The sequence below is a fragment of the Oncorhynchus mykiss genome, chromosome 7 (assembly GCF_057628025.1).
Source record: "Oncorhynchus mykiss isolate SJ-2025 chromosome 7, ASM5762802v1, whole genome shotgun sequence".
Lineage (NCBI taxonomy): Eukaryota > Metazoa > Chordata > Actinopteri > Salmoniformes > Salmonidae > Oncorhynchus > Oncorhynchus mykiss.
In genome coordinates this window covers 40,967,067-41,255,424 of record NC_143028.1, presented here as the reverse complement: position 1 = coordinate 41,255,424, position 288,358 = coordinate 40,967,067, and the positions used below count along the sequence as shown (strand labels likewise).

The 288,358-nt window shown below is 42.7% G+C and overlaps 3 protein-coding genes, 1 non-coding gene and 1 pseudogene across 16 annotated transcripts; all 5 read right to left on the bottom strand.

Annotated features, from left to right (window-relative positions):
• Window positions 1-46,565: 46,565 nt before the first annotated feature.
• On the bottom strand, window positions 46,566-50,694 carry bhlhe40 (basic helix-loop-helix family, member e40). The gene is made up of 5 exons (XM_021609470.3): window positions 50,182-50,694; window positions 49,989-50,052; window positions 49,739-49,846; window positions 48,875-48,998; window positions 46,566-48,710 (listed from the first exon to the last, which is right to left on the bottom strand). The coding sequence occupies exons 1-5, from the start codon at window positions 50,256-50,258 to the stop codon at window positions 47,854-47,856; spliced, it is 1,230 nt and encodes a 409-aa protein (XP_021465145.1). The 5' UTR covers window positions 50,259-50,694; the 3' UTR covers window positions 46,566-47,853.
• A 7,434-nt stretch (window positions 50,695-58,128) lies between these two features.
• itpr1b (inositol 1,4,5-trisphosphate receptor, type 1b) lies at window positions 58,129-197,697 on the bottom strand. Of its 13 annotated transcripts, none has more exons than XM_090240978.1 (62): window positions 197,492-197,697; window positions 192,624-192,737; window positions 185,513-185,583; window positions 165,566-165,681; window positions 164,951-165,037; window positions 160,459-160,617; window positions 157,689-157,787; window positions 156,599-156,682; window positions 156,342-156,488; window positions 153,682-153,777; window positions 153,368-153,412; window positions 153,224-153,253; window positions 151,884-152,038; window positions 145,840-145,939; window positions 145,586-145,746; window positions 145,158-145,299; window positions 144,853-145,011; window positions 144,542-144,714; window positions 142,792-142,911; window positions 142,394-142,588; window positions 141,994-142,245; window positions 141,733-141,874; window positions 141,483-141,636; window positions 141,082-141,272; window positions 140,743-140,875; window positions 140,455-140,509; window positions 140,200-140,365; window positions 139,816-139,980; window positions 139,636-139,707; window positions 139,357-139,494; window positions 139,033-139,158; window positions 138,719-138,919; window positions 138,303-138,554; window positions 137,979-138,104; window positions 137,532-137,660; window positions 136,004-136,124; window positions 135,624-135,808; window positions 131,726-131,874; window positions 130,495-130,606; window positions 129,714-129,749; window positions 124,303-124,344; window positions 121,716-121,763; window positions 121,021-121,150; window positions 118,736-118,923; window positions 102,447-102,636; window positions 101,875-102,149; window positions 100,910-101,110; window positions 100,435-100,545; window positions 98,631-98,726; window positions 98,385-98,522; window positions 96,196-96,294; window positions 95,368-95,602; window positions 87,323-87,445; window positions 82,297-82,472; window positions 81,639-81,803; window positions 81,364-81,553; window positions 81,043-81,135; window positions 78,992-79,140; window positions 78,171-78,336; window positions 71,715-71,875; window positions 61,347-61,508; window positions 58,129-59,611 (listed from the first exon to the last, which is right to left on the bottom strand). In XM_090240978.1, the coding sequence occupies exons 2-62, from the start codon at window positions 192,713-192,715 to the stop codon at window positions 59,522-59,524; spliced, it is 8,364 nt and encodes a 2,787-aa protein (XP_090097104.1). In that variant the 5' UTR covers window positions 192,716-192,737; window positions 197,492-197,697; the 3' UTR covers window positions 58,129-59,521. The 13 variants fall into 13 exon arrangements, with proteins under 13 accessions (XP_090097104.1, XP_090097106.1, XP_036839263.2 ...); XM_090240980.1 differs by having other exon boundaries at window positions 95,389-95,602; XM_036983368.2 differs by having other exon boundaries at window positions 95,410-95,602.
• A 22,413-nt stretch (window positions 197,698-220,110) lies between these two features.
• On the bottom strand, window positions 220,111-230,128 carry LOC110528958 (histone-lysine N-methyltransferase SETMAR-like; annotated as a pseudogene).
• On the bottom strand, window positions 224,450-224,502 carry LOC118965406 (U7 small nuclear RNA). The gene has a single exon (XR_005052732.1). It is a non-coding gene; the product is annotated as a U7 small nuclear RNA (small nuclear RNA).
• Window positions 230,129-267,868: 37,740 nt separating the features above from the next.
• On the bottom strand, window positions 267,869-280,515 carry LOC110527882 (leucine-rich repeat neuronal protein 1). Its single transcript, XM_021609468.3, has 3 exons — window positions 280,246-280,515; window positions 280,022-280,120; window positions 267,869-271,094 (listed from the first exon to the last, which is right to left on the bottom strand). Exon 3 carries the CDS (start codon window positions 270,843-270,845, stop codon window positions 268,683-268,685), a length of 2,163 nt encoding a protein of 720 aa, XP_021465143.2. The 5' UTR covers window positions 270,846-271,094; window positions 280,022-280,120; window positions 280,246-280,515; the 3' UTR covers window positions 267,869-268,682.
• Window positions 280,516-288,358: the final 7,843 nt, after the last annotated feature.

The following is a 288,358-nucleotide window of genomic DNA, read 5'->3' as shown; positions in this document are numbered from 1 at the left end:
CTAACCCAGCTATTCTCCTCTGCTGCTAGAAGGGGAACTCTACTGTGATATTCAGAAGGACTTTATGTTTCATTTGTCGCCCTCTCTGCGGGTTGTTTATTTTGCCATCATATACATTTGAAGAGGATCTATGTCTTACCTGTGTTTTGACATTAAAGGACTCTGTTTTTGTTAAACCGCTTTTGGGTCCTCACTCACGTGCATAACAAAATGATTAACTTTATCGAACAAATCAAACATTTATTGAGTGCATTCTGGGAGTGCATTCTGATGAAGATCATCAAAGGTAAGTGAATATTTATAATGCTATTGTTGTGTTGCTAATGTTGGCAACACAACATGGCGGATATCTCTTTGGCAGTTTTGGTCTCTGAGCGCCGTACTCAGATCATTGTATGGTGTGCTTTTTTCTTAAAGTTTTTTTGAAATCTGACACAGCGGTTGCATTAAGGAGAAGTTTATCTAAAGTTCCATGTATAATAGTTGTATTTTTTATCAATGTTTATTATGAGTATTTCTCTGAATTGATGTGGCTCTCTGCAAAATCAATGCATGTTTGGAACATAACACGTCAATGTAAAATGAGATTTTTGGATATAAATATCCACTTTATCGAACAAAACATACATACATGTATTGTGTAACATGAAGTCCTATGAGTGTCATCTGATGAAGATCATCAAAGGTTAGTGATTAATTTTATCTATATTTTTGCTTTTCGTGACTCCTTTCTTTGGCTGGAAAAATGGCTGTGTTTTTCTATGACTTGGTGGTGAGCTAACATAATCGTTTTTGAAATTAGACACTGTGGCTGGATTAACGAGAATTTTATCTTTAAAATTGTGTAAAATACTTGTATGCTTGAGGAATTTAAATTATGAGATTTTTGTTGTTTTGAATTTGGCGCCCTGCACTTTCACAGGCAGTTGGCGGGGTGGGACCCGAATATCCCAGAGAGGCTAACAAGAAATTTGTGGAGTGGTTGAAAAATTTGTTTTAATGCCTCCAACCCAAGTGTATGTTAACTTCCCAACAACTGTATTTCTTGTGTGTCAGCCGTTGAATTGCGACTCTACTTTGTCCCTATACTGACGTTTAGCTTGTTTGATTGCCTAACTACACTTTTTGCATTCGGCCATATTCCCGGTCATCTTGCCGTGGTTAAATGCAGTGGTTCACGCTTTCAGTTTTGCGCGAATGCCGCCATCCATCCACGGTTTCTAGTTAGGGTAGGTTTTAATAGTCAGAGTGGGAACAACATCTCCTATGCACTTCCTTATAAACTCACTCACTGAATCAGCATATACATCTAGATTATTCTCTGAGGCTACCCTGAACATGTCCCAGTCAGCGTGATCAAAACAATCTTGAAGCAGGGATTCCGATTGGTCAGACCAGCACTGAATGGTCCTAGTCACGGGTACATCCTGCTTTGAGTTTCTGCCTATTGTAGGGGAGTTGCAAAATGTAGTCACGGTCGGATTTGCCGAAGGGAGAGCGGTGGATGGCCTTGTATGCGTCGCAGAAGATAGATTAGCAGCGATTCAGAGTTTTGCCAGCTCGGGTACTACAATCAATACGCTGATATAATGTAGTTAGCCTTATTCTCAAATTTGCTTTGTTTAAATCCCCAGCTACAATAAATACAGCCTCCGGATATATGGCTTCCAGTTTACATAGAATCCAGTGGTGTTCCTTGAGGGCTGTCATGGTGTCGGCTTAGGGGGGAGAGGATACACCGCAGGGACAATAACCGACAAGAATTGTCTTGGGAGATAATACGGACGGCATTTGATTGTGAGGAATTCTAGGTCTGGTGAACAGAAGGACTTGAGTTCCTGCATGTTGTTACAATTACACCATGAGTCATTAATCATGCAACATACACCCCAGCCTTTCTTCTTCCCTGAGAGATGTTTATTCCTGTCAATGCGACACACAAAGAATCCCGATAGCTGGACCGACTCAGAGAGCCATGTTTCCGTGAAGCAGAGTATGTTACAATCCCGGATGTCTCTCTGGAAGGCAACCCTAGCCCTAATTTTGTCTTCCTTGTTTTCTAGAGACTGGACATTAGTGAGTAAAATCCTTGGAAGCGGTTGTTGACACCTTTACTGGGTGTGTACCCGTATGGAAGTGAGTACTCATTCAGTTCGTAAAAGCGACAGGTGAGCCCGCATTATTCTCTGTCGCAAGAAGGGTTCCAGACATCTGGGATGGATTTGTTTAATTAAGCGGTGGTATGCGCACCTCCGAAGTCTGACCAGAGGGTCACTCCGTCTACCTCTCCTGCGACGACGTTGTTTTGGGTCAGCTTCTGGATACAGTTCGATTGCCTTGGGTGGTTCGAACAAAGGATCCACTTCGGAAAAGTTGTATTCCTGGTCGTAGTGCTGGTAGGTTGACATCGCTCTGATATCAAATAGTTCTTCCCAGCTGTATGTAATAACACTTAAGATTTTCTGGACTAACAATGTAAGCAATAATACATTAAAAAAATACAGCATAGTTTCCAAAGGACTAGAAGTGAGGTGACCATCTCTGTCGGTGTCATCTTGCAGTATGTTTCAAGCAGACCCCAATAGTCCTTGTACCAAAGAACACCAACGTAACCTGTATAAATGACTATTGCCCCGTAGCACTTCCATCCGTAACTCACATCAACACCATCATCCCAGACACCCTGGACTAGAGGTCGATCGATTAATCGGAATGGTCAATTAATTAGGTTTAATTAGGTTTAATTTCAAGTTTTCATAACAATCGGAAATCTGTATTTTTGGGCGTCGATTTGCCGAAATCATTATTATTTTATTTTTTTACACCTTTATTTAATCTTTATTTAACTAGGCAAGTCAGTTAAGAACACATTCTTATTTTCAATGATGGCCTAGTTAACTGCCTCGTTCAGGGGCAGAAAGACAGATTTTCACCTTGTCAGCTCGGGGGATCCAATCTTGCAACCTTACAGTTAACTAGTCCAACGCAATAATGACCTGCCTCTCTCTCATTGCACTCCACAAGGAGACTGCCTGTTACGCAAATGCAGTAAGCCAAGGTAAGTTGCTAGCTAGCATTAAACTTATCTTATAAAAAACAAGCAATCATAATCACTAGTTAACTACACATGGTTGATGATATTACTAAATATTATCTAGCTTGTCCTGTGTTGCATATAATCTGACTGAGCATACAAGCATACAAGTATCTAAGTAAACATTCATTCAAACAGCACTTTAGTGCGTTTTGCCAGCAGCTCTTCGTTGTGCGTCAAGCATTGCGCTGTTTATGACTTCAAACCTATCAACTCCCGAGATGAGGCTGGTGTGACCGAAGTGAAATGGCTGGCTAGTTAGCGCGCGCTAATAGCGTTTCAAACTTCACTCGCTCTGAGCCTTGTGGGGTGGTTGTTTCCCTTGCTCTGCATGGGTAACGCTTCGATGTGGTGGCTGTTGTCGTTGTGTTGCTGGTTCGAGCCCAGGGAGGAGCGAGGAGAGGGACGGAAGCTATACTGTTACACTGGCAATACTAAAGTGCCTATAAGAACATCCAATAGTCAAAGATTAATGAAATACAAATGGTATAGAGGGAAATAGTCCTATAATAACTACAACATAAAACTTCTTACCTGGGAATATTGAAGACTCATGTTAAAAGGAACCAGCAGCTTTCATTTGTTCTCATGTTCTGAGCAAGGAACTGAAATGTTAGCTTTCTTACATAGCACATATTGCACTTTTACGTTCTTCTCCAACACTTTGTTTTTACATTATTTAAACCAAATTGAACATGTTTCATTATCTACTTGAGGTTAAATTGATTGTATTGGTGTATTATATTAAGTTAAAATAAGTGTTAATTCAGTATTGCTGTAATTGTCATTATTACAAATAAAACATTTTTTATTTATTAAATCGGCCTATTAATCGGTATCGGCTTTTTGGTCCTCCAATAATCAGTATCGGTATCGCCGTTGAAAAATCATAATCGGTCGACCTCTACCCTGGACCCACTCCAATTCGCATGCCCCAACAGATCTACAGATGGTGCAGTCTCTATGGCACTCCACACATTCCCATTTGGACAAAAGGAACACCCACGTGAGAATGTTGTTCATTGACTACAGCTCAGCATTCAAAGCCATAGGGTCTTCCAAGCTCATCACTAAGCTAAGGACCCTCCATCTGCAACTGGATCCTGGACTTCCTGACGGGACACCCCCATAAGGTGAGGGTAGAAAACAACACATCCTCCACGCTGACCCTCAACACATGGGCCCCTCAGGGGTGCGTGCTTAGTCACCACCTGTACTCCCTGTATACCCACGACTGCATGGCCGCACACAACACCAATACCATCATTAAGTTTGCCAGTGACACAACGGTGGTAGGCCTAATCCCAGACAACGATTAGACAGCCTATTGGGAGGAGGTCAGAGACCTGGCAGTGTTGTGCCAGGACAACAACCTATCCCTCATTAGGAGGCTGAAAAGATTTTGCATGGGCCCTCAGAACCTCAAAAAGTTGCACCAGTTGCATCATCAAATGTAACTTGACTGGCTGCATCACAGCCTGGTATGGCAGCTGCTTGGCATTTGAACGCAAGGCTCTTCAGAAGGCAGTGTGGACGGCCCAGTACATCACTGGGGCTGAGCTCCCTGCCATCCAGGACCTCTATACCAGGCGGTGTCAGAGGAAGGCCCTAAATAGTTCCCCCAAAAAACATTGACTCCAGCCACCCAAGTCACAGACTTTTCTCTCTGCTACCGCACGGCAAGAGGTACCGAGTCTGGAACCAACAGAACCCTGACCAGATTTTGCCCCCAATAGTTAACCAAAAAGCTGCCTGAACGATCTGCTTTGACCCTTTTTGCACAACATTTTCTTGACTCTTCATTGCTACTGTTTACTATCTGTTACTTCATTTCTAGTTATATGTACATATATACCTCATATATACCTCATTGTACCCCTGCACATCGACTCGGGACTGACACCCCAAGTTATTATTACTCATTGTGTATGTCACGTTCTGACCTTTATTTCCTTTGTTTTGTCATTATTTAGTATGGTCAGGGCGTGAGTTGGGGTGGGCAGTCTATGTTTGTTTTTCTATGATTTGGGTATTTCTATGTTTCGGCCTAGTATGGTTCTCAATCAGAGGCAGGTGTCATTAGTTGTCTCTGATTGAGAATCATACTTAGGTAGCCTGGGTTTCACTGTGTGTTTGTGGGTGATTGTTCCTGTCTCTGTGTTTGTTGTCACCAGATAGGCTGTTTAGGTTTTCTCACGTTTATTGTTTTGTTAGTATATTCATGTATAGTTTCTTTATTAAAGAACCATGAATAATAACAACGCTGCATTTTGGTCCGCCTCTCCTTCAACTCAAGAAAACCGTTACAGTGTATCTATAATTTCTCCTATTATTATGTGTTTTACTTTTCTGTTATTCTATATTTTCTTTCTCTCTACATTGTTGGTAAGGGCCTGTAATCAAGCATTTCACTGTTCGCCACACCTGTTATTTACGAAGCATGTGACAAATAAAACATGTGATTTTGATTGATTAATAAGAAAGACAATTAATCTACAGTCAAAGCTTGTCTGCTGGACCTACATCCACCATGTGTACCCCCACACATAGTCTGGAGCTGGTTACTAACACAACATGGCAACAGAGAGCTCCTAACAACAGGGAATCTAACTCCCCAGAGGTGAAGTAGTTTGAGATAGACAATAAGGGTTCCCCAGGACGACAGGCAGGCAGGCCAAGGCCGTGGGCGGATGGTGTGGTGGAGTGACAGAACAGGACAGGACAGGGGGTGGACGAGGTGCCTGGGAACTCTGCTCTGAGAGGATGACAGCTCTATAAGTAGGCTCCTGATAAACTACTCAGGGGTGACAATCTCCGGGCACCAGCCAGCGCACCGTCCGTCCTGCTCAGATAAACCCAGACAGGCCATCCATCAGTCCAGATGAGAGCTGGACCCAATGGCCTGAATGGACAGCCTCAATGGCCAACCACTCCAGGAATGCATGGAACCTCTCACTCTCAAGAGGCAGTAGCATGGGGAACAAAAATGGCAGCGCACTCTGAGGAGAATCACCCATGCAGATTAGTGGAGAGTGGGGGTGTGAGATGAACCCTGTTATGTTAAGAGGACAAAGAGGAGGAATGCTGTGTCTCCGGGTGAAGGCTGAGGATGAGGATTGACAATGGCAGAGCCACAACAGGTCTCCTGTGAAAGAGACCACCACCAGCGCAGACAGCAGACAAACCACATGTCGTAATGAGAACGTGATAAGCCCTGATAAAACCGTTATGGTCACACTAAACATTCCACAGGTCAAGCCTACGAAACGACAACAGGCAAAACCAATTTCACACATTTGCCCTGTTTTCATAAACGTATGATACCATGCAACAGTGCTCATTCTGTAAATACCGTATCTCTGCTGTTGAAATGGGAAAGGCAGTAGGAACTGGTCTTAGGGAAGGGAAATACAACTGCTCTAAACAAATAATAACTTCCTTCTCTAGGTTTACTTAACATTTGCCCATTGGAGGGGCACTAATTTTTCAATAATAATTTTTGATGCTATCCCCCTCTGGTTGGTTGGAGAATGAGGTTCAGAGCAGAGGAGTGAATCATTTCTCTCTGTCAGATGGAGCAGTAGGATTATATCATTTATATTTCTAAGGGGGTAATTAAAATAGTTCCTTGGTAAAAATATCTCTATGCTTTGCATATTATCTATTGAATAATAGGCCTTCAATATGCAATGTAAACTATGTATAATCGGAAATTAATTCATTTGTTGACTTTACGTTGTAGTCATATTGATATGTTTACAGTGCTTGGTTAATGTTTCTGATACTGTACAATGCGGTGTGTTGGGGAGCTGCTGGTGCGTACAGTAACACTGTCCATCAGAGGTTCTGTAGCTGGCTTCTGCTCTGTGTCAATAGAGGACAGCACTTTGTTTACCCATTTATCCCCGGGGCTGAGGATAGAGAGCTGGGCCCTGTGTGGCCTGGCACTAGATTCACACTCCTCCACAGAAATACATGTGTTGCCCTAAGGCTGTGTGTGCTTAATGCCTAGACAATGGAATTCCTGTCATGCTCCATCACGGTTACTGTAGCCATTCTATTGAAAGACACTTAGACCGTGCACACACACACCCCATAAACACTGACATCACCCTTGCTATGACAACCACTGGACAGGTCACATGCCTACAGTACACAGTTCAGTGCATTCAGAAACGATTCAGACCCCTTGACTTTTCCACATCTTGTTAAGTTACAGCCTAATTCTAAAATTAAAAGTTTTCCCTCATCAATCTACACACAATACCCCATAATGAAAAAGCAAAAACAGGTTTTTAAATAGTATATATATATATTTTTTCTGAGATCTGCTCATGAAACATGGGACCGTCACTTTACATGTTGCATTTTTATTTTTGTTCAAAGAAACCACTACTAAAGGACATCAAAAAGAAGAAGAGACTTGCTTTGGCCAAGAAACACGAGCAATGGACATTAGACCAGTGGAAATCTATCTTTTGGCCTGATGTGCAAGCAACTGTTGAAAAAGCATTCCTCATGAAGCTGGTTGAGAGAATGTCAAGAGTGTGCAAAGCTGTCATCAAGGCAAAGGGTGGCTACTTTTAAGAGTCAAAATGTAAAACATATTTTGATTTGTTTAACACTTTTGTGGTTACTACATGATTCCATGTGTGTTATTAAATAGTTTTGATGAATGTCTTCACTATTATTCTACAAAGTAGAAAATTGTAAAAATAAAGAAAAACCTTAGAATGAGTAGTGTTCAAACTTCAGATATATATATATATATACACACACATTTATATTTGATTAGATTTGTGTGCATTGTTGTGCATTGTTAGGAAGACAATAATTTAGCTACAACCTCAATAACACCTGCTGAATGTGTGCATGCGACCAATATTGTTTTATTTTATTTTATTCTATTTGATGTCAATCGTTACAGGTACAGTTACACAGCAAGACACACGTAACCCTTTGGGATGTAAGTAATCTACAAAAATTACTTTTGTGTGTACAGCACACACTTTCAGGTAGTAGAATATAATTTATCCTACATTTCAATTTATCCTACATTTCAATCTTGTTGAGGTAGTACTCTAATTATGCATTAACTGATGGAGGCAGTTGAATAGGCAATCCTTCACACAACACCATGACCACAGAATTAATGACTGGAAAGTGTGCTTTGGAAAAGTCTCAACTTAAACATGCCAAAGAAAAATTGCAGCTTGGAAACCTCTGCCATCACTTAAACGAATGGACCATTTAACCCACCCAAAACACGATGGAAAGCATGAATGTAAGTATGAGGTGAGGGGAAAAGAACACACTCCAGGAAACTCAATATCGGTATGTTTAGAAAAGCTATGAGTTCACTGTCACTGAACACACCTCTCTTCCTTTGGTCAGAGCCAGACACAATATGACAGATTAAACGACCAGTGTGTGTACTCAGCGGGAGACAGGTGCTTGAGACTGTCGCCAAAGTGGTATTTTCCTATGCCGCTGTGGTCTGAGAAATGGAGGACAAAGACATGAAAAACAGCTGTTTCCCATCTGAAAACCTACAACTACTCGTTATTGAAATTCACAGAAAGCACCCCTTGGGGAAAGTGTAGCTCATAGGAGCATCACTACAACAGGTTGGCTGATGCCGTTTCATTGATAGTGTTGCTGAGAATGTATTTTCTCCACTGGGAAATACAGTTTCAATGTCTAATTTCAATCAAGCAACTGCAGGTATCTGTGGTAACAACGACTACATATGTAGTCAGCAAAGAGAAACATCTCTCTCTCAACATGAGAACACACATGCCTCATGATCGATTAATAAATCACTTTTATCTGGACTTGTAATGACTATCTTGGCTAGACACACAATGTGACTTGTGGCTAAGTGGAATATACAGTACAGTATGTGTGTAATTCATGTCTCTTTGGGGGGATTCAGACCCGAGTTATGTGCGCATAAAATTTTCTCTCTACCTGTATTCTGACCTTGAATTTAAGCATGGGGAAAATGCATGGCATCAAGCCAGGTATTTGTTTGGGGTGGAGATCACAGAAATGGAAGCATGGCAGATGTGTCTTTTTTATTTTTTATTTAACTAGGCAAGTCAGTTAAGAACAAATTCTTATTTACAAATTCTTATCTACCCCTGCCAAACCCTAACCCGGACGATGCTGGGCCAATTGTGCAACCGCCCTATGAAACTCCAAATCACGGCTGGTTGTGATACAGCCTGGAATCAAACCAGGGTCTGTAGTGATGCCTCTAGCACTGAGATGCAGTGCCTTAGACTGCTGCGCCACTCTTGATCCCTACAGTGTCTACAGACACGCTGCATTCTGACCTTAACTTAATTAAGTCCCTCATAATTCCACCACCTTTACGCACGAGGAAACCATGAAAAAGCTTGAGCAACCTGTCGGTTCCGAGTGGAAAAACATCTCCTTTCTTGTTTCCCCCAAGTAACAACACCACACCATTCTCTCATTTATAAATTGATAAAAGCTAGGGAGGGAGTAAATCTATTCAGATAAGGGGATTGTAAATATAAATTACAATTGCTTTAGATCTATTTTACCTTATGATCGCTGGACACAAGCGTGAAATCAGTCATATGGCACAAAACTGTAAAGCATATCAGCATGACAGGTATTACGCCCCTTTCCCACAGTGAAGTAGGAAATGATATGCAAAATGCAAGGCAAAGCTGAGGAGAAGACAGTCGCACCAAATGTTTAATTATGTACGTTCTCAGACTTTTCCTGTTTCCTACAATTTCCTATTATGTTAAATATAATTAGCCACTATCGTAGCTAACCAATGCTTAATTTAAGCTGCATCCTGCTGGAACAGGATCCGGCACCTCTCCGTTTTGGACTGTTTTGTTCTGGAACCTATTTGGCAAGATCCGGTAACTCTTGTCATTTACACTTTTTGCAATTTAAAAATTTGAAATAAAAGCAATCAAAGTTAATTTTAGTTGCCTCTTTGTAAATTTTCCTGCCCCTACAAAAACAACTTTCAGCCTGGGCCAAATATGTTTACTGTATGTTTATGGTTTGCACAACATTGTAACCTATGTTCGAGACGAACGCGGCTGTGTGAGTATCTCTCACATAACTAGAATGAGATTCACTTTCTGTGATCTCTCTCCGTCTCTGCTCTAATTGACACGAGCCTGCAACTCTCATCTCTCTAATGGTGCACTTTATCATTTATTCCCTTATAGAATTATAGCTGCAGCTGATACATTTAAATACATTTACCAAAGTTATAGAATTACTGCAGTCTTTTTTAAAATAAATTAAACGATCCAGAATAGCCTACTACACCATGAGAAGCCCCCCTATAAATTAACCTCAGAGGATCAAAAGCTTCATTTAAAAAATGCCTAGCTGTGGAATAGCCTACAGTCGGGAACGCGTGGCAAATCTGTCAGGTGAAAAAACAGCACCCAGACAAAACAGGCCTTTCGCAATATTTCAAATACAATCGAGAGAAAACACAGGTTGGAAAGCAATGACTCGAGAAGAAAAGAGAAGACTATTCTGTAAGCTACCAAAATATTTGATCAACTTCCAAATATTGTTTTACAAAAGAGAGAGCGATAGGCTTTTGGCACGAGCGCATCGACGATCACCTGCGAGTGAGTGAGTCAGTTAAAAAAGCTTTTTTTGAACTATAATTTCCTCCTCATACTGCAGCCTACAAGATGTGTCTCCTCACACCTAGGCCTAGGATGTTGATGGATTCAAGATGAGATCATTTTTATTGATCTCAGATTCTCAGTTTGTCAATGTCAAAGTAGCATACCATTTCAATCATTTGTGCGACATTTAAAAAGATTCTGCCAAAGTCTCCAGAAAAATGACGTAGAATTGCATTAAATGCATTTTTAAAAGGCCAACATTATCCCGGACCCTAGCCTACTAAAAATGTTCCCCATGTGTGCAACCTCTGTAAGTACCTCTACTCTACTGTTGTATGCCACTACAAATATGTGATGATATGCATGCAATGCTTTATTATATACACGATTGTTAAAAAATTTGGGGTCACTTAGAAATGTCCTTTTTAGTCCATTAAAATAGCATCAAATTGATCAGAAAATCAGTGTAGACAATGTTAATGTTGTAAATGACTATTGTAGCTGGAAATGGCTGACTTTTAATGGAATATCTACATAGGCGTACAGAGGCCCATTATCAACAACCATCACTCCTGTGTTCCAATGGCACATTTTGTTAGCTAGTCCAAGTTAATTTGTTTAAAAGCCTAATTGATCATTAGAAACCCCTTTTATGTTTCTATTATGTTGGCACAGCTGAAAACTGTGTGCTGATTAAAGAAGCAATAAAACTGGTCTTCTTTAGACTAGTTGAGTATCTGGAGCATCAGCATTTGTGGGTTTGATTACAGGCACAAAATGGCCAGAAACAAAGATCTTTCTTCTGAAACTCATCAGTCTATTATTGTTCTGAGAAATTAAGGCTATTCCATGCGAGAAATTGCCAAGAAACTGAAGGTCTCGTACAACGCTGTGTACTACTCCCTTCACAGAACAGCGCAAACTGGCTCTAACCAGAATAGAAAGAGGAGTGGGAGGCTCCAGTACACAACTGAGCAAGAGGACATTAGAGTGTCTAGTTTGAGAAACAGACACCTCACAAGTCCTCAGCTGGCAGCTTCATTAAATATTACCCGTAACCACCAGTCTCAACGTTAACAGTGAAGAGGCGGCTCCGGGATGCTGGCCTTCTAGGCAAAGTTCCTCTGTCCAGTGTCTGTGTTCTTTTGCCCATCTTACTCTTTTCTTTTTATTGGCCAGTCTGAGATATGGCTTTTTCTTTGAAACTGCCTAGAAGTGACTATGCATAGATAATAACAGAGAGTAGCAGCAGCATTGAAGAGGGGGAGGGGGGGGGGGGCAATGCAAATAGTCCTGGCAGCCATTTGATTAGATGTTCAGGAGTCTTATGGCTTGGGGGTAGAAGCTGTTTAGAAGACTCTTGGACCTAGACTTGGTGCTCCAGTACCGTTTGCCGTGTGGTAGCAGAGAGAACAGTCTATGACTAGGGTGGCTGGAGTCTTTGACAATTTTTAGGGCCTTCCTCTGACACCGCCTGGTATAGGTGGTCCTGGATGGCAGGTGACATGTCCCCGGTGATGTACTGGGCTGTACGCACTACCCTCTGTAGTGCCTTGCAGTCAGAGACCGAGCAGTTGCTATACCAGGCAGTGATGCAATCCGTCAGGATGCTCTCGATGGCACAGCTGTAGATCCTTTTGAGGATCTGAGGACCCATGCAAAATCTTTTCAGTGTCCTGAGGGGGAATAGGTTTTGTCGTACCCTCTTCACGACTGTCTTGGTGTGTTTGGACTATGTTAGTTTGTTGGTGATGTGGGTGCCAAGGAACTTGAAGCTCTCAACCTGCTCCACTACAGCCCCGTTGATGAGAATGGGGGCGTGTTCGGTCCTCCTTTTCCTGTAGTCCACAATAACCTCCTTTGTGTTGATCACGTTGAGGGAGAGGTTGGTGTCCTTGCACCACATGGTCAGGTCTCTGACCTCCCTAATGATGGTGTTGGAGTTGTGCCTGGCCGTGCAGTCATGAGTGAACAGGGAGTACAGGAGGGACTGAGCACACACCCCTGAGGGGCCCCCGTGTTGAGTGGATGTGTTGTTACCTACGCTTACCACCTGGGAGCGGCCCATCAGGAAGTCCAGGATCCAGTTGCAGAGGGAGGTGTTTAGTCCCAGGGTCCTTAGCTTAGTGATGAGCTTTGAGGGCACTATGGTGTTGAACGCTGCGCAGTTGTCAATTAATAGCATTCTAACATAGGTGTTCCTTTTGTCCAGGTGTGAAAGGGCAGTGTGGATTGCAGTACAGATCGCATCATCTGTGGATCTGTTGGGGAGGTATCCATATCGGAGTGGGTCTTGGGTTCCTGGGATAATGGTGTTGATGTGATCCATGACCAGCCTTTCAAACATTTCATGGCTACAGACATGAGTGCTACGGGTCGGTAGTCATTTAGGCAGGTTACCTTAGTGTTCTTGGGCACAGGGACTATGGTGGTCTGCTTGAAACATGTTGGTATTACAGACTCAGACAGGGAGAGGTTGAAAATGTCTGTGAAGGCATTTGCCAGTTGGTCAGCACATGTTCGGAGTACAGATCCTGGTAATCCGTCTGATCCTGCAGCCTTGTGAATGTTGACCTCTTTAAGGGTCTTTGGCAGTTACATTGATTCAGTGTGCATATGGGAGCCACACCAAGAGTTTGTTCCACACCTGCGTATGGTAAAATCTTTATACCAAATACTGAGAAGTGCTTAAATCGAAACAATTAAAAAAGGCATAGATTTCCTAAGTCTGAATCGGACACTTATAGCAGAGAGCAAGCTCTACAATAGCCAAAGGATGCGACCTGGCATGGAAGGCCATTGAAATAATTGGAATATAAGGTGATTTGGTTGGAGCTCACTAATGTTTACAACTACCTGACTGATGAGGCTGTGGAAAAATCAAAGACTGGACCTGAACGGCTTGGCTCTGCAACCACATCAAGTTTTCCAGATCTTCCTGACCGGGGGGGAACAAGCCTCTCTGCCCTCGAGGGAACATTTGTCAGTTTAATTGAGGTGATTCCAGGCCTAAATCAAGAAGTCTCTCACAGGGAGATGAAGAGACTCAGAGTTTGGGGACTCCCGAGTGGTGCCGCGGTTTAATGCACTGCGATGGGCTGGGCTGGGTCACAACCGGCCGTAATCGGGACAATTGTCCAGGTTAAGGGAGGGTTTTGCCGGGGGGGGCTTTACTTGACTTATCGTGCTATAGTGACTCCTTGTGGCGGGCCGGACGCCTGCATGCTGACCTCGGTCGTCAGTTGAACGATGTTTCCTCCGACACACTGGTGTGGCTGACTTCCGGGTTAAGCAGGGGGGTGATAAGAAGCACGGTTTGGCAGGTCATGTTTCGGAGGATGCATGACCTGACCTTCTCCTCTCCCGTTGGGAGTTGCAGCGATGAGATAAGATCATAATATCACAAAATTGTGGAGAAAATGGGGGTAAAATTGCAACAACAACAAAAATGTTCATTTGAGAATTAGGCCTAATGAAACATTTACCACAAATGTTGGATTCTTCTGCTAATTGTGTCTAACAAAACAAGGCTTAGACCTAACTGTTTCTGAATGAGACAATAGGCTCGAAAATAATTTTGTGCTAGAGGGATGCATCATTGTTTGCACTACATTATTTTGGCACATCTTCTCACAGGCCTCCCTCTATTGTTAATTATTTTTCAACATTCCAGCCTCATCCCCACCATTTCTCCTGTCAGCTTATCTATTCACCAGCCCATTGTCACCCTGTAGCCACGGCGACTGGCAAAGAAAGAACGCATATGGCCATTTCAGATTCTTCTCACACGCTTACCTGATACAGCACCAAAACAATGACAGAGATTCCACAGCTTCTACAAGGAATGCTCAAAGCAGCAACTACTCTTATTGTAGTGGTCTACAGAAATTTTTTTGGAATGTCTTGTCCACTTCAAAGTGGACTCCTTAGAGCCCAATATCAGTAAGAGTGGAAGTGGGAATGGGTCTGAGTGGTCAACTCAGCCAAGACAGAGAGAGATGGTGTGGGAAGGAAGGAGGGTGGAGAGAGCATCCCCAGTAAAGAATGTGGCTGCATTGCCAATGTGTGAATGGAAGATGACCTGAGCTGGGATGACTGACCTAATGGATACTGCTTTGACTAGCTGCATGCAAGCGCGTGCTCACACACACACACACACACGCACGCACGCACGCACGCACACGCACTCACACACACACACACACACACACACACACACGATGACTGACTCATTATGTCATCAACATTCTTTATAGCAGGATAATGGAGCCAGTGGTTTATTTCCCCCTCCGGGGTTTCGTTGGATGATCTCCATCAGAAACACATACATCAAACATCTAGGGAAATTGGACGGTGAAATCAGAGCACTGAAGGTGCCTTGGCAGCCAACATAGGAGGAGATAGCAGCTAGGACCTGTAATTCAGGAGGTGTATTATAAAGCAAAACACTTTAAACATGAATTTACTGTGTGTGACTCATGATTTCCTCTGATCAAGAGATGGTCTCCAAGGAGCTCTAGTCAGAGGTGGCAAACCTGATATTTGCATTTTTATTCGATAACTCTCTGGGTGGTTAGTTTGTGTTTATTTTCGTTTTCTATTTGTGTAGGATACAGAAAACGGATAACAAAAAAATAAGATTAACTCTCTTGGAATTAAGATTTTTTTTTAATCAAATCAGCTATTCCAGAAAGGACACGAAAGTAAGTGTGGCAAACATCCAAGATTGACCACATCAGACTCAGCAGACGACCACTCAGATTTCAGCAGTTGAGACATCCATGACCCTGCATTATTATTCGGTCCAACACACCATGTATACACCAATGTTCAAAGAAGTACACTCCCCACATCAACTTTTCGTTAAATATACATAAATCCATGGTCCAATAAAATGGACTACAGTGAATCTGCTTTAAACGTAGACTCGCTGAGAAATACTCAATCTATATGTAAATATGAGGTACATTGGAGCTATGAAAAAGCAGGAAAATGCATTACCTTTCCCAGAGCCCCTGGAGCTAAAGTTATGAGTTTTAATGGAATTTTAGGGGCAGAGAGTCTCAGAAGCAGAGGAGGTGGAAGAGTAAATGCATGCACATAGGGAGATATCTGAAATAACTCTGGATAACAAAATGGCACTGAAAAGATGACACTTTTCTAAGTCCAAATGGAAGTATTGCATTTGGACATCTCAGCAGCTTTCTCACCATAATTGGTAAAAACAAAAAAGGAAAATGTCATTCCAATGAAGAAATTCAGAGTCAGCTCTTTTGAATCCCAAACTATGTTTTCAGTTAGTCACTAATAATACATATCCCCCCCCATGTAAAACTAATGTAAGTAATGTATTAATTAGCCCATGCACTAGTCAGCACAATGTTTCAAATAGGAACCACATTAGGCCTGTCTGTTGCATGGTGAATGTGCATGCAACCCTATGCCTTTTATGGGGTGTAGAGCAGTAAAGAGGATGTGTGTGTGCCATGCGGCTCCATGTTAATCATGTGGCATTCCTCACATAGCGATTAGCCCCAAATTACGGTCCATGTCGGGACATGAATGAGGTGTTTGCAGATGCCTGTCAGGGTTGGGATTTGAAACCTCTATTACCCCCAAAACTATAATTTAACAACTCTGGAACACATTATTTGCTACTCGTAAAACAGAGGCAATCCCTGCCTTTTGAATCCTGGCACAAATTACCTCATAATTAGAGCAGCCCCAAACAGAGATATAGTGCTTTTGAAAAGTATTCAGACCCCTTTACCTTTTCTTCATTTTGTTACGTTACAGCCTTATTCTAAAATGGATTAAATACATTTTTTCCCTCATCAATTTGCACACAATACACCATAATGACAAGCTCAGGTGAATCATATTTCCACGGATCATCCTTAAGATGTTTACACAACTTGATTGGAGTCGTTGATTGGACGTGATTTGGAAAGGCACACACCTGCCTATATAAGGTCCCACAGTTGACAGTGCATGTCAGAGCAAAAAACCAAGCCATGAGATCGAAGGAATTGTCCATAGAGCACAGAGACAGGATTGTGTCAAAGCACAGATCTGGGGTAGGGTACCAAAAAATGTTTGCAGCATTGAAGGTCCCCAAGAACACAGTGGCCTCCATCATTCTTAAATGGGAGAAGTTTGGAACCACCAAAACTCTTCCTAGAGATGGCTGCCAGACCAAACAGAGCAATCGGGGGAGAAGGGTCTTGGTCAGGGAGGTGGCCAAGAACCCGATGGTCACTCTGACAGAGCTCCAGAGTTCCTCTGTGGAGATGGGAGAACCTTCCAGAAGGACAACCATCTCTGCAGCACTCAACCAATCAGGCCTTTTTGGTAGAGTGGCCAGACGGAGGCCACTCCGCAGTAAAAGGCACATGACAGCCCGCTTGGAGTTTGCCAAAAGGCTACTAAAGACTCTCAGACCATGAGAAACAAGATTCCCTGGTCTGATGAAACCAAGTTTGAACTCTTTGGCCTGAATGCCAAGCATCACACCTGGAGGAAACCTGGCACCATCTCTACGGTGAAGCATGGTGGTGGCAGCATCATGCTGTGGGGATGTTTTTCAGCGGCAGGGACTGGGAGACTAGTCAGCATTGAGGGAAAGAGGAACAAAACAAAGTACAGAGAGATCCTTGATGAAAAGCTGCTCCAGAGCACTCAGGACCTTAGACTGGGGTGAAGGTTCACCTTCCAACAGGACAACAACCCTAAGCACACAGCCAAGACAACGCAGGACTGGCTTCGGAACATGTCTCTGAATGTTCTTGAGTGGCCCAGCCAAAGCCCGGACTTGTACCCGATCAAACATCTTTGGAGAGACCTGAAAATAGTTGTGCAGCAACGCTCCCTATCCAACCTGACAGAGCTTGAGAGGATCTGCAGAGAAGAATGGGAGAAAATCCTACAAATACAGGTGTTCCAAGCTTCTAGTGTCATACCCAAGAAGACTTGAAGCTTTAATCGCTGCCAAAGGTGCTTCAACACAGTACTGAATAAAGGTCTGAATACTGATGTAAATGTGATGTTTTTTAAATATATTTTTTTACACATTTGCATAAATCTCTAAACACCTGTTATTGCTTTGTCATTATGGGTGTATTGTGTGTAGATTGATGAGGGGGAAATGATTTAATCCATTCTAGAATAAGGCTGTAACGTAACAAAATGTTGAAAAAGTCAACGGGCCTGAATACTTTCCGAATGCACTGTGGACTGATAACATTTCTGTCAAATGTAGCAAAGGTACGTACAGTGAGTAGCTAGCTACCAACAAAGCAGTAACATTAACAGTGACTGTAAACAAACAAATATCTGGATCCACATGAAAAACAGTACCTTCACCAGTAATTGCTGTCTATAGTATTGTATGTGGTGGGATAAGTCAATAAAACCCTAAACATGAACTAGTTTCCCTTTCACAAAAGGAATTGTAGGAAAGAGCCAGCAAAGTGTCTGGCCTATACGCTGCAGGGGCGTAGGCACCCAATCAGCGTCAATCAAAAATTATTATTATTATTTCAGTTTTCATGCCCTACTTTTCAGTGTTACAAATGGGAAATGTTTTGTATTTTTACCTAAACACAGTAGTTGACTTGGGCAGGAGTAACGGCACCTAAAATGTTCTTCGGCTTGATTTCCTGCACCTCCTATAGAACAACTCAAAAGTATTGAGGAGTTCCTGCACCTAAATATAAACGGTACCAGCACCTAAAATGAGTACTGGGCACTGGCCTAAACATACATACACCATCAGATATAATTCATAGCAAGCAGTAGGGAGGGGGTGGGAAAATGAAAAGGATATACTGTATGTTGACAATAATGATATATTTTATTTGGCAGATGCCTTTCAGGAAACTCAAGGACATCTTACATCAAATCTAAATTAATTTAGGCCTATGTGATGAATTTGAATTATGCTTGATTATTTACCAGGAAATTTAAAAAAAACTTTTTTTTTTAAATCAGCTTATCAATTTCTAAATAATGGGGTGTTCTGGCATGTGTCACTTCACACTGAGACCATGTGCAGTAAACAGTTGCTTTCACTGTGTAGGCTAGACTACACAGTGTAAGCTACTCACCGTTAGCTCGCTAGCTAAGACTCACTAGACAATTTGGCTAGCAAAAACAATTAAAATGGACAAAAAGCTCAGTTACATTTTTTTAAGAGACCGTGTATAAAATAGGATGTTGGAGCATTTGGCAAGTTATTTGATATCAGTGAATTCACCATGGGCCTCCAGTCCCCTTCTGTATCAATCACTGATTGCATTGATCTAATGGAGGGCCTTAAAGACAGTTTCAGTACATTCAGAGACAACGATCAGCACTGTAATACTGTTTTTAGTGAACACTTTTAGAACTTATGAAACCCGTTTCTCCACTTGGACTCAGACTCTTTCCCTCCCTCCGCTGAGACATGACCATCAGTCCAGTGAAATAACAAAACAAGTCATTTCAGTTTATGCTCCGATGTGCCTCGCAAGAAATAGGTTACAACTACTGACCTATCACCAGTTGTATCATATAGCCTAGCTTGAGACTTGAGTTTTAAAATATTAAGGACTCAATGTTATAACAAAGGGAAAGCCTACATGGATACAAATCTGACCTCTCTTATTACATATAAGAATAGGCACATGCATAAAACAATATTTATTTCAGTCAATGTAAATAGCCTATAATTTTTGGAATTTCATTTAATTGGAAATACGACTTTTGACTGTTCTTCTACGCTCATGTACTATAGTTAGGCCCTATAGGCTATTGATTATTTAATTGATATCACACAATACATGGTAGGCAAACTTGATTTCTGACGCCCATTAGAGAATTGTACTCGGCTTGCATATTGACTTGAAGTGATCTTGACTAAAAGGTTGGTGACCACCGTTCTAGTCTATGTAGTCTGTGGCCTATTTTTATGTGTAAGCATACTGTTAGGCTATAATTTAAGTTTCCTTTGATGTTCTTTAATATGCATCGTGTAACCTAATGCAAACCTGATCTACTTTGAATGGCATCCGAGCCAGTGATTAAATGATCAGAACCTTTTTTATTTCAATTTCCGCCTAAAATGACATACCCAAATCTAACTGCCTGTAGCTCAGGACCTGAAGCAAGGATATGCATATTCTTGATACCATTTGAAAGGAAACACTTTGAACTCTGTGGAAATTTAAAATGAATGTAGTAGAATATAACACATTCGATCTGGTAAAAGATAATAATTCAAACAAAAAAAACATTATTTTTTTTCATCATCTTTGAAATGCAAGAGAAAGGCCATAATGTATTATTGCAGTTTAGGCGCAATTTAGATTTTGGCCACTAGATGGCAGAAGTGTCTGTACAAAGTTTCAGATTGATCAAGCGAAGCGTTTCAATACTGGACAATATTTTGTATCAAGTCTGCCCAAAACTTCCGAATTGGTGAATTGATACATTTTCAAGGACATAACTACAGAGAACATACAAAAATGATATTGTAATACAACATTTAAGTTTACACACTCCCAGGAATGTCATGCATGATGGATTCTTAGCGCATACACTAACTTTCACACATCTAGATGGCCGGGCTGGGTGAGTGTGGAGCCAGACACAGCAGGGGTTCAAACTGTAGAACCCAGATTTCATCAAACATTATTGAATGTAAGTACATTATTTACCTTCAGAGGTGAATGTATCAAACCAGTTGACGTGATAATAGCTACTGTAAATAGGACAGTGCAGTTAGATTAACAATAATTTAAGCTGTCTGTCCATATAAAACATGTCTATGTCCTGGGAAATATTCTTGTTACTTACATTGTCATGCTAATCACATTCGCGCACGTTAGCTCAACCGTCCCGTTGGAGGGACACCAATCCCTTGGAGGTTAACACTAGAATAGCCTGGCCTCTTTGGACTCCCCTTCAGGCCAATGATGTGCCTTTTGAAAGTCAACATACTAACAGCCTAATACATACATTTCACATATGCAATCGGAATAATAGTCATTTGGTCATGTTTATGAAGGTCTTAAGTAACATAAGAAAATATATTTCAAAGAACACAATAGCATTTTCATTAGTTTACCGTATGTACCTGCAAGCTATAAGTACAAAATAAAAAAACACTAAAACCCCACAATTAAAGTGTTAAAATCCACCACAAAGATCATTTATTTTTAGTTTGTTAAGGGCAGGTCTTTCATTCATATATTTAAGAAAATGCATTTCAAAAGAACAGAATGGCATATTTTGAATTTAAATATATTACTGTATTTTGAGTGTTTTGCAAGTGCACACGGGGGGGGGGGGGGGGGGGGCATGTAATTATAAGAGTTGCTTGGCAAGGATAGATGATTTGGAAACTGCAGGGTATGCTCTTTCTGATTCTATATAGACATCAAAACGTCTTACCTGCTTGTGATTGTAGAATAAATTGTTTTTAGGTCAACTTTCATTATATGTGTGACATTTTTTTCGATGTAGTTTAGGTGTAGTTTCGTTGGGTTATCATCAGCTGCACAAGCCTGACAGGCATGGGGGGGAAAAAGCACATTTCCTCTTTAAAACAACTGCTTATAACACATATTCTGTTTGTGATATTAAGTGTGTTAGATATATTTATTTAGGAAAAGTCAAGGACTGGGGTGGCATAACATAAAAATGGCAGAGTAATTAAAAAAGTGAATTAGTTTTGAGTAAATATGAAGCCCTCGGCTCTCCTAGTGTTAAATACAGTAGTTACGTTTGTGGTTGCCTAGCCAACTATCTCCTGGTCCCTGAGCCAGTGAGAGGTTGCCAAGTCTATTGTAATTATTAATGGTATACCAGGGCATTATGTTCTAGTCTAATAGTCCTATGTTTTATTATGTGTAGGTCTACAATACTATTTTGTCAGTAAAATCAAATCAAATTGTATTTGTCACTTACATGTGTTTAGCAGATGTTAATGTGGGTGTCACAAAATGCTTGAGTTTCTAGCTCCAATAGTGCAGTAAAACCTAACAAGTAATATCTAACAATACATACAATCTAATGTAAAGGAATGCAATTAAGAATATATAAATATTTGGATGAGCAATGTCTGAGCGGCATAGACTAAGATACAGTAGAATAGGATGGAATACAGTATATACATGCGATATGAGTAATGCAAAATATGTAAGCATTATTAAAGTGACTAGTGTTCCAATTGTTAAAGTGGCCAATGATTTCAAGTCTATGTATATAGGGCAGCAGCCTCTAATGTGCTAGTGATGGCTATTTAACAGTCTGATGGCCTTGAGATAGAAGCTGTTTTTCAGTCTCTCGGTCCCAGCTTTGATGCACCTGTACTGACCTCGCCTTCTGGATGATAGCGGGGGAACAGGCAGTGGCTTGGGTGGTTGTTGTCCGTGATGATCTTTTTGTCCTTCCTGTGACAGCGGGTATTGTAGGTGTCCTGGAGGGCAGGTAGTTAGCACCCGGGGATGCATTGGGCAGACCGCACCACTCTCTGGAGAGCCCTGCGTTTGCGGGCGGTGCAGTTACCATACCAGGCGGCGATTCATCCCAACAGCATGCTCCCAATTGTGCATTTGTAAAAGTTTGTGAGGGTTTTAGGTGCCACGCCAAATTTCTTCAGTCTCCTGAGATTGAAGAGGCACGGTTGTGCCTTCTTCACCACACTGTCTGTGTGGGTGGACCGTTTCAGTTTTTACGCCGAGGAACTTGAAGCTTTCCACCTTCTCCACTGCGGTCCCGTCGATGTAGATAATCCGAAATGCGAAATCACATGTCATGTGATTTGTTGTATGCGATCGATTACTGTAGTGTATAGGACAGGTAATGTTTTTATAAAAATATTATGCCACTGATACACTTTTTTCACAAAAACAACTATGAATCCTCCAGTCAACACCCCCCCCCCCCCATAAAATACTATGCCTGCAGAGAAAAACTGAGGTTTTTCACACTGCACATCACTTCTTCCAAAACGTCACATTCTAGGAATTTTGAAGATTGATCAATCTTGATCAGTAGTTCATTAGAGGAAAGGTTAACTAATTTTCTTATTCATTGAACCACCCTCCTCAATTTATTTTCCTTCTAAGAAGTGACCTAAAAATGAACTTGTCATCAATTGTGAAGGTTGTAATGTTCCCCTCCCTAGGGAGGATTCCCTGCTGTCTCAGTGTGGTTTGGCTGTGTCAAACATGAGTCTGATGAAACATCCCACCTCCACTATTTGTCCAAATGACTTAAAAACATGACGGGTAGAGTCACACTGTTTCCATTACAGTGTGACACTGTTTCCATTTCCATTCCAGGTGACAGTGACAGTGAACGTAAACCCTCAAACATAGTGTGGGGCCTCAAACTTGTCATTTTATAGAGATTCGATGGACTGCACTATGTAATGTGAGCGTTGTGCAATTTATAGTGAGCTAGATATTTGCAAGTGAGTACCCAAAAAAACAGAGAGAGAGAGAGAGAGAGAGTAATATGTGTTCATGACAGATAAAAGGGAAAGTGATAGATGGATACTGTTGCTGTAAATGCTTCAGAGGGAAGAAGAGACCGAGAGGGGGAATTGTCTGATGGTTTGTCCTCACAGTGGAGAATTCAGGTCCATGTGTTATCAAATTGAGACACCGTGTATGTCTTGGTAAAATGAAATAAAAGCTTTTCTCACTAAAAAAGACGAAGAGACGATTCACAGGGAATTTGAGCACTTGGGTTCGATTTGTGAGACTGACCTCTCCTTTTCACAGCGTTGCACAGACTTGGAGTGAAATTAATCACAAGGCAAAATAAAAAGCTGTCTCATATAAGTGTGAAATTATATTGTACAGGGTACTTTGGGGAGAGGGAACTAAACTATGTCATGAGCCAGCAGACTTAGACAATGACAATTATTTCTACTGAAAAAGCTGACAATTTACAGACAGTATGTCACACCCTGATCTGTTTCACCTGTCTTTATGCTTGTCTCCACCCCCCACCAAGTGTCTCCCATCTCCCCTCATTATCCCATGGGTATTTATACCTGTGTTCTCTGTTTGTCTGTTGCCAATTTGTTTTGTTCGTCAAGCCTACCAGCGTTTTCCCCTTGCGCCTGTCTTTCTATAGTTCCTGTGTTCTATTTTTCCCGGTTTTGACCATTCTGCCTGCCCTGACCCTGAGCCTGCCTGTCGTCCTGTACCTTGCCCCACCACACTAGATTATTGACCCCTGCCTGCCCTGACCCTGACTGCCTGCCTGCCGTTCTGTACCTTTTGGACTCTGATCTGGATTACTGACCTCTGCCTGCCTTGACCTGTCGTTTTGCCTGCCCCCTGATCTAGTAATACACTTTAGTTACATCAACACTGTCTGCATCTGGGTCTTCCCTAAAACGAGATACAGTAGACTTAACCCTGACATTCACTGGTGTATGAATTGACCAAAGCATAAAAATAAAAAAAATGTAACCTTTATTTAACCATTGACCAATGCATACATTTTTTTAACCAGGCAAGTCAGTTAAGAAAAAAATATTATTTTCAATGACTGCCTAGGAACAGTGGGTTAACTGCCTGTTCAGGGGCAGAACAACAGATTTGTACCTTGTCAGCTCAGGGGTTTGAACTTGCAACCTTCTGGTTACTAGTCCAATGCTCCAATGCACTAACCACTAGGCTACCCTGCCGCCCTCATCTCCTGGTCACGTTCTAAGCTTTTAGGCCAAGTTTACAATTCATAAAGGACAGGAGGTGTGACTCACTTCCCTCTTATCCAAAACATGATTCACAGAAACCTGTGTAGTTAAACAAATATTCGCCTGTCTTATATAGATGAGGTTAAGTGAAAAAGCCTCTTAACCCTGCGTGTCTTCTCATTCAGAAGCATTGCATGATGAATTGCTCATGTTTTCTCATTATGTGGGGACATGAGAGCCATGGCAGGCAGCCCAATGCAGAGCTGATTTATACCAGGTCTGTTCTCTCGTTATAACAGAAGCCATCCGTCAGAGTTCTGCCCAATAACTACTATCTCTCCACTGGAACACATCGCCTGTGATAAAGTACCTGTAAACTCTGCCTGGTTCAGCCCACTTCTAGTCCTTCTAACCTAGAGACTTTTATCAATGCTTCCCTGCAGTTCAGGCGGTTTGTGGGCCTTTGCTGAGGAAAAGGAACGCATTATTTTCAACTGAACTTACCAATGGACGTCATTCACTGTGTTTGTTATAATCGTAAAGTTCATACACACACGTACCGTCGCAGGCAGTCACACACACACACACACACACACACACGGACCTCGTCACCAAACACCTGAATCCATCCACACATTAAGTACTGCTCACACGTCCAATAAAACCCAGCAGCTGTTCATTAAAAAGCAGTATTTAAGAAATGAGATTAATTAAGGGAGGTCTGTTAACAGACTGGACTAGGCTTCTCTCTAAGGGGTCTGTATTTTACAGCTGTGAGAACAGGACTCACTTTATTACCTCCTAGTTTGCCCTGCAACCCATTGCACTTGTCCTCTTATCCCCATTATTAGCTCTGGCAGTTCATTTCATTAATCTACCAGTCAAAAGTGTTGATTCACCTACTCATTCAAGGGTTTTTCTTTAATTTGACTATTTTCTACATTGTATAATAATAGTGAAGAGATCAAAACTATGAAATAACACATTTGGACTAATGTAGTTATCAAAAAAGTGTTGAACAAATCAAAATATATTTTATGTTTGAGATTCTTCAAAGTACTGTAGCAACCCTTCGCCTTGATGACAGCTTTGCACAATCTTGGCATTCTGTCAACCAGCTTCATGACGTAGTCACCTGGAATACATTTCAATTAACAGGTGTGCCTTGTTAAAAGTTAATTTGTTGTAACTCTGGAAGACCCAGAGTTTTTTTATTTAAACTCCATTTAACTAGGCAAGTCAGTTAAGAAGAACTTCTTAATAGCAATTACGGCCTACCCCGGACAACGCTGGCCCATTGTGCGATGACCTACGGGACTCCCAATCACGGCCGGATGTAATACAGCCTGGAAAAAAACCAGGGACTGTAAGTGATGCCTCTTGCACTGAGATGCAGTGCCTTAGACCACTGCACCACTCGGGAGCCAGAGCCAGGAAATCCAGACAAATTACTCACCAACTGTATGAGTTACCTCTGCTGCAGAGGATACGTTCATTAGAGTTAGCAGCCTCATAAATTGCAGCCCAAATAAATGCTTCACAGAGTTCAAGTAACAGACACATCTAAACATCAACTGTTCATTAGACCGGTAGAAATCTGTCCTTTGGTCTGATGAGTACAAATTAGAAATTTTTGGCTCCAACCGCCATGTCTTTGTGAGACACAGAGTAGGTGACCGGATGATCTCTGCATGTGTGGATCCCACCATGAAACATGAAGGAGGTGTGATGGTGTGGGGTGGTTTGCTGGTGAAACTGTCAGTGATAAATTTAGAAGGCACACTTAACCAGCATGGTTACCACAGCATTCTGAAGCAATACGCCATCCCATGTGGTTTGCGCTTAGTGGGACCATTATTTGTTTTTCAACAAGACAATGACCCAAAACACACCTCCAGGCTGTGTAAAGTGCTATTTGACCAAGAAGGAGAGTGATGGAGTGCTGCATCAGATGACCTGGCCTTCACAATCCCCCAACCTGAACCCAATTGAGATGGTTAGGGGATGAGTTGGTCTGCAGAGTGAAGGAAAAGCAGCCAACAAGTGATCAGCATATGTGGGAACTCCTTCAAGACTGTTGGAAAAGCATTCCTCATGAAGCTGGTTGAGAGAATGCCAAGCGTGTGTAAAGCTGTCATCACGGCAACTGTGGCTACTTCGAAGAATCTAAAATACACTTTTTTGGTTACTACATGATTCCATATGTTATATCATAGTTTTGATGTCTTCACTATTATTCTACAATGTAGAAAATAGTAAAAAAAAATAAAGAAAAATCCTTGAATGAGTAGGTTTGTCCAAACTTTTGACTGGTACTATATGACAGTGATTTTCTGCCATGAAAAGCTGAAAGATGTTAACAGTACATTATGAACTCCACAGGTTACTGTAGCCTTTCATTGAAATATGCAGCCACGTAACTGTCAGCTGAGACATGATGTTTAGGTTGTGTAGAGCCAATATGTGAGATTGCTTCACTTTTCTGGGAGATCCTGATTTCAGCTTGTACTCCAAGGATGACTTTTCCACGAAAATTAACTAGGAATGGAGATATTGTACACCAGATATTATAAGCTTGGTGTGACGAGAGGGTCAGATGTTGGAGACATCTTGCCTGCTGTGGTAAGAAGCCACAGCTGGAATGCATTAAAACACTGAACACAAACTCTGCTTAAGACCTATGGAATTCAAGGTAAAACATGTTTTAGTAAGAAACACTTAACCTAAGACACCCAAGCTTCACTCATTGTGAGGTGAAAGCCCATGACATTTATTTTTTACTTAACTAGGCAAGTCTCTTAAGAACAAGTTCTTATTTACCATGACAACCTACACAACGGTATGCAAATTGTGCACCGCCCAATCACAGCTGGTTGTGATACATCCTGGAATCGAACCACGGTCTGTAGTGACATCTCTAGTACTGAGATGCTGTGCCACTCAGGAGCTCTCAAGGCCCACCTTAAAATCAAAATGTGTCTGCTGCACCTACGGGAATAAATTGACCATAGACCACCTGTACGGTCTGTCTGACCAACAAATAAACATTTGGATCTTTAAGAGATGGAGTGTTGAAAATGTAGGGATCATGCTGATAGACATTAAAGGAATCAAGTTGTGTCGATTATCCAGTGTGATCCAGAGACCACAATACCAAGGTTTTCAACTAAATGTCCACTGTGGGATGAGTGATCATAGCCTAGTGGTTAGAGTGTTGTGCCAGTACCCAAAAGGTTGCTGGATCAAATCCCTGAGCTGACAAGGTTAAAAAAAAAAAAAAAAAAAAAAAAGTTGTTCTGCCCCTGAGCAAGGCAGTTAACCCAATGTTCCCTGGGTGCTGTGGATGTTGATTAAGGCAGCCCCCCGTACCTCTCTGATTCAGAGGGTATGGGTTAAATGCGGAAGACACATTTCAGCTGAAGGCCTTCAGTTGTACAACGGACTAGGTTTCCCCCTGTCATGTCAATCAAGATGGCCCACAGAAAGCATGAGATTCATCCAACAGGCTACTCCAAAACATTGTGCTGGGGGAAACTCCAAAATGTGTTGTGTGTAAAGAAGTTGAGGACTAAAAATGTTTCTTAGGCTTAAGGAAAAGTTCCAGAGGAGAAAGTAGGCTATGGTGCCATGACTTGTTCCCTCTCCTGTCAGCGTCCACAGCACTTTGCTTCCATCGTGTGGACAGAAATCAAATGACCATCAACATCAGCAGAGCCTTCTATCTGCTAATGCTTCCACTGTGCAGAGAAGTAAATATAATTGGTATTTTTTTATTCAACAGTGACCGAAAAAACTGCTTTACAAATCATAACTTCTTATTAACACAAATTATTAACACAAATGAAAAATTCACATGGTTGGCAAAGGGCAAAGTCCTTCATTCCATATGGTGTCACTCGTCAAATGTCTGGGACAGCAAACAGATGAACAAAGAATGTGAGGTACTGAGGACACACTCAAGCAAACTAGACGAGGTGCAGAGGACCTTGTACTGTACAAGCAGAAAAGCAGTGGTTGTTTGGTATTAAAAGCTCTTCGCATTGATTTGGGTGCAGTGAATCATCTATTCATGTCTATTCAAGGGACAGAATCAAATCTATAGTTTGTCATATGGTCATGATTTGAGAACATTTCCAGAAATTGTTGTCTTTTCGCAGTTAGTAACTGATGATGACTCCTTAATATATCAGCATGTCAAACTAAGACAGGTGACATCTTGAGGCTTGCAGCATTTTCCTTGGATCAATAAGGCTTCATGAAATACATCATTATTCAAGCTAAAGCTTGGAGATGATAAGGCATCCATATTAAACATTCAGTCTCAGACTACAGATGAGGGAGACTGATAGTGTTATTCTCCTCACAATGTCTATCTGCCATAATCTCCTCAACGAGTAACACTGGCTGGCTTTCTGATTAAATTAGATGACGCTCTGTGTGCTTGATATTCAAGATTAGGCTAACCCATGAGAGTGAGGCCCTCAAAAAAAACCCACTGAGAATATGTTCCTCCCGAAGAAAATGTTGAGGACTACTGTGTTTCTGGTTACCCTTTAAACCTCCGATTTCCATCACAGACTAACACTTTCTCTTTCGCAATTTTCAAAATGTAAGCATATTTACAAAAGTGCATTAAATAACATGTGATTCTACAGAGTTCAATGGTGTCCCAAGACTAACACAAGTAAGTACATGACTTGGGTAAAAATTGATGTTTAGCATATCTGTATGTGTGACTATCATCCTCTGGCATGGAAAGCTATTATTCTTCAGAAATTAAGAGATTTTGCAGAAGGCAATTACATCTCTACAGCCCCTCTTAAGATTGAGCTCATAGACTACAGCATTCCTCCACCGTCTTATTTTCCATTTGTCATGTAAACTGCAAGCATCTTTATGAAATGCATTATCATTTCCATTGACCAGCAAAACAATTAACTTACATTATAGCTTGTCATATAAGGGCACTAACACAAACAATGTGTTTTGGCAAAACCCATAAATGTACAATCAAACCGTATTAAGTTGACATACAATGGGGACAATGAACTGGACTAGATCCTGAATGAAGAGACAGGATTCCAATGCCTACAGGGTCAAACTGATATGATGGACTGTGAGGTCATGAGATTCCCTGAACCCTGTTTGTAGCTTTAAAACCAAAGGATGGACACAAACACGAAGAACGTCTCCACCGGAACAATAGGCATGATTAGCCAGTAGGGACTCCACTGTCCACCCTTACATCAAAGTATTGTGACAACTGAAAGACTAAGGAGTGGTTGGTGTTGTGGTAGTGGTGAACTGAAGACTACTGAAAACAGTGCTCAGGGTGCAGAAGGTTTATGCAAGTAATGGTCCTTCTAAACCATGCTAAGATGAAAAGGTATTTTTATCTCAATATCAAATCATTTTTTGGGGTAGCAATTAAGTACCTTAGTGATTGTTTTTAATTTAAATGGTCAAAAAGAGAGAAAAATAGCTTCTTAGAGAAGAGCAATTTCTCATGCAAGAATTTTGCCAGGACTGTCTGGGAGTGGCGAGGGGAAAACTGAAAACTAGCTGTTTTTTTGTAAAGAGGTTTGTAACTCTCTTTTCTTATTGGTCTATTAACAAATGTTCCACATGGTGATGTCACCAGGCAGGCCAAAACTCCCTCCAAAACAGACAAAAATTTCAATTTCAGACTTTTTCAAACAGCGCTTATACTAAAAGGGCATTATTATTATTTTCACAATTTCACAGTATTGTTCCAACCTCATAGTGTGTTTTTGACTACACTGGGCCTTTAAGGACCTGGCAGAGCATTTCTCTCTTCAACCCAACATCAACCAGCCGTCCCTAAAAGAAGCCCAAGATAAATGGTTAGCAAGTAATAGGCTAAACAAGTTCATTCCTGCAGACTTTATGTATATATCTCTTTTAATCTAGGGAAGATTTTAATTACACTGTTAAGATCATCATTATCCAGTTAGTTTAGAGAATATTCTATGTGCAATAAACCTCTCTGCAACATACAAATTAAGGATATATACACTGAGTATACAAAACATTAAGAACACCTGCAACTCAATATTAGGAAGGTGATCCTAGTGTTTGGTATACTAGTGTTTGTAGGTTAACATGTCTGTTCTCATCATTTTGACCCATATCCCAAATTTCTCCTGAACTGAGGGAAACGGAGCATCTTACAACTTTTCGCTAAGTTGCTGATTGTCAAGCACACTGGGAAGGTCCCTCTTGTTGCCAAGCACTAGATCCTGAGGAGAGAGAAGAGAAGAGGGGTCAGTGTATGTGTGGAGACTGAAAGCAGGCTTTATGACGATCTCTCTCCGTGACTCAGATTTCTCAGCAGATCCAATCCCACTAGGCTGCATTTCCCTGGTACTGCAGATGCATCACACCTTATGGACAGATAATCTACAATGTCGCTATTACATAACCTTCTTTGTTAGGGGAAAAAGACAACCCCTATTTGGCATTCTATCAGAGATGGCAATGGAGTCGGCTTGTCCAAACATTGTCTTGTAAGTTAGCAAGCTGCTGGGCTGTGAACTGAAACGTAATAAAACATCTTGGCTGGGGTACAAATGAGCACTTAGTCCAATGCCACTCAGCCTGAGTCACTTAAACCATTAGTGGTTGTGATTGCTAATTAGGAGCGATGATTGAGGCGTCTGATTGGAGTAATTGGACCCTCCTGGGGGGGATGTAATGGCATGGTTTAAGTTCAACCACGATGGGCTGAACATCAGGTCTTAAGAACTCAAAGAAGATTATAAAAGAGTGACAGTGACTGTCCACAGATTGGGATTGATATACCATATACCAAAAGAATTGACTTACAGTGATGCCTTATAGCCAAGGTTTGTCCAACAGATTGTGTAGCTCATTCCTGGAGGCTTCTACCTTCTCGTGGTCTGTGGCGTCCACCATATAATTGGAGAAACAAGACGATGCTCAGACGCTGCTTTTTTCAAAATACTAAATCTAGATCCAACTGGACACAAACAATGTACAGAACTATGCAAATCATTAAAGAAGAAAAGGCATTCAATACAATTGCATTTTCTCGATGATCATCAAAGTCATAGGGAATGTATCCTAAAAATAAAACAATATCTCCTGAACCCAGTGTGATTGCTCACGTAGGTCATGAGGAGATTTACGGAAGGCTCCTTGAAGTGATATAGTTCACTTGCCCATTCACCCTCAATGGCACAATCCATGTCTCAAATGTCTAGAGGCGTAAAAATCCTTCTTTAGCCTGTCTCCTCACGTTCATCTATAGTAATTGAAGTGGATTTAACATGTTACATCAATAAGGGATCAGAGTTTTCAACTTGAATCACCTGGTCAGCCTATGTCATGGAAAGAGTAGGTGTTCTTAATGTTTTGTAGACTCAGTGTACTCATATTTAAAATGAAATCATAGTGCTCATGAGTGAGGTTGTCATTGAGGATATAGTTGAAGAAATCGGATGATCATGGTACACACTGAAGGTCGACGGTACCAAGGATCCTACTGGATGTGAAAAATATATCCATTGTCACTTGTTACATGGATGAAAACAGTAACGTGCACCAATGGCAACTACAAAATACTGTGATCACTTACAAACCTTGTATTTACCGAGTGAACAAAGGTTTGGCCTTGGCACAGAAAATATACTTAGTCAATGTTATGACGGCACTGGTGTCATGTCAGGTAAAAAGGGGGGCATGCAGAAAATATTGCAGGACAAAGTAAACAGAGAAGTGCCATTTGTTATTCTTTAATGTCCGTGACTACCTACAAGTTCTTCAAGAAACCTACAGTGGCTACACTGTACACTGAAGAAACCTTCAAAAGGCTACTGGATCAAGGGTGGAGCAGGCACCTGGCTACTGTGCCAGTGGTTGTTAAAAGTCATGACAGCATTGGCAAGTTCCTTTCTGGCATCGAATGCACACGTTCCTACAACACAGAAGTGAGACTAGAGGCTACGTAGCTGCTGAAGGTCACCACGGTGCACAGTCTTCTCCATCTCCAAACAAATTACTCCAGGCAAAAATAGGCAACAGAAGGCCAGCAGGACGGAAGAGAAGAGATAAGAGTGTAAAAAACTGTTCTTCAGCATGTTGGATGCTGTCATTGGTGACATGTCAGAACGATTCAGCGAATGCAACACCCAACAAGTGGAGACCCTCTGTGCGTTGACCCAGACAGCCTTGGCTTTCTAAATGGAAAAATACTGAAACCACTGCTGGGTCTAAGCAAAACAGATTTGGTGGAAGCTGAGTTTAGTGTCGCTCATCAATGTTTGCAGACTGAAATCACTCGCTCTGACTCCAATGAGGACATCCACAGCCACAAGAACTCATTTTCCACTTTGACAAACGTGTTCAGTCAGCACAGAAGAAGCATCAAGGAAGCTGCAACGGTAAGATTGAAACAATCTGGCTGGTTGTTTTTTTTATCTTGCTTTACTGTGTAGGGTTCTGTCCATGGTGCTGATAGAGCGCAGCAGAGATTTCGTGCCATTGAACCTGTCACTTCTTGGTCAAAAGGATTTGACCTTTTATGTTTATTGTGGTATAGTGAGTGATATGTAGACTTAAATATAATTTCAATGCAAGAACCCAAAGAACGCCCCTAGGTACAGTATAGCTACATATCAGTATGTTTCATCATAGAAATAGATACATTCTATTATGGTTTTCTTGGTAGCCTCCTGGGAACGGTACATATTGGAAACATGTTTATGGTAGGCTGGCATTGCTTAATTGATTGCGTGGGTCGAATTTCATTCACAGAAATGTCATGTATTGTATAGGCGTATTTGTTTGGCAAGACAGCTGTGGCTGGCAGCATCTCACTGTAGTATGCTGTAGGCCATGTTTTGGGTATTTGGGCCTCCTTTCTCCTTTTATTTACTGCATTAGTTTACTGTTAATGTAACTAGCCAAATATATAGTGCACAAAAATATAATCGCATCAAGCAACCATTTCAAAGATTTTACAGAGTACCAGTTCATATAAGGAAATCAGTAAATTTAAATAAATTCATTAGGCCCTAATCTATGGATTTCACATGTCTGTTGGTCACAGACACCTTCAAGAAAAGGTACGGGCGTGGATAAGAAAACCAGTCTATAAAAACTATTGGTCGCAAATCCGGAGAAATTATGGACAATGTAAAAAACTGTTTGTCACTGAATCCTGAGAAGTTACAGACCATGTAAAAAAAACTGCTGGTCACTAAATCCGGCTAGAAAGATTATGTAAAAATGGTTGGCTGGTATGCTCTCACCCATCTGAGCGGTGGGCTGTGAATGCCCTCACCCGCTGTATACATCTAACTGATTGGTTTGGTTCTCTATAGTGCTGTCTGGTTAGAACATGATGTTGAGGCCCACCACTGTACTCTTGATTGTCACCACCACACACACACACACACACACGCAGACACAGACACAGCTGTTTCCATTTGAAGCTGTTTATATGATTGTGGTAATCCGAATGACTTGGAATCTTACTGATGTGATTCTATAAGACAAAGATATGCACACATGTAAAACAGTATTAGTTATAACTATACAATATACAGACAGTACCAGTCAAAGTTTGGGACACACCATACTCAGTTATTTTCTTTTTACCATTTTCTACATTGTAGTATAATAGTGAAGACATCAAAACTATGAAATAACACATATAGAATCATGTAGTAAGGAAATAAATGTTAACCAAATCAAAATCTATTTTATATTTCAGATTCTTCGAAGTAGCCACCCTTTGCCTTGATGACAGCTTTGCACACGGTTGGCATTCTCTCAACCAGCTTCACCTGGAATGCTTTTCCAACAGTCTTGAACAGTCCTACATATGCAGAGCACTTGTTGGCTGCTTTTCCTTCACTCTGCGGTCCAACTCATCCCAAACCATCCCAATTGGGTTGAGGTTGGGTGATTGTGGAGGCCAGGTCATCTGATGCAGCACTCCATCACTCTCCTTCTTGGTCAAATAGCTCTTACACAGCCTGGAGGTGTGTTGGGTCATTGTCCTGTTGAAAAACAAATGATATTCCCACTAAGCACAAACCATATGGGATGGCATATCGCTGCAGAATGCTGTGGTAGTCATACCAGTTGTGTGCCTTGAATTATAAATAAATCACAGACAGTGTCACCAGCAAAGCACACCCACCTTCATGTTTCACGGTGGGAACGGATGCGGAAAGATCATCTACTCACCTACTCTGCGTCTCACAAAGACATGGTGGTTAGAACCAAAAATCTTGCTTATGCATTCATAAATCAAGTCCTTCCTTGAGTTGGGCTCTGGTAGGTAACAACTGTTGAGCATCTGAGCTTATGGTTGATTATGGGGGAAAGGGGTTGAGTGTGTGTGTGTGTGTGTGTGTGTGTGTGTGTGTGTGTGTGTGTGTGTGTGTGTGTGTGTGTGTGTGTGTGTGTGTGTGTGTGTGTGTGTGTGTATGTGTGTGTGTATCCCTCATCTGCTACTATGGGGTAAGGATGTTAAGGACAATATAAGATTAATCACAATAATTGTTTGCTAAAATAATTATTGCTTGACAAAAATGTAATGCAATGGCAATCCTGGTTATAGGTAACAATCCTTTGCATGAACTGTCAACATTATTACATATATGAATTGTTAATGATGGAATTTAAGATACGTGAGATTTTTTCATTTATATAGTTTTTGAATATCTATATATAAAGAAAATTGATTGGAAATGTTTTTCGTTGTTGATCTGCTTCTGTTCTTCTTTTCGAAGGATGTGTCCTGGCCTCTCAGGGGGCCTAGGGATCCGATGGAACAGGGGTGGCCTGCCGGTCACTGGAATGACAACCCAACTTGGGATGGGGAGGGGCTTCAGTGGGTGGAATAGTGGAGAACAATTGGAGGGTCACTTAGTAGCAATGCAAATATCATGGTATATCTAAACTTAGCAAAAAAAGAAACGTCCTCTCACTGTCTGTAATGAGAATTTTCAATCCCAATGGTAATAACTAACAATCAATTAAGCTTTGACCAATCCCCGAGGTTTGTAAGACCCTGGGTTTAATAAAAATTAGGCAAAGACTCCGTTTTTGCAAAAGGCTCTTTATTCACGAGAACGTTCTAAAATCAAAAAATGCAAAGACATGTAATTTTGTAACTCTCCCTCCCCCTTTCTACTACTACGAACATACTGACACACAAACAGTAGGGGTATTACACACACACAGACACACAAACAGTAGGTGGGATGTATCCTTCCCCAGAGTTCTCATTCCTGTTTATCACTACCAAGCTGGCAGTTCCATCCCCCCGTGATTAGGCGAACCTTGACAGGACTCCCTTTCCTGTTGTAAGTTTCCCAGAATTCTAACCAGGTCAGGTCATGCATAGTTTAATTGTTCTCTGTGTTTTCTTAATCATACACACACTCATTTCTACTTGTCTCGACCAAACCTTATTAGACTGAAGTTTATCATTCTAATTCATTATACATGTTACATAATCTAATAATTACTAATAGTTCTGTTTATCTAATTATTCATGATATATGTTATATAATCTAATAATTATGTTTCAGGGTGGAATTCTTTAGTCATTACCTTAAACATGTAAATTACCTTATCACTGTCAACTGCGTTTATTTTCAGCAAACTTAACATGTGTGTAAATATTCAACAACTGAGACATAAACTGAACAAGTTTCACAGACACGTGACCAACAGAAATGGAATAATGTGTCCGTGAACAAAGGGGGGTCAAAATCAAAAGTAACAGTCAGCATCTGGTGTGGCCACCAGCTAAATGAAGTACTGCAGTGCATCTCCTCCTCATGGACTGCACCAGATTTGCCAGTTCTTGCTGTGAGATGTTACCCCACACTTCCACCAAGGCACCTGCAAGTTCCCAGACATTTCTTGGGGGAATGGCCCTAGCCCTCACCCCCCGATCCAACAGGTCCCAGACGTGCTCAATAAGATTGAGATCCGGGTTCTTCGCTGGCCATGGCAGAACACTGACGTTCCTGTCTTACTGGAAATCAAGCATAGAACGAGCAGTATGGCTGGTGGCATTGTCATGTTGGAGGGTCATGTCAGGATGAGCCTGCAGGAAGGGTACCACATGAGGGAGGAGGATGTCTTCCCTGTAATGCACAGCATTGAGATTGCCTGCAATGACAACAAGCTCAGTCCGATAACGCTGTGACACCGCCGCAGACCATGACGGACCCTCCACCTCCAAATCGATCTCACTCCAGAGTACAGGCCTCTGTGTAACGCTCATTCCTTCGATGATAAACGTGTATCCAACCATCACCCCTGGTGAGACAAAGTCAGTTAAAGTCAGTTAAAGCAGTTAAAGTCAGAAGTTTACATACACCTTAGCCAAATACATTTAAACTCAGTTTTTCAAAATTCCTGACATTTAATCCTAGTAAAGATTCCCTGTCTTAGGTGAATTAGGATCACCACTTTAATTTAAGAACGTGAAATATCAGAATAATATTAATAAATTAGTTAATTAAACTCTCTAATTGGAGTAAACTAGTGTACAGCAGTCTGATGGCCTGGAGATAGAAGCTGTTTTTCAGTCTCTCGGTCCAAGCTTTGATGCACCTGTACTAAACTCACCCTCTGGATGGTAGCGGTGTGAACAGGCAGTGGCTCGGGTGGTTGTTGTCCTTGATGATATTTTTGGTCTTCCTGTGACATCGGGTGCTGTAGGTGTCATGGAGGGCATGTAGCTTTCCCCTGGTGATGCGTAGTGTTGCGTTGCGTTGCGATGTGTTCTCAATTGTGCATCTGTAAAAGTTTGTCAGGGTTTTGGGTGACAAGCCAAATTTCTTCAGCTTCCTGAGGTTGAAGAGGCGCTGTTGCACCTTCTTCATCACACTGTCTGTTTGGGTGGACCATTTCAGTTTGTCTGTGATGTGTACGCCGAGGAACATAGAACTTTCCACCTTCTCCACTGCTCTCCCTTTGATGTGGATAGTTGGGTGCTCCTTCTGCTGTTTCCTGGTCCACAATCATCTCTTTTGTTTTGTTGATGTTGAGTGAGAGGTTGTTTTCCTGACACCACACTCCGAGTGCCCTCACCTCCTCCCTGTAGGCTGTCTCGTCATTGTTGGTAATCAAGCCTACTACTGTTGTGTCATTTGCAAACTTGATGATCGAGTTGGAGGCGTGCATGGCCCAGCAGTCATGGGTGAACAGGGGGTATAGGAGGGGGCTGAGCACGCACCCTTGTGGGGTTCCAGTGTTGAGGTCAGCGAAGTGGAGATAGAAATTCCAGGACCCAGGGTGGTGTTGAGACCCAGGGCATCCAACTTGATGATGTGCTTGGAGGGTACTGTGGTGTTGAATGCTGAGCAGTAGTCAAGGAACAGCATTCTTACATAGGCATTCCTCTTGTCCAGATGGGATAGGGAAGTGTGCAGTGTGATGGCGATTGCATCGTCTGTGGACCTGTTGGGGCGGTATGCAAACTGAAGTGGGTCAAGGGTGACCGGCAAGGTGGAGGTGATACGATCATTGAGTAGTCTCTCAAAGCACTTCATGATGACAGATAGTCATTTAGTTCAGTTATCTTTGCCTTCTTGGGTACAGGAACAATGGTGGCCATCATGAAGCATGTGGGGACAGCAGACTGGGATAGGGGGCAATTGAATATGTCCATAAACACACCAGCCAGCTGGTCTGCGCATGCTCTGAGGACGTGGCTAGGGATGCCGTCTGGACCAGCAGCCTTGCGAGGGTTAACACGTTTAAATGTTTCACTCACGTCAGCCACAGAAAAGGAGAGCGGGGTGGGGGGCACAGTCCTTGTTAGTGGGCCATGACAGTGGCACTGTATTATCTTCAAAACGGGCAAAGAAGGTTTTTAGTTTGTCTGGAAGCAATGACCGTGACGTGGCTGGTTTTCTTTTTGTAGTCCTTGATTTCCTGTAGATACTGCCACATACAGCATGTTTGAGCCGTTGAATTGTGACACTTTGCCCCTGTACGGGCACTTCGCTTGTTTGATTGCTTTGCGGAGGGAATAACTACCCTGTTAATATTCAGCCATATTCCCAGACATCTTTCCATGATTGAATGCGGTGGTTCGCGCTTTCAGTTTTGTATGAATTCTGCCATCCATCCACGGTTTCTGGTTAGGGTAGGTTTTAATAGTCACAGTGGGTACAACATTTCCAATGCACTTCCTTATAAGCTCACTCACTGAGTCAGCGTGTAGATCGATGTTGTTCTCTGAGGCTGACCGGAACATATCCTAGTCCGTGTGATCAAAACAATCTTGAAGCTTGGATTCCGATTGGTCAGACCAGCGTTGAACGGTTCTAGTCACTCGTACATCCTGTTTGAGTTTCTGCCTATAAGACGGTAGGAGCAAGATGGTGTCATGGTCGGATTTGCCAAAGGGAGGGCAGGGGAGGGCTTTGTATGCATCGCGGAAGTTAGAGTAGCAGTGATCGAGTGTTTACCCCCGTGAGTACTGCAATCAATTTGCTGATAGAATTTAGGTAACCTTGTTCTCAAAATGTGCTTTGTTAAAATCCCAATGCAACCTCAGGATACATGGTTTCCAGTTTACATAGAGTCCAGGGAAGTTCCTTGAGGGCCGTCGTGGTGTCTGCTTGAGGGGGAATGTGCACAGCTGTGATGATAACTGACGAATTCTTCTTGGGAGGTAATATGGCGCCATTTGATTGTAAGGAATTCTAGGTCCGGTGATCATGATTATACCATGAGTCATTCATCATGAAGCATACACGCCCGCCCTTCCTCTTCCCAGAGAGGTGTTTATCTCTGTTGTCGCAATGGATGGAAAAGCCCGGTGGCTGAACTGATTCAGACAACATATCCTGAGAGAGCCATGTTTCCATGAAACAGAGGATGGTACAATCTCTGATGTCTCTCTGGAAGGCAACCCTTGCCTGAATTTCATCTACCTTGTTGTCAAAAGACTGGACATTGGCGAGTAGTATACTTGGGAGCAGTGGGCGATGTGCACGTCTATGTAGCCTGACCAGGACGCCGCTCCGTCTTCCCCTTCTGCCGAGCCTTTGTTTTTTTCGCTGTTATATCCAATAGTTCTTCCCGGCTGTATGTAATAAGACTTAAGATTTCCTGGGGTAACAATGTAAGAAATAATACATGAAAAAACTAAATACTGCATAGTTTCCTAAGGACGCGAAGCGAGGCGATCATCTCTGTCGGCGCCATTTTTTGACTATAACCATTTTAAATTTGCATTAATTAACATGGTTTTTAATGAGAACCATAGGATTACAGTGGTAGCTATTCAAAAATGTCCAGCTCCTTGGCCAATTAAGCTGCAATACCAACTTTAAAACTTGAAATTCTCGAACACCTTTATGAATTATTTCAATTTGCATGAATTAGAATAACACCTCATGGATTAAAGGCTACTGATAGAATTTAGGTAGCCTTGTTCTCAAATTTGCTTTGTTAAAATCCCAAGCTACTCTTTAACCATTACAGCTACAAACATTAAAACAACTTTAGCATTTTCAAAACTTTATAAACTATAACAATTCAAATTAGCATATAATAACCGACCAACAGTAAAAGTAACTCTTGAACCGTTGTTCAGGCTGTTCAGGCTATCATATCTATCTATTAATCAACCATTCTTTCTATCTCCCTAATTTTTCAAATATAACCAGTGACTACCATTACTACTGCAGAAGCGAGTCTGGGTCAATTACAGTTTTTCTCAGTCACTTTGGTGCATTTTTCACATCATCCCTAACATGTGCAAAATAATAAGTGCATTTCTCAGAACAATTTGTACAAACTGCAATATACAATAGATATGTTTCTAAAGCTAGTCAGTCACTAAAAATCCTTAGTACATCTCTCAAAAGTAAATATTCATGCCAATGATCATGTCAGTGTCATCAGAATGATAAGTCATTGAGTCATTGTTCACGAACAAGGTCGTCAAAATGTTTAGGCATGTGGTCAATGTAACTGTGTACTTTGACAGTATTACCTGATGTAAACTTAGGCTACAGTTTGGATGACAGTTACTGTATTGAAAATCCACAAGGCTGCACTTCTATGGCATATATCAATTTCAACAGTAATATTTACATATTACTGTATGTGGGTTATTGATTGAAAGAGACTGGACAACCCAAGGGGCACAAAAGAAAAAAACTAAATTAGAAAGAAACACAGGAAACCACCCCTAAGGAACAACTTTGCCCGCAGACGTTCCTGACGTTCCTGTCTGTTGGCCCACATATTCTCATCCACATCACACAGGATATTTTCCCTTCCAACGCAACGTGGAAAGAATCTTTTGGAATGCCTTATCCATCCTCTGCAGGCGTCTACTGTGATGTCCTCACATGCTGCATCCATTGCAGCCAGCAAATCCACAGTAGCTCTGTGACCGATGATATTCCGACCCCACCTTCTGCATTTGGTCAGGTTGAAGCCAGCCTCATCCACGTATGCAAAGTTGTGAGAGGGTTCACTTGATTCCAACTCCATTATACGCTATATCCCAGAACACACAGTTGAATTTGTTTTGGTAAGGAAGAGTGACATAAAATGTACATATATTGCATGTTCCTTCCACAGCAATGGAAATGTGTGCAGTTTATGCTTACTGTACTATGTATCACTATAAAATGTTGCCGTAAAGTCGTTACATAGATATATGTTTTACCTGTACATACTGGTACACGGTACAGCTGTTTCATACTCATCTGGTTTCTATGCAGCATCCTGTCGATGGTTGAGATGCTAACCGTATGGACGTTTTCAAAGACATCGTTGTCTTCTATAATGGTCCTCTGTATTTCCCTGAGTCTCATTGCATTGTTTGCTCGGACCATGGTGCAAATAGCCTCCTCCTGTTGAGGTGTGAAAAGGCGTCCTCTGCCACCGGTTTGAGGTAATCTTGCAGTCCTATGTGGGGAAAAATTCAGTGATGCATCGCACACTTTCACATAGACAAAAACTATGCGAACACACATTTTACTGTAAACATACAGGTGGGTGCATGTAAGATGCAGTATGTATCTGTATAGAGTATATTTCTGTATGCTGTGAAATACAAGTGGACTACTGTAATATGAAGCATTGTAGGAAGTATACAGTATACTACTTATATACAGTAACAGTGCACTGTACGTTGGTGGACAGACCTGTTCTCTCTTCGAAACGTTTGAACTATTGAGGACACGGTTGATCTCCCAATATTCGGCTGCACCCTTCGACCCGCCTCAGCCATTGTAAGGCCATGATTGACAACATGGTCTACAATAGTGGCCCTTATGTCATCAGATATGCGCCTATGTACTCTTCTGCCTCTTCCTCTGTTTTGCCTTCCACCACGCATCCTTGCTTCTCTTCTTCCTCCTCTTGGCTGTTGACCCTATTCGTTTCCTGATCCATCCATTATTGGAAAATTGCAACTCTGTGTTGTGGTCTGTCTATATACAGTATGCTTGCCAATTGATTCTTCATGAGATGCACCTTTGAGCAATTTAGACAACTGGTTGATTGTTGGTTGAACTAACACTTTACATTCCTTCACAAGTGAGGGTCAATTTCACCTGCACGATTCATCAATTCATGTTTTTGTTCAAAAGGTCTAATAGAAATGTGTAAAACTATGCTTGACAGTTTATGACAAATAGTTAAACAATTTAGCATGTAATGGCTTATGCAAGGAACTAATGCCTAGATGTTTTGAGGGGTAAGACTATTCAACAGAGAACCATCTACTATATTCTGATCAACATGACATGAGCAATTGATAATGTGGAAAAAAGCTGACACTTGTACATTATCAATTGCAATTTGTTCAAAGGAATAAGACATTGCTTTAATGATGTGCACAAGTGACTAGATGATTTGGAATTCGTACAAGTAGTATCAAGAATTGCACTTTTGATCTAAGAAATGCACCAAAGCGACTGAGAAAAACTGTACAGTCTCCAGAACTTCAGAGAGGATCCTAAAATTCCACACCAATAACCATACAGGTTAAATCATAGGGCAAAGCAGTGGGGTAGTGTACCCTCTCCAGCATGACCTCTATCCCACATAGGGGAGGTATCAGGAAATATCCAATGTAGTTTAGTTTTTGATTTGTAATCTGTGTAAGATCTTGAATTGTATAAGACAATGTCTGGAGTTAATTGAGCAAGCTATCTTCCCAATCTGCTTCAGAAACGTCAGTGCCTAGCTCTTCCTCCCATTTTTCCTTAATGGCATCTGAAAAGTGTCATATAGATGGGATATCAGTTTGCCTGAGGTGGCACATTTTTATGCATCTGTCAAACATTGAAAGTTTAGCATTTCCAAATGTAGGAAGATGTTTTCTAACATAGTCTCTAATCTGTAGGTATCTGAAAAAGTTACTTCTGGGAAGATGATACAGTAAGTTTCCCTCAGCAAATCAAAGGAGGCAAAGGTCCCTTCTATATAGTATCTAGCAGCAAGACCAGTAAATTCTATGGTTGCTAGGTAGATAGCTACTGTGTTCTATCTAACTCCAGACAGCTGTTCAGTTCGACATGCAAAAAGTCTGTCAACGGGAAGTAGGCTACGAGCTGTCATATGACCATAATGTCTGCATCTCAATAATATCTACCTCAGAGGTCTCAATCTACATTTTTACTTCTTATACTATTGAGACTCAGACAATATTACACTTAGGTCTTATTTTTCCCCAGAAGATGGCGCACCATTACAGTGATTCATATATATTTTTTATCTGACTTCAAGGTTCAGGTATGTGAATGCTTTGAAATTCTCAGGGGTAGGCTACTGTCTGACCAGCCAGGGCCAGTGTAGTGTGGATAATTTGTCTTATAATACTTCAACAAAATGAAAACAATCATCCACACTACCCTTAACCTGGTTGGTCAGACAGTAGCCTAATTAAACGAGAGGCTCTAATGCTGTGTTCATAATGTGGTAATTTCAAGTTGTGATGTAGTAAATATCAGTTGGATACATTCAAATGCTTTGAAATAATGTTTTGTTGTTGCATTTAACTGATGAAAATGCTGTTATTGAGGTAATTTGTTTAGTAGGTGACTTCGGAGGTCATCATGTGGGAGAAGTCAGAGCTGAGGATGATAGATGAGTTTCGCACTAGTAATTCCTAGTTCGAGGGGCTTTCAAGGGAATTTTTCCCAATCCTATGTGGTATTATAAGACAAAAATACTGACATTAGCCTATTAGGCAATATATGCACTTAGACCTACACAGTTTTAAAGCGATATCTTAATTGCTACATCCATTTTTGGACTTGTAAGTTAAACAGGTAGCCTATTTCACAATTCAGATGAACAACTTCAGTATATGTGCACTGTAAGGTCATGCTGCCAATGCAGTTCGACAACAATTCTAATAGACAACAGCCTATAATGGGTAAAAACATTCATATAGATCAGGGGTAGGCTTTAAACCTGGGGTTCTGGAGGTACTCGCTATTTACACTCACTGGAGTATCTGACATAAGCTTTAAAAAAAGAGAACCTGCCGCAAGTACCAGTGGTGGCAAGTGCTGCAGGCTGCTAGTAAGTTTTCTTGACTTGGACATTATTTTTTTCCAACACATGGGCTAACCTTTGTATACCCAGCTGAATAAGAGTTTAAAAAATATATATATACATTCTACCAAATATTTTCATTTAAAAATGTTGATTATTCTTGCCATTATCATTCACCCAATGATAAGACAAGATGTGATTTTAAAAAACTGCAGGCTACAGGATTTGTGAGGTAAATGCCTACAATAAGTATAGGCCTATTGGTTCTGTTGGTTGGCTCTTATTTTCTGATGAATAGGCTATATAAAATGTTATCAGGGAACTTTCACTGTAACTGATAAAACTTACAATCACTCCAAAATATTATTGAATATTAGCCTACACATGTCTAATATGATGAAGACCATCAATCCACTATTTTGTCTATCAATCTATCAATCAATCCACATGTTTAAAAAATGTCAGGTAGTCATAATATAATCCCCTATGTGTCTGATATTGCATCTCTTAATAAAAAAGTAGTTTGTGTTTGGAACATGATACTGTTTAGTTGTTTACAGCAAACTGCTTGAATTCATGTCCTCTTCATTTAGGTCTATACTGGCACTGCTGCCTTATGGGTGAGCTACTGTTATGTATGGATGTGTTGTTATGTTGAGAACAGTGGAGGCTCCTCAGAGGTGGAAGGGAAGGACCATCCTCCTCAGTGAATTTCATAAAAACAAAAATAGTATAACATTAAAAAGGTTATCCTTTTTAGATAAAACTACACTAAATATATTCACATCACCAAATAATTTATTAAAACACACTGTTTTGCAATGAAGGTCTACAGTAGCTTCAACAGCACTCTTTAGGGTAGCACCATGTTGTAGCCGGAGGACAGCTAGCTTCCGTACTCTTCTGGGTAAATTGCCTTAAATACAAAATTATGACAACTTCCACATCAAAGGATCAGAGAATGATCTAGTACTGAAAGGATAAGCTACAGCTAGCTAGTATTGCAGTGCATAAAATGTGGTGAGTAGTTGACTCAAAGACAGAGAAAGACAGTAGTTTAACAGTTTTTAACAAATTAATTTCTTAAAAAATGAAGGAGAAGCAAGAGAGAGCGAGAGATATTTAGTATTTTTTAAACGTTCACGTCCCCAGTCCACCTGGCCGTGCTTCTGCTTCTGCTCCAGTTCCAACTGTTCTGCCTGCGGCTATGGAACCTTGACCTGTTCATGCTACATGTCCCAGACCTGCTGTTTTCAACTCTCTAGAGACAGCAGGAGCGGGAGAGATACTCTGAATGATCGGTTAAGAAAAGCCAACTGACATTTAATTCTGAGGTGCTGACATGTTGCACCCTCGACAACCACTGTGATTATTATTATTTGACCCTGCTGGTGGTCATCTATGAACATTTGAACATATTGGCCATATTCTGTTACAATCTCCACCCGGGCACAGCCAGAAGAGGACTGACCACCCCTCATAGCCTGGTTCCTCTCTAGGTTTCTTCCTAGGTTCTGGCCTTTCTAGGGAGTTTTTCCTAGCTACTGTGCTTCTACACTTGCATTGCTTGCTGTTTGGGGTTTTAGGCTGGATTTCTGTACAGCACTTTGTGACATCAGCTGATGTAAGAAGGGCTTTATATATACATTTAATTGATTGACTAACCAACACAAACGCTGGAACTCTTCCAAGTCAAGGTAAGCTTTTGATTTTATTAATTTATTGCCACCGGGATCCACTGGTGTAGCTGCTAAACTGCTTACTGAACTGCTTACTGACTGTACACTAACATTACTGCATGATTGTATTGGGTTTACTAACGTGTTTGTTCTATTAGCTATGTTGACTATGACGTAACTTTAGCTATTATGGTGACAATGATGTAGGCTGTGTGTAGTGGTTATGGTTTGTTTTGGAAAGGCTTGTTCACCTGGTCACATACAGCTAATGCATTAAATTCCACAAGCGAAAGGGAAAAGGTGAGAGGAGGAGAGCGCATAGATGCGAGAAGGAATACAACGTGGCTGCTATGAAAGTGAACATTGTTAACGTGTGATCAGTGGTGAATTCATTCCACCGATTCTATTGAAAAACGTTACTTAAATGGGAGCAAACGGAACGAAACAGGGATAAACATACCTGAATTTGTCCAATAGAAACTCTCATTTGCAACTGTTAGACAAATGATTACACCCTAGATGAGCTAAATGCAGGTAAGACTATGCAATGCGGTATTGAATGTGCCACTGTCTATCACCTTAAATTTGTATTTCGACCTGTGTGCAACTACGTTGTAAACTTCCATTCATGGGTTAGATTGTAGCAACTTCCTGATGGGAAATAGGGAAAATTCTAGTATCATGTAGCCTGGATCTATCAATGTTACATTGAACAGTGAATGGAGTATGAATAACAGTTATCCAATATGCTGTAATAGAAAAGGCCACGCTAATTAAAACATGTTTTAATTGTCCTCCCTCATCTTATTGGCGCTGACCGCCACTGGATGAGAAGCCAGTTTGGGTTGCTTTGCTGTGCAACATGCTAAAGTGTTCTACCAAGATTCCGACCCAAACACTTATTTCCACATGGGAAAAAAAATCTTTATTAATATCTTTAAAAATGTATGTCAACAGTACTAGACAAAATATGTACAACAAGCAACCATCTGTTAGATCCTAAAATACAAATCCAAGTACCTCGTTCCATATAAAACTAACATTTTGCTTTAACGTTACATTCACTCTCCTCTCTTTGCCACAGACTCAATAATTAATACAAATACAGTTAGACATCCGCCATAATTGTTGTCTGCTATGAACAAGTAAAGGCAACAGCATAAACTTAGATCAGGACAGAATTTTACCAGACAGGAAATTAATAATGAGCATGATGCAAATCAGGTCTTAGCACAATGCTATGTACACATTCTCTTGGCATAGAGCAAAATGGGCAGCTAAAACTCTCTCCGTCTAGTCACAATGAAAATACACTCTGTAGGTCATGTATCAAAAATAGATATGTACAAGTAGTATAAACAAAATAAGTACAAGACATCATCACCTCACAAGAACTACTTGCACGAATGGTAGTGAGTTACAAACTCAAAACTAAAATCACTTCTGTATTTACATCATGAGTGACGCAGATCAGGTCCGGTGACACCATCCTGACTTGTTTAAAGAATAAAAATCAATTTAGCTGCAAGGTACACTTGGTGGGTGAAGAGGGAGCAATGGATTTTGTGACTACCCTGGTCAACATAAACCAGAGACATATTTGGTAGCATTCTAGTCTAAAGGACGGTCTGTTGCAGTTTCAGTTTCATCCTCCAGTGACAGGTTTACAACACGTAGAAACTCAAGCAGCATCTACAGGGGTTTCGTTACAATTCTTACATTCATTACAGACTGATGTGTGCAAAGGGCAGGTCCAAATGGCTGGGGGCTGTGCTGTCTGCGCATCACATTCTGGGTTTAACTCTGAGATTAAACAGAAGTGCAGAGAAACCATCCCCACGGTAAGTCTCACCCTCAAACACTTTTGTCATGTCCTTGTGTAGACCATCTCTTTACAGTTACTCAGAACTTTGCAACATGTCATATTTGAGCCTCTAAAGGGACTGAGCTTCAGTGCTGACTGGCTCCAAGGCTCCTCTCAGTGTATGGGTGCTAGCTTGGAGGGCGGTGGCTACTGTGTTTGTGTGTAACAGTTGCTGTTTGCTCTCAAAGGGAGAATGTGGGCTGAGGGGTGAAACAGCTGCTTGCTGGTGCTCTTGTCTTTGTTTTCCCATTCCCTGGATGCCTTCCAGCAGGCAATTCATTCAACACCAAATATTCATAGAGCAGGGTGCAAACAACAAAAGTGTATCAGTCTTTGGATTCCAAGTTCATGGGGGGGACTTGCTTTAAAGCTTGGAAGAGAGCTGGTGAATCCATAGGTGTCTGGTGGTGTGCCGGGGAACCTGGCCTGGGCGACATTACCAGGTTTTGGGGTAGTTTCTCTGGAGACAAGCTGGCTACAGAGCCACTCAAGCCTGGGTACAAAAGGGGCATGCCCCCTTGGTACCAGCACTTCTCCAGCATGGGCCATGCTGCAGCCATTTGGGGGATGAGGTAGAAGGGCATGCAGAGTGGGGTCTGGTGTTGGGAGAAGCTCATGTAGCTTCCGTGGCTGCTGACCACCTGTCCAGAGGAAGACTCATCCTCTGAGGAGTCAGCTCTTAACCTCTTGATCTGGGGCTCATCACCCTCCTGCTTGATGCCACCTCCTGCCATCCGCTCAGCGACATCATACTTGAGCTCCCCCTCCTTGCCGTAGCAGCTTGTGCGTTGGCCTTTGGGGTCCCGTTTCTCGTGTTCCCCTCCATAGCCACTGTCAGTGTCTGTGTCACTGCCACTCTGCTCCCCATGTCCGTGGGGGTATGTCCTTTGAATGACAGACACAAAGTTCTTGGCGTTACCCTCGTTGCCCTTAGGCGGATGACCAGCAGGCTTTTCCATGCTCTCGACGGGTTTGTGGGTAGACTCTTCTGGCTGGGGCCTGGGTGGACCCTGGAGCACCTCTGATGCTACTTTCTGGAGATGGCTGATCATGTGGGAGGGGATCAGGTGGTCTTTGCTGCTCTCCTGGTTAGCCAGGTACTGGAGGACCTCCTTAGCACAGACGTGGAAACCAAGGCGGAACATCTCCTCACTGTTCTCTGAGCTAACACTGCTCTGGTCACCTGTGAGAAACAAAGTCATATCAGATATATTCAATAATACTACAGTTTTGGCAATGAAACCACGTCTCGATGGTATGTCAATAACAAATAATACTATTGATCGGGGGGAATAAGGTGTAGCCCATAATAAAATGAAACAGTGTGTCTCACGGTGTCAAACTTACTGATTTGCATGCCATTCTGTAATGCAATGATTTTCTGCTGCTGCTGATCCAGGAGAGTGCTCAGGGCTTTCACATGCTTCAGGGTGAGTTCCAACACCACAGCTTTCTCCAAATGGCCCAGAGTCTAAAACAGGAAAACCTTCCATAAGCATGTTGATCTTTCTTATGTAACACTTTCAGCAGCTGAACAAAGGACAAACCACCACAGAGGGGAAGGCAGGGAATCCGCACACACCAACATTCAAACACAATGCAATAAATATAACTTAAAAGCATAGTTGATCAATGTATTATTTATGTAATATGTATTGTTTTTAAAGGCTTTGTGTCAATATGTGTAGGCAGTTAAATGAATTAATTATAATTAGCCAAACTTTGAGGTATGATAATATGAACAATTATTGATATAATAATAATAATAATAATAAAACTAATTTACAAAAGGCAACAGTAAACACGTCATCCCCCACACATGATGCAGATTTCAGTTAATTACTATAGCTCCCGCCTTGGGCCAATCAATCAGTGTAATTTTGTAAATGACCGAACTCTATGGCAAAGAGCATAATTCACCCGCGTTTAGTCAACATCGGCCCCGTGATGTCTAAGATATCGCGTTTAACGTACGATCGAACGGACGGAGACAGATCCACAGTCCCGTCCCGATTTCATAGTGGGAGATAATTATGAGAAGAAAAAAAATCGAATAATAACTTTCCTTTGTCATATCAGGCAAAATGTTTGAATTAAATGTCAGACTTAATCAAGGCAATGATTTGACCAAACAAAGCAAACGTGAACCAGGTGGCGCTAGACCTTTTGCATTGCTATTACATAGTCTGTACACATGAATGTGGTACTCACTGCAAGTTTGAGATGTTCAGGCAATAAATCCTTCAGTTGGGCAATGCATTCATTGATTCTGTCACGTCTTTTCTTCTCAATCAATCGGTGGGGTAACTTGTATGACTCCTGCGGGGAAAACATGCATACATTTGTAAGTCAATGTGTAACATATATTCAATATGGAATAAGAACGAATATACTACCAAATATGAACATGTTGTTTTAAACTAAATGAACAAAATGTTTAAAGTAAAGAACTGTAGCATACCTTACTGTCTTCCCCGCGCTTCAAACCCCGTCGGGGTTTGTACACGTACATTGGGAAATCCATTCTATAGGACAATGAGAATAAAATATTGATAAGAAATCATGCTTAAAGTTATTTATTTATTTACACAACAATACCAGGTTGTTTTGCAATGTTATAGTGCATAAATTACCAGCTGGTTCTGGGGACTTACCCTTGCATGTCTGCCATCTCCAGCAACTGGTGTTTTGCCATACAAGGAGGAGGTTGTGCACTTGTAATCCTCTCCATGTTGCGTCTTTATTAAATCCAAATATTGGTCTTCAAAAAATTCAACCCTAAAAATAGGCTTCTTCAGGTCTATTTCAATAGTCAGCAAATATTGTAATTTAAGAAAGATATATTTTTCTTCTTCTTCTTGCTATTATTGTTATGTTCTTCTATTCAATAGTTAACACTTTTTCTATAAAGAATAATCTTTCAACAGGCTATTGCTTTGCAGACTGTCAATGTGATGGTGTCACTCTGAGATCCAAGCACAGCAATGGTTTAGAAGCTCTACTCCCTGATAAATGTGTGAGAGAGGGGTGGTTTGGTCTACGTGTTAAATAAACCCTGTGACGAGACAGTCTCTCGGTTGGATAGCTGACCTACCTCTGTCACATGAGCCTCACGTGTTGGACGGCGCTTCCAACCCATCCCCTTTCTGTGCGATCTGCACGAGAATAGCCCTCCCTCTTATTCTAGCGGGCTGGGTTTATGCATCATTGGCTGTGGTGTCACGTGTACCACCATGCTACAGCTACGCCACGAGACTTTAAAACAACTCGAGGCAGAACGTGCAAGTCGACCATGTTTACTAGATAGAGAGTAGGGCAGAATTCCTTCCATACACATTAAAGCCCAATCGATTTGTTCTTTATGAAGGCTACTGGCATGTTGTACATTCTGCCAACTGTACTTTCATGTACAACTTCCATATGCAGAATAATGACATAGGCCTATACACTAAGTGTACAAAACATTAGGACCAAGGTTCCTCTTCCCATTACATATGCTGACCAGGTAAATCCAGGTTAAAGCTTTGATCCCTTATTGATGTCACTTTAAATCCATTTCAATCAGTGTAGATGAAACGGAGGAGACAGGTTAAAGAAGGATTTTTAAGCCTTGAGAGAATTGAGACAATGATTGTTTATGTGCACCACTCAGAGGGTGAATGGGCAAGACAACATATTTAAGTGCCTTTGAACAGGGTATGGTAGGTAGTAGGTGGTTTGTGTGTCAAGAACTGCAATGCTGCTGTTTTTTTTAATGCTCAACAGTTTCCGTGTGTATCACGAATGGTCCACCACCCAAAGGACATCCATCCGACTTGTCAAAACACTGTGAAGCATTGGAGTCAACATTGGTCTGGAACGCTTTCGACCTTGTAGAGTCCATGCCCCGACCAATTAAGTCTGTTCTGAGGGCAAAAGGGGGTGCAACTCTATATTAGGAAGGTTTATAACTTATTATAGGACAGTGGGGAATTGGAAAGTGCATAGCCACAGGAAGTAGGGGTGCTGAGGCACCCCTTGATAATTAGAAATACAAATAAATAACAAATAAATACAAATATGTGAACTAGGCCTTTATTGTGACTGACTGAGCGAACAAAAATACTATATATTTTTTGAACTTATTCTTTTTTTTAAATGTAAGGAAAGTAGGTCAGACCTTCTATGGCTAAATGTTATTACAATTGAGAAAACATCCACAGAAAGCAATTTGCAGGGAGGAACACACATTTCCATTCTGGTGTAGCCTCCTATTCAATTTGTGTGAGTGTGAAAATAAAAATCTATGTTTTGTTTACACTATTATGTTCAGTAGGTTTTCAATTGTAGGTTTAGATAAAGCCTATATACACGTAGGCCTATGGCCATGACAAAAATCCCCAATAAACTAAACCACCCAACCTAATAGTACAGTCAATAATGTATGTAGGCTATTACATAACAGACAATAATAAAACACCTAATGCCACGTGGGAGTAATTATTTGGTGGCACATTGCCTGTTTTATTTTCTCCACGCTGATCTGTATTCTTGCATGTGCCAATAGGCTCAGAATTGACATGGTGTCCACACACTACCCATTTGCGTGTGCACGTGCACCTGCAGAGGGATGAGTCTTGATGCTGTAGATCGGTTTGTTGTTTCCGGCTGCACCAAGGTGTCACGTTGAGCTCCTCATGGCCACGGGAACAGAGACCAGAGGTGATTTAAGATCGCTTGAATGTTTACTACGGTGTGGAACAGTTTGTACTAAACTGTTTTTTTTTGTTCCACAAAAAGTTATTGACCATAATGAGGTATGTTTGCTCCAGTTTGATGGGTGTGGCAAGGTATGGCTTGAAGCAATGAGTGACGTATTTAAAGAGCAGTGGCCATTCTGACAGCGTTTCCCAACCCACAACCTCACCGTGTTTTAACTGATCGTTCAGTACAGCATCTTTTCAATTCAATTGAATGTTCCAGATTGTAAAAAACTTACAGAACGAAGCCCTGATCCCTGCTGTCATTCTCTATGTCTCAGCTCTATAGTGTAAGTACTCATCATGGATATAACCGTTTTAGCATGAACATTGCCATTGAGGGCTTCCACAATTTTAAAGTAGTCAAAGTAGTCAACTGAGTGAGGATTCCTATGGGTGGTAGCCTCAGTAGCACTGCCCATGCTGTCACAGATGCTATAATAGAGTACCACAGTATGAGTCATAATACCCATAAACCTAGCGGTCAAACAAGGAAATGGTTCCAATCTGTTTTCCACCATTCATTTCTCCCATAAGGGATTTTAGAAACACTTAAAATAAGGGATGTGTTTCGTGTAGGCTTACCCTGGCGTGACGTTCTGATAACCGTGTAAATCTCTCTAGGATAAGGTGACTTTTATCAATATATTTGCCTGTATTTGATTTGTATTTACCCCCCAAAAATGAAATGCTAATTAGCTGCTAATGATGATGATCTGGACGAGCCTGCCGAATTGAGGCAAAGGTAAGATTCTCTAGATTAACTATCAATTTTTATATTTTTATTTATTTTTTAGTGGGTAGATCAGCTTTAATATTGCGGATTGTAGCTTCTAATGTTAGCTACATGTAGTAATGAATAAATTAACATTTCTTTAAATTCACAAGTCTGTGAATTGTCTTGCGCAAGTTTTAAATTGACACAAAACCTGTTTAGCTAAGGTGTCAGATAGAGAAAACATGCAGGAGCTTGCAGGGATTTGTAGTCTTGTTGATGTCCACTTTGATGCCAATTATCATTTTTGAATCTGAGAGTAAATAGAGCCGAATATATTGATAAAAGTCAACCTTGTCCGAGGGAGATTTACATGGTTATCAAAATGTCACACCAGGGTAAGCCCATATGAAACACAGCCCTTATTTTAAAGAGTTTCAAAAAATTCACTATGGGGAAAAATGAATGGTGGAGAAACGATTGGACCATTTCCCTGTTTGGTTTTATGGGTATTATGACACCTCTACGGTGGGGCTCTATGGCACGGATATAAAGATGAGTCCTCTATTTTTATGAAATGAGCGTGCCTGTCTGCCTAGTGGCCACACAGCATACACACTTACAGTATGTCCCCAGCAATGACAACATATTTTCATGGACGTTAATTGTAAATAGCCTAGTAGGCTTAAACTGTAAGATGTGCACATGTCTGGACGATATACAGTGCATTCAGAAAAAATTATGAATTTTGTTATGCTACAGCCTAATTCTAAAATGTATTACATTGTTTTTTCCCCTCATCAATCTACACACAATACCAAATAATGACAGAGCAAAAACAGGTTTTTATAAATGTTTGCAAATTTATTACAAATAAAAAAACTTAAATATCACATAAATAAGTATTCAGACCCTTTACTCAATACTTTGTTGAAGGACCTTTGGCAGCAATTACAGCTTTGAGTCTTCTTTGGCATGACACTACAAGCTTGACACACCTGTATTTGGGGAGCTTGCCCTATACACCATCACACCTCCTCCTCCGTGCTTCATTCATTCACCTACCGCGTCTCACAAAGACACGGCGGTTGGAACCAAAAATGTCAAATTTGGACTCATCAGACCGAAGGACAAATTTCCACCGGACTAATGTCCATTGCTTGTGTTTCTTGGCCCAAGCTAGTCTCTTCTTCTTATTAGTGTCTGTTAGTAGTGGTTTCATTGCAGCAATTCGACCATGAAGGTCTGATTCACGCAGTCTCATCTGAACAGTTGATGTTGATATCTGTTACTTGAACTCTATGAAACATTTATTTGGGCTGCAATTTCTGAGGTGCAGTTAACTCTAATGAACGTATCCTCTGCAGCAGAGGTAACTCTGGGTTTTCCTTTCCTGCGGCAGCCCTCATGAGAGCCAGTTTCATCATAGCGCTTGAGGGTTTTTGCGACTGCACTTGAAGAAACTTTCAAAGTTCTTGAAATGTTCTGGATTGACTTACCTTCACGTCTTCAAGTAATGATGGGCTGTCTTTGCTCTTTGCTTATTTGAGCTTGTCTTTCCATAATATGGACTTGGTCTTTCACCAAATAGGGCTATCTTCTGTATACCATCCCTACCTTGTCACAACACAACTGATTGGCTCAAATGCATTAAGAAGGAAGTAAATTCCACAAATTTACTTTAAAGGAAATGAGTAGGTGTGTCCAACCTTTTGACTGGTACTGTAAGTCGAATTGACCTCTGTGCCCAGTGCGTTTCCAAGAGGTGTTGACTGTTCCTGACTTGAAAATCTGAGACAAAGTTTCAATATTGCTGTCCATCAATGATTCCCAACCAAATTTATTGAGCTTGAGCGATGAAAAAAAAAGGATATATTTTGCCCTGAAAGTTGTGCAAAGTTGGTAGAATCTTATTCAAAATTATTCATAGCTGTAATAGCTGCCAAAAGTGCTTCGACCAAGTAGGCTATTAACTCTGCGGTGTGAAGACATACGCAATCAAGACGTAGATCTAGAATTTTCTGTCATTTTTCTTTCACTTTGAAATTGTGGAGTAGATCGATAGGAACAAAAAACACATTTGATCTATTTTAAGATAACATTTTTAGGCAGCAAACTTTGCATTGTAGTCAGCAAACTGCAAGGAGTGTGTAAAGTTTCACTAAGCACTGTAAATGTTGTAATAGACCATTGCCTATTTTAAATAGGCTGTTAGACTCCAAATTACAGACCTGATCTGCTCCATTTTTCCCTATGTCAAACCTTCTCAACCAGGATAAGGTATTTGGAAAGTATTCAGACCGCTTGACTTTTTCCACATTTTGTTACTTTACAGCCTTGTTCTAAAATGGATAAAATACATTATTTTCCTTATCAATCTACACACAACACCCAATAATGAGAAAGTGAAAACTGTTTTTTCGAAATTTTTGCAAATGTATAAAATAAATACTATGCCTTATTTACATAACTATTCAGACCCTTTGCTATGAGATTCGAAATTGAGCTCAGGAGAATCCTGTTTCGGTTATTCATCCTTGATGTTTCTACAACTTGATTGGAGTCCACCTGTAGTAAATTCAATTGATCGGACATGATTTGGAAAGGCACACACCTGTTTATATAAGGTCCCAGAGTTGACAGTTCATGTCAGAGCAAAAACCAAGCCATGTGGTCAAAGGAATTGTCTGTAGAGATCCGAGATAGGATTTTGCCAGGCACAGATCAGGGAACGGTACCAAAACATTTCTGCAGCATTGAAGGTCCCCAAGAACACAATGGCCTCCATCATTCTTAAATGGAAGAAGTTTGGAACCAGCAAGACTCTTCCTAGAGCTGGACGGCCTGCCCAAACTGAGCAATCGGGGGAGAAGGGCCTTGGTCACTCTGACAGAGCTCTAGAGTTCCTCTGTGGAGATGGGAGAACCTTACAGAAGAACAACCATCTCTACAGCACTCCATCAATCAGGCCTTTATGGTAGAGTGGACAGACGGAAGCCACTCCTCAGTAAAATGCAAATGACAGCCTGCTTGGAGTTTGCCAAAAGGCACCTAAAGTACTCTCAGACCATGATAAGCAAGATTCTCTGGTCTAATGAAACCAAGATTGAACTCTTTGGCCTGAAAGCCAAGTGTCACGTCTGGAGGAACCCTGGCACCATCCCTACAGTTAAGCATGGTGGTGGCTGCATGTTTTTCAGTGGCAGGAACTGGGAGACCAGTAAGTATCGAGGGAAAGATGAACAGAGAAAAGTACAGAGAGATCCTTGATGAAAACCTTCTCTAGAGTGCTCATGTCCTCAGACTGGGGTGAAGGTTCCCCTTCCAACAGGTCAACAACTCACGCACAGCCAAGACAATGCAGGAGTGGCTTCGGGACAAGTCTCTGAATGTACTTGAGTGGCTCAACCAGAGCCCGGACTTGAACCCGATCGAATACATCTCTGGAGACATCTGAAAATAGCTGTGCAGCAACACTCCCCATCCAACCTGACAGAGCTTGAGAGGATCTGCAGAGAAGAATGGGAGAAAATCCTACAAATACAGGTGTTCCAAGCTTGTAGTGTCATACCCAAGAAGACTCGAGGCTGTAATTGATGCCAAACGTGCTTCAACAAAGCATTGAGAAAATGGTCTGAATACTTATATATATATATATATTTCCATTTTTTTTTTAAATACATTTGCAAACATTTCTATAAACCTGTTTTTGCTTAGTCATAATGAACTATTGTGTTTAAATTGATTTAATCCATTTTAGAATGCGATTGTAATGTAACAAAATGGGGAAAAAGTCAAGGAGTCTGAATACTTTCCCAAAGCACTGTAAATAAATATATAACCTATATAATTAGTCACAAGTTCAGTAACCCCTAGGTATGTGGGGAATCCTGCAGGGAAGTCCCCCAATTAAGCTAGACGCACCGTTTTAATTCCAGCCAATTACACACACTCCTTTTGTGACTGAGGTTGGCTATTCTGTAAACTTGTTTTTGTTTGAGTCTACAGACACGCACTAGTCCATTTATCTTTCATTTAACATGCTCCGTTTCTCTGAATAGCTGCATTTCACCCAGCCGAGGATGATTTGACTCTACAACACTTTCTCTTTTGATTTGTGCTCGTCTGTGCACCAGAGTGCCCGCATACAGATGCAGTTACAATTGACAATGTATATATATTTTTAAATTAAGAAAGAAAAAAAGGGGAAAACATTGTGTTCACACGTGTATTTGTTTGATTTACAACTGCACAGGACCAAGAAGAAGAAAAAAAATCTAAACTGAAATTAATATTTTTCACAAAAATGGACATTATTCACAATTCTAATTAATTTGGTTAGAGGCAAGTGATTCTCGTTAATGTGTAATTTATCTAATTTGTGGTAAATTGCAGGTGCCTACAGGGTTAAAAGTAACCATACAACCAGTTTAGAAAAAACAGAACATTCTGCTCCATTGACCTCCCTTGAAAAAGTGCAAGGTTGCCAGTATTTGACTATACTGTGTATAAATGCCTCAATATTTGTGACAATACTTACAAAGAGTTGAATACAAGTTAAGTAATATTTTCTATAACAAAAGCAGACACTGTAGAAGTAGGTGAAAAAAATAGGGGGGAAATGATGTTACCTCTGACCTTTGCAGCTGGATTTTGCAATGGACTACAAAACTGGAATACAGCTTTCCTTCAACATTTGATACAAAGTAACTGATTATCAAGCTAAAGTCAATACCTCTTCAAGACACTGGCCAGATGTGTATATATGGACATATATTTACAAATTCAATAATGAGATCCACAATATTCATCTTAAAAATAAAATAAATTGTGAAAAAATTGAAGGCCGTTGGGCTCTCTGCTAACTACAAAGCTGACTTGCTAGTTGTCTAGAACATTTCAAAGTAGTTCCACCCACAGATAAAAACTAACCATGCAAATAAACCCATTACACTGCACCTTGAGGTTAAACAGAGTACACTGCCTATACAGAATTGAGTCACTGTAAAATGTATAGAATGCCTATAGGCCTCATGAATTAAAAGCAGACTTAGGCAGCATCTGTGATTTATCTCAACCACAACGTTTCCTATATAGTAGCCCATTAGCCTACTGTGTAGTGACAAGATTCAATGGTGGATATAAAGGAGAATTACATACTGTATATTTTATTAAATAATTCTACATTATTTTACAATTCTGACAGTACTTAACTATTTTAAATTAGTCCTTTGAACATTAATTTCCAGTAACACCGCTTTAAATTCCATATTACCTTTCTGAAAACGTAGGTCCCTATACAACAACAATGGCTTAAGCGACAATGTAAAAAAAAAAAAAGAAATTACTTGAAAGAAGTTTTAAACAGCAGAATTGAGAACTCAACAGATGTGCTGAACGATAAAACAATGAAAAACACAATGACTGTCACAAGTAGTAAATCAGTAGCCAAATATACGTCTTAAAGGGACAAATGGCACACATGATAGGTGTAGAATTAAAACATGACAAACCTGGACGATAGATGCTAATAATATTTAGTGCAATAAAATGTGGAAAGATTAACAAATCATGACAGCTTGGTCATATTTGAACATATTACATTTGTTTGGATGAAATGTCCTAACACCTCCCACTATCCCAGTTAAATAAGAAAGCAAATATCATAAAATAGTACAACAAGGTAGGACACATTCTTATTTGCAGAAAGGAAGCTGAAAACAAGACCTATACTTGCTCTCAGACAATACTATATCTCTATTAAGCGTATTAAATACTTTTTATGAAACATTCTGAAAGAAATATAACAAGTAAAATCAGAAAGCCCAGAACAATGCATGTAACTTGATCTGTCCAGCCAACTGCTATTCTACATGGAATAATTTCCATATGTGAAGCCTAACAACAGGTCCCTATTTAATTTGAAGCAAAATACTAAAAAATAAAGCTCCCATTTGACAATGTTTTCTGTCCCTATTAAATAAGGCATGACTTAAAGAACAACTTAAATTCATACACCAAGGAGGTGGTTGCATATTTAAGTAGTGATATTGCACAAAATACAAAAATAAGACATTAAATACTGCTTGCTATACCAGTAGTATTAACAAAAAGATGTTTCTTTCCATGTCTCTCAGTGTCATCTTCACGTTGGACTACCTATTCCTGTGTCCGGTACAGCGCTGCTGTATTTCAAGTTCACCCAGTAAAGGCCATGTAATGAGAATTCACTTTCTACATAGAAAACATTTGGCACCAATCCCAAATGGCCTGGGAAAAAGATGGTGTGTCTGGGTGTGGTGAGTGTTCTTGTTTGAGTTATACCTTTGTGGGCTAACCTACACATCACAATTATATGACTAGCTATGTCAGTGTGTTCCCTACTGTTACGCTTCGCACTCACACTCTCGGTAGCTACAGTATGAAGGCAGGAGTGACCACTAAGTGAAGATTCTGCACTCGGTTCTCTATGCAAACACAAAGCAGGAGTAGAAGTGGGTCTTCCTGGGTCTTGTGGCTAGGTTGGGGGCATCCTCAGCCTCACGCAGGTTGCTGGGGGTTGGCGTGTTGAGGATGCTGAGGATGGCCCAACAGTCCAATTCTCTGTTTCTGCTTCCTTTGCTCTGTCATCTAGAGGACAACACACGGGACAGGAGCTGGGTTATTGGCTCAACTCCAATTTTCTGTATCTGTACCTCCGCTGCTCTGTCACATCTACTGTCGGGTTAAAGGTTGTCGGTGTCTGACAGTAGCCTCCAAATAAGCTGATGCTAAGTTTCTTTTTTCAGATAAAGTTTAAAAAAAACTGTCCGTGCCTGCAAACGCTGCACAGCAACGAAGTGAAAGCTTTTGGGTTTAACGGGAGGGTTTCAGTGTTTCATCTGAAACGTATCCTTCTACCCTTTTAGAACGTCATCTTGTCTAACAACATGTACACCACAGTAAGCAAACAACCAGCAGTGAAACCCCAGTAAAATACATTTTTACATTCAAGTCAGGCTCATGAGTAATAATGCAAGATGTTGGCTTTCATGGCACTAGGGACAACATCCGTTTGAAATAAACTGAAGTATTAAAACAAAACAAGTGTCCTAAAAAAAGATTTTGCAATCTTAATATTGCAAACATACAATGGCAAAGGCCATACAAATTACCCTCACAAACGCTGTTGGTCATGAGATGAGCGTTATAAAAGGAATGAATTATTAGACGTTGGGAAGTGCTAGAAAGAGCAGCATTAAAGTTTGTGAGAGTGCTGTGGGGGTGGCCACTGGTTAAACTCAGTTACAGTAGAATGTGACTCTTTATTTGTGCCACAGCAAACTAATTAAATCAATTTTCGTTGGAATTATGTAACAGATGGAGCTCTTGTCTGGGCCAGTTGCTTTTGAAACCATTTTCTTGTTTGTGCCACTTTTGAGTGCCATGGAGCATGCTTAAGACTCTTACAGGCAAGGGAGGGGACAGGAGGCACTGAAGGCAACTTCTGGGAAAATAAGACTGAAACAGTCCAATGTAAAAAAAAAAAACTCCAAAAGTTAATTTTCATATTTTGGTCCATGTTTGTGTACGTGTGAAAAAAAACGTGCAAAAGCCAAGTAGACATCAACCAATTCAGATCCGAACATGTATTTATGGAGATATTTAGTAATGAATAATCAAGAGAAAAGGGTTTTTGTGCCCTCATCCAAACCTTTTAGCCATACAACAACCATTTCCTTCTGTCTGGGTCAGTGTCTAGATAACACCCACTTCCTCATAGACACGTCTAATTTTATTGATAGACCAAAATACTACTTTGTTTACAAGGAACAGTATGCAGAGTTTGATGAAATGATTTATGACCAGTAACATTTTCTTGAACCGAACACAACTAATAAAGGTTGTATAATTAAATGATAGTCATTGCCATTATGATCATTGTCATTATAATAATATTGTTGATATGTTAATAGGAAATAAAAGGTTTTAAGATCATCATTATCATCTTGCCAATTTACTGTAATCTGACCATGGGCATATAAAGTCTACCAGATTAATGTACATAAATATAATTACTGCATTTAAAGAAGCTCTAGCTCTGACTAGGATGCCCACAATACAGTGTGAGCTAAGTCATTGTGGAACTAATCCTTGCTTAATGACGTAAATCAGATCAGGTTGAAGGCCACATGAGCTGCAGCATTGTGAACTATGAGTCATTGCCTTCTGATTTTAGTAAGCTCTACACCTACAAGGCAAAGAGTTGCTATCAAACAGATCAAAGCTACACAAATGACATGGAAAAATATCGAAATAATGTAATATTTTCATCGCAATATCTATACAGACCACCATCTAGTCACAGGCAAAAGGGTCGACTCACCTGCTCTTTGAGCTCAGTCAGTTGTCCAGAGAGGTTGGAGACTAGCTTCATGGTAGACTCCAGTTTCTCCTGTAGGCTCCTGATTTCATTTTGCTCCCCGTCCGCATCGCTACAGACCAGAGACATGGCCCGCATCCGTGGAAACCAGTCAAGGTTGTGCTCCTGGTGACCAGAGGGAGAAGAGATGTTATTTAAGCATGACTAGAACATTTGTTGGAGCACAATACACTTAAATTCTGGTCTCTAATCATGATTATAAAATAACATATAGAGCATATTTGGTAACACTTTCGTAACACTTCCATACACTTTGAAAAAGTAAACATTGTAAAGTGTTAGCATATATTTAATGTACTGCCCAGAATTGATCAAATAACCTATCATTTAAACATCAACCAAATCTCTTTACAATTTGTTTGCTCAGGGAAAAAAGGTATATTTTCATCACATTTTGTCATGAATTTAAGGTATGCCGAACAAAAATATAAAACACAACATGCAACAATTTCAAAGATTTTACTGAGTTACAGTTCATATGAGGAAATCAGTCAATTGGAATAAATGCATTAGACAATAGTCTATGGATTTCACAAGACTGGGAATACAGATGTGCATCTGTTGTTCACATATACCTTTAAAAAATTGACCTCACATTAGGCCTCAGGATATTGTCACGGTATTTCTATGCACTCAAATACCCATCGATAAAATGCAATTGTGTCCGTTGTCTGTATGCCTGCCCGTACCGAACCCCACCGCCACCACTCTGTTCACAAAGTTGCTCGCCCACATGACGCCATGCAGCGTGGTCTGCATTTGTGAGGCCGGTTGGACGTACTGCCAAATGATCTAAAATGACATTGGAGGCGGCTTATTGTAGAGAAATTAACATTCAATTCTCTGGCAACAGCTCTGGTGGACATTCCTGCAGTCAGCATGCCAATTGCATGCTCCCTAAAATCTGTGGCATTGTGTTGGACATTTTAGAGTGGCCTTTTATTGTCCCCAGCACAAGGGGCACCTGTGTAATGATAATGCTGTTGAAACAGCTTGTTGATCTGCCACACCTGTCAGGTGGATGGATTATGTTTACAAAGGAGAACTGCACACTAACAGGTATGTAACCAAATTTGTAAAAAATTGACGAGAAATGAGCTTTTTGTGCCTATGGAAAATTTGTGGGATCATTTCAGCTCATGAAACATGGGACCAACACCTTGCATTCATATTTTTGTTCAGTGTAATTACATTTCTGGTGAACACTTATTTCATCAAATTTCACCAATAACATGCTAACACCCTTTGATTTTCTTTGACAAAGCCTTACACATTAGGGTAAGTCAGAATGACATCAAATATATTAGCTAGCTACGGCTCCCCTTGGCAAACAGATGCCTCTTTGACTTGTGTTTCTCTCAATCCCTCTTTGTCTGTCTGTCTGTCTGTCTGTCTGTCTGTCTGTCTGTCTGTCTTTGTGCACTTATCAAGCCTATAATAAAATGTAATATAATTAATGTTGGGGACTTTCCATACCAGGGAGTTCAAACTTACCGAGACAACTTCCTTTAAAAAAATGATGATCTAATTATACAATAACACAGTCAGGTTGGATGTGTGAGGGCCGAATAGAGGAACATTTACTCAGACTTGACTAGCAATATAAGGCTGAGTTCCCCATTTCATTAATGTGGTATATTGTTGCATGCAAACTTCCTCTTCGGTGGCAATGTGGAGTTTAACACAACACACACCTAAAGTGACAAAATGAGAATTGCTTGAATTTTCCAAATGCCACCACTGATTAGTTTCACATCTAAATAGTTGAGGTAAGAAAAACGTCTCAAGTCATCCACAGTGATTTGTAACAACTCTTTGCCTCTTTCCTCATTTGTAAAAAGTTTCCACGCATCTCCTTGGTGTGTAGCCTACAGTACACATCAAAACACCACAGCTATCAATCAGTCAATACCTCTCAATTAATTTCTTATGCTAATCTGCTCTACCCGAGTGGAATCGCATGACTAAACTGATGGCTTCTAAAAATAGAAAAGGGAAAACATACTGTAAAAGGCATGCCCAGCGCACCTAGTGCACAAACGTGTACGCGTGGAGAACACAGTAAGTGTGACGGCCAGTCACTTCAGAGCCTTGAGCCAGTGAAAGGGTCGCTGCGTTCATCCAGGCGAGCAGCAAAGGGCCACTCTGAGCACATTCTGTCACCCCTCCATCTCCTCCAGCACTTGGCCACTACATACCAATGTTATTGTGCACCGTTTGAACCTGCCCTCAAACAAACGGAGGCTGTGTGAATAGGTCTCTCTGGAAGTCCCATCAACAAAAACACACGTTGGTAGATGCACACCATTAAAAAAATAGTCACTCCTTTAGCTACATGTACATGCATGTGCACTCCCAGACCCTACAAAATAGCATTACAGTTAGCTTAACTTCAGACCGAACAGTAGATTGTGTGCTTGAACAGGAGCGTGCTGGGTAGCACCTGCACTGTCGCTGGTTGTGAGCACAGCTGCATGGCTGGAAAAGTCCCTGGGTTTCAGTGGTGTAGTCTGAGATGCGGGGGCGAGAGTGGCGGCTGCATGGGCCACAGGCTAGTCCTAGGTCAGACAAACAGCAGGACAGGGGAATCACACAGAGACTCATTCTGAGATGAGGAAAGAAGAGCTGTGTGCAAGCTCAACCCCACACCCCCCTCGCAGCACAATGCTGCTTTCCCACATGTGATCATTTGGACATCTACCTACTATAATAGACTAGAAATGCACCGACACAGTATACTAGATTGCTCTGCTAGTGTACTGCTGTACGTGGAAACAAATCCTTCAAGAAAAAAAATGTATAGCTCAGACATAATGACATAAGTAAAATCGTGTCAACATTATTTGTCTGAAATCATTTTTTAATCAAAGTGCCAGGCTTAACTTGGATGAGAAACGGGCAGAGGCGTGCAGTACGGCAAGATTGATCATCCTGCCCTTTGCTGTCTGTGTCAAGAGTCAGTTTGACAGCCCAGCCCCCCAAAACCCCTTTTCCTTTCTCAGTGTTTACAAGTGAAAACACTTCCAGTAAGTCTCAGACCGATGTCACCGCTGACATTAAATTAATCTTCACAGTAGCTCAATGGAAATGACAGAAATTCATTTTCCATTATTAAAACCACAAGGGCCATGACAGAGAAACAGGATGCTGTGTGGTTTTGACAGCAACAGAAACGTCACAGGCAAGCCACAGGCCACCTGACATACTGACAACCCACCACATCTACTACTCTTCCACACAAATTAAAGAAACAGATCACATTTCAAAATAGACCAAACAAACAAATAGAAACAATGTGCAAAACACAATGGGAAAACTCCTTCTCACTCCCCTTCTTCTGAAATGCCTCTAAAGCGTTCTCTTATCAATGCGATTCAAAGTTCAAATCACGATGTGGATGCATCTCGGAGCAGCGAGCATGGGCCGCAATAATAATGAGGGCAACAGATTCTGGCGTACCCAAGTCAAGCAATATAAATGTAAGCCTTCAACCCGACACTTCAGCCAAGGCTTTCTGCAATTGACGTCAGTCCCAGTCATTGTCAGACTTGTCTGACTTCTATCTACACCCCCTGATCTCTTAAATCCCCTCTGTGCATATGAGGTGTCTTCACCACTTCAGACAGCATCATCATGAGACACTGTCATGCTTGTCAGGGTAACCAGGGGAGAAAGAAGGGGGAAATGCATCAATAGAACTATTATACCGTATTAAGCCTATTACACCAACATAGGGAGCCTTTTCCCCTACCATGTCAAATGAAGAAGAAAGATCTCCTGTGTTGAGTTGTGACATCATAAGAGGATAACTAATGTGACCGATTCCTCCACTCAAACATTTACATTTTTTTATTAATCCATCCCCCTCTTCGGTGGTCAAAAATAACTTTCCTTTGTTACAGCTTTCTTCCGAACATACACACACATTTTGCATATACATTTTACATGCAATGCATTCAGAAAGTATTCAGACCCCTTGACTTTTTCCACATTTTCTTATGTTACAGCCTTATTCTAAAATGTACTAAATTGTTTGTTTTGTCTCATCAATCTACATACAATACCGAATAATGAGAAAGCAAAAACAGGTTTTTAGATTTCTTTGCCAATTCATGTCAAATAAAAAAAAACGAAATATCACATTTACATAAGTATTTAGACCCTTTGCTATGAGACTCGAAAATGAGCTAAGGTGCATCCTGTTTCCATTGATCATTCTTGAGATGTTTCTACAACTTGATATGAGTCCACCTGTGGTAAATTCAACTGATTCTGTATGATTTGTAAAGGCACACACCTGTCTATATAAGTCCCACAGTTGACAGTGCATGTCAGAGCATAAACCAAGCCATGAGGTGGAAGGAATTGTCCATAGAGCTCCAAGACAGGATTGTGTCGAGGCACAGATCTGGAGAAGGGTACCAAACCATTTCTGCAGCACTGAAGGTCCCCAAGAACATAGTGACCTCCATCATTTTTAAAATGGAAAAAGTTTGGAATCAACAAGACTCTTCCTAAACCTGGTCGCCCGGCCAAACTGAGCAATTGGGGAAGAAGGGCCTTGGTCTGGGAGGTGACCAAGAACCCGATGGTCACTCTGACAGAACTCCAGAGGTCCTCTGTGGAGATGGGAGAACCTTCCAGGAGGACAACCATCTCTGCAGCACTCCACCAATCCGGCCAATTTCCAGACAGAAGCCACATCTCAGTTAAAAGACACATGACAGCTCGCTTGGTATTTGCCAAAAGTCACCAAAAGGACTCTCAGACCATGAGAAACAAGATTCTCTGTTCTGATGAAACCAAGATTGAACTCTTTGGCCTGAATGCCAAGCGTCATGTCTGGAGGAAACCTGACATGGTGGTGGTAGCAGCAGCATACTGTGGCGATGTTTTTCAGTGACAGGGACTGGGAGACTAGTCAGGATCAAGGGAAAGACGAAAAGAGCAAAGTACAAAGAGATTGATGAAAACCTGCTTGAGAGCGCTCAGGACCTGACTGGGGCGAAGGTTCACCTTCCAACAGGACAACGACCCTAAGCACACAGCCAAGGCAACGCAGGAGTGGCTTCGGGACAAGTCTCTGAATGTCCTTGAGTGGCTCAGCCAGACCCCAGACTTTAACCCGATCGAACATCTCCGGAGAGACCTGAAAATAGCTGTGCAGCGATGCTTCCCATCAAACCAGACAGAGCTTGAGAGGATGTGCAGAGGAGAATAGGAGAAACTACACTAATACAGTTGTGCCAAGCTTGTAGTGTCATACCCAAGAAGACTCAAAGCTTTAATCGATGTCTCTGAGCTCTACGGACAATTCCTTAGACCTGATTGCTTGGATTTTGCTCTGACATGCACTGTCAACTGTGGGACCTTATATAGACCTGTGTGTGCCGTTCCAAATCACGTCCAATCAATTGAATTTACCACAGCTGGACTCCAATCAAGTTGTAGAAACATCTCAAGGATGATCAATGGAAACAGGATGCGCCTGAGCTCAATTTCGAGTCTCATAGCAAAGGGTCTGAATACTTTAAAAAAGCATTTTTTAAATATATTTTTTATAAATGTGCAAAAATGTCAAAAAACCTGTTTTCGCTTCGTCATTGTGAGATATTGTGTGAAGATTGATGAGGATCAATTTTAGAATAAGGCTGTAATAGACGCCTCACAAGTCCTAAACTGGCAGCTTCATTAAATAGTACCCACAAAACACCAGCCTAGAAGGCCAGCATCCTGGAGTCTCCTCTTCACTGTTGACGTTGAGACTGGTGTTTTGCAGGTAGTATTTAATTAAGCTGCCAGTTGAGGACTCATGAGACATTTGTTTCCCAAACTAGACACTCTAATGCACTTGACCTCTTGCTTAGTTGGGCACCGTGGCCTCCCTCCCCTCTTTCTATTCTGGTTAGAGACAGTTTGCGCTGTTCTGTGAAGCGAGTAGTACACAGCGTTGTACAAGATCTTCAGTTTCTTGGCAATTTCTCGCATGTAATAGCCTTCAATTCTCATAACAAAAATAGACTGACGAGTTTCGGAAGAAAGGTCTTTGTTTCTGGCCATTTTGAGCCTGTAATCGAACCCAAAAATGCTGATGCTCCAGATACTCAACTAGTCTAAAGAAGGCCAGTTTTATTGCTTCTTTAATCCAGACAACAGTTTTCAGCTGTGCTAACATAATTGCAAAAGGGTTTAATAATGATCAATTAGCATTTTAAAATTATAAACTTGGATTAGCTAACACACCGTGCCATTGGAACACAGGAGTGATGGTTGCTGATAATGGGCCTCTGACGCCTATGTAGATATTCCATTAAAAATCAGCCGTTTCCAGCTACAACATTAACAATGTCTACACTGTATTTCTGATCAATTTTATGTTATTTTAATGGACAAAAATAATTTGCTTTCATTCAGCATATATACACATAGACACACATACATACAGTTGAAGTCGGAAGTTTACATACATTTAGGTCATTAAAACTTTTTTTTTTTTTTTGTGAATTTTTTTACCCCTTTTTCTCCCCAATTTCGTGGTATCCAATTGTTGTAGTAGCTACTATCTTGTCTCATCGCTACAACTCCCGTACGGGATCGGGAGAGACGAAGGTTGAAAGTCATGTGTCCTCTGATACACAACCCAACCAAGCCGCACTGCTTCTTAACACAGCACGCATCCAACCCGGAAGCCAGCCGCACCAATGAGCCGGAGGAAACACCGTGCACCTGGCCACCTTGGTTAGCGCACACTGCGCCCAGCCCGCCACAGGAGTCGCTGAGACAAGGACACCCCTACCGACCAAGCCCTCCCTAACCCGGGCGACGCTAGGCCAATTGTGCGTCGCCCCACGGACCTCCCGGTCGCAGCCGGTTATGACAGAGCCTGGGCGCGAACCCAGGGACTCTGATGGCACAGCTGGCGCTGTAGTACAGCGCCCTTAACCACTGCGCCACCCGGGAGGCCCTCTAAAACTTGTTTTTCAACCACTGCACAAATTTCTTGTTAACAAACTATAGCTTGGGCCTCCCGGGTGGCGTAGTGGTTAAGGGCGTTCTACTGCAGCGCCAGCTGTGTGACCAGAGACTCTGGGTTCGCGCCCAGGCTCTGTCGCAACAGGCCGTGACCGGGAGGTCCGTGGGGCAACGCTCAATTGGCCCAGCGTCGTCCGGGCTAGGGAGGGCTTGGCCGGTAGGGATATCCTTGACTCATCGCGCACCAGCGACTCTTGTGGCGGGCCGGGCGCAGTGCATGCTAACCAAGGTTGCCAGGTGCCGGTGTGTCGGTGTTTCCTCCGACACATTGGTGCGGCTGGCTTCCGGGTTGGATGCGCGCTGTGTTAAGAAGCAGTGCGGCTTGGTTGGGTTGTGTATCGGAGGACGCATGACTTTCAACCTTCGTCAACCGGAGTTGTAGCGATGAGATAAGATAGTAGCTACTAAACAATTGGATACCACGAAATTGGGGAAAAAAAGGGGTACAATTCAACAACAAAAAAACTAAAGTTATAGCTTTGGCAAGTTGGTTAGGACATCCACAAGTTGGTTAGGCATGACACAAGTCATTTTTCCAACAATTGTTTACAGACAGATTATTTCACTTATAATTCACTGTATCACAATTTGACTGTGGCTTTAAGTTGACTGTGGCTTTAAACAGCTTGAAGAATTCCAAAAAATTATGTCATGGCTTTAGAAGCTTCTGATAGGCTAATTGACATAATTTGAGTCAATTGGTGTACCTGTGGATGCATTTCAAGGCCTACCTTCAAACTCAGTGCCTCTTTGCTTGACATCATGGGAAAATCAAAAGAAATCAGCCAAGACCTCAGATTTTTTTCCACAAGTCTGGTTCATTCTTATGAGCAATTTCCAAACGCCTGAAGGTACCACATTCATCTGTACAAACAATAGTACGCAAGTATAAACACCATGGGGCCACACAGCTGTCATACCGCTCAGGAAGGAAACACATTCTGTCTCCTAGAGATGAACGTACTTTGATGTGAAAAGTGCAAATCAATTCCAGAATAACAGCAAAGGACCTTGTGAAGATGCTGGAGGAAACAGGTACAAAAGTATCGATATCCACAGTAAAACAAGTCCTATATCGACATAACCTGAAAGACTGCTCAGCAAGGAAGAAGCCACTGCTCCAAAACCGCCATAAAAAAAGCCACACTACGGTTTTGCTACTGCACATGTGGACAAAGATCGTACTTTTTGGAGAAATGTCTCTGGTCTGATGAAACAAAAATAGAATTGTTTGGCCATAATGGCCATCGTTATGTTTGTTGGAAAAAGGGGGAGGCTTGCAAGCCGAAGAACACCATCCCAACCGTGAAGCATAGGGGTGGCAGCATGTTGTGGGGGTGCTTTGCTGCAGGAGGGCCTGGTGCATTTCACAAAATAGAATGATTCATAAGGACAGAAAATTACGTGGATATATTGAAGCAACATCTCAAGAGATCAGTCAGGAAGTTAAAGTTAGGTCACAAATGGGTCTTCCAATTGGACAATGACCCCAAGCATACTTCCACAGTTGTGGAAAAATGGCTTAAGGACAACAAAGTCAAGGTATTTGAGTGGCCATCACAAATCCCTGACCTCAATCCTATAGAAAATGTGTGGGCAGAACTGAAAAAGCGTGTGCGAGCAAGGAGACCTACAAACCTGACTCAGTTACACCAGCTCTGTCAGGAGGAATGGAGTGGGAAGCTTGTGGAAGGCTACCCGAAACATTTGACCCAGGTTAAACAATTTAAAGGCAATGCTACCAAATATTAATTGAGTGTATGTAAACTTCTGACCCACTGGGAATGTGAAGAAATAAAAGCTGAAATAAATAATTCTCTCTACTATTATGCTGACATTTCAAATTCTTAAAAGAAAGTGGTGATCCTAACTGACCTAAGACAGGGACATTTTACTAAGATTAAATGTCAGGAATTGTGAAAAACTGAGTTTAAATGTATTTGACTAAGGCGTATGTAAACCTCCGACATTAACTGCATACCCACACATATACTGTACACACATACAAGCTATTAACTTAGTTCTTGGTAAAAGTGTTGATCCATTGATAGCCCAAAGCCTGCATGCAGACCTGTATGAACCTCCTGATGCTGGAGAGCTAACATCTAAGCTGTGAATTCTCTAAACTCAGCTTCTTGCAGTAAATTACCATGTCTGAGCTCTGCAGAGAGCCGTGCTGCAGACACCTAATTTAGCTCCCAATCCAGAGCAGGAGGCCCCACATGATCAAACATGTTGCATGAGCCCAGTTGTGGTTGACTGTTCGAGTTGACGGGTCAGTGGATTCTAACACACCATGTGCCCTCTCTCAAGCAGAGGTCACTTTAAATCCTCCTTTGGACCACAATGTGTCCCCGACAAGCTCTGTTTGGCTCAGTAGGGTCCAAGGCTAAGAGGGGGTTAGTTAATCCCAAATCAGATGACTCCTCATAAGACCTCGCAGCACACCTCAAACCGAGAGACAGAACTGGGCCAAATAGTGCCTGAAAACTGTGTCAGAAGCCAACACCAGCACAACTGCATCAGGAAAGTTACCACTGTTGAAGAAGTGGCTTTCCTTTGACAGCTATAATTCTCCATGAAATCACTAAAAAAGCAATGGATAGCCTACTGACATTGAAGAACAGAATTTGAACAAAACTCATCGGGCACCAACATATTTTTAAACAATTCTAAAGACACCAAGGAATGAACTACCTCCCGTGTAGTTCTTCAGTCTAAATGTCAATGTATGTGTTCGAGATGCCTCCATGCCGTTGGAAGAGTAGGTAATTAGGTCTTCAGTGCAATAACCTCAGGCCTGGTTGGCATCGGAGACACAGCAGACATTGTGGGAGGGAGGGGTTTCCCACACTGTTCAGCAGCTATCACGAGGCTACCTCCTGGCAGTAACCAGACAGGGGCGATATCGATGGACCAGAGGGTGTAACACGGTAAAACAGGGTGGAGGATGACTTTTAAAAAGTCGACAATGTATTGATGCTTGTGGTTTTCTATTTCTGAAGATTTTTTTTAGATGTATTCTCACCACGGGACAGATATATTTAACTGCACGCCAAAATTTCTTTCTTTATCTAGTATAGGAGCTGACCTGCATTCGCAGGAGACACATTTGATCAAAGCTCAGATTTGTGAGCCTCTCTGATGAAGTCATGCAGAACTGCAAACTCCCTGTTCAAGATATATTTATGACCACATCCCTGCCTATTTTGATGTGTAAAATCAAGAATCTAATTCGTAATAAGCTGGGTGGTACTATGCGTAGTAGTCTAGTCGTACCCTGATCATCTCAGCGACGTAGCTCTCTGGTCCTGTGTACTCTGTGGAGTCCTTCACCTTCACCAGCACTATGAAGAACAGGTAGTGCCACATGTTGTGCTCCACCTTGATGTGCTCTTCAAATGTCACTGTCTTGTTGTCAAACTTGTCCCTTTCCAGGCCTGCACACGAGGGAACATACAAAAAACAAATGGTCAAATAAGCAGACACAAATGCATGGCAGTTACTGCATGAGTCTGGTGATTGTCATAACCTTAGTTGGAATGACTGACTGCACAACAATAGCACGGGGAAGTTGCGTCATTGGAGAAAAGAACACAATGCATTTCAGAGGGAGAATAGAATAGGCCAAGGGACTTAGCACTCAACAGGTTCTCAATGTCTCACATAAGCTAGTTTTTTTTACATTCCCCTTTGTCCTACGGGGCCACCTATACATACAATGTTTGCACACATGACTGTAGGTCGCTTTCTGCATAAAAGCGTCTGCTAAATGGGTGGTTCAAAATATCTTTGGTATCTCAGATTGTTCTGGCAATTTTCACATAGGATCTTCATCTGGAGGAAGGATGTTTGAAAAGCTTTTTACATTTGCATCACAAACCACTTGGAGAAAATCCTTATGAAAGTGTACATTTGAGGCCCCTTTCAGACCTATACATGGCTCCTGTAAGACCCTATGATCTGTAAAACACACATGATACAGACAAAGGCATAGTGTCAATATATTCATCATAGTGTGCCCTAAATTATGCATTATGTATCGTTTCTGATTTTTTTTTGTCACATTCATTTAATAAACATTAAAACATAATAATATCTCCAAACTACACTTTTGGATTTTGTTAATTTTAAGACACAGTGTTTGATTTTAACAAACCTAAAGCAACGGTCAGTTTTAGGGCAGGCAGTAGTGCTATAGGTCTGGGGGTGTTTCAGAAATATCCTTGTCATTTTCAATGCTGGAATTATGAGTGCAATAGCTGGTGGTGGCACAAAAGGGCTCTGTTTTGATGAATAAATAAATGATAGGTGTGACGAGGGCTTGGCCACTCACTGGCCAAATCAATCAATTCATGGCTTAAAGGAAAATATATTTTTTTAAATGTAACTTCATATTGATCATCCCCAGCACTACCCAAACATCAACATGTGTGCAAATGGTGCATTTCTATGTTTTGTAGTAAAAAAGATAAGAGGAAGATAAGTGTTTCCAATGACATTATCAACCAATTAGTAGGCAATTAGTACGCAATGCCTACTCATAATTGGTTAAAATCACATGATGCACACCGATGATGTCATTGGAAACACGTTTCTTTTATCTTTTTTTTACTACAAAACATAGAAATGCGCCATTTTCACATGACCCATTTCAGGAAGCTAGGCGTATGTCGCACATCACTACTTCACAGGAGAGGCATTTGAATGTCTTTGCAGAAATGTCCTCGGTGAACTTCCTGTGAACTTTCTTGTGCCTTAATAACAAACTTGTATTCCGTCTGTAAATACAAATAAAATTGTTAAATTACGAGCGTATTTGGTTTAGTCACGGAAAAAGACAGGAACCTTCCTGCAAGCCATGAATTGGCTAAGATAATGGATGGGCTGGACATGCCGGAAGATGACTTTGGATTGGTCTGCCATGTAGCGCGCTTCTGTCTATAACTTTAGCTGCTCAGTATGTGTTGATAATCCTTTCTACCACGGCTATCTTGAAAGATATAATGTTAGCCATCGAGAACTACAAAAGTTTTGGTACTTTTCTCAACAACATTGATGCCCTGAATTTAGCAGGTGCTATTGACAGATCAGTTGGAAAAAGTTGTGATGGGCTACTTTATGCACATGTCACAGTCAGTGTGAACCGGAGTGACTTGACACAAAGCTGGCAAACAAGATGAAGCTACAAACAAAATTAAGTTAAATGGTTCCCGTCTGATGTGAAGTGTTCATCCATGTATACGTGTAAGAGTCCAGCTACATTTTCAGAAATGATATGTTTCTAATTTTGGCAGAAAGTCATTTTCATTGCAAGTTAAAGCCTACTGTTCGCTAACTAGCAAACGTTAGCTTGCTGACTCGCTAGCTAACGTTACGCTACGTGTATGATCGGTGTAGTAATATTGTTTGAATCAGAAACCATTTGCATTGCTAGTTGTAGCCTAATGTTAGCTAGCTAAAATTGAACCTAGTTGGTTAGCTTTAGCTACCTGCAGATTCATACCACAGAAACTGTATGACAATACGTTTGTATTGGTAGCAGTATGAGTTGGGATTATGCCGGTTCATTGTTTAGCGATGTCCATCACTCTCCTTCTTGGTAAAATAGCGCTTACACAGCCTGGATGTGTGTGGGGTCATTGTCCTGTTGAAAAACAAATGATAGTCCCACTAAGCCCAAACCAGATGGGATGGCGTATCGCTGCAGAATGCTGTGGTAGCCATGCTGGTTAAGTATGCCTTGAATTCTAAATAAATCACAGACAGTGTCACCATTAAAGCACCCCCACACCATTACACCTCCTACTCCATACTTTACGGTGGGAAATACACATGCAGAGATCATCCGTTCACCCACACCGCGTCTCACAAAGACACGGTGGTTGGAACCAAAAATCTCACATTTGGACTCCAGACCAAAGGACACATTTTCACAGGTTTAATGTCCATTGCTCGTGTTTCTTGACCCAAGTAAGTCTCTTCTTCTTATTGGTGTCTTTTAGTAGTGGTTTCTTTGCTGCAATTCGACCATGAAGGACTGATTCACAGTCTCGTCTGAACAGTTGATATTGAGATGTGTCTGTTACTTGAACTCTGTGAAGCATTTATTTGGGCTGCATATTATGAGGCTGCTAACTCTAATGAACGTATCCTCTGCAGCCGAGGTAACTCTGGGTCTTCCATTCCTGTGGCAGCCTTCATGAGAGCCAGTTTCATCCTACCGCTTGATGGTTTTTGCGACTGCACTTTCAAAAACATTCAAAGTTCTTGAAATGTTCCGTATTGACTGACCTTCATGCCTTAAAAGTAATGATGGACTGTTGGTTCTATTTGCTTATTTGAGCTGTTCTTGCCATAATATGGACTTAGCCCTATTTGGTAAAAGACAATCTTCTTTATACCACCCCTCCCTTGTCACAACACAACTGGTTGGCTCAAATGCATTAAGGAAATAAATTCCACAAATTAACTTTTAACAAGGCACACCTGTTAATTGAAATGCAGTCCAGGTGACTACCTCATGAAGCAAGTTGAGAGAATGGCAAGAGTGTGCAAAGCTGTCATCAAGGCAAAGGGTGGCTACTTTGAAGAATCTAAAATATATATTGATTTGTTTAACACTTTTTTGGTTACTACATGATTCCATGCGTGTTAATTTCATAGTTGTCTACAATGTGATGTCTACAATGTAGAAAATGGTAAAAATAAAGAAAAACCTTTGAATGAGTAGGTGTTCTAAAACGTTTGTGTATATAAGTTACCACTTCACTGTTCTGTTTATACCTTCTGTATCCTGTGCATGTGACAAATAAACGTACATTGTATTTGATATAGTGCGTGTTTACCAGAGATAGTAAAGTGAAGAACAACATGACCTGCACCAAAGTCAGTTTAGAAAATAGGCCAAGTACTAGATAGTGTATTTTTACCTTGAGTTTCCTTATTGTACGCTCCTGCTTTTACCACTTTTAGTCTTGAAATCTTTGGTTGTTTACTACAATACTCACTCTGTGTAGAACATGGCCTCACAGGTGAATCCTTAAAGAGATGGGTGGGGCCAAAGCTTAAGAGGGTGTGAAAGATGCTGAATGGGTGTAGACAAAGAAGAGCTCTCCAGTTGGCATACCAAAACATTCAAGGGCCAAAGTGGGGTTACAAGTTTATCAACTTTTGAAGCAGAATTACTTTTTCATTGTTCCTTAACTGTAGTGTATGATATACATTGGATAAAAACTATAGAGCTTTTATCCAATGTAAAACAAAAACACTATTTCAAATTTTGCTACATAGGACCGAATCCAGGTGGTGAGTCACATATGTTGATGTTGGGGTGGTGCTGGAGATGATGAATATGAAGTTGAAAATGGTTTAAATGTCCCTTTAATACTGTATGCTGTTGTCTCAAGTTATGTAGGTTGTTGACGATATTTGCATTGTCATCAACTCCAATTCGGCTTGGGGTATGGAATATTCTCTTCCTAGTCCATTGTGGATTGATACGGTTTATTAAATAGCATAGACTACAGTAACGAGTAACAGCAACAGTAAAACAAAATCATCCAGTGTTTGCTGAATGTATTTTTTTTAAATAATTGAAAACAAAAACTAAATTGTACCCCTTTTTCTCCACAGTTTTGTGGCATCCAATTGGTAGTTACAGTCTTGTCTCGTTGCTGCAACTCCCGTACCGACGAAAGTCAAGAGCCGTGCATCCTCCTCTTGACACAATGCCCACTTAACCCGGAAGCCAGCCGCACCAATGTGTCTGAGGAAACACCAAACACCTGGCAACCATGTCAGTGTGCACTGCGCCTGGCCCACCACAGGAGTCGCTAGTATGCGATGGGACAAAGACATCCCTGCTGACCAAACCCTCCCCTAACCCAGACAACGCTGGGCCAATTGTGCGCCCATGGGGATGGGTCTCCCAGTCGCGGCCGGCTGCGACAGAGCCTGGACTCGAACCCAGAATCTCTAGTGACACAACTAGCACTGCAATGCAATGTACAATAGCCTACATAGATAAAAAAAAAAAAAGTCCACTCAATATTTTGCTGCTCCCAAACTTGATATTTTAATCAAGCTTAGGTGATTAAGATTTATTTCAAAGCAGTCTCAAGAGCCAAACCCTATGCTTGGCTATGCTTGGTTTTTAATCAAATAAAAGAAACTGTTTCTATGTTGTTTCTAATGTATGTTTCTAAATACGAGGTTTACAACTCTTGTTGTTATGGGCACTGTGCATCACGGCTGGATTGGCTGCGCTTCCGCTGTCAAAAGCCATGCCATCACCAACCGTGTTACCTGCTAAAACCAGCTTTTCGTTGGTCTTAAATATCCCCACCAGTGCTGCCTGAAACTGGCACTTTGGCACACATTTTTAGGGACACATCTCAGATATTTCCAACCCTCACACCTCAGAACAAGTGAGCTCATATAAAACGGGGAAATTACCAATCCTGGCACTAGGGAAATAGAAGAGGGTCGGCTTTAACAGGTCAATTGCAAATGAGTGTGCGTTTGACCATTGTGCTGGATTAACGGCAGCCAAAAATAGAGCCCATATTGTTTGGAACAATATACTCTACAAGTACATGACATTTCCAGAGTGGGCTCTCTGCTAATTCTGAAGGTATGATCAATTTATGTTGTATGTTATGATCAATTATTGTTTGGCTGTGATTGGTTATTGACCTATAATGTCAATTTCTATGTATAAAATTAATCATATGATAAAAGTACCACTCTGGAAATATGACTTGTGTGAAGAGTATTTTGTTACAAACAATATGTCTAAAAATAAGCTAAATCAAAAAGAGTAGTTTTGAGATATTAATATTTTTTATGTTGAATAATTGAATGTGAAAATTTGTATTTCAGAATCTAGACATTCTCCATATTTGATAGAACACTATGAGGAGTATAATGTGCCGAGATGTTTTATGTCTGTATCATGTACCGTTCACAGATACAAGGGTCTTACAGGAGGCATGTATGTATAGGTCTAAAAAGGGCCTAAGATGCCCAATTTCATAATGATTTTCCCCCAAAAAATGGTTTGTGATACAAATGTAAAAAGCTTGTTAAGAGATACAAAAATATATGCTCTCCTCCCGATGGCTTGGAATCATCCTATAGTAACACCAACCTGTTACAATCATGCTTGCAATATCTAACATGGAATGGAAAATGTTTTAAAATGGATAGGCTACAGTAACTAAAGCTGCAGTAATAGCTTGTATATGGCGATGTGATCCAGTACATTGCCATTGCATTGCACAGCACACCAACATGGTCAAGAATCTGCATTGGCAACGGGAGGAAGTTACTCCTACACATCAGCCATGACTAACCATTCTGGTTCTGGGAAGAGAAGGCGTTCTGTTGTTTACACTGCTGAGATGTGCAAAACAGCCCCCATTCTGCCACAGGCCAGCTGTGAGGCATGCAACATTAACAGCCTCAGACAGGCTTAAAGTGCAGGTTGAGACCACTCATCTGCAATGTCTGTTCATCCTCCTCCAACGCTCGCTGCACTGCAAACCTTGTTCTGAAATTGCACTGCTTCCGACTCTTCAGACCACAAACACTAGTCATTCCAACCCAAGCTCAAAATGGTAGCTACCACCATGATAGCTTAGCAGACAGTCTCAGGCCGAGCGTCAGCCCACTGATCACTAGCATTGGACACAGGCCAGAAGAGCCAAGCCAGGTCCAGGTAGGGCCACTCACCGCAGATAAAGCATGTCGTCTTCAGGACTTCCTCTTTTTTTTGCTTTTCACTCCTGAGGTCGGCAAAGGTGTCGATGATGACTCCGAAGATGAGGTTGAGGACGATGATGATGACCAGGAAGAAGAAGAGCAGGTCATAGATCACCCTGCCAGCAAACAGAGGCTCCTACCAAAGACACAGAAGACAGAAAAAAAAACGTTTGATAACACATCTGAACATTACAAATAGTCAACTGTCAAAGACGACTGTGGCTAAGAAACACGACTACAGCAAAGTTGTCCCAATAATTGAGATTGTAATGAAGCTAAAATGTATTTGTTTCTTCCCAAGTCTGGAATTGTGGGACATGTAAATGTTTTGGTGTTGTTAGGGCTGTGACGATTATGGAACGATTACTTGTCATGCAAATGGACACGGTTATTGTCATATTTGTCATTTTTGTTGAAAAATGTTTTGAACTTGTAATGCATCTTTGAAAACAAGCTACAAATACAACACAGCTTTGGTGACAACCCTGTCTCAAAAACGAATGTTTTTAACCGCTTGGAAGTTTTTGAAATTAAGCTTCTCCCCCCCACCGTGCCATTCTGCTCATAAAACAATGACCAACTTTACCCACTTTGTGTAAAAAATAAAAAACTGCTATTGGGTAAACTAGTATATCCACTTCAATATAAAGTTGAATCCCCACTTCTAAAATGAATGTAATAAGACAATTATTATTTTTAGTTCACGGTTATTGTCTATAATTGTCAGTAACACAATTATAAGATAAATGTACCAGCCTTAGGTGTTGTGTTCAACATGGGCATTTGCGTACCTCTTTGGATGGCTTCCGCAGGACGTCCCCCACACCACCTCCACTCCTTAGGCCGTGACTCAAGACAGTGACAATACACATGAGTAGAGAGTCACATGACCGCTCCTTGTCCTCGATCACTACTGCCGACGGTTGGGTGGCTATGGCAGCTACAGAGGGACATCGGGGACATGTATTGCACATAGTATATCCACAACAAATCCACAAACCCTTTTAATCCACATCCTCTAACTCAAATCCACATTTCTCATATACAAGACCTCATAGCTAATTCTGCCTTGAGGAGAAAACAATAACTCGTCAATTAGGAAAATGTTGTGCAAACAAAACATCTCACTCAATAGAAACGTCCACTGCCTGTCTCATCCCAGCACAGGAACCACAGACAATACCGATCTGACCCTTCCAAACTGTTCTCACAAAACAACAAGTCACCAGACAAGCATCATTAATTTGGATGGTGGTGATGGTGGCGGTGGCCTCCATGAGGTTTTAACCCAGAATCCCCAGAGCCTGACAAGGTTCATACAAGGTTGTCTGAGCACATTAAGGCAGCATGTAGGTCGTCTTTGATTTGGGAGATTTTTCTAAAGAAGTCTTACAGGGTCCGTTAGAATGCCTGGATCCCAACAAGCTGCCCCCTGCGCCCTCTCAGAGCGAACCCGTCAACCTGCCCTGGGCCTGAAGGCAATTAACCCCTGACCTCTTCTCCCCTTCTTCTGGATCCTGGTCCTCCAGCAGCAGATGCACACGGCATGGCCTAAGTCCCTGTGTGCTTCCCCTAGCCCAGGGTTAGGTGTCTTGCTCAAGGGCACAGACAGATTTTTCACCTAGTAGGCTCAGGGATTCAAAATAGCAACCTTTTGGATACTGGCCCAGCACTCCTAACCGCTAGGCTACCTGCCATTTATCTACATGCCAACTGTGCACAACAATGCCTAATTTATCATAACCATTACAGATAACAAATCCTAATTGCAAAATGTCCTCATTGAGAAAAAAAAAGGTGCAATTTAAGATACATTTATTGAACCCGTAATATCAACTGTTTATATTACACCGTGGAACACAATCTTCAAAAAGGCAGTAGCCTCAGCCATGCCGCTTGCTTGTAGCCTTATGTTAGGAATCAAAAGGACTACATAAAAGGTAGGTTAAGTAAGGGATCACGGCGCTTTGTAGTGGCAAAAGAAGTGATGCGAGATTTCTGCTGCTTGGCCCCCTTCTTTGAATGTTTCTTTGTGCATATGATATCTCATGGAGCTAGTTGTGCTGTTTTTTATTTTTTATATTTTTTTACCTTTATTTAACTAGGCAAGTCAGTTAAGAACAAATTCTTATTTACAATGACGGCCTAGGAACAGTGGGTTAACTGCCTGTTCAGGGGCAGAACAACAGATTTGTACCTTGTCAGCTCGGGGGTTTGAACTTGCAACCTTCCGGTTACTAGTCCAACGCTCTAACCACTAGGCTACCCTGCCGCCCCTGCCGCCCTAGTTGTGCTGTGATAGGAGAGCTTGATATTGCATAGTTTGCATTGCACATGGGTCAAATTTCATCAGTTTGATCAAAATACTTTGAAACCTCACACCATTTGGCGGCCATGCTGATAGTGCCCACTTCTCGCTATGTGCTTGAAACAACCCCCCCAAAGCCAATCAGAAGCATTTTCCATCAAATATTTGCCATTTATATTTTTCAATTTTAAATATTTAAAAAATCTTAAATAAATAAGTTGTAATGTGATAGTTAACCCCGCTCTATCTCAATGTAACACATTTAACTTTGACAAGAGTTATGAAATACATTTGACAAATAGTTCTACAATATTTGAAAAGAAAAAAGATTTCTAGTTAAAGATGGAGTTTTGATGTCATTCGGGTACTCATGCCCCTCCCTAAACCAGTCCTAATCTCATGACTGCCCGGCCGTACACATTTACGGCTCAGTGGAACTATGGGAAGCTTCTCCTCTGGAGGGGGGTAGACTTAGGGGTCTGTGAGGATGCAGAAGCCCGCGCACACACATTTTCCTTTCTCTTGAGCACATACCATCCACAACAGCTTCTGTGGAGCAGTTCTCCCCACTGTCCTTCCGACACACTTCTGCTGATAGGAACTCTCCCACCATACTGGCTCCACTCTCTGCCAAACAGGAAAACATAGGGTCAGGAGAAACTTTTGTGCCTTTTTTGGCTCAGCATTGTCTATTGCAAACGAGGGACCATATTAGGCCTTACAGACTTAATTTACAGCAGGAAACCTGGTGCAAGTTTTAAATGTGACTATCAGGGTGGGGAGGATAGACTGAGGAAGCCATTCTGTTTGGGAACTTTAAGTGACATAGTGACATAGCCTGCTCTTTGACCTTACCAAGTGTTTTATTAGGTATCCTGTCAATGTTAAGGAGAAAGTCATCCTGGAAGAAGATGTAGCCCACGATGGAGAAGAGGTAGACCAGGATGAGAGCCAGCACGGCTGTCAGTAGGATGGAGCGGCCATTACGGGTTACACTCTTGATCACATTCAGCAGCGTCTCCTCCCTGTACACCAGGTCAAAGAGCTGCAGGAGAGACAAGAGAAAAACACAGCTTAGTGGGAAGCAGGGGGGCTGAGTGATTGAGTGAGTGAGTGAGTCCAGTTCTTACCAGCAGACTGTAGAAGAAGACATGGACGAAGACGCCCAGACTACAGATGATCAGGTAGAGGAGGTGGTAGAGGAACTCGACATCCATGATCATGGCCTTGTATCCCCGCGTGAACGTCCCTCTGTTCCCCACGAAACTCATCAAGAAGATCATCTTATTGCCCACCTGAGGAACAGTGGAAAACATGGAGGGATTGAGCAACAACTTTGCCAGGTTAATTTAAAAGGTAAACACTGGCATGCAAAAACAAAGTAGGGATATTCAGAAACAACCAGGCATAGAAGACAAACACAACCAACTTAGAGAGACTGGCATAGATACAGGTCAACAAGAGGTGGACTTGAACACAGTGAAGTTGACTTAAAAATATGTTGTGTAAAAGCATGAGTCATGCATCTATCCAACAGGTATTTATTCATTAGAAGACATGTCATTTAGTGTTTAGTTGGCCTGGTTGACAAGAGTGCCACAGCTCTGTGGAATCCCACAGTGACGCACTACACACCTCACCTCACATACGGGCGAGGTGAGGACACTGGACGGGGTGTTTGAGGGCACAGAGGCTACTGTAACCTAACGTGGCAGGCGTAAAAGCAAGGACCCAGTGACCAGAAACCCATCCAGCCACAGAGGCACACACACTTGCAGACACACTTACGTTGAAGGCCCCTAGGAGGAAGAGGGTTGGCTCCAGGCCCACAGAGAAGATGAGGCGGAGGATGGTTGAGGCGATGAGGACCCGGACGCCGTGGGGCTGGGGCAGGATGATGACAATGGCCAGGGACACCAGCATGGCGATCCACAGCAGAGCTGACAGGTGACCATCCAGGGTACCTGGAGAGAGGAGGTGGGAGAGGAGAGAGGCAAGAGTAGGGTTAAAAAGGAGGGAGGGATGGGACGTGGATAGTGTTGTCCATGTAAGATGCCTACTATAATATACCTACAGTGACACATAGGTTTACTGTAAATTACATCACTTTTAAAAGTAGATCCAGTTAAAGATCTGTTTACATTAAATGTTGATTCAAAAGAAAAAAGCAGCCAACACTACAAGCACTGGCTCATCCAACTGCTGTAATGATAGTATTAACGGGGCAAACAATAATATGTTCTTGGCCTCCAGTGAGGGATATCCCTCTGCAGTAATTTCACCTGTTGGACATGTTCAGACACATTCTTCTCCCCAGGGAGATGAGGCAGAGCTCTGAAGCGTTACAATACTAACAGTTACATAATACGGAAAGTGTGACATCAGATCGTTGTGGCTCAGTGAAGCTTCATAATGAGCTTACCTGGCACTAACTTGGTGGCTTAGTCCCAGCTCTGCTCTGTGCAACACAAGGACAAAGTCAGTCAAATAACTGTATGTTTGTTTGTGTGTGTGTGTGTGTGTGTGTGTATACACATCTGTGCATGTGTGTGTGCGTGTGTTAAGCTGAAAACAAGGTCAGTCGTCTTTGCCGTATTCACTTCCAGGCTCCAGCCGGAGGCAAGTTTTGAGCTTCCTCCCACTCCCTCCCTGTCCGTGCCCCTCTCTTCTCCTCTCCTCTCCGTGGAGAGATCACATGACAGGTGCTCGTTACATAACTGGGTCCGCTAAAAATACCACTGGCTCCTGAGAAATTCATGAGGGATGGTCTGGGAGGGATCCCAGGCCTGCCGGCTGACAGCACGCCAGGGAGCGATACTCCGCCGCCACGGAGGGAGGAATGGACGTCACAGGCCTCCTCTCCAAACCCCATTCCTTTCTCTCCAAAAAGTCCAAAAGATTCCACTACCAGAGTAAAGCAGAATGAGAGCAGGATGCAGCCACTGCTCAACACCTCCTCTCCACACATTGTCTGATATCTTGAAAGGCCAAACAGGCAGGTCTGTGGGAACAGACTTCAAAGCAGATTCTCAGAGTGGACATGTGGTCAAAAGACAAGAGAGGAGTTTCATCTGTTAACATGGCTAAGTTAGGCTCAAGTATTCTCCCTCCCAACAGGCAGCTGCTATGCCAGCCATGCCACACTGACCCACCTCCAGAAGAGTGGAGAGGCACGAAGCATACAGCTCAACCAGGTGCTCTCCAGACAAACACTTCCCTGGGAAGTCTTGAGCAGACTGGGACAAGCAGCGCACTATGGAATGACTGCTAGGCTTTTTCTGACTTGTTTTATAGGAGAGTGCATCAGCTGAGCTCTGGGCAAGGCTCACCACTGTCAATGCACAGGGCCTTTAGAGAAACTAGCATTGTTTAAAGTCGTAAAAGTCTACCAGGCCACTGAAGTTCACTTCTCTTTTACAAGCAGCTGGTTTGAACATTAACAACGAGCAGCATCAGAGCTGGCATACATCCGGAGAGACATTATTATGGACCAATTAACTGTATATGTGTTTAACATTTACTACTGAGTAATAATGATTCAAGAGCCAAGCTTCTATGCACATGATGGCTGGCTACATCGTTAATTAATTTGTTTTTAAACCTTTTTTTAACTAGGCAAGTCGGTTAAGAACAAATTCTTATTTACAATGACGGCCTACCCCGGCCAGACCCTAGCCCGGACGACGCTGGACCAATTGTGCGCCACCCTATGGGACTCCCAATCACAGTTGTGATACAGCCTGGAATCGAACCAGGGTCTGTAGTGACCCCTCTAGCACTGAAATGCAGTGTCTTAGACCGCTGCGCCACTCGGGAGCCCACAAAAGTTAAATTATGTTAAGCCGAAATCATATCCGCCCTCGCTGATGTCCTGAGCTGAACCCTACAGTCTGATGCTAATCTCTTTGAAGACACTGGAAACCACATGAATGTATTCTAGCTCTAAGCTAAAAGCGTTTTTGCTTCTCTCTCTCTCTCTCTCTCTCTGAGGAAGTTCAAAACAAAAGGGACTGCGCCGCTTGACCCCAGACAGAACAATGTAAAGTTTATGCGAGTCACAATGTGGGTCTTCTCTCGGCAACTCTGTCCTGGAACAATAAAGGCCTTAATGACTGGGGCTGTGTTTTACACATCACCACAGACTAACAGAGAGAGAGAGAGAGAGAGAGAGAGAGAGAGAGAGAGAGAGAGCGAGAGAGAGAGAGAGATAGAGAGACAGAGAGAGAGAGCGAGAGAGCTGGAGAGAAAAGGCAGTTACGTGAAAATGTCTCTAAAATGACTAAATAAAACCTGTTTATTCAATCCTTGACATTGCACAGGGGCAACAGTTTCCCCTTGCACACTGGCATACAGTGAAGGTAAAAGATAGGATTTAAAAGCTTGAAATCAATTCTAAGCCCCGCCTGGGCCAACTACAAGAGCAGCTCAATTATGCCATGTTCAACACCTAAGCCTAATTAGTGGCTATGCTCTTGCCTGACTATATGTTCCAAAAGAACTGATCCTATAAGATGGTAAGATCTCAATTGCATACTTCTCATGTCCTTTCTCCTCGTCTCCTTCTCAAAACCCATTGGAGGAGAAGGTCAGAAGGCGTTCTCATCCAAGGGATTTTGAGAAGGAGACAAAAGGAGAGGATGCGAGGATTATGCAATTGAGATCTTCTCATTGAGTATTACTTGTATTGTGTATTCATCGTTTTCTTTATCTTTATTTCCACAGATACAATGATGTTCAAGATCGGTATATACGACCTGTACTGTATATACGACCTGTATAAAATATCTGTATATAAGACCTGTATATAAGATATGTACTGTATATATATGACCTGTATATAAGACCTGTACTGTATATACGACCTGTAAATAACTGCATTCTTGTGTTTCTCTTTTTTTCTTCTGTCACATTTCATGTTTTATTTCTTATTTATACAACAGGTTGGTCTAATCCTGAATGCTGATTGGTTAAAAGCGCATTCCAGCCGGTGTCTATTCCACAAGATACCACAGGCTAAATCTATGACATTAAAATGCCTATTTACTCTGTTCCATCTGACTGCGCAATCAACTTTCTCATCAGCCCCAGCAGGGAAGTTATAAACTTGATCTCCACTATAAAAAGCATCTAGACATTATCTCACATTTCTTTTAGATTAACAATTAGTTTTTAACAGCAGAGATGTATTAAACCTTACTGTCTGTCTCTCTGACATTTGCAACATTGTTTCAATATTCAAATTCGATCTCCAACTGTCCCCTAGTAATGAACGTGTAGGGGTCGGGTTGAGTGATAGAGGGAGACAGCCTTTATCAGCCAGTCGAAATCATTAAATCAGCATCATTTTATTGATGTACACAAAGAAATGTCAATTGAAAAAAGGTAAAACAAAATGAAGTGTAGCTAGTTTGCAGTGTTTCCAGCTTCAGTTTGAAGTTATTGTGTTAGCTGTGTTGTTGGCAAATCCCTTGGAACTACAGTGTCCTAACGAGAGAGCACATTTTCTATGCCAGGCGAAATCGTGCCTCATTAGCGCATTGTTATGGATGTATCCAAATAAATGTCTCTAGAAAACAGTCAAATGCAGCAACTGTTGTTGTTCTGTCTGCACTGTTTGATGTGACTGTAAGTTAGCCGTAGTTGGCAAGCTAGCAAGCAAGGGATAAAAATGTTGCCAGCCAGTATAGAAATGGAACATTTAGAACAAATGACTTGGTCAAGTCCATAGATACAGAACAAAAATACTTATCAACTGGGTCGCGTCTCTAGCAACCAAATCAATAGCACAAACGACCAGCCGGCTTGGGTAGCAACCCTAGATTTGTTTTGGGACTATATCTTGTGGAAGGATAATATAGTATGATTAAATTAATCTAAATATTTTTTTAATGAAAATATGTCAATAATTATTTTCATATGTTGGGCCGGTTTGCAGGCCCTCAACCATGTCTCGGTTTCGGGCATTATCCTACCTTCAAAACACTGGCTTCTCGGGCATTATCACTTAACTATATTACTACCTTTATTGCACATTATTGGGAAGGAGCTCGCAAGTTAAGCATTTTACTGTACTGGTTTACGCCTGCTGTGTTCTGCGCATGTGACAATAAAATTTGAAACTTGAGAGACAGATACATGGCATCGTCGGCATCAGAGTGAAGACAGGAGTCTGGTGACAGGTTAATTAAGTTAATGTGTGTGCGTGTGGGTGTGTGTGTGTTTAGCTCAAACCCCATATCAATAATCAGGCCAGGGCCTGATTCAGAGGACCTGACATTAATAAGTGATGCCAATGACACCTAAACCACAGGCATGAGACAGGAATCCAGCCTTGCATCACAGATCAGAGGTAAAGGTTACCTTCATAAATGTATGAAAGACATTGTGTGGAATAGGTAGCCACATAACCGTGATGCACTCATAATATAGCTTTACAAACACGCTTGCTTCAAACTGTTAGCTAAGTCATCCTGAGCATGACTAAATAAGCATAAATTACTGTTGAAATGTACAGTATTGTGAAATCACAATATTTTCAGAGAACAGTTTGAAAACAGTGGTGACCAAGTTTATGCTCAATTCACCTTCCCAAACAACTTGAGTTTGTGTGTAATGTGCGTTGTAATGTAGTTCCCTTGCTTTAATGGTCTGTGCTTGTCATTTGCTTCAATGTCCTGTTTGGTAACAGTCACACTTGTAGACTTAAACAGAGAACACATGCAGAAATCAGCCATCGTTTGGCACAGATACCCTGCAGATTATTTAGCTGAGGGAGAGAGAAGGTAGGGGAAAAGGAGGAGAGAACTTCACTGACCTCCGCGGATTCCTTCCAGGGGGTAGAAGAAGGCCACCAGCAGGTTCATGAGCACGGCCAGGTTGAAGGAGATGCTGCTCCAGAAGGACATGTTACGAGAGCACCAGTATAGAATGGGCTGGGCTGGAGAAGGGACGAAGAGGGCCAACACACTTGGTCAATACATAGTCATTGGGACCACCTCTACACCAGAAAACATTGCAATGCTACAACTACACCACCATCACAATACTGCTGCACCCGCCAAACTTAGACAAGATTCACAGAACACATCACAGGAGATGCACATACACGTACAGTATCTATAGTGCGTAAACACATTTGACAGAGCATTCATTGGAGGATTGTCCACTTACGCTCATTGAGATCATTCTGTTTAATGAAAAGCACTTTATAAATTATTAATATTATTATGCACAATGCAGAGGTTCTTAAAGGGATACTTCAGGAGTCAGGTGAACTCATGGATACCATGTTTAATGTCCCTGTATGCAGTTTTAAGGAAGTTGCTAACAAGCGCTAACACAACTGCTAACCAAATGTTAGTGCAATGACTGGAAGTCTATAATATCTATTAGTAGATACCCATAGAACTTCCAGTCATTGCACTAACACTAGTTAGCATTTGCTCACAAAACTACCTCCAACTTCCTTCATACTGGGCACAGAGACAAACATTTTATCTACAAGTTTATCTGACTATAGGGAAAATCCTGAAGTATCCCTTCAAAAATCACAAATCTCTAAATCTCAAATATAAGACATACCACTAGGTGTTAGAATTTTGTCTAGTATGACATTTTTGAAAGAGGGGGGGCAATTTTGTATTTGGTTACAGTTGTAGGAAGGTTACTGTTAACTGGTACCCAAACATCATGGGTGATTGGGTGATTCACAGTTTATCTCGCAGCAAATAATACACCCCAGTGGCACGTCTTCACTTCACTGAAGTGTTTGCCTTTTTTGTGTCAGCTGAAGCATTCAACCCAGTAGGGCAGCATTTCTCAAACTCAGTCCTGGGGACCCCAAGGGGTACACATTTTGGTTTTTGCCCTTGCACTAGAGAGTTGATTCAAATAATCAAAGCGTGATGATGATAGTACTACATACAATGGTTACATAAGCTTATACACACCTGAGCAGTGTTTCCATTTTCGTGTCTTTAGCCTGCTAGCCGCGGCCCGCTAGCTGTCTAGAGCATATCGGCTGTTAGCTGAATAGGTCCAACTTAGGACAACTTCTTGGGCCACTATACCTATGTTGCCAATTGGACTGGTCCCCTTTACAACACAGAACCCTACTAATCCATCACGACTGGTCTACCGACGTAAACGCACGAGGCGGCGCCGCACGAGGAGGCTATAAACAGACTTCCCCCGTCGCGACGTCCCTCTGAGGCCCTTCTGCTAGCTTGCTTGCCCTGGCCCGCTAGCTGTCTGAATAGCCGTGTCTCCAACCAGCCTCACTACTCACTGGACCCTTATGATCACTCGGCTGCGCATGCCTCTCCTTAATGTCAATATGCCTTGTCCATTGCTGTTCTGGTTAGTGATTATTGTCTTATTTCACTGTAGAGCCTCTAGCCCTGCTCAATATACAGTACCTTAGCCAACTCTTTAGTTCCACCTCCCACACATGCAATGACATCACCTGGTTTAAAGGATGTTTCTAGAGACAATATCTCTCTCATCATCAATCAATGCCTAGGCCTACCTCCACTGTATTCACATCCTACCATACCTTTGTCTGTACATTATGCCTTGAATCTATTCTATCGCTCCCAGAAACCTGCTCCTCTTACTCTTTGTTCCGGACGTACTAGACAACCAGTTCTTATAGCCTTTAGCCGTACCCTTATCCTACTCCTCCTCTGTTCCTCTGGTGATGTAGAGGTTAATCCAGGCCCTGCAGTGCCTAGCTCCACTCCTATTCCCCAGGTGCTCTCATTTGTTGACTTCTGTAACTGTAAAGCCTTGGTTTCATGCTAGTTAACATTAGAAGCCTCCTCCCTAAGTTTGTTTTATTCACTGCTTTAGCACACTCTGCCAACCCGGATGTCCTGGCTTAGGAAGACCACCAAAACCCCTGAAATTTCCATCCCTAACCATAACATTTTCCGACAAGATAGAACTGCCAAAGGGGGCGGTGTTGCAATCTACTGCAGAGATCGTGTGCAGAGTTCTGTCTTACTATCCAGGTCTGTACCCAAACAATTCGAGCTTCTACTTTTAAAAATCCACCTTTCCAGAAACAAGTCTCTCACTGTTGCCGCTTGCTATAGACCACCCTCTGCCCCAGCTGTGCTCTGGACACCATATGTGAACTGATTGCCCCCCATCTATCTTCAGAGCTCGTGCTGCTAGGTGATCTAAACTGGGATATGCTTAAAACCCTGGCCATCCTACAATCTAAGCTTGATGTCCTCAATCTCACACAAATTATGAATGAACCTACCAGGTACAACCCCAAAGCCGTAAACACAGGCACCCTCATAGATATCATCCTAACCAACTTGCCATCCAAATACACCTCTGCTGTTTTCAACCAAGATCTCAGCGATCACTGCCTCATTGCCTGCATCCGTAATGGATCTGCGGTCAAATGACCATCCCTCATCACTGTCAAATGCTCCCTAAAACACTTCAGCGAGCAGGCCTTTCTAATCGACCTGGCCAGGAAGGATATTGACCTCATCCCATCAGTTGAGGATGCCTGGTTATTCTTCAAAAGTGCCTTCCTAACCATCTTAAATAAGCATGCCCCATTCAAAAAAAATTGAACCAGGAATAGATATAGCCCTTGGTTCTCTCCAGACCTGACTGCCCTTGACCAGCACAAAAACATCCTGTGGCATTCTGCAATGGTATCGAATAGCCCCGATGATATGCAACTTTTCAGGGAAGTTAGAAACCAATATACACAGGCGGTTAGGAAAGCTAAGGCTAGCTTTTTCAAACAGAGGTTTGTATCCTATAGCACAAACTCAAAAACGTTCTGGGGCACTGTAAAGTCCATGGAGAATAAGAGCACCTACTCCCAGCTTTCCACTGCACTGAGGCTAGGAAACACTGTCACCACCGATATTTTATTAAAATTTTATTTCACCATAATTTAACCAGGTAGGCTAGTTGAGAACAAATTCTCATTTGCAACTGCGACCTGGCCAAGATAAAGCAAAGCAGTGTGACACAGACAACAACACAGAGTTACACATGGAGTAAACAATAAACAAGCCAACAACACAATAAACAAGTCAATGACACAGTAGAAGAAATAAAGTCTATGTACAGTGTGTGCAAAATCCACTATAATTGAGAATTTCAATAAGCATTTTTCTAAGGCTGGCCAAGCTTTCCACCTGGCTACCCCTACCCCGGTCAACAGCACTGCACCCCCCCAAAGCAACTCGCCCAAGCCTCCCCATTTCTCACTCACCCAAATCCAGATAGCTGATGTTCTGAAAGAGTTGCAAAATATGGACCCCTACAAATCAGCTGGGTTAGACAATCTGGACCCTCTCTTTATAAAATTATCTGCAGAAATTGTTGTAACCCCTATTACTAGCCTATTCAACCTCTCTTTCATATCGTCTGAGATTCCCAAAGATTGGAAAACAGCCGTGGTCATCCCCCTCTTCAAACATGGAAACACTCTAGACCCAAACTGCTACAAACCTATATCTATCCTACCCTGCCTTTCTGAGGTCTTCGAAAGTTAACAAACAGATTACAGAACATTTCGAATCCCACCGTACCTTCTCTGCTATGCAATCTGGTTTCAGAGCTGGTCATGGGTGCACCTCAGCCACGCTCAAGGTCCTAAACGATATCATAACCGCCATCAATAAGAGACAATACTGTGCAGCCGTATTCATCAACCTGGCCAAGGCTTTCAACTCTGTCAATCACCACATTCTTATCGGCAGACTCAACAGCCTTGGTTTCTCAAATGATTGCTTCGCCTGGTTCACCAACTACTTCTCTGATAGAGTTCAGTGTGTCAAATCGGAGGGCCTGTTGTCCGGACCTCTGGCAGTCTCTATGGGGGTGCCAGAGGGTTCAATTCTCGGGGCCGACTCTCTTCTCTGTATACATCAATGATGTCGCTCTTGCTGCTGGTGATTCTCTGATCCACCTCTATGCAGACGACACTATTCTGTATACTTCTGGCCCTTCTTTGGACACTGTGTTAACTAACCTCCAGACAAGCTTCAATGCCATACAACTCTCCTTCCGTGTCCTCCAACTGCTCTTAAATGCAAGTAACACTAAATGCATGCTCTTCAACCGATCGCTGCCCGCAACTGCCCGCCCGTCCAGCATCACTACTCTGGATGGCTCTGACTTAGAATATGTGGACAACTACAAATCCCTAGGTGTCTGGTTAGACTCTAAACTCTCCTTCCAGACTCACATTAAGCAGCTCCAATCCAAAATTAAATCTAGAATCGGCTTCCTATTCCACAACAAAGCATCCTTCACTCATGCTGCCAAACATACCCTCTTAAAACTGACCATCCTACAGATCCTCGACTTTGGCGATGTCATTTACAAAATAGCCTCCAACACTCTACTCAACAAATTGGATGCAGTCTATCACAGTGCCATCCGTTTTGTCACCAAAGCCCCATATACTACCCACCACTGCAACCTGTATGCTCTCGTTGCCTGGCCCTCACTTCATACTCGTCGCCAAACCCACTGGCTCCAGGTCATCTACAAGTCTCTGCTAGGTAATGCCCAGCCTAATCTCAGCTCACTGGTCACCATAGCAGCACCCATCCGTAGCACACGCTCCAGCAGGTATATCTCACTGGTCACCCCAAAAGCCAATTCCTCCTTTGGCCTCCTTTACTTCCAGTTCTCTGATGCCAATGACTGGAACGAACTGCAAAAATCACTGAAGCTGGAGACACATATCTCCTTCAATAGCTTTAACCTGTTGAGTGTAGGGGGCAGTATTTTGATGTTTGGATGAAAAAACGTACCCAAATTAAACTGCCTATTTCTCAGGCCCAGAAGCTAGAATATGCATATAATAGTCAGATTAGGATAGAAAACACTCTAAAGTTTCCAAAACTGTCAAAATATTGTCTGTCAGTATAACATAACTGATATTGCAGGCGAAAACATGAGGAAAATCCAAATAGGAAGTGCCTCTTATTTTGAAAGCTCCCTGTTCCATTGCCATGCCTTCCCTCCATTTAAAGGGATATCAACCAGATTCCTTTCCCTATGGCTTCCACATGGTGTGAATAGTCTTTAGACATAGTTTCAGCCATTTATTCTGAAAAATGAGCGAGAACAATCACATTGCGTCAGTGGATGGCTGGGTGCCAGCAGAGTTTTGCATGTGCAACAGCTTGGAGCAGACATTTTCTCTCTCTCTCCTATTGAAAAAGCTATGGTCCGGTTGAAATATTATCGATTATTTATTGTAAAAACAACCTGAGGATTGATTATAAAAAACGTTTGACATGTTTCTACTAACTTTACGGATACTATTTGGAATTTTCGTCTGCCCCAACGTGACCGCTCGAGCCTGTAGATTTCTGAACAAAACGCGCCAACCAAATGGAGGTATTTTGGATATAAAAATAATCTTTATGGAACAAAAGGAACATTTATTGTGTAGCTTGGAGTCTTGCGAGTGCAAACATCCGAAGATCATCAAAGGTAAGCGATTCATTTTATTGCTTTTCTGACTTTCGTGACCAATCTACTTTGCTGCTAGCTGTTTGTAATGTTTTGTCTGCTGAGAGAAATGTCGTTACATAAACGCTTGGTTTGCGCTTGTTTTTTTAAAATTTAAATTAAATTAACAACAAGCTAAGCTGTGTTTTGCTATATTGCACTTGTGATTTCATGAAAATTAAATATTTTTAGTAATTTAATTTGAATTTGGCGCTCTGCAATTCAGCGGATGTTGACGAAATGATCCCGCTAATGGGATGGGTGCACCAAGACGTTTAAGCATCAGCTGTCAGAGCAGCTCACAGATCACAGCACCTGAACATAGCCCATCTGTAAATAGCCCATCCAACTACCTCATCCCATACTGTATTTACTATTCATCTTCTGCACATCTACCATTCCAGTGTTTAATTGCTATATTGTAATTCCTTCGCCACCATGGCCTATTTATTGCCTTACCTCCCTTATCTTACCTCATTTGCACACACTGAATATAGACTTTTTCTACTGTATTATTGACTGTATGTTTGTTTATTCCACGTGCAACTCTGTGTAGTTTCATGTGTCGAACTGCTTTGCTTTATCTTGGCCAGGTCGCAGTTGTAAATGAGAACTTGTTCTCATCTAGCCTACCTGGTTAAATAAAGGTGAAATAAAATAAAAATGTATCCAACTGAAGGTTAATTCTACATTAAACAAGAATTATGTCCAGGCTAAGGATCACAATCGGTTTATTTTTAAATAGATAAGGGTAGGGTCAGATAGGAAATTTGCAAGGTTCAAATACACACTACACGACAAAGCAAAAACATAATTTAAATAATGGAAAGGGGGCTAAGCCAATTAGCAGGCTTATTTAGTGTACATAAATCCTATGGGGTGATTTTGGAGTGTGTTCAGTACATGATCCAGGGATTTGAACATCCAACTTGGACACTCATGACCGCCAATCCCTTCCCCGGCCAACATAAGCAACGCTCGCCTCGCCTTCTGCCCACATGGTTTTTGATCAGAGGGTCGGACGGTTGCGCGGCGGCTGCTATTTTGGAGGCAGCTTCTTCATTTGAAAAGAGGAACTGAGGGTGGGGACTTTTATAAACACTACAGGGCTCACAGAGTGACAGACAGGCAGGCAGAAACACGCTCCCATTGAGGAAACAAAGAGTGCAGTCATACAGCGTTCACAGCTTGAGAGGGGGGGGGGGGGGGGTGGAAGAATCAGGAACTGTGTGTCAATAGGGAGACGCCCTACTGAATGTGTAACATGGGGGATGTTTTGTGGGTGGACTTGGGATGAGGGCATCAACAATCACACCATGAGTTATTGTAGGACTGTTTTTTTTCTTCATTTTTTTAACCTCCCATGAGGCTTAGGGTGTTATACTGTTTGCAAACAGATTCTGAGAACGCTAACCTTATTTTCTAAGTGTCTAACTCTCTACCTTTACAAAAAATAATTTATTCTCCCAATCTATTGAATCACTCTCTCCCCCTGTCCCTCTCATGGCATCTGGTTCCCATTCATCAAGTAGGCCTAATCTGGTCCTGTCCTCCACCACACTCTCCAGCAGTCCTATAGATGGCTCATGATAGATGGCTCACCTGATTGCTCTCAGTCTGTGCTGCCTGAACCCTTGTGGGCCTGGGGTCAGCAGTTGTGTCTGATGGTCTGCTGGATCCTGGACTGACTCTCCCTGGTCGAGACCCACCCAGACTGACCTCCAATCCCATTACACCCTATTCTCAGAGCAGCTCATCCTCTCGTCTAGCTATCTATTCACTCCCTATGAGACAGGGCCATGGCATGTACTCAGTCTAGTAAACAATTAAAATATATCCCATCTGATTGTGTGCGTGTGTGTTTCTGTGATAAGAAAGATGAATTCTCACCTGACATAAACAACAACCCATCATAAGTAACTGTATGTGAATGTATGGGCTGGGAACATAAACACAAGTACAGTACTGTAGCTGTTTGTGAAAACAGTGGTATGTGTGGGGCGTGAACAGGAGTCAATCAAGAATTTCATAATTCTTTACGAGACGTTGCAGAAAGTCACACCCACATTCTCAACAATCCTCCCTCTGTCATGTAAACATTTCACTCCAACCTTACACTGTAAATATCTTAGCCTTTATCCACTTTATGTTAGGTGCTCTAACTTAACATACAACCTTTACATGCCCTCTCCCCTCCCTCCCTTCCATCCAGGGTTCAGGGTGGGTCTCTGGCCCACGGAGGGAGAACCCAACCCAGCCTGGGGGGTCTCCTGAAGGGCCTGGAGGGGTCAGGGAGGGCTGAGGGCATGTAAAGCAGGTACCTAGTATAGAGAGGTAGGGAGAGGGACGCACAGGGAACCGTGTTTGCGTTACCAGTGGTTGGCTCTTGAGTACCTCGCAGCTTCTTCTGCCAGTTCATCTCGTTGAAGAGGTCCTCAGAGCGCAAGAAGAAGTCGTTGATCTTGCTGCCCTGCTCATCGCGCTCCGTGGTATAGTACACCCGCAGCTTGGACTCGTTGGTGAGGAACTCACAGATGTTGGGCACGGGGAAGACTATCTGCTCCATGGTGCGATCCAGCCGCACAATCTGGACAAAACCACATGCAGCCAACGCTGCCTGTCACCGACATTCTCGGGCAACTCTAGGTCCTGGACAAGGTAGGCCCCAAACTATTTGGTTAGATAGTGGCATGTTGGTTACTATTCTTCCCCTTGGAAAAATGGCTAAGACATATTTTAGCTACAGTAATGTTATACACCAGAAGAGGAGTAGAGAGTGTGTATAAGTGGCTGTGTGTATAAAAGCACTTTGCAACACTACACTAATTTGATAAGCTCTTCCAGGTTTGAGGTTTGTCAACAGACAGCATTCTTCCCCCTTTCTGAGCACACAGTGGAACAGGTGCAAACATAACAAAGCTGCTAGTCATTTTCATATGCTAACAAAATACTAACAGTATGAAAAGCAGGCCAAGAAAAATAACATGACTGTCACATGAGTAGGGTAATAAAAAGTCTAAACATATTTATGACAAAATACATGTTGCAATCCACCATATTGAACACAGGGGTAATAAAACAGAAAATGACATAGTAAAAACTTTTCAGTGCAGGGAGAGGGCACCGGCAGGGGCAAGGCAACAATAGCTGACTCTCCTGAATCAGACTAAAATGACTGACCTCAATCTGAGCTGTGTGCTTGGCATAGAATTCCAGGGCATCATCCCCCTCCCCATAGGTCTTCAACAAGGCCTGCAGCTCCTTGTTGTGGCGGGCCAACTGGAACAACATTGTATGAATGTACCAATGTCGTCAGGTGATGTACCACATTATAGTTGTGAATATTCATTGTACAGACATAAGTCCAAATTGACGATCAGGGTGTTCTAAGTCACCAACTTCATGTTTTTGTGTCTATTTTTCTTAATTTTATCTGGCAGGTGGCATGGAACGTGCTACGTGTGGGGACAGGTGACTAACACTGATCTCTGCCGTGTCTGACAGTACATGTGCTCCAAGTACAGGATGTAGACTCTGTTCAGCGTTCACCCACTAGCCAGCAGGGCATCATGCCTTGGGATCAACATTTTCATCTACATACAATGCTTTCGGAAAGTATTCAGACCCCTTCCCTTTTTCCACATTTTGTTACATTACAGCCTTATTATAAAATTGATTAAATACACTGTAGCCTCCATCATTCTTAAATGGAAGAAGTTTGGAACCACCAAGACTCTTCCTAGTGGGGGCCTTGTGAGTGGTGCAGCAGTCTAAGGCACTGCATTGCAGGGCTTGAGGCCTCACTACAGACCGGGTTCGATCCAAGGCTGTGTCACAGCCAGCCATGATTGGAAGACCCATAAGGCGGCACACAATTGGTCCAGCTTCGTCCGGGTTAGGGGAGAGTAGGCTGGCCGCGATTTCCTTGTCCCATCGCGACTCTAGCTACTCCTTGTGGCGAGCCAGGCGTCTGCAAGCTGACTTCGGTCGCCAGCTGGACGGTGTTTCCTCCGACACATTGGTGCTTCCGAGTTAAGCAGGCAGTGTGTCAAGAAGCAGTGCGGATTGGCAGGGTCGTGTTTCGGAAAACGCATGGCTCTTGACCTTCGCCTATGACGAGTCCGTAGGGGAGTTGCAGCGATGGGACAAGACTAACTACCAATTGGATATCACGAAATTGTGAAGAAAAAGGGGTAAAAAATTATAAAATACTCTTCCTAGAGCTGGCCACCCAGCCAAACATTGCAATCGGGGGTGAAAGGCCTTGGTCAAGGAGATGACCAAGAACCCGATGGTCACTCTGACTGAGCTCTAGCATTCCTCTGTTGAGATGGGAGAACCTTCTAGAAGGACAACCATCTCTGCAGCACTCCACCAATCAGGCCTTTATGGTAGAGTGGCCAGACGGAAGCCACTCCTCAGTAAAAGGCACATGACAGCCCGCTTGCAGTTTGCCAAAAGGCGACTAAAGACTCTCAGACCATGATAAACAAGATTCTTTGGTCTGATGAAACCAAGATTGAACTCTTTGGCCTGAATGCCAAGTGTCACATCTGGAGGAATTCTGGTACCATCCCTACGGTGAAGCATGGTGGTGGCATCATCAGTGGCAGGGACTGGGCGACTAGTCAGGATCGAGGGAAATATAAACAGAGCAACGTACAGAGAGATCCTTGATGAAAACCTGCTCCAGTGTACTCAGGACCTCAGGATGGGGTGAAGATTCACCTTCCAACAGGACAACAACCCTAAGCACACAGGCAAGACAAGGACAATGAGTGGCTTTTGAACAAGTCTCTGAATGTCCTTGAGTGGCCCAGCCAGAGCCCGGACTTAAACCCGATCGAACAGCTCTGGAGACCTGAAAATAACTGTGCAGCAATGCTCCCCATCTAACCTGACAGAGCATGAGAGGCTCCCCAAATACAGGTGTGCCAAGCTTGTAGCGTCATACCCAAGAAGACTCAAGACTTTAATTGCTGCCAAAGGTGCTTCAACAAAGTACTGAGTAAAGGATCTGAATACTGGCCTGAAAAACTGTTTTTGCTTTGTCATTATGGGATATTTGGTGCAGATTGATGATAATTAAAACAAAAAATCTATTTTAGAATAAGACTAATGTAACAAAATGTGAAAATGTCAAGGGGTCTGAATACTTTCCGAATGAACTGTAACTGTCGGTGTTGTTCACCCACATAACTATATGAATAGACACAATCGTGTATAGAGCTGTATTGTGCCTCAGGGGGGTTAGGGTGGAAGTAAGGAGTAGTGCTCTGATGTAATTATGACTATAGGTTGTGTAGCTGTTACAGGGGTACTGTATGGGGGTGGACAATTGCATGCAGCCAGTAAGTGATCTACAGTACCTGATGAGCCAGGATGTAGATGTTATGGCCCACGTTTTGTGGAGAGGCTGCATGCTCTTCCTCGCCATCTTCATCTTCCTCAGCAGGCTCATTTGGCTCCACCTCTCCCTGCATGTAGGCCTTTTTTATCACCTCCACCTGCACATGAACGTCACAAACCAGACTGTCAGATAACTTCGCCTTAACATTGTCCTCTGTGCTATGCTGCATGTGCATCTTGCAACCAATACTGTATATGCCACTTACCAGTTCTTTGGGCCTCATGTTGTATAGTATCCTCTCTGCGTTCTCACTGTCGTGGCGACTCTCCATGATGGCCAAGAGGAGCTTGGATGCATTATTCTGGAACAGAAAGAGAGCGGTGCAAGGGAGACAGAACATCAGGAGGATGGATAACATTCAGGTTGTCATGAGTGCTGAATGTTAAAAAATGCATTGAAACAAAGAATTAAGCCTACTAGAAAGGCCTGGAGGGAAGCAAAAGTCATTCTGCTACATAAGAATAGTAATGCCCCCTTTACTGGCTCAAAAAGCCGACCAATCAGCCTGTTACCAACCCTTAGTAAACTTTGGGAAAAATTTAGTTTGACCAGATACAATGCTATTTTACAGTAAACAAATTGACAACAGACTTTAAGCACGCTTATAGGGAAGGACATTCAGCAAGCACAGCACTTACACAAATGACTGATGATTGGGTGAGAGAAATTGTTGATTAAACGATTGTGGGGGCTGTTTTGTTAGACATCAGTGCGGCTTTTGACATTGATTATAGTCTGCTGCTGTAAAAACGTATGTGTTTTAAACCCCATGCTATATTGTGGATAAAGAGTTACCTGTCTAACAGAACACAGAGGGGGTTCTTTAATAGATGCCTGTCCAAAATAATCCAGGTAGAATCAGGAATTCCACAGGGTAGCTGTGTAGGCCCCTTACTTTTTTCAATCTTTATTAATGACATGCCACTGGCTTTGAGTAAAGCGGATGCGGATGACTGAACACTATACAGGTCAGCTACTACAGCGACTGACACGTCTGCAACATTTAACAAAGAGCTGCAGTTAGTTTCAGAATTGGTGGCAACAAATAAGTTAGGTCTAAATATTTCAAAAACTAAAATCTTGTAATAAATAATGTGGAAATTGAGCAAGTTGAGGTGACTAAACTGCTTGGAGTAACAGTGGATTGTAAACTGTCATGGTCAAAACATGGGGAGAAGTCTGTGCATTATAAAGTGCTACTCTGTCTTTTTAACAGCACTATCAACAAGGCAGGTCGTTCAGGCCCTAGTTTTGTCACACCTGGACTACTGTTCAGTCAGGTGGTCAGGTGCCACAAAGAGGGACATAGGAAAATTGCAATTGGCTCAGAACAGGACAGCACAGCTGGCCCTTGGATGTACACAGAAAACTAACATTAATAATATGCATGTCAATCTCTCCTGGCTCAAAGTGGAGGAGAGATTGACTTCATCACTACTTATATTTGTGAGGTATTGACATGTTGAATGAACCAAGCTGTCTGTTTGAACTACTTGCACACAGCTCGGACACCCATGCATAGCCCACAAGACACGCCACCAGAGGTCCCTTCACAGTCCAGAACAGCCTATGGGAGGCGCACAGTACTACATATAGCCATGACTACATGGAACTCTATTCCACATCAAGTAACTCATGCAAACAGTAAAATTAGATAAAAAAAACAGATAAAAATACACTTTATGGATCAGCGGGGACTGTGAAGCAACACAAACAGACACATGCTTTCACACACACAATAACATACGCACTATACACACACAAATGGATTTTGTGTTGGAGATACTGTATGTGGTAGCGGCTTGGGGCACACACTTAATGTGTTGTGAAATCTGTTGTAAATGTATTGTAATGATTTTACAATTGTATAACTGCCTTAATTACTTGATTAGAAATTATCTTAATTACCTTGATTACAAATACAAAACAAAGAAATATGCCAAATGGATAATGAAGGAAAACATAACAGGGTGCAACATGACTACCAAACCGAGACAGGGTGTCCATACCTTAAGCTCCAGCACCAGGTCCATCCTCTTCTTGCCCAGTGGGTTGATGTCGTTGAGGATCAGAGCGATGATGATGTCGATACCGTTGCATTCATGAGTGGCGATGCAGTTCTGACAAAGAAACAGACAGGAAACTTTTTGCATTCCTCTCTGGGACTGATGTGACATTTACCAGAAAACAATATTACAAAAAGGGTTTTGTTTAGTCTGACATGATCCTGCAAGGAAAGCCTTCTCTTAGCATGCAGCTGTGTACTGGGACCTAGCTGGGCTTGTAAAGAGAATGTAAAAGCCAAGTAAAGCACTGCCAAATAAGACCAACCCTGCAATTACTGAAATAGAACCATCAGTTATATGCAAACACTGGGTCATTTGACAACAATGTTTCATGATACTGCATGTGCACATATAAAACAAAGCTTTGATCTCGGTAAAACCGGTGAGTGTGTGTGTGTGTGTGTGTGTGTATGCCCACCTGGTTCTCATGGCAGGGTCCCTGGCAGTACTCTGTGAGGCTCTCTACTGTCTGGTTGATGAGGCCTACGTTCTTCTCATTGATGTAGAGTCCCAGTAGCCCCAGGCCTCCCGTGGTGCTGCCACAGATACAGTCCAGGAACTGCAGTGTCTCACACACCAGATTATAGTTGTTCTTGTTGTTCTGACACCGTAGGAAGTTCTGGCGAGGAAAGTTACACACGACTCAAAGTTAGAAACACACTAATTCATATGTTCATTCTAAACATTGGCAATATGAACAATAAGCTCAGATACCTCTATGAACAAATGGGTTTATTCCACTGAAACTCAAAAGTACTGGCTTTTGAGTATAATATCATCAGAAATGACCAATTATCAATGTTTCATGTGCTGTGTTAAAAAAGCTACCTGTTACGGTTGCTTTCTGCCTAAGAGTTTAATTCAATGGCTGGTTTATCTAATGATGAGACACATCTTTAACTCGTGAGTCGAAACATGTCAGTGACATTAAATCCTGATAATTTTAGCCCACTGTGTGTTTGGCTCAGGATCAATCCAGCCAGGCCATATAACTACACAACTGATGACGAGCTACGGTGATTCAGCATCCAGCTACCTGTCAATAATGTGGAGCCTTGACCTTACTGCACAGAGGATGTTAGTGGGGGAAGTTCACTGTCAGTCTGAGGTATTGGACGTCCCCATTTCCAAACACAATCGTCCTCATAGTGAAACCAGACCAAGCGCTACCAGATATGGAAACAGTTGCATCATGTTGTTCCAACGGATGTCTATTTTCACCATATGGTTTCATTTCTGTATAAAGATCTGGTGATGGAAATTTACCAGCACTGAAACGGTAAGTGTGCCATGGGGCCTGAGCAATCATCGCAGCCCCCCTTTAATAGCTAAATTGTGTAATGTAAACCAGAGTAGTGCCCCCTGGTGGTGTGGCTGACCAACCTGCAGCTCCCTGTTGTGGTTCTCACACAGCAGCTGCATGAGTCGCAGGATGGGCTGCATGATGGTGATTATGACACTCATCTCCCCTTCCTGGTCGTCTGGAGTGCTGGCGGGGCCCTGACCCTCAGCGGCAGCCAGATGCTCCTCGGCCTCGGCCTCACGCCGGTACCTTGTGAACGCCTTCTTAGTGACCGTGGAGGCCTCCACCAGTTGCTCCTTGACCTCCTCTGTCACCACGGCAACCGCCACCGTAGACACCACTGCCACCTCCATCCCTGTAGAGAGAGGAACAGGAAAATTCAGAGACATACACACCGAAGGGCACCAGAGTACAACAGAGTAATACATGGGAGAGTCTCACTGCACATTGCACACAGGAGCAGATGTAGCTGTCACAGAACGTGAGCTTCATCATTGGGTCCCAATTTGCACTGCAGTGTGAAACAGCTGTATGTGTTTGTGAATGACTGATGTATGATTTGTGCTGTGTTCTGAGTGCAGTAAATTCACTGGATTGACTGTCTCAGTAGACAGGAACAGGATGTTGTTCACACCAGGCCTGCTACCCTGACCTTTCTTTCCTTTAGCGGTGGGCGTGTCCTTGTCCGGGGGCTCCTCTTCTTTCTTTTTGCTGCCCAGGTCGCTGGTGTTGACGGTCACAGTGGCCTTGATCTCCTGCTGGGCCAGCTTCATCCTCTCATAGAACACCTTGAAGAACATCTCCGACTTGTTTTCCCCCGTCAGGCGCATGAAGAAGGATTTCTGGAGATGGACAAGAAGAACAAGTAAATGCGGATGTAAGAGGTTCTGTTTGAGTTCATTCTGTGTTTATATGGGAAGTGGTAGTGAGAGCGATTCATAGTGAGGTATTATGATAATGTTGTCAGATAATCTACATGTTTCCCATTGTAAGCAATACAAGGTAGACAGCTCAAAGGTCGGGTATATTTGTTGTTCCGTTTGTTGGCAGTTTGACCACGTCTCTCCGTCTGTCTGTCTGTCTGCTGTGCACCCAGAGGCTCTCTCTCGCTGAAGCTCTGTTAAATAACCCTCAGCCCTCTGCCAAGGAAATAACCTGGAGTGCCTCCATGTGCTCACCTGTTTTCACACCATCTGCTCTCTGCCCAAAGGGCACAACTCTACTGGCACTGTGCAGGGCAGGCTACACTGTACACAAAGTCATACAGCAAACACAGCCAGGTACACAGCAATCACAGGAAGTTTGTCAACTCAAACAAAGGTGGCTTTAACCAAATTCAGCATCAAGTACTTTTCACCAGAACAAAACTCTTCAAGTGAAAGTATAGGACTTTATGTTTACAGTCTAACGCTGCAAAACCTATAAAAACAAATGTATTTTTTTGCACACTAATTTGACAACTTTTTCTACCATGCGTGGGACTTTGCTTTTTCCAGCTGCTATTATCCAGTCCCATTTTCCCTCCTTACATAAGGCTTGCAATCAGCTGAGTGGTTGAAGGGAGGGTGACACTGCAAACAAACCTCAGCCCAAACACTGTTACATCAGATAACAAGGGGGGAAATGAAGGTAAAGAAGAGATTTTCCTAGCCACCGTGCTTCTACACCTGCATTGCTTGCAGTTTGGGGTTTTAAGGTTAGGTTTCGGTACAGCACTTTGAGATAGCAGCTGATGTACGATGGGCTATATAAATACATTTGATTTGATTTAGATGGAAAATCCTGCCCTACTTTTTGAGCACCCGAGTGGCACGAAGTGTGTGCTTGGTCTAAGAGGGAAGAGGGAGGGAGGGGAGACCAGAGGCGGGCAGGAGTTATCGCATGAATTCTGGGGCAGTTTGAAAACCTCTTACATAACCAGCATTCTTTCCAGGTTGAGACTCAACTCATTGAAGTCCCTCTGTCTGAGATAATGGAACATACAGTATACAGAAGTTGAAGGAAAACCAGAAAATGTTATAATAAAACTGTGCATGCATTAAACAGTACTCATAGAATTCCACCAGTAACCATGACCCGAGAGTAAGCAGATTAAGTTACCTGAAGTAGTTTCTACCCCTTTAAAATAACTTTCCAATAAACAACAAAACTGTAAAAAGGAACACATGTGGTTAAGTCAATCTTGTTGACAAAACCATGGTCATTCATTGATAGTGATCAGAAATCAGCAGTGGTTATATAAGCAGGCAAACCTCCACCCATTACCATACAGAGGGGACAACTGCCAGAAAGCAACTTTGTAACAACATTACCCAGTTCAAATGGGAAAACCCTCATGACTGTGACCATAAACAAGTAATTTCATCTCAAATCGCTTGGATGACAATAATTATGTCAACACCTGACTGCCTTATGACAATTTCCAAGAAAACAACAACAGCAGCAGCAGCAGCAGCAGGAATAGAGCTGGCTAAGGAAAAACCCTGTCAGGGCAACTTGGCTGTTGCTCTGTGGCTCTATCTGCACAAATGTAGGAATTTGTCAGTTTGCTGACTAGTATTGCCTATCAGTTTCCAATTCTCTGCAACACTACTATCTTGAACAGGTTTCTAAACATATCTTGGGAAAATAACATTATGGCATGGTCTGCAACACAACATAATACAATGAAATCATCAACAGTCCATAATATTGGGTCGTCACTCAATTGTCAAATTCGAGTCGTCCGAGCAAAACCAGCTGAGAACCACTGGTCTAGATTATTATTATTTAGTTTCTTCTTGAGTGGATGTTCAGGGGACCAGAACATAATTACAAATCAATTGTAGACCGCAAATTAAACGCAAGAAGCCCAAACAAATATATTGTTTGACTAAAACAATTATTTAAAACCTTGCTTACATTTGTATACAACCATGTTGTGTCTCTCTGTCATGTGTGGGAATACTTGGGAAGAGACTTCTTAAATTAAAATCACGTAGATGTGATTCCCTGGAATTGTTTTACAGTATTTTATATCAACACACATATATACATATATATACAGTGCCTTGCGAAAGTATTCGGCCCCCTTGAACTTTGCGACTTTTGCCACATTTCAGGCTTCAAACATAAAGATATAAAACTGTATTTTTTTGTGAAGAATCAACAACAAGTGGGACACAATCATGAAGTGGAACAACATTTATTGGATATTTCAAACTTTTTTAACAAATAAAAAACTGAAAAATTGGGCGTGCAAAATTATTCAGCCCCTTTACTTTCAGTGCAGCAAACTCTCTCCAGAAGTTCAGTGAGGATCTCTGAATGATCCAATGTTGACCTAAATGACTAATGATGATAAATACAATCCACCTGTGTGTAATCAAGTCTCCGTATAAATGCACCTGCACTGTCTCAGAGGTCCGTTAAAAGGTCCGTTGGGGCGGCAGGGTAGCCTAGTGGTTAGAGCATTGGGCTAGTAACCGGAAGGTTGCAAGTTCAAATCCCCGAGCTGACAAGGTACAAATCTGTCGTTCTGCCCCTGAACAGGCAGTTAACCCACTGTTCCTAGGCCGTCATTGAAAATAAGAATTTGTTCTTAACTGACTTGCCTGGTTAAATAAAGGTAAAATAAAAAAAAGCGCATGAAGAACAAGGAACACACCAGGCAGGTCCGAGATACTGTTGTTAAGAAGTTTAAAGCCGGATTTGGATACAAAAAGATTTCCCAAGCTTTAAACATCCCAAGGAGCACTGTGCAAGCGATAATATTGAAATGGAAGGAGTTAAAGACCACTGCAAATCAGACCACTGCAAATCTACCAAGACCTGGCCGTCCCTCTAAACTTTCAGCTCATACAAGGAGAAGACTGATCAGAGATGCAGCCAAGAGGCCCATGATCACTCTGGATGAACTGCAGAGATCTACAGCTGAGGTGGGAGACTCTGTCCATAGGACAACAATCAGTCGTATATTGCACAAATCTGGCCTTTATGGAAGAGTTTTCTTAAAGATATCCATAAAAAGTGTTGTTTAAAGTTTGCCACAAGCCACCTGGGAGACACACCAAACATGTGGAAGAAGGTGCTCTGGTCAGATGAAACCAAAATTGAACTTTTTGATAACAATGCAAAACGTTATGTTTGGCGTAAAAGCAACACAGCTGAACACACCATCCCCACTGTCAAACATGGTGGTGGCAGCATCATGGTTTGGGCCTGCTTTTCTTCAGCAGGGACAGGGAAGATGGTTAAAATTGATGGGAAGATGGATGGAGCCAAATACAGGACCATTCTGGAAGAAAACCTGATGGAGTCTGCAAAAGACCTGAGACTGGGACGGAGATTTGTCTTCCAACAAGACAATGATCCAAAACATAAAGCAAAATCTACAATGGAATGGTTCAAAAATAAACATATCCAGGTGTTAGAATGGCCAAGTCAAAGTCCAGACCTGAATCCAATCAAGAATCTGTGGAAAGAACTGAAAACTGCTGTTCACAAATGTTCTCCATCCAACCTCACTGAGCTCGAGCTGTTTTGCAAGGAGGAATGGGAAAAAATTTCAGTCTCTCGATGTGCAAAACTGATAGACATACCCCAAGCGACTTACAGCTGTAATCGCAGCAAAAGGTGGCGCTACAAAGTATTAACTTAAGGGGGCTGAATAATTTTGCACTCCCAATTTTTCAGTTTTTGATTTGTTAAAAAAGTTTGAAATATCCAATAAATGTCGTTCCACTTCATGATTGTGTCCCACTTGTTGTTGATTCTTCACAAAAAATACAGTTTTATATCTTTATGTTTGAAGCCTGAAATGTGGCAAAAGGTCGCAAAGTTCAAGGGGGCCGAATACTTTCGCAAGGCACTGTATATATATATATATATATATATATTATTTTTTTGGGGGGGGCTCTGAAAACTTTGTGGGCCACATAAAACCACCCGCCAGCCAGGAACCCTGGCCTAGGCATTAAGGTGCCATTTGCAGGTGATACTCAATAGCACTTGGACATTGCCAAGTGACATTTAATCCCCTCCCTCACACAACCACAGGACTGCGGCCCGCCTTTAACCATATGCATGACAGATTTCAAACAAGGATACAGTTCATGTGTACAAAACATACCCATGGCACGAAGGCTGTGACCTTTCCTGCAGCAGGGAATGGGGAAAGAGTAGAACAATAACCTTTTCCTTTACCATCTGAAGCAGTGTGCAGCAGAGCCACACGCACGCACCTGTTGCATCTGCACTATAGCCCTCTAGAGTCTAATAACCAGCATGGCTGTGGTGGTAAGCTTATTTATCCCTGGGCATGCACCATCAACCTGGTGATTCATTCTTCCAGGAAACCACCAGCTTGTCCTCTGCAGCAGCTTAGATCCTGCCTGCAAGGCCCACTGGGTGCACTAAGCCCTCTGTATCAAAAGCCCCCCGAGGCCCCTGTCGACCCTGGCGCTCACCGTCACGTACAGTAGGCTGAGTCCCGCCCCCAGGTCTCTCGCCACATAAAACAAGGTCATTATGCATTCCTATCTTTCTCTTTTTTATTTTCCTCCTCTTCACTGCTGTCCCGGCTCTTGGCATCAACAAGGGGCAGTTATGTAAGCTCTATTTATATCGCTGGCTCCCTCGCTCCCTTGCCTCCTCTCCTGAAGCTTCAGTGAGCAACATGGCTGAGGCTGTAATCATTGCAGGGCAACGTACCGTACCCACCCAGCTGGTAACCACGGTGATCCGCTCTGGGAGAGGAGCGTGCTGGGAGGGAGAATGCTGTGGCACTTCACTTCACTCTGAGTTCTACAGAGACCCGGTCATATATGAGGATAGAAAAACAAACAAATCAACCAACCAACCAACCAGTATCCAATCACAAACCCTGCCAGCCACTGCCATCAGCATGGTGGAACTGTAGGGGGGGAAATAAGGAGTGCTTGGAACACTGTATGGTAGTAATAAGCGAGATCATTGATTACTAATAAGAGAACAGTGCGTGAGTACACTGTGAAAAGTCTCAGGAAGGGAAATCCTAATAATATTTGTTAGCTAAAGTTTTTGAGGTGGAGAAAATAGCCTGATTGCTGAAGAGTGTTTTAGCTCAAGGTAAAAAAAAAAAAATGAAAATGAAGGGCAGCAGAAACTGGGTTTATTGGCTTTCAAGGAGGTTGCTGAAAAGAGAGTGAGTCCGAGCCGGTGGTAATAAATGAAGTTGCACTGCAGGCGTCGGTGGACATCACCGTGCTGCGGCATGCCTATTGAGTAACAGCATTGACACCTGTTCCCCTCCATGACAGGGCAGGCCAGGGTTCACACAGGGAGATGGCCAGGTGGAGAAGCTGCCATAGTGGGCCTCTTCATCTGTTACATAAGACACACACAGTGTTTCCCCTATATTCCATTTAGCAATGACGGGCAGCCACTGTTAAATAGTTGGTGCCATTCCCAAAAAATATGATTTATTTAAAACACATATGTTTATACATTTTCTCCGGGACGAGCTTTTAAAAAGATTTTGGCAATTAATACATTTTTCTACTTACCCAGAGTCAGATTAACTCATGGATAACAATTTTGTTTCTGAATGCAGTTAAATGAAGTTGCTAATTAGTGTTACCGCAAAGACTGGAAGTCTATGGAAACAGCAAGCATAATAGCTGTTCCTGTATAATTACGCTAGTTAGCAATGGCTCACGAAGCTACCTTCAACTTCCTTCTAACTGCACACAGAGACATGCAAATGGTATTGATGAGTTCATCGGACTTTGGTTAAGTAGAAAAGTTGCCAAAATCTTGCACTATACCTTTAAGATCAGGGTGACAAGACACAACGTGTCACACTGAGTGTGTGACACTGAGTGCACAAAACATTGCTCTTTCCATGACAAAGATTAACCAGGTGAATCCAGGTGAAAGGTATGATCCCTTATTGATGTCACTTGTTAAATCCACTTCAAATCAGTGTAGATGAAAGGGAGAAGACTGGTTAAAGAAGGATTTTGAGACAATTGAGACATGGATTGGGTATTTGTGCCATTCAGAGTGTGAATGTGCCAGACAAAATACCTTTGAACTGTGAATGGTAGTAGGTGCCAGGCGCACCAGTTTGAGTGTGTCAAGAACTGCAATGTTGCTGGGTTTTTCACGCTCAACAGATTCCCGTGATAATAAAAAATAGTCCACCACCCAAAAGACATCCAACCAACTTGGCACAACTGTGGGAAGAATTAGTCAACATGGACCAGTATCCCTATGGAACGCTTTTGACACCTTGTAGAGTCCCGAACAAATTTAGTCTGTTCTGAGGGCAAAAGAGGGTGCAACTCAATATTAGGAAGGTGTTCATAATGTTATGTACACTCCGTGTATATTTGTATGATGTCAACATAATGACATTTTCATGCATTTGAGTAGAATGTCTTTAAAACCTTCTCTCAGTCGTCCACCAAAATAAATCCTCTATGGACACCTGGCAGAGGGGAAGAGGACGCAAGGAGGGCAAAATAAAATATACAAAGACACAATGAAAACAAACCTAAAAAAATATGCACCATAAACACAAAAAAACTGGGAACTCCACGCCACAAGTAGAACACACCAAGCAACATCAGATTACGAGGACAACCGCACCACTCTGGCAAATGAAAAGACAGAAACACAAAGATCGTCAATTTACAAAGAATCCCACCGCATAGGAATATACACATACATATACATAGTGCCTTTGAAAGTATTCAGAAGCCTTGCATTTTTCCACATTTTGTTACGTTACAGCCCCCCCCCCCCCCCCCCCCCCCTCATTTACAAAAGCATTCACACCCTTTACTCAGTACTTCGTTGCAGCTCCTTTGGCAGTGGATATAGCCTTGAGTCTTCTTGGGTATGATGCTACTCTACCATAAAGGCCTGATTGGTGGAGCATGGTGATGGCAGGATATTGCTGTGGGGATATTTTTCAGCGGCAGGGACTGGGAGACTAGCTAGGATCGAGGGAAAGATGGTCGGAGCAAAGTACAGAGAGGTCCGTGATGAAAATCTGCTCCACAGTGCTCAGGACCTTAGAAGGTTCACCTTCCAACAGGACAACAACACTAAACACACAGCTAAGGCAACGCTGGAGTGGCTTCGGCACAAGTCTCGGAATGTCCTTAAGTGGCCCAGCCAGAGCCCGGACTTGAACCCAATCAAACATCTCTGGACAGACCTGACAATAGCAGTGCAGTGATGCTCCCCATCCAACATGACAGAGCTTGAGAGGATCTGCAGAGAAGAATGGGAGAAACTTCCCAAATACAAGTGTGCCAAGCTTGTAGCGTCAGACCCAAGAAGACTCGAGGCTGTAATCACTGCCAAAGGTGCTTCATCAAAGTACTAAGTAAGGTTCTGAATACTTATGTAAATGTAATATCAGTAGATTTTGTATACATTTGCAAAAAAAATTAAACCTGTTTTAACTTTGTCATTATGGTGTACTGTGTGTAGATTTATGCCGGGGAAAAAACTATTTCATCCATTTTAGAATAGGTCTATAACATCACAAAATGTGGAAAAAGTCAAGGGGTATGAATATTTTCCGAATGCAGTACAGGCAAAAGTTTGGACACACCTACTCATTCAAGGGTTTATTTTTACTGTTTTCTACACTGTAGAAGTGTTGAAATATATTTTGCTTTTGAGATTCTTCAAAGTAGCCACCCTTTCTTGATGACAGCTTTGCACACTCTTGGCATTCTCTCAACCAGCTTCATGAGGTAGTCACCTGAAATACATTTCAATTAACAGGTGTGCCTTATTAATACTTAATTTGTGGAATTAATTTTCTTCTTAAAGCGTTTGAGCCAATCAGTTGTGTTGTGACAGGGTAGGGGGGTATACAGAAGGTTGCCTATTTAGTAAAAGACCAAGTCCATATTATGGTAGGAACAGCTCAAATAAGCAAAGAGAAACGACAGCCAGGTGGTCAGTCAATACAGAACATCTCAAGAACTTTGAAAGTTTCTTCAAGTGCAGTCGTAGAGTCACCAACATCAAGAAATTGCAGCCCAAATAAATGCTTCATAGAGTTCAAGTAACAGACACATCACAACATCAACTGTTAAGAGGAGGCTGTGTAAATCAGCTCTTCATGGCGAATTGCTGCAAAGAAACCACTACTAAAGGACACCAATAAGATGAGACTTGCGTGGGACAAGAAACACGGGCAATGGACATTTGACCAGTGGAAATCTGTTCTTTGGTCTAATGAGTCCAAATGTGAGTTTTTGGTTTCAACCGCCGTGTCTTTATGAGACGCAGAGTAGGTAAATAGATGATCTCCGCATGTGTGGGTGTGATGGTGCTTTGCTAGTGACACTGTCTGTGATTTATTTAGAATTCAAGGCAAACTTAACCAGCATGGCTAACACAGCATTCTGCAGCGATACACCATCCCATCTGGTTTTGCTTAGTGGGACTATCATTTGTGTTTCAACAGGACAATGACCCAAAATGCTCCTCCAGGCTGTGTAAGGGCTATTTCACAAAGGAGAGTGATGGAGTGCTGCATCACATGATCTGGCCTCCACAATCACCCGACCTCAACCCATTTGAGATGATTTGGGATGAGTTGGACCGCAGAGTGAAGGAAAAGCAGCCAACAAGTGCTCAGCATATGTGGGAACTCCTTCAAGACTGATGGAAAAGCATTCCTCAAGAAGCAAGTTGAGAGAATGCCAAGAATGTGCAAAGCTGTCATCAAGGCAAAGGGTGACTACTTTGAAGAATCTAAATCATTAAATATATTTGTTAAACATTTTTTTGATTATTACATGATTCCATATATGTTATTTCATAGTTTTGTTCTATTCTACAATGTAGAAAATAGTAAAATAAGAAAAACCCTTGAATGTGTAGGTGTGTCTAAACCTTTGACTGGTACTGCACATACATATATACACACATACATATATACATACACTACATAACCAAAATTATGTGGACACCTGCTTGTCGAACATCTCATTCCAACTCATGGGCAGTATTATGGAGTTGGTCCCCCCTTTACTGCTATAACAGCCTCCACTCTTTTGGGAAGGCTTTCCACTAGATGTTGGAAGATTGCGGCGGGGACTTGTTCCTTTTAGACACAAGAGCATTAGTGAGGTCGGGCACTGATGTTGGGCGATTACACCTGGCTCGCAGTCGGCATTCCAATTCTTCCCAAAGGTGTTTGTTGGGGTTGCGGTCAGGGCTCTTTGAGGGCCAGACAAGTAATTCCCCACCGATCTCGGCAAATCATTTCTGTATGGACCTCACTTTGTGTATGAGGGCATTGTCATGCTGAAACAGGAAAGGGCCTTCCCCAAACTGTTGCCACAAAGTTGAACGCACAGAATAATCTATAATGTCATTGTATGCTGTAGGGTTAACATTTCCCTTCACTGGAACTAAGAGGTCTAGCCATAACCATGAAAAACAGCCCCAGAACATTATTCCTCCACCAAACTTTACAGTTGGCCCTGTGCATTGGGGAAGGTCTGGCATCCGCCAAACCCAGATTCGTCCGTCGGACTGCCAGATGGTTAAGAGTTATTCATCACTCCAGAGAACGCGTTTCCACTGCTCCAGAACCCAATGATGGCGAGCTTTACACCACTCCAGCCGACACTTGACATTGCACATGCTGATCTTAGGCTTGTGTGCTGCGGCCATGGAAACCGATTTCATGAAGCTGCCAACGAACAGTTCTTGTGCTGATGTCCTTGCCTAACAGAGTTCCTCTGTGGAGGTGGGAGAACTTTCCAGAAGGACAACCATCTCCGCAGCACTCCACCAATCAGGCCTTTATTGTAAAGTGGCCAGACGGAAGCCACTCTTCAGTAAAAGGCACATGACAGCCCGCTTGGAGTTTGCCAAAAGGCACCTAAAGGACTCTCAGACCATGAGAAACAAGATTCTCTGGTCTGATGAAACCAAGATTGAACTCTTTCGCCTGATTGCCAAGCGTCATATCTGGAGGTAACCTGGCACCATACCTAAGAGGAATCATGGTGGTGGCAGGCTCATGCTGGCGGGATGTTTTTCAGCGGCAGGTACTGGAAGACTAGTCAGGAACGAGCCAAAGATGAACGGAGCAAAGTACAGAGAGATCCTTGATGAAAAGTTGCTTTTCCTTCACTCTGCGGTCCAACTCATCCCAAACCATCTCAATTGGGTTGAGGTCGGGTGATTGTGGAGTTCAGGTCATCTGGTCTTTAATCAAATAGTACACCTGTATACCACCCCCACCTTGTCACAACACAACTGATTGGCTCAAAATCATTAAGGAAATACACTTTTAACAAGGCACACCTGTTAATTGAAATGCATTCCAGGTGACTACCTCATGAAGCTGGTTGAGAGAATGCCAAGAGTGTGCAAAGCTGTCATCAAGGCAAAGGGTGGCTACTTTGAAGAATATAAATACAAAATATATTTTGATTTGATTAACAACTTTTTGGTTACTACATGATTCCATATGTGATATTTCATGATTTTGATGTCTTCACTATTATTCTACAATGTAGAAAATAATAATTATGAAGAAAAACCCTTGAATGAGTAGGTGCCCAAACTTTTGACTGGTACTGTATGTTAATGTGTTATTTCAGTTTTTTTTTGTTGTTGTTGTCTGTTTTTGCATTGTCACTACCGGGTATTGTGTGTAGATTGATGAGGGGAGGGGGGAAACAATGTAGAATAAGGCTGTAACGTAACAAAATGTGGAAAAAGTCAAGGGGTCTGAATACTAAGTAAATATTTAACAGTGTTGCGTGCTCTGTCAGAGATAGGCTTAGTAGACAGGTGCGCAGTGACCAGACAGCCCTGTGAAATGATAGGTCAGTCAGAAAGCAGAGTTCAATCATTATACTGTGTAATTGTTCTCCTAATTACAGGCAACCAAACATATCCTCAGAATACAGTCCAGAAATGAGATCACACATCCATTAGGCAATTAGTTAATTAACCTCTTGAAGCTAGGGGGCACTATTTTTATGTTTGGAAAAATAACGTTCCCTAAGTAAACGGCCTATTTCTCAGGACCAGATGCTAGAATATGCATATAATTGACAGATTAGGATAGAAAACACAGTTCTGTTATACTCATTGTCTGTGAGTATAACAGAACTGATATTGCAGGCGAAACCCTGAGAAAAATAAAACCAGGAAGTGGCTTCTATTTTGAAAACTCTATGTTCCATAGCCTCCCTTTGCTCCATTTAAAGGGATATCAACCAGATTCCTTTTCCTATCGCTTCTTCAAGGTGTCAACAGTCTTCAGACATAGTTTCAGGCCTTTATTTTGAAAAATGAGCCAGAAAGATAACATCGCGTCAGATGTTCACATGAGTTTTGCTCGCGCAACAGAGTTTGGACAGCTATTGTTTTTCCCTCTCCTACTGATAAAGACATTTGCGGTTGATATATTATCGATTATATATTTTAAAAACAACGTTAGGATTGATTATAAAAAACTTTTGACATGTTTCTTTGGACATTACGGATATTATTTGGAATTTTCGTCTGCGTTGTCGTGACCGCTCTTGCCTGTGGATTTCTGAACATAACGCGCCACACAAACAGAGTTATTTTGGATATAAAAATAATCTTTATGGAACAAAAGGAAAATTTGTTGTGTAACTGAGAGTCTCGTGAGTGAAAACATCAAAGGTAAACGATTAATTTGATTGCTTTTCTGATTTTCGCTACCAAGCTACTTGATGCTAAGTGTACTTAATTTTTTGTCATGCGATCGATAAACTTACACAAACGCTTGGATTGCTTTCGCTGTAAAGCATAATTTCAAAATCTGACACGACAGGTGGATTAACAAAAGGCTAAGCTGTGTTTTGCAATATTGCACTTGTGATTTCATGAACATAAATATTTTTTGTAATATTATGTGAATGTGGCGCTATGCTATTCAGCGGTTGTTGATGACAATTATCTCGCTAAAGGGATAGGTAGCATCAAAATTAAACCATCTGGTAGCATGCCCATGTACAGTAAATAAAATGACCCTTCACTCCTCAGTCAGCCTGTAGGCAGAGCAGTTACAGGCTGACTGAGCAGTTACAGCCTCCTTAGCCTGTAAGCAAAGCAGTTACAGTATGTGGCTCTGACAGAATGACTCAAAATGAGATGTCAGTTTCCAGCCTCCCGTCTCTCTCTGACATTTCTATTAATACATTTCTCTAGAAGGGATGGGTTTTCTAATAAGTTATGTTTTTTATATCCCTCTCACAAGACAAAGATGGAAATAGAACATAAAGCGGTTTGGCGTTTGAGCACTGATAGTGCTCAAATAATAACTGATAGTGAACCAGGAAGCTTGTTCAAGGCAATGTTCCATCATGCAAAGAACAAACAATTCAAGTTAAATTAAAGAGTCAAATACTGAACAAATACTGACCTAATTTCAGGTTTTACAGAGGAGGAATGCAGTTTATCCCATGAAACATTACAATGACCTCACTATAGCCTGCAGGCTGTTCTGCCTACTGCCAGTGTAGTAGCCAATAGTGTGGGCATCAGTATGGGCCAGAAAGCCTTCCAGACAGAGCAAGCAGCTTTGCAATCTAATTGGCGCTTATCACTACTGTTTGACCTATTTGGATTTTAACAAAAACTAAAAAAATGTTTACCTTAATTTAACCAGGTTAGTCTCTTTGAGATAGAAATCTATTTTTTCAAGAGAGACCTGGATCAGTTCTGGAGCAGAGCCTTACATGGGACTATAAGTCTCTGGACTGGAGTAGCCATAAATGATGGGCATGTCCATACTGCAAGGACCTGACGCCGGAGATGAGAAGCAGGTACGGGGAGTCAAACATTTATTCAGGAACAGACATAGAAAACGACAGGAACAGCGTCAGCACACGTGTAAACAAGGACATATGACAATCCCGAAGCAGGGAACCGAGCTAGAAAACAGACAGATATAGGGAAGGAAATTACACAAGTAATTGAGTCCACGTGTGTCCAATGAGCGCTGATGCGTGTGGTGGGGAAAGGCAGGTGTGCGTACTGAAGGTGGCTTGAGTGAGTAATGTTGGGGAGTCTGGTGCCGTCGAGCGCCACAAGGAGGAAGAGCAGGACGCTTCTTCCATGTTTGATTTGATATCCCAGGAGAAAGCCAGAGAAAGGCATCAAGGAGTTAAAACATCATCTCACAGAACGCTTCATGCGCACAAAATGGTGTGACTGACTACCCACAACATTTCTAAAAGGGGAGTCAAATGGATTACAAACAATGAAAGCCATAATTACAGCTGGGCCTGGAATCCCAATTACACAAGCCGTGTCAGTGACAGCCATCTTGTCAGAAATCAGAGTAAGCAGGAGCCACCATAGGAAAGTCTTTCATTAGTATGGTGAGAACATAATCAGTGGGCATGTTAAGAGAGTTAATGTCCCCAGTGGTGGGAGCACACAGAGGAGAGGGCTGCAGAGAACCTGGACCCACTCCCCCAGCATGGCTGGCACACACAGCTCAGTGCTGCAGCTCTGCTCCCAACGCTGCCTTCACTTTGGCACTTCATACGACCCCTCCCTCCTCCCTTCCCTTCCTCCCTCTTTCCCAAAGCAAATCCCGTTGGCCTGGCGACGGCCCCAGATTATCACAAAAACAAACAAACAAACTGCATGGATAAATCTGTGGCATGTTTTTGTCCTGCTTTTCATTTGGGCAACAAGAGCCCTTCTGTCCTAGAAGAGGGGCAGCGGGCCCAGCATTATGCAACAGGAAGAAATGTGATGCGTCTGCTGATATGTTTTAGATTGACTCAGCACCATATGTGACCCCGCAACAAAGCTCACTTGTCCCCTGCAAAACAAGAAGGAAAGAAACAAACTGGCATTATGAAACAAGAAGCCCTGTTTGAAGTTGAGCAGGCTCCTTGGCTACAAAGCAGGAAGAATCACTTTCCCTGGCAGCTATCTGCAATGCTTTCCTGAAGGGAGGGCTTTTCCAAGGCCCCAGTGGGAGTGCAGGAAAGCATAATGGTGTTTAAGAGTGGGAGGAAATGAGATCATTGTGACAAAATTGTTCTATAAACGAATGCGCTTTACCTAATAAAAAAAAAAGGCAGGCAGGATCAGCGATTGATTCCCTTACGACAGAAGTATCACACTGAGTAATTGCAGTAATTCCCCTGCTCAACTCTCACACTCGCCCACACTGCAGTGAGAAACTCTTCAGAATTAACACTCTCGCATGGGGTTGGCAACCACCAAACACACACGACACAGATGACTTTGCAAACACTAACCCAAACTTCAAAAGAAAGCATTGCCACAAAGCCAAAAGGAAGACACGCCCATGGCACACACTGCTGGCTGCTCTTAGCACAATAGAAAGCCGTCTTAGGCCTTACTGTCCCCTATCTGAGATATCTACTGCAGCCCTTATCCTCCACATACAACACCCTTTCAGCCAGTCACATGTTGTTAAAGGTCCCCAAAGCCCACGTATCCCTGGGTCGCTTGTCTTTTCAGTTTGCTGCAGCTAGCGACTGGAACGAGCTGCAACAAACACTCAATCTGGACAGTTTTATTTATATTCAATCTCTTCATTCAAAGACTCAATCGTGGACACTCTTACTGACGGTTGTGGCTGCTTTGCGTGATGTCTTGTTGTCTCTACCTTCTTGCCCTTTGTGCTGTTTTCTGTGCCCAACAATGCTTGTACCCTGTTTTATGTTGCTACCATGTTGTTGTCATGTTGTGTTACTACCATGTTGTTGTCATGTTGTGTTGCTACCATGCTGCGTTGTCATGTGTTGCTGCCATGCTGCGTTGTCATGTGTTGCTGCCATGCTATGTTGTCATCTTAGGTCTTTCTTTATGTGATGTTGTGTTGTCTCTCTTGTTGTTATGTGTGTTTTGTCCTATATTTTTATTTCATTTATTTGTATTTTGTGGATCTGTGTGAGTCTAGCCAGTGGGAAGGTGGAATACTACCTAGGAAATGGCTGTTCTACAGGTGTCTGCTCTGTCTGGAACATTGGGGCTCCCATGGCTGCTCCTCTTCCCTTGTTTTGACAGTACAGTGCTACTCAGTTAAAAGCCAAGTCTGAATGATTTGAGGCTCTCTGTATTAATGAGCCAGGGACATGCTGTGGTTATGTAACCTGAGAGTCATGTGAGTGCCTTTGAGTACACTGCCTGAGCTGTGTGAAGCCAAGCCAGGGTTCATCAGGTAGAACTACTATGCAAATACAAGCCCACGCACACACAAACGTGGGCGATAAGCAGGGAAATGTAATTGGCCTACAATCAGCAGCACACCCTCCCCCCACCATCCCCTGTTCCTCTCTCAATCTTGCTGTGAGGTTAGAGAAGTGAAGGACTGTGTTGCTATAGCAACCCCTGGCTGACTGGCTGAGAGGAGAGGTGGTGGTGACACCAAAGACAGTACATCATGAAGATAGGCTAAAACTACTTCTCCAATACAAATCCCGATCACACTTGTAGGTGATGCCAATGCGAAGTTGGCTAGCTGAGCTCCTCCTTCGATATAAAGTTATTTTTTATGAAAATGAAAACTTTCACTAGGTTGTAATAATAACATGTTCAACTACTTAAAACATTGGCTCGAATCTAGATTGTACCTTATGGATTAGAGAAAATGAACAACTAAAGTAGAATCGTTTACTTTTCTCATTGACTTCTCAAACCCCAGACCCCAACCTGGTCTGTATGGTCTATTTCGCAAGCGTTTCCGGAAGTCTCTGGTTGTTCTGCCTCTGGGTTTAGAAACTCTGTGGTGACACATTGGGGAGCTACTCAGAGCCTGGACCTCTCCCACCAGATAGATCATTAGTTCAAGCTCTGCCTCCACTTCCTGCTCTCCTCCTCTGGGCCCAGTCTCTTTCCCTCTAAAGCCTCTCTAGCATGTTCTATTCATATTACATTATCCACCTGGCACGGGTTCATTCTCACCTGGATGACCGTGTTACCGCCCTCCAGCAGGGCGATGGCTAATAGGATGCTCTCCTGGAAGATACGATCGCTGGTGGCGTTCATGATGAGGTCAATTACCAGGTCGGATGCTCCCTCTTTATCCAGGCGGCACTGGACCTCATGCAGGGTCAGCTCCCCTTGGGCCGCGGCCGCCCCTGAACTCACCACTGGGGAGGGACAGAGAGAGAGGCAGAAAGAGAGGGATAAGCAGAGAGGGACAAGGAGACAGGAAGAAATAGAGGGACAGGGAGAGAGGGACAGGGAAAGAGGGACGGGAGGAGTGGGACAGGGAGAAAGGTACAGTGAGAGAAGGGCAGTGAGAGCGAGACAGGGAGAGCGGGACAGGGAGAGATGGCCAGGGAGAGAGGGCCAGGGAGAGAAGGGCAGGGAGAGCGAGACAGGGAGAGCGGGAGAGGGAGAGATGGCCAGGGAGAGAGGGCCAGGGAGAGAAGGGCAGGGAGAGCGAGACAGGGAGAGCGGGACAAGGAGAAAGGTACAGTGAGAGAAGGGCAGGGAGAGCGAGACAGGGAGAGCGGGACAGGGAGAAAGGTACAGTGAGAGAAGGGCAGTGAGAGCAAGACAGGGAGAGCGGGAGAGGGAGAGATGGCCAGGGAGAGAGGGCCAGGGAGAGAAGGGCAGGGAGAGAATGGCAGGGAGAGCGAGACAGGGAGAGCGAGACAGGGAGCGCGGGAGAGGGAGAGATGGCCAGGGAGAGAGGGCCAGGGAGAGAAGGGCAGGGAGAGCGAGACAGGGAGAGCGGGACAGGGAGAAAGGTACAGGGAGAGAGCCATCAAGAGCCTGAACAATGAGGAAGGACATACAGTACACAGGAGAACTTTGTCACTCTAAATGAGAGTAAAACTACTATTCCACCACTCAATAGATTTTGAATTTATTTGGATCCCAATTAGCTGACGCCAATGGCTGACAGCTAGTCTTACTGGGGTCCCACACATAAAGAAAAAGACATTACAGACAATACATCAAAAGGATTGTCAAATGGGCAGAATGAATAGATCCATCTGTCTCTTTCCTCTTCATTGATTCACTGCATCATTTGCTTATTATATAATGTAATGAAATTCATTTTGATGGACAACTAAACCAAAGACGGGATGCCACAACTATAGTGATCAACATTCAGTCCCTTGAAAATAGCTGTATTTCCTGGCTAAGACTAGCTAGCCTCATCCAGTCATGATGACTTCTCCAGCCACACGAGGAAGTCGACGTGTGATAATGTTACCCAGAGGGCCACTCTCTGGCTGTGGGAGCAGGTGTGTCCACACTCCACAGGACTTTCTAATCTAGAGCCCATATCTCTGGTCGCCTGGCAACAGCACGTCCTGGCTCAGCCAGAGGAGAGGGCTCGTATGCTGAGGGACAGACCCCGGGTCCAAAGGCTTAATGGAGGACAGGGGCAGGCAGGCATGATTAAAATGGCGCTGCAATGAATAGCAGCTGTTTACGGGCTCCTGACCTATTTTGAGTTTTTTTTTACACTGATCTTAACTTTTTTTTGTACATGATGACTCCACCATCATTTCCTATGACCGAAAACTTCTGGAGATCAGAACAGCGATCATTAATCTTGATTTGGATGACAATTTCTATGTCAACGATTTGGCAGCTCTGGACGTTCTGTACTGGACGACTGTACTCTGGACGACTGTACTCTCTACCGCACAGCAAGCGATACCGATGCACCGAGGCTGGAATCAACAGGACCCTGAACAGCTTCCAACCCCAAGTCAAGACTGCTAAATAGTGAACCAAATAGCTACCCAGACTATCTGCATTGACCGTTTTTGCACTAACTCTTCTGAATCATCACATACGCTGCTGCTACTGTTTATTATCTATCCTGTTGCCCTCAATAACCTCGTACCCCTGCACATAGACTTGGTACAGGTACCCCATGTATATAGCCAAGTTATTGTTACCCATTGTGTATTTATTCCTCGTGTTATAATTTTTTCCTATAATTTTTCTATTTTTCTCTCTGCATTGTTGGGAAGGGCCCGTAAGTAAGTATTTCACTGTTAGTCTATACTTGTTGTTGACAAAGCATGCAACAAATTACATTTGATTTGAGGCGGAGCGTGAACAGGAAGGAACTCATTCCTTTTCTCCAAGCATGGAGAAGAGACCAACCATGACTCATCACCCTGATTTGAAAACTTTAATACTCTGAGGTATTGAGATATTCAGCCAGTCCGTACCACCTTATCCAGAGAGACAGAGATACAGAGACAGACAGGTACCTGCTCGAGGTTTCCCTTCTGTTCCAGGGGGGACAGGACCATTGCTGAACGTCGTCACACTGTCTCTTCTGGCCCCAGGTTTGATGTTCCCATAGTAACGATTCACCAGAATCTGCCTCAGAGCTTCACCCTGGTGGAGAGAGGTGATGTCAGAGGATTGAGCCTAAATCGTCATCATGAGATAAGGACTCCCAACATCAGTGTTATCAGCTTAGAATACCTCAACTCTGATTGGGACTGGCACCCTCATACAGTCAGTCTCAAGATATTAACCCTGCATTTTCAATCAGTGGAAACAGTGTGCTTCTTAGAAAATATAGTTTTCTTGCTTTTGTTTATTACCTTTTCCAGGTAAGAGGCAGAGCATGCTAAAAATCTGACCTCTGATCTCAACTCTGATTGAGCATCGCGCCTCATACAGTGTGTGTCAAAAGCAGTCTTCCAACTCATATACAGTACATATCATTTCCCTAATATTCCTCCTGAAACCCATTGACAACCACATCCAGTGGCCAGTTTGTTAGTGAGGGGGGGTGGGTAACCCTGTGAGTAGGTGGGCATGCTGTGGAAGCAGAGTGGCTGCAGGCCAGGTCAGGTGCATCAGTGCATCAGGACAGCCAGCTGTGGTGGGCCAGAGAGAGCAGGTTGGCGGACTCCGGAACGGAGAGGATCAGACCGTACTGGACTGTACCTACCCTTCTCTGGTCCTCCAGTTGCTTCTGGGGCTGGTTGGGATCAAGCTCCTAAGGGTGAGGTGAGTTAGCAGAAAGTAAATCAAAGAAAAGTCAAAAAAAGGAAAATTAGGGGAAAACAAAAACAAAACAAGAGAGGGGTGTTAATACTGTGCACATTAGTCACCTTCCTTACATGCAGGGAACTGAGCCAAAGGATTTCATGCAGTTAACATAGGGAGGTGGGTGGTGTGTTGGGGTGGATGTGGGGTAGGAACATATTCATGCAAGGCTTCGTGAAAATAGTCTTAAGCACCGGTTAGAGAAGAAAATTGAATAACAAGGTGGCTTGCTGTTAGAAATAAAATAACATTTATTTACAACCATCCCATTAACTTCACATCTCATAATCAATTTAAACTGTTTTCCGTTCACAACGCTAAAACAAGGCGGAAACTTTGCTGTTCAAACCTTTGATATTGGGTTATTTCAACCAACAAACTAGATGGCTCAGAGTGACTCCATTGTTACTTTGCAGTTGCAGCACAAATGAAACCATGTTAAATACACAAGGGAGCAACAGGCTGCAAGGGGCAGAAACGCAACTCAAACCATGAGAAAAAACCCATCCCTTTCCAGATGACATAACGGAGTCATAACGGAGTCAGTGCAGTGGTACTGACACAGTGTAAACCCATGTTCCCATCTGCCATGGAAAAACACCCAGCACGCTGCTCCAAAATCCGGCAGAAAGAAGGTAAGGAAACTGTTCTTCACTCAAAAACCTACAGAGGGATGGAGGGATGAATGGAGGGAGGGAAACGGGACATACAGTGAGGGAAAAAAGTATTTGATCCCCTGCTGACTTTGTACGTTTGTCCACTGACAAAGATATGATCAGTCTATCATTTTAATGGTAGGTTTATTTGAACAGTGAGAGACAGAATAACAACAACAAAATCCAGAAAAACGCATGTCAAAAATGTTATAAATTGATTTGCATTTTAATGAGGGAAATAAGTATTTGACCCCCTCTCAATCTGAAAGATTTCTGTCTCCCAGGTGTCTTTTATACAGGTAACGAGCTGAGATTAGGAGCACACTCTTAAAGAGAGTGCTCCTAATCTCAGTTTGTTACCTGTATAAAAGACACCTGTCCACAGAAGCAATCCATCAATCAGATTCCAAACTCTCCACCATGGCCAAGTCCAAAGAGCTCTCCAAGGATGTCAGGGACAAGATTGTAGACCTACACAAGGCTGAAATGGGCTAAAAGACCATCGCCAAGCAGCTTGGTGAGAAGGTGACAACAGTTGGTGCGATTATTCTCAAATGGAAGAAACACAAAATAACTGTCAATCTCCCTCAGCCTGGGGCTCCATGCAATATCTCACTTCGTGGGGTTGCAATGATCATGAGAACGGTGAGGAATCAGCCCAGAACCACACGGGAGGATCTTGTCAATGATCTCAAGGCAGCTGGGACCATAGTCACCAAGAAAACAATTGGTAACACACTACGCCGTGAAGGACTGAAATGCTGCAGCGCCCGCAAGGTCCCCCTGCTCAAGAAAGCACATATACATGCCCGTCTGAAGTTTGCCAATGAACATATGAATGATTCAGAGTGCTACTGGGTGAAAGTGTTGTGGTCAGATGAGACCAAAATGGAGCTCTTTAGCATCAACTCAACTCGCCGTGTTTGGTGGAGGAGGAATGCTGCCTATGACCCCAAGAACACCATCCCCACCATCAAACATGGAGGTGGAAACATTATGCTTTGGGGGTGTTTTTCTGCTAAGGGGACAGGACAACTTCACTGCATCAAAGGGATGATGGACGGGGCCATGTACCGTCAAATCTTGGGTGAGAACCTCCTTCCCTCAGCCAGGGCATTGAAAATGGGTCGTGGATGGATATTCCAGCATGACAATGACCCCAAATACACGGCCAAGGCAACAAAGGAGTGGCTCAAGAAGAAGCACATTAAGGTCCTGGAGTGGCCTAGCCAGTCTCCAGACCTTAATCACATAGAAAATCTGTGGAGGGTGCTGAAGGTTCGTCAGCCTCGAAACCTTAATAACTTGGAGAAGATCTGCAAAGAGGAGTGGGACAAAATCCCTCCTGAGATGTGTGCAAACCTGGTGGCCAACTACAAGAAACATCTGTACTAAGTCCTGTTTTGCAGAGGGGTCAAATACTTATTTCCCTCATTAAAATGCAAATAAATTTATAACATTTTTGACATGCGTTTTTCTGGATTTTTTTGTTGTTATTCTGTCTCTCACTGTTCAAATAAACCTACCATTAAAATGATAGACTGATCATTTCTTTGTCAGTAGGCAAACGTACAAAATCAGCAGGGATCAAATACTTTTTTCCCTCACTGTACATGGGTCGGTTCAGAGCATAATTAAAAATCCACAAGGGGAAACATTTGCATCTGTGTGTTTTGGTGAGTGGGCACTGAAAAGGGAAAGGATTTGACTGTTTCCATCTTGATGAGTGGGGAGGATGGATGACTCAGATTATCTATATTCTACAATCACCCATATTAGAGTGCTAAGGCCCAGGCTGTGCTGAGGCCCAGGCAATATGGGTGTTGAACTCACATCTGCAGCAGGGACTTCAGGTTCAGCCAGCAGAGGGGCCAGCTGAATAGATAGACAGATAAGACAAATGGTCTGGGTTAGTCAAGGTCTGGGTTAGACCACAGTCCGTGGGCAAATTAACCTCAGGCAGCTCTCAGGTCACTTGCCTCACAGTGCAAACAGATCAATGCAAGGCCATGCCCGCTTCACCAAGGACCTCCTTGTATGTCTGGCTGGTTACAGTTGATCAGTTGGCCCATCATGTGCCCGACAGCATTAAAAGCGCATGACTCAAAGCCAGCCACGACGAAGGGCACAACAAACACGCCCTTATCTGACGTTTCTATGCTAAGTCTCTACTGTTATTAGAGCACGTGTCTGTGTTATATAATTAAACATCACTATTATACTCTCCCTGTGTTCATATGCCTGCATGGGGTTGCCCCTGCTTTCTCCCAGTTGCTTGCATAGCAAAATGAACACCTTGACGTAGGACAATGAATGGACTGTTTAGTTAATGCGAGCAGATTAGAAATTGCAGGTCCTAAAAGGAAGGCCAAGGGCTTTAAGGGACAAACCAGACTTGCAGATATGGCTTTTAGTGGAATGATGGCGCTACAAGTAGGCCTATTAGTGAAACAGTGCATAATAATACAGGCAAATGGAAACAAAACATGTACGAATACATTTAAAAACCTAACACATTAGCTAATGCTGACTTGTTGATGTTGTTCATACTCAATGTTTGACAAAGTACCCCAAGAGAAAAGAGAGACATTTGATTTTCTGTGGGCTGACTGCTGAAATGAAACGCTTGCTTGAACACCAATGTTAAAAAGGACTTTTAGGAAGAGAGAGACAGACTGACGGATGTGATACATTTAAATGGTGCAAAGTGAAAAGGCAGAGACAGATACACAGACAGACCACAGTGCCTCAGTAACGCAGTCATGCTGACTCTGAGTAATTGTGAGACTAGACAAGAATCTCCCCTTATCAGGCCCCTGTTTACGTAAAACATCCATTTGCACAGGAAAAAGGATGATGCATGCAAACAAGGCTCAAAAGGTTTTAACCCTGATTCACTTGTCGAATTCAATTAAAGCACAACATCATAAAGCTACTTTTCAATGGGTTTCCGATCCGTCAACATTTTCAGTGGTGGAGCATGACAATCATTATGGGCCTTATCTGCCCTGATTTGTCTTCCGTGAGTCCCAGCGATCTGAACGCTGGGGGTCGCCCATGCTTTTCCCATGGAACTGCTGGCATCAGCCCTGGACACAGCTAGACCCATGACCGCCAACATTGGTCCCACTTGTACGTTTTCTCAGACTGTATGACGTAAACTATATTGTGGTATAGTGGGCTGAATCACTGCTCCACTGCGATACAGGGCCAAACATAAGGTCATCTTAATGGAAGTTACAATCACATTTCAGCAGTGGAAAGATGAGACGACTCCCCCATGGAGTTTCCACTTGTCTCTGCACTTGTTTTCAGGGTGTGTCACATGGATCTGTAGTCAGAATCATACCACCCCTTCCTTCTCCTTATTATATAATCTGCCGGGCCTCTCTCCTAGTGACAGTGACTGTCATAGGCACCCCAGCACCCCCCCCCCCCCCCCCCACCCTCCTATCCCCTAGCATGGAAGATTACAGGTCAAAGAATAAATAGGCAGGGGGAGGGAGGGAGACATACAGGCAACAAGAAAGAGAGACAAACAGGAAGACAATCATAGGATATAAAGGGGGATAAGGGTGGAGGACAGAGAGATTATTTATTTTGTTCTTGTCTGACACCATTACATCAGTGGCGGGCCTGAAACAGTTAACACTCCCTTGCCCGCCCCAGCGCCGCCCAACACGAGGCGCTGCCAGTCTCTCAGTAAACAGCTCCGCCACACTTTTATTGCCAATTACTTCTGAAGGTCACATCAGTGGAGAGTGAATTTCAGGGGGGGGGGGGGGGGATATGCTAGCTCTTACATAACCGCTGCCTGAGAGCTGGCGGGAGCCCAAGTATCGTGCAGGACGAAGGCAGGCTGCAGGGAACCTGGGACAGAGCTTTATGGCCAGCAAAAGTGCCTATAGTTTTCCCTGTTGGAGAGGATCAGAGAAACAACCAAGGTTCCCTCAAATCACCTCACACACATTGCAGCAGCTCTGAGTATAGCTGAGGACAAGCAGGGAAACGCTGAGGCAGAGGACACCAGCACTGTGGGATGTAGAACGGCCATGAGAGGAGCGAACAGGGAGAGACTAAGAGGGAGGAAAAAGATTGGTAGAGAGATATAAATAGAGAGAGAGGGAGACAGAGAGTTTGCCAGGGATAATGAGACGATAGAGATCCACTGGCACGGGGACACACAGCGATGCGAGGGAGCAAGAGAGACACATGCGGAGACAAACAGACCGTCGTGCCCTCTCCTGCATAGAAATCATCTCTATTGCGTAACCCCCCCCCCCCAGGTCAGCACACAACATATCGCCAACCTAAAGCCATATTATCTCTGCTTTCTGCTGACCCCATTACATTATCCCACCCACCCTCGACACAAACACGCACACCGACTCAGGGTACTACAGTACCCTGTGCTTCTCAGATTAATAAGGAGAGTACTGTACTGCATGGCAGTGCTCTCCTGTAGCAGTGGGAAGCCACAGAGGCGCTGGCATACCGAGCAGCGCAGCAAGCTTAACACAGGGCTTACGGAACAGCTAACTGACAGACAGCTCAGTGCTGCTGCTGCTGTTTCTGCTGCAGAGGGGAAGTGTGGGCTTTGGATCAGCCTGGGGTATGGGACACTGCATCCCACAGTAGGACCCTCCTAAGTCCATGCACGTGCTGGATGTGTGGGTGGGGTGTGTGTGTGTGTGTGTGTGTGTGTGTGTGTGTGTGTGTGTGTGTGTGTGTGTGTGTGTGTGTGTGTGTGTGTGTGTGTGTGTGTGTGTGTGTGTGTGTATGTGTGTGTGTGTGTGTGTGTGTGTGTGTGTGTGTGTGTGTGTGTGTGTGTGTGTGTGTGTCTCCTGGCAGACATGCAGCTTAGAGTGTAGGCTCTCCAACAGCCACTCAGTCTGATATCTATGTTTACCTTTCCTTCTTATCTCTCCCTCTCTTGTTTTCTTTCCTTTTTTCAGAAATGAAGATTCACACCCTAAAGTAACTCATTCCAATCTTGTGCTCATTTACAGTACAATAAATTAAGTGCTTGAAGTTGTGAGTAGAAAATGTTGTTGTGACCAAAAAGTTAAACTACAGTAATACTGCAACTTATACTAAATGATATCTTCCAAAGGTAAAAAACAAACAAACAATACAATCTATGGTTGAAAGCTGTGCTCTTATATGCCATACCCTCTCAATGTATGCTTTGGAATGGGGTGTACTGTAGTCTGGTGCTTTGCCATTGACAAGGGTAATATTAACTGTTGCGTAACATCCAGGAACTATAAACACTTCTAAGTAAGAAGTTAGACCCTCCCATATGGCACTGGTCCCAGCCTCTCTGAAAGTCCCTAAACAGACAGATACAGTACCAGATGAAAGGTTAAAAAAATGAAAAAAGGATATCTCCACTGTCTTTAAGGCAGACACAGACACAGAAACACAGACCTGAATGTGCATATACAGTAGCAAGCACACCTGCACACACCAACCCCCTTACCCTCTATGGATGTTGGTATGCTCTGGTTTCCGCCACTGCATTTAAGGGATAGCTTCACGTGTATAAATACTCACACACCTGCTGTGGTAATGGTGGTGAGGAATTTAGGGGGAACCACCCTGTCCCTCTGACCACCATCCAAAGAGAGTCTGGGTATGATCAACCCCCCCCCCCCCCCTCAGGGTCTGCCATTATGGTCTGTGTGCACTGTTTCCAAAAATACCAGATTCCTAACATGCAATTCCAGTCTGAAAAAAAATGTATAGAGACCTGTGGATCTATGTACACAACGACCATAATTCAACTTCAAGCAGACGACTACAATCAGACCTGCGTTCAAATATATGGACTTCTGTATCTGGGCCGTTCCACCAATTGGATGCCTTTTGAGTAGTGTAACTTGGTAAAAAAAAAAAAAAATATATATATATATATATATATATATATATATATATGTGATTTCACCTCATTTTTACATATCCTAATGTGTATATGTTAACCTTAATATAAAAAAAGTGTTTTCCATCTCAAGAGGTTAAATAAAAATACTACTATAATAAGTGCCAAATAAAGTAACAGGGTTGACCGTAACTGGGTTGACAGTAACAGGGTTGATAATTTCATCATAAATCATCCATAAATCCCCTTGTGTCAGGGTGAATGGAAGCGTGTTGCGTACAACAGGGAAAGGCAGTTGAACGCAAACTGTACAGAAAAAAATTATTGTTAAAACATTTGTAGCTTGTCTACTGGTTGATGTGTTCTGCTCGACCCCACTCACTTTTCCACCTCAAAACACCAGAAAATTGCCCAAAATAGTAGAACCAGCTGCTCACCTGCTTCTACACTATGATGTGATTGTTAGATGTTGTGTTTCTTTTGTAAAAATTTTTAAAAAAGTACAAAAAAAGAAGAGTTTTCATCATATTAAAAGGAGAGTTCAGTTCATGTGACAGGGTTGACCTTAAAATGAGATGAAATGAATAACTAATCACATGAAATAAATAATCATCTTCAACACCTGAAGCTAAAGCAAGTTAAGTTCAAGCAACAAAATAACTAGGGCTTTACAATGATGGTGAAAACTTGGAGACATTTTGGGGTTAAGTGGGTTAAAGTCCTAGAAGTCACAGAGGGTGTGCAGAGGGACATGAATTTTGGCACTTTAGAAAATCTTTATTCATATTAACTATCAGATTTATTGAAATCTCCATGTGGTCTATATTAAAAGGGCACGTCATTTAATATAAAAGGCTTTTAAATTGTAATATTGGTGCGCAATTTCTACTTGAAATATTGAAGGCACTTTTTTCTTGGAACAAACCATCTGGCATTTAAAATACTTTTTGGGTGTATTTGAGTATTTTCAAACACACAGCCCAAAACAAACACTTTTATTGGAGTATTTGAATGGCTAAATGTAAAAACCAAATAGTCTGCCAAATTGTATTTGACAGTATTTTCGAATACTTGTTTGAAATACTATTTTCCGATACCTGGGTTAAATGCGTGGGAGTGAATTTGAGTCGGAGTATTTTGAACCCAGGTCTGACTACAATACAGACACATTGGAGTATAGCAAGTTGGCAACACCAAAAAGTGCTTAGCATGCTAGTGGCACGGTAACACACACGGAAACAAGCAGCTACTCTGAAGTCAGCAGCACATAACAAGACAGAAAAACCACCAGCACAGGCACATCTATCTACACCACACGACTAGTACGAGACAGAAACCTAACGAAAGAAGGAAAATGATCAACCTCAGCCACATCCATCTCATCATCAAAGGCAATGTGCTGGAAGAGAAGAGTATACAGGCAGAGTTAGTAGAGCTGGGTTAGGAGGAGGGGTGGCAGCTGAAAACAGACAAACAGTAGGTAAGAAACCCCACACCATGTCAGTCAGTCAGTCAGTTAGTAAAAACACACAGGTTACTGCATTTCAAAGCAATGGATTGCCCTCGCTCAACAGAACAGAAAGCAGAGTGAACCAAGGTCATTAATCAGAGATTAGTACAGAGAGTCATTTACAGCCCATACAGTAAATGCTGTATTAGTGTTAATGGTGTATTAGAGTTAAAGTTCAATTACAGCATGCTGGTGCTGTTAAAGTATACTGGAACTGTCCCCAACCACCAAACATAGAAGTCATTTTCAGATGGACACTAATCCATTGTGGTTTATGTGTGAGTCTGACTGTGCCAATAGGAAAAGCACTGAGGATACCATATATACACACCCTTGGCATCTTATTCCTGCAGAAAGGCAGCTGCTACTGTAGGTTTTAAACCAAACCAAAAGACTCATCCCAACCAACACAGACATAATGTACTACCAGTATCATCTGGGGGGAAGGCAGAGGGCAGCAGAGGAAAACTTAACCTCCAGCTTTGCTGTTAACCTCTGACCTTTGCACTGACCTCTGTAAAGAGCTACAGAATACCAGGCCTCTTAGAAAGCACTCAGTTTCCGCTCATGATAAAACCCAGTGTAGAGAGAACAAGGAAAGTATTGTGAGATGGTGGTGAAGACGGCCATTTACCTTCTCCCCATATCCACGGTCTTTGGTCATCATCTCCCTCAGAGTCTGCAGCACCTTGATACACAGCCGCTCCTCGTTCTCCTCCAGTAGCTGCTTGGTGTGTTTGATCAGCCTGGGCAGAAGACAGGGACAGGGACAGGGACAGAGACAGGGACAGGAGGAGAGGTGTATCACACATACTGCACTGTACAGAACTGCACTCCCCTCCCCCAAAAAAACACTTCAGTGATAACAAACCCTGATTTCAGAGAGTCACCCCTATAGTATTTACTGTTAAGCTTGAGTAATTAAGAGATAATATTATGTTTGCTTGACATATCGTAATTGATTGGCTTAATTCATTATTGGTCATAAATGCTAGGGGTAAAGATTGACCTCACGTGGGTCTTAGAGGTGCTGTCAATCAGATCAGGTGCTGTGTGACTTGTATTCATTGATAGGAGTGTTTCAGTCCAAATGATCAATCATGTGTATGAACACTTCAATGAAAATCATTAGACCCAATTTCTTCCCGGCATACAAGCTTTCCTAAAGGTCCCATTGTATTCTACTGTACATATTACGGTTAGTACTGTACTGCATTACCTTTGAAATGTAAGTCATTGTTCTGAATCAGTGTGAACATGTGGTATCTCACGTGCTACTCCACACATTAATCCCCCCTGCCTGCAGCCCTTTACAGTAGGCTAACCCCTGAGCCGGCACCTGTTCAAAAAGCCCAGACGCCCGCCCTCATGCCCAGTAATCCAATCTCAGCCCTTATCAAACACAAGAGACACAGGAATGGCCTGGCCTGTGTAAGGCAGGGAGGGAGGGAGCCCTGTGTGAGGGAGACAGAGCTCCAGTAGGTTCAGGGCAGGACACGTGAAAACAAAGCCCTGGGTCACTACAGTAGCATGTTTGGAGCAGCACGCCCTGATCAATGACGGATTCAGTTACTGTACACTTGTACATGATAAGTGTCCCAACTCTAGTTACAGTACAGCAGGTACAGTATGAAAGAGCACAACGCATTCCTCAACACTGAGACAGACTTCCCAGTTAAACCACAGCTAGATCAATTTCTAGTGGCTTAGTTGGTTTACAACTGCTGTGGAAAACAATGTCGCAATTTCTAAGAAGATTGCAGACTGTGGTTTATCACTGGACATGGCAAGAGGCATGTCCATTGTTAGTCAGCATGTCAAGGAGGTGGGTGGCTTGCAGTGGTTAGTGGGTACATGAGTCTTACTTGGAAATGAAGCCACCGCTTTCACACTTCCTGCGGGCATCTGTGTTCTCAGGAAAGAGTAGCTCTGGGCGATGCAACACATCCACCAGGACAGATAGCTCAGCCTGGACCAAAGGACGCAGACGGTCCTCTAGAGCCGACACTATGTCCTTAAACACAGAGCAATGTAGAAGACAGGCATGGTTAGAGAGGTAACAGAACAGAAATAGGACACAGACAGGGCACAGGCACACTCAGGGCATTGGCACACTGAGTGTTACACCAGTGGTAGGTCTAGATGAGGCCCAACCGAACTGTATGAGATTGGGGCCTGGATTCCAGCCCCTACATTTGAAGTCGTGACCAAACAAGATACAGGGAAGCTGACAAAACTGAAAAACACCATGGTGAACTTTGTGACCTTATTGTCTCAGACTGCACACTGGAAAAAATTTATAAAAGCAGAAGTACACCACGGTTTACCAAAAACCTCGAAAACAGACAAGCCCAATCCAACTCCCCTCACCCCGCTCTATATCCCCATGAGTCAGAGTCATGATAAACTCCATGGAAATAAGAAAACTGTTACAGTTGCGTCACACTGTGTGTTGATGTAGACATTGTCTTGCGTAGGTGGGAGGGAAGGCGGGAGGGGTTCTGGTAGAGTTACTGTATACAGTGTGACGGGTACAAAGAAATTGCAACACACACACTAGATTAGCTTTCTGGGGGATTACAGGTCATTCCTTACTAACGCAGTTTCATTAATTCTGTTTCTGGGAACTGGTCAATTCATCACAGCCATTTTCAATTATTGCCATAGTTTTACAAGACGATTTAAGTCAAAACTGAAACTAGGCCACATTCAACGTTGTCTTGGTAAGCAACTCTAGTGAATATTTGGCTTTGTGTTTTAGGTTATTGTCCTGGTGAAAGGGGAATTTCAAATAAAATCACATTTTATTTGTCACATGGCAGAATACAACAGGTATTCCTTACTGTGAAATGCTTACTTACAAGCCTTTAACCAACAATGCAGTTCAAGAAATAGAGTTAAGAAAATATTTACTAAATAAACTAAAGTAACACAATAAAAAGTAGCACAAAATGACACACCAATAACGAGGCTATATACAGGGGGTACCGGTAGCGAGTCAATGTGTGGGGGTACAGATTAGTTGAGGTAGTTTGTACATGTAGGTAGGGGTAAAGTGACTATGCATAGATAATAAACAACGAGTATCAGTAGCGTAAAAATAAAGGAGGGGGGGTCAATGTAAATAGCCATGGGTGGCATTTGATTAATTGTTCAGCAATATTATAGCTTATTAGAAGCTGTTAAGGAGCCTTTTGGACCTAGACTTGGCGCTCTGGTACCGCTTGCCGTGCTATGACCTATGAGTCTATGACCTGGGTGACTGGAGTCTTTGACAATTTTTCGTACCTTCCTGACACCGCCTAATATCTAGGTCCTTGATGGCAGGAAGCTTGGCCCCAGTGATGTACTGGGCCGTACGCACTACCCTCTGTAGCACCTTACGGTCGGATGCCAAGCAGTTGCCATACCAGGCGGTGATGCAACTGGTTAGGATGCTCTCGATGGTGCAGCTGTAGACATTTTTGAGGATCTGGGGACCCATGCCAAATCTTTTCAGTCTCCTGAGGGGGAAAATGTGTTGTCGTGCTCTCTTGTGTTTGGACCATGTTGGTGATGTGGACACCAAGGAACTTGAAACTCTCGACAGGTTCCACTACAGCTCCATCGATATGAATGGGGGTCTGTTCGGCCATCCATTTCCTGTAGTCCACAATCATCTAATTTGTCTTGCTCACCCTGACGGAGAGGTTGTTGTCCTGGCACCACACTGCCAGGTCTCATCGTTGTCGGTGATCAGGCCTACCACTGTTGTGTCGTCAGCAAACTTAATGATGGTGTTGGAGTTGTGCCTGGCCACGCAGTCGTGGGTGAACAGGGAGTACAGGAGGGGACCAAGCATGCACCTGAGGGGCCCGGGTGTTGAGGATCAGCGTGGCAGATATGTTGTTGCCTAACCTTACCACCTGGGGGCGGCCCTGCAGGAAGTCCAGGATCCAGTTGCAGAGGGAGAGGTTTAGTCCCAGGGTCCTTAGCTTACTTAATGAGCTTTGTGTGCACTATGGTGTTGAACACTGAGCTGTAGTCAATGAACAGCATTCTCACATACCGTAGGTGTTCCTTTTGTCCAGGTGAAAAAGGGCCATGTGGAGTGCGATTGAGATTCCGGCATCTGTAGATCTGTTGGGGCAGTATGCAAATTGGTGTGGGTCTAGGGTTTCCAGGATGAAGGTGTTGATGTGAGCCATGACCAGCCTTTCAAAGCACTTCATGGCTACCGACGTGAGTGCTAGTCATTTAGGCAGGTTATCTTTGCATTCTTGGGCACAGGGACTATGGTGCTATAAACATGTGGGTATTACAGACTCGGTAAGGGAGACGTTGAAAATGTCAGTGAAGACACTTGCCAGTTGGTCCGTGCATGCTCTGAGTACATGCCCTGATAATCTGTCTGAATGGTCACCTGTTTAAAGGTCTTGCTTACATTGGCTACGGAAAGCATGATCACACAGTCGTCCGGGAACAGCTGGTGCTCTCATGCATGCTTCAGTTTTTGTTGCCTTGAAGTGAGCATAAAAGGCATTTAGCTCGTCTGGTAGGCTCACGTCACTGTGCAGCTCACGGCTGAGTTTCCCTTTGTAGTCCGTAATAGTTTGCAAGCCCTGCCACATCTGACGAGTGACAGAGCTGGTGTAGTAGGAGTCAATCTTAGTCCTGTATTGACGCTTTGCTTGTTTGATAGTTCATCTGAGGGCATAGCGGGATTGTTCTCCCAGTGTCTGCTGGAAAGCAGACAGAAACAGATTTTCTTCTAGGATTTTGTATGTGTCTAGCTCTATCCCGTTTATTTTTATCCCAAAAAAAGGTCCCTACTCCTTGCCGATGACAACCATACCCATAACATGATGCATCCACCACCATGCTTGAAAATATGAAGTGCGGTATGCTGTGATGTGTTGTTTTTGATTTGCCCCAAACATAACATTTTGTATTTAGGACATGAAGTTAATTTCTTTGCCACATTTTCTGCAGTATTACTTTAGTGCCTTATTTCAAACAGGATACATGTTTTGGAATATGTTTATTCTGTACAGGCTTCCTTCTTTTCACTCTCTCATTTAGGTTAGTACTGTGGAGTAACTACAATTGTTGTTGATCCATCCTCAATTTTATCCTATCACATCCATTAAACTCTGTAACTGTTTTAAAGTCACCATTGGTGTGAGCAGTTTCCTTCCTATCCGGCAACTCAGTTATGAAGGACACTTGTATCTTTGTAGTGACTGGGTGTATTGATACACCTTCCAAAGTGTAATTAATGACTTCACCCTGCTCAAATGGATATTCAATGTCTGTTTGTTTTTTACCCATCTACCAATAGGTGCCCTTCTTTGCAAGGCATTGGAAAACTTCTCTGTTTTTTGTGGTTTAATCTGTGTTTGAAATGTACAGATAATTGTATGTGTAGGGTAAAGAGAGGTGGTATTCATCATGTTAAACACTATTATCACACACAGAGTGACTCCATGCAAATTATTGTGTGACTAGTTAAGCAAATTTTTCCGACTGAACTGAACTAGGCTTGCCATTACAAAGGGCTTGAATACATATTGACTCAAGACATTTCAGCTTTACATTTTTTATTCATTTGTAAAATGTTCTAAAAACATAATTCCACTTTGACATTATGGAATATTGTGTGTAGGCCAGTGACATACAATCTAAATGTAATCCATTTTAAATTGAGGCTGTAACATAACAAAATGTTGAAAAAGTCAAGGGGTGTGAATACTTTCTGAAGGCACTGTATTCCTGAATCCTCACCTGCAGCCTTTCTATGATGTTCCTGTAGCTAACGGACGCAGTGGCGTTGGAGTCCCTCCTGGGGGCGTTCTTGGCGGAGAGTCTCCAGCTCAAGATGGACTTGGTGACCACGTTGTTGGACTTGACAAACAGGTTGTTCACCTGGCTGTCCAGGTCCACTGGGATCGCGATGGCTCTGCTCTTGGCTGTGTGAAATGAAACAGTAGGACGCAAAGTTAAGAGGGATGTTCGTTTTTTTTTTACTTTTTAAAATATGTATTTTTTTCTTCTAGATGACAGATAAAATGAGCTCATTGGCTTGACTATTAAGAGATGTACTTCTTTGACTTCATCAAGATTGTGTTTGGGTAACAGGTGGAGGCCAATTGCAGGTATCTTACCCACGTCAGAGAGCACCTTGATACAGGCCTCAACGGAGGCCTTCTGAGTGGGGTTGAGCCAGTTGCAGTGGTATACCCTGAACACCCCCTGCAGGAGCTGTACAAACACCGGCTGACGAGTCTAAGAGAAAGCGCGAGAGAGAGAGAGAGAGAGAGACACAGACAGACAGACAGACAGACAGACAGACAGACAGACAGACAGACAGACAAACAGACAGACAGACAGACAGGAAGTAAAGACAGTAGATATGAGAGGAGAAAAGACATCAAAAGACAAGTCAGAAGCTGCACATTAAACAAAGCTAAAATCCCCAGCAGTGATCAACAAAGGCTTTTGTGGTTTATCACAGACCATATATCTAGAACCCAGTTTCCCCAACGTGAGGGTGCCATCAGACACAAATTGAGTCATGTTCAGCAGGAAGAAATCAGAGAAAACCTTTGAAACCGAGAAAGCATTACCTGAACGTTTATTTACGTTTCAAAGCGTTTTCTCCTGTTTGCCCGTACAATTCTCAAACCTTGAACAGTATGTACTGTAAAGGTGCTATAACACACAGTATGTAAGAGGGTCTAACACTTCTAGTATGTCTGTTGGTTATCACCAGGATCAGCTCAGGTCCCAACTACTACTAGACCAATGTCTAATACATACAGTATCACCGCTACCACCAGGACCAAACAACACCCTGTGAACCAGCTGCACACAAACCTACGGTACAATATACTGTATACCTCAGTTATCTTTCCCAGAATGCTTGCCTGTCATGGGAGAGAAGGGAATGGATATCATTATGGCGGTTCACATCAACTGGTGTATTGAGTCTAATGGGATGTGGGATGGTGGAGGAAATGGGTTGGAAAGGATGTGGAAATGACTATAAGAGAAACTAAACCTAATACAATCTAAAAAAAAACATAGTTCCTTACAGGAATTGGTATTACTAGACAACTCCAGGAGGGATTGCAAAACCCTTAGAGTGAAGTGGACAAATCTTCTCCTACACATGTCATACATCCCAACCATTTATAGTAGGCCACAGAGTGATTTACCATTCGTTATGTGACATTTGCAATTATATCCCAGCAAACACATCCCAGTTATCTTGTGAAAACAAGCCTAAAGATCTGTGAAGGAACTGAGGGGAGGATTCTAAAGCATTTGCACACGCCATCTGTAGAGAATTCTTGGAAGGTGCTGCTGACTCAGTTCTGTGAAGACCAGTCATTGAGGAAACGTCTGGCTGCTCTATGACTGCTGGTAAGGAACACACCCAGGGGATGGAAAACCAATTACAATGGGACTTTTACTCATACTTACATACACCTGACGTGCCAGCTATTTGAAGCAAAATGTCATATATTACATGTTAACTGTCAGTGTAGAGCCTTTGGGGATAATGTTTCTTACACACAGATGAGGAAGTTAACAGAAAATGATTGATGACCAGATTTCTCCCAACAGCGTAGAATATCCACCATTCAACTGCTTTTATTTAGTGTTATATGTTACGGTGGTCATGGATACCTGCAGACTGGTGCTCTGGTCAGAGAAGGGCGAGCTGAAGAAGGTGGTGACGATGCTCATGACGGTCTCTGTCACGTAACCCTCCAGAACCGTGTCTGCATGCTTCCTGTCACTGGTGTTGTTGCACACCTACAGACAGCAGACAACGGACAACCAAGGTCAACCTGACTCACTCACCAGACAGACGTGGGTAATGGGTGAGCATTCACTGGATCACATTTCCTGGATCCTCACAGGAAGGAGGATAGAATATTGTTACTCCACGCTGTGATCTCACAGTGCCTCTCAGCAGAACACTCCCAGGAGAACATATAAGGCTAACTTTATTTTTGAGAGTCTCCCTGTAGAATGCTCAGCAGACTATCAACCAGGTCTCAGTAACATGTCACCAGCATGCCTGTTGACTAGCCATCAGATATGGAAGAGAGGTGATGTGTGTTTGTTTACCCTGCATATGTCCACCAGGAAGTTCTCAAAGAGCTTCCACATGTGGTTGCTGGTGTAGATCTCCTTCATCTCCACCTCTGTGTCCACGTAGCAGTGGTTCAGGAAGTTGATGTAGGCTATCTTCACCTGGAGAAAAAGTTAAGAATGAACAACTTCATAGGTGCCTAAGTACATAATTATCCCAAGAGCCCAGAATGGTCATTTAACTTGCTGCAAGAAGCAAATGTTCAAATGAGTCACATGAATACAACATGTACACCAGGCTCTTTACTTTTTCAGTAGACTACCAATGCATGCCTTTTAGCTCTTCGGTCAATCACTCACCTCAGGGATGCAGTCCTCATGGGTGACCACCCTCACTATGTCATCCAAAGGCAGCAGAGAGTTACACTTAATCTCAGTGTAGACGTTTTTTCCCTCGGTGCAGACAGCCAGCAGCTCTACCAGGTGGATGTGGTACCTCAGAGCGCTGTTCTCATCCATACGATCCCGCTCCGACCGCATCATCGTGACCAGGGTCTGGAAGGACGCACGGTCATTGTAGAACACCAGGACGTCCTCGCCCGAGTTCACCAGCTGAGCAGGAGGAAGACAGACTGTAGTTATCAGATGCTGCTGACACATGATATAGATTTGAACAAATTTCTGTTTGGGTAGTATTACAGGTTTATATTGCTAAAATGCATAATGTGTTACATTTGCATTAGAATCATGTGTGCACTGTAATTATGGTGTCCCACCTCAGCCATGACGGTGTCCTGACACTTCTTGATGAACTTGTTTTCGGCTTTGACAATGGTTTGAAGGAATTTGAGGTACTGGACATGGCGGCCATGCGTCTCGGTGCAGTGGATAAAGTGCTGCACCACGCGCTCGTTGATCTCACTGCACAGCTGGAAGTTATTCATGAAAACGTGCTGCATGGTGACTGCCTCCAGAATCTAAAGAGAATGTGAAGTAGAAGCATCAAACTAGTGGACTTATTGGTATGGGAAGGATGGAGTATCACTGGTTCCTCCCAGCCCTAACCCTTTCCCCAGGAAAGTCCACTCACCCCTGGGTTGAGGAATAGGTTGATGTGCTTATGCAGCAGGATCTGGTTCTGCTGGTTCCCTGCACAGAAGTTCTGGAGGAACTCATGAGCCTGCTTCATGATCTCCTGCATACGGACGTCCTCGCCCTGGAGTGTTCATCATAAGTACAGGCAGACACACATCCAAAGAGCTGCAGCTATCATTCAAACCTTCCACAAATGAAATAATTTACCAAGCTTATGTACTGTACAACTCTATGGCATAAATGCTCTAGTGTTTTCTTCATGCCTTTTTGGTCAGGATGTGTTGAGAGTATAGGTCTGGCTCATCATATTCTCCAGTACCTTCTCATAGGGGATCTGCAGTAGCTCCAGCACCACACTGTGGGCCCCCATGTTCCTCAATAGTCTCTGTTGCTGCTTCTTACTCTTCTTCCCCGATGCTCCCTCCTGGACACACAGCTTACTGAGCCGCAGCAGGATCTGAACACAGGGGAAGAGAGAAGGGGCTCAGAGACTGTCTGCCTCATACATCTCTAATGACTGACAACATCTTAAAAGAGTGAAGGCACTGACTCCTTACACCACCAACTCAGAGATGAGAGAAAATGAAGAAGATGGTACCTCCTTCATAACCCTGTAGTTGTAACTGCTGTTGCTTTCCTCCTTCTTTTTGTCAGAGCCGCCTGAATCCCCCTGCACATGGACAGAGTTAGAATGAGAGCTTGTTCATATTCATGTGAAGCATTCCAAAAAAAAAGAATTGAGATGTACAATAATCGTTGGGAAGTTTTGACCAAATACCTTCTTTTTATGGTCGGACTCTGAGGGTCCGTCCCCTCCGTCATCGTCCCCCTGCCTCTTGTACACCCACAGCTCCGACTTCTCCACGATGGAGCGCAGCTGGTCCAAGTCGGACTTGATCTGTTTGTAGTTGTCCACATCTTGACTGGTCACCAAGAGCTGGACCTAAGGGAAGAGGAAGCGCTATAACTCAGTTTAGACTTAAGTTTAATCTCCACAGCAAGCTAGGCCTTTAATTGCCTTGTAATCAAATTACTTTAATGCTCATTCATATGATGCCTTTCTAACTAAAGATACGATTCTTGATGAGTGTGCGGAAAACTGATACAGTGGACCTGTGAGTTCTTGTGGCTGTGGCACCTGTGGGTTTGGTCGGAGGCCTACCTGTTTGAAAGCCATGAGGACTTCCTGTCTCTGGCTGAAGTGTCTGAAGAGCAGCTGGAGGGCCCCAGACACCAGGGGAGGGTAGTCATGCATGGTGAGGTGCAGTAGCACCCTCAGGAAGGTCCTCCCTCCATGGTCATCCAGGTCCAGAGGGGTGTTCTCCTCACTGCAGAGCAACACACCAGGCTCAGACACTGAGGACTGAGTATCCCAGTCTTAAAAACAGTCCTTTTGCTTTAAAATGAGAGGGTTTACCTTCCTCCAAAGATTGCCTCTGCCTGCTCTTCTATGTTCTCAAAATCTAGAGCCCCTAACAAAACAAATGAAGCATTTACATTCTTGTGAAACCCGTTTGAAGGCTATACTTCACTTTAGAAACCATCGACTACACAAATGAACTTGAAAAATATCTGAATATAAAAATGTAATACAAATACTAAGGGTGTAAGGACATGTGGCATCTGTTATGTCTGTAGTGTCTGTAGCTTGAGGGTAAAAGCAGTAAGAAAGAAAAGGCAAGGCTATGGTTCTCAGTATGCTGACCTGTCATATTATTTCCATCTTGACTAGCACTAGACAATGTATTATCACCCTGAGGGTTACTCTCATCAAACTCTCGCTTGAAGATGCAGAGCAGGCAGGAGATCCTGTAGTCCAGCCGCACATTCAGAATGAACTGGTGGGCAGGAACAGAGCACATCAGTTGGTTAAAACACCAGGCTTTGGAGCACACCACTAAGAATAATCATACAGAGAAAAATAGGTCCTTCATCTAGATTTTGTACACATTTGCATATGATACTATGGGAAATCAAAGCCAAGATATTTGGAAACAACATCAGAAAATCTATATAAAAGACCAGATGACGGGGCAGACGTTACCTGCAGGATCTCGATGATCTTGAGCTTGGTGTCCATCACCATGATGTCCTCCCTCTCCGGCTCTGTCTGGGTCTTGACCACACCCTCCTCCGGCTGGTGGGTGGGGGTGATGGGGAGGAAGCCCCCCCCTCGAAGGACCACCTGGGTCATCAGCTCCCCCACCCCATGGATAGACTTCATCACATTACTGCCTGTGGGGACACACATACACACAAAAACACACACTCCTCAGAGTTGAACTGGGGTGCTTACTCACACACAACACAATAACCAAACCTAATTAACTCCCACATGATTCCTCATATAAGGGAAGGGTATTGAGAGCGAGAGAGTGCACCTCAATTACACTACATCAGTAACAGCCAATACCAATTGACAGACAAAAGAAGTCGGGTGTTCACCTTGTTTTTCCTCTCCCTTCTCCAGCTTGGTAATGGGGTAAATGGTGCTGACATGAACACAATCCAAGATGTTCAATAAGATCTTAGTCAGTCGCAGCAGGTCACTGAAGTTATAGAAGCCAAAGTAAATGAGGTTCCTTGCCAGGTTCACTACCTTTTAACAGAGAAAAGTGAAAATGGAAGTGAGATAATTCCCCATATTAAACATTCTCTCTGGTTGACACTTTGTGATGTTTCCAGAGAAAACTACCTCGAAGGTGAGCTTGTTTTTCTCTCTGTCGTCAAAAGGGATGTTCTGAGACACCACAGACATCAGGTAGTTCTCCACAAACTCCATGGTCAGGCAGAACCTTTCCTTGATCTCATCTCTGGTGGTCCCATCATTGTCGTAGCTTAGAAAGTGAGAGAACATTCTTGTGTAAAGGCTCAGAGGTAGCCTATAGAGGAGCTCAGGTAAAATGCAGAATACCACTGATAGGACCCTAATAACACGTTCATAAACCCCACTCACTTGTCAATGGCGATCTTGGAGGGGATCTCGGACCAGAGGCGTGCGTACTTGACTGGCGTGACCTGTTCCTGGGGGTCGCGGTCCACGTGCATGTGCAGCATCATGCGGCAGAAGGATGCCCTAAGGTCATAGGGCAGGTCCTCGTCAGACATGCAGCGCAGGATCAGGTCCACGTCTAGCTGGCCAGAGATCTTATTGATGGCCAGGTACTGACGGTCCAGACACATCCGCGCAAACAGATTCAGCTGGTACCTGCAGGGGGGAGAGGAGCATACTTTAACATCTGGTCGGGGTATTAGTCTGAAAGCAGGCTATGTACATACTGTACATCCAAACATGTCATTGCACCCATAATCCAACCTTAAATCCTTCTGAACCCTGTAAGGTGCTAAACCCCGACCTGTAGTAGCTGACCACCTCCTGGTCCTCCTTCTGGCCCTCCTTGGCGTCCTGGGCCAACTCTCTGACACTCTTGCTCCTGATCTCCTTGCAGTTGTCCCTCCAGAAGAGCCACACCTCCTCCTCGTCCTCCTCCGTCTCTATGGGATTCTCCCCCATTGTTACAGCCTCAATCTCAAAGCGCGACAGAACTAGCCTGGTCGGCGGCAAATAAAACAGACAGTCAACATAGTGCAAAGTAACTGCAGAAAACAATGAATACTGAAACACACAATGGTCTTTGTTTCCATAATCAATAGCATTACTAATAACACTATATTGGAGACAATCTAATTAGAAAGCATCAGTATAATGTTCAAGCATGCACACACCCACGCTCATGTTTTTAGTGGGGTTTACTTAGTCTCGATGAGGATGTCTGCGTTGGATGGGTCCAGCACAGCGTTACAGATGAGCTCCTGAGTCACTGGGATGGACTTGTTCATGGACACACACAGATCAGACAGGTAGTCCAGAAACCTGGAGATGAAGGTCAAAGAGAAGGGGACGGTCAACATACAGGTCCAGCTGCCTAGGAGGAGGCGTACACCACTGCACTGGATTAAAACTCACGTTGGTGCTAAACTGAAGAACAGGGCTACCGTACACAGAGCTACCGTAGACAACCTTGGCCGAAGACAAGAAGAAGTACACCCGCTATGACCTCCGCAGAGACAACAAACGAGCAAAAGGACAATATGGGAATAAGGTCGAATCATAATACACAGACGCCCGCCTCATGTGGCAGGGGCTACATTCCATTACTGATAACAAAGGAAGACCCAACACTGCCCAACGATGCCTCTCTAGCAGACAAACTCAATGCACGCTTTGACAACAACATTGAGCCGGGTGTGAGAATTGGGTGATCTCACTCTCTGAGGCCGACGTGAGAAGGGTCTTTAATCAGGTCAACACCCGCTGGGCCGCTGATGGTACTCCAGGGTGCGCTCTAGGGGCATGCGCAGAACAGCTGGCAAGCATATTCACAGTTATTTTCAACTTCTTCTTGCCCCAGTCTGTAATTCCCATGTTTCAAAATGACCACAATCCTTCCTGTTCCTAAGAATTCTAAGGCTTCATGCCACAATGACTCTAGCCCTGTAGCACTCACTTCTGTAATCATGAAGTGCTTTGAGAGGCTGGTTATGGCACACATTAACTTCATCATCTCAGCCACCCTAGACCCACTCCAATTTGCATACCACCCCAACAGATCCATAGATGACGCAATCTCAATTTGTCCACACCGCCCTCATCCACCTAGATAAGATCAATAACTATGTGAGATTGCTGTTCATGGACTACACACTATTGTCCCCTCCAAGCTCGTCACCAAGCTTAGGACTCTGGGTCTGAACACCTCCCTCTGCAACTGGAACCTGGACCTCCTGACGGGCCGACCCCAGGTGGTAAGGGTAGGCAACCTCTCCTCCACCACGCTGACCCTTAACACAGGGGCCCCACAGGGGTGTGTGCTTAGTCCCTTCCTATACTCCCTGTTCACCCACGAAAGTGTAGCCACGCATGATTCCAACACAATTATCAAGTTGACTGATAACACGATGGTGGTAGTCTTGATATTCTTGTGTTTTTTTTCTAATAATACATTGTTATTGATGCTTGCATTGTTGGGTTTTGAAAGGCATGTGACATTAAAACTTGAAAACTACAACAGTGCACTAGTCTACAACAGTGCACTAGCCAGTATCCACAGTACAGGCTCCCAGAGTAGGCTTATTCAGGCTCTATGACCTGCTACAGCCCTGTGCTGCTGGAAACAGAAGGCTCCAGTCCCGACACAGTCCCCCTCCCAGCTCCATCAGACCCCAATAAAAGCCCCCTTTATCCAGACCCTTGGATCAGCATGGTTCTCATGTCGCCAGCAGCACAAGACTGGAGCTCGACAGCACTAATGACAGCAATTACCTCCAGTGCCAGGGTCCAAAACAATCCCATCCTCTGATACCCTCATGCATACATTTGAATATATCTACATCTACTACATTCCCTGGCTGGTGCTGTACAAACAAACTTCCCCCCACAGACAACCTTCTGAATCAGGCCCATGGCATGCCCCCATTCTATCGCCCCGTCCTCTTGGGCTCACCTGGGCTCCCGGTTCTTCCTGACCAGGGTGACAAAGGTGTCGATCTCTGCGGCCGTGATGTGTTTTTCCAGAAGCTTGCGGTTGTTGTGGAGCAGGGCAGTTATCGTGTCCTCAGCCAGAACGTCGTAGCCTATCTGCTTCTGCATGAAGCGGAACTGCTTGGCTATGTACTCCTGTAGAGGGGGAGTCAGTGAGGGTCAGGACCATTCTAATGCACAACTAACAGGTTAAGTATATTTAGCCTTTTAGCTAGCACATTTCTGCTGTGTGTCGGAGTTGATTGATGCAATCAACCAGTTCTGCCCACCGACCTGGTTCTTCCTGTAGTCTTGTTGGGAGTGTCGTAATACCCGGTAACAGAGCCTGCAGATGTGCCTGAAGGGGGCGTGGCGCTGGTCACCAAGCTCTTCCAATCGCAGCATAGGACCATCCCCACTGTCCGTGAACGGGGCTTGGAGAAGTTTGAAAATCTAAAGAGGGATATGGATTCCATATGTCATTTAAATTGTGACACTCAAATTGACAATGTGGAGAGGTCAACTTAACATTGACTCATTGTCATAAGTACCCCAAGCCCAAAGTAGATGATACTACCACAGAGTACAATGAGCTGTACCTGTTTGAGGATGTTCTGCTCCCTCATGAGTTTCTGTCTCTCTCTGTTGGGCTTGTTGACCATGATCTCCAGCACGTCCTGGCCAGTGTTGGGGATGTCACACACGAAGAAGACCAGGTCCTCCAGAAGCTTAGTGACAAACCTGGAGACCAGAGAGACAGGGCCAGGGAGGAATGAATGGTTACACCAGGAACCCAAATAACACCCACTCCTACAGCCAGCCTCTCTAGAGAGAGGAGCCACGGACAATAGCTAAAAGAGAAAAACTATGGAATACCCAGTGGACCTTAAATGATGACACATCTCAACGTGAAAAATAATACTTCTACCAAATGTTAAAAGGCCAACAGCAATTTCTAAAATGACTTTCGACCTACCAGATATTTACAACAATGTTGTACAACATCTGTTTCAAACACACACTTTACCTCCTCTCATTCTGTGTTATAGTGCCCTTCTCCAGTTTCCCAGCAATGGATGCCAACACTTTACTGGCATCGTTGGCCAAGTCTAAGTCTCTGACTTCCGCTGGGGGGACAGGCACTATGGCAAAGGCCTCTTTGTCTTCTTTAACCGCTGATGTGCCAATCTAAAAGAACGACATGTAAAAACATACTTTGAATAAATAGATTTTACAAGTCCGATCAAAGGTCACACACTAGTATCCTTCCCAGCCACTTACCCGTAACATGACAGGCTTCTCCTCCTCCTTGTCAATGGGGTTGTTGGTGCTGTGGACCCATGTGTTGGTGCAGAGGTGCCTGAGTCTCACAAAAGAGTTCCTGAGGGAACAGGACAGAGCAACTCAGAGGACCGCACCAACACAAAAAACAACAACAGTCCACTAAACTAGTCAACCTCTCTATGATAATTCTACTAAGAGGCCTTTATATGCAAAATTATGTTTGTGGATAGTAATTCTTCAGGTGATTATTTTTTCCGGTGTCAACCTTACAGTAGCCTTGAAAAGTGAACTTTGTTTAAACATTTATATTGTTTGCAGAAGTATTTGGGATTACTAGGGAATACCAACCGTCTGTAATGCTCTTTCAACTTGGATGGGGAAAAAATGCTGTCTTATTAAACCAAGCCCTGTGAGGACAGAATGGGACGCTCAATAACGTACGTCACTCAATTTCTCAGAATCTGCTCTTGATGCAAGAGCTCAACTGTAGACAACCGTGCATGGTGACTCTGCATGGATATAGATGGCTGAGTCAGGACAGGAGATTCTTCAAAATAGCCACCTTTTGCCTTGATGACAGCTTTGTACACTCTTGGCATTCTCTCAACCAGCTTCATGAGGTAGTCCCCTGAAATGCATTTCAATTAACAGGCGTGCCTTGTTAATACTTCATTAGTGGAATTTTTTTCCTTCTTAACGCGTTTGAGCCAATCAGTTGTGTTGTGACAAGGTAGAATTGGTATACAGAAGATAGCCCTATTTGGTATAAGACCAAGTCCATATTATGGTATAAGACCAAGTCCATATTATGGACTTACTTCATTACTATAGTGGAAAACATGAAGGTCAGTCAATCCAGAATATTTCAAGAACTTTGAAAGTGCAGTCGCAAAACCATCACGTGCTATGATGAAACTGTCTCTCATGAGGACCACCACAGGAAAGGAAGACCCAGAGTTACCTCTGCTGCAGAGGATAAGTTCATTAGAGTTACTGACCTCAGAAATTGCAGTTCAAAAAAATGCTTCATAGAGTTCAAGTAACAGACAAATCTCAACATCAACTGTTCAGAGGAGACTGTGTGAATCAGGCTTTCATGGTTGATTTGCTGCAAAGAAAACACTACGAAAGGACACCAATAAAAAGAAGAGACTTGATTGGGCCAAGAAACACGAGCAATTGACATTAGAGCGGTGGAAATCTGTCCTTTGGTCTGATGAGTCCAAATTTGAGATTTTTGTTTCCAACCGCTGTGTCTTTGTGAGACGCAGAGAAGATGAACGGTTGATCTCTGCATGTGTGGTTCCCACCGTGAAACATGGAGGAGGAGGTGTGATGGTGTGGGGGTGCTTTGCTGGTGACACTGTCTGTGATTATTTAGAATTCAAGGCGCACTAACCAGCATGGCTACCACAGCATTCTGCAGCGATACGCCATCCCATCTGGTTTGCGCTTCGTGGGACTATCATTTGTTTTTCAACAGGACAATGACCCAACACACCTCCAGACTGTGTAAGGGCTATTTGACCAAGGAGGAGGAGAGTGATGGAGTGCTGCATCAGATGACCTGGCCTCCAGAATCACCCGACCTCAACCCAATTGAGATGGTTTGGGATGAGTTGGACCACAGATGGAAGGAAAAGCAGCTAACAAGTGCTCATCATATGTGGAAACTCCTCCAAGGCTGTTGAAAAAGCATTCCAGGTGAAGCTGGTTGAGAGAATGACAACAGTGTGCAAGTCTATCATCAAGGCAAAGGGTGGCTACTTTGATGAATCTCAAATATAACATTTATTTTGATTTGTTTAAGCCTTTTTTGGTTCCTACATGATTCCATGGTTATTTCATAGTTTTGTCGTCACTATTATTCTACAATGTAGAAAATAATACAAATAAAGAAAAACCGTTGAATGAGTAGGTGTGTCCAAACTTTTGACTGGTCCTGTATATCAATTGGTTGTTCAAACCACCTAAAACCAACTTAGTTATTGATAATGGTAATAACGTTTAGAGTGGGCTCTCACCACTAGTGGGTGTGATGACTTTCTGTAACATCCTCAAACAAGATGTATGAAAATCTAGTTCCAAAATACAAATACTTTGATGTTTTGTGTGCCAAAACAGCAGTGTCAGCAAATCAGCTTCTTTGTTGTTCAACGCGATGTGCCATTTATAATGGCTGCTGTAGCTACTGCTACCTAGCATGAGGACAAAAAGGGCAGTTTTCTGGAAAAAAAATTGCAGTATTTCAATCTTCCCAATGTATCGGTTTGGATAAAGGTAACATTTGGAGTACAGAGGCATATCCCTATATCTATATTTTTTATTTTTCTTTAACAAGGCAAGTCAGTTAAGAACAAATTCTTATTTACAATGTTTACATTGTAAACACAATTTAACCAACACCCATCTATTTTTGTGGCTAACTGGACCTACCAATTGGTTTTGAATTACTGAAACCAAACCATAAGAATTGAATAAAAAGTATTTTAATAAACATGAAAAAGGTGAACGTAAGAGACGCTCAAAATTTTGGATAGGCTACATGTCATATTAAACTGCATATAAACACTCTAAATAGGTCAGGAGGCAGACAGGGAGCCTAAAAAAGAAATGAATTATTTAGGCTATATTATTTCAATTATCTCAAGGCTATAGCCTACAAAGAAATACATTGTGAAGTATTTGCGAGTACGACACACTAGTCTGGTAGGAGTCAGGGTCATTAGGCGCTCAGCATTTAAACAACATTTCATTGTGTTAACTCATTTTAGTCTATAAATTGCACATATAGCCCTGTGACTTACTTAGAATTAAATACAAATTCAATGAAAAAAATGCCTTATTAGACTCAGTCTACAGTGCCTTTGAATTCATTTTTAGAAACAGCAGTTCGTCCAGAGTCTGTGGCTTAAGGCTTATTCTGACGCTGCAGGGAGAGCAGACCAACAGCGGAAAATATCATCTCCACGCTTGCAGAGCCACTGGAGATGTTAAACACCTTTTTGGCCACTCTTACCAGGCTGATATATATATACACACATACACATACATATACTCACACTACCGGTCAAAAGTTTTATAACACATACTCATTCAAGGCTTTTCTTTATTTTTTATATTTTCTACATCGAAGAATAATAGTGAAGACATCAAAACTATGATTTTTTTTAAAGATTTTTCCCTGTTTATCAAAGGTGTCAAACTACTGACTGGCTCACAAGTCCTCAAAACACCCGTCTCAACGTCAACAGTGAAGAAGCGACTCCGGGATGCTGGCCTTCTAGGCAGAGTTGCAAAGAAAAAGCCATATCTCAGACTGGCCAATAAAAAATAAATATTAAGAAGGGCAAAAGAACACAGACACTAGACAGAGGAACTCTGCCTAGAAGGCAAGCATCCCGGAGTTTACTCTTCACTGTTTATGTTGAGGCTGGTGTTTTGCGGGTACTATTTAATGAAGCTGCCAGTTGAGGACTTGTGAGGCATCTGTTTCTCAAACTAGACACTCTAATGAACTTGTCCTCTTGCTCAGTTGTGCACCGGGGCCTCCCACTCCTCTTTCTATTCTGGTAGAGCCAGTTTGCGCTGTTCTGTGAAGGGAGTAGTACACAGCATTGTACCAGATCTTCAGTTTCTTGGCAATTTCTCGCATGGAATAGCCTTCAATTCTCAGAACAAAAACAGACTGACGAGTTTCGGAAGAAAGGTCTTTGTTTCTGAGCCTGTAATCGAATGCACAAATGCTGTTGCTCTATATACTCAACTAGTCTAAAGAAGGCCAGGCCTAAAGGTTTTTAGGCAAAATAACCCAATCAAAATGGAAAGCTTCTTGAAAGTTGGAATATGACCTATTGGGCCAAAATCAATTATGGCATATTGTATAGATAAAATATAGCGGCACACAAGTAGACTACAAATGCATATTGGGCCTGGCATGCCCTGAGCTCGTGAAATTGGCGCTACTGGAGCGTTATTGGAGCGAAATTGGAGCAGGGGCAAGAAGGCCGACACTCCAGCCTTTGGGAATCTCGCTCCGTGCTCCAGTCAAATTGAGCACTCGCCGCTCCTCGCTCACATACTCTGGTGTCCACCTTCTCTGGCTGTAGGCACAGACAGTACACCAGACACTGGCTGTATTCTTGGCCTGGTTGCGTAATGATCCATTAGGCTAACAGGCTTACCTCTGTGTAGACCATCCACCATGCTCACTCTAATGACTCATACCTAAAGCCCAGCCTGCCTACTCGTGTCCTGAAGAACATGGGTTATTTCAGGTAGGAAGGGAGGGGAGGAGGAGCCGAGAGGGAGGGTGCAGCCAATAGTAGCCAGAAGGCAAGCACGCACCTGACAACGTTACACAATACAGTCTTTGACACATCAGTGAGAGGCGCTGGCCTTATCTGATGTGATGCTGGTGACAGAAACAACCACACTATTGTTATTTTAGCAAACACCGCCATTGCACATGATACAGTCAATAAGGGTGAAGAAGAAGGAACACAGCAAAGGTAAATATAGACATATGGTATGTCAGAAATCTACGCCCTGTTGCGCACATGAGAGAGCTAGTCATTTTACTCACACTAGTGTGTGTGTGTGTGTGTGTGTGTGTGTGTGTGTGTGTGTGTGTGTGTGTGTGTGTGTGTGTGTGTCAGTCAATAGAGTTTCAGACACTTGTAGAATCTATGTCAAGGTGCATTGAAGCTGTTCTGGCTTGTGGTGGCCCAATGTCCTATTAAGACACTTTATGTTGAGAAAACATGTGGTTCGAGGCTGGGTTTCTATAGAGCACTTTGTGACATCTGCTGATGTAAAAAGGGCTTTATAAATACATTGGATCGAGCACACCTTAATATCACATTGTCTGATGTCCATATTTGCGGTAATATATGGACAGAACCTGATCATTCCCATGTATTTGGAAGTAGCCGTCTGAAAGAGCAGTTTACTTCATGAGAAATATGACGGTGTGTTTTCTGTGTGGGGGCAGATGGATGGTTATTCAACATCTGGCTTCTGTGTTTAGTTAGGGGACCGGGAGGTGGCTAGATTAAGACATGTTGCAACATCTTCTGGTTCTCCTGAACAAGCCTGCAGTGCTGCAGTCTGCCTCATCACCATGGTTTCCTGCTTCAAACCATACCGGGACTTTCCTGACTATTATTAGATAGTAGAAAACAAACTGGACTCCCTCCTACAAACACGCACACACAGAAAGTGGAATGAATGGCCAATGTCCGGTATCACCTCAGCAAGGTCAGAGTTCTGACTGATTTTGAGAAAACATAACAGCACATTCTTGTGGTGAGACATCTTAGAACTAAGGATCACTTTGAAAACAAAAGTTCTAAAATTGAATCATGTGCACCACTGAGCTATGCTGTCCCGCAAACCTTCTATTCACATCAAAGAACAAACAACTGAACATTTCTTTAGCTATCCCACAATAGCCCTGAAATGGTCCTCTCTGAAATTGTAAACTCTGCTCCTTGGTTTCTCAGACTAACTAGGCTGCATGATTAGACACCCCTGAGGTCCCTTCTCCATCTCTATGCGTCACGGGTGGGTGCCCCATCCAGTCAACACGTGACTGTCAGCAGCAGCCTGTAACACGGCCCCTACAGGAGGAAATAGAGTCCTGCCCACTACTTCCCCTTGACCCCAAGTAACCCTGGACCACTCCCTAATAACCTGACGGTACAGGTTCACGTGGGGATAACATGGGGATAAAGAGGGCACCAGACAGATTTGCATCATGCGTCACCTGTGCTATTTAGACCAGGTTGTTTGAAGATGTGATGAAAGACAGATCACAGCGGCAAGTAGCCTAGTGGTTAGAGCGTTGGACTAGTAACCGAAAGGTTGTAAGATCGAATCCCCGAGCTGACAAGGTAAAAATCTGATGTTCTGCCCCTGAAAAAGGCAGTTAACTGTTCTTAGGCCATCATTGAAAATAAGAATTTGTTCTTAACTGACTTGCCTAGTTAAATAAAGGTACAATTTAAAAAAATATCAGGGTGTGGTATTTGACTGTGTACCTGGGCACTAGGGAGTCCCCACCTCTCAGGGTGGTAGGGTCCAGCTCAAAGATGGAGGAGATGTCCATGCCATCAGGAACAGACACCAGTTGGTACATTACCCTTTCCTGGGGGGTTCGCAAACGCGCTCTCAGGGCATCATGGTCCGAGTCCAACTGGAGGTACAGTATAAAGAGGACACTGTTAGTTCATATAGAAGTCCCAACACAGCAGTCCAGTTCATCATTTCAATATTACTGTTACTGTGTGTAACACAAATGAGGAATGAAGATATGTTTCCTCTAATCTGTTCCTAGTTAAGACTTATGCATGGCAACAATAACTTAAATCAGTGCTATATCAATGGATCACACTAAGAAGTTAAAGCATTGCAACACTGTTCGGGTTACTGCAGTCAGAGATGTTCTAATTTCCAGCTTTACAGTACAGTAAGGCAAGCTAATCATTATTCTGATATTGGGATAATTGACTAACATAACTCCCTCTTTTCCTCCATCCCCCAAGACAAATACACCAACCAACACATCTCTCCTTGAGTACTCATCAGTACCACTCAGATGAGGACTGAGCAATAAGTTACTTTAAGATGGGAGTTACGCCAACTCAGAGACCTTTTCCAATTTTAGAAGAGCTAATGTGTTGGTGACGCATCCTGTCAAGTTGACTGATCTAAAGGCTAATTCAATTCAGAATGCATTTAGATGTATATGATATATAAATCTATAAATAAAAACATTTGCGGGATGTTCCCCAATGATGGAAGGAGCCCCCTCCCCCCAGTTTGGGAACCACTAATCTAGGCTAAGGGTTTATATAATAAGTAAGTTTTTATGAATGCAATTCAATAAGAAGGAAACTGAATCAAACTATGGAAAGACAGACAGACCCTGGATTCTACCCCAGAAGATCATATTTCTTTGGCATATTCCCTCCATAGCCACACTCCACACAGAGTAATATATGGTGTTCTACTGCCATCTATGGCTGAGCTCCAGTACCATACACAGAGAAAATGGTATGATGATATCCAGTGGAGATCTACTACAACTGCCAATGCCATTTAATTTGTAAACCTATTACAAGTGGACGCTCTCCTTTCAGAATATGCAGAAAAATCTTCAAAATGTGATGATAGAAAATGGTTTTCATAAGAACTACTCAAAACACACTACACACAAACAGTGGCTTGTATGGAGAGACCCGAATTAAGGAAGTCAGACCAAGATTTAGTTGAGTTCTCTTCAAGAGGGTGAATTCGCTATTAAATCATGATTAAAGAATATCTCAATTCATCAATGAAGTATTTCAGAGGATGAAACACACCAGGACAGACACAGTACCTGGAAGTTAAAGGGAACAGAATCCACCACCTGGAAAGAAAAACAAGGTCCAACACAGAGTTGGAAGTGTAGATCAGCGGCAAGTCAGAGCAAACACAGCTCAGACATGAAACACAGACATAGAGTAGTCTCTGGTTGACTTACTGAGGATCTGGGCTCAGGACATTCTTCCTTATAGTCGGGGTTCACCTGAAAAGATATCAAGAACCAGAATGGGATACTTAACTCCAACATGTGAGGAAGCAAGAGGCAATACATAGTCCTCTTATAAGTGAATAGAAAGTAGATCAGGTCCAACTAAATCAAGCCCCGTTGTTAAGACTTTCAGATCGCATGCTGAAGCACTGCAAGATGATGGTACACATTATAATAACAGGTATTAATCAATTGAGCCATGCAAGTGGTTGTTTGGTAGACTATCATGTAATATGACTACAGTCGGGTGTGAGAGGACTCACCTCAGCAGCCAGGTATGAGCCTGTTGCAAGGTGTTTGAACCGGAACAGGCTATTCCAGTAGCCAGCTCCGCCCCTACAAGGGTCATGGTGGACCACCTGATAAAATAATGCAAAACCTGACAGCATGAGAAACAGCTGTCTGGACTGATAACATACGAGTAAAAACATCCTATAAGATGCAGGACGACCCACATGGTTTCACCTGGTTCTCTCTATCCCAGGGGCCTCATTTATCAATCATGTGTAGGCAAAAAAAACATGTGCGTAAACCAGGCATGGGAACATAGTACCTTAACAGGCTATATCATATACATACATATACAAAGCATGTGGACACCCCCTCAAATTAGTGGATTTGGTTATTTCAGCCACAACCGTTGCTGACAACTGTATAAAATTGAGCTCACAGCCATGCAATCTCCATAGACAAACATTGGCAGTAGATAGGCCTTATTGTAGAGCTCAGTGACTTTCAACGTGGCACCGTCATAGGATGTCACCTTTCCATCAAGTCAGTTCGTCAAAGTTCTGCCTCGTTAGAGCTGCCACAGACATCTTAAGTGATGTTATTGTGGAAACATCTAGGAGCAACAACGGCTCAGCCGCAAAGTGGAATGCCACGCAAGCTCACAGAACGGGACCACCGGGTGCTGAAGGTCGTAAAAATTATCTGTCCTCGGTTGCAACTCACTACGGATTTCAAAACTGTCTCCCGGAAGCCACGTCAGCATAACAGTTTGTCGGGAGCTTCATGAAATGAGTTTCCATGGCCGAGCAGCCGCACACAAGCTTAATGTCAAGCGTCGGCTGGAGTGGTGTAAAGTTCACCACCATTGGACTCTGCAGCAGTGGAAACACGTTCTCTGGAGTGATGAATCTGGCAGTCCAACGGATTATTCTGGGTTTGGTGGATGCCAGGGGAACACTACCTGCCCAAATGCATAGTGCCAACTGTAAAGTTTGGTGGAGGAGGAATATTGGGCTGGGGCTGTTTTTCATGGTTCGGGCTAGGCCCCTAAGTTCCAGTGAAGGGAAATCTTAACGCTACAGTATAGAATGAAATTCTAGACGATTCAGTGCTTCCAACTTTGTGGCAACAGTTTGGGGAAGGCCCTTTCAAGTTTCAGCATGGCAATGCCCCTGTGCACAAAGCGAGGTCCATATACAAATGGTTTGTCAAGATCAGTGTGGAAGAACTTGACTGGTCTGCACAGAGCCCTGACCTCAACCCCATCAAACACCTTTGGGATGAATTGGAGTGCCAACTGCAAGCCAGGCCTCATTGCCCAACATCAGTGCCCGACCTCACTATTGCTCGTGCCTAAATGGAAGCATGTTCCCGCAGCAATGTTCCAACATGTAGTGGACAGCCTTCCCAGAAGAGTGGAGGCTGTTATAGCAGCAAAGGGGGGACCAACTCCAAATATGCCCATGATTTTGGAATAAGATGTTCAACAAGCAGGTGACCACATACTCTTGGTCATGTAGTGTAATTTGACCACATCAGTGCATTTTGTTATGATAATAATCAATATAAAGTACAGTAATTATTAAATGAAAAGGCACGTGTGAAAGTGAAACCATTGTTGAAGTTAATGGGAAATTGAATGCGAGATAACTGATCTTGCTCTGTTTGACACTGGTTGCATTTCACAGAGAGCACTTTTTTTTTTTTACAGGTGGGACCTATTTACAGAAAGTACAGATTGCCATATCAGATATCGTTTTTTTGCAAAGACCCTCTGTTTTTTGGCCACAGGTACACACCATCGCACAACAGTTTGCGGTCAAGAGGGGTTTCTTTGCAATTAATGGGTTCCCAGATACCAACGGAGCAATAAAAGCCCCATCCCATAACGAGTTCAACTATGGAAAAGGCTTCAACTCAATTAATGTGAAGGTGATAGGTTATGTGACGCACAAAAGACGCTGCTGAATGTGGTGGCAAGGTGGCCAGGTGCAACGTGTAGCTCATTCATTCTGCACAACAGCAATGTTGGCCTCTACGCCTATAGGAGAGAGCTGTTGAGGATCGATGGCTTATTGGTGAGTGTTGCCTACTCATTTGAAGTATATTTGCCATTGATAAAGCAACTTGAATTATCCTAATGGGCCTCTCTGTTTGTTCAAATGTTTACTGGTCAAGCCACAACTGAGCGAGCCAAATTAAAACCTTTTGGTTGTATTCAACCTCTGACACCAACACCTTTATTTCAGGTCTCGGAAAAGTTTTATGCTTCTTAGCTTTTTTGGGTCGCACCATTGTACTGTATATCATGGTACGGCGTTGTATATTTCCCACAGGCTTTAAAGGGATGATTTTGACCATATATGGTTAATTAGGGTCGTTTCGCTATGCAAATAGATAAGGTTGAGCACGAGCACTGAGGCTGAGAACAATATTGGTTAATACCGGTGTGCCTATGATGTCCGTATGATGGTTTGATAAATCACACTTTCTTTGCAAACGGACATTCTAAATTCTGTTTCTAAGTAGCATTTTAGAATAGTTTCACCGCAAAATAGCTTTGGAACAACCTACAGAATGTCATGGCAATGCAAAGTTATCGTAAAAGCCATATCCTTAAATATCAGCGTCATATGTGATTGTGTACCATGAATTTCACCATGTATCTAATATCTCATTGTCCTATGCTCACCTCCACTTCCCACAATGCCTTGCTGCTAGTGGCGGAGGTGGCGGACTGGCGTCCTGTAGTCCTGAGAAAGACGTACTCCTTCTTCTTGAAGTCGTCACATGTCAGGAACTTCTCCTGCTCTGCATGGAACAGCCGAACAACATCCCCCTGGCAACACAAACACAGACACCAGTCAGTAAAATGAGGGCAGGAGAGCCATCTACCCTGCTTGTGTTATCGTGTCCAATACATTTCAATCAACTAATCAGAGTACCTACCCCTTTAAGAATAGTCTCCTTGTTGTCACTCCATTTCATGAACAAAACTACTTTCCAACTTGTGTTGCAGTTTACAGAGTTCACCTGAAAAACAAAATGATAAGCATGTGTGAGTTGTGTCAGGAAATACTTGGTTTAATTCTCAGTTATACGGTTGGGATAGACTTTGATTCACATCATCAAGTTTGTCTTAAAAAAGTGACATCAAAACAAATGAGCCTGCACCTTTTTGTGCATGTGGGTTTGCAGGAATTGTACAGGCTTGCAGGAATGGAGAAGCTCTGTAAATATGCACTGTGTGTACAAAACATTGGGAACATCTGCTCGTTCCATGACAGATTAACCAGGTGAAGCCAGGTGAAAGCTATGATCCCTTATTGATGTCACTTGTTAAATCTACTTCCATCAGTGTAGATGATGGGGAGGAGACAGGTTAAAGAAGGATTTTTAAGCCTTGGACATGGATTGTGTATGTGTGCCATTCAGAGGGTAAATGGGCAAGACAAAAGATTTAAGTGCCTTTGAACGGAGTATGGTAGTAGGTGCCAGGAGCACCGGTTTGAGTGTCAAGAACTGTAACGCTGCTGGGTTTCCCGTGTGTATGAAGAATGGTCCACCACCCAAAGGATATCCAGCCAACTGGACATAACTGTGGGAAGCATGAGAGTCAAAATGGGCCAGCATCCCTGTGGAACGCTTTTGACATCTTGTAGAGTCCACACTCTGACGAATTAAGGCTGTTCTGAGGGCAAATGTAATTTGTCTTTATGGCTGTTGAGCTTTAAGAATGGTGTATGTACTAGCATAAACAACCATCACTTCATTAATTCAAGACAATATGGCCGTTTTACATTCCATTCTGCACATATAGCAAGGATGATTAGTACGCAACAAAAATAAAACAGGAACTAATGAATGCGTTTCCTCATCTTTGAGAGGACAGAATGAACAATAACAAAGCACAGTTCTCAGCATAGTTAAAACCTGCACTACTCAAGGAAGTGAATTGTGCAGGGACACCTTGGTTAATAAAACAATAGAGACTTTCCCAATATGGATTCTGTTCCACAAGATGAAACATGTACTCTACCTCATTGCATCCTGGGTTGTCGACCAGCTGATGGCTGCTGGCGTGAAGGGGCTGTCCAGCGTTCACAGGGTTAAGGACCACCTTGTCTCCAATCACCACCTAGACAGACCGGGGAGCAATCAATAGCATTATTATACACACACAGTATAATCAACTACACAGAATATCACGGCCACACATGCTCACACACAAACACACATGTACATACAGAGACATGGACACCGAGACACAACAAACAGAGAGACAGTCTGATTGTGTGTCATTGAGTATTTTACATGCACACTAATAATTCAATATTAAACTGATTATGGCAGTAGGTAGATTTTGCAATAGTCATATAAACACCTTACTCTGCATATCCTAATTGGAGTGAGGTCAAATTCTAGGTAAGCATACCCTGCTTTTCTGAGCATTATTTTGAAATTATTAGGACATGTAAACACCTTCAGAATCTGCGTTCCAGCGGTGTATTTTAGCTGCGCATGTGCTCACACCAGCCGAGAGCCTCCTCCTCAGCATGCCCGCTCTGCAGCACTCTCAATGCTAGCACCTCTCTCCGGAATCTTGCGTCGAGCTCCTCATCCGACTCCCTGACTGGCTCCATGGGGGCACATGGAGCGAACCGGAGCCAGTCAGGGAGTCGGATGAGGAGCTTGACGCAAGATTCCGGAGAGAGGTGCTAGCATTGAGAGTGCTGCAGAGCGGGCATGCTGAGGTGCGTGTCATCAGCCCGGTGTCACCTGTACCGGTCCCACTCATCAGGTCTCCAGTGCGCCTCCACAGTCCAGTACGTCCTGTGCCTCCTCTCCAAACTCGCCCTGAGGTGCATGTCATCAGCCCGGTGCCACCTGTACCGGACCCACGCATCAGGTCTCCATTGCGCATCCACAGTCCAGTACGTCCTGTGCCTCTTCCCCGCACTCACCCTGAGGTGTGTGTCATCAGCCCGGTGCCACCGGTACCAGTCCCATGCATCAGGTCTCCAGTGCGCATCCACAGTCAAGTACGTCCTGTGCCTCTTCCCAGCACTCGCCCTGAGGTGCGTGTCATCAGCCTGGTGCCACCGGTACCGGTCCCACGCATCAGGCCTCCAGTGCACCTCCACAGTCCGTAGCTTCCGGCAACGGTTCCCAGTCCGGCGCTTCCGGCAACGGTTCCCAGTCCGGCGCTTCCGGGGTCGGTTCCCAGTCCGGAGCTTCCGGGGTCGGTTCCCAGTCCGGAGCTTCCGGGGTCGGTTCCCAGTCCGGAGCTTCCCGAGACGGTTCCCAGTCCGGAACCTCCAACGACGAACTGCAGTCCAGATCCTCCAGCGGTGGTTCCCAGTTCTGAGCCTCTGGCGATGATCCACGGTCCGGTTCCTCCGACAACGATCCACAGTCTGGTTCCACAGAAGCGGAGGGATCAGTGTAGGGAGTGGGGACTGCGTCCAGAACCGGAGCCGCCACCAAAGGTAGATGCCCGCCCACCCGGATCCTCCCCTATAGGTTCATATTTGTGGCCGGGGGGGGGGGGGGGGTACTGTCACGCCCTGACCTTAGATATCTATTTTTTCTATATATTTTGGTTAGGTCAGCGTGTGACTAGGGTGGGTATGTTTTTGTATGTCTCGGGTTTTTTGTATGTCTAGGGCTTTTGTATGTCTATGTTGGCCTGATATGGTTCCCAATCAGAGACAGCTGTTTATCATTGTCTCTGATTGGGGATCATATTTAGGCAGGCCTTTTTCCCACTATCTGGTGTGGGATCTTGACTATGTGTAGTTGCATGTCAGCACTCTATTGTATAGCTTCACACTTTGTTTGTTATTTTGTTAGTTTGTTTCGGTGTTCATTATTTTAATAAAGAGAATGTACGCATACCACTCTGCACCTTGGTCTCCTTCATATGACGAACGTGACAACAGCTGTGGTCTTATAACAGCCAGGTGGAATCCTGCTGCCGCACAGGATGTCCTGCCACACAGGTCTGGGATGTCTGAGCACTACCACCGCATAATTAATTCCTGTCAACATCCACTATCCTCTTAATGTATATAACTAGTGCTTGGTGCTATCTAACACCAGGCAAATAATGATAACACATTGGTTGACTTGTTCATATCAGACCATGTTGGCTACCAAGCACTAGGTGGCCACAGTGGACCATCTCATCAGCACAGGAATCATTCAGCCAGAAATACCCTAATGGCTAAAGCTAATGAACTTACCTACGGTAGCCTACTTGCAATTGAACTAGTACACACCCTGAATCCATCACAATGTCAAAATAGGTAATGATATATGCATGTATTCGTACAACTTGTCAATTCTATACACCCCTGATTCTATTTATAAAGCAGGTAAGCTTAAGTAGCATCAGGCGTTAACAGAGGAGTGCTGTCAGAGAGATCCTTGTTTTAATGATTTTTGCTGTGGCCACTGACGCCAGGAGCTTTAAGAATCTTGTGTGCCAGACTCACCATGTGAACTTTCAGTGAGATCTTTACATGTTAAGCTCTTAATCACTCTTAATCTAGACGCCTACTGACAATACAACTTTGACCAGCTAGCCTGAATGTTAAAATGCTAGGCATATCCACCAATTAAGAAATTTAAACCTGAAGAGAACAAAACCGATAGCTATGAATCAGAACAATCAATGAGCATCACGTCTTGCTCTTGAGAATAAAGGCTGTTGTCTAGGCTTTATCATTGTTCTATAGAGAGACATGACAAGACTTCCTATCTGACCTTTGACCCACACTACAGCCAACCCTGGGCTAGACACTCACACTGTCTCCCAGGGAGCGCAGTTTGTAGAAGGGCTGAATGTAAAACCAGGAGCCCTCGTTGCCTGCAGAGTCCAGCGTCACCCTCATAGCATTCTTCTCCAACAGTGCAGGGAGTCGCTTATTCACCGTCAGGTACTTATTACTTTTCAAGTGCAACAGCTGAAACAGTGGTAAACAACAGACACAGTTATAAACTCATCCATGCATGTAAACATAATAAATGTACAGATGCATGTCACAGTCAGAGTCTATCATGGAGTGTATCTACAAGGAAAGTTGGAGTTAGATATCAAATATTGACACAGTGGCCATTCATAGATATCCCTAAAGAAACATAAAGGTTTAAACACCGTTTCCCATGCTTGTTTAATCAACCATAAACAATTAATGAACATGCACCTGTGGAATGGTCGTTAAGACACTAACAGCTTACAGACAATAGGCGATTAAGGTCACAGTTATGGAAACTTAGGACACTAAAGAGGCCTTTCTACTGACTCTGAAAAATTACAAAAGAAAGATGCCCTGGGTCCCTGCTCATCTGCATGAACGTGCCTGAGGCATGAGGACTGTAGATGTGGCCAGGGCAATAAATTGCAATGTCCGTACTGTGAGAGTCCTAAGACAGCGCTACAGGGTGACAGGACGGACAGCTGATCATCGCAGACTGTGTAACAACACCTGCACAGGATCGGTGCATCCGAACATCACATCTGCGGGACAGGTACAGGATGGCAACAACAACTGCCTGAGTTACACCAGGAACGCACAGTCCATCCATCAGTGCTCAGACTGTCTGCAATAGGCTGAAAGAGGCTGGACTGAAGGCTTGTAGGCCTGTTGTAAGGCAGGTCCTCACCAGAGATCACCGGCAACAGCGTCGTCTATGGGCACAAACCCACCATTGCCGGACCAGACAGGACTGGCAAAAGGTGCTCTTCACTGACGAGTTGCGGTTTTGTCTCACCAGGGGTGATGGTCGGATTAACGTTTATCGTCGAAGGAATCAGCGTTACACCGAGGCCTGTACTCTGGAATGAGATCGACTTATTTCTCTGCCATTAATTCTACTTTTAAACTCAGACAACTTGTTCTAGGTCCCAAGAAACAAAGAGATCTGTTGAATCTGACAATAAATCTTGATTGTTGTACAGTCGTCTCAAATAAAACTGTGAAGGACCTTACTCTGGACCCTGATCTCTCTTTTGACGAACATATCAAGACTGTTTCAAGGACAGCTTTTTTCCATCTACGTAATATTGCAAAAATCAGAAACTTTCTGTCCAAAAATGATGCAGAAAAATTAATCCATGCTTTTGTTACGTCTAGGTTAGACAACTGCAATGCTCTACTTTCCGGCTAGCACTAAATATACTTCAGTTAGTGCTAAATACGGCTGCTAGAATCCTGACTAGAACCCCAAAATTGGATCATATTACTCCAGTGCTAGCCTCCCTACACTGGCTTCCTGTTAAGGCAAGGGCTTATTTCAAGGTTTTACTGCTAACCTACAAAGCATTACATGGGCTTGCTCTTACCTATCTTTCTGATTTGGTCCTGCCGTACATACCTACACGTACGCTACGGTCACAAGACGCAGGCCTCCTAATTCTCCCTAGAATTTCTAAGCAAACAGTTGGAGGCAGGGCTTTCTCCAAAAGAGCTACATTTTTATGGAATGGTCTGCCTACCCATGTGAGAGACGCAGACTCAGTCTCAACCTTTATGTCTTTACTGAAGACTCATCTCTTCAGTGGGTCATATGATTGAGTGTTGTCTGGCCCAGGAGTGTGAAGGTGAACGGAAAGGCTCTGGAGCAACGAACCGCCCTTGCTGTCTCTGCCTGGCCGGTTCTCCTCTCTCCACTGGGATTCTCTGCCTCTAACCCTATTACAGGGGCTGAGTCACTGGCTTACTGGTGCTCTTTCATGCCGTCCCTAGGAGGGGTGCGTCACTTGAGTGGGTTGATTCACTGATGTGATCTTCCTGTCTGGGTTGGCGCTGCTGGTCATTTATGAACATTTGAACATCTTGGTCATGTTCTGTTATAATCTCCACCTGACACAGCCAGAAGAGGAATGGCCACCCCTCATAGCCTGGTTCCTCTCTAGGTTTTGGCCTTTCTAGGGAGTTTTTCCTAGCCACCATGCTTCTACACCTGCACTGCTTGCTGTTTGGGGTTTTAGGCTGGGTTTCTGTACAGCACTTTGAGATATCAGCTGATGTACGAAGGGCTAAATAAATACATTTGATTTGATTTGATTGGAGGTGAAGGTTCAGTCATGGTCTGGGGTAGTGTGTCACAGCATCATCGGACTGAGCTTGTTGTCATAGCAGGCAATCTCAATGCTGTGCTTTTCAGGGAAGACATTCTCCTCCCTCATGTGGTACCCTTCCTGCAGGTTTATCCTGACATGACCCTCCAGCATGACAATGTCACCAGCCATACTGCTCGTTCTGTGCGTGATTTCCTGCAAGACAGGAATGTCAGTGTCCTGCCATGGCCAGTGAAGAACCCGGATCTCAATCCCATTGAGCACGTCTGGGATCTGTTGGATTGGAGGGTGAGGGCTAGTGCCATTCCCCCCAGAAATGTCCGGGAACTTGCAGGTGCCTTGGTGGAAGAGCGGGGTAACATCACACAGCAGAACTGGCAAATCTGGTACAGTCCATGAGGGAGAGATGCACTGCAGTACTTAATGCAGCTGGTGGCCACACCAAATACTGACTGTTACTTTTGATTTTGACCCCCCCCTTTTTTCAGAGACACATTATTCAACTTCTGTTAGTCACATGTCTGTGGAACTTGTTCAGTTTATGTCTCAGTTGTTGAATCTTGCTATGTTCATACAAATATTTACGCATGTTAAGTTTGCTGAAAATAAATGCAGTTGACAGAGAAGAGGACGTTTATTTTGTTGCTGAGTTTATTTCTCATGGACCTTCATTGCTCCATTATTTCAACCAATAAATAAATCAGGCATGTTTACTCTATTGACCTCAACCAGCCTCACCGCCTCAAGCAGGTTTTCTACATCTGCATTGCTTGCTGTTTGGGGTTTTAGGCTGGGTTTCTGTATAGCACTTTGTGACATCGGCTGATGTAAAAAGGGCTTTATAAATACATTTGATTGGTACTGTGAGACTAGACCTTAACCAACCTTTCTGATTGTGGTTGTTTGTTTTGAGGGAGAAAGCAGCGACTGAAAAAACTAGTAGTTCAAAAAGTCTCAGACAATTACAGATATATGCATTTACAATGCATTCTGTCAAGTGTTGAGCTACCCACTTACTAGTGTAGTAAGACTGTGTTAAATATAAAACACTGGCAGAGGAGCACGGCTGTACCCTACTGCCCTCAATACCTTTCCTGTCATCACACCACTAAAACACATAAACCCCATAGGCCTACTGTACAACTTCCTCAAATACAGTTCAGAAAGCATGAGCACCATTTTTCCGGAGATAGCTGTCCTAAAATATATGCAGGTGTTTTGCCTTTTTAGATGATAGATATCGCTAATACAATGGGTCTGTCACTTGACAGGGGAGAGTTGGGTAAGTTGAGCCATTTTTACATTCGGCATCACTCCTTCAAGGAAAAATGTTTGTTCTTTCTAACAAAGATATCTACATATATTTCAGGATGTTGTGTATCCCCCCCAAAAAATCTGAATTTATGTGAACATTACAGTTTTCAACACAATCGCTTTTTTTGTATATTAAACATTTTAAGCATCTTCTAACACAGGCTTAACACCTAACTTTTAACATATTCCAGGCCCTGTTCTTACCTCATATCTCAGCTATAATGCCTTGCATTACACCTGGGAAGAAAACACTTCAATTTGCTGAACTTCCATTAGCTCAACTTACCCCAAGGCAAACATTTTGACTATGTTAGCCCCCACAGCTACAACGATACACTTCCATGCTAGGTTTAGGAACTCATACTGAAGCTTATAGAGACCCCAACTGATGAATAGAAAAATATAAATAAATATCTACTTTGGTTTAGATACAAGCATCATTAAACCTCTAACACAATGCATTCATTTGACTTGGTGAAAATACATTTTTGGGACCAAACTTGCTTTCCACTTTTTCCATGTGGTTTCTTCCTTCACAGACTCCACACAATTATGACCCCTCCCTAAATATTTGATCAAATTACTGGTTTTCTGTATGGTTTCCTAGAAACAAGGGCCCTCAACTTAACCCACTCTCCCCTACTATAGAGCACATCTACTTCTAGTGGTTCTTTAGACCGGTTTCCCTGTGACCTGATAATCTCACTTCTGTGTCGTAAACTTTCACTGGTCAAATATGCAGAGGATGATAAGGCCTGGATGATAATTGTCTGCATTAATGGAGGAGCTGTATTGCCTTTCTGCTCCAGGCTCTTCACTAACCTTAATGACACTGTCACGGTATGGCTATACCAAACTCAATCACCTTGTTACCACGTTACCCTTACTCTTCCTGGTCATACCTGAATTACATTTCCGTATTGGATTACAGTTCCTAGCAGCTTTCGGTTCTCAGATTCATTCTGTTTCTTCTCCAGATCAGCAGCATGCTGAAACATAGGGATAAAATATTATGTCAGACAATACAATAGCCACAAACGAAAGAGAAAACTCAACAGACCGATTGTCGGTCTGCACAGTTCGGGGCCGGATGTTCGCTGTTCATTCGCTTGCTGTCTACGCGGTGTGTTTAAATGGGACCACCCACCGTTGGTGATTGCCGTCATTTTCACTTGTTTCTACATGTAGAATCGGTTTGCACTTGGTATGCAAATTACGGCCAGTACTCTGTTCAGAGGTGCGAAGTACTCTTGGGCCAGAGACGCTCGACAATCCTACCGGTCTGTCCATGCCTTTAGATTTAGTGCTCCAAAAACACATTAAGAATAAGATGCAGTACTTTATGAAATACCGATCTGGCTTTATGGCGTGTAATAAAAGTGGAGAGTGTCTCACTTGTAATGATTTTCTCGACCTCAACAACACGGCAACACATGCAGATTAGAACCAGAAAGCAGAATGGGAAGCAATTGTGTTAGAGAACAATGAATAGAAACCAGTGGGATGAGGGTACTCACGTGGAGTTTGTTCAGTAGTACTGTGTCAGTGGTGCTGTTTCCCCCTGGTTTTGCTGCCTTCCAGAACTGTTTCTGTGCAGAGTACCTGTTCATGGGGCACAGCTTGAAAAGGCAGTCTGGAAAGAAGAACAGAGAAGGAGAGTCAGAGAAAAGATGTGCTGATTTATCATCAAATCCATAACATTGAGTGCATGATGAATAAAGTGGTGGGAATATTTACCAAAAGGGCATGGAGGAGTAATTGGTTGTCAGTATAACAACATGAATATCTCTAAATCAATACAACAGGATGATGGTGAGTCCTGACAGAAAACCCTAGTTCCTCCTCCAGTCCCCGAGGCTGGCTACCGGCAAGGCACAATGGGGGACCTGATTATCTGTGACAGGTGTACAAAATTGCCGTTCCAGTGAGCGCCAAGCGCCACCACAAAACTTGTCCAACGAACGCCACAGTACAGGGATTAGCTGTCATGGGGATGCATGGTGGGGGAGAGGGAAGAGCGGGATGGATAAGCACAGGAGGAGGTGAAGAGAAGAGAGCCAGGGACAATAGGAGAGAGGGTTAGGTAAATGAGCGAGGGAGAGGAAGTGGGTTTATGGACTAAAGAAGGCCATGTTAGGGGAATTAGGATAGGAGGACAGAATTGGGAGGAGTGTAAGCAAATGACACACAGTACGAAGGAAGGGTTGTGTTTTTTTCTTTTTTTTAACAACAGTTGGCAAACTGTGCAGGAAATGGCAGGGTACAGTATGACACAACCCACAGTGCAAACATTGAGGAACAGACAGGAATCAACATAAAACAGGCCATTGAAATGCTTAAACAATGCTGCTTTAGATCAAATAAATTGAAGTTTACACAGCAGGCCCACTGTACAAAAAAAAATATTTAAAAAATAATATACTACTATATATAATACTTAGTACAGAATTGTCACAGTCACATTAAATACAGCATACTCTGCCAGACTGTGATGATCCAATGATAAAAGGGTCAACAGGTGACATTCTTCAAATACCATCGCCTTCTCCTTTCATCCATGTTATCACAGCTCTCTGAGAAGTATATGAATACAATCAGAGACAGTCTATCACTGACAGGAATGAGTTGTCCTAGTAGCGGGTAATATTTCCTAGAGAAACATACCTAAGTGTCAGACATGTCACCCAAGCAATTACTGTTGCAATGTACCAATCCCACATCAGAGAGGAAGAAGTGAGGTTTAAAATGCTGGGTTAAAGCTCCATGGAAACCAGTCCTTTTAAATAGCTTAACAGGGCTATTAATACTCAACAGGGATCTTAGGATTTAGCCAGGTACACTTTCCCTCTGTTCAGTGCTCAGGCACGCGGAGTCTTGCATGGAGTCTCAGTCCTGTTGCTGTGGCTACCTGGAGGAGTGATGAGGCCTGTGAGAGGCTGGAGAGGTGGGGTGAAGACGAGTACACTGCTCCATCGCAAACCAACCTTGCCCCAAGCCCCATGAGGAAACTTAGGCAAATAAGGTTGAAACATGCTGATGCCATTGCACTTGGTCATGTCATCACTTGAGGTCATCGCTTGAATTGCCCTCAATAGACTCTGCTATAATTCAAATGCAAAGCCTGTAAAACACTGCGAGAGAATGCTATCCTCTCACTGTGCAGGGGGATCTGTAGCCATGGCTGATAGGACTTTCAGAACCGCACAAGAGCTACATTGTTCTACATCCATATCCATTACTGACCAATCTCAGAGTAATTTCTCTGGAATCCCAATAACTCTGGAACCGAAATTTGCAATAGATGCCCACAATACACTAGATCTTCAGTTCCAGAAGGAACTTCTGACATTGCCTTTAAGAAAGTAGTTCACTACCAGCACAGTATTCATTTCATGCATTCAATGTAGGCTGAATTTTTGTTCTGGGCCCAGTTTCCCAAAATCATTTTAAGGCTAAATAAATTTTTAGAACCTAATTTTTAGAATCTCCAAACTGTCTTTGAAATGGTTACAAACAAGCAAAGAATAAAAAGATGAATGAAAACAGATGACTGCAAATAAAATCTAAATACAGTATAGGCTACATACATATACCGTTTTTAGATAATATTGAAATACATTTCATGTTCAATCAATTGAGTTCTATTTTACTTATGCTACTGTCTGTAATTTTCCCCTCAATATATTTCATAATGTGTAACAACATGTGGGCAATGATGTGCCAAATCTGTGATTTAGTGCATCATTATAGGGTAAGCATTAGAATAAGCAGCAAAGTTTGCAGCCAGCCAAATAGGCAATAATATCTTTCTAAGAGCTGATCCGTCTCCAGTATTGTAGAATAATTCTAATGTTAAGGTAAGATTTGAATGAAGAAAAGCTGAGCCCTGCATGTCTTTCGATCCTATCAGTATCAACACGCTCCAACAACTCACTTATTGAAAGTTCTCCCTATGTGATGTGAGTTGTTTGGCCGTTATAAGAACGATGCATCTTTAAAATGAACTGTGACGTCACATCTCTGCGTTGCCTTCGTGCTGCTTGTTGCTACCTGCCAAACGTATTTTTTAAAACTTTTAATAACCGTTTAATAAAAATGATGCATTTAACCCATTTACCAACGTTTAACTTTTTTCCTCGCTGAACTTTATAATTTTTCCCCTACTTTTTCCACCCAGGACGCTTTATCTGAACATGTTTCTACTGGATCTCCACCAGCCAAAAAGCTAAGTAGTAACATTAACTCTATACCGTCTAATTTCAGTCGCTGTACTCATAATCTACAGGAGAGCTATCGCCTCATGGTGAGGACAGCCAAGTTGCAAGCCCAGCTTCATATGCAAGGGCAATTTAAGTGTAGGAAAGGATGAAACAGCATTTGTCACCAGTAAGTACAGGTAGTGGTATAAATCCCCCCCCCCCCCCTGACCCAGACAGTCCCCGCAGATGGACAATTTTTTCAAGGCTTCTGGTAAGAAATGCTGTCGGCATGCTCAACCGGTGTCGCTAATTCAGACAACATAAACTTTTAAACAGGTTCTCCCCATTAAGCGAAGAGTCAGAGTCAGATGCCGAGCCTTCTAAGGTCTCTCCTCCACCCGTAACAATGGGGTCTGAGCCACCGAAGCCTCCTACCATTAGCTCTGACAAATTTAAAATCCTTGTCATTGGCTACTCCATTACCCGCAATATTAGATTTTAAAATAATAATCCAGCGATCAAACACTGTTTACCAGGGGGCAGGGCTACAGAAGTAAAAGCTAATCTGAAGAGGGTGGTGGCTAAGGCCAAAACTGGCGAATGTAGAAAGTATAGGGATATTGATATCCATAGTTACTGTTTACGGGCTTCCTGAGCCGTATACAGCATTCGTCACTGAGTTCCCTGAATTCCTATTGGACCTTGTAGTCATGGCAGATAATATTCACATTTTTGGTGACTTCAATATCCACATGGAAAAGTCCACAGACCCACTCCGAAAGGCTTTCGGCTCAGTTTATTTTGGTCATCGACTCAGTTGGTTGTCCAACATGTCTCCAGACCCACGCATTGCCACAGTCATACCCTAGATCTAATTAAGGTCCTGTGTAACAATTATTGCGGATCTAAATGTTTTCCTCATAATCCTGGACTATCGGACGACCATTTTATTACATTTCCAATCGCAACATATAATCTGATCAGACCCCAACCAAGGATCATCAAAAGCCGCGCTCTAAATTCTCGGACAACCCAAAGATTCCTAGATGTCCTTCCAGACCCCCTCCACCTACCCAAGGACATCAGAGTATAAAAATCGGTTACCACCTAATTGGGGATTTAAATTTAACCTTTCGTAATACCCTAGATAGAGTCTCACCCCTAAAAACATTTGTCACAAGAAATTAGCTCCCTGGTATACAGAAAATACTACGTTTCCAGAAAATTGGAACGGAAAGACAGAACCATAAAATAGCTTGGAAAGTCAGTACCGTACAATATTAAAGAGCCCTCAATGCTGCTCGATCAGCCTATTTTTCCAACCTAATTGAGGAGAATTTATTTTTCGATACTGTCGCAAAACTAAGTAAAAATCAGCATTCCCCAAGAGAGGATGGCTTTCACTTCAGCAGTGATGAATTAAACTCTGACAAATCATTTGTACAAGCATTTCGCTACACTCTCATTAACATCTGCTAACCATGTGTATGTGACCAGTAAAATTTGATTTAATTTGTACGTTTCGTTGTTCCTCAAGGTTCCGTTTTAGAACCACTATTGTTTTCACTATATATATTCTACCTCTTGGTGATGTCATTCGGAAGCACAATGTCAACATTGCCTACCCTGAAAGCATGTGTTTCAGACATAAGGAAGTGGATGGCGACAAATGTTTTGACTTTTAAACTCAAACAAAACAGAGATGCTAGTTCTAGGTCCCAAGAAACAAAGAGATCTGCTGTTGGATCTGACAATTAATCTTGATGGTTGTACAGTCGTCTCAAATAAAACTGTGAAGGAACCTCTGCATTACTCTGGACCCTGATCTCTCTTTTGGCGAACATTTCATGAATACTTCAAGGGCAGCTTTTTTCCATCTTCGTAAAGTCTTTACTGAAAACTCATCTCTTCAGTAGGTCAAATGATTAAGTGTAGTCTGGCCCAGGGGTGCGAAGGTGAACGACAAGGCACTGGAGCAACAAACCGCCCTTGCAGTCTCTGCCTGGCCGGCTCCCCTCACTCCATTGGGATTATCTGCCTCTAACCATATTACGGGGGCTGAGTCACTGGCTTACTAGTGCTCACTAGTGCTCACTAGTGCTCTTCCATGCCGTCCCTAGGAGGTGTGCGTCAATTGAATGGGTTGAGTCACTGACGTGATCTTCCTGTCCGGTTTTGCGCCCCCTCTGGTTCATGTGGTGTCGGAGATGTTTGTGGGCTATACTCCGCCTTGTCTCAGGGTAGTAAGTTGGTGGTCTGTTGATATCCCTCTAGTGGTGTGGGGAGGTGCTTTGGCAAACTGGGTGGGGTTATATCCTGCCTGGTTGGCCCTGTCCAGGGGTATTGTTGGACAGGGAAACCGTGTCGTCCGCCCCCCCCCCCCCCCCAAAAACTCCAACATCTATGCTGCAATAGTCTATGTGCAGGGGGGCTAGGGTCAGTATATTATATATGGTGTAATTCTCCTGTTTTATCTGGTGTCCTGTGTGAATTTAAGTATGCTCCCTCTAATTCTCCCTCTCTCCCTGCCCTCCCTCAGGACCTGAGCTCTAGGACCATGCCTCAGGACTAATTGGCCTGATGATTCCTGGCTGTCCACAGTCAACCTGGTCTCCACCCGGCACAGTTAGAAAAGGACTGGCCACCCCTCAGAGCCTGGTTACTCTCTAGGTTTCTTCCTAAGCTCCTGCCTTTCTAGGGAGTTTTTCCTAGCCACCGTTCTACATCTGCATTGCTTGCTTTTTGGGGTTTTAGGCTGGGTTTCTGTTTAAGCACTTTATGACACCTGCTGATGTAAAAAGGGCTTTATAAATACATTTGATTTAAAACACTCGCCCATAGCTATCGGAAAACCAGGCCCAGAGCTAGTATGGCAGGAAACAAACTGCTGCTTAACAGGCGTTTATTTCGTGTTTTGGAGAAATGACAGCTTCAAAAGTTCTTAAGCACTCCAGGAACAACTGTACTTTGCTAATAGACTATTTCCCAATTTTATTAAGTGACTGGCTTCAATATAATATTACTGAGCCTGCAAGCGCAGTGAAAAAAACTAGCTAGCCAGCTAACTAATGCTATCTGCTGAATCAGACTTTCATCTTTCCACATTTGTTTGGACACTTGTAGGTCATCAGGCTTAAAAAACAACATCAGTAGGCCTATACCTAGCGGTCTTTAAGTGTTTTGTATATTTTCGCTAAACTAAAGTTCAGTTATTTCTTTAAATCAAATCAAATTTTATTTGTCACATTCACATGGTTAGCAGATGTTAATGCGAGCGTAGTGAAATGCTTGTGCTTCTAGTTCCGACAATGCAGTTTTAACCAATGAGTAATCTAACCTAACAATTCCACAACTACTACCTTATACACACACGTGTAAAAGGATAAAGAATATGTACATAAAGATATATGAATGAGTGATGGTACAGAACGGCGGCATAGGCAAGATGCAGTAGATGGTATCGAGTACAGTATATACATATGAGATGAGTAATGTAGGGTATCTAAACATAAAAGTGGCATGGTTTAAAGTGGCTAGTGATACATGTATTACATAAAGATGGCAAGATGCAGTAGATGATATACAGTACAGTATATACATATACATATGAGATGAGTAATGTAGAATATGTAAACATTATATTAAGTGGCATTGTTTAAAGTGGCTAGTGATACATTTTTTACATCAATTTCCATTATTAAAGTGAGCTGGAGTTGAGTCAGTACGTTGGCAGCAGCCACTCAATGTTAGTGGTTGCTGTTTAACAGTCTGATGGCCTTGAGATAGAAGCTGTTTTTCAGTCTCTCGGTCCCTGCTTTAATGCACCTGTACTGACCTCGCCTTCTGGATGATAGCGGTGTGAACAGGCAGTGGCTCGGGTGGTTGTTGTCCTTGATGATCTTTATGGCCTTCCTGTGACATCGGTGGTGTAGGTGTCCTAGAGGGCAGGTAGTTTGCCCCCGGTGATGCGTTGTGCAGACCTCACTACCCTCTGGAGAGCCTTGCGGTTGTGCGCGGAGCAGTTGCCGTACCAGGCGGTGATACAGCCCAACAGGATGCTCTCGATTGTGCATCTGTAAAAGTTTGTGAGTGCTTTTGGTGACAAGACAAATTTCTTCAGCCTCCTGAGGTTGAAGAGGCGCTGCTGCGCCTTCTTCACAACGCTGTCTGTGTGGGTGGACCAATTCAGTTTGTCCGTGATGTATACGCAGCAGCAGGAACTTAAAACTTACTACCCTCTCCACGACTGTCCCGTCAATGTGGATAGGGGGGTGCTCCCTCTGCTGTTTCCTGAAGTCCACGATCATCTCCTTTGTTTTGTTGACGTTGAGTGTGAGATTATTTTCCTGACACCACACTCCGAGGGACCTCACCTCCTCCCTGTAGGCCGTCTCGTCGTTGTCGGTAAATCAAGCCTACTACTGTAGTGTAATCCGCAAACTTGATGATTGTGTTGGAGGCGTGCATGGCCACGCAGTCGTGGGTGAACAGGGAGGACAGGAGCGAGCTCAGAACGCACCCTTGTCACTTCATTTAGCTAGCTAGATAGGTAGAACAAACTGAATGGAACTGTCAAGCAGCCGTGCAGCGAGTGTGTGAGTGACAAGCTGCCTGCAAAGTGGGGTGCCCATTTTCTCAGGCGCATGATGAATTGATTGAAGCAGTGTACTGTTAGGTAGCATGCCTTCATGTGGAGAACCTATAGAATGCGGAATCACATTTTTGTTCATGACATGTAAGGCATAGAGCAGGGCTTTGCTTATAAATTCACAGGATAATGTCCCTGATATTTTGCTATTTCAAAAAGAGATATGGTACATCAGGTTAGCCATGTTTATGGAAGTTCTCATTCCACTGGCCAATGATGACAGTTTCAAGAAGGATGAGCTCACTCTACAAACACTAGGACTGTCCTTCAAAGATCATTTGTAAAAATCCAAATAACTTCACAGATCTTCATTTTAAAATGTTAAAACACTGTTTCCCACGCTTGTTCAATGAACCATAAACAATTAGTGAACATGCACCTGTGGAACAGTCGTTAAGACACAAACAGCTTACAGACGGTAGGCAATTAAAGTCACAGTTATGAACACTTAGGACACTAAAGAGGCCTTTCTACTGACTCTGAAAAACACCAAAAGAAAGATGCCCAGGGTCCCTGCTCATCTGCGTGAACGTGCCTTAGGCATGCTGCAAGAAGGCATGCGGACTGCAGATGTGGCCAGGGCAATAAATTGCAATGTCCTTACTGTGAGACGCCTAAGACAGCACTACAGGGAGACAGGATGAACAGCTGATCATCCTCGCAATGGCAGACCACGTGTAACAACACCTGCACAGGATCGGTACATCTGAACATCACACCGGCGGGACAGGTACAGGATGGCAACAACAACTATCCAAGTTACACCAGGAACGCACAATCCCTCCATCAGTGCTCAGACTGTCCGCAATAGGCTGAGAGAGGCTGGACTGAGAGCTTGTAGGCCTGTGTAAGGCAGGTCCTCACCAGACATCACCGGCAACAACGTCGCCTATGGGCACAAGCCCACTGTCACTGAACCAGACAGGACTCGCAAAGGTGCTCTTCACTGACGAGTCGCGGTGGGGTGATGGTGATTTGGTCAGGGGTGATGGTCGGATTTTCATTTTTCGTTGAAGGAATGAGCATTACACCAAGGCCTGTACTCTAGAGCGGGATCGATTTGGTGTTAGATGGTCAGTCATGGTCTGGGGCGGTGTGTCACAGCATCATCAGACTGAGCTTGTTGTCATTGCAGGCAATCTCAAGGCTGTGCGTTACAGGGAAGACATCCTCCTCCCTCATGTGGTACCCTTCCTGCAGGCTAATCCTGACATAACCCTCCAGCATGACAATGTCACGAGCAATACTGCTCGTTCTGTGCGTGATTTCCTGCAAGACCGGAATGTCAGTGTTCTGCCATGGCCAGAAAAGAGCCCGGATCTCAATCCCATTGAGCACATCTGGGACCTGTTGGATCGGAAGGTGAGGGCTAGGGCCATTCACCCCAGAAATGTCCGGGAACTTGCAGGTGCCTTGGTGGAAGAGCAGGGTAACATCTCACAGCAAGAACTGGCAAATCTGGTACAGTCCATGAAGAGGAGATGCACTGCAGTACTTAATGCAGCTGGTGGCCACACCAGATACCGACTGTTACTTTTGATATTGAACCCCCCCTTTTTTTCAGGGACACATTATTCAATTTCTGTTAGTCACATGTCTGTGGAACTTGTTCAGTTTATGTCTCAGTTGTTGAATCTTGTTATGTTCATACTAATATTTATGCATGTTAAGTTTGCTGAAAATAAATGCAATTGACAGTGAGAGGACGTTTCTTTTTTTGCTGAGTTTAGTATCACAGTTGAGTATTGATCAATCTCCAACCAAGCACAGAATGCTGCTCCCTGAGTGAGTATGTTTCTGTATGTCAGAGAGTTAAGGTCTGGTTTGGTTCCAGGAAATCAGCATATGGTTTTCCTTCTGTACTGTGGCATGAACACACTTTGCACTTGTCTTGCTAAAATGAACTGCCTGGTCTTGCATCTAATCAAACACCATGATGTATTATTATAATACAAAAGCACAAGACAGGGCTGGACATGGTGGGAAAAGTCAAGGGGGTTAACCCGTGCAGGACCTTGTGCTCTATTTCTGACTATGAGAAAAAATATTAACATTTAGGACAGATGTTTAGCAGGGAGGACAGGATCAAGACAACTAAAAAGTTCCTAGGTAGCCTAGTCTCTAATTAAGTGCATCTGAGATTTGCTCTCTTTCCTAAAAGCAGAACTCTTCCTTCCTCTTCATTTTTCGCCAGTTAGACAACATTGCCAAATAAGGCAGGGAGGTCAGTGGGAAAAGGAGCTGGAGATAGGAATGGACCCTGCTGCCAATGTCTACCAATACTCAGTATACAGTATAACCGCCCTACAGTATAACCGCCCAATACAACATCAGTCCAGATAACTTTAGTCACTCCCATTGCTGCAACTAAGGTTCATCCATTCGAGCCTAGATGACTAAATAAACGAATGTCCAGTAGTGGTCATGTCTACTATAGCTATTTGGGGAACCGAAACAGCAGTTGTGCAAACCACAACAAAAACAGCTCACCATCTTGACAATGCAAGCCATTTAGCAGAAACACAATTCCGAATGTGGCTAAAGACGTCATGTAGGTCTATTCTCAATCCAAAATGAGAATGGTAAGGCCAGAAAATAAACAACAGCGGCACGAAAACATACAGTTGAAGTCGGAAGTTTACATACACTTAGGTTGGAGTCATTAAAACTAGTTTTTCAACCACTCCACAAATGTGCAGTTAACAAACTATAGTTTGGGCAAGTCGGTTTGGGTATCTACTTTGTGCATGACACAAGTAATTTTCCAAAAATTGTTTACAGACAGATTATTTCACTTATAATTCACTGTATCACAATTCCTGTGGGTCAGAAGTTTACATACACTAAGTTGACTGTGCCTTTAAACAGCTTGGAAAATTCCATAAAATTATGTCATGGCTTTAGAAGCTTCTGATAGGCTAATTGACATAATTTGAGTCAATTGGAGGTGTTCCTGTGGATGTATTACAAGGCCTACCTTCAAACTCAGTGCCTCTTTGCTTGACATCATGGGAAAATCAAAAGAAATCAGCCAAGACCTCAGAAAAAAAATTGTAGACCTCCACAAGTCTGGTTCATCCTGGGGAGCAATTTCCAAATGCCTGAAGGTACCACGTTCATCTGTACAAAAAATAGTACGCAAGGATAAACACCATGGGACCATGTAGCCGTCATACCGCTCAGGAAGGATACTCGTTCTGTCTTCTAGAGATTAACTTACTTTGGTAAGAAAAGTGCAAATCAATCCCAGAATAACAGCAAAGGACATTGTGAAGATGCTGGAGGAAGAGGTACAAAAGTATCTACATCCACAGTAAAACAAGTCCTATATCGACATAACCTGAAAGGCCGCTCAGCAAGGAAGAAGCCACTGCTCCAAAACCTCCATAAAAAAGCCAGACTACGGTTTGCAACTGCACATGGGGACAAAGTTCGTACTTTTTGGAAAAAAGTCCTCTGGTCTGATGAAACCAAAATAGAACTGTTTCGCCATAATGACTATCGTTATGTTTGGAGGAAAAAGGGGGAGGCTTGCAAACTGAAGAACACCATCCCAACCGTGAAGCACAGGGGTGGCAGCATCATGTTGTGGGGCTGCTTTGCTGCAGGAAAGACTGGTGCACTTCACAAAATTGATGGCCTCATGAGAAAGGAAAATTATGTGGATATATTGAAGCAACATCTCAAAACATCAGTCAGGAAGTTAAAGCTTGGTCGCAAATGGGTCTTCCAAATGGACAATGGTCCCAAGCATACTTCCAAAGTTGTGGCAAAATGGCTTAAGGACAACACAGTCAAGGTATTGGAGTGGCCACCACAAAGCCCTGACCTCAATCCTATAGAAGATTTGTGGGCAGAACTGAAAAAGTGTGTGCAAGCAAGGTGACCTACAAACCTGACTCAGTTACACCAGCTCTGTCAGGAGGAATGGGCCAAAATTCACCCAACTCATTGTGGGAAGCTTGTGGAAGGCTACCCGAAACGTTTGACCGAAGTTAAACAATTTAAAGGCTATGCAACCAAATACTAATTGAGTGTATGTAAACTTCTGACACTCTGGGATTGTGATTAAAGAAATAAAAGCTGAAATAAATAATTCTCTCTCTATTATTCTGACATGTCACATTCTTAAAATAAAGTGGTGATCCTAACTGACCTAAGACAGGGAATTTTTTACTAGGATTAAATGTCAGGAATTGTGAAAAATTGAGTTTAAATGTATTTGGCTAAGGTGTATGTAAACTTCTGACTTCAACTGTATAGTAAGACTCTACAAAGACAACTAAAATGTACTCTGCTACTAGCTATTGATTCCTCTTTTATCTCAATACTAAGCAGTGACATATCTGGGTGAGTCCTGTTAGATGCCTGAAGCCTGATGCATGGATGGTTCAATCTCTAGCAGGAGGCTGGACAGCTGCTTTAGAGGAAGGAATTGACACTGTCCATCAAATTATCTTGAGCTCCTGCACTAAAAAAAAACACAAAAACATCCATTCGGCAAAACATACAACTGACATCAAACTAACCAGAGGCAATAAATTGACTCTTTACCATCTTCCATTGTGCTACAGTGCAGGTGATCGTCGATATCCGGATGAAGAGTGCAATATAGTGTATTCGGAAAGTATTCAGACCTCTTAACTTTCACATTTTGTTACGTTTTTTCCCCTCAATCTACCCACAGTAGTCCATAATGACAAAGCAAAAAGTGTTTTTTAGCAACATTTTGAAAATAAGAAAATGAAATATCACATTTACATAAGTATTCAGACCCCTTACTCAGTACTTTGTTGAAGTACCTTTGGCATCGATTATAGCCTCCAGTCTTCTTAGGTATGACACTACAAGCTTGGCACACCTGTATTTGGGGAGTTTCTTCCATTCTTCTCTGCAGATCCTCTCAAGCTCTTTCAGGTTGGATGGGGAGCGTCGCTGCATAGTTATTTTCAGGTCTCTCCAGAGATGTTAGATCAGGTCTGAGCTATGGCTGGGTCACTCAAGGACATTCAGAGATTGTTCCTGAAGCAACTCCTGCGTTGTCTTGACTGTGTGCTTAAGATTGTTCATTCAGAGACATGTCCTGTTGGAAGGTGAACCTTTGCCCCAGTCTGAGGTCCTGAGCGCTCTGGAGCAGATTTTCATAAAGGATCCCTCTGTACTTTGCTCCGTTCACCTTTCCCTCGATCCTGACTAGACTCCCAGTCCCTGCCGCTGAAAAACAACACCACAGCATAATGCTGCCACCACCATGCTTCACCGTAGGGATGGTGCCAGGTTTCCTCCAGATGTGACACATGGCATTCAGGCCAAAAAGTTCAATTTTCGTTTCATCAGACCCGAGAATTTTGTTTATCATGGTCTGAGAGTCCTTTAGGTGCCTTTTTGCAATCGCCAAGCGGTCTGTCGTGCCTTTTACTGAGGAGTAGTTTCCGTCTGGCCAGTCTACCATAAAGGCCTGATTGGTGGAGTGCTTCAGAGATGGTTGTCCTTCTGGAAGCCTCTCATCTCCACAGAGGAACTTTGGAGCTCTGTCAGAGTGACCATCAGGTTCATGGTCACCTCCCTGTCCAAGGCCCTTCTCCCCCGATTGCTCAGTCTGGCTGAGCGGCCAGCTCTAGGAAGAAGCCACTGTGTTCATGGGGACCAAAGCTCCAGAAATGTTTTAGTAACCTTCCCCAGATCTGTGCATCGACACAATCCTGTCTCGGGGGTCAAACGACAATTCCTTTGACCTCATGGCTTGGTTTTTTCTCTGACATGCACTGTCACCTGTGGGACCTTATAAGGACAGGTGTGTGCCTTTCCAAATCATGTCCAATCAATTCAATTTACAACAGGTGGACTCAAATCAAGTTTTAGAAACATCAAGTATGATCAATAGAAACAGGATGCACCTTAGCTAATTTTTGAGTCTCATAGCAAAGGGTCTGAATACTTATGTAGATAAGGTATCTATTTTTATTTTGAATACATTTGCAAAAAAAAAAATGTGTTTTGTCATTACGGGGTGCTGTGTATAGATTTATGAGGTAAACATTTTTTTAATCCATTTTAGAATAAGGCTGTAACGTACCAAAATTTTGAAAAAGTCATGTGGTTTGCATACTTTCCAAATGCACTGTACAAGAGTAGCTGTGGTGTGTTTCATTACACACCACCTCTTAATTTTGTCACCATTGAACCTGAAGGTTGACATAAACTGTGACTCGCTTCAGGAAACTAAGCATATGTCGAGCATCACTACTTTACAGGAGAGGCATTTCAACGTAGACACATCGGTACGTGTAGGTAATCGTTTCTAACACAGCTATTTTCAAAAGATTTTGCAAAGTGTTGCTAATGCTCTCCACTTTCTGGTGGACCGTGTTTTAAAATCAGTGGAATGCCCGGTGGAAGCAGATGGAGAGAATTCTGGCGTTTCATTGCAAATAATGCAGAGGGAGTCAAAAAGAGAACACACAGAAGAAGGCTTTGTATAAAATACCTGTCTCTGGATTATATCTTCAAACTAAGGGTAACCATGTCATCCATGACAGAGAGGGAGAAGTGTTCATCCATGTATACGGGTAAGAGAGTCTAGCTTGCTACATTTTCAGATACTATAAGTTTCTAATTTTGTCAGAAAGGCATTTTCATTGTAAGTTAAAGCGTATTGTTAGCTAACTAGCTAACGTTAGCTGGCTTGCTCGCTAGCTAACGTTACGTGTATGAGCTTTGTAGTAATATTATTTGTATCTCAGAGACATTTGCATTGCTAGTTATAGCCTGATGTTAACTAGCTAGCTAACATTGAACCTAGTTAGTTGGTTAGCTTTAGCTACCAGCAGATTCATGAAGGGTAGGAACATTATGAGTTGGGATTATGAATCATTGTTCAGGTAGCTAGCTAGCTCCATGTCCAAACAAAAGACTCCACTATGCAAGTAACCATTTCACTGTACCATTTATACCTTCTGTATCCTGTGCATGTGACAAATAAACTTTGATATAGTGTGTGTTTACCAGAGACGGTAATGTGAAGAGCAACATGACCTGCACCAAAGTCAAATTAGGATATAACGTTAGGCCAACAAGACAGTGTACAAGTTCTAAAATTCTATGTTAGAATGGCCTGCTTTTATTTCATCAAACTCACAACAATAAGCCACTTTCTGTAATTAGCTCACCATTAACTTGTAAATAATGATCTTGTTTTGAGTTTATTTTCCTGTAATAGCGAATACAAATTAGCTAAAGTTAAGATGTTGTCAGCTATATATGGTCATTATTTGAATTGGCTAGCCAGCTAATTCAACGTTATCTAGCTAGCTAACAAGCTAGAAACGAGTCAAAACATTGTTTAAAAAGTTGCTTTTAGTTGCCTGATTTGCTAGATTGACATTTTTAAACGAATGGGTTTCTGACCACCAGGCTGTTGATGTCATGCAGCCTGTCGTTTTTGTGTTTATACATGTTCATAGCGACAATGACAAGTTTGATGTAGGACAGCAATAGAATGTTCACTGCGACAACTATCTACAGACATGTCGATAGACGCAGTATAAACCAGCCTTTAGTCTTGAAATCTATATAAAGTAAAGTGGGGCTCATAATTTTCAGGAATAAAAAGGTCAATTAAATTTACATGACCTTGATTCGAGTAAATGTAACTCACATTGGCCATCACGTCAATTCACTCAAAAAATAATTTACTAAAGGTCTGCTCTGGAGGCCTGCCAAGGCCTTGTGCTCATTTGAAAAGGGCTCCATTGGAGACCGAGACAGTATGCAGCCAGCGCCTCCAGGAGCCCATCAGCAGGAGTCTCACAACCACTCCCAGATGGCCCTCCCTGCTGATGCCAGAATCATTCTGCTGCACTGACCTTGAGATGCAGGGAGGCTTCTACTGTAAACACTCCAGGTGCTTTACTGTCTGACACATCACTGATCAGTATTAAAGTCCCAATAACATCTAGCCTGTATGGTTTTTAGTTAGTGGGGGGGAAAGTAACAGTTTGAGAATAAGTCTGAGAATAAAGCTAAAAACAGAGCATTGGTATAATTTCCAACCAATCATACAAATTCATAGCTTCTCCAAAATAACCTAATGTAGTTTTCATCAAAGTGCTATAAATGAGAGTGTAGTCTATTATCTTATTATGTAGGCTGACAGTATACAATAAATTATGAAATTCAGCATTTGCATTACGCACAAGCCTATGTGTTCAACATGAGCTAAAAAAAGAGCAATTTTGTAGCATAACTTCATCCACCGTTGAAATCTCCATCTGGGAAAGGGCAATATACCATTTCTATGGCAATCAGATTGGCACAGTGCCAGTTCAAACAGCCTTGGCAATTTATGATGAACCCCACGAGTCCCAATGTACTTTCACTTCACTAATCACAGTAATTTTTCCGAGTCCTCCGACTATTTGATGTTGTTGAATGACTAAACCTATACTTTGGATTTGATATGTTAAAGCAATAGAAAGTGAATTCCGGAACATCCAAGTATTAAATGTGGTAGGGTTTAAAACAGCAGTGTCAAAATACACTCGTAGATGTATCAACGTGTTTTATTTCAGGACAGTGTTGTTGTTCATGAATTAAGATGCCTCTGAAGATATGAAGCTCTAGTTCCAGTGAAAGCAAAGTTAACTAAATAACAAACAAACTTTTTTTGCTGCTGTCTCAGCCTATCAAAATCAAAATCCCAATAACAGCAAGCTGGGAATAAGGGTTTGCATTGGAACCAAGACACCAGGGGTTGCTTTTGGCTATCACAAATGGGCCTCAAAACCACCAAACAGTTTGCGACTTCACAGACAACATTACTGAGAGCAAAACTCAGGCAAAACCAAACCCTGGAAACACATTGGAGTCTAACACCCAGTTGGATGCATCATCCGCACTACTGCATCAATCTATATTAACTGAGTGCTCGCTCACCTGTTGATGGAAATGTGGAAATGAACAGTGAAGTCTATCAGACCTGTCATGAAAGATGTATGAAGATCAATCTGATCTAATGCAAGAACCCCTGGGCTGTGTTCATTAATGTCAAACATTGATCAAAAGCATGACTCATAACTTGTAGTAGAAGAATCCCGAATGCCTTGAGAAACTGCCAGAAAATAGTACATTTTACTCACACACAATCCTGTTTCAGACTTCTAGACAGTCTCTGAACACTTAGCTCTGAGAGATGTCCTAGCGTAATCCACACTGCTTACATTTGCAGGAAATGGACTGCATCTGGCTAGTTCTACACGTCAGCCTCAATAACTATAAGAAACATGGCACTCCGCCATCAATCGCTTTACAGAATGCTTTACAGTCCAAAGACATTTGATACATTTGCACAAAGCTTAATTCTTAAATGCTGCCACTGCCAGATAAAATAATATAGATTAAAATTCTCGTTAGGTTTTAGCGGTGAAAGAACAAAGGGCATCAGAGTTAAACATACTTTCCCCTCAGAGTTAACACAGGGTACAGGCCTCTCACTAGGTGACACATTGTGGTGTACTAACTGTACTGTAATGTAGCCTAGTGCCACATTTCAGTCAGGGGCTGAGGGGTGGCAAGTGAACGCAAGGTTAATTATCTTCATTACAGCTTCATTTACACAAAGACACCAGTTCACATTTCATAACAAAGGAGCAGGGGTCACATCTCCATGTCTCAAAATACCTTTTATATCTCCTCAGTGTCAACTACTGCTGATCTAATGGTTACACGGAGCACAAACCACTTGGTTAAACATACAGTACTTAGTTATAATCCCCATGTAATGACGATGGCCTCAGAGAAGAGAATCTAAACAGCTTTTTCCAGCTGACATCATGTCCAGTGTAATGTTATCAGAGAACAGGGGACACTCACTTTTACCAGCAAGTCACCCGTGCAACTAGAGTGAAAAAAAACCCTCTAGATCACCTTTACTCCACGCACAGAAACACATACAAAGCTCTCCATTTGGCAGATTTGACCATAACTATCATCCTGATTCCTACTTACAAGCAAAAACTCAAGCTGGAAGTACCAGTGCTCAATACGGAAGTTGTCCGAAAACTCAAATATAAAGTGCCAGTGCTCAATACAGAAGTGGTCTGACGAAGCAGATTATACACTACAGGACTGTTTCGATAGCACAGACTGGAATATGTTCCTGGATTCATCCTATAATATTGAGGAGTTTACCACATCAGTCACCGGCTTCATTAATAAGCGCATCGATGAAGTCGTCCCCACATTGACCTTACATACATATCCCAACCAGAAGCTATGGATTACAGGCAACATCCACACAGAACTAAAGGTAGGAGCTGCTGTGTTCAAGGAGCGGGAAACTAATCCGGACGATTATAAGGAATCCCGCTATGAACTCTGATGACCCATCAAACAGTCAAAACATCAATACAGGACAAAGATCGAATCCTACTGTGCCGGCTCTGACGCTCAGCATATTTTGCAGGGCTTGCAAACTATCACGGATTACACAGGGAAACCCAGACGTGAGCTGCACAGTGACGCGAGCCTACCAGACGAGTTCAATTCCTTCTATACCCACTTCGGGGCAAGCAACACTGAACTATGCATGAGAGCACCAGCTGTTTCGGAGGACTATGTGATCTCACTCTCTGTACCCAACATGAGTAAGGGCGCGGGACCAGACGGATTACCAGGACGCGTACCCAAAATATGCACTGACGAGCTGGCAACATTTTCAACTTCTCCTTGACCCAGTTTGTAATACCTACGTTTAAAGCAGACCACCATAGTGTGTCCAAGATCACCAAAATACCCTGTTTAAATTACTATTGCCCTGTAGCACATCTGTAGCCATGAAATGCTTTGAAAGGCTGGTCATGGCTAACATTAACAACACCATCCCAGACACCCTGGACCCACTCCAATTCGCATATTGCCCCAACAAATCCACTCCACACTATTGCATTCCATACTGCCCTTTCCCACTTGGACAAGAGGAACACCTACTGTGAGAATGCTGTTCATTGACTATTGCAGCATCCAATACCAAAGCTCATCACTAAGCTCAGGACCCTGGGACTAAACACCTCTCTCTGCAACTGGATCCTGAACTTCCTGACAGGCCATCCCCAGGTGGTGAGGATAGGCAACAACACATCCATCATGCTGACCCTAAACACGGAGACCCCTCTGGGGTGCGTGCTTTATCCCATCCTATACTCCCTGTTCACCCATGACTGTGTGGCCACGGACAACTCCAACACCATCATTAGGTTTGCTTAAGACACAAGGTTGGTTGGCCTGAGCACCGATGATGATGAGACAGCATATAAGGAGGTCAGTGACCTGGCAGTGTGGTGCCAGGAGCTGATCGTGGACTACAGGAATGGGGCCGAGGACGCCCCCATCCACTTCAACAGGGATGTAATGGAGGGGGCAGAGAGGTCCAAGTTCCTTGGTGTCCACATCACTAAAGAATGATCATGGTCCACTCACCCCAACACAGTTGTGAAGAAGTCACGACAATACCTCTTCCCCCTCAGGACGCTGAAAAGATTTGGCATGGGCCCTCAGATCCCCAAAAAGTTATACAGCTGCACAGTTAATCCCGTTAACGGGATTGATTTGACAACATCCGGTGAAATGGCAGAGCGCCAAATTCAAATTTAATTATTAGAAATATTTAACTTTCATACAATCACAAGTGCAATACACCAAATTAAAGCTTTACTTCTTGTTAGTCTAGCCACCGTGTCAGATTTCAAAAAGGCTTTACAGCGACAGCAAACCATGCTATTATCTGAGGACAACACCCCATCAAACAAACACAAGCAATCATATTTCAACCCGCCATGCGCGAATAATACATTATGGCCTTTCTCTTGCATTTCAAAGATGATGGTAAATTTTTTCAAAGATGATGGTACACAAAACAAATACAAAATAACTGCTTTTTTATTCTTGAATAATCTTTAACCAGATGTATTGTGTTATATTCGACTACATTCCTTTCACATTTCCATAAACTTCAAAGTGTTTCATTTCAAATGGTACCAAGAATATGCATATCCTTGCTTCAGGGCCTGAGCTACAGGCAATTAGATTTGGTATGTCATTTTAGGCTAAAATTGGGGAAAAAAAGGGCTAATCCTTAAGAGGTCAAATAGCTACCTGAACTATCAGCATCAACCCTTTTTGCACTAACTCTTTTGATTCATCACATATGTTGCTCCTACTGTTTAAAATCTATCCTGTTGCCTATTCACTTTATCCTTACCTATATGTACATATTATCTACCTCAGTTACCCCGTACCCCTGCACATCGACTCTGTACTGGTACCCTGTGTATATAGCCAAGTTATCGTTACTCATTGTATATTTATTGCCTGTGTTAATATTTTGCTATTATAAAATTACGGAAGGGCCCGTAAGTAAGCATTTCACTGTTAGTTTACACCTGTTGTTTACAAAGCATGTGACAAATAAAAGTATTATTTGATTTGGTCTGAGAGAGCAAGCTATAGTGAAAAAAGGTCACATGAAGCGATGCCTTAAGTCCTTGCTGATTGTTTGAGCAAACAATATTGGTTGAGTGCTTGCACTTGAACAGCAGACTGAACAGAGTGATAGTCCTTACCTCGAAATTTCTTGGGTGGGTTGTTAAGGTCGCCTGTGTCTGGCTGTACCACACAGCGGTCATCCACAAGCCTGAGGACAGGAGGAGCAATGACAGCTGTCAAACACTCAGAATATTAATTTATCTGACTGCACATCCATCTAGCCTCCAAAAACAGACAAACAATAACATCAGCTACAATTTTCCTCCTCAGCAGTGGATGCTACTGATGCACGTGCATACACAGTACAAATAATGATGTTGAGTCACTCAATACTTTAAAGGGATTTTTAAATACTTTAAAGGAAATTTGAAGATGAAACAATAACAAAGCTGGGCACCCCACTGCTGTTTTGGGAAAAGGCTGAGGGATGGGACAGGAGAAATGTTACCACATTGAAATTCTTAAGACAGAGCTATGGATGCTGAGTTAACGTTCATTTCAGTATACATGACAGCTAAAAGCTGAATTGCATACACACCAAGAAATCAAAGTGAACCAATAAATGTCTTAGGTAGCTAATCCAGCAAGTTCAGACGTCTGATGGATGGGTCATGGAGGGTTGTTCAAGCACTTTGGATCATGAACGGAGCAGCGTAGAGGAAACATCGATGGAGGAGGAAGCATCTCAGTCACAGCCAGGTGGTTAAAGACAGATAGGGCCGCAGCCTCAGCAGCGCACCTCGCTGTGCCCAACAGCCACTCCGTGCTCAAACAGGACCACCATTACTGCAGCACCCACTTGAGTGATGCCACTGCTGCCACTGGCGCACAGGCTCATCAATATTTGGTAACAAACGCAAGGATTGACTGGAGGCTAGGACTGACCATCCATGGACTGATCATGCATGACATTAAAATGACAGTTTGAACCATGTTTTAAGGCTATATAGTGTTTGTTTAGGCCTACATTTACATTGTTTACAAACATTAGAGTAAAACAAGCTTGTATTTTGGGGTTCTGCTGGGGTATATTCTTTAAGAATCAATGGGTATACATAATTTAGAATTGCAAAAAATGGATGTAGCAACTGCAGATTGCCCCTTTAGTCTCCATCTTCATTATTACACCCGTCTCTTTCACTCCTAAGCATGACTGTCATTTTGATCCAGGCTATCCTGCATGTGTCACCAATCAGCATCACAGTGCATAATACCACTACTTCATTGTATCAACAAAAGGAATATTAGTCAAGAATTGTAGAGGGCAGATTGCTGTGGGAGCTGCCCATCAAACTCAGTATGCCCAATTTTGGCTAAGCAGAGCAGAGGCATCCAGCTGCCCTCTCTGGAGGCTGCACATTGAGAGAAACTATAAGGACATAAAGGCCTGAGACCAAACTGCCTAAACAGTGGATGTGAGCTGTGTTTCACCCGCTACCTGCTGTAAGGGCATTCACAGCAATGCTAAGCCAGTCTGCTCACTCAGACCTAAGCCAAACCTTCTGAGCTAAAAATAAACAGAGCAAGAACAGCTTCGGCAGAGATTCCTGGCTTAAATGTATATATATATTTGAGGGGTTATTATGAAAATAAATACTTGGTTTGGGAGAAGCTGGTGAAATATCAAAAGGATTAGGGCTTTGCCTGTGAATAAACCTTTTAGGGTGTTAAACCTTTTAGGACGGTTTCAAGAGCATTTTTCCCCCTTATTATTACAAATAATAGTTCTTAATACACGCCTATTCACACTTAACTCCTAAACATCTAAAACCATTGTGCCTTATGAACCAACACAGCTGAATTAATATTGGAGGCACTTGGAATCTGAACACCTGAACATCTGGGATTGGCATTCCTCGAACACTCTCTGTTTGATTCCTATGTTGGTGCAGCAATGCAAGAATCAGAATTAGGCCTGTTACTGATCCTCGTTCTTGGAGAATTCTGCTGAAGCATTTACACTATTAGGATCTAGCATTTTAATAAAAATGTGTTGCTCTCATACCTGTGTAGTTACGCTGTAATTACACTAGTCACAACATTGTATTGACATGTTACATGGGCTAATATTTTGTAACTAATAATAATAATAACGAAGTTGGCTGCTTTTTCTTTATTACACAAGAGGCATATACTACCTGGAAAATAGCAAGACACGCTCAACTCCCTTATTTTGCAATTACAATGCACTTAGTAAAACAATATGTAACTACAACGTTACTGTAGTAATTAGTGTAACTACACAGTTATAAGACCCATGAAAATCCTTTACATAATAGCTCAGTCAGATTTACTACTGGCTGCAAAACACAGGATGCTTAGCAGGTAGTCTGAAATATAAATATGACACCTCGATGGGGTTCTGGATCCAGTCCAGTCAGCATTTTCCTTTTATAGCCCATGCAGTGTGTAGGCTATGTATCGTACTGTAGGACATTCTTATGTTTAGATTTTTTTTAAATACACTGTAAGCATCTCCCCAAGGGGAATGAATGGGGTTAGGATAGTTGTACTTGTTTTACATATCAAATTACTAATATTTTGTTCATGTATCACATGGATGAACTGCATTGTGCCGATAATGGAAAGATTCAGGCCTATCTGCATTAATGACTCCTGCAAGATGTCATTCAACTGGATTTGTATGCAGAGATCGTTTTGATTGCTCGTCCTGATACTTTGTGCAAATTCTTTGGGGACCTTCTGGATTATGTGTGTATTGTTTTGTATTGCTAGGGATGGCTGCACTGCTGCAGCCAGAAACAAAAGCATTCCGTTGCACCTGTGATAACATCTGCAAATCTGTGTATGCAGCCAATAAACTTTGATTTGAGCCTGTAAAGAGGTGTCATGGCGGATATGTAAAATCACCAGAGGGCTTCAGTCTTGCTTTGTGTTCCAGGATGCAGCCAGCCAAGGAAAGATTATAGGCCCCTGGTACAGTAGCAAACAGAACAGTCCTCTCTAAATCAGCTGCAGACCAGGTGGCTCATTATACAGCTGTCTCTCAGTGGTCAGTATGATACACAGAGACAACCAACAGCATCACAGCCTCCTGTACACTGCCTGCTGTTGCTATATAAAAAAAGTGATTACCAGTGCAACGTTGGCAACTTGACAAACAAGCACTGTCAAGTAGGGCATTGACAGTCATGGAATTTTGGAAGACAGTAATTGACCAGCCAAATGACCGCGGTCAACGTAAGAACCATTTTTAGACCCAGATTTTCTCCTCTCCTCCGCTCCTGAACATGTGTGCTGCCATAGAAATAGAATTAATAGAACGGGCGAGTCAATGGTGGCATAATGGGTGAACTTGCGGCCATTGCGAGAGTACCGGAATTGTCTCACGTCAGACAGGATCACTAAAAATAAGTTTGGCTATAAATATGATAAATATGCCCTAACATCCTTCTTTTTTTTTTACCAAGGTGACATCGTCCACTGAACACCCTTTCATCCTCAAAAGAATCTGAGTTAATCTTTCCAAAAACTATAAACCGGCACCTAATATTAAAGTTTTTTAATGAGCAAGTCTTCACTACTTAATTCTACATCTAGTTAAGGTGTTTGTGGTTTTAGAATCAGGATTTATTCAACTCTAAATGTGCATGGAAATGTGCTAGCTAGTGTCTGCATGCTGGCTGAACCAGTCTCAAATCAATCCATATGAAAACGGAAGTTCACACATTCAATGCTTAATGCACCCTCTAGCTAGCTAGCGTAGTGAAATTGTATCTAATAGCACAAATTAGCTTTCCTAATAAGGCAGTTTGTTTTGCCATGATTAATGTGCAGAGTTCTGCAGCACAGCTGACCGCTCTAGCTGAAACATTATCGTGTTGGCCAAATGTTAAAAAGTAGCAAGTAAGATACATGCTGATTTCTAAGAATAGTCCCAAAACTTTGGTGTCATCATACAAGTTCATCAACAAGCTAACAAACTAGCAGAGGTGGAAAAAGTACCCAATTTTCATACTAGAGTAAAAGTAAAGAAACCTTATTAGAAAAAAACTCAAGTAAAAGTGAAAGTTGCCCAGTACAATACTACTTGAGTAAAAGTTTTAAAGTATTTGGTTTTAAATATACTTAAGAATCAAAAGTAAAAGTGTAAATCATTTAAAATTCCTTATATTAGGCACCATTTTTTTGTTTTTAAAATCTACGGATAGCCAGGGGCACGCTCCAACATAGCCAGGGGCACGCCCCAACATAGCCAGGTGCACGCTCCAACATAGCCAGGGGCACGCTCCAATATAGCCAGGGGCAAGCTCCAACATTGCCAGGGGCACGCTCCAACATAGCCAGGGGCACGCTCCAACATAGACAGGGGCACGCTCCAACATAGCCAGGGGCACGCTCCAACATAGCCAGGGGCAAGCTCCAACATTGCCATGGGCACACTCCAACATAGCCAGGGGCACGCTCCAACATTGCCAGGGGCACGCTCCAACATTGCCAGGGGCAAGCACCAACATTGCAAGGGGCACGCTCCAACACTGCCAGGGGCACGCTCCAACATAATTTACAAACAAAGCATGTGTTTAGTCTGCCAGATCAGAGGCTGTAGGGATGACCAGGTATTTTCTCTTGATAAGTGTGTGAATTAGACAATTTTCCTTTCCTGCTAAGCATTCAAAATGTAACGGGTGTAAAGTACTTAAGTAAAAATATTTAAGTAGTTTTTTGGGGTATCTGTACTTTACTTTTTATATTTTTGACAACTTTTACTTCACTACATTCCTCAAGAAATTGTGTACTTTTCACTCCATAAAGTTTCACTGACACCCAAACTGCAAACTAGCTACCATAATGGCCATTCAAACAAGCTAGCACTAGGCTGCTAGCTGGGGCAAGTTTGATCAGATGATCGCACATGGTTTGCCATTGTAGCCAGTGCATCATAGCTACGGATAGCAGAGTGATTTTTTTGATGGAATGACCATCTAGCTATACGCTTCCCGATCCTCTCATGACCACGGCTGTCCATCTGCTGGATTCAAGAAGCTTTCAAAACAGACTTGATCTAGCTACTGTTGTAGCCTATAATTATTTTTGAACAACTTGTTTATTTTGCTTAACAAGTGCTTTGAGATTCTGTCTAATGAAAAGCGCTATAAAAGTTTAATAAATTACTATAATTTTCAGATTTAAAAACAGATTAACAAAAAAAAATGGCAGATGAGCAAAATCGTGATTTTTAGACATGAGTTCCAAGTTTGGTTAGACAGATGGCTTCTGGCAACTGCGTGTCGCAAAGCAGGAAGTAAAATACGTGCTGTGATTTGTTGATTCAACTTAACTGACATTACAAAAATTATATTCCATTGCATGAGCCACATCAGTTAACATCATTTAAATGTATATTCTACATTATCATGGAAATTATTGCATCACAATACCAGGCAGCCATTGCGAGTGTACCCCATGGCTAAAAGGTGCTGTGAAAGATGCAAGTTTGTGTTCTCGGAAGTAGCCTATGGCAACTACTCGTCTCCTCCATTGCAAAACTACTGAATCTGAAGAGTCAATTCCTAGCTTGACACCCGGAAATGGGAGTCGACGGGCAAGGAATCGAGGAATCTATCCTTTTGGTTTCAACTCCCCACCACTAGTGTCTAGGCAACTAAGACGTGTTTGCTACAACACCTTGCTGGTTTGAGCAAGGAGCAAGAAGGCTTCATTATGCTATTAAGAGTCAATGTTACGGCAGAAACGGACTCAAGGGCCAGATAGTGACGAGGTATGATTAAGACTGCTAAACGAGGAGGCTAAGAGTAGAAAGGGCAATACAGATGCCATGTTCATTTTCACTGAGGGAAAAGAACAACAAATGGCAGGAGCAGAAAATGGAGGAGGAACAGGAGGCAGTCAAGCTGCTCTGACGCCAGAGAACTAGAGGCTGAAATAATTTATAACCTTCCAGAAGTGTTGTCAAGTCCATCAGCCTTTTGTGAATCCAGTCACGGTTCAGTCAATGATCTCCCTCAAACCTCACTTTGGCCGTGATGAAAGTTGAGGTGCAAAAATGCTCTCTAATTCTCTTTGGTAAATGGGTATCAGTACTTAGAGGAAGAACTGAAGTTTACATTTTATCAATTTTACAGTTCATTGCATAAGCTCTCAATATTTAAATTCAAACACAGGAAGCAAAATAATTGAAGCCACTTAGGCCCATCATTTCAGGTTTTACTAATGGTACAACTTGGGAGAAAGAGGAGAGCCAACACATCCCATAAACCTCCCACAATATGACATCACCTGCATCGTGTCCCATTGACACTATCCCATTCAGTATAACATGTTTCTCGTTCAACCCCATCCCTCTCTTCCCTGACACTCATCTTTCCTATAGTTTTCCCTTGTTCCTTCATCTCACTCTCTTATTTGCTAATAACACCCTCACTTCTCTTTTTCCCCATTTCCACTGCTATCCTGCATCAGCTGGACTCCAAAAGTACGTGACCACTCTCTGCCTCTCACACTCCAGTTCCAAACACTCTCTGCCTCTCACACTCCAGTTCCAAACACTCTCTGCCTCTCACACTCCAGTTCCAAACACTCTCTGCCTCTCACACTCCAGTTCCAAACACTCTCTGACTCTCACACTCCAGTCCCAAACACTCTCTGCCTCTCACACTCCAGTTCCAAACACTCTCTGCCTTGCCATTTATCAAAGTGTGTTCTAAGGGCATAGAACAGTATCACCTCAATGACAAGAATTCTGCAATCTTGCTGTTCTTATTATACACTTCACCACCACGATGTTTCTTCCATAAGAATGGAATTAGCACGGATTTATTCTGCTAATAACATTGGGGGAGCAAACATAATTAAACTTGTGAAGTAAAAGCCATGACTCAGACTAAGCAATAAACTAAATCCCTCCATTATTCTACGTTATCACCTTGGCTGCAGATCCAGCTGTCTCCCTGGCTTCAAACACCAATAAGGTTCATATTTCCACTGGTACCTGGATCTGTCTGTGTATTTGCATGTGTACATGTGCACAGACTGGTGTCTGATCTTGGCTGTGTACTGTACTGTGACAGACATGAATCTATGGGCATGCATCTATTCAATTAAAGATCATGTTTTTCATGAATATCAGTTGGGTTTCAATGAGAATTCAAGTTGAGAGGGATGGGATTCATATGCAGCTGTAAAACAGTAGGCAGACAGACATACCCTAAAGTGCTGATAAATCCACTGGTCGAGCCCTCCGCATAGAGGGAGCAGATGTCGCCTATGTGGAGGAAACTGGACATCTTGTCCGACATGTTGCCTCACCCAGGACCGTGCCTGGAAAAGATGGAACAGACAAAAGTTAGCATGACAAATAAACCACACAGATGTACAGTCATTTACACTGATAAATACTGCATATTTAATTGCATATTATGTATTAAATAACCTATACCGCTATTACCGTGTACTACTACTGTGTAGTTACATAGGTATAATGGCAACATAAGGTAAAGTGTTGCCAAACATGTGTGCGAATGGATATGTATTGGATTTGTACAGTGTGGAGAATGGGAAGTAAGCATTGCATGCATGCCAAGATATGGCCCATGTTTACATATTAAACAATCAAACAAACAGTTTGGTGCATGCTGTGTGTATTTGTGTGTCGACATAGGCGAACGAAGGGTGTCAACTAGAGGTCGACAGAGTAATCGGTATGGCCGATTAATTAGGGCCGATTTCAAGTTTTCATAACAATCGGAAATCGGTATTTTTGGGCGCCGATTTGCCGATTTTTTATTTTATTATTATTTTATTTTTTTATACCTTTATTTAACTAGGCAAGTCGGCTAAGAACACGTTCTTATTTTCAATGACGGCCTAGGAACGGTGGGTTTAACTGCCTTCTTCAGGGGCAGAACGACAGATTTTCACCTTGTCAGCTCGGACGATCCACTCTTGCAACCTTACAGTTAACTAGTCCAACGCAATAACGACCTGCCTCTCTCTCATTGCACTCCACAAGGAGACTGCCTGTTACGCGAATGCAGTAAGCCAAGGTAAGTTGCTAGCTAGCATTAAACTTATCTTATAAAATCGATAATCAATCATAATCACTAGTTAACTACACATGGATGATGATATTACTGGATATTATCTAGCGTGTCCTGCGTTACATATAATCTGACTGAGCATACAAGTATCTAAGTATCTGACTGAGCGGTGGTAGGCAGAAGCAGGCGCGTAAACATTCATTCAAACAGCACTTTCGTGCGTTTTTCCAGCAGCTCTTCGTTGTGCGTCAAGCATTGCGCTGTTTATGACTTCAAGCCTATCAACTCCCGAGATGAGGCTGGTCTAACCGAAGTGAAATGGCTAGCTAGTTAGCGCGCGCTAATAGCGTTTCAAACGTCACTCGCTCTGAGCCTTCTAGTAGTTGTTCCCTTTGCTCTGCATGGGTAACGCTGCTTCGATGGTGGCTGTTGTCGTTGTGTTGCTGGTTCGAGCCCAGGGAGGAGCGAGGAGAGGGGTGGAAGCTATACTGTTACACCGGCAATAGTAAAGTGCCTCTAAGAACATCCAATAGTCAAAGGTTAATGAAAAACAAATGGTATAGAGAGAAATAGTCCTATAATTCCTATAATAACTACAACCTAAAACTTCTTACCTGGGAATATTGAAGACTCATGTTAAAAGGAACCACAGGCTTTCATATGTTCTCATGTTCTGAGCAAGGAACTGAAACGTTAGCTTTCTTACATAGCACATATTGCACTTTTACTTTCTTCTCCAACACTTTGTTTTTGCATTATTTAAACCAAATTGAACATGTTTCATTATTTACTTGAGGCTAAATTGATTTTATTGATCTATTATATTAAGTTAAAATAAGTGTTCATTCAGTATTGTTGTAATTGTCATTATTACAAATAAATAAATAAAAATCGTCGCTTTTTTGGTCCTCCAATAATCGGTATAGGCATTGAAAAATCATAATCGGTCGACCTCTAGTGTCAACACAGCCAAATCTCTCACACACAATGCAGTACAGAGCAAGAATTGAATAAGGGTTGTTCCATTTGAATTCAATCACTTTCTGACTGCACCCCATTTGATTCCAGCAAAACCTTCCATAATTGATTGCCCATGGTAGACGTGGTCAGAAAGTAACCTTTTGAATGCCAAAGCATTTAGGAGATGGAGGTGCTCAAAGTTGACCCTAACATGAGACATCAATGTCTACATCACTGAAAAATATAAATGGTTGAGATGTATATTATTTGAAAGCTCACAAAAAGGGTTGGTAAACTATTTCATAATTTCTATATTAAAAAAATATATTTTACGTCAATTACTCAAAACACGTGAATAACGATATTGTTCATGTTCATGTTCATATACACAAAACAAAAAGGAACATATTCCTAATATTGAGTTTTACCCTCTTTTGCCCTCTGGACAGTCTCAATTCGTTGGGCATGGACACTACAAGGTGTCGAAAGCATTCCACAGGGATGTTGGCCAATGTTGACTCCAATGCTTCCAACAGTTGTGTCAAGTTGGCTGGATGTCCTTTGGATGGTGGACCATTCTTGACACACGAGAAACTGATGAGTGTGAAAATCCCAGCAGCGTTGCAGTTCTTGACACACACAAACCTACCAACATACCCCGTTCAAAACCAATTAAATCTTGTCTTTCCCATTCACCCTCTGAATGGCACACATACACAATCCATGCCTCAATTGTCTCAAAGCTTAAAAATCCTTATTTAACCTGTATCCCCCCTTCTACACGGATTGAAGTGGATTTAACAGATGACATCAATACGGGATCATAGCTTTCATCTGGATGAATCTGGTCACTCAATGTCATGGAAAGAGCAGGTGTCTTTAATGTTTTGTACGCTCAGTGTATGTAGATCAGACTCGATTTTACATCGTCTGAGGTGTTTGTGATGTGCACACCATCGGTTGAGACACAGTATACTATTGAATACAGGGTTGGTGTCATGTGGCTTATAACTGTACTAAAATGTAAATACAATTCAAATGTAAACTTTCAAGTGCTACCACAAAGCTGGTTGGAGCTCCACACATGATAGAATGTTGACTTGAGTGGGAATATCTATTGTTTTAAATTAAACTGTCAATCTTCCATAGGAAACCTATTGAAATCATAGAAATATAGATAATAGAACAGACATTCCTATGGAAGTCAGCCATCTTTCTGGTAGTAATTGGAAGTTGCAATTTCAATTCAATTTAAATTTAAATAGAGTACCAGCTAAATTGCAGTGGTCTGAAGGGATAGGTCCATTCTCAGAATTCTGTTTCTACGATTGAAATGACACGCACCCTGTATTCAAGAGCATGCATGGCTGGCACAACACAAACACCTCAGATTATGTAAAATAGGGTCTAAGCTACAACATGTGAAAATGAGATGAATTTGAGTTTACAATTTTTATTTATTTATATTTGACGTGATGAAGACATGGATGTCTCATTGTGGGGTAGGGTATGTAAAATGGGTCAACTTTAGGTACCTCTATCTCCTGATTGTTTGGGTATTCTGGTCCAAAATGTAACTTTCAGACCACTTCTACCATGGGCAAACATGTATGTAAGGTTTCGTACAAATCAAAAGAGGTGCAGTCAAAAAGTGATTGAAATCATTATGGAAACAGTGTGTAACAATGAATGCGGCCCTGAGAAAAACTGGTCAGAGCACAGGGCCAAAGTCACTGCATACTGATTGCAGTGACACTGTACCACTTCTGTTGAGAACCTCTGAGTGACAGTTAAGAATTTGATGCTACATTCAAATTAACAAACCTGAACAGAAAAACATATTGGATTAAATGCATTAATAGGTGACATTTGTTATACTATGCACTACAAGACACCATATAACCTCTGAACTAGAGCTGGTGTAATCTAAATTGTCTTTGCATTGATTATCTGTTTAACATTTACATATCCCTGGGCTTTTGCATGGGACGATAGTCCATTACAGTAGTAATTTAGGACAGAGGTCCCCTTGTACATCACATTTGTTTTAGGTCAATTTGACTTGATCATAAATTGTTTCAAATGATAGTGTTCAACAACCAACACAGCTCATGCAGATAGCTGCGAAGTGAGTGATAGCCCACATAGGCTATGTGAACGAAAACTCAAAGAAAATATAAGCCTATTTTAAAACTCTACATTCACAAGCACCCTCATCTTTATGGAAAACATTGACAATCCTACAACTCTAATTCCCAGAAGTGTCCAAATGGAAATGTCTGTAGACCTATCCATTAGTAATAATAATTCCTGTCCAAATCCCCAGTGAAAAACACTTGTTTGTAAACAGGCAGCGCACCTCGTCATCAACATCCCCAATTTAAACCTCATCCAAACAGACGCAAATACTATAGACATCTACAATGTGGCAATAGGTCTATCTGACTCCATCAGAAACAACCATCTAACAATTATATTTTACTGTTGCATGGCTTGTTTACCTACGCTGTCATTGATGTAGGCAACAATTGCTTGAGATAGGCTTCTGAATCATTAGGATGAAACAAAATGAATCAATACAGATAAGAAGTTAGACTAATCCTACATTTACACTAACACTAATCCCAAACATTAGATTTGTTTGACAATGACTATATTGATACATTGTAATTACAATGTTGGGCTACGTTGCCAGTCTTTGCCTGCTTGCTAGGATACATGGTTACATCCTGAGTGAAGCTGTCAAATGCAACGGAGTCGCATAAACCACACATTTACCTCTTGGTTACATTGTGTCAGTATTGCCCACAGCTGCCATGTCACTTTGAGTCTAAAACACTCTGAAATGTTGACGTCTTAAATTTCAGGTTTAATTCTACTATACAGGCCCATTTTGGTGAACTTGAAATTCAATGCAATAAAAACGGTAGAAGCCGTAGCCTACTAACGTTATGTCGAGGTAGGCTAGCCACAACTTATGGGTTAGCCGTACTGTACTTCGTTGACAATTGACGTTTGATGAGGATGCTCCTCGCAAAACTAAGCTACAGGATGAGGATGTGTATACGACTTTACCTTCACAAAAGGAAGAATGCGACGAAAATAGAAGAGATTCAGGAAGGATCAGCAAACGTGAATTTCTACTGCGCTGTCCTCGTTTAATTCCATGATAGCCGGCTGACACTCCAGTGAGAACACCACGTCTCTGACAGCTGAATTTGTCCTCAGCGGCAATCCCCTTCTTACCTCCTCCACATGCACTTTGAAGAAACGCCCCTTTCGCTATATATATATATATATATATATATATATATTTGGACACACCTACTCATTCATTTTTCTTTATTTTTTACAATTTTCTACATTGTAGAAAAACACTGAAAACATCAAAACTATAAAACAACACATATGGAATCATGTCATAACCAAAAAAGTGTTAAATAAATCAAAATATATTTTAGATTTTAGATTCTTCAAAGTAGCCACCCATTGCCTTTATGACAGCTTTGCACACTGTTGGCATTCTCTCAACCAGCTTCACCTGGAATGCTTTTCCAACAGTCTTGAAGGAGTTCCCACATATGCTGAGCACTTGTTGGCTGCTTTTCCTTCACTCTGCGGTCCAACTCATCCCAATCCATCTTAATTGGGTTGAGGTAGGTTGATTGTGGAGGCCAGGTCATCTGATGCAGCACTTCATCACTCATTCTTGGTCAAATAGCCCTTACACAGCCTGTACAGTAGGTGTGTTGGTTCATTGTCCTGTTAAAAAACACATTATATTCCCACTAAGCATAAACCAGATGGGATGGCAGAATGCTTAGGTAGCCATACTGGTTAAAACCTCTTAGGACTAGGCCCCTTTTTTTTCAATTTCCGCCTGACTGACATGCCCAAAGTAAACTGACTGTTGCTCAGGCCCTGAAGCCAGGATATGCATATAACTGGAAAGAAAACACTTTGAAGTTTGTAGAAATGTTAAAATAATGTAGGAGACTATAACACAATAGATATGGTAGGAGAAAATCCAAAGAAAAACCAACCAGAATTTTTGGGGGGAGAGACTATGCTCTTACAATGGAAAGTATAGGGGCATACTTAATTGTAGCTCCCGGGATGCAATTCCAATGGCTTCCACAGGGTGTCAGCAGTCTATGTTCAAAGTTTCAGGCTTGTAACTTCCAAAACAAATAAGAAATATTAGTTTTAGTACAGGGACACATTCTTGGAAATTTGTGTTTGGGCGCGCCACGAAGACAAGATGCACTTGCTAAAATTGGTTTCCTATTGAACATACTTCTTTCCATAAGAAATATTATAGTTTGATTACATTTTAGGGTATCTGAGGAGTAAATAGAAACGTATTTTGACTTGTTGAAACAAAGTCTAGGGGTAGATTTTCTGATGAATTTTTTCTGCATTTTTTGGGATATAAAGGATTTGATCTAACAAAACGACACTACATGTTTTAGCTGGGACCCTTTGGATGACAAATCAGAGGAAGATTTTTTAAAAGTAAGTGAATATTTAATTGCTATTTGTGAATTTATGAAACCTGTGCCGATGGAAAAATTGTCCTCAGACAATCGCATGGCATGTTTTCTATGTAATAGCTACTGTAAATCAGACAGTGCATTTAGATTAACAAGAATGTAAGCTTTCAACCAATATAAAACTCTTCTGTGTACCTAAATGTTTAATATCCATAATTTGTATGATTATTTATTGAATTGCGCGCCTTCCAGTTTCACCGGAAGTTGTCCCGCTAGGGGGACGCCAATCCCTGAGAGGTTTTAAGTGTGCCTTGAATTCTAAATAAATCACAGACAGTGTCACCAGCAAAGCACCCCCACAGCATCACACCTCCTCCTCCATGCTTCACAGTGGGAACTACACATGCAGAGATCATCCGTTCACCTACTCTGCGTGCCATAAAGACACAGTGGTTGGAAACAAAAATCTAAAATTCAGATTTCCACCGGTCTAATGTCCATTTCTCGTGTTTCTTAGCCCAAGCAAGTATCATCTTCTTATTGGTGTCCTTTAGTAGTGGTTTCTTTGCAGCAATTCAACCATGAAGGCCTGATTCATGCAGTCTCCTCTGAAAAGTTGATGTTGAGATGTGTCTGTTACTTGAACTCTGTGAAGCATTTATTTGGGCTGCAATTTCTGAGGCTGGTAGCACTAATGAACTTATCCTCTGCAGCAGAGGTAACTCTGGGTCTTCCTTTCCTGTGGCAGTCCTCATGAGAGCCAGTATCATCATAGCTCTTAATAGTTTTTGTGACTGCACTTGAAGAAACTTTCAAAGTTCTTGAAATGTTCTGTATTGACTGACCTTTATGTCTTAAAGTAATGATGGACTGTTGTTTCTCTTTGCTTATTTGAGCTGTTCCATAACATGGACTTGGTCTTTTACCAAATAGGGCTATCTTCTGTATACCAACCCTACCTTGTCACAACTCAACTGGTTGGCTCAAACGCATTAAGAAAGAAGACAAATTCCACAAATTAACTTTCAACAAGGCACACCTGTGAAATGCGTTCCAGGTGACTACCTCATGAAGCTGGTTGAGAGAATGCCAAGTGTGTGCAAAACTTTCTTCAAGGCAAAGAGTGGCTACTTTCAAGAATCTGAAATATAAAATATACTTTCATTTGCTTAACCCTTTTTTGGTTACTACATGATGACATATGTGTTGTTTCATAGTTTTGATGTCTACACTAGTATTCTACAATGTAGAAAAAAGTAAAAATAAAGAAAAACCATGGAATGACTAGGTAGGTGTGTCCAACCTTTTGACTGGCACTGTATGTATATAGTGCAGCAGTTGTGTTTGGGGAATGTTGTTCCAATGAGAAAACTGTTCTTATGCACCACTGACCTATTCCTTTCCAGTCTATGGCACTGGGAGCCATTGTATGATATTGACGTTGAAGTTCATGCCAATAAAGATAGACTTACAGTGCCTTGCGAAAGTATTCGGCCCCCTTGAACTTTGCGACCTTTTGCATTTCAGGCTTCAAACATAAAGATATAAAACTGTATTTTTTTGTGAAGAATCAACAACAAGTGGGACACAATCATGAAGTGGAACGACATTTATTGGATATTTCAAACTTTTTTAACAAATCAAAAACTGAAAAATTGGGCGTGCAATATTATTCAGCCCCCTTAAGTTAATACTTTGTAGCGCCACCTTTTGCTGCGATTACAGCTGTAAGTCGCTTGGGGTATGTCTCTATCAGTTTTGCACATCGAGAGACTGACATTTTTTCCCATTCCTCCTTGCAAAACAGCTCGAGCTCAGTGAGGTTGGATGGAGAGCATTTGTGAACAGCAGTTTTCAGTTCTTTCCACAGATTCTCGATTGGATTCAGATTCAGGACTTTGACTTGGCCATTCTAACACCTGGATATGTTTATTTTTGAACCATTCCATTGTAGATTTTGCTTTATGTTTTGGATCATTGTCTTGTTGGAAGACAAATCTCCGTCCCAGTCTCAGGTCTTTTGCAGACTCCATCAGGTTTTCTTCCAGAATGGTCCTGTATTTGGCTCCATCCATCTTCCCATCAATTTTAACCATCTTCCCTGTCCCTGCTGAAGAAAAGCAGGCCCAAACCATGATGCTGCCACCACCATGTTTGACAGTGGGGATGGTGTGTTCAGCTGTGTCGCTTTTACGCCAAACATAACGTTTTGCATTGTTGCCAAAAAGTTCAATTTTGGTTTCATCTGACCAGAGCACATTCTTCCACATGTTTGGTGTGTCTCCCAGGTGGCTTGTGGCAAACTTTAAATGACACTTTTTATGGAGATCTTTAAGAAATGTCTTTCTTCTTGCCACTCTTCCATAAAGGCCAGATTTGTGCAATATACGACTGATTGTTGTCCTATGGACAGAGTCTCCCACCTCAGCTGTAGATCTCTGCAGTTCATCCAGAGTGATCATGGGCCTCTTGGCTGCATCTCTGATCAGTCTTCTCCTTGTATGAGCTGAAAGTTTAGAGGGACGTCCAGGTCTTGGTAGATTTGCAGTGGTCTGATACTCCTTCCATTTCAATATTATCGCTTGCACAGTGCTCCTTGGGATGTTTAAAGCTCGGGAAATATTTTTGTATCCAAATCCGGCTTTAAACTTCTTCACAACAGTATCTCGGACCTGCCTGGTGTGTTCCTTGTTCTTCATGATGCTCTCTGCGCTTTTAACGGACCTCTGAGACTATCACAGTGCAGGTGCATTTATACGGAGACTTGATTACACACAGGTGGATTGTATTTATCATCATTAGTCATTTAGGTCAACATTGGATCATTCAGAGATCCTCACTAAACTTCTGGAGAGAGTTTGCTGCACTGAAAGTAAAGGGGCTGAATAATTTTGCACGCCCAATTTTTCAGTTTTTGATTTGTTAAAAAAGTTTGAAATATCCAATAAATGTCGTTCCACTTCATGATTGTGTCCCACTTGTTGTTGATTCTTCACAAAAAATACAGTTTTAGATCTTTATGTTTGAAGCCTGAAATGTGGCAAAAGGTCGCAAAGTTCAAGGGGGCCGAATACTTTCGCAAGGCACTGTATGTTTAGAGCTGTTTTATAATTGCTGTGTTGATAATTTTTTTGCTTGAAAGTGTATTAGGCCTACTATTATAAACTTTGACACTATGAATAACTTTGTAGGCTAAAGTGTGTCATTATGGATGAACAATTAATTTAAAGTGCAGTCTCTATTTGGGAGTGATTTGTCCAAAGACATTTTTACCAAATGTTTCATGTGAGGTGACAGTACAGAATGTCACCTTTTGTCACGTTCGTTGTAACGAGGAGACCAAGGCGCAGCGTGATGTGAATGCATTCTTCTTTAATAAAAGGAAGAACACTAAACAAACTATACAAAACAATAAAACAAACATGAAGCTATAAACAACTAGTGCTGACATGCAACTATACATAGACAATAACCCACGAAATACCCAAGGAATATGGCTACGTAAATATGGTCCGCAATCAGAGACAACGATAAACAGCTGCCTCTGATTGAGAACCAATCTAGGCAACCATGGGCATAAAAACACCTAGACTAGAAACAACCCCATAAACATACAAAAACCCTAGACAGGCCAAAAACACATATCACCCTTGTCACACCCTGACCTAACCAAAATAATAAAGAAAACAAAGAATACTAAGGTCAGAGCGTGACATCGTTATTTCAGGGTATATTCACACATTTATTTTTAACGTTTAAAAATGATATTACTATATGTATCTAGTCCCCCTATTTGAAGAAGTTTTATTTTTTATACAGTTGAAGTCTGAAGTTTACATTCACCTAGGTTGTAGTCATTTAAACTCATTTTTCAACCACTCCACAAATTTCTTGTTAACAAACTACAGTTTTGGCAAGTCGGTTAGGACATCTACTTTGTGCATCACAAGTAATTTTTCCAACAATTGTATACAGACAGATTATTTCACTTATAATTCACTGTATCACAATTCCTGTGGGTCAGAAGTTTACATACACTAAGTTAACTGTGCCTTTCAACAGCTTGGAAAATTCCAGAAAATTATATCATGGCTTTAGAAGCTTCTGATAGGCTAATTGACATCATTTGAGTCAATTGGAGGTGTACCTGTGGATGTATTTCAAAGCCTACCTTCAAACTCAGTGCCTCTTCGCTTGACATCGTTGGAAGATCTAAATAAATCATTCAAGACCTCAGAAAATAAATTGTAGACCTCCACAAGTCTGGTTCATCCTTGGAGCAATTTCCAAACGCCTGAAGGTACCACATTCATCTGTACAAACAATAGTAAGCAAGTATAAACACCATGGGACCACGCAGCCGTCATACCGCTCAGGAAGGAGACGTGTTCTGTCTCCTAGAGATGAACATACTTTGGTGCGAAAAATGCAAATGAATCCCAGAACAAAAGCAAAGGACGTTGTGAAGATGTTGTATGAAACAGGTACAAAAGTATCTATTTCCACAGTAAAACAAGTCCTATATTGAAACCTGCAGCAAGGAAGAAGCCACTGCTTCAAAACCCCCATAAAAAAAGCCAGACTATGGTTTGTAACTGCATCATACTTGTTGGAGAAATGTCCTCTGGTCTGATGAAACAAAAATATAACTCTTTGGCCATAATGACCATTGTTATGTTTGTTGGAAAAAGGGGGAGGCTTGCAAGCCGAAGAACACCATCCCAACCGTGAAGCACAGGGGTGGCAGCATCATGTTGTGGGAGTGATTTGCTGCAGGAAGGACTGGCGCACTTCACAAAATAGATGGCATCATGAGAAAGGAAAATTATGTGGATATATTGAAGCAACATCTCAAGACATTAGTTAGGAAGTTAAAGCTTGGTTGCAAATGGGTCTTCCAAATGGACAATGACCCCAGGCATACAACCAAAGTTGTGGTAAAATGGCCTAAGGACAACAAAGTCAAGGTATTGGATCACAAAGCCCTGACCTCAATCCTATAGAAAATGTGTGATTGTGCAAGCAAGGAGGCCTACAAACCTGACTCAGTTACACCAACTCTGCCAGGAGGAATGGGCCAAAACTTGTGGGAAGCTTGTGGAAGGCTACCTGAAACATTTGACACAAGTTAAACAATTTAAAGACAATGCTACCAAATACTAATTGAGTGTATGTAAACCTCTAACCCACTGGGAATGTGATGAAAGAAATAAAATATTAAATAAATCATTGTCTCTACTATTACTCTAACATTTCACATTCTTAAAATAATGTGATGATCCTAACTGACCTAAAACAGGGAATTTTTACTAGGATTAAATGTCAGGAATTGTGAAAACTGAGTTTAAATGTTTTTGGCTATGGTGTATGTAAACGTACGACCTCAACTGTAAGTAATTTGGACAAATTCACTTATAGTGTATTAAAGTACTTAAAAGTTTAGCATTTGTTCCCATATTCCTAGCATGCAATGAATGCATCATGCTTGTGACTCTACAAACTTGTTGGATCCTTTTGCAGTTTGTATTGGTTGTTTTGGATTATGTTTTTCCCAGCAGGAACTGAATGGTGAATAATGTATCTTGTCATTTATGATTCACTTTTATTTAAGAAAAAATTGAATATGTATCTGAACACTTCGACATGAATGTGGATGCTACCATAACTATTAATAATCTTGAAGAAATCGTGAGTGAGAAAGTTACAAAGATCATACACCCCCCAAAAATTATACATTCCCATGATTGGTAATGGTAAGTGACTAGCCATCTTCAAATGGGGGGACTACATACATAAAGTGCTTTCATTTCTAAATAGTTAAACAGATATGTATGAAAATACCCTCAAATAAAAGTTGACCTTCTGCACTGTCGCCTCATCACATTTGATCTGAAATTCTAAATCCTACAGTATAGAGCCAACTGTACAAATTTTAACTTCACTGTCCAAATAGATATAAAAGGTGTAAAGGGTGTACAGCATCAGAATAAATAGCATCAGAATAGCAACAGAAAAATAGCTTAAAAGCTGTTCCTGATCTAGCTCATAAGCTAGTGTAGTAATGGACAAAACAGCTGACATGGGCCTACATGTCACATGACATTGCTTTTACCATGCACACGATGACGATGGAGGATAAAATCCCTGAGATTTAGTGATGTTTTTATAGGATATAACTGTGTTTAATAGGTTGGTTGCCATGTTCAAAACAGAAATGTCCAAAACATACACTCTTCCTTATAGTGAGGCCTCATGCTGTGCATGTCAGTCTTGGAAGGGAAATGAGAGAAGCCCAGAGGTTGTGTGGACAACCTGCTGTCAAAATTACCACAGTCACAAACTCTTCAATCAATTAGGATTGAAGAGAATAGGAATAGGATTCAACCGGGTCAGACACCTCAACAATTCAACCGGGGTCAGACACCTCAACAATTCAACCGGGGTCAGACACCTCAACAATTTACTGGGGTCAGACACCTCAACAATTGAGGCTGCATGGTTTATTCCCTCTAGGCTGTTGTTCACACAGGAAAATATCATTATTCCTAGCCGTGGATGGAGTAACCTGAAGACGCAACTGTATTGTACACATACTGCAACTTAGAGAGCTTCTAGTGTTCTGAAGTGATCCTTCAGCTGAGGTGGACAATGAACATCAACAACCAAAGGCATGAAAGTACATTTGGTTATGGTACGCTAATTTAGTTTCTGTCCTCTCTGTCTCTCAACTAGCGAATAAACTCTGTCTTTGATTTCAAGTTTTGTAGCTCTGACTTGGTGTGAGTGATCTACTTTATTTTCATTTGCCCCATTAAAATCTTGTCTTTCCAATTTTTTTTCCTGCTGGAGTTGGAACACAGACTCGTCAATGTACTCCGGATTAAACATTAAAAAACATTGAAGCCACTAAAACACTTCCCAGATGAATTGAATAAATTGAAGTGATCCCCTGACTGTTTCCAGACCCCACTTAAGCAACTGTTGATTTTCCAATAAAAATAACTTTAAGATCACTTAATAAACAGTAAATACCACTTTTTGAGATTGTTTTACCTCCCACTAGAATTCAGTAAACCACAAAAAGTATCTGTTGAAATGCTTTTAATATTGTCCATCAAGTTTTCTTAGTATGGTTGTCTTAACGATAAGGTGCATTAGTTATATATGTCAGCATTTTGACATGTAATTAGCTATCACACCACTTAAGTCCATTTTCTCATCTGGCCTGTAATATTTCCATTACTATATTATTACCATGTATTTAAGCACAAACACACCCACACATGCATGTATGCACTCCCGCATGCACGCACACACACATGTGTACACACACTCACGGCTCAGTATCTTCAAATCTTGCTCATGGAGCATGTTAATTTGAAAACTGCAGGTTCTAAAGGGATAATGATTCAGGTTCAGCATCTGTGAGAGTGCCAGTGTATCTGTTACCATATGAGAGCTGTTCCCTCAGGTATCTCCCTTTCCCTTTCCCACATTCACCCACCTCACACTCCGCTTTCGCTTAGTGCTCAATAAGGAGGCCTTTGAGATGTAAACGTTTGCAGATCGATACAATATATAAACGTTTTAGCGGATGCTTTGAAGATAATTTAAACCCTTTGTGGTAGACCTTACTGTAGTGTCACTTTGATCAGTGTGACACATGTATTAATGGTGTTTACCTCCACCAAATTAATTTGGAGTGTCATGCAACACGTCTCTTTGATACAGCTGAAGGCATGATAAGAGTAATAGTCCTGAAGGGACTGCGGTCTCCGTGCACTGCAGGTTGTACTCGAGTTGCTACACTGCATAATAAAAATGTATTAGTCATTGCAGAAATATTCAATGTTGGTCACACTTGGTCCACCTATTATCCTTCCCCCTTAAGTATTTCTCATGACCTTTTTAAATCATACAGGAGTTGGACGTGATCCCCATGTGAGAGCTTAGTCTGTCAACAATAATACTCCGTGCCTACAATGGATTACATCCCTGTGTAAAATCCCTTACACCACTATGTTTTCCAATATGCATTTTCTCTTCCTTCCCTACCAGTATCCGGAGTCCAGAGGTCAATGACGTCTGACAAAAATCATCATGAGTTGTCAGTTAGTTATGTATACTGAGTACCATCTGGGTTTCACTTCATATTCTTCTATGCCTACATTACCAAACTGAGTGGCTGAGTGGGACTTTCATAAATTGCTATTATCCCTATGTCAATACAGTTTGATTTATTCCTGGCAAGTGTACCTTAGTCATTGAGAGGTTCCTTTCATTCTTAAAAGTCTGAGCTGTGAGTAAGTCAATCTAACCACTACTGTACTTCCTTTCCATGATCAATCTTAAATCAAACCTTTTCCCAGAGGTTTCAGCTTTGACTTATTTAGGATTGCAAATTCCCACAGAAATATAATAATATAAACATAAAAAGTATGTGATGTGCCTTCACTTTAAAAGGCTGGGGAAGAACTGGATTGGTGGTGTGATCTACCAATTTCACTAAAGCGCAGCGTGGTGAGCGTACATTTCTTTATTTCTAATGCCGCCAACAAAACAATAAACAATCCAAAAGGACCGTGAAGCTTAAGAGGGCTATAGTGCCACTAACAAAGTCAACTTCTCACAAAGACAGGTGGGAAAAAAGGCTACCTAAGTATGGTTCTCAATCAGAGACAACGATAGACAGCTGTCCCTGATTGAGACACCCCCCCCCCCCCTGCACAGCTATTTTCAGGTCTCTCCAGAGATGTTTGATCATGTTCAAGTCTGGGCTCTGGCTGGGCCACTCAAGGACATTCAGAGACTTGTCCCCAAGCCACTCCTGCATTGTCTTGACTGTGTGCTTAGGGTTGTTGTCTTGGAAGGTGAACCTTCACCCCAGTCTGAAGTCCTGAGTGCTCTGGAGCAGGTGTTCATCAAGGATGTCTCTGTACTTTGCTCCGATCATCTTTCCCTCGATCCTGACTAATCACCCCTACAGTATGATTCTGCCACCACCATGCTTCACCGTAGGGATGGTGCCAGGTTTCCTCCAGACGTGACACTTGGCATTCAGGCCAAAGAGTTCAATCTTGGTTTCATCAGACCAGAGAATATAATATCGTTTTTCATGGTCTGAGAGTCCTTTAGGTGCCTTTTGGCAAACTCCAAACGGGCTGTCATGTGCCTTGTACTGAGGAGTGGCAGGATGCACCTGACCTTAATTTCGAGTCTCGTAGGGTCTGAAAACTTGTGTAAATAAGGAATTTCTACCAAATAAAAACCAAATATCAACATTTAAAGTAGGTGTATCTAATGCTTGGATAGTTTCATCTGATTCACTGGCTTAGTCCTGTTCTTTAGTTGTCAAAAGGTTAATTAGCTATTTACTGTATTTCAAAAGTGTTAGTGTATTTCAAAGTGTTGTCCACACAACCAAATATCAACATTTGAAGGAGATGTACAGTATTTTTTGTGCCGCTGACTTAGTCTTTTTTAAATTCCAGTTTGTCTACAAATTAATAATTGATATATCTCCATCTCAACCAAAAATCCAAATTAAAGAATAGGACTAGTTGATTTAGTCCTATACTTTAACTTCTATTTTTCTTCGAGATGGAGACGTGAATCCAAAATATTAATTATTAATGAACTTACATTTGAAATCAACCAAAGTTTGAAACCCTTGGACTATATTTGTTGTTTATTTTTAGTTGGACCCTGGGTTGAATTGAAACAATAGTTGTAAGTCTAAATAGTATCATTGATGATACATGTATGTGACTTATATGTTCGGTTTAACCTTCCCTTTGGAATGATTTCGATAGCAACACTGAATCTATTTAGATATTACAAAATCTCTCAACAATCATTCTCACAATAGCACATTGGTAGTAGTCAGTGACAAATACAGTGCCTTGCGAAAGTTTTCAGCCCCCTTGAACTTTGCGACCTTTTGCCACATTTCAGGCTTCAAACATAAAGATATAAAACTGTATTTTTTTGTGAAGAATCAACAACAAGTGGGACACAATCATGAAGTGGAACGACATTTATTGGATATTTCAAACTTTTTTAACAAATCAAAAACTGAAAAATTGGGCGTGCAAAATTATTATTAATACTTTCGCAAGGCACTGTATCAAAGCTAAGCAGAGCTTGGTTAAAACACTGAATGGGAGACCAAATGGATATTGCTAATGTAGATTGATCAACACTCCAGTAGGAGATACTGCCCAGCCTACTGTTTTTGTTTTCTGATAGTGGATATAACGTTGAAGATCTGACGTTGTTTCAAAGGCACAAATTCAACATATTTTACTCAAGGTTTGTCTATGTTGAAAATTGGTTACCATGATGATATAATTCTGTGGTTGAAATTTCACCCTGAAAACAACAGGATCTCTACACCAGGCAGTGTCAGAGGAAGACCCCAAAAATTGTCAGACTCCAGTCACCCTAGTCATAGACTGTTCTCTCTGCTACCGCACGGTAAGCGGTACCGAAATGACAAGTCTAGGTCCAAAAGTCTCCTTAGGAGCTTCTACCCCCAAGCCATAAACTACTGAACAGTTAATCAATGACTACCTGGGTTATTTGCATTGACCCCCCATTTTTTTTAACGCTACTGCCACTCGCTGTTTAATATTTATGCATAGTCACTTTACCCTACATGTAGATATGACCTAAATTATCTCAACTAACCTATACCCCTGCACAATGACTCAGTACCGGTACCCCTTGTATATAGCCTCATTATTGTTATTTTAATGTGTTAGTAGGCCTACACATCTAAACGAAATCAACTAATTGAGACCTTTAACAAACTGCGGGTCATAGACAGGGAGCCGAGCGATTGCGATGACATAGACACTGACAGTCTGGCTTGTGCTGGTTATGGCCTTTGGGACTTTGGGACATGTGTCTGTTTCTGATAGCATTTCTGTTCCTTTGTGTTCTCACAAAAACTACAATGCAAATCTTCTTCATGCACAGAATGTTAAACAGAGAGTAGGTTAACAAAATGTATTGCCCATGCGTGGGTGTGTGTTTCAGAGATTTGAGTGAATGTGCAATCTGCTAAATGATTAAAATGTAAAATATAAATGTGTGTGTGTGTGTGTGTGTATGTGTGTGTGTGTGTGTGTGTGTGTGTGTGTGTGTGTGTGTGTGTGTGTGTGTGTGTGTGTGTGTGTGTGTGTGTGTGTGTGTGTGTGTGTTTACGGTTTCAAAAAACCAGTGTGTGTGTCTGACTGTTCCGGCCTGACGCCATTCCTCTGCCAATGTTGTGTGGGTGTAACCATAGATGGTTTTCTTGATTCACAAGCCATGTCAGAGTTTCAGGGTTGCTATTTCTGTGTGGGCCCAGACTTTAATCTTATCTTAGTATTGATACAAAAATTATGATAGCAGGGGAAAACTCAATTACCACCAAAGAAACAAAGAAAATCTGGAATTGTCTGTGCAGCTAATGCTTGCGTTATGAATATAGTGCCTTCAGAAAGTATTCAATCACATCCCTTGACTTTTCCACATTTTGTTGTGCTACAGCCTGAATTTAAAATAGATACAATTTTGATTTTGTGTCACTGGCCTACACAATATTTCCCCATAATGTCAAAGTGGAGTTATGTTTCAAGAAATGTTAACAAATTCATAAAAAATGAAAAGCTGAAATGTCTTGAGTCAATACGTGTTCAACCTCTTTGTTCTGGCAAGCCTAAATAAGTTCAGCAGTAAAAATGTGCTCAATGTGCTTAACAAGTCACATAATAAGCTGCATGGACTCACTCTATGTGCGATAATAGTGTATAGAGCTATTTGTGTTAGTCAGAATGTGGGCAACAGGACGGTTATATAGTAGTCTGATAAGCCCAACATATTTTCAACCTATATTCCAGAAGTTCTGATCAAATGCTTTTACTGCGTCCAACACAGCCATCACTACAGGCTCCTGTTTACCCTCCACGCAATACATCATATTTAATCATCTCGTAATATTGTCTGACAACGATCGGTTTCGTACCAAGCCTGTCTGATCTATATTAACCAGGCCTGATGACACCCCGTCGAGTCTATGGGCTATGAGTTTAGCAATAATTGTATAGTCTGTATTAAGTAGGGATATGGGCCTATAGGAGCTGCATTGGGTGGGGTCTTTCCTTAGCTTAGGCAATATAGTAATGAGGGATAGCGCTAGTGTCTGGTAGCTTGCTTGTCACTATAGCATGGCTGGACATATTACAGAGTGGCTCAATTAACTTGGGAAGGAAAGCCTTGGAAAATGCAATGGAAAATCCATCCAGCCCAGGTGCCTTCCCCCCTCCCCCACACAATGCTAAAAAGGGCCTCCCGAATTTCATCAGATGTAATTACCTCTTCCAGATTATCTCTGTCCTCATTAGTCAAGGACTTTAATGTTACTCTATCCAGAAACCCCTGCATCACTTCTGACAAACCTCCTTCAGACATGTAGGTTCTCGTAAATAATCTTGAACGTCAAGTTCACATCATCAGAGCTCAAGACTACAACAGTACTAGGCAATGTAATTGAATCTGTCTCTCTTTGCTTCCTTCCTTTTTATTTGCCAGCCAAGTAACTGCCTGCCTTATCCCATGTTCGTAATAGTTCTGTTTAAGTCTAGTTAGTGCATTTTATGGTTCACGGGTCATTAAGGTGTTGTATTCAAGCTGTTTCAAGCTGTCCGTTTTTGTTTTGTTAGGTCCTCAAATGTTGTGTAATGAGATATTTATTTATTTCATTTTCAAGAAATTTGCAACATTTTCTAAATACATGTTTGCACTTCGTCATTATGGGGTATTGTGTGTAGATGAGTGAGAAAAATAATACATGTAATACATTTTGAATTCAGGCTGTAACAAAACAAAATGGAATAAGTCAAGGGGTATGAATACTTTCTGAAGACAATGTAAGTAATAATAAGGTCCCACAGTTGACAGTGCATGCCAGAGCAAAAACAAAGCCTTGAGATCGAAGGAATTCCGAGACAGGATTTTATTGAGGCACAGATCTGGGGAAGGGTACCAACACATTTCTGAAGCATTGAAGGTCCCTACGAACAGTGTCCTCCATCGTTTTTAATTGGAAGAAGTTTGGAACCACAAAGACTTCCTAGAGCTGACCGCCCAGCCGAACTGAGCAATCTGGGGAAAAGGGCCTTGGTCAAGGAGGTGACCAAGAAACCGATGGTCACTCTGACCGAGCTCTAGAGTTCTTCTGTGGAAATGGGAGAACCTACCAGAAGGACAACCATCTCTGCAGCACTCGACTAATTAGGCCTTTATGGTAGAGTGGCCAGACGGATGCCACTCCTCAGTAAAAAGCACATGACAGCCCGCTTGGAGTTTGCCAAAAGGCACCTAAAGTACTCTCAGACCATGATAAACAAGATTCTCTGGTCTGATGAAACCAAGAACTCTTTGGCCTGAATGCCAAGCATCACATCTGGAGGAAACCTGGCACCATCCCTACGGTGAAGCATGGTGGCAGCATCATGCTGTGGGGATGTATTTCAGCGGCAGGGGCTGGGAGACTAGTAAGGATTGAGGGAAAGATGAACAGAGAACAGTACAGAGAGATCCTTGATTAAAAACCTGCTCCAGAGTGCTCAGGACCTCAGACTGTGGGCGAAGGTTCACCTTCCAACAGGACAACAACTCTAAGCACACAGCCAAGACAACGCAGGAGCGGCTTCAGGACAAGTCTCAATGTCCTTGAGTGGCCCATTCAGAGCCCGGACTTGAACCTGATCGAACATCTCTGGAGAAACATGTAAAACATCTCTGCAAAAAACGATAAAGCCTTGCGTTCCTTTTTCTTAAATGTTTTTCACGCTGTTGGCAGTAGGTGCACTTGATTCAGCAGTATTAGCACCGTGAAGCCAAAGTGTTCCTATTTTGAACCATTTAATGTGTCTGAAGGTAGAACTCCACCTACCCGGCAGGCCCAGAAAGCAAATCAAGCGCACCTATAGGCCTACCGCTGGCCAATCAGATAGCTCAGATCGTGTCTATACAGTTTCCTCGAGCCACAGATTTTAAAAAGGAACCTCAAACGCACAGCAAAGTTGATACTGTGAGATTTAAACACTTTTAAAACCATGACTAGAGACTCAACGAATACAGCAAGAAAAGTCTGTGTCCCCAACGAAAGTGAGCGGAGGGACGGTGAGTTGCGTGAAAGGCAGCCTCACCGCTGCTCATTCCCCTCAGGCTGACCACCATCGGAAAGCTCGGCATTGCGCATGGTGATCTTAGGCTTGTGTGTGGCTGCTTGGTCATGGAAACCCATTTCATGAAGCTCCCCACGAACAGTTTTTGTGCTAACGTTGCTTCCAGAGGCAGTTTGGAACCCGGTAGACAAATTATTTTTTACTCGCTACATGCTTCAGTACTCGGTGGTCCAGTTCTATGAGATTGTGTGGTGGCATCCTATGACGGTGCCATGTTGAAGGTCACTGAGCTTTCTATTAAAGCCTTTCTACTGCCGGTGTTTGTCTATGGAGATTGCATGGCTGTGTGCTCAAATTTATACTTAGTCAGCAACGGGTGTGGCTGAAATAGCCGAATTCACTAATTTGAAGTGGTGTCGACATACTTGTGTATTTATAGTGTATTCCAAGTCAGATTTTTGAAAATATAGTTTCAAAATGGTCTGAAAAGAACAATTGACAGGGCAATTCAAGCCTAGCAAATATGCAGTTATAATGTATTAAGCCTATAGCCCATTGCACAAATCTCCAGAACTGTTTTAATTGGTTTATGTGCCTTTTTAAGCCATGTTTAAAAAACAAAATTGAGTGGTACTGTAGATGTCGACTTGCATTTTGACTCAGAAAGTGATCTTGACTCATAAAAGGTTGGTGACCACTGTTTAACAGTAAGCTACTGTATAGGAAAGCTGGGTCAAGTGTTCTGTTTTTCAAAATGTATCTCATTTCAAGGTAAGTAACCAGCTATATATTTTCCATCTGTAGGATCAGATCCCAGTGAGACAGAGGAAGAACAGTCATGGCTGGTTGGTTTATTTATCTCAGAAGTACCCCACTCTACTCTAAGCCTTGCCTGCATGGGAGTACTGAGCACTCTCATAGCAACTTCCTCTCCTCCCTGTCCTCTCTTCATTTGCATCCCATCAACCAAGCCGGAAATGTAAAAATAAATGCCAGATTAGGTAGAATGCACCCATTGATAAAATCTGATGTTTCAAATGCTGTTGGCCAGTGTGTTGTAGGACAGCAGTCTGCGGACAGACAGGTTTCTGGGTTTTGAATTTAGTTCCATGCAGATGCGAGAGACAGAAACAGGACAGAAGTTGCTATGAAGAAGTTGGGAGAAAAAAAATATATATATAATTTATGTTAAGAAAATGTAGGATGAATACTTGAATACAATTTTTTTTTATGCCCTGAAGATTCAACATATGGTTGCTTTTAAAATGTCTAATGTCATGTTCTCATGAAGATCACTGCCCTCTCCTCTCTTCAAAGTACATGCCTAGGGTTATTTTATTTAAGTTTTGTATTTATTTGGTTCAGTTTCATTTGGGTCCTGCTGTCAAAAGAACAGGAACTGGTGCTGTGCCCTACAGGGTAGAGTTCTTCCTCACTAAAAATAAAATACAATTATGCCATTATAATGGCCTTGCAATCCCCTATGGAAATGTGCTTATTAAACCAGCTACAGAGACATTCTAATTAGGCCTAGTGGTTGGTGCTATTACTTCTATTGCTGCTCTCAAAGTGTGAAAAATGATGTTTCCATCTTATGTATTTCTCCACACATTATTCTTTGCAGGAATTTAGAATTTAGCTGCATCTTTGGTCAAAGGAAGTACACAACCCATCACTTCAAGAAGGGGAGATCACATGCTTGATATCATGGGATATTCGTTCTGCTCAGTGTTTTGTAGACCAAAATACTAACTCATCTCTTGATTTCAGCATAATAGAGATGTACCAGAACAAATTGTCTAGCAGGTGGTGTTTGATTCAATTACGTTTAATGATCCAAGAGTGTGAAGACTGTACCAAGGAGCACCTACCTTGAACAAGGAGAACGTCCAGAGAGCCATGCAGGGGTGATGATGAACTCACCTATTTAACCCACAGAACCCCTATTAACCCTGTTTCACAGGGTTACTCACCTATTTAACCCACACCCTTTAACAGCAGGTAATCTCTTTGGATCCAGTCTGGTGACGAACCAGACAGAGCTACTGACATGCTTTCACTTCCATGTTTATACATACTATACACGCACGTGTCTGTCTTACTCTCCCGCTGTATATGTTCCCATGAATAAACAGTTGACACTTCTTTTAACAAAAAAGGGACAATTCAACTCAAATGAATGTGTGCAAAAATCAGACAGCGATGTTCCATTGAATTACCAGACATGTTGTACTATCAGAGATTGTCACTGACTGTAGCGGTGAGAGAGAACATTGGTAACAGGATTGTTACAGCTCAGATAGAAAACGCCAATGGGTCTGCAGGTTCAGGTGGGTAGTTTGGTTCAATGATACACAATATTGTCATGGATCCCCCCGGTACTGCTGCTCATTCTGTTCACCAGTTTCCGGAGATCTATCACTGACATCTGAACTGGGTCATCACCACCAACCTCGGACTGTCTTGTCTCATTATGCACACCTGGTTCCCATTCCCCCTGATTAGTATGTGTATATGTGTGCCCTCTGTTCCCCATTGTCCTTGTCGATCACTGTCCTACAGTATGTCCTTTGGTCTTGTGAATACCTGTGCTCTGTTTTATTCGGTTTTTGGTGCTATGTGTATTTTTGTGCACTTGTTATTACGGGTGTCCTCCCAAGCGTAGGAGAAGGAGGCATCTGGGCCTCTGCTCCTTTGGTGGAGAAAGGGGTCATTTTTCCCCGACCTGCCCTCTATCCACAAATAGGTGAGGAGGTGACAAGCCAGGGAATTCCCCTGCTCCAATCCAGGCAGGATGCAAGATCTCCCCTCCTTTTCTGTCAACTCATCAAATTCCCTGAATACCCTAGCCCCTCACTCCTGTTAGCTCTGATTGATTCCGGAGCTGCCTGGAATCTGTTAGACAGTGCACTGGACACTGCATTATGCATCCCTTTGGTTCCACTACAGTCACCCATTCCGGTTAGAGCCCTGGATAATTGTCCAATAAGGACAGGGCTCATACATCACGGTTCCTGTTTCTCTGCTGATCCATGACACTCATTTAGAACAGATCACCTTTTTGATTATAGACACCCCCATGCACCCTGTTATTTTAGGTCTCCCCTGGTTGAGTTGGCTTAACCCTGTTATTTACTGGTCTGAGAGGAGACTGCTGGGTTGGTCACAGGAGTGTCAGGGGAGGTGTCTCACAGTGTCTGTTAACACCACTATGGTGGAAAGTCCAGACTACACCCCTCAAGTGGATTTACCGGAGGAGTACCAGGATCTGCACAGGGTTTTCTCAAAGACCCAGGCTACACGCCTGCCTCCTCATCACCCCTGGGACTGTGCCATTGACCTGCTGACTGACGCAGCCCTCCCGAGAGGATACGTCTATTCCCTCACCTAAACGGAGACCGAGTACAATGGAGACCTACGTACAGGAGAGCCTCCAGCAGGGTTTTATCTTCCCCTCTAGTCACCAGCCTCCTCAAGCTTTTTTTGTGAAGAAGAAAGATGGGGGACTGTGCCGCTGCATTGATTATCGAACTCTGAATAAAGCCACCGTCAAGGTCAGCTATCCTTTAACCCTCATTCCAACCATCATCGAACAAATGCACTGGGTGCCGTACTTCCCGAAACTGGACTTGAGGGGCTCCTACAATCTGGTGCGCATTCGTGCAGGCGATGAATGGAAAATGGCCTTTTCCACGACCATGGGCAATTACTAGTATCTTATAATGCCTTTTGGCCTGTCTAATGTTCCTTCAGTCTTCCAGGCCTTTATTAACAAAGTGTTTCGGGACATGCTGGGACGGGGCGTAGTGGTTTATATAGATTACATTTTGGTCTATACTGCTGACCGTGCCCAGCATGTCTCGTTAGTCAGGTCTGTGCTGGGAAGACTGTTGGCGCATGATCTATATACTATGTTTTTCCATTGGCCCATGTCCTTTTCGGACTACTTTACATCCATAGAGGGAGTGGAGATGGAGGAGTAATGTGTCAGCGCAATCAGGTCATGATCCATCCCCAACTATGTGAAAGCAGTGCAGTGATTATTGTCTACAAAACAACTCCAAAGCCCTGAAAAAGCTATAACATTATTGGAACAATTTTCTTGAAATTAGATATGGCCCCAACAGATCTCTTTTATCTGTGTTGACTTTATCTCTTTTTTTGGGGCCCCAAGTTCGGTGGCAATGACATCTGTTTCTTCATTAGAGAGGTGCTCCACTTCGGTAATGACAGGCTGCCAGACCATATTTCTGACTGACCATTCTGAAATAGACTCTATACACCCACTACTTGTTGTCTCTATCATGTCTCTATCATAGCATGCTTTTATTAACCTAGCATGAGTGGAACAGGCACTGTTAAGTTGTAGCCTAGAGCTGCAGGGCGATAGATTGTGTCAGTGGACACACACAAAAGAAAGTACCACCACACTGGCTTCAATGTTCTTCTGATTATATGTATGGACCTGACTATGGCCAGTCAAGTTATTATTTTTGATCATCTTTCTCATTTGAAGTATTAAAGGTAAACTCATTTAAACTCTCAAAATGATTCATGATGAATTTGATCAATAAATATCCCGTATCTAACACTATATATGTATCTAGGATAAGAAAAAGTTCAAGGCTATGACACGCTCATTTTAGAAGACATTTTGAGCAAAACATTCGGCCGTAGACATTTATCTTGAGGTCAAAAATAAATGGTACAGGTATCACTCAAGTTGTAGTCTTAGCATAGAAGGACAGCGTAACATACAATCAATGTCTGTCCGTCTTAAGTGTTGCGACTGGTGTGGCTGTGACCAAGGCTGTGCTGTAGCAGCTGCCCACTGCAATCTCCATGAGGAAGTTCACCTCATGTGGTTAAGTGCTGGTTGCTAGGTGACTGTTCTGGGAATGAGGCACTCAGTTCCAGCTCCAGTCCTGAACAGTGTGTGTGGAAGACTGCTTGTCCGGCACCATGCACACAACCCTGCTGTCCAATCGCCTTCTGTACACACATCCTGTTGCCATAGGGACTTAAGGGGTCGCTTGCTTACTCACAAAATTACATAAATCAAGTATTACAAACAGGATTAGGTCTCTGCTTCGACATGTTCTGGAACGCTCGGACACAGAATTACTCAGGTGAAAGAAAAATGCTTCCTCGTGAAAAAATTGCTGTCACAGACCAACCTGAACCCTACCTTGATGAAAGACAAATCTCACTGGTCACAGGTGTTTGATATACTGTGCCACCTCTGATAGAAGTGGAATGGCAGAAGAAGCGTTCCCATGGTCAATCAGAACCAAACATAACAAACTAAACATATAGAGCAAAGGGAACCCTCATTATAGAGCTGAGAAAATGTAGGTTGATGCATAACATCCTTTATAGTTCATCTCTCTCTCTGACACTGATACCATCTCCCCAACATGCTAGAGAGGATGGGTGCGTTCTTTAAGCTTGCCTGGCTGGTGCCCCGGCTGGGCAGAGATTTCATTTTAGGACCAATAAGATGGTCTAAAATGTGCCAATTCCGCCCACGCTTTAACCTGGGTGAAGTAAAATGAGTGCACCTAGTGGTTGAGCCGCGCTGCTCGACCCCCAGCCCCACAACGTGACTGGAGCGCTGGTCTCATTTCTGGACTGAACACGCCATGGTATCTGTACTAATTAACCCAGATGTGGATATTAATAAGCAGCTGGTATGAAAGCGGGTTTAGACTGGAAGTGGGGACATTTGAGAGGAGAGAGGCCTCATTTAAGAATGGTCACAGTAAAGTGGGACACAGTGGCCCCTCCCGTGGCAGGGGAATAAGACCCGTTACTATATTGAAATACCCTCCGGCCCATCTTAATGTCTCACACCTCTGGAGATTTGGCTCCAATGAAAAGCTGAAGATACCTTCAAGGGGGGCACTGTGTTGAAAGAATACAGAAATACATAGAGAATTGTAAAGTTGAGGGATGAAGACTAGATGCCCATAACTTCTATGCTCTGTATCTTTGAAGGTTAAATGAATGTGGGGATCATCTCTATTGACACGGAAATATCTTTGCACACAACATTTAAAAGCCAATCTAGGAGCACACATGATTTGTATAATACAGGGTTTCACAAACTCGGTCCCCCCCCCAACACTACACAGCTGATTGAAATGACCAACTAATCATCAAGCTTTGATTATTTGAATCAGCTGTGTAGTGCTAGGGCAAGAACAATGAGTTTGGGAAACCCTAGTATAGTACATACCACTAAAAAGCCATACCCGTCTTTTACTGTAGTCAATATCAGACGGTTGGCATAAAGATCTGATAGATTCATCTGCGGTCGGGCGAGGGCTTACAGTCCAGGCAGGGCATGATGAGACTTGGGGACTGAAGTGTTTCGATTGCTAGGTCTGGTGGGACGTGCCCCACATAGCACAAGTACTCTCTGACAGAGAGAGCTTTTAGTTGGTCTGCTCAACACAGATGGAGTTTATACTTTTTTACAGAAATGCTGTATCTCTATATCAGACCAGCGATCCCATCCAACAGAAAGGAGTTGGGGACAGTGAGACAGTTGGCAATCGTGAGAGAACAGTGGGGGGTCATCATAGAAGGGTCAATCCAGGATTTAGAAAAACAAAGCGGTCACCGTGACACTTGTTCTGGTTAACAGCTGAGGGATGAACTGGAGAAATGTAACCACTCGCAAATTCATAGACAGAGCTATGGTTGCAAGGACTGACCATCGATGAGATTTTAACCATGTTTTGAAGCAGTGCATGTTTAGACTTACAATATAACAAGCTTATATTTTGGGACAGCCGAAGCTGTCGTACCCCATCCGTTATATTATTCGAGAATCAATGGTTACATGAGTCCAAAATGGAGCAATCCCGGATTGCCCCTTTAATCCAGATGGATGGCACACTGGTACGGACAGGATGACTACATCAGCAGACTGTGTAGGTGGAGCAACTGATGTGTCATAGAGAACCATCTTTATCTGCAATGATGGACGATGCTGTTAGCAATCAACTGACACACTGGGTGCAGAATTTACATTTAATAAAATAACACGCGCATTAGAATTGGAGAGTTGGATTCGACCAAAATAAAAATAAAAAGCAAGGGTTCTGTGCAAAATGTCTCTCCTTTCCAGTACAACACGATCACTTCAAGTTACAAAACATCAACTTACAGATATGAAACAAATAACCACCTTCCTCTATCTAATTGTTGAGAACAGGTATGTCCAGTGGCAGGAATTGGGCACAGTTCTGTGCACCACAGCAGTATGGTTTCCTCTGGAGGGTATCTGTCCCATTGGCTTCTGTCCCAGGGTCACTCTGAACCAACCCATAGAGTGTGTATTTCTATAGCTCGCTGAATAGTCAAATGTGAGCTCTTGAGGGGTGATGTCCCTGCCAGTGAACAGGGCCAGCCTGGGCACCAGGGAGTGCACCTGGACAGGCACCATGAACAGGTGGGGCTGGAAGGAGTGGTTCAGAAATCGCCCCACATTCCCAACCACAATAGGGTCCACAAAGGTCTCATTGACTGGGCCCTGTCCAGCATACTCCCGCACAGCAATGATGTAGTTGTTGTCCTCAGGCCCCTGTGCAAGCTTTCTACGCCTGGCCTCCTCAAAGCAGAGCACTTTCCCAGCATACTCACACACAAAGGTCCCACAGGAAATGGGCTCCAGAGCTCGCACCCCCAAGCCCCTGTCCTCTGTGGGGTAGACACACAACCTGAACCCCAGGCCTCTCTGGACCACCTGGTTACCTGCAGACCTCACTACAGCCACACAAGGCGTTACACTCAAGCACAGGCCTGCAGTAACAATTGAATGTATCTCCTCTGGTCCTGGTGACAGCCTGTCGTATGTCTGTCCGTATGTCTGCAGGCAGGAGGAGCTCTCTCTCAGGCAGGAGTAGGTGTAGCAGGAGCATCCTGGAAGAATTACCTCACTGGGGTCTATGTGACGTCCTGGCCCCTGGACATTCTCTGGAGAATACTGAAACCAAAGAGACAGATGAAAAGGGGACTGATGTTTTATAAGATACAAAGGTAACCAGGCCAATAAAAAAAAATGTAAACAACCAGTCAAGGTATTGGCGTTGGAGGATTTAACTTAGCTAGAGGAGATTGTTACAGAGTAAAAGTTTTTTCAATCCCACATAGAAGTTTTTTAATCCTTAATAGCATCCAATCCAGCATAGCTCTGCTTCTTTTAGCTAGCAGTGGTGCAAATCTTCAAAGAGAAAGACGTGTAAGAAAATTGTATAGTGGGGCAGTTCACCAGCTTTAGAAGTGAGCCTATTTTGGATTCTCTATTTTGTCCAGAATGTCTAAAGGATGTCTAGTGATGATACTGTGCTGCCACCAGCTGGCAGAAAATAGTTTAGACAGCCTGAATGAGTATCTTCAGGTAACTGCCAAAATAAAGGAAACATCAACATAGTGTCTTCCATGACCCTCCAGAACAGCTTCAATGCGCCTTGGCATAGATTCTACAAGCATCTGGAACTCTATTAAAGGGATGCGACACCATTATTCCACGAGACATTGCACAATTTGGTGTGTTGTTGATGGTGGTGGAAAACGGCGTCTTAGGTGCCGCTCCAGAATCTCCTGTAAGCGTTCAATTCGGTTGATATCTGGTGACTGAGACACACACATACACACGCCCCCTTTAAACCCATTATTACAGTAAACCATAAGTTATTGGGGGGGTTCTACTAGGCTATTATATGGAATTGTTTTATGAAGGTAATACCAAGGGTCATTATGCATTAAGTTTAAGACCTCTTGAAGTATCAACAAATATATACTAAAATCATTTGATTAAACATTGCATTTGGGCTTACTACTATTAGCCCATACAAACACATTGTTACGAAGTGTCTGTCCTATATCTGAGAGATGTAAGATAGATCTGGAATTGAATTATTTTTTTTTTACACGTGCCTTATCTTTGTCACTAAACAGTCTCCATGCAGTCCATACATGGTACCGGGGGAACTCAGACGAGTCTTGTGAGGCTTGTGGGCGTCCTAGAGCCAAACAACCCGCCGTACATACTCTTGTGAGTCTCACCTTTTCACATATTAGTGTGTAGCCCAAACTGTTCGGACGCTACAGACAGGAGTTGGGTTCGAAGACGTCTGTAGGGGTCGTAGAGCAAATCTGGAACAGGATCGTGTTCGTGAGAGTCTCGTCTTTCCGGTAGAGGGGTTTGAAAAACAGTTTCGGATGCTACAGACAATTTTGTGAGGCGTCCCATTTTAAGGGATGGTCTGACAAACACGGCTCTAGCCTTGGCACCATTCACCACAGATGTGGAAGTGCGACATAGACGGAGGCGGAGGAATGAGAGGCGTACAATGCAAAAAAAACAGATACACTATATATACGAAGTATGTGGACAGCCCTTCAAATGATTGGATTAAGCTATTTCAGCCACACCCATTGCTGACAGGGGAATAAAATCGAGCACACCGCTCTTACTGAAGAGCTCAGTGACTTTCAACGTGGCACCGTCATGGGATGCCACCTTTCCAACAAGTCAGTTTGTCAAATTTCTGCCCTGCTAGAGCTGCTCCGGTCAACTGTAAATGCTGTTATTGTGAAGTGGAAACGTCTAGGAGCATCAATGGCTCAATCGAAAAGTGGTTGGCCACACAAGCTCACAGAACGGGACCGCCAAGTGCTGAAGCATGTGGAAAATGTCTGTCCTTTAAAAATGTCTGTCGAAACATACAGAAACCAACCCACATGCACTCTGTTTTACAATGTTGCCCCCACATTTGGATCACATGTAGGTCTATGTAATTAGATTGCAAGAATGTAAGGATGAAGATGTATTTAAGCTCTAAATAGTAATTCACCCAAAACAGTAAGCATGCAGATTTAATAACCAATGATTGGTGGCGACATCAACAATTTAGGAGTCTGTAGCGCCTTTTGCTTAGAAAAAAAACAGAAAAAAGTTGTCTCCCACAATGCTTTGGTTCCGACTTCAAGTTACAGTTGGTGAGGAGCAACTGTCCAGTCGACTGCTGTCGAAAGTTCATGACCTTTGATCACATGGTTGTTGTAAAGGCCATACAGTTGACATGTAGTCACAAGTCAGACAATCTTTATACCCATAAAGCAACACACTTTCAAAGGCGGTGTCCAACGTAACGATGGTCAACGTCTTGACAAAAGTGATCCACTTGAACACGCCCAATGTCAATATAGAAAGGGCACTGCACCAGTCCAAGGAGAGACTTAGGGAAAGTCTATGATTAATGTTTTACATTGTCGCCACCTAGCGGCCTTCTAGCACAAGCACACTATCGCACTGCTGCAATTTTTGCAGTAAGTGGCGCTATGAGACTTAACAAAGAGACCCACTTACAGCCAGAACATCATGTAATGAATCACTGACTCATTAAAGAAAAGTGTGTGTGTGTATGAGACATTAGAATTCAGAGGTAATATAGACCAAATAAAAAACATGGCCATATGAGGAAACAGTGTCCTTTGGTTCCCACATCATAAGAACACAAATACGCATTGTTGGAAGTGGAACCCAGCTGGAGAGTGAGGGAGACAGCAGCCTGTGAGTAAGGAGCGAGGATCCTCTCTTCCACTCCAACAGGGGGACGCCTGGCACAATGTAGCTTTGGAAGCCACCCCTGTTACCTTGGAGATAACGATACACCAAATAGACAACAATGGAGGGCTCCTGCCAGTGACATAATCCATCCTGTAATAATGATGGGGCTTTGGAAGCACCGTGCTCCATCTGTTCCTTAGACCCATGGAGAGGGGAGAGGAAATGGAGAAGGAAATCATACCACAGTATACAAAAAAATACTATAGTATACTGTAGTGTTTTTGCAGACTAAAGAGTAGAATTTATTGTAGTATATTGGAGTATACTGTAGTATTTACTGTTAACAATAGTATAAATACTGAAGTAAAAGAAAACTGTGCTATATAGGATATTATCAACTGGGTGGTTAGAGTCCTGAATTCTGATTGGCTGACAGCTGTGGTATATCAGACCGTATACCACGGGTATGACAATATTTGTACTGTTCTAATTACGTTGGTAACCAGTTTATAGTAGCAATAAGGCCTCTTGGGGGTTTCTGGTATACGGCCAATATACCATGGCTAAGGGCTGTATCCAGGCACAACGCTTTGCGTCGTGCATATGAACAGCCATACTTAGTATATTGTCCATATACCACACCCCTCGTGCCATATTGCTTAAGTAATCAATGTAGTTTTTGCGAATTGTAGTATACTGTAGTATTTACTGTAGTGTTTTTGTAGACATGACTGTAGTATTTATTATAGTTTTTCTGTTTTATTATCTTTGACAAAGAAGTGGAGGCTTTCTCCATGAGGAAACCTACTGGAGAAATACTAAAAGAGCACATTTTTCATAACCTGTAGGTAGGTAAGACTGGGGAGCTTCAAAGCTTCTGCTCTTTTCTATAACCGGTAGGTAGGTAGGTAGGTAGATAGATAGATATATAGATAGATAGATAGATAGATAGATAGATAGATAGATAGATAGATAGATAGATAGATAGATAGATAGATATAGCTTCTGCTCTTTTCTATAACTTGTATGTAACACAATAGGTTTTTCACTTATGGGCGACACAAATTGGGACATGGGAAGAGGAATGGGCAGGGCATATGCAAATTAAACACTGTAGTATTTACTATAGTTGAATAAAGTAGTGCTTTTGCGGACTGCAGTGTTTTTGCGGACATTACTGAGGTATTTAATATATTTTAAAATATTTTTCTCAGGTGGCGCAAGGAAGCAGATGGGGAGAGGTCACATTGCTGGCTGGCATTTCAGCTGAACACACAACTGACCCTGTGTCATCTTCCTCTGAGAATACTCCCCCTATCCTAATTCCTTTACAAGGTCCTTGTGCAAAAACACATTTTGTTATTTTGAATTCTACTGGATTCTACTGTAAGCAGAAGTATTGCAGTTATGGCATTAACGAGGACACTGGATGCTCACCAACAAAATGACCTTTTTAGGGAAACTAACTTTAGATATGGGTAGAGCTCTGGGTAGAGTATTGATGGCTGTCATGCAATGATGATTAATTAATCGATGAGCCCAAGTCTGTCCAGTCAGCAATATGTAAATATATCACACAATGAAATCTCCCATCAGCACTTTGTCATTTTACTGCTTGCTCCTGCCTCCCTGTCTGCTGAAATTAAGCAAATGGTACAGGATCAAATAGTGTTTAGCAAGACTGTATTATATTCAACCCACACACAGCTTGAAGTGTATCTCTCTGGATTCCCCCAGTGCTGTAAACTGAAACAAAGTCTGGACAAATATATTACATTTACCGTTGAAAGTTTGCTATCCCATACAATAGAGGAAGAAAAATATGCGTAAGAGGGAATGTGTTTTTGATTGGATTTCTCAGTTGGAAATTGGTTCTAAAAATGTACCAGAAGTACCAGCTTGGTTTTCTCAATGAGGGTCTCTACATGATTAATATGACTTGACAATGTGAGGCTCTCATGAAGCACATCCCTTACCTCCCGTTCTCTTAATGACAGAGCTTGTTGGGGGATCTTTAATTAACTCCTTTGTCTTTTGGATTTAATGAGAAGACAACAACACAGAAGACCTGGGCTTTGAGGGCATAATGCAATTGGTTGGACAGCCAATGATCCAAAAGCATGATAGACCACGTCCTTTGGGGAAATGATCAACAACACCCCAGTGCTCTCTCTGCTCCTGTGTTTATTGGCTTCTCTTCAAATTGCCAGTGATGCTGCTCTCAGCTAGTAAGGAAAGTTGCTCGGTGGCATGCTGCTCACTGTTTAATTTGACTTTGGAGAACAAAGGACATTTCAAAGGCTCCCCCTTCTCCCTTCTTTAGCCTGAGAGGGCTTGATTACTAGGACTCTCCCTGTGCCAACTCCCCAGGCCTCTCAAAGGGGCCTGCCATCATGGTTCTCACAGTTCATCAAAGGCCACAGTCCTACTGCCGATGAAACAAAGAGGGGCACAACTTGTGGAGGAAAAAAAACATTAGGGAGGTTGCCAAACAAGCAAAACTGGGAAAGTAAAAGTAAAAATAGAAGAACAAAAAAAGGGGTGAAACAAGTAATAATAAGTACCCACATTAAAAAGTACTATAGTATACTATGGTATAAATACTGTAGTATTACTATATTTACAGTGCCTTTGGAAAGTACACATTTTGGTAGGTTACAGCCTCCTTCTGAAATTGATGAAATAGTTTTTTTCCCCTCATCAATCTCCCCACAATAACCCATAATGACAAAACAAAAACAGGTTTTTAGAATTCATTAATGAAAAATTAAAAGCTGATACGTATATCACATTTACATGTGCAATCAGACCATTTACTCTGTACTTTGTTGAAGCACCTTTGGCAGCAATTACAGCCTCGAGTCTTCATGGGTATGACAAGTTTGGCACACCTGGATTTGGGGAGTTTCTCCCATTCTTCTATGCAGAGCCTCTCAAGTTCTGTCAGATTGGATGGGGAGCGTTGCTGCATGGCTATTTTCAGGTCTCTCCAGAGATGTTAGATTGGGTTCAAGTCCGGGCTCTGGCTGGGCCACTCGGAAGCAAACAAAACGAAAAAGGTATAGACATGGCTGAATTTGTCCAAGAGAAACTCTCATTGTGGACTAATGATTACTCCCTAGATCAGCTAGATGTAGGCAAGAGTGTGCAAGGCGGTAATTAATGTGTTGCTGTCTGTGTTACATCTGCTCCTGCCACGCCCTCTACTGCTCATCCTGTGTCTCCTTGACCTGCCGCCGCTCTCCCAGTTCTCACTCCCTCTCCCTCTGTGTGTGTGTGTGTGTGTGTGTGTGGGTGGAGACAGGTGTGTTGGAGTCAGAGCAGATCTCCACCAGCTGCAATCTGTTCCATAATCAAGACCTCTACAAATACTCAGTCCTGCCACATCCACACTGCCAGATCGTAATCTCTGCTCAGTCAGTCTAAGTTTCTAGCCGTTTGTTACTATTTAGATCCTGTTATCCTGCTGTGCCTGTTTTCCTTGCCTGACACGGTTTTCCTCCCCGCAGAAAGTTCTGCCCTTTCTGTCTCTGGTTCCTGTCTCCAGTTCCACGTCTCCTCAACCTGCTACTCTGCCCTAGATTCCCCACTCTGCTGCTCCCTTGGATTCCCCTCCGGACCTGCTCACCCTGTCCCAACCCCTCACGCTTCAGCCTCAACCGCCTCACCTGGTTTCCTGCAACCCGCCCGAGCTTCTCCTGGCCTACACTCCATCTTCCCCGTGTTACCAAAAATACCTTGGTTACTTCATCCCAGTCTCCTTGTCTGAGTCTGGTCTTGGGTTTCCCTGTTCCACTCCGCGTAACAGCCTGTCACCTTGATTACTCATAATTCTCTGACCTGTGCACCTACGTTGTAAACGGTCATTCATAGGCTAGGTCGTAGTAACCTCAGGATGGGAACAAGGAAAATGTGAGTATCGTATAGTAGCCTAAACCTATCGAAGTTATATTGAGCTGGGTGAATGTAATATGAATGACAGTCGTCCAATATTGTAATAGAAATAAGACCACGCTCATAAAAAAGTATTATTCTCCCTCATCTTAAACGTCACCGACCACCACTGATCAAAATGTTTCTGAAGCCTGTCGGCCAAGACCCTCATGAAGAACTCACCTAGTCTGCAGAGAAGGCTAGTTGGCTGGTTGATGGGGTTAGGGGGCCTGGAGGACAGGAATGGACTTGCTGTAGGTGGTCTTTAAATACTATATGTTAGCCCTTTTACTGTCCTCTTTGACAATCTTCCCATTGTGTTTCAACACTGTTACTTTTGAGCTGTTTGCCCTGCCATTTAACATGTCAACTTTTTTGCCAGAAGGTTTTGGGGTTTGGATCAGTGTTTAGTTTTTTTTTTTTAATCTATCCTAGTAGGTGTCTCTTTCTTTAGCCTGTAATGTTCTTATTTGGGTTTGTAGCTGGTTTACTTTTCTTTTTGTTTCCTCAGATCTGTACTTCATGTAATCTCTACGTGCCTTCCGTTTCAACTGGATGAGGTGAGGGGGAAGAGTTTTGGGATGTTTGGAATGGCTTTGGTGTTTGACAGAAGATTCTCTGGCAGAAAAGAGAATCTGGCACAGCTCCACCGTTTAGGGTCACGGGGGGGGGGTAGGTCAGAGTTCTTGGTGTATACTATGTCTCTGTATTTTTGCCAGTTTGCTGTGTTGTAATCATATTTCTTTGTTTTTCCTGCAGGTTAGGTATGGAGGGAGAGCGAAGGGAGTATTAGTAAGTGGTCCCTTCCTACATCTCCACATGCCCGAGAACATGGCTACCTTGGCAGCAGGCTCGTGGGTGCAGAAACAGAGGTCCAGTGTTGTGTTAGTGATTTTCTATGATGTTGAGTAGGAAGGTGGGCTGGTCATTGCTTAATAAGACAAGATCATTTGGATTCAGGATGGAGTGGAGTGTTTTACCCGCCAGGTTGATAGATTTGCTGTTGAAATACAGGTGTTTGGAATTGAAATCTCACATAATTATGAGTTTGTCTTGCTGGAGCAGGTGGTGGAAGAGATGAGGAGGGGATGATTCCAGAAGGGCAGTAGTCGGAGGCCAGAGTCAGGCTTGTTATGTTGGTCAACCTGACTCTGGTTGTGATTCATTAGTTTAGCTTGAATTGATCTGGGGTTAATATGATGGATGTTTCGATGAAGGAGAGAGAACTCTTAATCAGGAGAGCCACTCCTCCCCTGTGACTCTGGGTCCTGTCCCTCCTTAGGATATGATCCTATGAGTTATCCTTGCATAGGCCAAGGAGTTCAATTTGGAGGTCAATGCATTTGGTCAGTGCCCTCTAGACAGGTCGGGCCTGGTTTTGGGGCTGGGACGGAGGCTGGACTGAGAGGCTAATTGGGGCCTACCAACGCCAGGTAGGTAGGGCACTGCTTGGAGGGCAGCAGAGTGGGATCCCCCCCACAGTTGGCACATTTGGCATCATGCTTTTCTATGGTGCACATTTTGTGTGAGTGTTCTACTCCACATCTCACACACTTGGTGGGGTTAGTGCAATTCTGTGCAGTGTGTTTGAAAAGCTGTCAGTTAAAACATTATGTAACATGGACAGGGATGTGAGGTTTTTTCTACCATGTAATGAAAGAAACCCATGAAGAACCCTTTTTTTAAGTAGCAGGTGAGTGGAGTCTTCAGGCCAGGTTAGATGGTCCCTGTCAAAGGTGGTAGGTTGTTCGGTCCTCCTGCTGATGATCCTGTTGATATTTGTGTGGCAACTTCTTGATTTTGTAGTTCTTTGATTTTCTCTGAGGTGATGGAGGTTGATAGGCCTTTGATTGTTATTTGACTCTGTGGTCTGTCGCTGGCATCCTGCCTTCCATGGCAATTTGCCATTGTTATGGAGAATGGGGCTCCTTTAAAAGCATCTGTTTGCCATGGAGCCAGGAGCTGGGATATGGGTGATAGGAATGGGTGGGGTATATGTAAATTAAATGCTGTAGTATTACTATAGTTTTAAAAAACGGTAGTGTTATTGCGGACATTACTATAGTGTTCTACAGTACACTACAAAATGTTATAGTAAGTATTATACATAATTGAGGCCAGTATAGATTTGTAGTATACTACAGTATGCTACAAAATTGTATAGTAGGAACTACACTATCGAGGGGGATACTACAGTGTGTAGTATAGTATTCTACAGTATAATACGAAATCCTATGGTAAGTATGATCAAGGGATACTACAGAGTATAGTATAGTATTCTACAGTAAGTACTATTTTATAGTAACCTGTGCTCTTTTTTCATGTGGGTAAACACATTACAGATGTAGACATACTGTAGACATACTGTAGCATGACACATTGACAAACTTTCCCTCCCTCTCCACAGAAGTGACATGAAGGGTTGTGTGTATGGGTGTATGTAGAAAGGCTGAAGATTGCATTTCCTCGCCCTCAGAGGCTCATCAGAATACTTCCTCTGCTGCTTGGCAACAGTGACGGGCAGCATGATTTACTCACATGACAAAAATTCACAAAAAACGTAGGAAGAGTCAGGGATGTTACATTAATGTGGACGCTACCATGATGACGGATAATCATGAATAAATTGTGACTAATATCAGGATAAGGTAAGACCCAGATGCCGACCGTGTCGAAGTAACCATGTTTATTACAGCAACAGAGGCAAAGGTACAGGACGGCAGGCAGACTCAGGGTCAGGGTCAGGCAGGCGGCTACAGGGTAAGGACAGGCAATGGTCAAAAACCAGGAGGGCGAGGAAAAAGAGAGGCTGGGAAAAGACAGGAGCTGACAAGACAAATGGTCAACTTGTCAAACAAGACGAACTGGCAACAGACAAACAGAAAACACAGGTAAATACAGGGGATAATGGGGACGATGGGCGACTCCTGGAGGGGGATGGAGACAAGCACAAAGACAGGTGAAACAGATCAGGGCGTGACAGTAATGATGAGTGAGAAAGTTACAGATGCACGAAGATCATACCCCAAAGATATGCTAATCTCTCACCATTACCAATAATATGGGAGGTTAGCATTTTCGGGAGGGTATGATATTTAATGCCTCTGCAACTTTCTCACTCATTATTTACGATTCATTCATGATTATTTGTAATCGTGGTAGCCTCCACATGAATGTAGAAAAGTTACAAAACACATTATATTATTATTAACAATAAAAGGGACTCCAAAATGACACAATACATTATTTACCATTCATTACTATTGGGCATAACATAATCCGAAACACAACCAAAAACAAACTGCAAATGCATCCAACACGGTTGTAGAGTCACAAGCTTGCGTGCTAGGCATATGGGATTTCATTCTAAGACGTTTGACCACTTTAATGCACTATAAGTGAATTTACCCAAATACTTATGACACATACAGTAAAGTGCTTTCATTTCTAAACAGTTAAACAGATACCGTATGTATGAAAATATTCTTAATTAAATTCTGTACTGAATTCTGTACTGTCGCCTTATATGAAACATTTGTTCTGAAATCCAAAATGCTCAAGTATAGAGCAAAATTAAAAGTTTCATCTTCACAGTAAAAATAAACTCTTAAAATAGTTGATGATGAACATCACAGCAGCAACAAAACAGCACACTAGATTTTCATACAGTAGTAGAGGACAGGACACTGAGGAGTCTTTCATGTTAACACAGGGGGAACCAAGAGAAGCATAGTGTATGCCCTGTGTTGCAAGTCTGAACAAGCCCCTGGTGAGAGACTCACAGAGTTTCATGGTAATCTTTCTCCACAGCACTGCACAGGCCATCAGTGACTTCTCAACTATTACTCAGCTCCCTTTTCCTTGCTTCTCTCTTCTCTTCTTTTCTGACTCTGCAGGTTACTGCTGCCTGCTTGCCGAGGGGGGGGGGGGGGGGGGGGAGAGAAGAGGGCCATTTCACAGATGTATGTCTCTCACAGAGACAGATGAAAAGGTGGAGGTGATAATGGAGCAAATTCTGCAGATTTAAAAAACATTTCACCCTTAATGTGAAGTAATAGAGAGGGCAGGACCTTAGCCTCATGGTACTGTGGTTGAGTGCCAGACTAGAAGGATGATGATATGTCTGGGTGCGTCTGCAGAAAATAGAAACACAGCTATTTGCCAGTACAGCTTAGACAATAACAAAGACAAGCAATCAATAGAACCTACAAATATAAGATAGAAATTCAGTCCATAAGGCTAACATGGGGATAAATAATGAACATGACATTAATGCTAAAATACAGCTAGATTTTTTTGTATCATATCAAACTAAATAAGTATGGTTCTTTTCCCATTCCATGGCCTTGAGTCACTAGTGACTGATATGTCCAGCCAAGCTCAAGCAGGTTTCACCCATTAACCTAAATCTTTACTCCCTGAAACTCCCTGAATCCAATGTAATTCCTTTTGTCTACTTCCACTTACCTTGTCATGGTTCAAAATCGATGTTACAGATGGGATACAGTAATCTCTCTGCACTGTCTTACCAGAGGCTTGCTAAATTCTGGAGACAAAACAGTCTATTTCCTCATTTGGAAGTGTTTGACCTTAACGTTGTTTTAAAGACATATTGACTATGCTCAGTAACTTCAAGGAGGGATGTCAATGGAGTCAATCCTCTGTTTAAAGTCTTGTATAGCATCATTCTCAACTGAACATGATGTTAAATACACCACCGTTCAAAAGTTTAGGGTCACTTAGAAATGTCCTTACTTTTTCCCCCCATTAAAATAACATCAAATGGATCAGAAATACAGTGTAGACATTGTTAAAGTTGTAAATGACTATTGTAGCTGGAAACGGCAGATTTGTTTTATGGAATATCTACATAGGCGTACAGAGGCCCATTACCAGCAACCATCATTCCTGTGTTCCAATGGCACATTGTGTTAGCTAATCCAAGTTTATCATTTTAAAAGGCTAATTGATCATTAGAAAACCTTTTTGCAATTATGTTAGCGCAGCAGAAAACTGTTGTGCTGATTTAAAGAAGCGATACAACTGGCCTTCTTTAGACTAGATGAGTATCTGGAGCATCAGCATTTGTGGGTTCGATTACAGGCTCAAAATGGCCAGAAACAAATAACTTTCTTCTGAAACTCGTCAGTCTATTCTTGTTCTGAGAAATTAAGGCTATTCCATGCGAGAAATTGCCAAGAAACTGAAGGTTTCGCTGTGTCTCTAACCAGAATAGAAAGAGGAGTGGGAGGCCCTGGTGCACAACTGAGCAAGAGAACAAGTTCATTAGAGTGTCTAGTTTGAGAAACAGACGCCTCACATGTCCTCAACTGGCAGCTTTATTAAATAGTACCTGCAAAACACCAGTCTCTACATCAACAGTGAAGATGCGACTCCGGGATGCTGGTCATCCACGCAGAGTTGCAACGAAAAAGCAATATCTCAGACTGGCCAATAAAAATGTAATATTAATATGGGCAAAATAATACAGACACTGGACAGAGGAAGATTGGCAAAAAGTGTTATGGACAGACAAATCTAAGTTTGAGGTGTTCGGATCACAAAGAAGAACATTCGTGAGACGCAGAAAAAACTAAAAGATGCTGGAGGAATGCTTGACGCCATCAGGTCAAGCATGGTGTAGGCAATGTGATTGTCTGGGGGCGCTTTGGTGATGGTAAAGTGGGAGATTTGTACAGGGTAAAAGGGATCTTGAAGAAGGAAGGCTGTCACTCCATTTTGCAATGCTATGCCATACGCTGTGGACAGCGCTTAATTGGAGCCAATTTCCTCCTACAACAGGAAAATGACCCAAAGCACAGCTCCAAACTATGCAATAACTAATTAGGGAAGAAGCTGTCAGCTGGTATTCTGTCTATAATGGAGTGGCCAGCACAGTCACCGGATCTCAACCCTATTGAGCTGTTGTGGGAGCAGCTTGACCGTATGGTATGTAAGAAGTGCCCATCAACCCAATCCAACTTGTGGGAGGTGCTTCAGGAAGCATGGGGTGAAATCTCTTCAGATTACCTCAACAAATTGACAACTAGAATGCCAAAGGTCAGCAAGGCTGTAATTGCTGCAAATGGTGGATTTTTTGACGAAAGCAAAGTTTGAAGGACACAATTATTATTTAAATTAAAAATCATTATTTATAACCTATTCAACGTCTTGACAATATTTCCTATTCATTTTGCAACTATATTTCCTATTCATCATGTATGTTTTCATGGAAAACAAGGACATTTCAAAGTGACCCCAAACTTTTGAACGGTAGTGTACCTTGGAGAGGTTATATGGTTTCCCCCATCATGGAGTCCTATAGCAACTGTTTCCCTCTCTTCAGTCTTATTTATTTTTACAGTAAAACTGACATCTCTAAATCACTGGCGCTTGAAAAGATAACTATGAGTTGTTATTATGATGTTTCGATGTTCTCCAGACACATTTTATAGCCAGATCGATGCACAGACAAATTAAGTCATAAAACGTGGAGGTGACAAATGGTGATATTTGTTATTTCTCGGGAATAGACCAGTGGTGATGTCAAGGAAAGCGTGCCATCCCACCAGTGGTTCTCTTCACCTCAATCACCTGGTAAAACACAGACCCCAAATTTAACTGACTACAGACCCTTTAGAAACTTCTGTAACCACTTTTCCATCCGCAGCTTTTATGAGTGTAAAGTAATACCATATATAAAAAAATCACAACAGCTGTGATGGAAACAGGAAGTTTCGTTAAAATGTTATAAATGCAGACAGATAATTTGAGGGGGAAAAAACAGACTAAGCCTGTAACGTAGCAACATTTTGAAAAAGTCAACAGGTCTGAATACTTTCTGAATGCACTGTTTAAGATAATTTTTTATTTTATTTTTTACCTGTATTTAACCCTTTATTTTGGTATTAAACAGTCTAAACCATGTCTAAGCCGGGGGAGGAGGGGAGTTATACTAAGCTATATGGAATTGTTTTAATGCTGGCCCGTGTTGACTCCAATGCTTCCCACAGTTGTGTCAAGTTGGCTGGATGTCCTTTGGGTGGTGGACCATTTCTGATAAACATAGGAAACTGTTATGCATGAAAAATCCAGCAGCTTTGCAGTTCTTGACAATTGTCTCAAGGCTTAAAAGTCCTACTTATCCTGTCTCCTCCCCTTCATCTGCTGTAATTGAAGTGGATTTAACAAGTGACATCAATAAGGGATCATAGCTTCCACCTGGATCACAGCTTCCACCACCAAAACTGACATGTACGTGTTCGTGAGCGATAAAAAACGGAAAACCCTATATCGTGTTTGTGAAAGACTCATCTTTCCATAGAGTGGTCATATACGTTTGTAGGCCAAACCATTCGGAAACTGTCACGAGTCCGACCGAGGGTGGTTTCCCTTCCCGGGCGGGTGGCGCTCGGCGGTCGTCGTCACCGGCCTATTAGCTGCCACTGATTGTCTTTCCTCCCCCTCCTTGTATGTTTATTGGTAGCACCTGTTTGTGAATGATTAGTTTGTCTTTATTAGACAGCCGGCCTGGTTGTTGTGCGGGATTAATTATTGTGACCTTCGGTTTTGTAGTAGAGGAACGTGTTTGTTCCTGGTCGTGTATTTCAGTTGTACATTTTTCGTCCCCCGTGTTTGGGGCCGTTATGGTGATGGGGTGGTGATGGAGGGCGACCGCATTAGGGCCGTACGTAATTGGCCGACTCCGACCACGGTAAAGGAGGTGCAGCGTTTTTGGGGTTTTGCCAACTACTACCGGAGGTTTATCCGGGGTTTTGGCCAGATAGCGGCTCCCATTACCTCACTGCTGAAGGGGGGCCCGGTGCGGTTGCAGTGGTCAGCAGAGGCGGACGGAGCTTTCAACAAGTTGAAGGCGCTGTTCACTGATGCGCCCGTGTTGGCGCATCCGGACCCCTCTCTAGCATTCATAGTGGAGGTGGACTCGTCCGAGGCTGGGGTGGGTGCCGTGCTATCACAGCGCTCGGGTACGCCACCAAAACTCCGCCCCTGCGCTTTCTTCTCAAGGAAGCTCAGCCCAGCGGAGCGTAACTATGATGTGGGGGACCGGGAGTTGCTAGCGGTGGTTAGAGCTCTGAAGGTGTGGAGACACTGGCTTGAGGGGGCTAAGCACCCCTTTCTCATCTGGACCGACCACCAGAATCTGGAGTATATTCGGGCAGCTAGGAGACTTAACCCACGTCAGGCAAGGTGGGCCATATTCTTCACCCGGTTCCGGTTTACATTGTCTTATAGACCGGGCTCCCAGAACGTAAAGGCTGACGCACTGTCCCGCCTTTACGACACGGAGGATGGGTCCACCGAACCTACTCCCATCCTTCCCGCCTCAAAGCTGGTAGCACCAGTGGTATGGGAGGTGGACTCGGACATCGAGCGGGCGTTACGGGCGGAACCCGCGCCTCCTCAGTGTCCGGCGGGGCGAAAGTACGTGCCGCTTGGTGTTCGGGACCAACTGATTTGGTGGGCTCACGTCCTACCCTCCGCGGGTCACCCTGGGGTGACGAGGACAGTGGGGAGCCTTCGGGGGAGGTATTGGTGGCCTACTTTGGCTAAGCATGTTAAGGGTTATGTCTCCTCCTGTTCGGTGTGCGCCCAGAGTAAGGCTCCTAGGCACCTTCCAAGAGGGAAGTTACAACCCCTCCCCGTTCCACAACGGCCATGGTCACATCTATCCGTAGATTTCCTGACCGATCTCAGGGGAACACCACGGTTCTAGTGATTGTGGACCGGTTCTCTAAGTCCTGCCGTCTCCTCCCGTTGCCTGGTATCCCTACAGCCCTACAGACTGCGGAGGCATTATTCACCCATGTCTTTCGGCACTACGGGGTGCCGGAGGACATCGTTTCTGATCGGGGCCCCCAATTCACGTCCCGGGTATGGAGGGCCTTCATGGAACGTTTGGGGGTCTCTGTCAGCCTGACCTCCAGTTATCACCCCGAGAGTATTGGGCAGGTGGAGAGAGTGAACCAGGAGGTGGGTAGGTTTCTGCGGTCGTATTGCCAGGATCGGCCAGTGGAGTGGGCACGATATATTCCCTGGGCTGAAATGGCCCAGAATTCACTACGCCACTCCTCTACTAACGTGTCCCCTTTTCAGTGTGTGTTGGGGTACCAGCCGGTCCTGGCACCATGGCATCCGAGCCAGACTGAAGCTCCTGCGGTGGAGGAATGGGTACAGCGCTCCAATGAGACCTGGAGGGCCATCCAGGAATCTCTCCAACAAGCGAGTGGATGGCAGAAGAGGAGTGCTGACCGCCACCGCAGTGAGGCCCCCGTGTTTGTACCGGGGGACAGGGTCTGGCTCTCGACCCGAAACCTACCCCTCCGCTTGCCCTGCCGGAAGCTGGGTCCGCAGTGTGTAGGGCCCTTTAAAGTCTTGAGGAGAATAAACGAGGTGTGTTATCGATTACAACTCCCTTCCTATTATCGTATTAACCCCTCGTTTCATGTGTCTCTCCTCAGGCCGGTGGTAGCTGGTCCCCTGCAGGACAGTGAGGTGCCGGAGGTCCCTCCCCCCCCTCTGGACATCGAGGGGTCCCCGGCGTATACGATACGGGCCATTCTGGACTCAAGATGCCGGGTGAGGGGCCTGCAGTACCTCGTGGACTGGGAGGGGTACGGTCCGGAGGAGAGGTGCTGGGTACCGGTGGGGGACATCTTGGATCCATCCATGTTGAGGGATTTCCATCGCCTCCATCCGGATCGCCCTGCACCTCGTCCTCAGGGGCGACCTCGAGGCCGGTGTCGGGGGGGTGGGGGGTACTGTCACGAGTCCGACCAAGGGTGGCTTCCTTCCTCACCGGCCTATTAGCTGCCACTGATTGTCTTTCCTCCCCCTCCTTGTATGTTTATTGGTAGCACCTGTTTGTGAATGATTAGTTGGGCTTTATTAGACAGGCCCACCTGTTTATTGTGACCTTCAGTTTTGTAGTAGAGGAACGTGTTTGTTCCTGGTCGTGTATTTCAGTTGTACATTTTTCGTCCCCCGTGTTTGGGGCCGTTATTGCTGTGAGCACCCTGTGGTGCATTAAAGAGCACAGCATTGCACTCTCTGTCTCCTCCTCCTACACCCACGACACCCGGAGCATTACAGAAACAACAGACATTTTCATGAGCGGACCGGTTTTTGGGATCTCTCATGGTCTGACAAATGCCGCTGTAGCTCGGCAGTCAACCGCAGATGCTTACGGTTGCAATTGGCGGATGCAAATAAAACAGATGTCTCTAGCTTAAACAGACACATTTTGATGGGGATATTTGTTATTAATCTAATTGTTTCACCTTAAGGCAAAAATTGTATTGCCTCCCCTTTTGTTGGTGGAGGGTTTTAAAGTTAATATTCTGCAATTCTACACATTTTGCCATAGGGTGGAAAGACATTTTTGTAGTTATAAAGCAAATTTCCTGTAATTCTGCACATTTTAACCTTGACTTACCATGTTAATGATATCTGAGAGAGAATGACTAACAAAATCAGTGGTGGGCTCCTGGAGGTTAGGGCTCTGGCCTAGACTAACTACCAATGACATTTTTTTTTGCTGACATAGCTAATTGAGTGATGGTCAATGACTGACATAACAAGGGAAAAACTGCCGAATGATGCACAACCAAAATTGCACCAGGTGCATTCTTCTATTCTTACTCTCAATAGTAAGTTCAGACCTCAGACCTCTGAGTTCCTAAAAGGGAATTGGGGGACCCCAAGCAGCCGTGGGGCCCTAAGCAACCCTTTATGTCGCTAATGCCTGGAGCCGGCCCTGGTGGGCAGTGTGTATCACTAATGTCACATTGATCTAATTCCAACAAGGTGATCTCATTCATTTATTTGCAGTAAAGATTGAGAAGTTTTTATTTCCTATTAAAACATAATTTTGATGTTCAGACGATTAATTTTCTTCTAGTAAGTACTTTCACGGCACAGGGGCCTCAATGGGTCAATAGCTGCTTTTCCGCGATCATGTTCAGGTCTTTTAGTTTCCCACTGATACTTCCTGCCTCAGAGGAGCTCAGTACAGAGTCTACTCCTGTGGTGGAAGTTGAAATAATAAGAAAAACATATATAAATATATAAATTAACAATAACGATTTTGTTGTTTTAGGAACCTTGTATCTGTACTGAAAAGCCTCATGAGCATAAGAATTGGCTTTCAGTGCGTTTGGGCTATAACTTTCCCCCCAGTCACCAAAATAGGTGCACATTGTCGCTCTGGTAGAGGGCTCTGCTATTTGAGCACAGCAATTAGTAATAGACCACTTTTCTGAGCTCTGCAATGAAAATACCCAGCGAGAGTCTCTCTTTCTTTCACTTTCCCACTCCCCACATAGCAAACCTACAGTATGTGGAATCTGCATGACTGTTGTCCAGGGTTCTGAAACCCTTAGTGGAGAAATTGACATTCATGGAAGACCGTCAGATCAGTGAGCAATCAACAGTGAGTGTTGGACAATTAACAGACTATAATTTAAGCAACATACTTGTTCCTGAATGCAACAAAAAATGAACTGTTCCCGAGACCATATCGGTGAAGATGTTATAGGCAGTTTGCTGTCAAAGGGAAATAACCCTGCTGTACTCTGTACTGTACACGTCGCAACCCCTTTTCACGAAACCGCTCTATGTTAGCCACATGGCTATGAAGAGCACCCACGGATGCTGTCTGCTGAATCAATATCTAAACGACAGTTGTGGACTATCAACACTTACAGAGAGTAGGAAACCCAGTTTTGATATCATATTCCATTAATCATCTTCTGCACCGGTGCCTGTCTAGTGTACAACTTAAGTAATGTGATGATATGCAACATTGTAATATATACCGAGTATTGCTCAAGTCCAGCCGTTCTTCAATTATGATCTTACAATCACCGTGGCTCCATATTTCTCTCACCAGCCCGTCAACTGCCCACGGAAACCATACATGCATGAAATGGGCTGTCTGTGGGAGAAGTACATTTACACCAATGACAAAAACAGAATAATTGCCGCAGCAGACAATAGGACATTATTGTGGAATATCCTCAATGTCATCGCATCACAGTACTGTAAAACGTTTTAGAGCACAATGAGAAAAGCTTCTGACCTGTTTTTATCACAAGCAATGCAATTACCATTTGTTCCATATTCAATTTGAAAACATAACGAGCATGGCCCCTTGGCTCAAATCAATGTAATTAAGCCAAACTGTTTTTCAGATAAACAAGAAAGAAACTGCAAAGCCTCACTGGAGACAATATTCACACATGATAAAACGATCTCTATGAGGAGAGAGTCACAACCTTCAACATGTAACCTGGCCTGTACACTGCAGCATTGTGTCTGTGGATATCTTTCCTCACCAGTCAGGTATATCTTCACTCTTGAATGACCTAATTGTTGTGCCTTGGGCAAGAAGTCCAGCTAGAAAGTGCCTTATATCTAATAGTTTAAGCATATAGAGACGTTTACATTATAAGACATGGATTAGAAATTCTAAGATGTTTTGTGACCCATTTTTTTTATGGCTCAGAATACCCAGAAACGACATAATGTCAGGCAAAAAGATGCTGACAGTAGTAAGGATATTGGCTAATGTTGCAAAAACTAGGGCCTGAAAGTGCATACACACACATATGCACATGTATTCAGGTACACACAAACACACACCCTTTCAAAGTGGTGTAAAGTACTTAGGTAAAACTACTTGAAAGTACTACTTAAGTAGTTTTTTGGGGTATCTGTACTTTACTTTACTATTTATATATTTGACAACTTTTACTTTTAGTTCACTACATTCCTGAAGAAAATTATGTACTTTTTACACCATACATTCTCCCTGACACTCAAAGGTACTCATTATATTTCGAATGCTTAACGGAACAGGAAAATTGTCTATGTTACACACTTATCAAGAGAACATACCTGGTCATCCCTACTGCCGCTGATCTGGTGGACTCACTAAACATATGAGGAATTTGAAATTATTTATACTTTTACTTGATACTTAAGTATAATTCAGCAATTACATTTACTTTTAATACTGAAGTATATTTAAAACCAAATATTCTTAGACTTTTACTCAAATAGGATTTTACTGGGTGACTTTCACTTTTACTTATGTGATTTTCTATTAAGGTATCTTTATTTTTACTCAAGTATGACAATTGAGTACTTTTTCGACCACTGCACTTTCACACACAATGGGGAGATCAATTGGTTTAAGGCTTCCTTTCTCTCAGAAATTAGGACATCAGAAGATGGAGTGGGACCATCTTTGAGGTCCATAAATTTTGCAAGGCAGTAAGAGAGGAAGACAACCTATGAAGTCGGAGTCCAGGGTATAATTGGAGGGGGGATTAATAGCCTTTTCCTCCTAGAACTGACAGTTTTACAGCCAAGTAGAGACCTGTGGACACACATATTTCCCAGTCATACTCTCATCTGTGTTCATTTATGAATCATAAACTGTCTGAAAGCTGTGGTATATCAGAGAAATATACCACAGGTATGAAAAAAAAAATGTTTTTACTGTTCTAATTACATTGGTAACCAGTTTATACAGTAATACCAGTCACCTCAGGTTTTTGGGGGGCATATGGCCAATATACCACGGCTTACGGCTGTAGCCAGGCACTCCGTATTGCGTCATGCTTTAGAACAGCCCTTAGCACTGGTATATTGGCCATGTACGGTACCACACCTTCTCGGGCCTTATTGCTTAATTATGCCATCGACACAACACATTTAAACTGTTGCATGTCTTGCTTAGTTGCACCTCATCACATTTCTTTTGAGTGGAATTAATTGTAACCAAACTTACAACAGAACGCAGCTCGCAATGAGGAATCGACCCAGAAGCGGCCCTCTTCCTGGGGGCCGGAAATGATTGAATCAGCCTAGAATCGGAGGTCGGACTCGGGCCGGAATTAAAATGAATGACTGGCCAGAATGGGCCCAAGTACATCGGGCCGTTTCCATCTACCAGAATTCAGACGACTTTGCCGGCATCTTACCAGAATCCCCCCAGAAGCGTCCCGATGCAATTTTAAATAAATGTATACAAAATTACCTGATTTAGTCATTTTAAATATTACTATTATCCATTATACATATACAAATTATACCCATCCACAAATATTTTTTTACAATTTTTTATTTTATTTTTTACCCCCTTTTCGTCATATCCAATTGCCTTGTCCCATCCCTGCAACTCCCGTACGGCCTCGGGAGAGCGTCCCAACGAAACACAACCCCACCAAGCCGCACTGCCACAGGAGTCTCTACATCGCGATGGGACAAGGACATCCCGGCCAGCAAAACCCTCCCCTAACCCAGACGATGCTGGGCCAATTGTGCGTCGCCTCATGGGTCTCCCAGTCGCAGACAGCATGGGTATCGATCCAGCATTTGTATCAACACAGTTTGCACTGCGATGCAGTGCCTTATACTGCTGCGCCACTCGGCAGGCCCCATCTACAAAGTTTGTAATGCTTATCAATTGCCTTGCACAAAGTATAGAAAATACGAAAATACTACTTAAACAGGACTCATAAAGAATTTCATTTAAATGTTAATTTTATTTTTTGATCACAGAAACAATGAGAAAATATGGAAAAATAAATAACTAATGAAACGTTAATTATATAAAGCAGCCTGTGTAATCATCTGCCAGAGAGTAGCCACAATCGTCCCGAGCCCCAAGTAATACATTTGGGCCAGATAACTCTTACCGGAATCGGACCGAGCTAAATCCTCACATCCTAGCCACAAGTAATACAAGTAATACTGCCGAAGGCGGCCCAGACTCGGGCCACATGACTCTTAGCCGAGTGCCCCGAATCTCAGGTGGAATCGGCCCAGATCCACCCTGCCAGCTGGAAACAGCGTACAGATGAAAAGTTGATGAATTGAAAGCTACTCTCACAGTGAGACTAACACACACAGCACTTCAAGCCAACTGAATCTTTTAATGAGGCCCTGGGAGACAACACAACAACAGCACAATCAGTCCACCCGGTTTACTATGCATTTAACAGATGATTAACAATACTGAAATAAAGTAGATTGGGTACTTTCACTGAGCTCTTAATTCAATAGCTAGTTGACGCCCAATGAACACAACAAAGGGTGCATCACTGCAGAGACCTATATGTGGGCAGAACTAGAACACTATCAGTCAACAGACACACCCAGGAGAATATAGAACACTCAGATTAGATCACTTCTACCCTGGGAATGTACTTTAGGCATACGAATAAGCAGTCATTTATATTAAGCTCATTTATATAACTGCTTTTGAAAGATTAACTTTCTATATATTTTATATTTTACAAAGTCTAAAGAGACAGAGAGAGGGAGTGAGAGAGAGAGAGAAAGAGAGAAAGAGAGAGAGAAAGAGAGATTGGACATTGAGGAGTAGAGAGAGAGTTAAAGAGAGAGAGATTTGATATTGAGGAGGAGAGACAGAGAGGGAGAGAGATGGGGAGGGAAGGGATGACAAGTTGACAAGTTCTCTCTCCGCAGATCATCCCATTGCACTCTGGGTCGGGGGGTGAAATCATGTCATACAAATGAAGGAAACAAGAAAATTCAACTTTAGTCTGGAACAACCTCCATTACACTAGCATGAGTAGTGCCCATCACATGTCCAGCTGTAGACACAGGCAGACCCCTAAATGCTTCCATGAAAACGTCAAAGTGCAATTCTCAGCAAAGTCTTCTCTCTTAGCACAGCAATTTGAGAGACAATTTAGCTGTCTCTGCCTACAACTCTTTGCTCTGCAGAGCTTCTGGGTCTTTTGTTGTCCTTCATCTCTGTCTCCTGTGTTCCACTCTATATCCATCCATCATTATTATCTAAGCTGACTACAAGAACAAAGTCTTTAACTTGGGAGACCTATGAAAAGCAATGCCAATTATGGAGGTTTGTCCTTGGACTATATTGGTTGACCAACAGACAGCATGCTACTCTATGACAGAGATTTCACGGTGAGCAGGGAAAACAAAGGTATACATACTCTATTAATGTCCAAAATACTTGAAATTAAGCTGCCAGCCATACACCTTTAGAAAAAAGGGCTCCAAAAGAGTTATTTGGCTGTTCTTGAAAGTTCCTTCTTATGTGGACAGCCAAAGTTCTTAAGCGGTTACAGTATAAGGCTTCCGAATCCTTCTTTTAATGGCCTACAGGACACCTCACCATTATCCCTCAGCTCTAGAAAACCATGTGGTTCTGTTCAGGAACATAAATCTGGAGAGCGTTAAATCGAAGCCCATTCCTTCACAAACTCTTCACGTGGACAAGGTAATTGTGTTCCTTATCAAGGCATTAGTAATTCAATTAGAATTATTGGCCTTTTTTTTTAGCAACAATGTCAGCAGCCTGTAAATAAAATCTGCCTAAACCCCCAAAGGGAGATGAAGAGAAGTCAATGTTGCCGTGGTAACAACCCCCCTGCACTGGTGGTGACAGGCAGGCCACTTGAGAAAGAGAAGCTTACAACTAAATGGAGGAACATGTCACCAGTTTTACTGTTAAAAGTGACATTGTGTGTCTAGGAATTTGTAATGTGCCGTCATCAGTTTACTCAGAGTGAGGCATTTTTGGATGCTAATAAAGATATCAATAACTTTTCCAATGAATCTGGAGTAAGATTCATTCACAGTGCCTGCCTGTATTGGCTTATAATCATTGACATTATTTAGATTATGACAGAAATCATGATTCATATCTGGTATGCATAAAAGCCTCATAGAGATATAAAGGAGTATAATTGCTCTGTCGCTCAAGATTCCATGGAGTTCAATTTGTTTTAGCATAAAGCACAACTATTCAATTTCTGGCAAATCTTAGCCATTATTTGTGCTGACATTTTTATTGCTAACTTTATGCCGGCATTGCGAAAACAAATGGAATGACTAAGAGCGTAATAAAATGTGTTATGTGAAAATGTGTTTCATGTCAATCATACAATGTTGTATTTGCGTAACCTTTTGTCTTGGCTGAAAATTAACTTTTGAGAATACCACGGCAGTTGTTGCTGAGTGATTTCTCCTGCTTGCTGTGACTTCCTCCATCCTGGCTATTGCGATCGTCATACAGTAGACGCCTCTCATAAATTGACAACCTCTTCTTTGAAATTAATGTATTCCATTTTAAAAAACGAGGGGAAAAAATGATAAATGAAAATGAAAAAAAAAGGTATTCAACAGCAGTCTTCTTCCCTTCCCAATAATAATAAATTGGCCAAAGTCGGCATTTGTAGAAGTGTACCTCTATGACAGTATGCATCATTTGAACTCTGTTTCTCTTTAGTATGTTCTGAACGCTGCTGAACAAATACGGGCCTAATGTAAGTTAATTCCTGCCTCTTAAAGAAGGAACTACCTCTGTTAAGTGAGCTGGTCTAATAAAAAGTGTCAGGTCCTGGCGCAGGCCTTGGCTTTCTCCTCATGCTGAGCAGAAAGATTACATTTTGATTAATTTCTCTCAGCGAGGGCCGCAGGCTATGGGCCTGTTGGGGGAGAGCTGATGGCTGGGCTGTGAGTCAGGAGTCAGAGGGAAACGGAAGGTCACCTCAGCTATGGATGGCTGCACTGCTGCCAGCTTCACACTCCAGCGGAGCAGTAAAAAGAGACCAGACACCAGCACTGACACACCAGACACCAGCACTGACACACCAGACACCAGCACTGACACACCAGACACCAGCACTGACACACCAGACACCAACACTGACACACCAGACACCAGCACTGATACACCAGGCACCAGCACTGACACACCAGACACAAACACTGACACACCAGACACCAACACTGACACACCAGACACCTCGAACATGCTCTGGGCTGAAACATGTATATGACAAATCTCGCGCTGTATTCCCACACACCGTGCCAACAGACAGTATTAGGCTCATGTTTCAGTCATTTGGGATGGCTTAATCTGGTTTCAGTTATTGCTCCAGAGACCTTGCCAAATGAATCTCTTTAAATTTGATCTCCATTTGGCTCCATGGTTATAGGGTGACCCCATTCTGTCAGATTTGACAAATGAAAATTATTCACTGTATTTGCAGAAACACAGACACAGCCAACCTGTGCATTGTGGCGTTTATCTATTGCGCCATGAATTGCAAGAAAAATCCAACCCAATGAAATCACAGCTGCTCTCAGTGAACGCTTGTCCTGACTTTGACCCATGTTAGGTTTTTCCACACTCCTGCAAAAGCATGGCTTACACAGCGGCATGATGCCTAGAATTAAGTAGTGGTATACAGGCAACAACAACAGAAAATCTCTGCACACCTTTGAAAGGGAACATGGTGTTGTTGTAGTTCCCTGCCTGCAGGGAGTTAACCTTGTCAGTGGTATTTTAGGCTCTGTGCCTTGGGGCTTTTTTTTCAGACTGCTGCCAGCCACCTTCTGTAGGTAGTAACAGCTAGGGGTTGTCATGGAAACAGGCCGCTGAGATGAGACATGGCGCAGACTAGCACACACATTTTCAAAAGAAAGCATTTATTGGCATTACAACTAAAAAATACAAATCTGTTCCAATCCTCAGATGCTCATAAACACATATCAGATCATGCATGATCATTAGGTTTGCAGTAGTTAAGTAATGTGAAAATATAGATTTCTGACTAAATAGACATACCCAAATTATTTATCATAAACTATACGTAGTAATTCTCACCTTTCTGGTAAAAAAAACAGTTATAAATTGCTGAGGTATAGTCACTTTCGAGGATACAAGTTGAAGTACACAATAGGGGAGAGTGGGGTAAGTTGAGTTACAAGGGTTAGTTGAGACACCTCTTGTTTCTAGGAAACCATACACAAAATTCATCATTTGACCAAATATTTAGGAGTCTGTAATGAGAGAAACCACATGGAAAAAGTGATTTTCACAAAGACAAATTCATTTATTTGTGTTAGAAGTTTAATGATGCTTGAATCTAAACCAAAGTAGATTGTTCTATACATCAGTTGGGGGTCTCTATAGGCTTCAATATAAAGTCCTAAACCTAACATGAAAGTACATCCTTGTAGCTGCATGGGCTAATATCGTCAAAAAGTTTGCCTTGGGGTAAGTTGAGCCAATGGCCATCGGGTAAGTTGAGCCAAAGATTGTGCAAACTTAATATGTGCAAACATTTGTATGAACATAACAAGATTCAACAACTGAGATATAAACTGAACAAGTTCCACAGACATGTGACTAATAGATGTGACTAATAGAAATTGAAAAATGTGTCCCTGAACAGAGGGGGGGGGGGGGTCAAAATCAAAAGTAACTGTCAGTATCTGGTGCTGCAATGCATCTCCTCCTCAACGACTGCACCAGATTTGCCAGTTCTTGCTGTGAGATGTTACCCCACTCCTCCACCAAGGCACCTACAAGTTCACCGGACATTTCTGGTGGGAATGGCCCTGGCCCTTACCCTCCGATCCAACAGGTCACAGACGTGCTCAGTGGGATTGAGATCCGGGCTCTCGCTGGCCATGGTAGAACACTGACATTCCTGTTTTGCAGGAAATTACACACAGAAGGAGCAGCATGGCTGGTGGCATTGTCATGCTGGAGGGTCATGTCAGGATGAGCCTGCAGGAAGGGTACCACATGAGGGAGGAGGATGTCTTCCCTGTCACGCACAGCGTTGAGTTTGCTTGCATTGACAACAAGCTCAGTCTAATGATGCTGTGACACACCGCCCCAGACCATGACGGACCCTCCACCTCCAAATCGATCCCATTACAGAGTACAGGCCTCGGTGTAACGCTCATTCCTTTGACGATAAACGCGAATCCGACCATCACCCCTGGTGAGACTAAACCGCGACCCGTCAGTGAAGAGCACTTTTTGCCAGTCCTGTCTGGTCCAGCGATGGTGGGTTTGTGCCCATAGGCGACGATGTTGCCTGTGATGTCTGGTGAGGACCTGCCTTACAACAGGCCTACAAGCCCTCAGTCCAGCCTCTCTCAGCCTATTGTGGACAGTCTGAGCACTGATGGAGGGATTGTGCATTCCTGGTGTAACTCAGGCAGTTGTTGTTGCCGTCCTGTACCTGTCCCGCAGGTGTGATGTTCGGCTGTACCGATCCTGTGCAGGTGTTGTTACACTCACGCTGTCTTAGGCATCTCACAGTACGGACATCGCAATTTATTGCCCTGACCACATCTGCAGTCCTTAAGCCTCCTTGCAGCATGCCTAAGGCACATGCATGCAGATGACCCTGGGCATCCTTCTTTTGGTGTTTTTCAGAGTCAGTAGAAAGGCCTCTTTAGTGTCCTAAGTTTCATAACTGTGACCTTAATTGCCTACCGTAATCTGTTAGTGTCGTAACGACCTTTCCACACGTGCATGTTCATGAATTGTTTGTGGTTCATTGAACAAGCATGGTAAACAGTGTTTAAACCCTTAACAATGAAGATCTGTGAAGTAATTTAAATTTTTACGAAGTATCTTTGAAAGACAGGGACATTTCTTTTTCAGGACCCTGTTTCTTCTTCGTTAGAAAGAACACTATATTTCCCTTGATTGAGTGATACTGATACTAATGTGATAAAAAATACAGTACATGAACAAAGGTATGTGGACACCTGCTCGTCGAACATCTCATTCCTAAATCTTGGGTATTAATATGGCGTTGGTCCCCCCTTTGCTGCTATAACAGCCTACTCTCTTCTTGGAAGGCTTTCCACTAGATGTTGGAACATTGCTGCGGGAATGTGCTTCCATTCAGCCACAAGAGCATTAGTGAGGTCGGGCACTGATGTTGAGCGATTAGGCATGGCTCGCTGTTGGCGTTCCAATTCATCCCAAAGGTATTCGATGGGGTTGAGGTCAGAGCTCTGTGAAGGCCAGTCAAGTTCTTTCACACCAATCTCGACAAACCATATATATGTTTTTACCCCCCTTTTCATCATATCCATTGTTGATCTTGTCTCATCGCTGCAACTCCCCAATGGGGAAGAGGCAAAAGTTGAGTCATCCGTCCTCCAAGACATAACCCGCCAAACCGCGCTCCTTAACACCCGCACGCTTGACCCGGAAGCCAGCCACACCAATGTGTCAGAAGAAACACTGTTCAACTGACGACCGAGATCAGCCTGCTGGCACCCGGGCTGCCACAAAGAGTCGCTAGAGCGCGGTGAGCTGAGTAAACCTCCCCGGCCAAACCCTACCCTAACACAGACGACGCTGACCAATTGTGCACCACCCTATGGGATTCCCAGATGTGACACAGCATGGGACCGAACCTGGGTTTGTAGTGACACCTCAAGCACTGCAATGCAGTGCCTTAGACCACTGCACCACTCAGGAGGCTCAACAAACCATTTTATGATGGACCTCGCTTTATACACGGGGTCATTGTCATGTTGAAACCGATAAGGACCTTTCCCAAACTGCTGCCACAAAGTTGGAAGCACAGAACTGCCTAGAATGTTATTTTATGCTGTAGCATTAAGATTTCCCTTCACTGGAAGTAAGGGGCCTAGCCCTAACCATGAAAAACTTTACAGTTTACACTATGCATTGGGGCAGGTAGCATTCTCCTGGCATCCACCAAAACAAGATTAGTCCGTAGGATTGCCAGATGGGGCAGCGTAATTCATCACTCCAGAGAACGCGTTTCCACTGCTCCAGAGTCCAATGGCGGTGAGCTTTACACCACTCCAGCCAATACTTGGCATTGCGCATGGTGATCTTAGGCTTATGTGCAGCTGTTCAGCCTTGGAACCCCATTTCATGAAGCTCCCGACGAACAGTTCTTGTGCTGACGTTGCTTCCAGAGGCAGTTTGGAACTCAGTAGTGAGTGTTGCAACCGATGACAGATGATTTTTACAAGCTACCCGTTTCATCACTCAGCGGTCCTGTTCTGTGAGCTTGTGTGGCCTACCACTTCGCGGCTGAGCCAATGTTGCTCCTAGATGTTTCCACATCACAATAACAGCACTTACAGTTGACCAGGGAAGAGCTGATATTTGATGAACTGACTTGTTGGAAAGGTGGCAGTAAGGCCATTCTAAGGCCAATGTTTGTTTATGGAGATTGCATGGCTGTGTGCTCAATTGTATACACCTGTCAGCAACGGGTGTGGCTGAAATAGACAAATGAACTAATTTGAAGGTTGTCCACATTCTTTTGTATATATAGTGTATGAAAATATGAAAAAGTAAGTTTTTTCTTATTCAACAAAAGTGGGGGATTAAGGCTTGAAATTATTTAAATGCTTTATAAATATAGTAACAATCAAATTATAAACAACTTGCTATAATATTTCACCTTTCTTACAACTGTAAAATATATATGACATATATATGATTATACTTAGTGACAGTACAAAATTAGCAACATTTCATATAACTGACGACAGAGCATTTTCTGCCCAGCGTCCTCTGAGCGACGCACAGACGCCATTCAAATGCCTGCTGAATCATTGCTTTTCCTCTGATTTTGTCCCTCTGTGATCAAGAGAAAGTGGTCTTGTTTAAATTCTATTAAATTATTTTATATATTTATTAACTCCCCTAAATAGGGGACTTAAAGTTTAAGAGGTACTGTACCACAAGATGTTCAAGGTAACTACATATATCCAACAAGCTCTCACTGTCTCACTGCAGAATTAGACGTTCATCTATGTTCTCCAAACGTCACATTTCAAAGCGTTTTTGTTGCTCCTGCTAATCTGTATCATTCCATTTCTCAAAATGTCAAATTTACAGTACAGTACATTACAGTACAGTAGAGCACAGTAGAGTACAGTACATGAATGAAAAGTAAAGAAAAGTAGAGTAGAGTTGAGTACAGTACAGTAAAGTCCTGTACAGTAGAGTAGAATAGAGTGGAGTAGAGTTCAATACAGTGCACAGTAGAGAACAGTAAATTGACTACACTATAATATACTGTACTGAACTATAATGTACTTTATTGTACTGTACTGTACTGAGCTCTAATCTACTTGACTGTACTATACAGAACTCTACTTGAATGCTTTCTTCTGTATTATACTGCACTGTACTGTGATTCATTGTGCTGTACTTTGATGTCCAAACTTCTGAAACATTGACGTCTATGTTTGTTTCAGATTTGGTCCGGTTTGGATCAACCAAATTTGGTCTTGTTTGGTGGCAGAGCTCATTAAAATAATAGCCCGAGTGTAGAATAATACCCAAATATGCAACGGAGGATATTGCATATTTCTACCTTGCTGTACCTATTAGGATACATCACCATGAAGAGAATGACATTCATAATTATGCATTACAGTATAGTACAGATCAGGGACCCATGATGAAATTATTTTTCCACAATTCTGTTACTGGCTGTAAATCCACTTCACTTAATGTAGTTCAATAACCAAAACCACCTGGGGACAGCCCGTCAAGAAATCCATGATCCAATTTCAGAGGGAGGTGTTTAATCCCAGGGTCCTTAGTTTAGTGATGAGCTTGGAGGGCACTATGGTGTGGAACGCTGAGCTGTAATCAATGAACAGTATTCTCACATAGGGGTTCCCTTATGTCCAGATGGGAAAGGGCAGTGTGGAGTGCAATAAAGATTGCGTCATCTGTGGATCTGTTGGGCCGGTATGCAAATTGGAGTGGGTCCAGGGTGTCTGGGATGATGGTGTTGATGTGAGCCATGACCAGCCTTTCAAAGCATTTAATGGCTACAGATGTGAGTGCTACGGGGTGATTTAGACAGGTTTCCTTGGTGTTCTTGGAAACAGGAACTATGGTTTTCTGCTTGAAACATATACAGGACCAGTCAAAAGTTTGGACACACCTACTCATTCAAGGGTTTTTCTTGAGAGAATGCCAAGAGTCTGCAAAGCTGTCATCAAGTCAAAGGGTGGCTACTTTGAAGAATCTCAAATATAAAATACATTTGGATTTGTTTCACACTTTTTTCATTACTACATGATTCCATATGTGTTATTTCATAGTGTTGATGTCTTCACTATTATTCTACAATGTAGAAAATAGTAAAAATAATGAAAACCCTTGAATGAGTAGGTGAGTCTAAACTTTATATATATATATATATATATATATATAAAAATATATACACTGCTGTAGCTCGGCCACCTTTCACTGCAGATTACCGATTTTGATGGGGATTTTTTTTATTATGTTACTTAGATTGAAGCAGGGGTGCGTCAATAGACTCTTAAGGATTAAAGTCACCGGCCTCTAGGAGCGCCGCCTCTGGGTAAGCATTTTCTTGTTGGCCCTATACAGCTTGTTGAGTACGGTCTTAGTGCCAGCATATGTTTGTGGTGGTAAATAGACAGGTTTGAGAAATATCTTGGTAAACCATACTATTTACAGCTTATCATGAGTTATTCTAACTCAGGCTAGCACAACCTTGAGATTTCCCTAATATTAAAGATTGCACGCCAGATGTTGTTAACAAACACAACACGCAACATCTCATCTATTTACCATGTCCTTGTTCAGCCACGACTCTGCGAAACATAGGATATTACAGTTCTTCAGATCACGTTGATAGGATACGGAACTCATCCAGTTTATTCTCCAGTGATTGGCAATTTTTCCTCTCTGTGACGTAGTCTCGTCAGGTAGCCTGTACAGCGCCATCTCCTCCTTATTTGACTGTCAAGGATTTGGGCCTGGTTTCGCCTCCGACTCATTGAAGTAGAAGTCCTCTTCCAAATCGAGGTTAGTGATAGCAGTTCTGATGTCCAGAAGCTCTTTTCAGTCATAGGAAATGATGGTGGAAACATTATGTACAAAAATACACAAAATAGCACAATTGGTCAGGAGCCTGTAAAACGGACACTATTCCCTCTAGTACCATTCTCAGACTCAAAGCAATACTTATTTTAATTAGTAAAAACATAGGGTGGAAAAAGCTAGCTAGCATTTCCCCATCATTCACTAATGAGCTTCATTTCTGACAGGCTGGTCAGATTACATTTCAGCCTCAGAGGCTGATAAATCAGGATTATGCCGTGTTAACTGTTTCATAGGTAAAGCTCCTAGTAGTCAGTGATTTAAAGGCTGATGCAGGGCTGCCGGAAAATGTGTGGTGAGGCGCCATTTGCCACAGCACTCTTTAATCAGGTGTGGCAGCGCCACATTTTTTATTTCGTTGAAATAAAATATATTGACGCAAAATGCTAAAAAGAGGGGCAAAAAACACAGCCAGATGATACAAAATGTTAGGACAGTGACAATGTAAATGTAAAACAGTGACAATAAAACACGATCAACATTAAAAGAGCTTAGTTTCCTTAAAAAGTAGAGCCTTTGCTGTCCTTTCTTATTCATCAGTGCTGTGCATTTTCCCCAACGTAGCTTGTGGTGATGCACAGCTAAGGTTGGGAAGGTTACTTTCTAAATGTAATCCATTACAGTTACTAGTTATCTGTCCAAAATTGTAATCAGTAACATAACGTTTGGATAAGCCAAACTCAGCAACATAATCTGATTACATTCAGTTACTTTTAGATTACTTTCCCCTTAAGAGACAATAGAAAAATAAAAAAATGTACAGTGCCTTGCGAAAGTATTCGGCCCCCTTGAACTTTGCGACCTTTTGCCACATTTCAGGCTTCAAACATAAAGATATAAAACTGTATTTTTTTGTGAAGAATCAACAACAAGTGGGACACAATCATGAAGTGGAACGACATTTATTGGATATTTCAAACTTTTTTAACAAATCAAAAACTGAAAAATTGGGCGTGCAAAATTATTCAGCCCCCTTAAGTTAATACTTTGTAGCGCCACCTTTTGCTGCGATTACAGCTGTAAGTAGCTTGGGGTATGTCTCTATCAGTTTTGCACATCGAGAGACTGACATTTTTTCCCATTCCTCCTTGCAAAACAGCTCGAGCTCAGTGAGGTTGGATGGAGAGCATTTGTGAACAGCAGTTTTCAGTTCTTTCCACAGATTCTCGATTGGATTCAGGTCTGGACTTTGACTTGGCCATTCTAACACCTGGATATGTTTATTTTTGAACCATTCCATTGTAGATTTTGCTTTATGTTTTGGATCATTGTCTTGTTGGAAGACAAATCTCCATCCCAGTCTCAGGTCTTTTGCAGACTCCATCAGGTTTTCTTCCAGAACGGTCCTGTATTTGGCTCCATCCATCTTCCCATCAATTTTAACCATCTTCCCTGTCCCTGCTGAAGAAAAGCAGGCCCAAACCATGATGCTGCCACCACCATGTTTGACAGTGGGGATGGTGTGTTCAGCTGTGTTGCTTTTACGCCAAACATAATGTTTTGCATTGTTGCCAAAAAGTTCAATTTTGGTTTCATCTGACCAGAGCACCTTCTTCCACATGTTTGGTGTGTCTCCCAGGTGGCTTGTGGCAAACTTTAAACAACACTTTTTATGGATATCTTTAAGAAATGGCTTTCTTCTTGCCACTCTTCCATAAAGGCCAGATTTGTGCAATATAGGACTGATTGTTGTCCTATGGACAGAGTCTCCCACCTCAGCTGTAGATCTCTGCAGTTCATTCAGAGTGATCATGGGCCTCTTGGCTGCATCTCTGATCAGTCTTCTCCTTGTATGAGCTGAAAGTTTAGAGGGACGGCCAGGTCTTGGTAGATTTGCAGTGGTCTGATACTCCTTCCATTTCAATATTATCGCTTGCACAGTGCTCCTTGGGATGTTTAAAGCTTGGGAAATCTTTTTGTATCCAAATCCGGCTTTAAACTTCTTCACAACAGTATCTCGGACCTGCCTGGTGTGTTCCTTGTTCTTCATGATGCTCTCTGCGCTTTTAACGGACCTCTGAGACTATCACAGTGCAGGTGCATTTATACGGAGACTTGATTACACACAGGTGGATTGTATTTATCATCATTAGTCATTTAGGTCAGAGATCCTCACTGAACTTCTGGAGAGAGTTTGCTGCACTGAAAGTAAAGGGGCTGAATAATTTTGCACGCCCAATTTTTCAGTTTTTGATTTGTTAAAAAGGTTTGAAATATCCAATAAATGTCGTTCCACTTCATGATTGTGTCCCACTTGTTGTTGATTCTTCACAAAAAAATACAGTTTTATATCTTTATGTTTGAAGCCTGAAATGTGACAAAAGGTCGCAAAGTTCAAGGGGGCCGAATACTTTCGCAAGGCACTGTATGTTACCAATTGAACGACATCTATCGCAGGATAAACCAATGTTAAGGTTTATATAGCTGGCCATATATGGATGTTACATTTTACTTTATGGGTTGGTTACGTAGGCTTCTTCTAACCTATTGCTTTCTACTACATAATATAATACGATTCAGTTATATCTTTACATTAAAAAATGGATGTAGCAACTACAGACTGCCCCTTTAAGTTTATCAACAGTGTGTGCATTTGAGCATGTCTCTATTAGACCTATGAATTATTTAAAAAATTATCAGCATGAATTTGATAGAGCAATAAAAGCCCCACTTTTATTCTATAGGCTGGGATCGCACTGTGCAGCTGTTGCAAGATCACATTTTTCACTGGCTGTCCACTGGTTTCAAAAACAATGATTGATATGCAGTTTAAACTTCTTGAATTCAACCATTCCTGGGTTCAAATAAACATTTTGTGAACAGCCATCCACAACAACCACAATCCGTAAGCGGCAAATAGCTAAATGAGAGAGCAGCAGTGTGTTTCACATCAATGTGCAATGTAGATATCAATAATAAGTGATCCGTATCGCCATAGACTACACCACTGCTGTCATCCTTACCTCCAAGCGTTTATTCAAGTTGGTTAATCTTTGGATGCCGACAGCAGTCGCACCATTGGAAGACTTAGCTTGGACTGTAGCCTACAAAAGCCTATTCCTGCTCTTTTCCCTCGATCCATCAAACACATTTGGTGTGTCATCATAGTGGTCTCTAACTTGTGGTCAGACTCGCTCAGGTGGAACAAACATAAATTTACGCCATTTTTCAATGCTCATTTGAATGTCATTGAGAAAACAGAGAAGTGGCCAAAAATTTTTTTTGAAAACATCCTTTCTGAATTTAAAAGTAATCCTCTAAGTAATCATCTAGTTTTTCAAAAGTATCTGTAATCTGATTACAATTGTTGCTGGTAATGTAACAGATTACAGTTACCGTTTTTTGTAATGCCTTACATGTAACAGATTACATGTAGTCCGTTGCACCCCAACCCTGTGTACAACACCCACATCTTTATACTCCTACACTACCTCTATGTATTGCCCCTGAACAACAGTTAGTGGGGAGGGTGTTATGTTTCCCCTACAGTCAATATGCGTTTCTTTTCTCTTTTTTTTGTGTTCAGCACTAAGTGAGTCATCACACCACTTAACAAAGTTCTCCAAGACTGGCCCGTGCTCCTTCTCCTCATCCTGGATTAGCCTGACCAGTGCTGTGTTGTCTGCAATCTTAATCAATTGTCTACCAGGGTAGGAGCTTTTACAGTCATTGGTATACAGCTGCGGAGAAAGCACACACCATTGAGGAGAGTCCATGCTAGTGGTGCGCTTGTCTGACATCCACTGTCCCACCTTGACCTGCTGTGTCCTATTGCTCTGGAAATCCAGGATCCACAGCACCAGGCTTCTATCCAATGATAGATTGTCTGTCAGTGTCTGAGCCAAGGTGGAGGGATGGATTGTATTAAAAGCCAAAGAGAAATCAACAAATAAGACCTTAGCATGGCATTTGACCCTCTAGGTGATTGTAGATACAATAAGGTTCAGTAGCATAAGGATGGCATCAACAACCCCTTCCCCCTACCAGTCACAAAAGCAAACTGAAGGCAATTAAGACGCTGCTGTATCTTAATCCCCTTCACAAAACATTTCTTAACCAGGGACGTTAATGCCACTGGCCTGTAGTAATTTATTACAGATGTGTTTGTCAATTTGGGGATGGGTACTATGGTAAAGTTTTCCAGAGCGTAGGTGCATGTTGCTGATCCAAAGAGGATTTAAAAACGAAAGAGAAAATACCTGCCAGTTGCTCTGTAGAGTTTTAAAACAGGCAGAATCCTGATTTATCAGCCTCAGTTCCAATTGTGTTTCTATGTATGTGCAGTGCTGATGACAATGATTCATCTGCATTAACTTTCTACTTTAAAAAATGTTTATCTCAGTTTAAGGAACTGTATTATGGCCTTCCATGGATTCCTTGTTTTACTGAGAGCAAACAACTCACAAAGTAAAAGAGACAAATGGTTGTTGACCTTCATAAATCAGACAGTAGGTACGAAAAAGGGATACAAATCCAAATATACCACTTACCACTATTAGGGCAACGAGTAAGAAGTTTAAAACCACTGGAATAGTGGTAAATGTGCCTTGTATTGGACGCATGTGTATCTTGTCCCTACGCAAAGTGAGGAAGATAGTTCGGGAGGCAAAGAAAGGTTCAAGGGCCACAGTTTTTAGAATTACAGAACTTGGTTGCATCTTCGGTTCACCAAGTCTCCAAATCTAGCATTAGATGCCACTTAAAAGACAATAGCCTCTTTGGAAGGGTTGCCAAAATTTGTAAAATTCTTTAGAGCAACCAAGAAATGTAAATTCCTGCCTGAGTTTGCTAAATGACATTGGCGCTTGGATTGGAAACAATGCTACGGTCAGATGACATGCAAATAGAGCTCTTTGGCCACACACACCAGTGGTTGGTTTGGTGTCAAAAGAAGGATATCACATGCAGAAAACAACCTCTTACATACTGTAAAATATGGTCGTTGATCTTTGATGTGATGGGCTATTTTGCTTCCACTGGTCCTGGGGTCCTTTTTAAGGTCAACGGCAATTTGAACTTTACCAAGTACCAACGCATTTTAGCCAAAACCCCTGTTCCCTCTGCCAGGAGGCTGAACCTTGGCCGCAAGTGAATCTTCCAGCAAGACAATAACATCAAGCACACATCAAAATACAAATAAATGGTTAATTGACAACAAAATCAACATTTTGCAATGGCCAATGGTCTCCGGACTTGAACCCAATTTGAAAACCTGTCGTTTGAAGTGAAGAGGGCAGTCCATAAGCAGTAATTATCTAAGATTCCTCCCAATGTGTTCTCCAATCTCATAAAACATTTTAGAAAAAGGCTCAGTGCCGTTAACCTCGCAAGCAAAGTTTTGTGGAGTACTGAAAATGGGGGTGCAAATAATCTTTACTTCTAACGACTGCTCGCACCCTCCCGCCCGTCCAGCATCACTACTCTGGACGGTTTTGACCTAGAATATGTTAACTACAAATACCTAGGTGTCAGGCTAGACTGCAAAATCTCCTTCCAGACTCACATTAAGCATATCCAATCCAAAATTAAATCTAGAATCGGCTTCCTATTTCGCAACAAAGCCTCCTAACCGCCAAACATACCCTCATACAACTGACAATCCTACCGATTCTTGACTTCGACGATGTCATTTACAAAATAGCCCCCAACACTCTACTCAGCAAACCCTGTAGTCTATCACAGTGCCATCCGTTTTATCACCAAATCCCCATATACTTGTTACGGTGCGTGAATGAGGACCCAAAAGCGAATTAACGTAAACAGAGCTTCTTTAATAACAAAACAAAACGTAGGCTCAGATGGACCGGCAGGTTCCGACAGGACAGGACAAGGTTGCAGCAAACATGACGATAGTCTGGTTCAGGCATGAACAACACAAACAAGAATCCGACAAGTACAGAAGCAGAAACAGAGAGAGATATAGGGACCTAATCAGAGGGAAAAAGGGAACAGGTGGGAAAAGGGGTGACGAGGTAGTTAGGAGGAGACAAGGCACAGCTGGGGGAAAGAGGGGGAGAAAAGGTAACCTAACAACGACCAGCAGAGGGAGACAGGGTGAAGGGAAAGGACAGAAACAAGACACAACATGACAGTACATGACAGTACCCCCCCACTCACCGAGCGCCTCCTGGCGCACTCGAGGAGGAAACCTGGCGGCAACGGAGGAAATCATCGATCAGCGCACGGTCCAGCACGTCCCGAGAGGGAACCCAACTCCTCTCCTCAGGACCGTACCCCTCCCAATCTACTAGGTACTGATGACCACGGCCCCGAGGACGCATGTCCAAAATCCTACGGACCCTGTAGATGGGTGCTCCCTCGACAAGGATGGGGGGGGGGGGGGGAGACGAGCGGGGGCGCGAAGAACGGGCTTGACACAGGAGACATGGAAGACCGGGTGGACGCGACGAAGATATCGCGGAAGAAGAAGTCGAACTGCGACAGGATTAATGATCCGAGAAATACGGAACGGACCAATGAACCGCGGGGTCAACTTGCGAGAAGTGGTCTTAAGGGGAAGGTTCTGAGTGGAGAGCCAAACTCTCTGACCGCGACAATATCTAGGACTCTTAGTTCTACGCTTATTAGCAGCCCTCACAGTCTGCGCCCTATAACGGCAAAGTGCAGACCTGACCCTCTTCCAGGTGCGCTCGCAACGTTGGACAAAAGCCTGAGCGGAGGGGACGCTGGACTCGGCGAACTGAGATGAGAACAGCGGAGGCTGGTACCCGAGGCTACTCTGAAAAGGAGATAGCCCGGTCGCAGACGAAGGAAGCGAGTTGTGGGCGTATTCTGCCCAGGGGAGCTGTTCTGACCAAGACGCAGGGTTGAGAAAAGAAAGACTGCGTAAGATGCGACCAATAGTCTGATTGGCCCGTTCTGCTTGACCGTTAGACTGGGGGTGAAAGCCGGAAGAGAGACTGACGGAAGCCCCAATCAAACGGCAAAACTCCCTCCAAAATTGAGACGTGAATTGCGGACCTCTGTCCGAAACGACGTCTGACGGAAGGCCATGAATTCTGAAAACATTCTCGATGATGATTTGTGCCGTCTCTTTAGCAGAAGGAAGCTTAGCAAGGGGAATAAAATGAGCCGCCTTAGAGAACCTGTCGACAACCGTAAGAATAACAGTCTTCCCCGCTGACGAAGGCAGTCCGGTGACAAAATCTAAGGCGATGTGAGACCACGGTCGAGAGGGAATGGGAAGCGGCCTGAGACGGCCGGCAGGAGGAGAGTTACCGGACTTAGTCTGCGCGCAGACCGAACAAGCAGCCACGAAGCGACGCGTGTCATGCTCCCGGGTGGGCCACCAAAAGCGCTGGCGAATGGAAGCAAGCGTACCCCGAACGCCAGGGTGGCCGGCTAACTTGGCAGAGTGAGCCCACTGAAGAACGGCCAGACGAGTAGGAACGGGAACGAAAAGAAGGTTCCTGGGACAAGCGCGCGGCGACGGAGTTTGAGTGAGTGCTTGCTTTACCTGCCTCTCAATTCCCCAGACAGTCAACCCGACAACACGCCCCTCAGGGAGAATCCCCTCGGGGTCAGTGGAGGCTACTGAAGAACTGAAGAGACGAGATAAAGCATCAGGCTTGGTGTTCTTAGAGCCCGGACGATAAGAAATCACGAACTCGAAACGAGCGAAAAACAGCGCCCAGCGCGCCTGACGCGCATTAAGTCGTTTGGCAGAACGGATGTACTCAAGGTTCCTATGGTCAGTCCAAACGACAAAAGGAACGGTCGCCCCCTCCAACCACTGTCGCCATTCGCCTAGGGCTAAGCGGATGGCGAGCAGTTCGCGGTTTCCCACATCATAGTTATGTTCCGACGGCGACAGGCGATGAGAAAAATACGCGCAAGGGTGGACCTTGTCGTCAGAGAAGGAGCGCTGAGAAAGAATGGCTCCCACGCCCACCTCTGACGCGTCAACCTCGACAATGAACTGTCTAGAGACGTCAGGTGTAACAAGGATAGGTGCGGATGTAAAACGATTCTTGAGGAGATCAAAAGCTCCCTGGGCGGAAACGGACCACTTAAAGCACGTCTTGACAGAAGTAAGGGCTGTGAGAGGGGCTGCCACCTGACCGAAATTACGGATGTAACGACGATAGAAGTTCGCGAAACCGAGAAAGCGCTGCAACTCGACGCGTGACTTAGGGACGGGCCAATCAATGACAGCTTGGACCTTAGCGGGATCCATCTTAATGCCTTCAGCGGAAATAACAGAACCGAGAAATGTGACGGAGGAGGCATGAAAAGAGCACTTCTCAGCCTTCACAAAAATACAATTCTCTAAAAGGCGCTGGAGGACACGTCGAACGTGCTGAACATGAATCTGGAGTGACGGTGAAAAAATCAGGATATCGTCAAGGTAAACGAAAACAAAGATGTTCAGCATGTCTCTCAGGACATCATTGACTAATGCCTGAAAGACAGCTGGAGCGTTAGCGAGGCCGAAAGGAAGAACCCGGTATTCAAAGTGCCCTAACGGAGTGTTAAACGCCGTCTTCCACTCGTCCCCCTCCCTGATGCGCACGAGATGGTAAGCGTTACGAAGGTCCAACTTAGTGAAAAACTTGGCTCCCTGCAGGATCTCGAAGGCTGAAGACATAAGAGGAAGCGGATAACGATTCTTCACTGTTATGTCATTCAGCCCTCGATAATCTATGCAGGGGCGCAGGGACCCGTCCTTCTTCTTAACAAAAAAAACCCCGCTCCGGCGGGAGAGGAGGAGGGGACTATGGTACCGGCGGCAAGAGCTACAGACAAATAATCTTCGAGAGCCTTACGTTCGGGAGCCGACAGAGAGTATAGTCTACCCCGGGGGGGAGTGGTTCCCGGAAGGAGATCAATACTACAATCATACGACCGGTGTGGAGGAAGAGAGGTGGCCCTGGACCGACTGAACACCGTGCGCAGATCGTGATATTCCTCCGGCACCCCTGTCAAATCACCAGGCTCCTCCTGTGAAGAAGAGACAGAGGAAACAGGAGGGATAGCAGACATTAAACATTTCACATGACAAGAGACGTTCCAGGAGAGGATAGAATTACTAGACCAATTAATGGAAGGATTATGACAAACTAGCCAGGGATGGCCCAAAACAACAGGTGTAAAAGGTGAACGAAAAATTAAAAAAGAAATGGTTTCGCTATGATTACCAGAAACAGTGAGGGTTAAAGGTAGCGTCTCACGCTGAATCCTGGGGAGAGGACTACCATCCAGGGCGAACAAGGCCGTGGACTCCCTTAACTGTCTGAGAGGAATGTCATGTTCCCGAGCCCAGGTCTCGTCCATAAAACAGCCCTCCGCCCCAGAGTCTATTAAGGCACTGCAGGAAGCTGACGAACCGGTCCAGCGTAGATGGACCGACAAGGTAGTGCAGGATCTTGAAGGAGAGACAGGAGTAGTAGCGCTCACCAGTAGCCCTCCGCTTACTGATGAGCTCTGGCTTTTACTGGACATGAAGTGACAAAATGACCAGCAGAACCGCAATAGAGACAGAGGCGGTTAGTGATTCTCCGTTCCCTCTCCTTAGTCGAGATGCGGATACCTCCCAGCTGCATAGGCTCAGCACCCGAGCCGGCAGAGGAAGATGGTAGTGATGCGGAGAGGGGGGCAACGGAGAACGCGAGCTCCTTTCCACGAGCTCGGTGACGAAGATCAACCCGTCGCTCAATGCGAATAGCGAGTTCAATCAAGGAATCCACGCTGGAAGGAACCTCCCGGGAGAGAATCTCATCCTTTACCTCTGCGCGGAGACCCTCCAGAAAACGAGCGAGCAAAGCCGGCTCGTTCCAGCCACTGGAGGCAGCAAGAGTGCGAAACTCAATAAAGTAGTCTGTTATGGATCGATTACCCTGACATAGGGAAGACAGGGCCCTGGAAGCCTCCTCCCCAAAAACAGATCGATCAAAAACCCGTATCATCTCCTCAAAGTCCTGATACTGGTTAGTACACTCAGCCCTTGCCTCCCAGATTGCCGTGCCCCACTCACGAGCCCGTCCAGTAAGGAGAGATATGACGTAGGCGACACGAGCAGTGCTCCTGGAGTAAGTGTTGGGCTGGAGAGAAAACACAATATCACACTGGGTGAGGAACGAGCGGCATTCAGTGGGCTCCCCAGAGTAACACGGCGGGTTATTGATTCTGGGCTCCGGAGATTCGAAAGCCCTGGAAGTGGCCGGTGGATCGAGGCGGAGATGGTGAACCTGTTCTGTGAGGTTGGAGACTTGGGTGGCCAGGGTCTCAACGGCATGTCGAGCAGCAGACAATTCCTGCTTGTGTCTGCCTAGCATCGCTCCCTGGATCTCGACGGCTGAGTGGAGAGGATCCGAAGTCGCTGGGTCCATTCTTGGTCGGATTCTTCTGTTACGGTGCGTGAATGAGGACCCAAAAGCGAATTAACGTAAACAGAGCTTCTTTAATAACAAAACAAAACGTAGGCTCAGATGGACCGGCAGGTTCCGACAGGACAGGACAAGGTTGCAGCAAACATGACGATAGTCTGGTTCAGGCATGAACAACACAAACAAGAATCCGACAAGGACAGAAGCAGAAACAGAGAGAGATATAGGGACCTAATCAGAGGGAAAAAGGGAACAGGTGGGAAAAGGGGTGACGAGGTAGTTAGGAGGAGACAAGGCACAGCTGGGGGAAAGAGGGGGAGAAAAGGTAACCTAACAACGACCAGCAGAGGGAGACAGGGTGAAGGGAAAGGACAGAAACAAGACACAACATGACAGTACATGACAATACTACCCACCACTGCGACCTCTATGCTCCCGTTGGCTGGCCCTAACTACATATCCGTCGCCAAATCCATTGGCTCCAGATCATCTAAGTCTTTGCCAGGTAAAGCCCCGCCTTATCTCAGCTCACTGGTCACCATAGCAACACCCACCCGTAGCACGCACTCCAGCAGGTATATTGCACTGGTCATTCTGAAAGCCAACACTTACTTTGGCCCCCTTTCCTTCCAGTTCTCTGCTGCCAATGACTGGAACGAGTTGCAAAAATCACTGAAGCTGGAGTTTATATCTCCCTCTCTAACTTTAAGCATCAGCTGTCAGAGCAGCTTACCGATCACTGTACCTGTACACAGCCAATCTGTAAATAGCACACCCGACTACCTCATCCCCATATTATTACTCACCCTGTTGCTCTATTGCACCCCAGTATCTCTACTTGCACATCATCATCTGCACATATATCACTCCAGTATTAATGCTAAATTGTAATTATTATTATTATTAATATTTCGCCTCTATGGCCTATTTATTACCCTACCTCCCTACTCTTCACCATTTGCACACACTGTACGTAGATCTTTCTATTTTTCTTTTCTTTTGTATTATTGACTGTACGTTTGTTTATGTGTAACTCTCTGTTGTTGTTTTTGTCTCACTGCTATGCTTTATCTTGGACGGGTCACAGTTGTAAATGAGAACTTGTTCTCAACTGGCCTACCTGGCCTACCTTTATGGAGCAATCCTTGGATAGCTTTTCAGAATTCACTGATAAATTGGTCTACATGGAAAACTAAAGGAAATTAACTGGTAACAGGCAATAAATATGTTTCCATGACAGAATTAAAAAGTAATTTTGGACTGACCAATGTATATAGTTTCAAATACATGCAACTTAAAAGTTGCATTTCATGAAATTTTGATTTTAAATCTTTTGGACGTCAGAGCAACCTTGAGGGAATCTTATTTGAATCAGAAAATAATATTCATATGAGTGTGAAGATATATAAAACTATGCAACGAGCATATCCAACTGACAATCTCTTAGAAAAAAATCTCAACTATTGGAACAAAGACTTAAAAAGTACTGATGTTTTCACAAGATGGAGAGACAGTTGAAGCATAACTAACAAAATTACAGTTAACTAAAATGTACACTTATTCCAGTTCAAACTAACGTATCGATTTATTATACAAGAGACAAAATACACATAATCTACAGAACAACGGCAGAGTCATATCTTACTATAAGTGTAAAACTAATAAATACTCAATTATCAATGCTTTCTGTGAATGCAATACAGTCCAGAAGTTATGGAAGGAGCTAGAAAGTTTGAAGGTATTACAATGTTAACATACTTTTAACCCTCTTACTGTGTTCTGGTCGAATTGGACCGATTTCCAAGTTTTCTCTGAAAAATGTAGTTCATTTAATCTGATTGTCTTAAGGTTCCATGACGTTGTCCACACAGAGCATCTGAACACACAAAATACATTTTGATGATTTTCATTACATTTTGAGTTTTTTTATTTAACTTTGTACACCTGTGGTGTTCCCAGTCAAAATGACCGGTCATTAGAAATTAATTGGTGAAACTACAATTAGTGTATACAATTGAGTTCAGGCACATGCCCATTCATCAGATGGACACACTTCCTCTCCCAGACCCCCACATGCATGTGTGTTTGAGCACACACACACCTCACTCTTCTTCTTGTCTTCCATGGCAACCCCCACGTGAACCTTTCCCCAATATAATCTTTCCCCCACGGGAACCACACCTTTTGACATTCTCACAAACAATCGCAATATTGTTTCAATAATATATAGAACTTTTTTCACTGCTCTGGTATATAAAGCTTTTTTGAGGCCTTGCTCAGAATTCATTCTGTGGCAGCACAATTACCAAACGATATTGTCACACCCTGGCCATAGAGAGGCTTTAGTTCTCTATTTTGGTTAGGCCGGGGTGTGACTAGGGTGGGCATTCTAGTTTCTTTATTTCTATATTTTCTATTTCTTTGTTTTTGGCCCGAGTGTGGTTCTCAATCAGAGGCAGCTGTCTATCCTTGTCTCTGATTGGGAATCATACTTAGGCAGCCTTTTTCCCACCTGTGTTTAGTGGGAAGTTGTTTTCTGTATAGTTTATTTGCCTTTACAGAACTGTTCGTTACTCCCTTTGTTATTTTGTTCGAGTGTTTTGATCAATAAATATCATGAACACTTACCACGCTGCGCTTTGGTCCGATCCTCATTCTGACAAGAGACGTTGCAGATATACTCTATGTGAGGCTCTTGATCATATCTTTGATCATGACACTGGTGAGAAGGAGAGTCCTTGTTAAACTTTAAACTTTGACACAATGTAGTCTGTGATAAATAGCACAATACGTTTCATCTGAGTATTTGTTATAGTCAAAATAATCCATACATTATGCTTTTGTAACTCAAAAGCAAGTTGAATGAGCTCAGGTCAATGTTATGGATTTATAATCAGCTACAATGGGGCAGTCGTTTTGGTTCGGGAACACAGAATGAATTAACATGAAACGAACACAACAGGAGGGTTAATCTGTCTGTCTGCATATTTTAAGACATGGCATATGGGGGTGTAGTGAGATACCCAATGGTCTGGACCATTCTCTTCTCACCACTCATGTTGAAAAACGTATATTAAAAACTTGGAAATAAATCAATCCGCAATCATTAACACAATGGAAAATTGTAATGATTTACTATTGAAATATTGAAATAGCATGGGCGACTGAGAATTTTTTTGGTACAATTTAAGGCCAAGTGGAAAACAATAATGCAGGCACTTGGGATGGAGGTGTGAGAATGTGGCTCTGGTCAGATGAGATGTAATCGTTGTTTGTGTGCGTCTGTAAGTTGTTGTATTTGTTTGTATTATAAAAAATTACGTTTTCAAAAAACATTAGATTTTACTGTCTGTCCCTCAGTTGTATGTCACCATCTTGAAAATCACTCATTACATAGATATGCAAGGACCTTGAGCATTCCCCCCAGTGGCAAACTGTTATCGAGGGAGGGATCTATATTAAATACAATTATTAGCTTCCTTTTAGTATGTCATTACTTTGAGGATTCTATTGATTCTTTGGTGTGTCTAAATCCAAAGTGTCACTGCGTGTTACTCAATTTATAACAAGATGGTGCCAATAGACATGGTCACCCTATTTCTAGCTCCTAGTCAACTTTGCAGTATTCTTTTAAATGTTTGTATTATTTCTTACATGATTTGCTCAGAAAGTTCCTTGTATTATTAACAACAGCCGGAAAATACTTTTGGACATTAGATTGGCGGTCACTCACCAGAAATTCAAGCAAAAATGTTACTTCCCTGACCAGGGTCCTTTGTTTGAACTTCGACAGCTTTATTCATCATGGGGCCTGCACCAAAACGCTGATGCCAAAGACAGTGAAGAACAAGTGGAGCCGTAGTCAAACTCAAGCGGTGTGCATACCATCCACCACTTCCGAATATATCACTCGCTAACGTTCAGTCCCAGGACAATAAAGTAGATGAGCTGAGAGCGAGGATCTCCTTCCGGAGAGACATCAGGGATTGTAACATACTTTGGACTATGTGCAAACTGTAAACCACATATCGCATAAATCGTATTTATTGTATCTGGGGACTTAAATAAAGGAAATCTGAGGAAAACGCTACTGAAATTCATCTCACATAGCACATCTCCTGTGCTACACACACACATCACACATTCTTGATCAGTGCCCTCCCTTCAGCAAATCAGATCATGCCTCCATTCTGCTCCTCCCCACCTATAGTCAGAAACTTAAACAGGCAGCACCCTTTGTAAGGACGGTTCAACGTTGGTCTAACCAATCGGAATCTATGATTGCACCTGGTGTATTCTACTCTTCTTACTCTCAATAGTAAGTTGAGACCCCGATTGAGTGGCCGTGGCCCTAAGAGACCGCTTATGTCGCTTATGCCTCGAACAGGCTCTGCTCATACAGTATGAGGGTGCAAACAATTGGGAGCTGCTAGCATCTCTCTGAATAAAGCTGTGTTGCTGACTGTAAGATAATGCAGCATTCTGTGCTGCTTAATAGTGCCCATTATCCATAATCACATCCTCCTTTAATCTAAGCTCAGCCACTTCATTCCTCCCCTCAATGCTGCCCACACCCATCTCATCTCATCCTGGAGAGTGGGCATGGCAAGGGAGGACACTGTTGCCCCATATGTCATTAAATGGCAGTGTGAACACTGAAGATCTGTCCTCTGTGCCCGGTGGTCTTCATCACTTTGGGAGGCTTGTCTTGCCATTTACTCCCATATGTCCTCTTCCTGGTTTCCAAAATCTTTCATCTGTGGTTTTTTAGGGCTGTTTGCTCCTCGAAGGCTTTTTGCAGCAATAATTGGAGACTAAAGGGGCAGATTTTAATTACGCTCTGATAATTGCTTTTGCAGCATCTCAGCCTCTGTAGTTAGTATCTCTCCACTCCATCTCTCTTTATCACAATCTACACTGTGCCTACACCTACACTCAAACTGATATAATGCATCATTTACCATAATGTCATAATGTAAAACACATCTTTCCCTCTGCCCCGCATTACATGTTTTCATTTTAGTCATATGGAATTATGGTAAACACCGTCTTTGTTGTCAAAGTAAATGCTTAAGGTTTGAAATGAATATATTATTCCAGAGCCTGTTTTTACTATATATGATGTAACATACAAATAATGACACAAGGTCTGGAAATGTTATAAAAAATATGAGGAAAAAAGTATTTTATTTTTGCTTGCTCCTCAATATACAACATACAGTATTTGCGTGTGCAAATCACAACAAACTCAGTGATCGTTGAATGATTCTAGCAAAATCAAAAATAATATTCTGAGAATTTAAAAAGCTTTATGTCTACTTACCTAGTTATTAAACATTCATATTTCTATTGCTGGTTTATGGTATTTTCTCTGCAAACTTAAGTTCTTAATAAAAAAATTACTGTTTGTTAAAGTCAAAGAAGTCATTCAAATTATAGTTGATACAACATTACAGAACAATTGCTAACATTATTCAATAGACAGTATATCAAGTCTAAACTTACTTTGTCAGCTTATATTGTAGTCCATAGACAAATTGGTTTATATATTGCATTGTACAACAGTTAACACTTAAACTGTTTTATGAGAAAAAAACCATTGTATTCTCTAAGAATACTTCCAGAGAAAGAAATCAAAATGGATCCAATTCCAGCTCCAGCAAGTTGATCCAGACTGAATCCATGACAATACCCATGCTATGATATCAAAACAAGTACTCAAAATAAAGCACAATGACTACCAAGTCCTGGGAGCTAAACAAAGCTGCCATATTGACTGTCAAAAAGGGGGCAAGAGGAGAAAGGCAATACACTATACTAAAAAGTCTGAAATATCTGTCTGTTCTTCGCCTCAAATGAGCAAAGCAGAAAACTGCAAAAAAATATTTCATATTACTGTCACACAAAGAAGCAAAATAAGTGACTTTGTGCTCCTAAAATGTGTTATTTCTGGTTTACCCCACATGTAGTGGCTTTCACCACATGTAGTAGCTCCGTGTTGTGTCCACCTGGCCTGGTTTGGTCTCTGATGAGGAGGAAACCTCTTTCTCCTTCTCACTGTCCGCCTCCCACAGGTTGATGAGGGGAGGGTAGAGTTCATTGAGGGGGATGGAAGATGTTTTCTGCATGTACTTTTTCAGGGAGTGATTGTAGTTTTTCCTCTTCCACCTCTTGGAAATGTACACAGCCATAGAGGCCAGGCTGATGATGCCGAATATGGTACCCATGACCGCTGCGAGAGCGGTGTTAGTGCCTTGGTCAGATATCTCCACAGTGAAGGCAGCGTGCTTCGTTGTGACATTGACACAGGACTTCTGTGTCTGCTGGTGGATGTTGGAGACGGTGAGACATACCTCATACTCGGTGGAGGGCTGTAGGTGTGTGAGGTTATACTCATGGACATCCACTGGGACCCTGGCTGTGTAGGTGATGTGAGGGTTGTCTATCTTCATTGTGGCAGATGACCACTTGAGGTTGGAGGTCATGACGTTGGAGTTGACCTTCCAGGAAACCAGAATGGAGTGGGACTCAGTCTTCTTCACGTACACTTTCATCAACTGGGTGCTGTCTAAGAGAGTACCATTCACCCTAATAGCAGTCACCCGAGTGTCCGCCCCCTCAGCATTCTGAGCCACACAGGTATACCTGCCAGAGTCCTCGACCTGGATTTGAGAGATACGCAGTGTTCCCTCGGTACTGAGGCTGTATTTATCAGACAGGGTTTCCACCATCACCTTGTTCCCTACAGGTGTGACCCAGTAGATATCTGGCTCAGGCTGGGACATGGCACGGCAGTCCAGGTCCACAGTCATGCCTATGTCCAGGTTCAGGTGGTTGGGAAAGCTGTCGTGTGAGATCATGGGCAGGCACTGCTCTGCTGAGTCCTGCTGGAGCAACTCCCTCACATGCTGACCTCTGACCTCGACTGGAAGAGCACAGAACATGGAGAGGGGTTCCATGAAGCGGATGCTGGTCTTGTTGGAGCTCATCCACTGGATGACGCAGTCACATCGCAGGGGGTTGCTGTGGATGCTGATCTCACGCAAGTTGGGCAGGGAGTCCACAGTGGACTGGTAGAGGGCGTTAAGGGCATTGTTGTTCAACATGAGGCTCTCCAGGGCAGGGACGTCACGGAAAGCCTGCCGGTTCACATAGGAAAATTTGGGGTTATTAGTAGCCTCCAGCTTGGTAAGCTCAGGGAGGTTATCGACGGCAAAGCGGTCAACGGAGACCAGCTCCCCCATGTTGTTTATGCCCAGCTCTTTCAGCCTCAGCATGTTCTTAAAGTCCCCCTCTTGGATTTTGTGCACAGGGTTTTTGTTCAAGTCCAAGAACTTGAGGTTAGGTAGTTTCTGAAGGGCATTCTGAGGAACTCTAATTAGCTTATTGTCGTAGAAGGAGAGACTCTCTAGGTTGTCTAGTCCCACAAAGGCATTTCCAGGGACGTCTGTTAAATCCATTCCAGCCAGAACTAAGCTCCTCAGGTTTACAAGCGGCTTGAAGTTAAAGTCCAGGATGCCAACAACAGGATTTTCCCCGATCATGAGGATCTCAAGGTTGGGCGTTGACTCAAACCAGCGACTGTCAATGGCCTTGAGCCTGTTGGAGTTGAGATGGAGCCTGAGCAGATTGTGCAGACCAGAGAGGGCGTTTGGGGAGATTATGATGATCTGGTTATGGTTGATGTAGAGCTCTTGCAGGTTGCTGAGGTCCTGTAGGCAGTAGTCAGGCATTTCAGTAATCTGGTTCTCCTCAAGGTGCAGTGTGGTGAGCTGGGACATGTTGGTGAGGCCCACATCGTGAATGCTGCTGAAGTTGTTCTGAGACAGGTCCAGCTCGGTCAGGTTGAAGAGCTGCTCCAGCTCTTCACTGGTTCTGCCGATGTAATTGCTCTGCAGGAGGAGCACCTGAGTGTCGCTGGACAAGTTGCCTGGAATGCGTGTGAGACGGAGGTCGTTACAGTCCACCGTCGTGGCTTCTCTGTAGGTGGATTGGGGGGTGAACCAGGGTCGGATCTCACACACACACAGCTGGGGACACTCATTATCTCTCTGGATGGAGGATAGACCAACGGACGCCAGAATCAGGCCAGCAAACAACTGCCCTAGTAGACAGTAGATGAATCTCCCTCTCGCCATGCTGTCTGTCTGTGTTCACCGGTCCAAACCCACAGAGGGTTGGACACCAGAAAAGGTTGATGACCTTGGCAGGAGCTGTGTTATTGTCATTAACCAGAGGTTTTGCTGACTTGTAGTTGTATCCCTGTAAAATGGTCCAGGTGGGAAAAGATGTGCAGGGGGTTCCAGTGAAACAGTCCCTGAGTTACAGTGAGCCTCCCACTGTTCAGAGTGTTTCTTTCATCAAAACCTCAGGACTGCACGGTGAGTCTGTAAAACAAAGACAAAAAAAGACTATGGGTTACTGTACAGTTTAGTTTAATGCATAGACAACCAGGAACACATACAGTTGAAGTAGAAAAATTACATACACTTTAGCCAAATACATTTAATACAAATTCCTGACATTTAATTATAGTAAAAATTCCCTGTCTTAGGTCAGTTAGGATCACCACTTTATTTTAAGAATGTGAAATGTCAGAATAATAGTGGAGAGAATGATTTATTTCAGATTTGATTTCTTTCATCACAAACCCAGGGGGTCAGAAGTTTACATACACTCAATTAGTATTTGGTAGCATTGCCTTTAAATTGTTTAACTTGGGTCAAACGTTTCAGGTAGCCTTCCACAAGCTTCCCACAATAAGTTGGGTGAATTTTGTCTCATTCGTCCTGATAGAGCTGGTGTAACTGAGTCAGGTTTGTAAGGCCTCCTTGCTCGCACACAGATTTTCAGTTCTGCCCACAAATTTTCTATGGGATTGAGGTCAGGGTTTTGTGATGACCACTCCAATACCTTGACTTTGTTGCCCTTAAGCAATTTTGCCACAACTTTGGAAGTATGATTGGTCATTGGAAGACCCATTTGTGACCAAGCTTTAACTGATGATGTCTTGAGATGTTGCTTCAATATATCCACATAATGTTGCTACCTCATGATGCCATCTATTTTGTGAAGTGCACCAGTCCCTCTTGCAGCAAAGCACCCCACAACATGATGCTGCCACCCCCATGCTTCACGGTTGGGATACTGTTCTTCGGCTTGCAAGCCTCCCCTTTTTTACTCCAAACATAACGATGGTCATTGTGGCCAAACAGTTATATTTTTGTTTAATCAGACCAGAGGACATTTCTCCAAAAAGTACGATCTTTGTCCCCATGTGCAGTTGCAAACCGTAGTCTGGCTTTTTTATGGCGGTTTTGGAGCAGTGGCTTCTTCCTTGCTGAGCGGCCTTTCAGGTTGTGCTGATATAGGACTCGTTTTACTGTGGATATAGATACTTTTGTACCTGTTTCCTACAGAATTTTTATAACGTCCTTTGCTGTTGTTCTGGGATTGATTTGCACTTTTTGCACCCAAGTTCATTCATCTCTAGGAGACAGAATGCATCTCCTTCCTGAGCGATATGACGACTGAGTGGTCCCATGGTGTTTAATGTGTACTATTGTTTGTACAGATGAACATGGTACCTTCAGGCGTTTGGAAACTGCTCCCAAGGATAAACCAGACTTTTTGAGATCTACAATTTTTTTTCTGAGGTCTTGGCTGATTTTTTTAGTTTTCCCATGATGTCAAGCAAAGAGGCACTGAGTTTGAAGGTAGGCCTTGAAATACATCCACAGGTACCACTCCAATTGACTCAAATTATGTCAATTAGCCTATCAGAAGTTTCTAAAGCCATGACATAATTTTATGGAATTTTCCAAGCTGTTTAAAGGCACAGTCAACTTAGTGTATGTAAACTTCTGACCCACTGGAATTGTGATACAGTGAATTATAAGTGAAATAATCTGTCTGTAAACAATTGTTGTAAATATTCATTGTATCATGCACAAAGTAGATGTCCTTACTGACTTGCCAAAACTATAATTTGCTAACATGAAATGTGTGGAGTGGTTGAAAAACAAGTTTTAATGACTCCAGCCTAAGTGTATGTAAACTTCCGACTTCAACTGCATAGCATAAACAATTTGATTTATGAGACAGGGAGTTGGTGAAAAGTAGTGTCTGGGGTAAATGTAAGGGTATCATACGTCTAGTCACATCATGTTAACCAGAAGTGACATGTCAGCCATGTTAAATAGAACATGAATGTAACACAGCTCATGATGATGTTGAGAGCAAACCTTCAGTTTGGCTGCCGTTTACATCTTCATCTCCCTGAGAGATTGTTAATGTCAATTATGCGGCATCATCAGTTGAGGAAAAATGCTAAATCAGATCCTTATAATGCAGGCACAATTAAAATAAAATAAAAAAACTTGTGTATTTTTGGACACAGATCAAATTCACTTGAGTGCTTTCATCTATCCAACAGGCCCATCAGCAATAGATCATTAGCGTCTCCACACTTCATTAAATACTTACTCTGAGATATGTCAGTATTCTCCATGCCTCTGAAGAAAATAAATGATGGCAAAAATATGTTCCTAGATTATTAATGAAAGAGCCCCTGTGTCCTGGTTTTGGTACAGGAATATGGTGGATTTCTTTAACATGTGTTGTGTATTTCTGAGAGAAGCCTTCAGTGAGCATTGCAAGTACAGTATTTTGTAAAAGCGCATACATCACACTTCTCCTCAGCCTCAACTGTCAGTTATTCATCCAGAACTACTTTTGTCCAAGGACAGGAATTTCAGGAGAAGGACTTGTAAATCCAGAAACTAGTCTTGTGAGGAGCACTGGCATCTGCCATACCATACAGTGCTGACTAACAAATAGGCCACAATACTATTAAACCTCAAGTTAATATGTGATATCAATTAACATTGACTTTAATTGTGGTAATGTTCTTGAACATAATGATTTCACTGACAATTGAGTTGGTTCCTAGGCTTTTGCTCCCATCACTAAAGAGTGTTAGTGATTTTGCAGAGGAGAGGCAAGCACATATGCCCACTTGAGCAACTACAAGGTTCTGTAATTGAGTTCTGAATGTGGCAAGTGGAAATCAATAAGGACTGATTCCTCCCTGTAACTACCGGAACATTCAGACCATTTGAAATAGTGCTTAACTCTTTGAGTACCAACCTGTTCTGTATGTGTATTAAAAGTATATAATGTAGATGGGCTAGCTGGCTCTACCAAGGTGGAATCCTGTAGGGCATTCTAATCTGAGCAACACTTAAGAAACCCCGTAACCTAACTAGGTGAATTTACTAAAGGAGGTATCAATCTCAGTGAGTGAGTACTGCATTGCCATAGGCCTTCTTAACCTAACAGAGTCTGTGGTCAACACTCGCTAATAGGCTTTGGAACTAAAGAGCTGACTAATTCATCTGAGTACAAAACTGCTTGGCAACAGAACAAGGGTGACATGAAACAAGTTTAAGCTCTTCCTGCACAGGGGATTTTTCTCCTGGGACAGGGTGAAATAAGGGTAATACAGACATGTTTCTGAAGCTAAAGCAGAATAAGGGAGTGGTTAGTTAGAGGTGGAGATCAATCCAAGGAAATGGAACAGTTGAAACCCTCAGGAGAGATTTATTTATTTATTTTATTAACCTTTATTTAACTTCGCAAGTCAGTTAAGAAAAAAATATTATTTACAATGACGGCTTAGGAACAGTGGGTTAACAGCCCTGTTCAGGGGCAGAACGAGAGCTTTTTACCTTGTTAACTCAGGGATTCGATCTAGCATCCTTTCGGTTACTGACCCAACACTCTAACCACTAGGCTACCTGCTGCCCCGAGATACAGCTCACTGTCTAACTACTTTAATTAAAAACAACTGTAGCCGATCTAATGATGTTATTCACTGACTATTCACAGAAAAACAATATATTCAAACCATTCTATTGAAATGTAAGAAAACTGCTTATTATTGGACCCTTATGTCATTGCACTAAGGCTTTTAATGCACTACAGCATGATAGTAGTGTATGTATTCTGAACACACCAGTTGAGACAAAGGTTGAGCCAGAACAGAGAGTCCTCCGACAGCCATTACTGATAGGCTTAAATAGGCTTAGAAGTAGCCCACAATGCCTCAAAAACACAAAAGTGACAAAGTTATGCAAGTTGTTAAATCCTGAAGTTTAAGGCAATAAATATGGAGCCTAAAAGGTTTCACAAGCTAAAGGATTGCCATTGATACCATTGGTTTAAATCTGATATTTAAATTTACTCCTACTGTAGTTATGCATTCTCTCATAATGCCTTCATTTATCACAATGGGGTTAATCTGAGATTCTGTTCATGACTCCGAACGACCTTAGAGATGGGACCATTTCATTGTGAGAGGTGACATTTAAGAGGCCATCATTTCATGTAAGTCTTTGTATTCCAGACAAGGGTGTCAGTTTAAATATTATCTAAAAGGTCTAAGCCAAAGATTAAACACATACACGTTTTTGTTTCTTTTACTCTCGTAGCTTCCCTGACAACAGTCGAAACCAAGGAAAACAAAACAAATATTGTTGTGTCCACTTATCTCTGTCAGACAGAGATAAGTGTCATTAAACATGTACAAGTATCAATATGGTTATATTGGAAACAGTTTAGTTTTATAAGGCAGGTGGGGCGGGCGGGGGGGGGGGGGGGGGGACACATTTAAGAAATGTATATGAACGTTTAAGTGGTGTGGGTGTATCATTACTGCCTGGAACCATGACAATACAGCTGAAGAGACCTTGTGAACTTGGCCAATGCTGTGTTAATAAACAGCTGTAGAGCCACGTTGACACTACCCTAAAACAGCCCTGACCGTGTTCTCCTGACCCAGAGGGCTCAGAGCCAGAGGAAACTCAGCCTTGAAACCTGGCCTCCACAGCCACACAGCAGGGGGGAAGAAAACAACACTACATGGAAGGAAAGAAAGAGAAAGCTATTCAGTTTGAATCACGACAGCCTTTGTATCTTTCAATGGGGGTACTTAACCTAAATACAGCAGTCACAGTTAATACTATGTGATCCTATGGGTAAGTGATTTGAAGATCACAATTGTCTGTGATATTGTAGTACAGCCTGAGATGTGTATGTGTATGAATTCATATGGGTACAAAGCTACTTTAGCACATGATATGTAAGTGCAAAATTCCTTGGTATACATGATTCTTGGGCATCAGTGGTTACTGGTACGCACAGTAGTCGTAGCTTGTCTGCTATGAGCCAAAATGGCATATGACAACCATGAAAATGACTATTTATGAGCAATACACCTGCCATTGTCTATCCAGAAAACTTTATGTCCTTTGTCAAGAACACATACTACTTCTACCTTGGTGCACCTGCTACAACATGTAATATCTGCTAAACTGTGTACACGACCAATACACTTCGATTTGATTTGAATGCCAACTCGCAAAACAGTGTCAATCAAAAATATGTTTTCAGCACCAAGTTATTGCAGTCAATGTTACAGTATGCTATTCTGTTTCGTGTGAACGTTTCCATGTTGGCTTTCATCTGATGTACTCCATTTTAAATATAAAGAGACTGCGACAAAATAATGACGTTCATGGTCTGACTGTGTGTTCTTGAATGGATGGTAAAACTAAACAAAAGTATGTATGGGACAATTCAACATGTACAGTCTATACAATACTTCAATCAAACCCCAAGAGGACAACCGCACAGTAAATATCTGGTACACAGACACTCAGACTACACATAAGACACACAACACAGAGCTTAAAAAAAAATCAAATGTTAGCTGTACTCTTGTTATATTATACACACATTACAATACAAATCTGTGTAATCAAATAGAAGAGACTGTGCTGGAAAATCTAATGGTTCACTTCACTACAGTACCTCTAGTTGTCAGATAAAACTGAATCATGCAAAGAATACATGAATACAAAATTGACAATTGAGAAATATTTGAGTTACAGGATTCTTTTTGAATGCTGATGGTTAAGGATTTGCTTGTTCCCAGGTCTTTGATATGTAATGAGGAGTGAAATCCATTTTTCCATGAGAAGGGTGTTTACTTTCAATCCTGTGTACACAGTGCATATTACTCACAGAGATGTGAGCAATAGAAGACATGAAATCCCATCCCATATTTCTGACATCTAAATAAACAAGATAAGGCTTCCCTTAGGGACAATCAAATTTAAGTCAATTCTCCACCATCACCAATCCCTCGAGAACTCCCTCTAAACCAAGTGAATAAACTAATTCCACAGAGGGCCGAGTGTCTGCGGGTTTTCGCTGCCTTCCTTGTACTTGATTGATGAATTAAGGTCAATAATTAGTAAGGAACTCCCCACACCTGATTATCTAGGGCTTAATTGAAAGGAAAAAATAAAAACCTGCAGACACAAGGCCCTCCATGTAATGAGTTTGACACCCCTGATCTAAATGGACACTCACGCTCAAATAAATGTTTTTAAATATAACCTTTACTGAACTAGGCAGGTCAGTTAAGAACACATTTTTATTTACAATGATGGCCTATCCGGGCCGGTTTGTGCGCTGCCCTATGGGACTCCCAATCACGGCCGGATGTGATACTGCCTGGATTCAAACCAGGGACTGTAGTGACGCCTCTTACACTGAGATGCAGTGCCTTAGACCGTTGCGCCAGTTGGGAGTCCTATGCTAACTCTATAATTGAGTAACAATGAGCAATACAAAATGAGAAAGTAGATTTTCAACACACTCGTTCATTTGAGTAGTGTAAACATGAAGTCAAAGACAACGAAAAGTGTTGATAAGCCCTGAGGCACTCGAGGGGCAGGCTTGAAGGGTGCTCAGAATCCATTATTCTGATTCCTAAAAGCCCATGAACATTTACACCTCCGTAAGAGTCTAGTGGGCTGGGATTGGGAAAGGAAATTGGTAGCTAGCACAGAGAAGATTTTTAAGAACAGTAAGTATTAAAATAACTATATTCCCCTGAAAAGGTGGGAGAGGTGAAATAAGTTACATACAGGAGAGTTTGGGAGGGAAGTATGTTGTACAGTATGATACGAGGAGCAGAATCAACTGGCCGGCTCAAGTTATGTCCTGCATTAAATGGTTCAGCCTCTTCATGTCCTGTCAACATGAGAAGATGCATGTTGATTATAGACTAGATTAGAATATGACAAATATTAATATTGTACATCTCTGTAGTCATAAGATATCTGTGAGAGAGGTATGTTGAGTCTTTCCGGTATCAAGAACACTGTAAAGTGAAGTGTTACCTGAAATGTATGCTCGTATTTGTAGCCTGTGTCATTCGCACTGAGAAAATAGAATAGTAATGTCCCACCACTAAGCCTGGGGTGTGTGGGCCCCTAAACCCACTGTAAAAGTTCCATTCTGCACAGAATGATTTCTTCAGCTGATTATGAGGACAGAATTAGTTGAACAGCTGCTGAGCCTGTGCCATGCCTTATCTCTGAGATCCACACAAAGACTAATGTGTTGCAACACCCTCCACCCACCCCTCCCCATCCCCCCTATCCCCATCCCCCCTATCCCCAGCCTCAAGGGAACTCACTTCTCCATGGTGGAGAGCATTGTGGCTTTCTCACCGACTCCTAACAACCCTGCCTTGTGGACAGACACACGCACCCGATTAGCAGGCCTTTGTCACAGTGTTCTCACAGTAAAGTGTGTGTGTGTGTGTGTGGAGGGGGAGGGAAAGGGGGGAAGGGTTATACCCCCAGGGTAGACAGAAGAAAAGGCCAGACCCCTCATCAGGCACCTTGCCACTCTTCTGCCCCTCCTCTAATACTTTGTTCTTTGAGTTTTGAGAAATGGATTTGCCCGCTGTTCACTGTCAGTTCTGGTCTTGGATTGTAACTTGACATATCACATAGGGCTCACAACAAGGTCAAGTGTTGTGTCTTTAGCATTACTCATCTCTTTATTTGAACTGCTGTAAGAAAAAGGTCATCCTCAACACTTTATTTTTCAGTCTAGACTCTGACAGCCTATGCCATACTGCCGACACTGACTGAGGCTCAGTAGGCAAAGTGATGACTTGACAATTCTAGCATAGGCAACTTGAAACCACAGCAATGAGTGTCATTGTATAAAACAATGAAAGTCTGTAGCTAGGTGATAACAAATGACAACTTTAACAGACTGACCGATAACAAATTGGATTCGGTTAAAACTATAATTTTGGATGGTCAGTCCTTGAATCCATAGCTCTGTCTATGAATTTGAGAGTGGTTACATTTCTCCAACCCCATCCCTCAGCTGTTTACCGAAGTTTGGGCTGGGATCCTCTTTGTTATTGTTTCTGCTGTTGATTACTGCTTTAAAACAGTGCCAAAGATACTGCTCCACTACCATAGCCTAGCCTTGGTGTTGACAAAAACTGTTGGTCATACAAAGGGGGAATAAGAAGCTTGTGAGACAATAGTCTTAAGTTAATAACCTCAGCTATTGCATAGGAGCAACAGCTGCAAAACAGCAGACGCGTATATACAATGACAATAGGCTACCCCACTCCCTGCCCCCCTTGTACAACCTGTTCTCACTTGGATATTCTTGAAACATTGAACTTTTTTTTCCTTACAGACCGGTTGCCTGTTCGAATTCTGCCGATATAGACTAATGAAATAATCGAGACATCTGCCCACATGCTTTCGCATCTATATGCAAATCACATTTTCCCTACGTTGCGTGCACCACGCGAGCCTACCTACATTTATGCGCATCGTTGAGCCACACGAGGATCAAAGTTTGTTTCCGAGCACGTTAACTGACGCATTGAGATGTTGAAATTTGTATAATTCTGACTGTGAATGACCGGAATATAATTACAAGAATAATAGATGCAGATATAAAACAACAGGCAGAGTAGTCCTGATCAATTATATAGATCGCCTGATATTACATTATTATAGAAATCGGTTGCCTATTAGTTATTGTGTCGTATAAAAGGCTATTGCCTTGGGTCCCTCCACCCCATGCACAGCAAGACATGCCCTGGCAGTGATGCAGTAACGGTAGGTTGTTGGCAAACAAATACCATTTTGTTAGAGAAATGTCCTTCACAGAAAAATTGATACTATGACCCCTGTTTTTTCTGGCCACGTTCAACCTTATTGTGAAGGTAAGTGTCAGACAATCGGTGCACAGCCACGGAGTTCCAGTTTTCATAACATCCACGTCCACCTGTTCTCATACTACTGCAAAATACCTCGAAAGAGCATGGCAGGCTACAGAATAAACAGCTTCCGTTTAATATATTCTGACTTTGTTCAAACATTAGCCTAATTAAAGCAATAATTGTAAGTATTGGCCTCACCTCGTTGACATGCAATCCCCTCTCTTCTCAGTTGCATCCAGTTTCTTTGGACATCAGTAAGGTTTATGCAAATAGCCTTCACCTCTATGCGTCAACAGCCTACATCCCCAACAAATGCATACAATAAATACATAGATAGCCTGAACGGATTCCTTAAATATGATCATGTACAATTAATCTTCCTCTATTCCATGTGATTCAAGCAGCAACTCAGGTAAGCTAACCTTCGAGCAGAGCATAGTGCAGATTGCAGAGACATCCAAACGCCAACTGAAGCCACATTGACTAGTTGCCTGCCGATATTCTACTCTTCGCCCGTAGCCTACTGCTCCTTCAAGGAAAATATGAAAACAGCACCTGGCGCTGTCCAGACGAGTCAGCTGATTCCTGACTACGCGATTGGCTGCTGGCTGGTGCCTGTCATTCTCGCCCAAGCATAGCACCATCTGTTCGATGATTGTTGTGATGGGGACAAAGGCAGGCGCTAGGGCTGCGCAGTTGGAGAACGAGGGGAGTGGATAGAGAAACGCAAAGGGGGGCACTTTTTCTTGATTTTTCTTTTGAGAATGTCTTCTGCCTGCGGCCCCTCCTTCATCCAGACCGCATTACTACGTCTGTTGCCCCAGCTTGACAAGGAGACAATGTGCCTCTTTGTTTTGCGGTCGTTAAGTTGCTCTGATTAAAGTTGTTTAATATGCAACCCATTCTATTTGTTGCTCCACTTGAACTTTGTAACATTGTATAATTTTAACAAATGTCAGCAATAACTGGATGGGTCTTTTTGTTTGACTAGAGATATATTGCAGACCTTCAGCAAAGTTGAATTGGCTGATTAATTATTGACAGTCTCACCTATTTTAGACCAGATAGACAGAACCCTAGGTTCATGGCAAGACCTGAAAAGGATTTAAATCCCAAACCAGATATTTTCAGGTCTCCCTAGGCAGTGACTCAGATGTAATGGACCCAACACATTATTCAGTGTTGTAGTTGCACCATTAAGATTTGCGCAATAGTGTATGATGGCATCACATTTATCACAGGGGACAGTTTTAGTATGCAAAAGGTTGGCTGGTCCTCAATGTCCTGTAGGTCACTTCATTACTCCCTCTTTGTTTACAAAGCTCTGCTAGGCCTACACAAGGTTCAGACTTGCCTAACTTCGGTGTTGAAGTATAAAAACGTGAGTTACAAAACGTATTCACAGGGTTGGTTAACTCTTGAGGTTCCTCAGGTCTCCACTGAATTAGGTAAATTCGTTTTTGGTTTTAATGCAGCTCACTGCTGGAACAATTCACAGATCTTATTAAAATAGGGTTTTCTGGTGCCACTTAGGCACCAGAACACGTCTCAGTGTAGACTCCTTGTTAAAATAAAGGTAAAATAAAATAAAAAAAATAAAAATTAATGATGCTGAGAATCCTTTTAGTGAGGGTTGAACCCACATGAACCCACTCCAGGTTCAGGAACACACGAGGCTGTGTGAACCTGCTCATGCAACACAACCCTGTTGCCATGTCTCAAAGTACATGGCAACAAACCAGAGGGGAGCCAAGTGAAAGCTGAAAGGGTTGAAGTGGAAGACCTGCATGAATAATTGCTCCTCCACCTCTATTCTCCATCCATCTCCTGCTCTCTTCACATCCATGTGTTGCTGGAGAGCTTTTCTTTATTAGAACAAGAACTATGCACTCCAAGCAATCCATGTCATTTTGAATACAGTAGACCTAAATGTTTTTTCTGGTAGACACCCCTTACCCTGCTCTGTAAAAGTCAAAAAGGTCCAGTTTATTTTCAAGAAAGTGAGGTTTGATGTCACTTGGACTGCTCTCCTTGAGTGTTCTTCACTTTGAAGCACCTTGATCCCAATGCACTCCACAACATGAGATAGATGAGACATGCACACTCTTGGAATCTAAGGTTCATGACTGGCAAGATTAACTATTCCAAGTCTATGCTCAGTGATTCATTCCAGTTGAAAGTGAGCATATCAGGTTGAGACTGAAATCGTAACAGATTTAAAGATTTAATCCTGAACCTAATCTATCCTCGATCTACGATCCCTAGGCATAAAAAGGCATGTGTTTGTGAACTGATTGACTGGTCAAACATGATATAAAAAGGACTGATACCAAGCCTTTAAAAAATGACCCTGAGCTTTCATCCTTTCTGGAAAGATAAACTAAACCGTTTTAGCTGTAGACCAGAAGGTAGATCTTGCAGACTGTGCAAGACCCATGGCTTCAAAACCTCCCTTGGTGAGGTGACAGGAGAGGTGGGCAGGGAGGAGGCAGGCAGGGAGGAAAGTTCTTATCGACTCCTCCCAGGGCCCTGTTTGTCCGTCCCTGTCCACGGAGAGAGATGAAGACAGATGGCCAGCTCTGGCCCTGATAGAGAGAGGCTGCAGTGAAAGCACAGGCTGTCTGGAGCTGGATGGGCAGATGGATTGACCAAATAAGGTAGGGAGGAATGTCAGGAAGAAGGCTCCATCTTGCACCGCTACCTCTTCCAGGTGTATTGTGGTGCTATATGACAGTGGAGCTGCTTTTTGATGATTCATGTCTGTTCATATCGGAAAAATGCAACATTGGGGGCATCATAGGCATCAACTGTTTGTAATTAAAGCACAATTATGATGTATTGTTACTCATGAGAACTTCACAGCCTTTTCAATGAGGAACTTCTCGAAGGGACATCTCCCACCGGTCATGACAGTAGATCTGAAGGTCTTGTTGTGTAGTTCAAGGTGGTCCTTGGTGTAGTCAAATGGGCCTATCACACACAAGAGAATATAATGGCGGTAAAGACTATGTTGTCTCATTAAGATCACGACACACAGATAGTTGCTCCAGTTGTGGTAGACTCTTTGGCAAGCGTGTCCTGCTTTCATTCCAGAGATTTTGTATTCACAGTATCGATGCCGGGTATTGATTCCTCCCATTAACTTGTGCGGTAAACAGTGTGGTTTATCAGGTGTTGTCATCTGCTTCCAGTATGATTCTCTGTGAATACTAAAGTCCACATCGCATAACAAGCGTTAAAGGGGAGCTCGGGAGGACAAACAACAAACACATTTGTGCTTGGTGTCTCCGTTTCTAATATCCCTTAATCTCACAAAGGAACAGTCTCTGGAATGGCCAAAAAGCTATCACTCACAGCTGCCAGCTGCAACTGAATGACTGTGATGTTTTATGTGAAATGTTAGGGGGTGTGAGGAGAAAACTAAAACAGTTCAGAATATGGACCATGTAAGGAATACTTATTGGTAACTAATACTGTTTAGGAGTGTGTTGATATAGATAGCTGTATCAAGTGAATTTGTTTCCATCGGTTTAACTTCACGTCTGATGATGGACAGTGATAACAGAGAGTGTGATTAATGTGACTGATCGTTACTCATTTCCAGGATGATGTGTCAAGTCGAAGTGAGAGGTGCTGTGGGAGAGTCTGGTCAGACTGTGAGCATGATGCCTGGCCAAAGTGACATGGCATTTAGCCGTGAGTAAGCCAGGAAGTCAGCCTGTCAGGACCACTGACCGTTAGCCATGTACGTGCCTATTGACACTACTTTGAGGAGGCAGCACCAGATGGAGACATTCACTCAGCCTCATATAACTGTTCTACAGAAGTAACAACAGTAGCTCTCTTCACACTGCAGCCCTACTGACTGAATGTGATCGAGTGGGAAGGAGCTCAGACACTCCTCCTCTTGGACAAGTCAAACATCGTCCCACTGCAGCACATCGTGACCTTTCTCTCTTTGAACATGATCTTCTCAACATTCACCACAGATCACACTGGTCTTTCCTGCAACAGAGCACAGCCCTGCTCTTCCCAGACTTGTCCAAAGCAAAGGTGGTGGATAAATTAAGATAGTTCACTCAGGTCTACTTAACTGGGTGTGTCTCCCGTAGACACCAATGCATTTGCAGCTGGGCTTGGTGTATTTAATTCACTGACTTTCATTGAACTGAAAAAAGAGAGAGAAAAAAACAGGGAGGGGGGTGGTCTCGCTTCCTCTTTAGTTTCTGTTTAAAGGTATTTTCTGCTCTGCATAGCTCTGAAGGCTCTTCCAGCCCTTTTCCTACAACAGTCGAGCCTCACACCACACTTCTCGCCTCCACTGGCTGATTGAAGTTTGTTCATATTTCACTCGGAGATGAGAATAAGAATGTAGGGCAGGCTTAAGACAGAGCCTCTGCAGGATATTGAGACCAACTTGTCCTCTTAATCTGCTACCTGAGGCAGAGGTAGTGCAATTTGCAGATATGTTACTGTTAAGTTATTTAATTTCCATTCAACGTCCCATTCTTGCTTGTAATAAAGGATGCAGGATTATGGCAGTTTAGTCATAATAGTTTCAAAGCACTGGCCAATAGAAAAGAAGGTCATGTTATCATTTCATCTATTGGAGGAATCCACAGTTGTATACTTCCCCTTAACCAGCACATAAACAATCTGGTGACATTAGTTCCATTTAAAGTCACAGGACTTGAACATGACACATGCTAGATTCATGAGCTCTCATATTCCAGCTGAACACCTATAACATTAGCATGACAAAAATAATGTGTGAGTGTGTGTGCTTTCAGAAAGTATTCACACCACTTGACTTTTTCCACATTCCACATGTTCTGTTACAAAGTGGGATTAAAATGGATTTTATTGTTTTTTTGTCAACAAACTACACAAAATACTCTGCAAGGGAAAATAAAACACTATCATATCTTGGTTAGATAAGTATTCAACCCCCTGAGTCAATAAGTGTTAGAATCGCCTTTTGCAGAGATTACAGCTATTACAGAGCCTTTCTGGATAAGTCTCTAAGGGCTTTGCACACCTAGAATGTACAATATTTGCCCATTATTCTGTCAAATTGGTTGTTGATCATCGCTAGACAACCATTTTCAGGTCTTGCCATAGATTTTCAAGCAGATTTAAGTCAAAACTGTAACTCGGCCACTAAGGAACATTCATTGTCTTCTTGGTAAGCAACTCCAGCATAAATGCTGTCTTGTGTTTTAGGTTATTGTCCTGCAAAAAGGTGAATTCATCTCCCAGTGTCTGGTGGAGAGCAGCCTAACCCAAATTTTACTCTAGGATTTTGCCTGTGCTTAGGTCCAATTCCTTTATTTTTTATCCTGAAAAACTTCCCAGTCCTTAACAATTACAAGAATACCCATAAAATGATGTATCCACTACTACTTGAAAATATGAAGAGTGGAACTCATTTCGTATTCAGGACCAAAAAAGTGAGTTGCTTTGCCACATTTTTTTCCATATTACTTTGGTGCCTCGTTGCAAACAGGATGCATATTTTCGAATAGTTTTATTCTGTACAGGCTTCCTTCTTGACACTCTGTCAATTAGGTTAATATTTTTGAGTAACTACAATACTGTTGATCAATCCTCAGGTTTCTCCTATCACAGCCATTAAACTCTGTAACTGTTTTAAAGTTGCCATTGGCCTCATGGTGAAATCCCTGAGCAGTTTCCTTCCTCTCCATCAACTGAGTTAGGAAGGACGCCAGTATCGTTGTAGTGACTGGGAGTATTGATACACCATCCAAAGTGTAATTAATAACTTCACTATGCTCAAAGGGATATTCAATGTCTGCTTTTTTTATTTTGACCCATCTACCAATAGGTGCCGTTCTTTGAGAGAAATTGGAAAACATCCCTGGTCTTTGTGGTTGAATCTTTGTTTGAAATTCACTGCTCGACTGAGGGACCTTACAGATAATTGTAAGTACAGAGATGAGGTTGTCATTCAAAAATCATGTTAAACACTATTATTGCACACAGAGCGAGTCCATGCAACTTATTATGTGACTTATTAAACACATGTTTCATGTCCTGAACTTATCTAGGCTTGCTATAAGAAAGGGGTTGAATACTTAATGACTCAAGACATTTTAAATTCAGGTAGTAACACAACAAAATGTGGAAAAAATCAAGGGGTGTGAATACTTTCTGAAGGAACTGTACAGTATGTGTACATCTGAGTGTGTGCCTCTAGGTATGAGAGTCCTCACTGCCCCCCCCCCCCCCCCCTCACCCCACTCCTCCTCTCACTTTCAGTAAATAACCACCCAGGTGGTGTTGGGGAGAAAATACCAAATGTTAGTGTTTCAGTGTTCAGAATGGCTCTATCCTCAGGCAATGTGGTAGCTAGTGACTGTGGGTCAAAAGTGAGAATCACAAAGGGGATGTCTGGGGATAACAAGGTCAGGGGTAGTGCAGTGATAGGGATGGGAGGAGACAGGCAGGGAAAGAAGATATCGCAGATAGACTAATAATGCGTATGTTGCTACAGTTGCCAGGCAGATTTGATAGCTTGACGTTGGCTATGCAGCCTGTCCTTTCCCTGACTGGGGGAATCTCATCTCTTCTGCTTGCCTCCGCTCTCTCTTTCTCCCTCAGGTCTAAAAGGTTTTTATCCTTCTCTCTTAAACACACACACACACATACACACACTCACATGCACACACACACACACACACATACACACAATACATAGCTAACAGAAATATTCAGGTTAGATAAATTCATAAAAATGGAGGAGCTGGAAGTGAACCACCTCAGTACCTGAGTATTTCAATAAATAAACATCCAGTAAGAGAGTTTTGCTGTAAGCTGTCACTCATGAGAGATGGTGGTAGTGTAGTCATCAGTTAAACATCCACAGGAATCCCCCAGCATTTCTCCTGGGGAAGGTCCATTGCCTCTGCATCACTGGAGATCGCATAAATTAATTTACTCAGCACATGCACAGGACCACGCCTTTTAAATACTGAATAACCTCTATCTAGTATCTACACATGTGTCTTTCATGGACTGCTATACTGTACGGCCATCTCCCACAGAGTAGTGAGACAATAAAGTAGACGAGCTCAGGGTGAAGATCTCCTCCCAGAGAGACATCAGGGACTGTAACATACTCTGTTTACGGAATCATGGCACTCTACGAATATATTGTCCCGTCCCTTCAGCCAACAGGGTTCTCCTTCCATCGCACAGACAGAAAGAAAGAACTCTGGGAAAAATAAAGTTTTTTTTTTTTACAGGAACTCAAGTCCTTCTGTCCTCCCAATCGGGAATACCTTACCATCAAATGCTGACCGCATTACCTCCCGAGATAATATTCTTTGTATAATCTTCGCTGCCATGTACCTGTATATTCCCCCCCAATCAGACACAGCGACGGCTCTGAAGGGACTATGTGCAAACTGTAAACCTCATTTCCGGAGGCCGCATTTATGGTATCGGGGGACTTCAATAAAGGAAATCTAAGGAAAACGCTATTGAAATTCTATCCACACATCTCCTGTGCTACATACACAACACAGACCCTGGATCATTGCTATCATTGCTAATTTTCCAGTCTGGGAAATGTTCTCGGTTGCTTCTGAGAATAGTGTCCGCGTATAGACTGACGCAGCGACTGGGTTCATCAGGAAGTGCATAGAGGATGTTGTTCCCACTGTGATGATGAGAACAAGAAAAAAACATGGATAGATGGTAGCATTTGTGAAGATGGAAAAGCGCAAACCACTGCATTTGGCAAGGGGACTGGGAATATGGACATGTACAAAAATACCAGCTATGACCTCTGTAAGGCAATCAAAGAGGCAAAACGACAGTACAGGGACAAAGTGGAGTTGCAATTGAATGGCTCAGACACGAGAGGTATGTGGCAGGGACTCCAGACAATGGACGAGCGAAACACCTTCTTCGCCCCCTTTGAGGAAAACATCATCAAGCCCCGACGCTGATGAGGACTTTGTGCTCTCATTTTCCGTGGCTGACATGAGTAAATCATTTAAGCTTTTTAACCCTCACAAGGCTGCCTTTATCCAACTTTATATCCCTTTTACTGCCCGGAAGGCCTCTGCTGATCCTGTAGCTATTGTATGCTATTTAGAGCATTGGACTAGTAACCGGAAGGTTGCAAGTTCAAACCTACGAGCTGACAAGGTACAAATCTGTCGTTCTGCTCCTGAACAGGCAGTTAACCCACTGTTCCTAGGCCGTCATTGAAAATAAGAATTTGTTCTTAACTGACTTGCCTAGTTAAATAAAGGTTAAAAAATAATAATAATTAATATGCCTATGAACCAGAGTAATACTGTTAATACTTAGGTGGTGTGCCCTAGTAGGAAGTCCACCGTGTGCAGCTCACCCTGCACTAATAAAATAACCTGAATATGTCTCTCTCTGCTAAACTTCCCAGTAAAGCAAGAAACATAATTAAGCATCCCAGAAAAGTGTTAAAAATAGCCCACGTTAACATTTGTAGCTGAAGAAACAGGCGAAAGATGTAACAGATTACATTCA

Excerpts from the sequence above, each read along its gene's own strand:
- bhlhe40 (XM_021609470.3), bottom strand. The coding sequence starts at position 50,258 with ATGGAGAGGATTACAAGTGCACAACCTCCTCCTTGTATGGCAAAACAC. Across the intron at positions 49,847-49,988 it reads AGCGCGGGGAAGACAGTAAG|GAGTCATACAAGTTACCCCA; the intron begins GTATGCTACAGT and ends TTTTCCCCGCAG. Across the intron at positions 48,711-48,874 it reads ACAGAATGGCATGCAAATCA|GTGACCAGAGCAGTGTTAGC; the intron begins GTAAGTTTGACA and ends TGTTTCTCACAG.
- LOC110527882 (XM_021609468.3), bottom strand. The coding sequence starts at position 270,845 with ATGGCGAGAGGGAGATTCATCTACTGTCTACTAGGGCAGTTGTTTGCT.
- itpr1b (XM_090240978.1), bottom strand. The coding sequence starts at position 192,715 with ATGTCGGACAAGATGTCCAGTTTCCTCCACATAGGCGACATCTGCTCC. Across the intron at positions 101,111-101,874 it reads ACCACAACAGGGAGCTGCAG|AACTTCCTACGGTGTCAGAA; the intron begins GTTGGTCAGCCA and ends TTTCCTCGCCAG. Across the intron at positions 98,523-98,630 it reads ACATGAGGCCCAAAGAACTG|GTGGAGGTGATAAAAAAGGC; the intron begins GTAAGTGGCATA and ends GTTCATGTGCAG.